A 266337-nucleotide genomic window follows, 5' to 3' on the forward strand; every position below is an offset into this window, starting at 1 on the left:
TGCATTGCAGGTGGATTCTTTACCAGCTGAGCCACAAGGAAAGCCCAAGAATACTGGAGTGGGTAGCCTATCCCTTCTCCAGCAGATCTTCCTGACCCAGGAATCGAACCGGGGTCTCCTGCATTGCAGGTGGATTCTTTACCAACCGAGCTATCAGGGAAGCCCCTGATATAAATGATTTTTTTTATTATCATTTCATTAATCTTTATCTTCCCTATAGGACTATATACTTACAAGGACAGGGAACATGCAAATTTATTCTGTCCCCAAAACCTACCATAAGGTCTAAGTTCAGTCGCTCAGTCATGTCTGACTCTTCACGACCCCATGGACTGCAGCACGCCAGGCCTCCTTGTCCATCACCAACTCCTGGAACTTGCTCAAACTCATGTCCATTGAGTCAGTGATGCCATCCAACCATCTCATCCTCTGTCATCACCTTTTCCTCCTCCTTCAATCTTTCTCAGTATCAGGGTCTTTTCCACTGAGTCAGTTCTTCGCATCAGGTGGCCAAAGTATTGGGGTTTCAGCTTCAGAATCGGTCCTTCCAATAAATATTCAGGACTAATTTCCTTTAGGATTGACTGGTTTGATCTCCTTGCAGTCCAAGGGACTCTCAAGAGTCTTCCGCAACACAGCAGTTCAAAAGCATCAATTCAAAAGCACCATAAGGTCAGGTTTTCATTAACTATTTGTTAAGTAAATAAATAAATGAAAGAAGTATCACTAGTTTCTGAAATACAAAATCAGTACAGAGAGCAGACTTACTGCATTTGAGGGAAACATTTAACCACGTATGAAGAGGAAGTGTTTTGTGAATTTCCCTTTTGCTGACCTTACTGGTCAAAATGTGTTCCTCGAGAACTTGGAAAGCCTTAGAGGTGATCCAGAAGTCAACTAGGAGGTAAACTAGAAGTCAACTGGCAGGGAACCAAACACTTCCCGAGCTCTGTGTTCCATTTGAACTAGATTAACTTTGCTTTTCCCTGTGTTTTACATTAGACTTCTATGTTTTACAAGTGCCTAGTCTTCCTCTTCCCTCGCAAAATGTTTGAAAATTACTGAACTGGGTAAATTTCAGTGTGCAGATAAAAACTGAAGCCCACATTAAATTAATGAAATAACTCAAAGCTGCAAAGGTGATGAGTGCAGACTCTCTATATTAGATGGAAAAACGAGGGAAATTCCCTAGGAAAAATATGGTAGTAGCATCTCTGGTGGCCCTGGTAGTAAAGAACCCGCCTGCCAGTGCTGGAGACACAGGAGACACAGTTTCGATCCCTGGGCTGGGAAGCTCACCTGGAAGAACAAATGGCAACCCATTCCAGTATTCCTGCCTGGAAAACTCAATGGAAAGAGGAGCCTGGTGGGCTACAGTCTGTGGGGTCACAAAGAGTTGGACATGACTCAAGCAACTTAGCTTAGCACTGACAACAAATAGAAATGGTTCTTTTCCTTCTCCTTCTTTCTTCTCCCTGGTAGTTTCCTTCCCCTCTTGATGCTTTCATTCTCACATTATTGCTACATTATTAAGAAAAAGACTTTACAGACTGAATGTGAATATTTCAGTTGATGACTTTGTAAAGGAGAGCCATTCCAGTAACTAAGTTTCCCAGGCAATTTCATTCTGTCATTTGCCAGATGAAAATGCCAGATGCTTTTTCATGCCAGAACTCTCCCCAAATAACTGGCTGTCACTCATTTTCATTTCTGAAGTTAATAGGAAAATATTCAAGCATTAGCTCAATGTGTACCGGTACAATTCACCTATGCCAAGTAATCCTAAAAAGCAGGAAACAAATTGGAGGTAAAATATATTGCTGTCCCTTCTTTTCAAACACCAGAGGGCACTAAATACTGAAAAAGAAGCCAGAAATTTTTACAAAGCATACATAAATAGGTTTTCTCACTAGAGGGAGCAAGAAAAAGTTAAATTAAAATAATATACTATATCCACTCTTAAAAAATTCTCTCTCTATAGAACACATATGCTACTTTAAGATAAGGGAACAAGTATATATGTTAACCTAGAGAATCATATTACTATCAGAATAATTATAATAAAAGTCAATAATTATAATAAAAGTCAATCAGAAAAGATGATTTCTTTCTCAGGAATCTTAAAATGAAGGGAAATTTATATCTACATCATATATTTCATTGCTATCCTCTCTCTGTCTCTCTCCTTCCCTTCCTCTTTCCCTCCCTCTAAACTTAGGCCTCTATTTTCATCTCCAGTTATAGGTCCATCTTTATACCTTTAGTATAATACATTGATGTGTGTCTCTTATCTCTCTCTCGCTTTGTCTGCTCTTTATATATATATATATATGTATATATATGAATATATAATATGTATATAACAGAACCAAAATTGAAGTATTAATGCTAGTAAGTGCATGGTAAAACAGACACTGTCATACACCACTGGCAAGGGTATTACATTGGTCAAACAAAACAGACAAGTACCAAAAAACAAATTCCATAAAACAATACGAAGATGCATATGTTTGGGTAGATAGATTTTTTTAAGCTGAAAATTCTCTTTAAGTATACCTTAAGAAAATGAGAGATGTAAAATATGTACCTACAGACCTTTGCTAGAGAAACACAATAGTAACAAAGTAGAAACACACCTTATACCTTAAACAAAATGGTATAATAAACTGCTGTTTCAGTCACAGACCAAATGTTATGCTGTCATTAAAAGTTAGTTATTCAGAAATTATTAAATGACATTTGACAACATTATGACATAATTTTTTTAAATAGGAAATAAAATTATATACACAATATATTCTTAATATAATTTTAAATGTTCTTTTATTAATGGTTGTTAGATTTATGTAGTTACAGATACAGTGTATTTTCTTTTAAAATTTTTCATCTTTTCTAAATTTCCTTGAATGGGAAGAAACCAATCTTCTAATTAAAGAAAAGAAATATTTGTACATTTTATTTTAGAAAAAAAAAATCAAAGTTTCCAAAAAGATACAAGTTAAAACAGCCCTTATTAGGATACATTTAAGAAATGAAAGTATTCAGATTAGATGATATATTGCTATCTGTTTACCTTTCAATTCATCCATCCAGCCAATCATCCATCAAGACATACACGTATCATTGGTATTTATTTTCTTATGTACTTAACCAGCATTGAATAATATAATGTGTTTATGTTTTATGTGAAAGTCGCTCAGTCATGTCCGACTCTTTGCGATCCCATGGACTGTAGCCTGCCAGGCTCCTCTGTCCACGGAATTCTCCAGGCAAGAATTCTGGAGTGGGTAGCCGCTTCCTTCTCCAGGGGATCTTCCCAACCCAGGGATGGAACCCAGGTACCCCACATTGCAGACAGATTCTTTAACGTCTGAGCCACCAGGGAAGCCCTTAGTCTCCTTTAATCTAGAACAATTTATTAGGCTTTCTTTGTCTTCGGCACCACTGATTTCTTGGAAGACTACAAGTCAGTTATTTAAGTATGATGTCTCACAACAATTTGTCTCTCTCTTTTTTAGTTGTTCTTCTTATAATTCAATTCAAGATACAACTTTGTCTGGGATACTAATGAAGTAATGTTTTCTTCTCAGTGAATCACATTAGATTCCCATTTTTGGTGACTAGTAAGTAATTTCTGGAAAAAAACTTTGAGATATGTACATATCCTATTAAAAATTTACATTATAGCTTTATCATTCTTTGATGATTCATGCCTAAATCAACTATTGCTATCATAATCACAAAATGGTGACTTTCTAATACCATCATCCCTTCTACTTTTAGTAGTTGGCATCTTCTACTATAAAAAGATTTCCTTTCTCTCCCATTCACTTATCAATGGGTTATAATTCATTACTATAATTTTTTATTTTGATATTTCAATTGTGTCAGCTTTGGCCACTGAAAGCCCCTTCAGGCTTGCCCTTTGTCCTTTGGACACAATCCCATCAATTTTTTTTTTTTTTTGAGCACTTTCTTACTTTAGGGCACCATAAAATGTTCCCAAGTTCACTTGTACTTTTCCTGTTTCAACCCTGGAAAATTCTAATCTAATACTAGGGAGTTCTTTGTAGCCTTCCTTTATTCCATACTGGTATCTCCCTTCTCCAAGATCTACAACTCTGGTCATCAGTGTCTTTCCTCATTAGCTTAACACTGCAATACACAAAAAAGTAGTTTCTGAATTGCTACCCTCTTACTACTATGAAATACACACTTACCAAGTAGAGCTCAAAATTAGTTTACAGTTATTTTTGTCTTTAGACTAACAGTATGGTTCAAAAGTTATTAAAATATTATTTAAAGTTATTTGGTTAGTTCTTTTGTCCCTCCAAGTTGTACTATTTGAAAAAATATGTTTACAAAGCTAATTATACTTGGTTATATTTAGCTTATGTGAAATAGTTAATATGAAGGTTCTTCTGTAGTTACTAATGCATTTCAATATGATGTCAAATTAGAAATATTTTCATTTACTTCATTTTTCACAATATTACCCCAGGTATTGACAATAATTGTCAATGTCCATTACAGGTACAAGCAATGACTGAGTAAGTAAATGAGGAAAGAAAGTGAAAGTGAAGTCGCTTAGTCGTGTCCAACTCTTTGCAACCCCATGGATTGTAGCCTACCAGGCTCCTCGGTCCATCCATGGGATTTTCCAGGTAAGAATACTGGAGTGGGTTGCCATTTCCTTCTCCAAGGGGATCTTCCCGACCCAGGGATCGAACCCAGGTCTCCCACATTGTAGGCAGACGCTTACCAGGAAAGTCCTATGAGGGACCAGGAAGTAAATGAGGGACCAGAAACAAATCTCCTATGCAGAAGAATTCCAAATAATCTATGCAGTTTTGTTCCCAAGAAGGTGGAGCATAACTCCTTACTCCTTAAGTGTGGGTTATGCATTGTGACTTTCTGTCAAACAGGATAGTAGAAAAAGACATAACAAGAGTAACTTAACAGTAAAGAAATCTACTGAACCCTCTCTCATCTAGGTAATTAAGACTAACCTCAATAATGATAAGTCATTTTGATAGTACTTATTCTTGATATATGGAATTAAAATAGCACATCTGTGATCTTCTTCCTCAAAATATTTTACTTCAATCTAACCATGAGAAAAATATCAGACAAGTCCCAACTGACTGATATTCTAGAAAATATCTGACCAATACTCCTCAAAACTGTTCTGGTTATCAAAAACAAGGAAATGATGAGAAAATAGAGCTAACAAGATTCTATAGAGACATGACCTACTAAATGTAATATGATATTATGAGTGAGATCTTGGAATATAGATAGAACATTAGGTAAAAAGTAGGGAAATTTGAACAAATATGAAGTTAATGATAATATATCAATTTTGATTTATTAATGTAACAAAAATACTCTGCTAATATAAGATGTTAATGCAGGATCCTGGTTGTGGGACATAGTGGAACTCTTCCTATCTTTGCAATTTTTCTGTAAACCTAAAGCTATTATAAAATTAAAATTTTATTTTAAAAATCAGTGTAAGCTATTTGGAAAATACAAAATGTATGAAGAGGAATACTTAAATCATCTTTTACACAATTCCCACATAAATACCTTTAATATTTTCAGCGTATTTGTCTCATTCTCTCTCTCTCTTCCCTTTCCTTCTTTCCTTTTTCCCAGCCTCCCTATTTATCCTTGTTCTTTTATTTCAGGCATTGCAATGGTAAAGAACCCTCCTGCCAGGGCAGGAGACACAGGAGACCTGAGTTGGATCCCTCGGCCAGGAAGATCCCCTGGAAGAGGGCATGGCAACCCACTCTAGTATTCTTGCCTGGAAAAACCCCATGGAGAGGAGCCTGGTGGGCTAAACTCCATAGGGTTGCACATAGTCGGACATGACTGAAGCAACATAGCACTCTATTTCTATCTCCATCTTTTTCAATATTTTTCATCCTTCCCGTTCTCTCTCTCACATTCACAGATTCTCTTTGGGTAAGTGTATGTGTGATTTGACCAGATTCCAAAATAAAATAGATGAGAAATTTTAACTGATTCTTGCAAGTTGCGACCAAATCAAAAATATAGGATTAGAGAGTAGGCAGAAGAATTATGGAAGAGATTTCCTTGGAGAAAGCTGTCTCTGTACTGTGAGTCCTCCCCGCCCCCCCACCCCAACCCAGACCTTGGCTAAACCTTTACTTGATGCTCATAGGACCACTCACAAGACTTAAGATTTATTATGAGGGACTTCCCTGGTGGTACAGTGACTAAGATGCTGTGCTCTCAATGCAGGGGAAGAGGGTTTGATCCCTGGTCCAGGAGCAAGATCCCACATGCTGCAACTAAGGGTTCACATGCTGCAACTAAAGATCCTGCATGCTGCAACTAAGACCCAGTGCAGCCAAATAGATAAATATTTTTTTTAGTATGTTACTGTAAAAGACTCTAGGTCCATCTACATTTCTGCAAATGATCCAATTTCATTCCTTTTTATGACTGAATAATGTTCCACTGTGTATATGGACCCCATCTTCTTGATCCATTCATCTGTCAATGGACGTTTAGGTTGCATCCGTATCCTGGCTATTTTAAATAGTGCTTCAGTGAACATTGGGGTACACATGTCTTTTTTGGATTATGATTTTGTCAGGGTATATGCCCAGTAATAGGATTGTTCTGTGGTGACCTAGACAAATAAATGAGACTGGAGGTGAGAGTATTGAAAAAGATAAAGAAAGCTGAGCGCCAAAGAATTGATGCTTTTGAACTGTGGTGTTGGAGAAGACTCTTGAGCCTCCCTTAGACTGCAAGGAGATCAAACCAGTCCATCCTAAAGGAAATCAGTCCTGAATATTCATTGGAAGGACTGATGCTGAAGCTGAAGCTCCTATACTTTGGCCACCTGATGTGAAGAGCTGACTCACTGGAAAAGACCCTGATGCTGGGAAAGATGGATGACAGAGGATGAGATGGTTGGATGGTATCACCAACTGGATGGACATGAGTTTGAGCAAGCTCTGGGAGTTGGTGATGGACACAGAAGCCTGGCATGCTGCAGTCCATGGGGTCGCAAAGAGTCAGACACGACTGAGGGACTGAACTGAACTGGGGGTGAGAGGAAGACCCAAGAGAGAGGGGATATAAGTATACAAATATCTGATTTGCTTTGTTGTACAGCAGAAACTAACAACATTGTAAAGCAACTATACCCCAATTTAAAAAATAATAAATGGTTTCAAAGTAAAATTGTTAGTGTAATCAAGAAAACTTGATGATCACTAAATGATTTGTGCCAATATAGTATATGGTGCAAAGTAGAGAGAGTTACACTGGGATAGGACTGAACTCTCAAGCTCTGTTGAAGTGAGGGGATGAAAGAGCTCTCCCATTAACCAGCTGTAAACCATGCAAAAGCAACAGGCAGTATTGTGTTATCCTAGGGCTTGCCAATGAAGCTGTCTAGAAGGGCAGGGGAGCCCTAGCTGCAAATAGCTGGATATGGCCATTACAATCTTGGGGGCTAAGGAAACGCGCTTTAAGCAACTTGAGGAGGCACCCATCAGATGAAGGGAATCGCTGGACACAGGTGCTCACCAATAGTAGCCACTAAGGATCCAATAACATTTGCTAGCAACTGAGATCATAAGCCATCCAACCTAGCCAGGATGCCTCTGTGCCTATTATGGGCTGAATATTTGTGTTCCCCAAAACTCCTATGCTGAAACACAAACCCCCAGTGTGACTATATTTTGAGGCAAGACCTTGGGGAGATAATTAGATTTAGATTAGGTCAGGAGGATGGAAACTTCATGATAGGATTAGTGCCCCCATAAGAAGAGGAAAGATCACTCTGTGTCCTCCCACATACTTTGAAGAAAGGCCGTACGGGAACACAGTGAGAAGGTGGTTGTCTACAAGCCAGGAAGAAAGCCCTCACCAAGAACTGAACTGGCCAGCACCCTGATCTGGGACTTCCTTGTCTCCAGAATTGTGAGAGATAGATATATGTTGTTCAAGACACTCAGTCCATGCTGTTTGTAATAGCAGCACAAGTTGACTAAAACAGTGCCTTTTCTTACTTCTACTAGCTTTCTTCTCAGCTTTGCCCCTAGAAACCAGAAACATCAGTTAGCAAGTGGATTAGGAGAAGGGCAGAGGGATGAAGAGGTCAATCATACAAGCTCTTTCCTAAAGGCAAGCAACTGCCATCTACCGACCTTAGCATGGAGGGAAGTAAGAAGTCTTATCTTTTTAAAAATTTTTTATTTATTTATATTTTTGGCTGCACTGGGTCTTCATTGCTGCCTGCAGGCTTTCTCTAGTTGCAATCCACTGGCTTCTCACTGCAGTGGCTTCTCTTGTTGCAGAGCGTGGGCTGTAGAGCACTCAGGCTTCTGTAGTTGCAGTGTACAGGCTTAGTTGCCCTGCAGTACATGGAATCTTCCCCAGCCAGGGATTAAACCCATGTCCCCAGCCTTGGCAGGTGGATTCTTAACCCCTGGACAACCAGACAAGTCCAAGAGGTCTTATCTTTCAATAACAATTGAATCACTTGATGGATATCTAAAAATGAGAAATTCTAACTACTGAACTGAAATAGTATTTCATAAACATGAATGTAATAAGGTTTTAAAAGCTGAGAAGTATTGACTCATTCCAAACACCATCCAGGGCTAGGCACTGTTTATTTCTACTAAACAAATATTTAAGGGACAGTGAAAGATTAACATGAATTAGTGCTTCAATTGTACATGAAATCATGCTTGCTCATTATCCTGAATATACATCTGTCATGACCTGAATTGTGTTTGCTCCAGATTTTATATGTTGGAGCTCTAAGCCCCAGTACTTCAGGATTTGACTGTATTTGGAGATAGCTCAGTTCAGTGCAGTCACTCAGTCATGTCCGACTCTTTGCTACCCCATGAACCGCAGCACACCAGGCCTCCCTGTCCATCACCAACTCCCGGAGTTTACCCAAACTCATGTCCATTGAGTCGGTGATGCCAACCAACCATCTGTCGTCCCCTTCTCCTCCGCCCTCAATCTTTCCCAGCATCAGTGTCTTTTCAAAAGAGTCAGCTCTTTGCATTAGGTGGCCAAAATATTGGAGTTTCAGCTTCAACATCAGTCGTTCCAATGAACACCCAGGACTGATCTCCTTTAGGGTGGACTGGTTGGATCTCCTTGCAGTCCAAGGGACTCTCAAGAGTCTTCTCCAACACCACAGTTCAAAAACATCAATTCTTCAGCACTCAGCTTTCTTTATAGTCCAACTCTCACATCCATACATGACTACTGGAAAAACCATAGCCTTGACTAGACGGACCTTTGTTGACAAAGTAACGTCTCTGCTTTTCAATATACTGTCTAGGTTGGTCATAACTTTCCTTCCAAAGAGTAAGCGTTTTTTAATTTCATGGCTGCAGTCACCATCTGCAGTGATTTTGGAGCCCAGAAAGATAAAGTCAGCCACTGTTTCCTCATTTCCATGAAGTGATGGGACCAAATGCCATGATCTTAGTTTTCTGAATGTTGAGCTTTAAGCCAACTTTTTCACTCTCCTCTTTCACTTTCATCAAGAGGCTCTTTAGTTCTTCTTCACTTTCTGTCACAAGGGTGGTGTCATCTGCATATCTGAGGTTATTGATATTTCTCCTGGCAATCCTGATTCCAGCTTGTGCTTCATCCAGCCCAGCGTTTCTCATGATGTACTCTGCATCTAAGTTAAATAAGCAGGGTGACAATATACAGCCTTGACGTACTCCTTTTCCTATTTGGAACCAGTCTGTTGTTCCATGTCAGGCCTTTAAAAAATTAAAAGGTTAAAATAAGGCTGAAAGAATGGAACTTAGTCCAATATGACTGGTATCTTGGTAAGAAGAGGGAAACTGGATACACAGAGTGACACCAGGGGCCTGTGTGCACTGAGGGACAGCCATGAGAGAACACAGAGAACAGATGGCCATCTGCAAGGCCTCAAGAGAAACTGAACCAAACCAAACCTGCTGCTGCTGCTAAGTCACCTCAGTCGTGTCTGACTCTGTGCGACCCCATAGACGGCAGCCCATCAGGCTCCCCCGTCCCTGAGATTCTCCAGGCAAGAACACTGGAGTGGGTTGCCATTTCCTTCTCCAATGCATGAAAGTGAAAAGTGAAAGTGAAGTCGCTCAGTTGTGTCCGACTCTTCACGACCCCATGGACTGCAGCCTACCAGGCTCCTCCGTCCATGGGATTCTCCAGGCAAGAGTACTGGAGTGGGGTGCCATTGCCTTCTTTGACACCAAACCTACTAGCACCTTATCTCAGACTTCTAACCTCTAGAACCGTAAGAAAGTAAATTTCTGTTAAGCTTCCCCATGAAATAAATATATATGTGAACATATATATCTGAATATATATGTGTATACATTTGACATGTCACAGTTATTTCCCCATCACCTTCTAGTTCTCTGTTTCTAACCCTAAACACATTCCTCAAACTAACTCATTCTCTTTTCCTCTGTTATTGTCCTTGGCTTTCTTCCTAAGCTGTAGTTGGAATCCATTCTCTTGCACTAGGCCTTCTTTTAGCCTCTATAGGGACAAAATGAGCAGATATAAATGGAGGCTGGCATTTTTTCTGAAGCCTCTTTTACAGGGCTCCTGCCATCACCAGATGCTATTTTTTTTCCCCATCCTCAACCCAAATCCTGTGGTTGAACCAAGCCAAAGTCTGCCAGCTATACCTCATATCTCATCGACTAAAACTCCACCAAGACTAGAAGTGAACTTCCCCTAGGCATTGGAAATACGTTAGCAAGTCACATAAAAGCTGAACTACAAGTTCAAAATCTTTGATGACTCATTAGCACAATAGGATCAACCTCAGGAGAGGAGGTGTGATATCTGACAGCTGTAAATTTGCTCTACACCAATAATCCTCTTTTTTGCCTTCTACTTTTCTCCTTATGTGGTCTGTGTATTACCTGGAGTAGAGGTGTGTATGGCTAGGTGACAGTCCTCTCTCTTGCCAAAAGTTCTCTGTGGCTGGAAGAATACTTTTTTTCTTTTTCTTTTTTTCAAGAATGAGGTGTCAAGGCAATAAAAAAGATGGGAAGAATAGAGGCACTGGGACCATGTTAGCTGTCTATCATGCTTCTTGGGTCACATGAGAGCTCCTGGGCAAGAGAGGAGTTAGGACCAGAGTATGAAGGAGCCCCTACCATGAGGGACCTAGTGAGAGCTGAGGAACTGGCACTGCCCCTGTGGGACTCAGTTGCTAGAAAATTGAGCAGAGGATCATTCCCCTCCCTTCCTTAAAATATGCAGTGTTGGGGACTACCTTGGAGAAGGAATACCACTCTGGTATTCTTGCCTGGGAAATCCCATGGACAGAGGGGCTTGGTGGGCTATGGTCTATGGGGTTCCAAAGAGTTAGACATGACTTAGCGATTAAATTGGAGAAGGAAATGGCAACCCACTCCAGTATTCTTGCCTGGAGAATCCCAGGGACAGAGGAGCCTGGTGGGCTGCTGTCTATGGGGTCGCACAGAGTCGGACACGACTGAAGCGAGTTAGCAGCAGCAGGGGACCACCTTGGTGGTCCAGTGGTAAGGCTCTGAGCTTCCAATGGAGGGGGTCTGGGTTCAGTCCCTGAGCAGGGAACTAGATCCCACATACAGCAACTAAAAAAAGATCCCCACATGCCACAGTGGAAAGATCCTGCATGCCACATCTAAAAGCCAGCACAGCCAAATAAACAAATTTTAAAACTCCTGCTTTGACCTCCAGAGACCTCACTACCTTTAGTTTAGCTACATGCATGTATAATCACAGGTGCACTGAGACTTCCTCAAGCAACTGTGAAACATTGGGTTTTGACGAGTGAGATGTAGCAGGTGCTATATGTTATTTGTGGCTGGACAGAGAGAGTGAATGAATTTTGAGTGTTTGACAGGTGCTCTTTGAGGATCCCTGGAAATGAGAAGGGAAGATACCTTGTTGACAGAGAGGACATGGGAGTACACTGGAAGTACTGACTGGGGATAAAATTAACGTGGAAATCTATTTCTTTTCTGCTTTATCTTCCCATGTAGCTCTTGCTTGTGCTCAGTCATGTCTGACTCTTTGCGACCCCATGGACTGTAACCCACCAGGCTCTTCTGTCTATGGAATTTTTCAGGTAAGAATACTGAAGTGAGTTTCCATTTCCTTCACTAGGAGATCTTCCCAACCCAGGGATTGAATCTTTGTCTTCTGCACTGCAGGCAGATTCTTTACCACTGCACCATCTGAGAAGTCCCATGTAAAATAACTTTTCAATCCACAACAGTCTCATCCCAAGATACTCAATTTTGTTACATCTACAAAGAGTCTATTTCCAAATAAGGTCTCATTCACAAGTACCAGGGGTTAGGACTTAAATATACCTATTGGTGGGAAATAGATGGGGAAACCGTGTCAGAATTTATTTTGGGGGGCTCCAAAATCACTGCAGATGGTGATTGCAGCCATGAAATTAAAAGACGCTTACTCCTTGGAAGGAAAGTTATGACCAACCTAGACAACATATTAAAAAGCAGAGACATTACTTTGCCAACAAAGGTCCGTCTAGTCAAGGCTATGGTTTTTCCAGTAGTCATGTATGGATGTGAGAGTTGGACTGTGAAGAAAGCTGAGCACAGAAGAATTGATGCTTTTGAACTGTGCTGTTGGAGAAGACTCTTGAGAGTCCTTGCAAGGAGATCCAACCAGTCCATCCTAAAGGAGATCAGTCCTGGGTATTCACTGGAAGGACTGATGTTGAAGCTGAAACTCCAATACTTTGGCCACCTCATGCAAAGAGTTGACTCATTGGAAAAGACCCTGATGCTGGGAAGGATTAGGGGCAGGAGGAGAAGGGGACGACAGAGGATGAGATGGCTGGATGGCATCACCGACTTGATGGATGTGAGTTTGGGTAAACTCCGGGAGTTGTAATGGACAAGGAGGCCTGGTGTGCTGCAGTTCATGGGGTCACAAAGAGTCGGACATGACTGAGTGACTGAACTGAACTGAACTGAACTGATTGGTGTGGACACTATTCAACCCACTACCTGTCCTATGGAAGTGTTCCTTCAGCTGAGAATCACTTCCTTTTTTCGTTCATCCCAGCTAGGCAAGGCGATTTTTGTAGTTTGTATTATCAAAATTTTAGCGTTTTTCATTTTCTAGAAAAAGTTGTATTTAGTTGAACTTTGGTTTTCAAAATACATTTGGTCTTTATTCACCTTTCATAGGTAGGAGGGGCTTCCCAGGTGGCTCAGGTGGGTAAAGAATCCACCTGCAATGCAGGAGACGGAGTTTTGACCCCTGGGTCAGGAAGATCTCCTGGAGGAGGGCATGGCAACTCACTCCAGTATTTTTGCCTAGAGAATCCCATGGATAGAGGAGCCTGGAGGGCTGTAGTCCATAGGCTCACAGAGTCAGACACGACTAAAGCAACTTAGCACACAGCACACACACAGCATGGGTAGGAAGCCTTAGAACGGCTGCCAGTTACACTGTGCTCTGCTACCTACCAAGAAAGGCAGCCTCAGACAATTCACTACACAGACCAAGGTTGATTGAACTGTTTCCCTTTATTCCTGGACACCGTGCAGGCAGCACTTCCCACTTTCCTTTGCAGTTTGGTGTGGTCACATAGCTGGCTGTGAGCAGAAATGTTGCACATCACTCCCAGCTGGCCCATAAACTCTCTCATGAGGTCACCCATTCACCTCTCTCTCTGAACTCCCTGACACACTCCAGTCTGGATATCTACATTCAGGGCAAAGTTGAAAGATACAGATTGATGATGGTGAATTATCTGAGTCCCTGAATGATTAAGTAAAATAGAGCTCCCTAACAGTAATCAGGAACACCATTTTGGAATTTCATGGGAGTAAGAAACGTACTTCCATTTCACTCAGTACTAAGTGACTTAAGATTCTGAGGGTTATCTATCAGATGAGTAAACATTCTCTTAATTAATACAAATAACAAAGGTGATGAGTAATCTATTCAATTGGGTCCTTCCTAACTGGGAAGGTTGAAGCCCAAAGACACAAAATGGAGAGGATAATCTATAAAAAATGAAAGGGTAAAATTCACACATTTCAAAGTGACCCCTTAGAGTCTAACAAAAAAGCACCTACTTGCCCCTTCTACCTCCTCTCCTGTCATTCAAACTGGTCTCTTTCCTGAACTTGAACATACCATATGGCCTCTGTGTATACGACTTCCTCTACCTGGATTACTCTTCTATGTAATTAGTTTCTTCTCATCATTCAAACCTCAGCTTAAACAACATCTCCCCAAAGAAGACTTTCTAGCTGTCCCTACATTAACTATCTGCCCCCAACCGATAATTCTCTATCATGTTATTCTGTCATTGTTCCTATAACCCTTTGAAAGTGATCATTTTATTTTTTCACCTGTTTGTTTCTCTCTCCCTAGACACCAGAAGTTTCACTAGAATAGAGACCTTATTTGTCTTGGCCACTGTTGTGCCCCAGAGCCTTGAACAATACTAATCAATACCAAAGATGCTCAGTGATATTTGTTGAATGAATGAATGAGAGAAAGGGGGGGAATATAAAGGAGAGAAAGAAGCAGTAGAACACCCAAGAAGATCACTTGTAACATACTTATAATAAACTATACTAAACTTGCATTAGTTAAATCCTGAGTGTATCTCTTTCTTATTCTATGAAAGGACCTAATATATACGACACTATACTGAACTATGCTATGCTATACTATGCTATATATGCTATTGGAGAATGATATTCTTTCAAATTCTTACCTATATTTTTCAATGTATATACCTCATACAGTAATGGGCACATTTCAAAAAGAAGAGAATATTTCATTCAGATCATAGATATCAGGAAATGCTTGAGAGAAGATTTCATAGTCTGAGGATAGAGAATGGGCAATTTGCCATTTTGGATTACAGCAATAGAAGGGGCTTTAATGAAAGACTATTAGGACTCAGAGATTCAACATTTCACAAGAAGGCCAGGCTTAGGAAAGAGATAGGAGTCAATGCAGTTTTAAAGGGCCCAGGAACAGGAGGGACAGTAACCATCTTACGACAGGAATGGTCTAGCCAAGATACCTGCCATCCTAGATATTGCTGCTGCCATCGTGACACATCTGAGTATGGACCCTCTGTTGGATTCCATTTACCACTATCATAAAGGAATTCAGATCTGTGTGTGTGTGTGTGTGTGTGTATGCGTGTGTGTACATGCACGCACCCCATTTGCTCAGGTTACCAAAAATTAAATGGGTATATCTAATTGGCAAACTTCCCTGGTGGCTCAGTGGTAAAGAATCCACCTGCCAATGCAGGAGACACAGGTTGGATCCCTGGGTTGGAAAGATCCCCTGGAGAGGGAAATGGCAACCCACTCCAGTATTCTTGCCAGGGAAATCCCATGGACCGAGGAGCCTGGCAGGCTACAGACCATGGAGTCACAAAGAGTTGTGTTGCGGACACAACTCAGCAACTAAACAGCAACAACATATCATGAGACTGGTCGTTAGCTGCTACTTTACCATCCTGTATGTTAGGAGTTAGGAAGGAGAGGAGTGCCCTCAAATAAGAAACATATTCCAGAAAACTGTACTTACAAAGCACAGGCTTGCATGTTGAGAAGCTGGATGGTCTCAATGAGGTTAAAGTGAGGAGAAGGCAAGAGCTCTAGCACAATGAGGAAGGCTGTGATCCACTTGGGAAGAGCCTTGTGGTCAGGCTCAGAAATTTTTGGTGTTATCTAGGAAAACATGTGCATATTATTTCTCTATCCAGATCATAAACTCCTTGATTTAGAGAAAAAAAAAATCTTTCCACCCAACCCCTACTCCATGCTGCCAACTGCATACATATATAGCAGTAAGCACAGTACGTTGTGCCTGCAACACAGGAGACCCAGGTTCGATCCCTGGGTTGGGAAGATCCCCTGGAGGAGGGCATGGCAACCCACTCCAGTATTCTTGCCTGGAGAATCCCATGGACTAGTAGGCTACAGTCCATGGGGTTGCAAGTCGGACACGACTTAGTGACTAAACCAGCACCATAGTATGCTGTACAACACAGGCAATCAACACAGTGAGTCGTTTCAAGTAGAGCAGAATATAAGGGATAATAAGTTGATACGAATTCATTAAAAAAAAGAATAGAAAAAAACAGATGAAGAACAGGCCACCCGTAGAAACTTAGAAAGAGGTTTTTCTCCAAACTCTTCTAGTTCACCTTTTAAGTCCCTAGATACACCACTTCCCCCTTTTCTCCTCTTCCTTAGAAGGGTATTGGAGGAAATAGCACTTGAACATGGGCTTAGTTAGACACAATTTCCAACCCACGCTATGCTACTTACCAGCTTTGAGACCATGGGCAAGTCCTTAACCTCTCTGATGTTCAGTTTCCTTGTTCACAAATACGGCCTTATGGTGATGACAATTTACCTAACAAGGAGGTTCCCTTCTGTTGCCTCTGTCTTTCTCTTACTGAGGCACCAAATCTAGTCATGCCCTCTGAGTAGTTCTTCAATGCTCTTGGGGTTTGTTTCTCTCCTTCCTGGCCCCAGTCCAACCGTCATACATCTTAAGGGAGGTAACTTGTGATGCAAATAAATGAGACTTTACTGGTGCAATGACAGGCCGTCAGAGAGTTATTTTTGTCAGGGCATCCTCCACGGCCATCTACATAATATGAATTGGTAATCACTTTTGCTGTAACACACGTGCTAGGCAGTAAGACTTTTCAGCTGTAGTGTATGAAGTTAGTAAACCATTAGGCAGCCGAAAAGTGCAGAGAGGAAGAGCATAATCTCCCGAGCTTAGCTACCTCCATGTAAATCCTGGCTTTAGCACTTACCTGTTGTGTGACCATAGGCAAGTTACTGAAACCCTTTGCACCCAGTTTCCTCATGAGAAGAGGGAGAAGGGTACATACTGTATGAGGTATTAGATTAAATGATATATAAAGTCCTTAGACCAGTGCCAGAGTCAGAACTAAAATTAGTTGAATAAAATGACTGAACAATCCCTAAATATAAAGAAAATGATACATGTTCTTTTACTATTAACCTTCTTTTATTCAAAACAGCTTAACCCTATAGTGTGAGAGATATGTCAGCTCTGACTCAGAAATAAACACCTCATGCTTAACTAAATGAAGGTTAGGCACACAAAGCTTTATGACACGTGACACATAGTAGCCACTCATTCATAGACTGAGAAGAAAAAAACAGGTGAACCAAGCCCAGACACAGGAAACTTCACCTTCTCTTTCTGTCTCAAGCACACACACACACCGCACACATATCCTTTTTTCTGTCTATGTCCTACATAAGTGCCATATAATATTGCATGAAAGACTTAATTTTTAAATGAGTTGAGTTTAAAGCCATTATAAAAACTAATTATGAACTAATTAAAATTATAGTATAGTGTTTATGATCATGAACTCTGACTCATATTTAATCTCTTTATCTGTTTCGCCTGTTTTTCAGATAAACAGATTAAGTTACAGAGATGGTACAATACTTGCACAAAATGACTGGGAAGAGGAGATACATTTATTGGTCTGTAATAGGTTGTTTTTTTTTTAATAGGTTAGAGTCTTAAATTCTCCACTCACCTAATCTCCACAACAACCCTCCAAAAAAAGACATAGACCCATTTCACAACTGAGAGAACTGAAATCCAACAAGAATTGGAAGCTTGTGCAAGATTATAAAACTGGTAAGTAACAGAGCTATACTTTAGACTTCAGTTTGCCTACTCAAATGCCACGAGTTTTTTTCTTGGTTTCTCAGTTTTTCTCAATTTCCAGTAGCTGGGTGAAGCCATATGAAATTAATATAGAGTTTATAGATCAAATTTGGGATTTGCATGTAATTCAGTGTATATTTATAGATGTGCTGTGCACAAATCATCACAACTCTTTACTCTCGTTCTTGCTACCTTACCTTTCCTTTACTTTCTCAAGTCCACAGCTTAACATCCCATAGGTATGGACACTGATTTGAATGGAATACCATTGGAAAGGACTTTGGAGAAATATAAGATACGGTCTTTGCTCTCAGATGACTACGGTGTAGTTAGGAAGAAAAAATCCTCATGAAAGAAAGGATAAGAGAGCAAAACAATTAAGGAGAGATTCATTTGGATATCAATTCATCTGAATACTCATTTGCCGAGCCCTATGCTTGCCCCTGGTGGATGCAATGATGAGTAAGGGACACAGTTCGAGTCCTTGTGGAACAAGAGGTGAGATCAGTGAACAAATGATGAAATAATCACAGATATAAAATCTGTTCAGAGTGCCTCTCTGCTCTGGGGTCCATCTCCAGGAACTTCTCTGACCTCCGTAGAGCATATATTGATCAGTTAACTTTTGAAGCAGCCTGTTTTTCTTTTACAGACTTCCATTTCTTTGTCTTTGCAGATGACTTTTCTGGCAATTTTGGGATAGAGTCCTCCCCTTAATGTACAGCAAGTATGTAATCAAGCAGGGTGGGAGTGACTGCTTGCAACTACAAATAAGTATCTAGCTTGGGGCAACTAAATAAAGAATGTGATTAAGAACTTTCTTCTTAAAACATGAAATTACAAACCACAGCAGTCTCAGTTACAAGTTTTCTCATGATTTGGGGACAGTCAAATATATTCTTGACGCTTCTTATGATTCTGGTTATAACCACGTAGCCATTGGGTGGAGTACTAGAAAGAGGACTTAATTAGGTACATAAAATGCCAGATGTAACCATTGAGGGAGTGACACACTTTAACTGCATTTTCTTTGTACTTATGGTTGAAATTGTAACCAAATTAGGTACTTTGAAAATAGACAAAGTTTGCACAAACATATTTTATAAAAGGCTTGACAAATGTTAGTGTACAAAATTGTACGCTTTCACTAACTAGAAGCTCCTGTATTTCAGTCAAGTTTGGTTTTCTATTTAACCCAAGTTTTAAGGACTCCTTTAAAATTTCAATTGGCAGTGTCATTTATTTTAGAGAATATGAATTGGATGACAGCATATTTAAATCCAGGCATTAAATCATCTTTTAATGGGAAATTACTATTTCTTGGAAGCTTTTATTTCATTGCTACAGCACTGAAGATCATCTGAATGCTACAAAACGGAGCATTTTAATCAATAATGTGAGTCTGCTGGGTCTTCAGAATTCCTTCCATTACTTCAAGCAATATTTGTAGTGACATCTTTACGCATAACACACAATTTCAAAATTCAGAAATCTTTTGTTTGCTTCATACATTATAAAAATATTAGACTAATAAAAATAAATTCCTTCATAGAAATTAAAGGCATGAATATATATATATATATATTTTTTTTTTTACTTTTAAAAATTTTTTGACGGTGCTGTGTGGCATGTGGGATCTTAGTTCCCCAACTACATCAAGCCAGTGCCCCAGCAGTTGAAGCATGGAATCTTAACCACTGAACCGCCAGGGAAATCCCAGAAAGAATATATAGTTAACAATAAAAGGCTCCAGCTTCTCAAACCACTTAAAATCAACTCAACAACACCAATAATAATAAATGCAATAAAGTGAAGATGGCATCCCATGGTTTAATATTTGAACAAGTGAAAACACATGAATTATTATATTTATTGTACCTAAACAATCTTGTGAGTTAGGAATTATTTTATCTATCTTATAAATAAAGAAACTGTGTCTCAGAGAGGTTAAGAATCTCATCAAATATCACTTGGTTAAGGACTGAGACAGTTAAGATCTGAGATCAGTTTCATCAGGCCTCAGAGCCAACACACTTAACCATGAACAATATAGCCTGATGAGAAGAAAGAAAATCAACTATCAAGCTGCCATAGTAAGCAAAAAGGGAGGCTATAAAGTGAAAGCAGTAGGAAATTACCCAGTGTGACTTCCAGCTGGGTGAAATCATTTTCAGTAACTGAAGAGTGAGACATTTCAAAAGAATAAATATCAGAAAGCTAGCAATTTAGATGTACATTATGAAAATACTGCACAGAATCAAAGTTGATTTTAGTTTCTACCTTGAAAACTATGTGGTGAATAAGAACACAAATCGTGGAATCAGGTTGTTCTGGGTCCAAGCTCTTGCTCTTTTAATAGCTATGCAATTGTGGACTGATAATCTTTTTAAGCCTTAGTTTACAAAATATTTTTTTACCTAGGGATAAAAATAATAATTCTGTCTTAGCCTGGGTTTCCCCTACTAGGAGAGCCCAAGGTAAGACTTCTATACAGGAAGATTTTTCTGGGAAATGATCTTAAGGAAGGCTGGGAAGAGTCAAACATGAACAAATATGAAAGGAAGACAAGGCAATCCAAGGGCAAATGGAGGTAGATCCCTCTGAAGAACCCTTGAAGCATTATGTTAAATGCACCTCATTATGTTAAATTGCCTCTCCAAGGGGCCATGGAAAAGGGGAGTATTTATCCTTCATTCCCAGTTGGTCAGAGTTGCCTTATGTTAACATTCTCCTACTTAAAGGTTTGCATGTGTGTCAGAATAGTGTGGAGTGGACAAGAATAGGAAACCCATTTCATGGTGGTGGAGAAACACCAGGGCAGAAAGGATGTGATACTCCACACAGTCAAAGTAAGATTCTCTAAAAGTACACAAATGCATAACTAATTGCTATAGTAAAAACTGGAATAAAAAGGTGAGCCACAAAATTGTGATAGAAAAAATATCAGTAATTGCCAGAGGCTAGTGGATTGGATAAAGTGATTGACTTCAAATGTGTGGAATAGTTTTGGCAAATGTTCTAGATTGTGAATGTGGTGATTGTTACATAACTATATATGTCACAAAGTTATCTAATTGTACACTTAAAATTGGTGATTTTAATTATCAAAATAATTACTAATAAACATTATACCTCAATATAGTTAATTTTAAAAGAAGAGGTGAGCCAAGCTGTGCAATACACACAGAGATGTCTGATAAGTGCCTACCTCACATCATCGTGAGCAATCAGTGTAGTAATATATCCAAAGCACATTAATTAATACTTACATGAATAACAGTGGCTATTATAATTACTAATCACCTGCTTCAGATAATCCTGGTGATTTTGAAATAAGTGGTAGAGTTGGGAAGTTGAATTAGTTTGGAGGAAGACTGATTCAGCCTTGTACTTATTCAAATTAGAGGACTAATATTAAAACACGCAAGTGACTTAAGACTTTAGAACTTTTCAATGAGCACTTAGTGTGAAGCTGGGTATTTGAGTGGGAACCTCAAAGAAGAGACAGTTAACAGAAAAAAAAGAGTAAATGATAATAACAAGGGAGATTTTGCTGAAAGAAGTTCATCTTTCAATTTCAAGGAATTTGTTGAAAGTACAAAAGAAAGATGAAAACTGACATCCTTTTCATGAATACTTTGTGCCAAGGACTTAGCATTATTATTTTTCATAAACACACTGTTGGGTGGATATGATTGTTTCTATTATAGAGATAAGGAAATTAAGGATTAGAGGTTTTACGCACTAGCTAAAGGCTATGCAGTCACTTCAGACTTGGACAGGTCTGCCTGATCCAGAATGTCTGACTGTAACGTGCCTGCTCTTCCTCGCATACCACGCTTCCAGAAGAGTGAGAGAGTCAGAATTATGGATGGAGACTCAGAGTGGCACAGGTCCGTTGTGAAGATCTGGAAACACATGCTGGATATAATGGCTGATAGAAGGCAATGAAGGATAACTTTTAAGGGAACAGTTTCTTCCATTGGAGTGACGAGGTTCTAAAGGGTAAAGAAAATGTAGACCCAGTGGGTGTAGGTTTCCTGATGGAAAACTTTATCTGTGAAAGAGGAAAGGGAAATACAGTAATATAGGTATCCTCATTCAAGGTCCAAGATTCAGATTTTTATTTGATGCAGCCAGCATAGACCATATGGGTTCATTTGATTTTTTATCTCTTGTGTATGTATATGTCAAAGACAACAATCCTAAGCATCTGGCATTTAAATAAGAGGATGTGACTGCTTTACACCAAAAGACACTTGTTATTACAGGAACGTAGTAGCAGTAGAGCACAGCTGGGTCTTTGCTCTCTTCTTATAATTTCGGCTTCCCTGATGGCTCAGTTGGTAAAGAATCCACCTGCAATGCAGGAGACCCTGGTTTGATTCCTGGGTCGGGAAGATCCCTTGAAGAAGGGATAGGCTACCCTCTGCAGTATTCTTGGGCTTCCCTTGTGGCTGCCATCACTGCTTGCCAAAGGTCTACTCTGTTTTCAAAGAGCAGCCAAGAGATTGGTGATCAGATAGCGAGGCAAAGTCCCGACTATTGTCTCTATCTCTGCTGATTCTAGTTGTTTCTTTAAGTAAATCTTAGAGGGTTTTTTTTTTTTCCAGAATTAAAAAATTATTTCTTAGAAGGGCATTGAGCCACAAGCCACTGCAAGTGTGTAATACAATTATTCTCCCAGATGCAGGAAAGTAAGGGGCAATGAAGAAGACAGCTAGTGACTCAGGGAATAGGAAATGTGATGATAAACCTTTGACAAATCATTCATTCAACAAAAATTTATGAGAACCTTTCTATGCCATTCTAAGTGCCACAGTTATATGAGAAAAGAAAACTGAGAAAATCTCGGCCTCTAGAGAGCTTATACAAAAATTAATATGCACAAGCAATTAAATATACAAAATCAGAAAGAGCAGCTCTAAAGAAAAACTTCGGGCTAAGAGGATAGTGATGTGAGGTTATTGTCTCAGCAAAGTTCTTCCAAAGAAGTGCATTTGGATAGAAAAATGATGGCAAGAGAATGAACCATCAAACATCTGTGTAAAGATCTTTAGGGAGAGGAGAACAGTGAGTACAAAGTGTTTGGGAAATGATGGGAAAATTCTTATTCAGTTTGCGGAACAGCAACAAGACCGCATGGTTCGAACATGATAGCAGAGGTGGGAACTAGGCCTAGATCATGTAAGGGTAGTGCTGCAATCCTACTGGTAAGAAAGGTGGTTAGATTTCCCCTTACACGTGATAGAAAGTCACTGGCAGAGCTAAGCTTGGTGCTCTGTGGTGACCTAGAGAAGTTGGATGGTGGCGGGGGGCAGTGAGTAGGAGGGAGGCTCAAGGGGGAGAAGATATATGAGAATAGTTACAGCTGATGCATGCAGTTAGTATAGCAGAGACTAACGCAACATTGTAAAGCAATTATCCTCTGATTAAAAAAAAAAGTCATTGCAGTCAGCAAGAAGGGCATCATTTACGATCTCAGGGGCTGTTGCAAGCAGTCATGAGAGAGATGAAAACATTCTTGTTTCTCATCTTTTGCTGAGACAGTTCCCCATCTCTCTAGCCTGGGAACCAACTGCATCTTTCTAGTTATAGGGCACAGTAGACATGCCACCCTGGGTCTTTACATTGGCAAATGGTAAGTTTGCATGTGAGTACTCAAAATTGTACTGGTGTTTCTGATGAGCATAATTGCCCCAGAGGCCAGCCTGTAAAATGAGTTTTTCTAGGAGAGGGAAGAATGCCAGATGGTAGGCAGTCCTAGTAGATAGGACTAGGGCTCATTGAAAAAGTCCAGGACCTAAATAATCAGGATTCAAAGAAACAAATGTTGCAGTATTTAAATATTGCAAATAAGGAGACTTGGCTCCCTCCACTGACACCAGTGCTTAGTGGTGAGGAACCTGTGTAGAGTCAGAAAATGCCTGTAAATCTCAGAGAAATGGTTGGAATGGCATTTTGCTGGGTGGAGGAAACAATACCCCACAACTAGTATCCCTACCTACTGTTAAATCTATAACTACCTCTGCCAGTCAATAAAACTTTCTCATGTTTGTTACATTTTTACTGTTTCCAAAGTCCTTTCGTGCATATGATTTGTTTGACTTTCACAACTTTGGGAGATGGGTGGAACAGGTTAAGAGCCTTAATAGTCACAGGCAAGGAAGGAGGGATACAGAATCATCTGTTTAAGGTCATCATGCCCTTTAGCTTATTAAGGGACAGACAGAGACATGCAGGTCTTTCGATTCTTGATTCAAAGATTCATACCTGACAGCAGGCTATTTTATGTGGATTGTAATGATGTTGAAAATATATGGACTAAATAAAAGTTTTGTGTGCCGTGTGCCAAGTCACCTCAGTCATACCCGACTCTTTGTGACTCTATGGACTGTAGCCTGCCAGGCTCTTCTGGCCATGGGATTCTCCAGATAAGAATACTGCAGTGGGTTGTCTTGCCCTCCTCCAGAGGACCTTCCCAACCCAGGGATCAAACTCATGTCTCTTAAGTCTCCTGCATTGGTGGTCTAGTTCTTTACCACTAGAGTCACTTAAATTTTAGGAGTTAAAAAACGCCAAGTAGCCCAAAAGGAGAACACTTACTGTATAGGAGCTGAAGCCGTGGCATGCAGAGATACCAAGAAAGCAGACTGATCCAGACCACAGACTGGAGGCACCATATCTTTGCTTTAAATACCAGCAGGGAGAAGGATTTAGTGCATGACTTTCGAAGATCTTTCCTGGCTTCGAGTGTAGCTCATGAACTTGTCCTCTTTAGCGTTAAACCCATATATTTAACGAGGCTGCTAGAATAAAAAAATATTCACATGCAAGTGTTGCTCATTTGTATATATTTAACTTTCATACAGCCCAGGCTTGCATGTATTATATACTGACACTCATAAAGGGCCTTTTCTGCAGAGAATCCATACTTTTACTTACTAGTTATTGTCATTTAGTTGCTAAGCCGTGTCAGGCACTTTTACAGACCCCATGGACTGTAGCCCACCAGGCTCCTCAGTCTATGAGATTTCCCAGAATACTGGAGTAGATTCCCATTTCCTTCTCCAGGGGATCTTCCTAACCCAGAGATCAAACCCATGTCTCCTGCATTGGCATGCAGATTCTTTACCACTGAGTCACCAGGGAAGCCTACTTACCAGTTGGCAAACAAGTATTTTAAGCAATCATTTGACAGTTTAGCACCCAAAGTATCACAACTTTTATATTTACAGCTGTGTTTCTATTGTCATTTAAACACTTGCACACCACCCTTAGGATAGGACACGAAAGGCAAATTAAAATAAAAAGGCACTACCAGGTGATGCAATAACACTGAAACAAAGGCTGAATAATCTGGAAACAAAGGCTGAAATAATTTGGAAGGCTAAAAGATAACTTTTTGGTCTCAATACAATGCTTAACTGTATATTCAATTACATTAAAAGAATATGTATTCATTATTTATAACATAATTCTGGAAATATATGGTTGAAGATTGAGTTTAAAGAGGCAGGGTGTAGCAATGGAAGAAACTGACAGATTCTAAAATTATGTATGGATAAGCAAAATAAAGTATTTCAGTGATACAAATACAGAGAAAATTTCTCAAGATCTCAGAGGTTATGGAGAAAATACATACCTTTATCAAAAGAACACAAGAAAGATCCAACTTTTTTGTTAACAAAGCTGAGAGAAGATGAATATCAGCAAAATCAGCATCAAAATATTCAGTTTTGCACAAAATTTTCATGAAATGTCTTTTTCACATGTCACTTCAAATATGGTGCAGAATCAAGAAATATTAAATATACAATTATATAAAATTATAGAAAAATTATTTTGTTTTTCTTTTTATTTAATCTACATAAAGCAAAATCGGTACTATGTGTTAAATCACAATATCTACAGCATCTAGCAGAGCACCTGGTATATGCGAAAAACACAAAACAAATCACATGGTAAACATTTTATTAGACTCAAACAATGATTAATCAAGAGGTAAATACCAACACTTGTAAGATAACTACCAATTTATTATAGTTACATGTAAGTCTACCACTTAACTTATGAATACCAACATTTCAAACACCATTCCAAAACACATCAAGTAAGCAATTGCCTATAGTCTGAAATAGAGAACAGATAGCAAGGCATAGGAAAAATAAAAAGATGATTTCCAGTTCCACAGTTAACCAGGGACTTCACCAAAACACTTCTCTCAGGCCTATTTTCTCATCTGTAAAAGATACTTCTATGTTCAAAAATGTCTATAGAAGGGGGCAAAAAATAGAGGAACATGAAAATTGAAAAAGGTCAAGTCTTCCTTGGTTATGTTCTCCTTATTCTTAAATCAGGCCATACCTGCCCCCAATTCAGTCACTCCCTCCTTAGCACTCTCCAGACCCTCAGCTCAGGCCGCTACCTCACCGTTAGTTCATCACCACTTATCTATTTTTCCTCTCTTAGGCAGTAATTTTTATCTCCCAATTATTGGGGAGCTGGTAGTTGTTAAGGTCTCAAAGACATAAATCAATTCAGAGGAGCCTGTGAAGAGTGTGACCATTCACTCTGTTTGAGGTTGAAATGCTCAAGCCACTAAAAAACTCTGAGATGGAGCAGGGTTCAGTGCAAAATGGCTTCGTCAATTCTTAACTCATTACGAAAAACGCACTGTACAATGTGCCCCTCACAAGTCCCCGAGGTGGGTCTTATTAATGGTTCTCTTGAACAAGCCAATGTCTCCTGAAGAAACTTGACCAATGCCATCTAACTTCTAAGGGGCAGAGGCTGAATTCGAATTTAGGACAAACGACTTTCCACCAACTGTGCGAGACGGGATTCTGTCTGAAATGCAGGAAAGCTGGGTTCGATTCCTGGGTCGGGAAAATCCCCTGGAAAAGGACATGGCAACCTACTCCAGTATTCTTGCCTGGAAAATCCCATGTACGGAGGAGCCTACAGTTTATGGGGTAGCAAGAGTCGGACACGACTTAGCGACTAAACCACCACCAACCGTGTTAGATAACTTATTTGCATCCCGGAAGTTGACCCTACCAGCTGCAAATAACCCTGCGCAGGATTCCGGAAGGAGGCGCTGCTAGAATCTCGCAGAACTGGCCACGCGCGGGCCTTTTAAGGGGTGGGGTCCCCTTAAGGAAGGCAAGCTTTTTCTCATCCGACAAAAAATAACTCCTCAACCGGGAAGGGGTTCTCTCCGAGTACCGCCCATTCTAGGCGGAGGGCCGGGCAGATAGATGGACGAGGACCACCAGGCTGACCAGCTGAGGGCGGAGCTCGCCCGTCGGCTGGCATCAGAGATTGGTTCGGAGAGAGGGGAGGCGGCAGCCCAGGAGAACCAGGAGCCCGGGACGGGCGCCAACCCGGTGGGATGGGACCAGCAAGGCCCGTTGAGAAGCGAACTGCCGGACCGAGAAGGCCGGGAGGCGGCCGCGGGCCCGGAGGGGGAACGGGAGGCGGAGGAGCCCGGGCCGAGTGGGGCAGGGGGCGGGAGCGAGAGGGAGCCGGGTAGCCCGCAGCCCGGCGGGCCGAGGGGCGGGAAGCTGGTGGGGCGGAGAGAGAGGCGGGGAGAGCCGCGGGAGGGTCAGAACCGAGAGTACTGGTGGAAACCGGGAAACTTTCATCCCGGCACGATCCGGGAGATGTGCTGGGAGCGGCCCAAGAAGCGCTACCGGGAGAGGGCGCTGAAGCTGAGCATCAAGAACCCGCACAAGTGGAAGTACCGGCAGGAGAGGAAGCCTCACGGGCTGACGCCCCCGAGGCCGGCGGAACCCGAGGGCGACGTTTACAAAGAGGACCTCTTGATCCCGTCCGCAACACGGCGGCCCACCGTCAGATTCAGCCTCCAGGCCAAATTTCGCCGCCAGTCGCAGTGGTCGACCGTCTGCTCCCCCTCGGGCAGCGTCATCAACGAGCTGGCGAAGATGGGCGACCCAGACGTCCTGGAGATGGTGCAGCAGCAAGGTGGGAGCCGGCTTGCGTGGCGCGGGGACCCCGGGGGGACGTTGGCGGCCCCGCCGCCCGGATCCCGGGGACGTTCGTGGATGCGCTGCGCCCCGCGCGAGACAGCGCCCGCCAGGCGCACGGTCCCTGCCCGGGTGGGTGACCGTGGGCGCCCGAAGCTCTGTTGTTTTTGCGCCGCACCCGAAAGGCCAGTACCTGTGCCGTGCGACCCCTCCCTCCGTGCTCTCCCGGACGCGGCCGAGTGCCGGCCGGCGAGGCGGGCTCGCTGGGCGGGTGAACCGAGGTTCCCCGGCCTCTGAACTTGGGCAGAGGAAAGAATGAGCCTCCTACCAAGGGGAGAGCCCAAGCTTAGGGCGCATGACGGCAGTTCCCAATGTGGGCCCTCGAGTCCTGTTGCCTGTTTCTATTTGCCAATTACTGCTCAAGCTTTGAGATCCTTGTTAATTATGGGAGGAGCAGACTGAACCCTAAGGTCCATCAGTTTGAGACTCCTATGCACCTGGAGAGGCTGCTGTTTCACAAGCTTTCATTGAATTTTTAGTTTCTTTGGAAAAATATTTGTCCATCGTTTGCTCCGGGGTTTCCCATCTCCCCCTACCCGTGATACTTGGGCTTTCCTCCTGAGCTATGCCAGAGGCCCCAGGAACCAGCCAGAAGGTAAACAGGTGTGGGTCCAGGGAAATACCAAGCCCTCTGGGACAGGATGGGACAGAGACAGGGCCAACCTCTGGAAACTTCCCTTGTGGCCATCCCGGACCCATATTCTGTGGGTCTGTTTTAGTACACATTTCCTGAAAATGCACGTATTTTCCTGGGTCTGTCTCCAGGGCCTTCAATGATATTCAGTTCTCTCACTGACACTTGACTTTCATGTCTTGTTAAGAGTTAGATCTGAACATGGAAACTGGGGGTTTTTTGTAAAGTGATAAATGATCTAAGGTCAATACTATTTAGTCTTCAAAGACACCAAAGAAATAAAATGCTTTATTTTATTATGCATCCTCCTCCTCCCCTTAACAGCTTGAGATATAATTTACATACAATAAGAATCACCCACTTAAAAGGTACAGTTCCAATTTTAGTATATTTACAATTTTGCTATCATCGCCATAATCTAATTTTGGAACATTTTCATCACCCCAAATAGAAACCTCTTAGCTGTCGCTATCCCTTCACCCACCTCCCCACCTCAGGTACCCCCAGCTCTGGGCAGCCTCTAATCTATTTACTGTCTCTAGGTTTACCAATTCTGAACACTTCTGGTAAACAGACTCATACAACATGTGATCTTTTGTAACTGGTTTCTTCCTCTTAGCATAGTGTTTTTGAAGTTCATGCATGTTATAACTTGTATCAGTGCATTATTCCTTTTTATTGTCTAATAATATTCCATTGCATAGATACATTCATACTTTATCTGTTTATCAATTGATGGACATTTGAATTGTTTCCACTTCCTTGGAATGGAAGGAATTCATTACTGGAATTCATTACTGTGAATGATGCTGCTATGAACATGTATTGCAAGATTTTGTATGAAAATATGTTTGTATTTTTCTTGGATATACACCTAGTATTGCAATTACTGAATAATATGATGGCTGTATATTGAACATTTTGAGAAATTGCTGAACTGTTTTCTGCCTCATTTTCGTATTTTCACAAGTAGTATATAGTGACTCCAATTTCTCCACGTCTTCACTAACATTTGTGATTGCCTGTCTTTTTTATTTATAGCAACCCAGTGGTTGTGAAGTGCTGTCTCAATGTGGTTTTGATTTACATTTTCTCAGTGACCAAAAGTGTTGAGTATCTGTTTCCGTGCTTATTAACTATTCATGTATCTTCATTGGAAAAAATGTCTATTCAAATCCTTTTCCTGTTCAAAAAATTTAGTTAGTTGCCTTTTAATTATTGTGGTGTAAGAATTCTTTATGTATTCAGAGTATATGGTTTGCAGATATTTTCTTTCATTTGTGGGTTCTCTTTCCATTTTATTGATGGTATCACTTGAAGCAACTCCTCCCTTTTTAAGCAAAAATAATTAAATATAGAGGGAAATACAGCTACCACCAGGGAAGTCCCCCACAGCATAAAATTTTAAGAGCTACTTTTATTCTTGTGTTTTAATATAAAATGGATTTCTTAGAGTAAATTTCCCAATATAGGTAAGCCTGAATCTGTGTATTACATATTTTCTAAATCACCTTTGAAGAGAAAGTTAAACAGTTGATTTACATGTGATAAAATTTCTCCCTGGAGAGAGAGTATTTACACTGTGCCTTTCAGACATAATAGATTTTTCTATGATTTGTTATATTTTCTGTTTATTTTCTTTACAGTTGAACACAGAAATAATCAGTGATCTCCAATTAACTGTTCTCCCGCAATATAATAATTTTTAAAGTGAAATTATAAGGGCAATGTGTAATAGAACATTAAATTGTTATGTAAAGCAATGCTGCTAGTAAAATGTCAATGTTGCTGAAATTGACCTATTGACTGATCAACATTGTTAGCAAGTTCTGATTGAAATATTAGTTTTTTTGTCTGTGGCTGTATTTATGTTTATGTTATTTTATACTCCTGGAAGAAATGTAAACTGAGAAGACCATTTGGTAAATCCAAGGGCTATTTTTGGATTCTTGGTTCACTGAGTGTGTATTAATAATGTGCTTTCAGTGAAAACTCAAAGCTGTCTTTGGGCTGGCATAAATTTTGACTCATGTTTTATGATTCTCCATAGTGATCGATAGGGCTTCCCTCATAGCTCAGTCAGTAAAGAATGTGCCTGCAATGCAGGAGACCTGGGTTTGATTCCTGGGTCGGGAAGATCCCCTGGAGAAGGGCATGGCAACCCACTCCATTATTCTTGCCTGGAAAATCCCATGGAAAGAGGAGCCTGGCAGGCTACAGTACATGGGGTCACAAGAGTCAGACACGACTTAGAGACTAGAGAGAGAGGGAGAGAGATAGTGATCTATAGTGAACCTTTGGTAGTTCTTGTTTCTAGGCCACAGCAAAAGTGGCCTAATCAATTCTATTGACTTGAAAGGAAGTTGCAGGAATAGCTAGAAGCTGGTCTAGAGTTGTTGGCTTCAAATCCTGCCTCTTCAGATAACGCCTCTGTGTTGATGGAGGTTTGTAGACTATGCAGTTTCTTCAACTGCATATTCTCTGGGTGTGGAAGTGTATTTGGGTCTCTGACATGTGCAAACGTCTAACTGTGTGGGAGAGAGAGAGCGCAAGAAAGTGAGCACTGTGTGAGAGAGGGAGCGTGGTGTTTGAGGAAATGCATCCATCTTCTTTAATGTCTCTGCTTTTCTGAAAGGGATGCTGTTTACAAAGTGCACTCCACCTGGTTCTCGGGGAGTTTGCAGTCTTACATAGGGTGGGGGAACAGGGCTGTGCTGTGTGTGCTTAGTCGCTCAGTCATGTCCGACTCTCTGTGACCCCATGGATTTTAGCCCACCAGGCTCCTCTGTCCATGGGGATTCTCCAGGCAAGAGTACTGGAGTGGGTTGCTCGGCCCTCTTCCAGGGGATCTTCCCAACCCAGGGAGAGAACCCAGGTCTCCTGCATTGTGGGCAGATTCTTTTACCCTCTGAGCCACCAGGGAAGTCCCAAGAATAGTGGAGTGGGTAGCCTATCCCTGCTCCAGGGGATCTTCCCAACCCAGGAATCGAACCAGGGTCTCCTGCATTGGAGGCAGATTCTTTACCAGCTGAGCCCTAAGGCCAGGGTGCTATTGGAGCAGGGAGGAGGCTAACCAGGGGCCAGATGAGGAGGTTTCTGGCGAGGCTTGAAAGGAAGATGTCAAAACTGTTGTAAAGTGGAAAAATAAGCAAGAATGAGCTAAAAAAAGAAACAGTTGTTAGGTCCAGGGTGAGGAATCAGTAAATTGAAAGGCAAAAGCATGAGAGAGAACTATTACAGATTGGAGATAATCTGAAGAAACTATATCGTCAGCTGGTAAAGAATCCACCTGCAGTGTGGGAGACCTGGGTTCGATCCCTGGAGAAGGGAAAGGCTACCCACTCCAGTATCCTGGCCTAGAGAATTCCATGGACTATATAGTCCATGGGGTCGCAAATAGTCGGAGACGACTGAGCAACTTTCACTTCCATCCCTTCCACATTCTGAAATAAACACTTTGCATCAACTTCTGATAACAGTTTGAAAATATTTTTCAAACTATTTGTTTTATGTTAAGTACAGCAAAAATAATTAGAGTAAGTAAAGGTTAGTGTTTCCAGTTTTTCCATTTTCTTTTCTAAAATACAGAATTATAAAATATTCTATAACTCGAGCTTAAGGTGTACATTTTTTGCTCTGTGCTTGGACCTGTGTTTAATTCTATGCATAACAGTGACTGTTTTTGTCCTCAAGAAAAGAAAAGCCTCCCTACGCCAGTGTGCAAGTACAGTACATTGACAGACAAGGCATGCATTTTCTTAGACTTCTATTCTTTATCTGCTTATTAAAAGAGTTTGCTAGATTGGTTTCCTTTTTTTTTGGGAAGTCCAATAAGAGGTAGTCAAGACATTGTGGAATTTTGAGCTGTACATCTAGACAGTATTCATGAGTAAAACCCTTTGATAATGATACTGTGTGGCATTTTATATATGTCAAATAATTTTTACTTATATTTTAATCTTTTAGACGAGAAAACCTGTACTCAGAAAAGTTAACTGATATGGCTATATCTATAGCATGTTAGTTTAGTACTTTGCTTACACTAGCTATTAACTGTTTAATAGATCCTGCAACAAAAAGACCTGAATACAAAGTATATTCTTTTATCTTTATTCTGACACTCTTCAACTTATCCAAAGACTTTGAAATAGTTGTGCAAATTAATAAAAGTATAGAATATATGCTAATAATAATAACAGTATCAACAAGAATAACATTCATGATCTCCTCTGTGCCAGTGACTGGCTGCATGAAGCAATTTACATGCATTTTCATTTAATACTTACACACATCTTAGAAAATAGTATAGACACTAAAACTATTTATATGATATTTGGTAGCTTTGAATTTGGACTTCCCAGGTAGCACTAGTGGTAAAGAACTCGCCTGCCAATGAAGGAGAGATAAGAGATGAGGATTCGATCCCTGGGTCGGGAAGATCCCCTGGAGAAGGGCAAGGCAGTCTGCTCCAGTATTCTTGCCTGGAGAATCCCATGGACAGAGGAACCTGGCGGGCTATAGTCCACAGGATCGCAAAGAGTTGAACGCGACTGAAGTGACTTAGGATGGCACAGCACACAGCTTTGAATTTATGCTATATTCTTAGATTGCAAGGATGGCTAGGAAATGTGTTTTTTTGTTCTTTTTTTGTGAGAGCTCATTGCTGCACCATATAATTAATATTTTGTTAGTAAAGAACAAGGAAGAGAAAGGATATTTGTGGGGAGCCAGCAGCAGCTGCTGTATTAATTGCCTACCATTAATAATCTTCCTCATTTCAGTAAATGGATTCATGAATTGCTCAAGTCTAGGCATCTTTCATCTTCTTTGTCTCTCCACCTGCACAGCTGCAATTTGATAGCAATTTGTTTTCCATTTTTACTGAGATATCTACAGTCCACTTAGGTGCCTTCATTTGCAGGGTTTCCAACTGCAGGCCAGACCCCCATCATCTCTTGTGATTTATTGCAGCAACCTCTCATGATTTGTTTCCTTTCTGAGTTCTCACTATCTTTTAACACATCCTCCAGTCAGCAACTAGTGCTTTTCATAAAATTTAAATGTAAATACTATTTAAATACTTTTTCATGGCTTACTATTTCACCAAAGAAGAAATCTAGTCATACAAGGTCCTCCACAAATGGTCCCCCACTCCATGCCTTTCCAACACCTTCTTATACCTCTCTGCCATTTACCTACTCATCTCTAACTTGGCCTTTGTTTCCTCAACACCTAAAAAACTGTTCCTGTCTTGCAGCCTTTGCATGTTCTTATGTTTCTTGTATCCTCTCAACTTTCACATCTCAGTATAATTATTACCCCCTCAGAGAGATTTTCTGAGTTCCTGTGTCTAAACCGCATCCCTTCTTGCTTTTCTCACTCTCTCTGTTTGCTCTTTTTGTCTCTTGTATAGCATTTATCACAGTTTTGAGTCTGTCTCTTCTCAGTTCAGTCGCTAATTCATGTCTGATTCTTTGAGACCCCATGGACTGCAGCACGCCAGGCCTCCCTGTCCATCACCAACTCCCGGAGCTTGCTCAAACTCACGTCCATGGAGTTGATGATACCATCCAACCATCTCATCCTCTGTCTTCCATGTTTCTTCCTGTCTTCAATCTTTCCCAGCATCAGTCCTTCCAGTGAATATTCAGGACTGATTTCCTTTAGGATTCACTCGTTTGACTCCTTGCAGTCCAAGGGATTCTCAAGAGTCTTCTCCAACACCACAGTTCAAAAGCATCAACTCGTCAGCACTCAGCTTTCTTTATAGTCCAACTCTCACATCCATACATGACTACTGGAAAACCATAGCTTTGACCGGACGGACCTTTGTTGGCAAAGTAATGTCTCTGCTTTTTAATACGCTAAGTTGGTCATAGCTTTTCTTCCAAGGAGGAAGTGTCTTTTAATTTCATGGCTGCAGTCACCATCTGCAGTGATTTTGGACCCCAAAAAATAAAGTCAGCCACTGTTTCCGTTGTTTCCCCATCTATTTGCCAGGAAGTGATGGGACTCAATGCCATGATCTTAGTTTTCTGAATATTGAGTTTTAAGCCAGCTTTTTCACTCTCCTCTTTCAGGTTCATCAAGAGGCTCTTTAGTTCTTCTTCGCTTTCTGCCATAAGGGTGATGTCATCTGCATATCTGAGGTTATTGATATTTCTCCCAGCAATCTTGATTCCAACTTGTGCTTCATCAAGCCCGACATATCGCATGATGTACTCTGCATACAAGTTAAATAAACAGGGTGACAGTATACCTTGAGGTACTGCTTTCCCGATTTGGAATCAATCTGTTGTCCCATATCCAGTTCTAATGATTGCTTCTTGACCTGCATACAGATTTCTTGGAGGCAGGAAGGTGGTCTGGTATTCCCATCTCTTTAAGAATTTTTCAGTTTGTTGTGATCAACACAGTCAAAGGCTTTCACGTAGTCAATAAAGCAGAAGTAGGTGTTTTTCTGGAACTCTCTTGCTTTTTCGATGATCCAACGGATATTAGCAATTTGATCTCTGGTTTCTCTGCTTTTTCTAAATCCGGCTTGGACATCTTGAAGTTCATTGTTCACATGCTGTTGAAGTCTGGCTTGAAGAATTTTGAGCATTACTTTGCTAGCATGTGAGATGAGTGCAATTGTGCAGTACTTTGAACATTCTTTGGCAGCACCTTTCTTTGGGATTGGAATGAAAACTGACCTTTTCCAGTCCTGTGGCAACTGCTGAGTTTTCCAAATTTGCTGGTATATTGAGTGGAACACTTTCACAGCATCATCTTTTTGAAATAGCTCAACTGGAATTCCATCACCTCCACTAGCTTTGTTTGTAGTGATGCTTTCTAAGGCCCACTTGACTTCACATTCCAGGATGTCTGGCTCTAGGTGAGTGATCACACCATCGTGGTTGTCTGGGTCATGAGGATCTTTTTTATATAGTTCTTCTGTGTATTCTTGTCACCTCTTCTTAATATCTTCTGCTTCTGTTAGGTCCATACCATTTCTGCCCTTTATTTTACCCCTTTTGCATGAAGTGTTCCCCTGGTATCTCTAATTTTCTTGAAGAGATCTCCAGTCTTTCCCATTCTATTGTTTTCCTGTATTTCTTTGCATTGATCACTGAGAAAGGCTTTCTTATCTCTCCTTGCTATTCTTTGGAACTCTGCATTCAAATGGGTATATCTTTCCTTTTCTCCTTTGCCTTTTCTTCTCTTCTTTTCTCAAGCTATTTATAAGGCCTCCTCAGACAACTATTTTGCCTTTTTTGCATTTCTTTTCTGTCTCCTCCACTGTACTGTAAATTTAACAATAAAGAATCAATGCACATTACCAATTATCACCACCATTATTATCATCGTTGTACTGACAATCAGTGGCAAGAACTGTGAAAAGTCTGAGACTTGACTGCATTTGAAAGTTGACAAAGTAGCCTGTTACAATTTCATGGTTACTGGTAGAAGATTATGAGACACCTGGAAGGGAGACAAAGAACAGTTTACTATCACAGCATTAGCATTAACCAGAGTAGCAGCATATGTCAATTTCCTATTCCCAGGTTGTCACAGGTCAGTGCAGAGAGGGCCTGAATATTTGATATGTGGTTTGCAATACAGGACAGCAATCTGAGCTTAGGGAACTGGAGTGTTTTTTTTGGCGAGTGATTGTATTAATTGTATCCCAAAATTTACCTACCCTGAAGTATTCATCCGTAAGCAACATATTTTGGTTTTTGCATAGTTAAACTTTATGTAATTGAAATATTGCTAATTATTTCTGCCTTTTTGCTGAACTATTTCTGGGAGAGTTATGTTTTTGCATCTAATTAAAACTAATTCAATTTTGTTGCTAAATACCATACATGGTGTGATTATACTACATTGTATTGATCCACTTTATTGTTTCTGGATATTTGGGGTGATGCTGGTTTTCTGAGTGTTGTGTGCTCAGTCATGCCCAACTCTTTGCAACCCCATGGAGTGTACCCCACCAGGCTCCTCTGTCCATGGGATTTTATCCAGGCAGGAATACTGGAGCCTTTTTCTTCTCCAGGGTATCTTTCCAGCCCCCAAATTGAAAACACATCTCCTGTGTCTCCTACATTGGCAGGCGGGTTTTTTTTTTTTACCACTGAGCCACCTGGGAAACCTTGGTTTTCTGGTTATTACCAATAATACTGTTATGAACGTTCTTGTACCATTCCCATAGTGCATGCATTTCTACTGAATTTATAGCTAAGATAGCATTTGTCAACTTTTTTTTTAAATCTCAGAACCCCTTTATACTTTTAATAATTATTAGGAACTTCAAGGAGCTTTTGTTTATGAGTTAACTTTATTGGTCATCCAAGGATATTCACTTTTGTCACTTCTGTTCAGCATAGTACCAGAAGTTCTAGCCAGACCAGTTAGGCAGAAAAAGGAATAAAAGACATCTAAATTGGAATGGAAGAATTAAAATTGTTTCTGTTCACAGATAATATGACCTTTTAAATTTTGAATTCTCCCTATTCAGAGTTTTAACATATTGTGATCAGTTGGCCATTTTAACATGACTTTTTTTGTTGTTTAATTTAGACAGACGAGTCAGTAGAGAAGAACGTTATTCCAAAGCAAGTGAGGTAAGTTAAATATATGTGTTAGCTTCTTATAAGTCAGAACAAAAATTGAGGCAAGGTTAGATATGTACTTCATATGAATACTTGGGTCTTTGTACTTCGGTTATTTGTTAATACTACATTCTTCATGTTTTGTCCTCCAACCTATTAATTTTTAAGTAAAGCAAATTCCGTGTTTCATGTAAACTTAATATTGAATCTTTCTGGGTGTTATAGGAGATAAAACATAAGTTTGGATTTGTTTTGAGACTTTCTGTGATGTAAACTCAGATATGCTGAGACTTGTTATGCAAGATAATAGTATTTAGCTTAACACTGCTTGACTATAATGCAAGGAATAATATTTGATGGCTTTTTTTGTTAGAGTTAGCAGTATCTGATTAGTGCATTTTTACTGAGGTATAATTGACATATAATCTGATATTAATTTCTGGTGTGCAACGTAATGATTTATATTTGTACATACTGATGAATGTCACCACAATAAGTCTAATTACCATCCATCATCATACAGAGTCACAGATATTTTTTCTTGTGATGATAGCATTTAAGATTTATTCTCTTTTAGCAAATATACAATACAATACCATTGACTGCAGTCACTGTATCATATATTATATCCTCATGACTTATTTGTAACTGACTGTTGATACCTCCTGACACCTTTCAACCTTTTGCCTGTCTCCAACCACCTCTTTTCTGGCAACCACCTATCTGTTCTGTGTGTCTGTAAGTTGTGTTCTATTTTGTTTATTTGTTTTATTTTCTAGACTCCTCGTGTAAGTGAAATCATACAGTATTTGTCTTTCTCTGTCTGATTTATTTCACTTAGCATAGTACCCTCAAGTTCCATTGATGTAGCAATTGGCAAAAATTTATTCTTTTTCTTATGGCTAAGAAATATTCCATCGTGTGTATGTGTGTGTGTGAGTTCAGTTCAGTCACTCAGTCATGTCCGACTCTTTGCGACCCCATGAATAGCAGCACACCAGGCCTCCCTGTCCATCACCAACTCCCGGAGTTTACCCAAACTCATGTCCATCGAGTCAGTGATGCCATCCAGCCATCTCATCCTCTGTCATCCCCTTCTCCTCCTGCCCTCAATCCTTCCCAGCATCAGGGTCTTTTCCAGTGAGCCAACTCTTCACGTGACATGGCCAAAGTATTGGAGTTTCAGCTTCAACATCAGTCCTTCCAATGAACACTCAGGACTGATCTCCTTTAGGATGGATTGATTGGATCTCCTTGCTGTCCAAGGGACTCTCAAGATTCTCCTCCAACACCACAGTTCAAAAGCATCAATTCTTTGGCACTCAGATTTCTTCACAGTCCAACTCTCACATCCATACATGACCACTGGAAAAACCATAGCCTTGACTAGACAGACATTTGTTGTAAAGTAACAAATGCTTTTTTTTTTTTTTTTTTTACAAATGCTTTTTAATATGCTGTCTAGGTTGGTCGTAACTTTCCTTCCAAGGAACAAGGGTCTTTTAATTTCATGGCTGCAATCACCATCAGCAGTGATTTTGGAGCCCCAAAAAAATAAAGTCTGACACTGTTTCCACTGTTTCCCCATCTATTTCCTATGAAGTGATGGGACCAGATGCCATGATCTTAGTTTTCTGAATGTTGAGCTTTAAGCCAACTTTTTCACCCTCCTCTCTCACTTTCATCAAGAGGCTTTTTAGTTCCTCTTCACTTTCTGCCATAAGGATGGTGTCATCTTCATATCTGAGGTTATTGATATTTCTCCCAGCAATCTTGATTCCAGCTTGTGCTTCTTCCAGCCCAGCATTTCTCATGTGTGTGTGTATGTCCATATTATTAATTTATCCATTCATAGGTACTTCAGGTAGTTTCCATATGTTGGCTATTGTAAATAATGTTGCAGTGAACTTAGGGCTTCATATATCTTTTCAAATTAGTATTTTCTTATTTGTTGGATAAATAACCAAAAGTGGGATTGCCTGACCCTGTGGTAGTTCTGTTTTTAATTTTTTGAAGAATCTCCATACTGTTTCCCATAGTATCTGTACCAATTTTTTATTCCCACCAGCAGTGCATAGAGGTTCCCTTTTCTCCATATTCTTGCCAACACTGTTATTCCTTATCTTTTTGATAGTAGCCATTCTTACAAGAGTAAGGTGATATCTCACGGTGATTTTGATTTGCCTTTCTCTGATGATTAGTGATGTTGAACATCTTTTCATGTGCCTGTTGGCCATCTGTGTTTCTTTGGGAAAATGTTTATTCAGATCCTCTGCCCATTTTTTAAATTGGATTGTTTGGATTTTTTGCTATTGAGTTGTATGTGTATTTTATATATATGTATATATATTTTGGTATTGACCTCTTATCAGGTGTATGATTTGCAAATATTTTCTCCCATCTGGTAGGTTGCCTTCTCACTTTGTTAATGATTTTCTTTGCTATGCAGAAGCTTTTTAGTTTGGTGTAATCCCACTGGTTTTTTTTGTGTGTGTGTGTGCTGCATTTGGTTTTAGAGTCAGATACAAAAAATTGTCTCTGAGACTGATGTCAAGGAGCTTACCACCTGTGTTTTTTTCCTGGGTTTTATGATTTACGATCTTACACTCAATTCTTTAATCCATTTTTAACTAATTTTTGTGTATGGTGTAAGATAGTGGTCTAGTTGCAGTATTTTGCATGTGACTATCCAGTGTCCCTAACACCCCTTACTGAAGAAGACACTGTCCTTTCCCCATTGTATTTTATTGGCTCCTTTGTTATAAATTAATTGATCATATGTAATGGGTTTATTTTGGGGCTCTCTGTTCTGTTCATCTATATTTCTGTGTTTATATCAATACTATTATGTTTTGATTGCTATATTTTTATAATATAGTTGGAAATCAGAAGGCATGATGCCTCCAAATTTGTTCTTCTTTCTTAAGATTGCTTGGGTTTTCAGTGTCTTTTGTGGGTTTAGGCAAATTTTAGGATTGTTTATTCAGTTCTGTGAAAAATGCCATTGGAATTATGGTTGATTGAATTAATCTGTAGGTTGCTTTATGTGATATGGACATTTTAACAATATTAAGCTTCCAATCCATCAGCATTAGATAGCTTTCTACTTATGTGTGTCTTCAGTATCTTTCAGCAGTGTGTTACGGGTCTTTCACTTCCTTGGTGAAATTTATTCTTAAGTATTTTATTCTTTTTGATGCAATTGTAAATGGGATTGTTTTCTTAATTTCTCTTTATGATAACTCTTTACTAGTGTGTATGGAAGTGCAACTGATTTTTGTGTATTTTTGTACCCTGCAGCTGTACTAAATTTAATAATTAGTTCTTAACAGTTTTGGGGGGCCAGTCTTCAGGATTTTGGTTATATTAACTCATGCCATCTGCAAATAGTGACAATTTTACTTTTCCTTTTAAATGTAGTAGGCCTTTTATTTATTCTTCTTGCCTAATTGATCAGGCTAGGACTTGCAATATTGTGTTAACTAAAAGTGTCAAGAATGAGCATCCTATTATTATTCCTGATCTTACAGAAAAAGCTGAAAGCTTTTCTTTTGAGCATGATGTTCGCTGTGGGCTTGTCATATATAACCTTTCTTATGGTGATATATAACTTAATAATTAATCAAAAACTTCTCAACAAACAAAATTCCAGGACCAGATGGCTTCACTGGAGAACTCTACCAAACAACATCTATCGTTCTCAAGCTCTTCCAAAATATTGAGGAAAAGGAAACACTTCCAAATTCATTTTATGAGGCCAGAACTATGCTGGTACAAAAACCAGACAAGGACACCACACAAAAAGAAAATTACAGGCTAATATACCTCTTGAACACATGTACAAATATCCTTAACAAAATATTGGCAGGAAGAATTCAGAAATACATTAAAAGGATCATACACCATGGTCAAGTGAAAATTTATTCCAGGGATGCAAGGATGGGATGCAAATCAATCAGCATAATACATCACGTTGACAAAATAAAAGACAAAAATCATATGATCACATCAAAGATAAAAAGAATATGATACCAAAAACCATTTGACAAAATTCAACATCCATTTATGATAAAAACTCTTCGTAAAAGGAGGTAAAAATCAGAACAGAAATAAATGACATAGAGACTAAAAAGACAATAGAAAAGATCAATGAAATTAAGAGCTGATATTTGAAAAGATAAATAAAATTTATAAGCTTTCAGTTTCAACTAAGAAAACAAGAGAACCTAAATAAAATCAGAATTAAAAGAAGAAAAGTTATATCCCTGTTGTGCTTCGTTGCTCAATCGTGTCCAACTCTTTGTGACCCTATGGACCATAGCCCGCCAGGCTCCTCTGTCCATGGGGATTCTCCAGGCAAGAATACTGGAGTGGGTAGCCATGCCTTCCTCCAAGGGAACTTCCCAACCCAAGGATTGAACCCACATCTCTTATGTATCCTGCATTGACAGGTGGGTTCTTTACCATTAGTGCCACCTGGGAAACCTCATGTACATACAGAATTTTGCATCCAATTTCATGTGTTTCATAGCTCCCTTGAGTTGTAGGTTTAGATTGTGCATAGAGAATCTAGAGTTTTTGTTATTGACAGTTGTGTGCTCTCCACTGCATTGTTATTAACAGTGCTGTGTCTTCTCCATCGTGCTATTAGGACCTGAGAAGCAGAGAGTCCAGTTTTCTCATCTGTCAAGAACCACGGGTAAGTAGCCATCAGTAGCACACTTTCTTGCATGGACATGATGGGTTATCTTTGTATAATCAGCAGTTATGACTCTTAGTTCACAGTTATTTTTCAAATTCTTATACATGATATTTGATAATTTATTTGCAGACAATCCATTGCTTGTGAGGGAAAAGGTGTCATCAGGCACATTAGTTAGAATGGTGCATAAAGCATAGCACTTTGCTTGCATTTTACTTTCTCAGTTTTAGAGATGAGAAAATGAAGGGTGGGAAAAGTTTAATGATTTGACCAAAATTAAACATATGTTTAGGGGGCATATCCTGGACTAGATTAGAACTCAGGTTTCCAAGGTCTAATTTAGTATTCTTTCTCCATACATCTCTCATCTTACCTGTAGGTACACACCTAAGAATAATCATGAAGAAGTACAATTTATTTAGCAAATTTGAATGTCAATTAAGAGGTAAATAAAGGCATTCGAAATTTTTTATTAGTTGCTTAGTAACTAAAAGATACCATTTGGGAAGGTGAGGAAATAGTTATTTTCTTACTGACAGTTTTGATACAAATGTTTTCCTTTTCGCTAGCATACTGATCTTTATGTTCCAGAATGAAGGTTGTGGGGTTGATCAAAATAAAATAGCAGAAATTTTATTTTTTAAAAAAATTTTAATTTATTTTAATTTATGTTTATTTTTGACCATGTTAAACACTTACCTGATTCCCAAGTTGAAAACCATAGATCAAATAAGGTTAAGTGGAGCCTAAAGCTTATGTTATTTTGGTGTCACTTTTTAAGAAGAATAATAGGACAATAATTTATTTTAAAATCTCTACAAAAATGTTTGACTGTGAGAATGAACACATAGCTAGAATCCTTCCTAAATGCTTGAAGAGACTGATGTAAGAGGCACTGATACTTTGACTTTATTATTTGAAGGTAAATCCATCTCCGTTTGAAACTATGAATCAAAGCATTTCAAAGAAAAATTTCTTCTTTCTTTTTTTCCTCTTAAGTCTTCTGTAGTAAACATTTTTATTTAGTTTGTCCTTCCAGTTCATCCTTTACTTTTCTCTGTGTCCATGTCTAAATACGTATGTGTATTTACATTTCTCCTGCTTCTTACACTAAAGATAGCATACTCTGTATATTGACCTGTTCCTTGGTTTTCACTTAAAAACATCCTGGAATTCCCTCTGTATTATGTATCGATTTCACTCTCATTTGCTAGTATGTGACATAGTATTCAATTGTGTGGGTTTAGGATAATATATTCATCCAGTCTTTTACTGATGGACCTTTGGGTTGTTTTTAATCTTGGAAATCTTTTCTTTTTTTTAGTCTTTAACCCTTGGGAATCAGGCTTATAATATTTTGGCCAAGTGTATCTTTCTAAATAGTATTTAACCATCAAAAATAAAGGCATATGTAATTTTACCATATATTACCAAATTTCCCTCTGTTTTGCATTTCTAAGAAATATACAAGTGTTCTCTTTCTCCAGAGCCTTACTAACAGTGTTTACTGAGTTTAGATGTTTGCCTGTCTGTTAGGTATAGATAGTGGAGCTTTTTCATTTACTGCTGTATCCTTGGGTAACATAAACTTGCATACCTCTCAATATGAGTGAGACATTTATCTTTTTTCTACATTTATGGTCATTTTCATTTATTTTGCTGGATCATTCTGTTTATATATTTTGTCTATTTTCCTGTCAAGCTGTTAGGTTTTCTTTTTTTTTCCTTGATTATTTTGGGGGAACTGTTTACATATTTATTATCACCTCCTTGCCCATGAAGGAAATTGAGAGGGGACAATTGTTAGAACCCGGGAGACAGTCAGTGAACTTCAGTGGAGGGAGGGTTAGAGCTCTCCTGAATCCAGCCTCAGAAAGGAAGAAATTTACACTCTCCTCCCTCCTTCCAGTCATCTGTAGGAAGCCAGAGATGAGAGGAACTCTTTGATGTCTATAACCAGTCACCCTCCCAAGGAGAAAAAAGCAGGGTAGCGATGGATAGAAAAGGGATCTGCTGAGACAAACCGAAGATATCAGCTGGATATCATTGGATGTATTTCCCTTTTGGGAAAAAAAAATGTAATCCAACCATTATTATGCTAGAACTTCCTGACTAATGATTCTAATAACTTCGGAAGAATTCACACAATTTAACCTTTTATTTTAAGGTTAAAGTAGAAGATCTGCTGAAAGACGGCATAGCAACCCACTCCAGTATTCTTGCCTGGAGAATCCCCTTGGACAGAGGAGCCTGGTGGGTTATAGTCCATGGGGTCGCAAAGAGGCAGACATGACTGAGCCTCTAAGCAGAGCACAGCACAGCACAGTCAACAGTGGATTTGATTGAATACCTAAGTGTTGTTGAAAGTGTTAGTTGCTCAGTTGTGTCCAACTCAGCAACCCCATGAACTGTAGCCTCTGTTCATAGAATTCTCCAGGCAAGAATACTAGAATGGGCATTCCCTTCTCCAGGGGATCTTCCCGACCCAGGGATTGAACCCAGGTCTCCTGCATTGCAGGCAGATTCTTTACTATCTAAGCCACCAGGGAAGCCCTCTGAGCCACCAGGAAGTCATCAATACCTAAATGGCTTGCTGAATAGCTAGGTTAGAAGGATGCTAAAACCATTAAATGAGATACAGAAAAATGAAGATTATACCTAAAAGAACCTGTCTTAGAGTGAGTGCCATTTGTGTTTAAGGGGAATAGTTTGAAAAGCTATTAGGGTTTAAAGGAGGAGGAATGGGTATTAGAAAATGCACTAGAGGCATGCCTTAATAACAACCAACATGCTCTTAATGGTTTTAGGGGGGTGTAGATTTTACTTACCTCAGGGACAATTGTTCAAATATTTTATGACATGCATGGCATAGGTGCAAACCATCCAGAATGTACATTTGAATAAATGAACCAGAAGCAATTAGCATCAATATAGTTTAGTATTTCTAATTGGTCCGAGTATCTACTTAGATAGGATTGCTCTAGGACTGAAGACATTTAATTCCATCCCCTGGGGATCTTATTCAGTTTCATGGTTTTAATTACCATTGATATGTTGCCACACTCAATTTGAAGTTTCTAGTATAGACATCTCCCCTGACCTTCAGGCTTAAATATCTAAGTCTTTCCCCACTGTATGCATTTGAATGTCTAAAGACATTCCAATATTTATGTGTCTAAAATGTATTTTTTCCCCAGACAAGAAGCTGCTCAATTGAAATCTTTCATATCTCAACTACACACGATCTGTTCTTCTAGTTGTTCAAGTTAAAAATTATCATCACTATTGTTTATACATTACATACAATAAAATGCATGTTAGGTGTACAGTTTGACAAATTTTAACAAATCCCAGCAGTCAAGATACAGATTTCCATTACCTCAGGAAAAAAGCTTCCTTTTTTTCTGTTTTACCCTTGCCCTAGGCAAGCTCTGATTTTTTAAAAAATTTTTTTTCTAAAGTGACATGTGAGTGGAATCATACTGTATATACTATATTTTATGTCTGGCTCCTGGAGTTTTTGTTCAGCACAATGTTGCTGAAACTCATCCATACCTCCATGTGATACTGATAAATTGAATCTTGTTGAATATCTCCATAATTTTTTGGTTTCTTTTGTTTTATTGCTAAGTAATATTCCATTGTATGGATATACCAGCATTTGTTTATCCATTCACCTGTTTGATGGATATTTGAATTGTTTTCAGCTTTATAAATGAAACTGTTAGGAATATTCATGTAAGAGGTGTTTATATAGACATATATTTTCATTTCTTTGTGTTAATTTCCTAGGAGAAGTTTTCTGGGTCATATGGAAAGAGTATGTGTAACTTTATATGAAATTGCAAAAATGTTTTTAAAAGGGGTTGTGTATTTTTCATTCCCACCAGTAATGCGTGAGAGTTGTTGCTCTCCGAGCTCCCGAGAACTTGATATTGTCAGCTTTTAATTTAGTGGTTGAGTGAATGATATCTCATGGTTTCAGTTCTCATTTCCCTGATGAATGATAATGTTACACATCTTTTCACGGGCTTATTGACCATTCATACATCTTCTGTTAACTATATGTTCAAATCTTTTCTGTATTTTAGAAATTGGATTATCTTTTACTAACTTTTAAAAAGTTTGAAGGCAAGACCTTTGTCAGTTTTGTGTATTCCAAACATCTTCTCCCAATCTGTGACTTTCCTTTTTTTTTTAACTTAACACTGTTTTTAAAAAAAACAAATTTTCAAAGTTTCAAAGTTCAGATTCTCATTCTTTTTTTTTTTTAATGAACCATGCTTTTTGTGCTCTAAGAAATATTTGTCTGTACCAAAGAGAGGAGATTTTCTCAGATTTTCTACAGTTTTATACTTTTAACTCTTACCTTTGGTCTGGGATTCATTTTGAGTTAACTTTTGTAGATGATTTATGGTGATAATTAAATTTATTTGCTTTTTACTATGCATATGTAGCACGTGCTATCATTTCCTCATAGAACCTTTGTGGAAACTGACCATGTAGGTGTGAGTTTATTTATAAACTCTGCTTTGCCCCATCATATGTCTATTCTTCTGACAATATTACACTGTCTTGATTACTCTCAGTTCAGTTCAGTTCAGTTCATTCGCTCAGTCGTGTCTGACTCTTTGCGACATCACGAACCGCAGCACGCCAGGCCCCCCCCCATCCATCACCAACTCCTGGAGTTTACCCAAACCCATGTCCATCGAGTCGGTCATGCCATCCAGCCATCTCATCCTCTGTCGTCCCCTTCTCCTCCGCCCCTAATCCTTCCCAGCATCAGGGTCTTTTCCAATGAGTCAACTCTTCGCATCAGGTGGCCAAAGTATTGGAGTTTCAGCTTCAACATCAGTCCTTCCAATGAACACCCAGGACTGACCTCCTTTAGGATGGACTGGTTGGATCTCCTTACAGTCCAAGGGACTCTCGAGAGTCTTCTCCAACACCACAGTTCAAAAGCATCAATTCTTTGGCGCTCAGCTTTCTTCACCATCCAACTCTCACGTCCATACATGACTACTGAAAAAACCATAGCCTTCACTAGAAGAACCTTTGTTGACAAAGTAATATCTCTGCTTCACTTTATAGTAAGTGTATGAAAATCAGAGTGTTTCCAATTTACTCTTCTTTATCAAAATTGTTTGGCTACTCAGAATCTACATTTTTCATATAAATTTTACAACCAGCTTGACAAGTCTAAAAAAATTATTATTGATTTTTTGATTGGTATTGCTCAGAATCTATAGATTAATTTCAGGAGAATTTACATCTTAACGATATTGATTTTTAAATACATGAACATAAAATATATCTCTGTTTTGATATGTTTTAGTATATATCAGCAATGTTTTCATTTTTAATGTGCAAGTATTATACATATATGTTAAATCTGTCCATAGATGCTTCATATTTTTGATCCTCATGTAAATATATATTTGTTTATTTCCAATTGGACATTGCTCTCTCTCTCTCGTATCTCTATCTTGGATTTTAAAAATATACAGATTTAAAACACCTGGCATAATAATTAAAAAGTTAGGACTTAAGGTGTTCAAGTTATGTGTAATGAAAGACAGATATTATTGCCAACTTCTGTGTAGCACCAGTAATAAAAGTTTTCAATTCTATTTATAGAGAAGAGGCTCTAACATATCTTTTTACAAATAAGTTAGATTAAATTTAATGAGTTGAAAAGACACAGACAAGTTATGCTTATGGTAAGTTTATAATAATGTGAAAACTAATTTTAATATCATGGTAATATTATTAAAAAGGCAAGAAAAATGTGTGCATTAAATGTAGCCACTTATATTAAAAAATTCAGTGCTTGGACAAAACTAGAAGTAAATACACTGAACAGTTACTAAAGCAGCAAGGAAATAGGAATGATTTTAAAAATACATTTTTAGTAGGTTTAGTGTTACTGTTTTATAATGAAAAGTGAACATATTTGGCACATGATGGAAATATTATAAGGTTATTAATTCTAAATTTTTAGTCTATGGAATGTTAATTGTATCATTTTGTAATCAAGTCCTTTGGTGATCTTCATTTAATATATTTAAAATTTTATCACAGAAGGCTTTTTACCAGTCATTTAGGTAACTTTTTATACCTTGCATTCTCAGCATTCTTAATGTGGTGGTACTGGTTAAACCATGACTCCAGGGCCAACTTATTCTTTAGGCATGGGAGGCACAAAATACTTTTTGGAGCCCATGGAAATGTTTTAATTTTAATTTATTTTAAAATCAAAGTTTAATCACATCTATTATTTTTTATTAAAAATTTTAATAGAAAAAGGGACCCATGAAAGGCATAATATGGTCCTATATAGCTTCTTAGAGTATGAGTGTTTCATTTCCATTAACAATTCTGTGATGACTCCTGGTAAAACATCTGAGAAAAGTAATAACTTGTGGATCTCATGAAGGATCCCAAGAAAATTAAAAGTGCTAAGTTGAAATATTTCAGCCCAACACAAAATAATATGCTTTATACAGTGACCAACATCCATCATGTATCTGTCTTTTTTTTTTTAAGTAACGGCAGTATTAACTCATGTATACATAGTAGGCTCTTCAGTTTACAGAGCTGAGACTTCCCAGCTTAGTCACCAGTTGCTTGGGTCTCTAGCATGTTCCAGAAAAACAACAGTTTAAACAAAACGTTGCATGGCAAGAACTGAAATTCTTTATTGATAATTTAATTAGATAATTTATAATTTCATTATACTATGAAATATAGTACTTGCCTTTTTGTGCCATAGGTTGTTTTCCTTTCAAATATTATTGATTATCCCAGATGTTTTTTTAGTGAATTGCTTTCATATTCTAAAAATAATAGTAACTGATGATGGAAGACAACTCAGCATTTAAGTAATTAAGTGACTTTTTCCTCCCAGTATTCTGCTAATGAAATATTTTAATTGTAATGAAAGATCGTTAATCTTTTAGATCTGATTAAAGCTTGGAACCTCTTTCTAAAAAAAGTAGTTACACACACACTTATATGGTAATGGTAACTTCAGTATTTTTTTCAGTAATGAAATATTTTACCCTATTGGGTGAGCTTTTCATACCATACATGGTCCCAGAATAGCTGTAATAATTTTGCTTTCTTTGCCTGATGTATATAGGCATACATAACAGAATTTCTACTACATCTATTTTACTTTACATTTCCATTCTCATGTTTTCCTTTGTTATTTTTTCTGTTCTTTCTTTCTTAATCCAGGTCCACAAATGTTTATTATTTAAAGTTACTGTAAAATGATTTAGGGAAATTTACTTCAAAGTCCCTTTTTTTTTCTTTCATTTATTCTTTATTGTCTTCTTCCTATTTTTGCTCTTCTTTTCTTCTTACTGTCTTCTCCCACCTTCCAAATCTTAAGTATTACACATATACATGCATATTCACACGAGCGATCATACTGGGGTTTGTTTGTTTGCATGTCTGTTTTGGAGGAAATCTTCTTTAATTCTGGGCAGGATTTGCTAACATTCTATTGATTGCTTCACAGTCTGCCAAGCGATACAATTTGTTCCTGAGGCGGCGTCTTCTGGTAACCAGTATGGAATGATACTGCCTGTGCTTTGGATGGATGCATTGCTAGCCTGAGTCATTTTTGTTGCAATGAATGCTGTTAATTTGAGGGACTTTGTCATTGGTTCCTATTCCCCAGGCAACTGAGATTTTAGAATGGTGATTCATAATCTTTTCGGGGTCTGATTTAAGCTTTGGAACCTCTTCCTTAAAAAAATGTAATTGCAAACACACAAATACACACACTTGCACATACACACTTTCAATTTACATACAGTTTCAGAAGTTTATGAATTCCCATGAAGAATCCAAGTTTATGAACCTCAGAATAACTACCTCATTCAATAGCCACCTGGATGTTTGCCTTACTATAAACAGGCATTTCCAAGAACAAATACAAATAAAATCAAATATAAATAAAAAGATACACGCACACATTGCAAAAAAAGTGATCTTAATGTCATGTCTTGTGCAAAACAAAAGAATGAGATGTTTTCATAGTTCTCAGTTATATGTAACAAAATTACCATGTTTTTTGCCCCAGATGACTTCAGCCAGTTTCTGTGAACAGTCCTAAGGACGTCTACCTCATTGTGTTTACAGGGCTACTGGTGATTTCTCTGTATTTTAAAAATTTTTTACAGTTTATAGTTAGGGAATGACATAATGATAGAGATTTGGGTTTTTCTAGGTAGCCTTTCATTTTTGAGAGAAGGGAATGACATATGCTCATGGACAGAGGAGCCTGGCAGACTGCAGTCTGTGGGGTTGCAAAGAGTTGGACATGACTGAGCAACTAAGCACAGCACATTTTGACTGAACATTCAGGAAATAATTGGATTAAATAGTCTAGCTACTTTGTTTGTTCCCTAATGGAAAAAAACTCTGAGTGTGATTTTTGTTGATTTCTATATGCACATCTTCTGTCTCCAGAACTTCTCTTTGTGGACCTAAATTTAGCTGTTCAAACAAGCAATATGAATCTTTACCAATATGTGTCATTTAAAAAAAAAAACTCTACCAGGCAAAATATGACTGACCAGACTTAGAGCAAAAAGATTATTATTTTTCCCTCTAATTTTTTGCTTTGATTGTATTTAATCTAATTAGTATTATTTTCCCTTCTCCAGTGTGGTTATTTCATAAAATATGCTAATCCTGTGACAACTTACAAGAGCTCAAATAATTTTTCATTTTGTTCACTTTTTTAGTGATTTATAATCAAGATCTATAACATGATAACAGTTTGAATTTTTCATGTTTTTTTTTTTACTTTCTTTTATGAGAAGAGAGATGACTGTGTATCCTTTGGGGTGCAAAAAACTCAGACATAACATTTAAATGACTGAATCTTGATATGTAATCTCTACACTCCTTGAATATTTTTTGTTTCTTCGTTCTTTTTTCACTCATTTCCTCCTGTGCATTGGGAGCTAGTTCTTTCTGAGACATACCAGTTATGTATTCATATAAATAAAATACAGTTATTCTGTTCATAAACCACAGATCAAACATGAGATTTTTTTCTTATTCTTACTTGAACTGATCTACATCCAGTCTTTTTTATGGGTGATTTGCCTGGCCTGACTTGAATGAAAAGCAGCATAGAATACCATCAAAGAAACTCATACACTGAAGTAAATACCAGTTATGAAAATTAAAAACCCAGTTTCCCATTCACTAGTTAGCTCAAGCAGTTGGAAAGTTGTCTATGTTATAAATTTGCATCACAGGGTTAGAGAGATCTCTGATATGCACTGTATCATCTATTTACATCATTCTAGGTATTATATGTGGACTGTTCCAAATATTAACTATTACATATTACGTATAAACTCCCAAGAGGACCAAATCAGTGAAACTTAAAATCTCCTCTTTTTGAAGCTCTCTGATGTTTTTATAGTTTTGAAAGGGGAGGAATTAATGAACTTACATGTGAAGGGTAAATTTGCAAGTTTGACCATTTTACTGAGAGAATTGATAACACAGATTTAAACAATGGATTGATTTTGGCTCACTTAAATAATCATTGTTGAAAAGGAGATTTGTATGTGAGTTTACTTGAAGCCAGCTAGCAAGCTAACTTGCTTTCTAATTTTTAGCTGCATCTTGATTTTATTTTAATCCTTCAAAAAGTTAATTAAAAAGTAGAAATGTTATGAAAACATAGCATGAGCATTAATTATGTTTTTGTTCTTGCAGTGAGATTCATTAATTAGTCTATAATTAATTATACCCCTAAAGTAGTATGTGACCATGAATTATTTGTTGGACTAATTGGTATTTTGCTTAATGAAGTAACAAGTCTCTCTCTGAATATGCTTTTGGGATCAATGTATACATTTATTCATTTTATATTTTGGTATAATTGTAGCATTTTTATTATATGTGCATGTAGTCAATATGCTTAGTTTCATCTTGAGTCTTCATTGTTTAATATGTAACTTCTTTATGGATGTGACTTTCTAAAATAAGCATGATCTTCCACTGATGATGGAAGATCTGTCATCTGTCATTTCCAGAAAATGAAATTAGATGGTGACCAAATTTTAACTTAATTTCTTTCATGTTTTTGCCATCTGAAAATAAAACTAATTTAAAGCTGTGCCATTCATGTCTCCTGCAGTTTAAAAAAGATGAACAAAGCAAAGATTCTATCTTCTTCAGAGATGGGATTAGGAAAATTGATTTTGTGCTTTCCTATGTTGATGACATAAAGAAAGAAGCAGAACTGAAGGCGGTAAGTACTTACGAGAGAGAGATGGGAATAATAAAAAGAAGTACATTCCATAATTTGACAAGGAAGTTTCCACTGAATTACTTTGTAGAAGTTAGCAGCCCCGGAGTATTTCTGGAAGCAGAAACTGAGTGGAAAGACTACAAAATATGCAACCCAAAAATGCATATGTAATTTCAATTTTTTTTTTTTTTAACATTTTGGACAGTGGCTTCTTTTTGTAGCTCACCTTTGTTCTTAAATGTGACCACCAGAATTTGAGGTGTATGTATAAATATAATATTTATCTTTTGTATTCAATTTCATTTCAGCTTTCATTAATCTATTCTATCTGAAATAGCCTTGACATTATGTTCTTTCTGAACTTACATTATCACTTTCTAAACTTACATTATTTATTTATTTTTTTAACTTGTTTACTGTCTCCAACACCATAAAGTAAGTTCACAAAACCAAAGACTTTATCTTGTTTGTTACTGTATACTCAAATGCCTAGAGGAGTAGTTGGAGAATAATGGATGGTTAATAAATATTGGTTGGTTGGTTTAGTGCCTGAGTTGTGTCCAACTCTTTTGCGACCCCATGGACTGTAGCCCGCCAGGCTCCTCTGTCCATGGGGTTTTCCAGACAAGAATGCTGGAGTGGATTGCCATTTCCTTCTCCAGGGGATCTTCCTGATGCAGGGATTGAACCTGGGTGGCCTGCTTTGCAGGCTGATTCTTTGCTGATTGAGCCATTAAATATTTGAGGTGTCCTGCAGTCCATGGGGCCTCAAAGAGTTTGATATGACTTAGTGACTGAACAACAACAGCAGTGGGTAAGCATATAAATACACATTTACTAACATGCTTAACACAGGAAATAAATGTCCCATAAAGTAAAAAACTAGAGACATTATGTAAGTCCCTGTACATATCTCTCTCTGCCCTTTTCTTCTACTCTTTCCCTGGAAACTCTTCCACCAGGCCATTAAAATTCATTCACTGTCCCCACTTTCAGCTCTAGTCTGAATGTCTCTTCAAGCCTAGCTTCTCCTGGGGATTTGATTCCTTCCCCAGCAGCCCTCTTAAGTGGTGGCGGCTTTTCCCCTGCAGACTGTCTTTCCGGAGATGGATGAATGCCTACTCTCCTTGTATCTTGATTCCAGTCCTTCCTCCCTTGCTTAGCCCTAAAACTCCTGAGCTTCAAATCTCATCAATTATCACTACCCAGCATTGTTGCTGCCCTTATTCTGTCCCTGATCTTCCAACAGGGAAGATTTTGTTGACAAAAAGTTTCTCAACAATTTCAGCTCCTGGTTCACTATTACTCTCTACACCCAAGCTCCTTTTTTAATTATTTATAATCTCAATGCATGTATAGATGATTATTTTGGCATCCTGGCCTCTCTGTTCCTTGAACTCCCTTTTCCAGTTATCTTAGTCTCTAATTCAGCCCTTCATTTCCCTAGAACTTGCCATTACTAATAGCTACAACTCTTTACAATCTCATTCCAAGTACTCAGGTGTCTGACCAATACCCTTCTTCCTTCAACTGCACCAGGACCAGATTAAATATAATTACATTAATCTTCTTACTGCTGCTCCTTATCTTTATGCTCTTTTTTATGCTTGTTCAGTTTAAATCTCATATCAAATTATACTTTATGGCATATGCCATCAAACCCCTTGCTCCTCTCTCAATCATACTTAACTTTGCAAAACAACTTAGTTAAACCCAACTGTCTACCTACTGCATGCCAGAACCATGCAGGAAGAAAGACATATAACTCGCTTACTGACTTTATCTCGTATTTGTGCCAGTGGACCTCAACTAGGTCCTTAATGCTGTCTGGCAGTCACACTTTACTTCTTTAAATTATTCAGTTTCCCAATCTGCTGGATGACTGTTTTATAACCTTTTCTCTCTCTTATCTTGGATGTATCCTCCTTATTTTCAAGCTTGGCTGACCACTTTTCTAAGTCACTGAGAAAACTGAAGCAAGTAGAAGATAAATATGAATTTTCATTACCATATCTGTCCATCTACCAGTATCTTCATCTGTGTAATCTACCTTTCTTTCTGTTACCACAGATGAGCTGTCTATCCTTCTATCTAAAGCCAAGAGCTCTGGTTGTGTCCTGAATCCATTTTTAGGGATCAGAAAGACTACCCCCAGGTTTGCTGATTCATTAAAAGACCTCACAGGACACAGCATGCAGCCATACTCAATGGCTATGTTTTATTGCAATGAAATCAAAGAAAGGCAATGCCAAAGAATGCTCAAACTACCGCACAATTGCACTCATCTCACACGCTAGTAAAGTAATGCTCAAAATTCTCCAAGCCAGGCTTCAGCAATACATGAACCGTGAACTTCCAGATGTTCAAGCTGGTTTTAGAAAAAGCAGAGGAACCAGAGATCAAATTGCCAATATCCGCTGGATCATCGAAAAAGCAAGAGAGTTCCAGAAAAACATCTATTTCTGCTTTATTGACTATGCCAAAGCCTTTGACTGTGTGGATCACAATAAACTGTGGAAAATTCTGAAAGAGATGGGAATACCAGACCATCTGACCTGTCTCATGAGAAACCTGTATGCAGGTCAGGAAGCAACAGTTAGAACTGGACATGGAACAACAGACTGGTTCCAAATAGGAAAGGGAGTATGTCAAGGCTGTATATTGTCACCCTGCTTATTTAACTTCGATGCAGAGTACATCATGAGAAACGCTGGGCTGGAAGAAACACAAGCTGGAATCAAGATTGCCAGGAGAAATATCAATAACCTCAGATATGCGGATGACACCACCCTTATGGCAGAAAGTGAAGAAGAACTAAAGAGCCTCTTGATGAAAGTGAAAGAGGAGAGTGAAAAAGTTGGCTTAAAGCTCAACATTCGGAAAACTAAGATCATGGCATCTGGTCCCATCACTTCATGGGAAATAGATGGGGAAACAGTGGAAACAGTGTCAGACTTTATTTTTTTGGGCTCCAGAATCACTGCTGATGGTGATTTCAGCCATGAAATTAAAAGACGCTTACTCCTTGAAAGGAAGGTTATGGCCAACCTAGATAGCATATTTAAAAGCAGAGACATTACTTTGCCAACAAAAGTCCGTCTATTCAAGGCTATGGTTTTTCCAGTGGTCATGTATGGATGTGAGAGTTGGATGGTGAAGAAAGCTGAGTGCAGAAGAATTGATGCTTTCAAACTGTGGTGTTGGAGAAGACTCTTGAGAGTCCCTTGGACTGCAAGGAGATCCAACCAGTCCATCCTAAAGGAGATCAGTCCTAGGTGTTCATTGGAAGGACTGATGTTGAAGCTGAAACTCCAATATTTTGGCCACCTCATGCGAAGATTTGACTCATTGGAAAAGACCCTAATGCTGGGAAGGACTGGGGGCTGGAGGAGAAGGGGACAACAGAGGATGAGATGGTTGGATGGCATCACTGACTTCATGGACATGGGTTTGGGTAAACTCTGGGAGCTGGTGAAGGACAGGGAGGCCTGGCGTGCTGCGATTCATGGGGTTGCAAAGAGTCGGACACGACTGAGCGACTGAACTGAACTGAACTGAAGTAAAGCAAAATCAGCAAAAGGAAAAAGATGCATGGGACAAAACCAGAGAAAACCAGGAGCAAGCTTGTACGAGTTCTCACCAGGTGGACGGGAGTCATGAGATGCACGTGATTTTTCCAGTAACAATGTGTGACATTGCACTGGAAGTGTTGACTGCTGGGGAAGCTTATTAATGATGCAGCGCTGTAGGATTTTACTTGTCACCTTCTGCTGAGCTCATACCAATATTTCATAGTCCTGAAGGGAAGCTGTTGTTCAGTATAAATGACATAGTTTGCACAAAATAGATGAAGTGAAGTCAGCCACTCTTAGTAGTTCTGAGAGTGGTGGGAACACTCCCCCAAACCAGTTTCCCAACACCAGAACCAACCTTGTAGGCAGGCCTCTCTAAGAATAGCCGTTGTAAGCCTGTTACAGTATGCCTACTTAGAGACATTGCTTTTATCATTCTTTCTCCCTTAAACTGCATTTTGTGTTGTTCTTTACTGAATCATTTCTTTCAACAAGTGAATGTGCTCTTAATTTTTCCATATTTAAACAATAAAAATTTAAAAAGCAAGAACAAAAACCTTCTCTTGATCTCAGTTTCCCTGCCAGCTACTGTCAATATCTCAGTTTCCTTTTGGCTCAATTTTCTCTTAAACCCATTCCTGTCAGGCCTTAAACTCACCCACTCTGCTCATCTTTATATAAATGAATCTAGTGTTCAAGTCTCAACCCTCATTTTGCTTGACCTGTTAGCAGCATCTGCCACCACTTATCATTCCTTTCTCTATGCTGCACATTCTTGACTTGGCTTCCAAGTCTCCACATTCTTTCAGTTTTCTTCTTATTTCACTAGCCACTCCTTTTCCGTCTTTCCTTCTCCCTGATCCCTTTTAGCAGAGTGCCTTAGGTTCTGTCCTTTATCCTCTTTTTGTCTCAATCTACATTGATTTCTTTGATGACACATCCAGTCTTACAGTTTTAAAATTGAAGACCATGTTTGTGCTAATTCTGTTTACTTTTCCACTTCATACTTCATTCCCATATGGCTGTGCTGTATCTCTACTCAGAACTCTTACAGAATCTCAGACTCAGCAGGTCTAAAATGAACTCCTGGACTTCTCCCCAAAGCCTGATTCATCTACAAGTCTTCCTCATCTACAGTTATTTGTCATATATTTCAGTAGTTGCAAAGGACAATTTATAGTGTATTGTAAATGGTCCTTAAATCACTTTTTAGCTTATATCCCTAGAAGGTAAATGTCATGGCAATTTGGCACCCATCATCATTTATTTTAAAAAATAAATTATATGAAGAAACTTTTATAACACTTCAAATTTTACATCATTTACTTTTCTCCACCTATATTTTTCCTTCCACTTTCTCTGTGTAATTTTTTCCTAATTTAAGTGTTTTATATTTAGGAAGCTTCTATCGTTTGTTTAATCAAGTTTGCTACAACAAATGTATGTACATTGAAGGGTTTTTATTTCTTCATCAGAACAGTCTAAGCCTTAAGCTTTTTCTTTTGTTTTTTGAGGGATTTTTAATACAATTATGTTGCTGCTAAGTCGCTTCAGTCGTGTCCGACTCTGTGCGACCCCATAGATGGAAGCCCACCAGGCTCTGCCGTCCCTGGGATTCTCCAGGCAAGAACACTGGAGTGGGTTGCCATTGCCTTCTCCAATGCGTGAAAGGGAAAAGTGAAAGTGAAGTCGATCAGTCGTGTCAGACTCTTAGTGACCCCATGGACTGCAGCCTGCCAGGCTCCTCCGTCCATGGGATTTCCCAGGCAAGAGTACTGGAGTGGGGTGCCATTGCATACAATTATACAAGTGCATAATTGGTAAAACTTGAAATACTACAATATTTGACAAGTAATTATCAAACATCAAAAGTAAATTCATCCTAAATGCATTAGTTAATGAAATGAATGCAGGGGCTTTAAACGATATCTTCTTTTTCTTTTAAAAATTTTGTTGATTTATTCATATTTGACTGTGCTTGGTCTTCATTGGTGCTGCACAAACTTTCCTCTAGTTGTGGTCAGAGTGGCTATTCACTTGTGTGGTTTTCAGGCTTCTCATTGGGGTGGCTTCTCTTGTTGAGGAGCATGAGCTCTAGGGTGCATGGAATTCAGTAGTTGCAGCATGTGGGCTTCAGTAGTTGCTACTCCCAGACTCTAAAGCACAGGCTCAATAGTTGTGGCACACAAACTTAGTTGCTCCGTGGCATGCGGGATCCTTCTGGATCAGGTGCTGAACCCATGTCATCTGCCCTGGCAGGCAACTCCTCAGCACTGAGCCACCAGGGAAGCCCAACCAAATTGTCTTTATTCGTAGATGATTGAGAATTATTCCTAGAATGAGATGCTTCAGCTTCAAGTATATTCTTTTTTTTTTATGTTAGTATAAATTAGGCTTGTTCAGATAAATAAGTAGATTGGAATAGAAATAGTACTGTTTTAGCAGCTTTAATCTTTTTGGGTGAACTCCTGAATTACAGCAGGAAATTGCAAAGTGATTTTTCATAAAAGTAATATTTAATGGTCTATCACCTAACAATACTTAGCTCAGCTTTCAGTTTTACTGAAGTTGGAGAACTGGTGTCCACATGTCTCACAAAAGCATTTGTTACTGTAATGAGAGGAGGTATTCACTTTTTTTGGAAGAAAAGCTATGACCAACATAGACAGCATATTAAAAAGGAGAGACATTACTTTGCTGACAAAGGTCCGTGTAGTCAAAGCTATGGTTTTTCCAGTAGTCATGTATGGATGTGAGAGTTAGACTATAAAGAAAGCTGAGCACAGAATTGATGCTTTTGAACTGTGGTGTTGGAGAAGACTCTTAAGAGTCCCTTGGACTGCAAGGAGATCAAACCAGTCAATCTTAAAGAAAATCAGTCTTGAATATTCATTGGAAAGACTGATGCTGAAGCTGAAACTCTAATACTTTGGCCACGTGATGTGAAGAACTGACACATTGGAAAAGACCCTGATGCTGGGAAAGATTGAAGGCAGGATGAGGTGCTTGGATGGCATCACTGACTCCATTGACATGAGTTTAAGTAAGCTCCACGAGTTGGTGATGGACAGGGAAGCCTGGCGTGCTGCAGTCCATGGGGTTGCAAAGAGTTGGACACGACTGGGTGACTGAACTGAACTTACTCACGTTTTTAATACTGATAATGGTACTTTGAATGTCCTTCTCTCCCCTTGTTTTTTGTTTCAGTTTTGCTTTCCTGGAAGATTGCAGCCTGCTTTTTCTTTTGATAACATAGGAGAAGGGCAATTGTGAAAAAGTACCAGATGGGGAGAATTGTTCATAAACATATTCTCACGTGTTGTAAATGTTGGATGTTGGAGAAAAAGAACACATTAAAATTATATTCCTTGTGAAGTTTGAAGATCTCTCAAGGTGGACATATCCATTTGAAGATATGTCCTGTGATATCCTAGTAAAACCTTTTAAAATTTCATTTACTATTTTTCATAGTTATATCATAATTGTTTACATTTAAGTCAGAGTTGCAATTTTTCACACTTACATAAGGGTTAAATCATACTTGCATTATACATAAATCACAGTTACAATTTTTCACACAGTTAAAGGCAAAAACATTTTGAACAGTTAATTATTGTTTTAAAGCTCACAAATAATGATTATTTGCATTTAATTAAATTTAATTTTACTTTTTCTGAGTGAAACTATTCTTCATGATTAAAAAGTCATGATGATATTTTGGCTGAAAATTGCATTAAATATGTCATTTGTTTAAAGTGTGTGATGTAGGACTGAGTCTTCCCAACTAGAAGTATAATATATCTCTGTTTATAAAAATGTTTTATGTTAATTTAGTAAAGTTTTCTGTATTTTTTTTCAGAGAGCAGTCCTACATATTTCCTGGAGATTATTCCTAGATATATTGATGTTTATAGCTATAGTGTGAATTATAATACAGGTGAAAAGCCATTCATGGCACTCAGATGGGGGTAATGCATAGAATGCTTTTATACACAACCAGGGAACATCTGAAGGCCCAGTCGTTGGGTAACAAGTCTGTTTATCACTGGGCAAATAAAAGTATTTTACAGAATTCTACTGATTTGTTTTTCCATAGGAAAGAAGAAAAGAATTTGAACAGAATCTCAGAAAAACTGGTCTTGAGTTGGAAATTGAAGATAAAATGGTAAATGTAGTTATTAGTCTATACCAGAGTCTTGGTTTTTTAAGTTTTGTTTCCTTGTACTCTGACCTTTAACTGACTAGACTTTTGTGTTTGGGAGCAAAATAGTAGCTTTTCTGGCTACCGACATGTACGCTGGGGTTGATAGGGCCTGTGATATTACAGTAAATAACTAGGTCAGTGCTCTGAAGTGGAGATGATGCGTGATGAGTGGAACACTTTAAAAATAGGCATGCATAGTTCTCGTCAGGATCCAGAGAAAGTAAAGACATGGTTTTTGTTTCATATCCGTCTCATTTTGAAGGCGGCCTATAATCTAACACCTTAACTAGTTAACCTGGCTATCTTGCAACACAAACTTTTGGTTAAGGCCTAGACATTTTTTCTGCTCAGTAATATGACTTTTTTTTTTCTAACCTACCATTTACTTGTTGTCTAGAATTTCTTTCCAAATTTCTTTCTTTTTTTTTTTAATAAATTTATTTATTTTAATTGGGGGCTAATTACTTTACAATATTGTAGTAGTTTTTGCCATACGTTGACATGAATCAGCCATGGGTTTACATGTGTTCCCCAAATTGCTTTTAAAGACCTATTTGAGATCCAACCCTGTCCATGAAACTCTAATACTCTAGTTCTAAATTAATATTCTCTACTTCGTATTTATCGCTGAATTTTTTCTTAGTAAACTCTAATAAATATGAATTATACCACATATTCTATCTGGAACTTAACTATTCTCCTTTGTAATGAGCTGTTGTTACCTAAAGGTCTTCTTCTAGGTATAGGCAATACATTGAAACTGGGTAAGAAAAGCGAGAATATCTTATACTTTGTGTGTATTTCTCATATAGCCTAAGTACAGTTCTGAGCTAATAGCTAGTTGTTAAAAACTTAAGAGATTGTCCAGAACTGCATGTGTTTCTATGGATATCAAGCTAGTGTACATTGACCCTAAAATATATTTTTAAAAAGACTCTCACTTTGTATTTCTATATCTCTCTCTCACACACATGCATAATGTGTGTGTGTGTGTATGTATACACATGTCTGCGTGTTGTTATTTTTAGCTGCCAAGTGGTGTCTGACTCTTTTGCAACCCAGTGAACTCTAGCCCACCAGGCTCCTCCATCCATGGGATTTCCCAGGCAAGAATACTGGAATGGGTTGCCATTTCCTTCTCCAGGGGATCTTCCCAACCCATGGATTGAACCTGTGCCCCTCCTGCATTTCAGGCAGATTCTTTACCACTGAGCCACCAGGAAAACCCACATATTATACATATATATATATCATATGTATGATATATATATATGTATATATGAGAAAGAAATGGCAATCCACTCCAGTATCCTTGCCTGGGAAATCCCGTGAACTGAGGAGCCTGGTGGGCTACAGTCCATGGGGTCACAAAGAGCCAGACACAACTGAGCAACTAAACAAGAAGAAGGTATATACCACGGTTTTAAGCATTACTCTTCCAGAAATTTTGCTGAAATTTTTCAAAAAATTGAAAATGCTGTGACATCTTTAATTTGTTTGAGGTTTTGTAAAAATGTTCTTTCTTTAATCAATTTAGTAATCTTTCCACTATTTTGCCTCCATTTTATACAGAACTCTGAAGATGGAAGGACTTATTTTGTCAAGATCCATGCCCCTTGGGAGGTGTTAGTTACTTATGCTGAAGTGTTGGGAATCAAAATGCCTGTTAAGGAGAGTGATATTCCCCGAGCTGACAAAACCCCTTTTAGTTTTATGCTTGGGCCTCTGAAGCTCCCAAGGGATGTGAAGCACCCTACTCCGGAATATTTCACTGCCCAGTTCAGCAGACATCGGCAAGAGCTCTTCCTCATTAAAGATGAGTCAAGCTTCTTTCCGTCCTCATCAAGAAACAGAATTGTAGGTAGAGAAGACCTTTGGGTACATCCCTTCAAGTGTGCTTTTATATGTGTACATGTGCAATACTATGACTACAGGGTGTTTCTGTGTAAATTTTTATGTGTTCCATGGCATTGGGCAGGTTTGAATGTCTGTCTTGGACCACTTAACCCTGTCAACCTCCCTACTTCTCAAATTGTTTAAAAGTGAATAGTTGACAGTGTGAATATAGCAAAGAGAGGCCTCATGCAATATCGGGGAAATGGCTTAATTGAGTGACACCTAGAGGATTTTGATGTTGTAAGATTTTTGTAAAATCATTCTATAATCTTAGCATTTGGTTTTATATATTCAGTGCATATCAGGAGAAATATTGGTCATTCCAAATGGAAATGAAATGTTTTAATTTCTTTATATATGGTGTTGACTGGGAAAAAAAGCAGAACCTAAATGTTGAGAATTATGTTTTATTCAGGGACACTGTCATAGACTATAGCCCAGAAACAGCCTCTCAGATAACTCTGAGGAACTGTTGCAAAGAGGTCATGGAGAACCCAGGATAAAAAGGAGTTTTTGCTAGAAAAAAAGAAAAATGTAGTAGAGCATTAAAAGATTACTGCTCATCACAAAATGCAAATATCTCAGGTTAATAATTTTAGTGCTTTTCTGGGTATGGGAAGATGCAGCAGTCTGGGCTGCATCTTCGATATGCCTCTTAACTATGTAGGACCTGTACCCTGTTTTTCTCTGTCCTGAGTTCCCCACTGTGGGATGGCTGCAGTGGTTAATGGCTTGGTGGCAGGCAGCATTCCTTGTTTATTGAAATGGCAGGCATTATTTTATTTTGCCCACAGTAGACAGCATTTGAGAAACATCAGAGCTTTTTCCTTTCATTTAAAACCATTTTCAGTCTTTTTTAATAATAGTATTTCCTCTCTGTTTGTGGTCCTAGAATCTTTAAATTTCTTATTAAAAATCTCCCACCATTTCTTTGCCCCTGTTTCTTCTTGTTAAGATAAGAGTAATGTCCACCTCATAGGTTACTCTGAGAAATGAGTTGAGGTGTGAATGACTTTGAATAGTTTCTGGAATATATGAGGGATTTACTAAGTATGAGATCCTATTATTATTGATCTGACTTTAGAGGGAAAAAATTCAGGTTCTCTGTTACTCTTTCCCCATGTATGTGTTACCTACTAATGAAATCAGCAGGGTTCTAACAATGACAAGAGTCTTCATCTTGAGATTACTTACTCTTTCCTTGAGGAATGAGAGACTTCATTCCCTTTAGATTCACCACCCCTAAGTGTCTAAGAAGGGTTTTGAAATAATCATTCTTCCAGTCCCTAGATCTGGTTTTTGAAAAATTCACTGACAGGAATATTAAACAAAATGTAATACCTAGAATTTAAATAAAAATGGAAATCAACAAACTAAGAGTTCTCTCCCTTATCTTACCTGGATTAAAAAGCAGCAGCAGCAGGAACAGCAGATCTAAGAGGCAACATTTAAGGGGATGTTGAGCACATGGCATGAAATCAGAAGGCCAGGCTTCAATTCACAAATCTACTTTATAAATAAGATAATCTGTCTTAAAACAGAGAGAATGGTAAAGACTAGCATTATTGGAAGGATCAAATGAAAGTGCCTACATGAAGCTTTCTGTAAACTGTAAATGCTTTCAAAAGTTGCTGGCAATAGGCCATTGAACTTATAGGAATAAGTTAGTAACTTGTTCAGGTATAGAAAGGTCAGTACTCATTTATCTTTACTTGTTTTTGTCACGAGTGCTAATACCTTAGGTTAATTCAGCATTAAAACTCAATAACTTCCCCTCCTTCATAGTGGAGCAATACTCTTCTTGCTGTGTTCAGGCAGTTATTTGGAAAATTGATGTAGAAAAGACCCTTTCTTCCTATCTTCAACTGAAACGCTGTAGTTCATGTACGTATAAACTGTACACTGTTACAAGAGCATCTTTCATTGGTACAGGATTTCATACTTTTCAAAGCATCTTCACAATCATCATGATATCTGAGCCTCACAATGTGTATTTCACAGATGACCTCTCTGTTAGGCTTGGCTGTACTATTTGCCACATAATTTATTCTAAGTTCATTTACTAATTGAAGTGTTCATAGTAATAAAGCTTCTCATATATCTATGTGAAGCAGGTAGTTACAACTTGGAACCAGATGCCTAGACTACACTCCCGTATAGAGACAAGGAAACAGCGATGCTGTCTTTCTTGATGTTTACATTTGAAAGAGACGGTTCCTAGAAAACTTAAGAAAAACACTCCTGAGTTAGAGAACTGGCAAGAAGTTTATTTAGCTTTTAAAAGGATTTGCATACATCTCCGAGGGAAGAGAAAAAGAATTTATAAGTTTCTGAAGGAAATGCTCTAAGGTTTTGCACCAGGGAAATGTCTGTTTTTTCGTTCCTTCCTCCATCCCTCCATCCTTCTTTATTCTCTCTTTTTTCCTTCCCTCCTCTCTTTCTTTCTTACTATTTTGACATATACCAAATGTATGTATCCAAATTGGTATTCTTCTTAGTCACATTTGCAACTATATACTTAAAACAGTGGCACCTCAAATGTGCAAAATAGTTTTGAGTTTCCTTAAAATATACTGTTAATAATAGCAAATATTTAAACAGCACTTACTATATCCTAGACAATGTTTTTTTGTACAATGTAGTGGTTCAATAGTTTTGCTGGTTATACTCCATTTAAATGATAAAATACTGGTTGTATTCCCTGTGCTCTGTACTATATCCGTGTACCCTATTTATTTTGTATATAATAGTTTGTATCTCCTATTTCTTCTCCGTATCTCACCCCTCCCACCTCCTTCTCCCTACTGATGACCACTAGTTTGTTCTCTGTGAATCTGTTTCTGTTTTCTTATATTCACTCATTTTATTTTATTTTTTTTAGATTCTACATATCATAATCTACATATTTGTCTTTCTCTGACTTATTTCACGTAGCGTACTACCCTTCAGGTTCATCAGTGTTATATTGGTGGCAAAATTGAATTCTTTTTTGTGGCTGAGATCTATACTTTTAGATCTGTACTTACCCTTACAGTTTCTCCTTTTGTTATTACTTTATGATAATGAAGTTTAGACACAGGCCTTCCACAGTCCTCTTCTGTTTCATAAATTGTTATCTGAACTATTTATCCTCATCAATCCCATGAAACAAAGTACTTGCTAGGTGAACTAACCAAACTTCAGTTGGACTTCCTTCTTCCCCAAAAGAACCTAAACTGTAACCTGAGTCAGTGTTGGCATGTAGACTCAGTTCAGTTCAGTCGCTCAGTCGTGTCCGACTCTTTGCGACCCGATGAATTGCAGCACGCCAGGCCTCTCTGTCCATCACCAACTCCCGGAGTCTACCCAAACCCATGTCCATCAAGTCGGTTATGCATTCCAACCATCTCATCCTCTGTCGTCCCCTTCTCCTCCCGCCCCCAATCCTACCCAGCATTAGGGTCTTTTCCAATGAGTCAACCCTTCTCATGAGGTGCCCAAAGTATTGGAGTTTCAGCTTCAACATCAGTCCTTCCAATGAACACCCAGGATTGATCTCTTTTAGGATGGATTGATTCGATCTCCTTGCAGTCCAAGGGACTCTCAAGAGTCTTCTCCAACACCACAGTTCAAAAGCATCAATTCTTCGGCGCTCAGCCTTCTTCACCGTCCAACTCTCACATCCATACATGACCACTGGAAAAACCATAGCCTTGACTAGACGGACTTTTGTTGGCAAAGTAATGTCTCTGCTTTTAAATATGCTATCTAGGTTGGCCATAACCTTCCTTCCAAGGAGCAAGCGTCTTTTAATTTCATGGCTGCAATCACCATCAGCAGTGATTTTGGAGCCCAAAAAATTAAAGTCTGACACTGTTTCCACTGTTTCCCCATCTATTTCCCATGAAGTGATGGGACCAAATGCCATGAACTTAGTTTTCTGAATGTTGAGCTTTAAGCCAACTTTTTCACTCTCCTCTTTCACCTTCATCAAGAGGCTCTTTAATTCTTCTTCACTTTCTGCCATAAGGGTGGTGTCATCCGCATATCTGAGGTTATTGATGTTTCTCCTGGCAATCTTGATTCCAACTTGTGTTTCTTCCTGCCCAGCATTTCTCATGATGTACTCTGCATATAAGTTAAATAAGCAGGGCGACAATATACAACCTTGCCGTACTCCTTTTCCTATTTGGAACCAGTCTGTTGTTTCATGTCCAGTTCTAACTGTTGCTTCCTGATCTGCATACAGGTTTCTCAAGGGACAGGTCAGATGGTCTGGTATTCCCATCTCTTTCAGAATTTTCCACAGTTTATTGTGATCCACACAATCAAAGGCTTTGGCATAGTCAATAAAGCAGAAATAGATGTTTTTCTGGTACTCTCTTGCTTTTTTGATGATCCAGCAGATGTTGGCAATTTGATCTCTTGTTCCTCTGCCTTTTCTAAAACCAGCTTGAACATCTGGAAGTTCTTAGTTCATGTATTGCTGAAGCCTGGCTTGTAGAATTTTGAGCATTACTTTACTAGGGTGTGAGATGAGTGCAATTGTGCAGTAGTTTGAGCATTCTTTGGCATTGCCTTTCTTTGGGATTGGAATGAAAACTGACCTTTTCCAGTCCTGTGGCCACTGCTGAGTTTTCCAAATTTGCTGGCATATCGAGTGCAGCACTTTCACAGCATCACCTTTGAGGATTTGGAATAGCTCAACTGGAATTCCATCACCTCCACTAGCTTTGTTCGTGTGATGCTTTCTAAGGCCCACTTGATTTCACATTCCAGGGTGTCTGGCTCTGGGTGAGTGATCACACTATCGTGATTATCTGGGTCATGAAGATCTTTTTTTACAGTTCTTCTGTGTATTCTTGCCACCTCTTCTTAATATCTTCTGCTTCTGTTAGGTCCATACCATTTCTGTCCTTTATCGAGCCTGTCTTTGCATGAAATGTTCCTTTGGTATCTCTAATTTTCTTGAGATCTCTAGTCTTTTCCAATCTGTTGTTTTCCTCTATTTCTTTGCACTGATTGTTGAGGAAGGCTTTCTTATCTCTCCTTGCTATTCTTTGGAACTCTGCATTCAGATGGGAATATCTTTCCTTTTCTCCTTTGCTTTTCGCTTCTCTTCTCTTCCAAGCTATCTGTTAGGCCTCCTCAGACAGCCATTTTGCTTTTTTGCATTTCTTTTCCATGGGGATTTTCTTGATCCCTGTCTCCTGTACAATGTCACGAACCTCTGTCCATAGTTCATCAGGCACTCTGTCTATCAGGTCTAGACCCTTAAATCTTTTTGTCACTTCCACTGTATACTCATAAGGGATTTGATCTAGGTCATACCTGAATGGTCTAGTGGTTTTCCCTACTTTCTTCAATTTAAGTCTGAATTTGGCAATAAGCAGTTCATGATCTGAGCCACAGTCTGCTCCTGGTCTTGTTTTTGCTGACTGTATAGAGCTTCTCCATCTTTGGCTGCAAAGAATATAATCAATCTGATTTCGGTGTTGACCATCTGGTGATGTCCACGTGTAGAGTCTTCTCTCGTGTTGTTGGAATAGGGTGTTTGCTATTACCGGTGCGTTCTCGTGGCAAAACTCTATTAGCCTTTGCCCTGCTTCATTCTGTGCTCCAAGGCCAAACTTGCCTGTTACGCCAGGTGTTTCTTGACTTCCTACTTTTGCATTCCAGTCCCCTATAATGAAAAGGACATCTTTTTTGGGTGTTAGTTCTAAAAGGTCTTGTAGGTCTTCATAGAACCGTTCAACTTCAGCTTCTTCGGCATTACTGGTTGGGTCATAGACTTGGATTACTGTGATATTGAATGGTTTGCCTTGGAAACGAACAGAGATCATTCTATCATTTTTGAGATTGCATCCAAATACTGCATTTCGGACTCTTTTGTTGACCATGATGGCTACTCCATTTCTTCTAAGGGGTTCTTGCCCACAGTAGTAGATATAATGGTCATCTGAGTTAAATTCACCCATTCCAGTCCATCTTAGTTCGCTGATTCCTAGAATGTCGGCGTTCACTCTTGCCATCTCCTGTTTGATCACTTCCAATTTGCCTTGATTCATGGACCTAACATTCCAGGTTCCTATGCAATATTGCTCTTTACAGCATCGGACTTTGCGTCTGTCACCAGTCACATCCACAGTTGGGTATCGTTTTTGCTTTGGCTCCATCCCATCATTCTTTCTGGAGTTATTTCTCCACTGATCTCCATTAGCATATTGGGCACCTACTGACCTGGGGAGTTCATCTTTCAGTGTCCTATATTTTTGCCTTTTCATACTGTTCATGGGGTTCTCAAGGCAAGAATACTGAAGTGGTTTGCCACGCCCTTCTCCAGTGGACCACAATCTGTCAGACCTCTCCACCATGACCCATCCGTCTTGGATGGCCCCACTCGGCATGGCTTAGTTTCATTGAGATAGACAAGCATATCTGCAAACGTTTCACAGCCTGAGCTGGTGCGTTTTGATCACCTCTCTGCTGAGTTTGTAACAGCTAGACTAGTAATAGCCTTTATTTAATAATGCTCATTTAATAATGCTGCTGGGCCGGGGGGCCGGGGGCGGCGGCCAAGAGGGTCTAGGCCGGGCCGGGGGCCGGGGGCCAGGGGCCGGGGGCGGCGGCCGACAGGGCCTAGGCCGGGCCAGGAGCCGGGGGCGGCGGCAAAGAGGGGCTAGGCCGGGCCAGGGGCTAGGCCAGGCCGAGGGCCACGGCGGACAGGGGCTAGGCCCGGCTGGGGGCCGGGAGCGGTGGCCTACAGGCCTAGGCGGAGCCGGGTCCGGGGGCCCGGGGTGGCGGCCGACAGGGCATGTAGACTAGCCCTTCCTTAACACAAGGAAAGACTCTTCCTGAACCTGGCTGGCTTCTCCATGTTCCCATATCTCTCTATCACAGTAGCCTCATCCTCTTCCTATAATCCTTTAAAGTCTTTCCTAAGTCTAAATTTGTTTTTATTTGACAATACCATGCTGTATTTATTAACATAGCTTTATCATAAGTCTTAATATCTGGAAGAATAAAGTTTTCCACTTTGTTAGCTCCCCAATATGGAGTTCTTTTTGGTGAGTCTTTCCTAGGGAAATAATCCAAAGTATATAAAATAGCTAATATTTATCACATTATTTATAAAATTAAAACTACCTCACATGAATTATCATTTATTTACCAAGACGTAAGTATTAAACAGCCCTTAAAATGAATAACCAGATTAGATAATGATTCAACGATGACAGACCTTCCAATCAGCAATTCCTTAGATAATAAATGTTTAAAAGGTGAGGGGAAGAGAAATAGACCTACACAGTGCTAAAAAGGCCTAAATCAGAAAAGCAGAAATGCTGAAGGTTCTGAAAGACAAAAAACAGATGAGATTGAATTAACAAATATACAAGAACACAGCCCAAGGAAAATATACAGTTTTATAAAGGATAAAACTGACAAAAATATATAAATGATCCCATAGTAGTTATATAGAGAAGTATGATCTTCTTGAGTAATAAATTCATCATCTTGTGTTAATATTAGGAAAAGGCTCTGTATAAAACATCTGAGTAATGAATTGGAAAGCATTCAAGACAACTTGGCCAACTGTCAATTCTACTCCCTATTACCCTAACTCAGCTGTTAGGAGCAGTGATATTAGACTCCTACTTAAAACCTCAATTATAGTATGAATTCTGGTACAAAGAACTCCCAGAGGAGCTTGGGACATGAGAAGAAAAAATAAGTTATGAGCCATTCTCCCTCTCCCTAGGGAATAACGAGCTCTCATACCCAGGAGGTGAAGTACCTGTAACTCGACACAACCCCACCTTCTGCATCTTCCCCCAAACAGCAAGGGGAAGATTCCTTCCATTACCAGAGCCTGTATCTGCATTGAGAAAAAGTGTGTGTGTGTGTGTGTGTGTAGTCGCTCAGTCATGTCTGTGTGTGTGTGTGTGTGTGTGTGTGTGTGTGTAGTCACTCAGTCATGTCTTTGTGTGTGTGTGTGTGTGTGTGTGTGTGTGTGTGTGTGTAGTCGCTCAGTCATATCTGACCCTTTGCGACCCGACAGACTGTAGCCTGCCAGGCTCCTTTGTCCATGGGGATTCTCCAGGCAAGAATACTGGAGTGGGTTGCCATGCCCTTCTCCTGAGAAAAAGTAGACATTGTTAAATTGTGATTTTGAAAAATGTGGAAAGCATAAATTTCTGAAAGGCGTATCTATGCTTACCTCATAGGTTTATTATATTCTCTCACGGTGTCCTTTTGGTGTGGAGGATGGGAAGAAAAGGTTTGGCATTGAACGACTGCTAAATTCTCATACTTACTCATCTGCCTTTCCACTCCATGATGTAAGTATATGCTTGGTTTAGAAATACTGAGCCTGTTTTTGCTTTCCCACATTCAGAGGCTTACTTATTGGGAGAAAGAATATTCCATTTGCTTCGTCTTTCATGACAGGTTGCTTAATCTCACTTATGTTGGGGAAAATCCCTTGGACTCCGTAGGTCCAAGCCGAGAACTATGCTGAAACACATAGTCAATACCTCTCCACATTGAGGTTTCAATGGAAATTTATTAAAACATCTTTACATTTACACATGAGTTTTTTTTAGAACCCATACTGAAAATGGAAGTTATGTTATTAATAAAAGAACATTTTAGAACATAGCTTCTGAAAATTTGTATTCAGATTCATCAGATCTTTTCTTACTTGTAAAGTTTTGAAGTTGTAAAGGACTTAAATTGCATGCATTCTTGTCTTCATTCATCAAATCTACAATTGGTTTTAGTTATAATGTAAAAAATTCCAAGGACAGAGGAGTCTGGTGGACTACACTCCATGGAGTTGCAAAGAGTCAGACCTGACTGAGCAACAGAGCATGCATCTCTGCAGAGCATTCTGTTTGGTATTATTGGAACACGCCATGAATCCAGGCTCACAGGCCAGGAGTTTCTGGGAAGTATATCATAAATACAAATGCAAAACAAGCTAAAGACTTCAGTCCATAAGAAAGATTCAAATAGCTGAGATTGTGCAGAAGGATTCCATGGGCCTGGCAGATAATGTTGAGTTCAACAAAGAAGTGACATTTATATCATGCACTCATTCAACCAAACCTACAGCTTGACTTGTCAACTGAGACAGTCTGGTTTCTGGGGGTACCTGAGAGAAATCTTTCCTTTTGGATATTTAGTGTTTAAATTTCATCACCTGTTATCAGCAGGCATTATTTGGCTAAATTCATGTAAACTACTTAGGATCATTTCCTAGAGCTTTGCTTTCCTTTGTTCCTGTTTAACTCTTCCACACTTATAAAGACTTGATGATGATCTCTTTTCAAGAAACACATACCTTTAGAATATAGAAGAATTAGGTATTTCTGTTTAAACAAGTGACATCTAAATCATTGCCCATGTTTTTGAAAGTTATGTTGCTCTCATGGTTTCCAAAAGCCAAAAGGCAACCTCTCTTTTTCATCTATCCTCTGGCAGTATTTATTCAAGTGTTAGCTGTTGACTTTAAGTATGTTCAGCATTGGTTAGTTGATTATCTTTTGTACGTTAGCTACAAGGTATAGCGGAATTTTCCACAATAAGTGGCAATTCTCAATACAAGTATCAATTGAGGTGAATTTAACTTGTGTTAGAGAAACCCCCCCATACCCCCCCCACACACACACACATTTTTTTCGCCTGGGCCCAAGAATTTCTAGGGGATTATGTATTTTAAACAATGCCAAGACATTTGATCAAGTAGAGAGATCTATAGTAGGTTAATAAACATTTTGCAATGCAGTCTTTGTACGTCGTTCTTCACTGATGGGTTCATTCTTTTTCCTTTTTCTTTTGAAGATTTTAAAAAATGTTTTCAGTTCCTAGCAAGCAGAAAATCAGAGTTTCATTGACTTTCATCTTTTCAAAAACTATTCTGTTCAGTTCAGTCACTCAGTTCTGTCCGACTCTTTGCGACCCCATGAACTGCAGCACGCCAGGCCTCCCTGTCCATCACTAACTCCCTAAGTCCACCCAAACCCATGTCCATCGAGTCGGTGATGCCATCTAGCCATCTCATCTTCTGTTGTCCCCTTCTCTTCCTGCCCTCAATCTTTCCCAGCATCAGGGTCTTTTCAAATGAGTCAGCTCTTAGCATCAGGTGGCCAAAGAATTGGAGTTTCAGCTTCAACATCAGTCCTTCCAACAAACATCCAGGACTGATCTCCTTTAGGATGGACTGGTTGGATCTCGTTGCAGTCCAAGGGACTCTCAAGAGTCTTCTCCAACACCACAGTTCAAAAGCATCAATTCTCCTTCGCTCAGCTTTCTTTATAGTCCAACTCTCACATCCATACACGACCATTGGAGAAACCATAGCCTTGACTAGATGGACCTTTGTTGGCAAAGTAATGTCTCTGCTTTTTAATATGCTATCTAGGTTGGTCATAACTTTCCTTCCAAGGTGTAAGTGTCTTTTAATTTCATGGCTGCAGTCACCATCAGCAGTGATTTTGGAGCCCAGAAAAATAAAGTCAGCCACTGTTTCTGCTGTTTGCCCATCTATCTGACATGAAGTAATGGGACCAGATGCCATGATCTTAGTTTTCTGAATGTTGAGCTTTAAGCCAACTTTTTCACTCTCCTCTTTCACTTTCATCAAGAGGCTCTTTAGTTCTTCTTCACTTTCTGCCATAAGGGTGGTGTCATCTGGATATCTGAGGTTATTGATATTTCTCCTGGCAATCTTGATTCCATCTTGTGCTTCTTCCAGCCCAGCGTTTCTCATGATGTACTCTGCATATAAGTTAAATAAGCAGGGTGACAATATACAGCCTTGACGTACTCCTTTTCCTATTTGGAACCAGTTTGTTGTTCCATGTCCAGTTCTAACTGTTGCTTCCTGACCCGCATACAGGTTTCTCAAGAGACAGGTCAGATGGTCTGGTATTCCCATCTCTTTCAGAATTTTCCACAGTTTATTGTGATCCACACAGTCAAAGGCTTTGGCATAGTCAATGAAGCAGAAACATGTTTTTCTGTAACTCTCTTGCTTTTTCGATGATCCATCGGATGTTGACAATTTGATCTCTGGTTCCTCTGCCTTTTCTAAAACCAGCTTGAACATCTGGAAGTTCATGGTTCATGTATTGCTGAAGCCTGGCTTGGAAAATTTTGAGCATTACTTTACTAGCGTGTGAGATGAGAGCAATTGTGCAGTAGTTTGAGCATTCTTCAGCATTGCCTTTCGTTGGGATTGGAATGAAAACTGACCTTTTCCAGTCCTGTGGCCACTGCTGAGTTTTCCACATTTGCTGGCATATTGAGTGCAACACTTTCACAGCATCATCTTTTAGGATTTGAAATAGCTCAACTGGAATTCCATCACCTCCACTAGCTTTGTTCGTGGTGATGCTTCCTAAGGCCCACTTGACTTCACATTCCAGGATGTCTGGCTCTAGGTGAGTGATCACACCATCGTGATTGTCTGGGTCGTGAAGAACTTTTTTGTACAATTCTTCTGTATGTTCTTGCCATCTCTTCTTAATATCTTCTGTTTCTGTTAGGTCCCTACCATTTCTGTCCTTTATTGAGCCCATCTTTGCATGAAGTGTTCCCTTGGTATCTCTAATTTTCTTGAAAAGATCTCTAGTCTTTCCCATTCTATTGTTTTCCCCTATTTCTTTCCATTGATCTCTGAGGAAGGCTTTCTTATCTCTCCTTGCTATTCTTTGGAACTCTGCATTCAAATGGGTATATCTTTGCCTTGCTTTTCGCTTCCCGTCTTTTCACAGCTATTTGCACGGCCTCCTCAGACAGCCATTTTGCTTTTTTGGATTTCTTTTTCTTGGGGATGGTCTTGATTACTGTCTCCTGTACACTGTCACAAACTTCCATCCGTAGTTCATCAGGTATTCTGTCTATCAGATCTAGTCCTTTAAATCTATTTCTCACTTCTACTATATAGTCATAAGGGATTTGATATTATCTATATTTATTTGTGGTTACGCTGGGTCATTCTTGCTGCAAACAGGCTTTCTCTAGTTGTGGCAAGTGGGGCTACCCTTTGCTACCCTTCGTTGCAGTGTGTAGGCTCCTCATTGCGGTAGCTTCCCTTGTTTCAGAGGATAGGCTCAAGGTGCCCAGGCTATAGTAGTTGCAACACATGGGGTTAGTAGCTGCAGAGTGTGGGCTCTCGGGCATGTGGGCTTCAGTGGTTGCTGCACATGGGCGAAGTAGTTGTGGCTTGTGGGCGCTATAGCACCCGGGCTTCAGTAGTTGCGGCACACGGGCTCCACAGTTGTGCCACGTGGGCTTACTTGCTCCATGACATGTGAAATCTTCTGGTACCATGGATCAAAGGGCTGTCCCCTTCTTTGGCAGGCAGATCCTTATCCACTGTGCCACCAGGAAGTTGCTTTTTTTTTTTTTCCTCAAAGATTTTGAGGATTGTTTGTTTTCAGAGCATTGATTCTTTTCTAACTATCAAACTGTCTTCAGTAACCAACAATTTTAATCCATACGTCTAGCCTTCTTGTAGAGTCCTCCATGCTCACTAGAAAATCAGTCTTACTGGGCTATTGTTAGAGAGAGCTTTCATTTACCGTTAATTTTTATCTCTTTTTTTTTATTCCCTCCTCAATACAGGTTAGGTACTAGATTTTTCCCTTACGTGCTTTAAAGAAACTCTTTTTTTTTTTTTTTAAGATATCCAAATAGGCTACTCTTTTCTTTGTCATTTCTCAACATTCAGTAGAACTAGCTACAGGAGACGAAAGTTGGAATCTGGATGATACAAAATCTTATACCTTGTCATACAGAGATTTTCATATGTGTTTAATTTTAAATTAGGTGTTTGCTCCATGTTGTCTTCAGCAGTTTGCTTTTCTAGGCAAAGAGTTAAAGAAACAATATTGAACAAATATATATAGCTAGTGCTCTGCGTGTGTACAGTCACTCAGTCAGGTCATACTCTTTGTGACCCCATGGACTGTAGCCTGCCAGGCTCCTCTGTCCTTGGAATTTTTCAGGCAAGAATACTAGAGTGGGTTGCCTTTTCCTCCTCCAGGAAATCTTCCCAACCTAGGGATCAAGCTTGCGTCTCCTGCATCTCCTGCACTGGACGGCAGATTCTTTACCACTGCACCATCTGAGAAGCCCTAGACAGAGCTCTGCTAAAACCTAATTAACTTTATATAATTAAGGCTACTCGGAGCTTCCCTAGTGGTTCAGTGGTAAATAACCCACCTGCCAATGCAGGAGACGTGGGTTCAATCCCTTGATCAGGAAGTTCCCCTGGAGAAGGAAATGGCAACCCACTCCAGTATCCCTGCCTGAGAAATCCCAAGGGGAGAAGAGCCTGGCAGGCTACAATCCATGGGGTTGCACAACTTAGCAACTAAACAACAATAATACAGCTACTTGGTACCTAAAAATGGGGGACGAACTCATGCGTGAAATAATATTGAGGCTCTGAAGTGTCTTTGACTGTGTGGATCACAAGAAACTGTGGAAAATTCTTAAAGAGATGGGAATACTAGACCATCTTATCTGCCTCCTGAGAAATCTGTATGCAGTTCAAGAAGCAACAGAACCAGACATGCAGCAACCGACTGGTTCCAAATTGGGAAAGGTATACATCAAGGCTGTATATTGTCACCATGATTATTTAACTTCTATGCAGAGTACATCATGCAAAATGCCAGGCTGGATGAAGCACAAGCTAGAATCAAGATTGCTGGGAGAAATATCAATAATCTCAGATATGCAGATGATACCACTGTTATGGCAGAAAGAGAAGAGGAACTAAAGAGCCTCATGATGAAAGGGAAAGAGGAGAGTGAAAAAGCTGGCTAAAACTAAACATTCAAAATAATAATGGCATCCAGTCCCATCACTTCATGGCAAATAGATGGGGAAATGGTGGAAACAGTGACAGACTATTTCCTTCGGCTCCACAATCACTGTAGATGGTGATTGCAGCCATGAAATTTAAAGATACTTGCTCCTTGGAAGAAAAGCTATGACCAAACTAGACAGCATATTAAAAAGTATAGGCATTACTTTGCCAACAAAGGTCCGTCTAGTCAAAGCAATGGTTTTCCCAATGGTCATGTATGGATGTGAGAGGTGAACCATAAAGAATGCTGAGAGCTGAAGAATTGATGCTTTTGGACTGTGGAGTTGGAGAAGACTCTTGAGAGTCCCTTGGACTGCAGGGAGATCCAACCGGTCCATCCTAAAGGAGATCTGTCCTGAATACTCATTGGAAGGACTGATGGCGAAGCTGAAGCTCCAGTATGCTTGTGTTCTCCAGTATGCCCCAGTATGTTCTTATGCGAAGAACTGACACATTTGTAAAGACCCTGATGCTGGGAAAGATTGAAGGCAGGAGGAGAAGGGGATGGCAGAAGATGAGATGATTGGATGGCATCAGCAACTCAATGGACATGAGTTTGAGCAAGTTCTAGGAGACGGTGATGGACAGGGAAGCCGGGCATGCTGCAGTCCATGGGTTCCCAAAGAGTCGGGTACAACTGAGTGACTAAACTGAACTGAACTGAAGTGCTAAAAGTCTGTTTTATATCTTTTAATTAAGTTTTTTGGGGAAATGGGTGTCAGTGATAGCCAGTGACTTTGGATCATTCACTTAACTTTGCTTGAGGTTGTTTTTTTCATCAATAAAATTAAAAAGTCAGCCTATTTTCTAAGTCCCAGCCAGTCATAGTTGTAGGAATCCCTGAGCTGTGACTATTGGAGCTTGAGTAGGAATGAAAGGAGCATTACACATCAGAGGAGCAGCTTGAGTTAAACTAAACTCTCAGGCCTCCATTTGTGGTTTTAGATAGCCAGGTGTGAGAATTTAATAAATAAAGCACTGTTATTTTCATTTGTTACAGAGTGTAGCAAATATACTACACTATATAATACACTAAAGTGAAAGTGAAAGTTGCTCAGTTGTGTCTGACGCTTTGCGATCCCATGGACTATACGGTCCGTGAAATTCCCCAGGTCAGAATACTGGAGTGGGTAGCCTTTTCCTTCTCCAGGGAATCTTCCCAACCCAGCTATTGAACCCAGATCTTCTGCATTGTAGGCAGATTCTTTCCCAACTAAACTATCAGGGAAGCCCATAATATACTATATGATATAGTAATTTACATCGATGGAATATGAAAATCCAAATTGAAAAATGAAAACAAACATTTGCCTCATTCACTCACCTTCTTATAAAAGCAGTGCTCCTTCATTATCCTTTGTCTTTTGTTTTGCTGTTCAGTAATTTCTTCTTGCCTACTGTAGGGTCAATATTGGAAGGCATCAGAACCTCCTAATCCTGTCAATCAAAGGAACATACTCCACCAGAACTGGGCTCGGTTTTCCTATTTTTACAAGGAGCAGCCTTTTAATTTGATTAGGTAAGTTTCTTATGCAAAATCAAACTGAATAAAACTTGATTATATCATTTTTATTCACAATGGCATCACATTCCATTCTTTTTACTATTTTCACCCACTGTATTTCCCATCTTCCCAGTTTTGTATCTAAACTATCATTTAGTCATTCATTTGTGAGAAAAATGCTGTTGTCAGAAAGATCTTAACGTTATGCAGAGAGAGCTCGATGGTTCAGAGGTTAGGCCTTAGTATTTAGGTAGATTAGGTTCAAATCCAAGTTCTTTCTCTTAGAAACATATAAACATGTTCAAGTTATTCAACCTCTAGGAGACTCATCTGTAAAATAGGAATAACAATAGTACTTTCCCTTTGGGGTTATTTGATAATTAAATGATATATGTATATTTTTTACAATGGGGTTAGCCCTTAGTGTTTAATATGTTTATTTTTTGTTCGTCTTGTTTTTCTGAGTCCAGGAATTTAGAAGATAACAGAAAGGTTGTATATAGTTGTTTGTGTATATCGATCTCAGCTGTGAAGGCAATTGTTCTATTATTTCAATTCTTAGTTTCATTCTCTGTGCAAGAAGACTCTGGTTGTAGGTTCTTGCTTTGAACCATAACAATGCTACATACATACAGGGTGTTAGGAGACTCCTGCTATGGTTTCAGTAAAGAAACAATCAGATGACAGAACCCCTGGTTGCAGTATTTTTACTCAATGATTTATGTTTTAACCGCTCTGCTTGCACAGCATCACAGCCTCTTTTTTATAAGACCAATTTGGATGCATATATGCAAGTCAACTGAAATGTTATTCCAACAGTTTCATTAAAGGGGAAATTTTTAAGAATAAATAAAAGACAGCTAGCATATAAACAATGGTTTCTATGAATCATTATATGAACTCTTCATTGGATGGGTTATTTTAGTTGTTCTGATTAGTAGTCATTTAATTTTTTAAGTTATAAAAGTAGGACATGTATCTGAAAAAATTCTAAGCAATAAAGATGTATGCAGAGTTTTAAGTGAAATTCCACCTCCCTTGAACTCCACCAAAGTAACTATGCTTGATTTGGTGATAGCCATTCAGCTTTATTTTTATGTGCGTGCGTAACAAAATACATACGCAAACTTTTTTTTCCTGGAGCAAGGGAATCTTTACTTACTTTTTTGCTAGGATTTTATTTTATCACTAAATAATATATTATTTGAATACTTCCCTGTGAATGCACCCAGATCTATCTTGTGCTTTTTAACAGAACACAGAGTACCATATTATAAATTTTGCATAACTGTTTTGTCTAGTTTTCTGTTGAAAAAGATTAGCCTGTTTCAAAATTTTCACTATTACAATCAGTGCTGTTAAGAACATTTGCAGACATTGTGATCTTGGAGAATGTTTTCATAGTATACTTTCAAATAAGCAAAGTTGTCAGAATGAGGCTTATATATTTTACATTGTTGAAAATATATTGAGAGTACTTAGCTGTCTACAGATATTTCTGCTACAAATATTCCCCAAAGGTTTATACTTATAACCTTTGATAAAGAAAAACACATTACATCTCAGATCAATACCTTGTTAGCACTTTCTGATTTTCTTTTAGAACAAAGTGGAAGCTCAGATATTTCATCAGATAGCAGTATCTAACTTAAATTTAATAACTTTTTAAAGTTTTTTCACCATATTATAGCTTTTCATTTGTAGCAAATTGTACTGCTTTTCCAGTTCAGTGATGAGATAATCTTTAAAATAAAGTTAAAATTTTAACAAAATTTATGTAAATTAATGAGTAGGTGTGAAGTTTTTAACCAGGTAAACCAAAAAGACAGGAAAGAAAACACCATGTTATCACAGAGAAAGGAATTGCAGAAAGCAGTTATTATCCTTAAGGTTGCTTCTCAGTGATTATGTAGGACAGTATCCTTATTCTTACTAATAGACAATGAAGTATTTAAGGTAAAGGACCACGAAGTATGTATTCAAACAACTTATTTGTAAGTAATTCAAATATATATATACAGCTACCCACTCCAGTATTCTTAGGCTTCCCTGGTGACTCAGACGGTAAAGAATCCACCTGCAATGTGGAAAACCTGGGTTTGATCCCTGGGTTGGGAAGATTCCCTGGAGGAGGGCATGGCAACCCACTCCAGTATTCTTGCCTGGAGAATCCCCATGGACAGTGTGTATACACACACGTGCACACACACACACACACACACACACACACACACACACACGTGTGCATTAGTTACTTAGTCGTGTCCGACTCTTTGTGACCTCATGGACTGTAGCCTGCCAGGCTCCTCTGTCCATGGCATTCTCCAGGCGAGAATACTAGAGTGAATTGCCATTTTCTTCTCCAGGGGATCTTCCTGACCCAGGGATCAAACCTTGGTCTCCTGCCTTGCAGGCAGATTCTTTACCATCTGAGCTACAGGGAAGTCCATACACACATATATATGGGGCAATATATGAAGTTAGATAAAATGGAATGGAACAATATTTTATTTATAATAAAAGAATTAAAGGGTACATAGGTATTATTTTAATTATTCTTGCAACTTTACCTGTATATTTGAAATTATTTCCAAAGAAAAATATTTAATAAAAGAAGAGTCCTGAAATAGATCCATATATATATAGATTTTCAATAAAAGTGCCTGTTGTTCATTGGGGAAAGCATAGTCTTTTCAAAATATGATACTAAAACAGGTGGCTATCTACATGAAAAACATGAATCTTGACTCTTTCCTGTATAAAAATTTAAAGTAACTTGAAATAAGAGAACTAATTATAAGGGCTACAACTACAAAACTTCTAGAACATATAGGAATAAACTGTGGTCTGGACTTAGGCACGGACTTTTCAGATAAAATGCAAAAAGCACAATTTTAAAAACATATAAATTTAATTTCAAAAATTAGAATGTATGCTCTTTAAGAAACACTGTTACAGAAATAAAGAGCAAACCATAGGCTGGAGAAAATACTTTCACAACACACATATCAATAAAGGACTTTTATCCAGAATACTTAAGGAACTTTTACGACTCAATGATAAAAATAAAATGGAAAAAAGATTATAAAAGATTTGTCAGCAAAGAGATATGTTTATGGATTGCCAGTAAGTATGTCAAAAGATGTTGTTGCTGTTCAGTCGCTAAGTCATGACTCTCTGCAACCCCATGATTGCAGCACACCAGGCTTCTCTGTCTTCCACGATCTCCTGCAGTTTGCTCCAGTTCATATCCACTGAGTCGGTCAAGCTATCTCACCATCTCATGCTCTGCTGCCCCCTCCTCCTTTTGCCTTCAATTTTCCCCAGTATCAGGGTCTTTTCCAGTGAGTTGGCTCTTTGCATCAGGTGGCCAAAGTACTGGTGCTTCAGCTTCAGCATCCATCCTTCCAGTGAATACTCAGGGTTGATTTCCTTTAGATTGACTGATTTGACCCTTGCAGTCCAAGGTACTCTCCAGAAATGTACACCATCTTTATTCACTAAGGGTATAAACATTAAAATGCCATTGAAATATCACTGCACACCCACTAGAATAGCTAACACTTAAAAGATTGGCATCAATAAGGGCTATTAGGGATGTGGGGCAACTTGAAATCTCAAAGGTTAGTGATGGGGATACAAAATAGTATAGCAACTTTGAAACAGCAATTTTGACAGTTTCTTATAGAGTTAAATATGCCTTTCTATTCAAAGAATAGATCTACTTTTATCTACTTGTCCCCAAAATATTAATATTATTAAAAAGTTTATCATTGCCTCAATGATTTGAGGTACCACCTGTATCACATGTGCTCAGTCATTCAGTTGCGTCCAACTCCTTGCAACCCCATGGACTGTAGCCTGCCAGGCTCCTCTGTCCATGGCATTCTCCAAGCAAAAATACTGGAGTAGGTTGTCATTTCCTCCTCCAGGGGATCTTCCCAACCCAGGGATAGAACCCGTGTCTCCTGCATCTTCTGCTCTGGCAGGCGGGTTCTTTATCACTGTGCCACCCGGGAAACCCTTTGTCATACACTAAATTTCTGTATGTACTCAAGCTGATTTCTGGATGTTCTGTCTATTCAACTGATCTTGCTAACTATCCATGCACCAGTAGCAGGCTGTTTTTTTAATTTAATTTTTTTTTATAAATTTATTTATTTTAGTTGGGGGCTAATTACTTTACAATATAATTTTAATTTAAGTTTTATTTTATATTATGGTTGATTTGCTATATGTTGTGTTAGTTTCAAGTGTATAGTAAAGTGATTTGAAGGCTGTTTTAATTGTAGTGGCTTAGCTCTAGTGTATTTTAATATCTAGTTGGGCTAATAACTCGTCATAGCTCTTATTCTCAGTGTTTCTTTGTACATTCTACAAGTTTATCCTTCCATATAAACTTTAATCTCAACTTGTCTATCTTGTTACTAGAAAAGATGGCTGGTGTTTTTATGGAAATTGCATTAAGTTTATAAATTAACTTAGGTAGGCTGGTAGTTTCATCGTGAGACATTCTAATCAAGGAAAAGTTATGTCAAGGGAAAAATGTGTCTTTGTTTAAGCCTGCTGTGGGTTTTTCAAGGGTATTGTAGAGTTATAAAACCTTCTTAAGTTTAATCCTCAGTAGTTTATATTTTTGTTGCTATTATAAATTATATATTATACATATTCAAACTATAGAATCAGTAATTTTAAGGTAAAACATCAATATTACTGCTATGCACCTAACCAGAAAATCACTAGGGAACTCATAGACTGATATTCAGATATTTTTATTATTTTTATTTTGATGTTATGCACAATCATAATAATTGCTATATTCTTCAGCAAAAAAGAAGGGAGAAAAAGCAAGTTTACTCATCTGCTGTGAGTGAACCTGAGGAAGTTGTAAGTAAATTAAGAAGGGAATGCAATGGAATAATAGTTTAATTTCAGGTTTATAGGAATTTGAAAAGCAGAACAAGGGAAAACAGCCATGTAAAGACGTTTATCATCACTGAGAAGAATATAAGATGGTACAAGCAGAAAGACCCCTCTTTTGTTAGAAAAGATTAAAATTTTGAAAACTGAAGGATGAGAGGTTCAATAAAATTAATATTGAGTGAGAAAAATATTTTAAAACCTTCTCATTGGAAAATTAAGTTTATGTTAAGTTTGTATTATGTAAAATTTAAACCCTTTATGTTTAGATTTGTGTTTTTTTGAGTGTGGAAATTACAGTTTAATCATAAATAGTATAATAGATTTATGTATACCATACTATTAGCATCCAAGAAGAATCACATCTCTCTTGACTAGGAAGCTGTGGAAAGACTTCACATGTTTGTCGAGCTGAACTCTATATGAATAAGGGGGAAGATTAACCTGTTTTGTGTTTAATTTTTTTAAAGAAGTCTAGTTTTCTGAGGCAGAAAAAAACCTTGTTTTCTGGGTCTTTGAGAGATTCCTTAAGGGAAGAGCTAGTTTAAAAAACAGCAGAAAAAAAAAAAAAACAATTATAAAATTTGAACATTTGTGCTAACTAATGCTGCCATTTTTTAACTCGTAAAGCAAGAACTGAACCCGTCTATTCTTTGGAATGTTATTGCACACTCATTTTTGATTCCTTGATTTGATTCCTTCCTTACTGTTCTGTAAGATCCATCAGAGGTCCAGATTTAGAGGAAGATAGAAGTTCATAAGTAAAACTGCCCGCATCCATTGTGGTCCCAGTACTTTCTTCAGTCTTAGAGATAAAGCAGAAGTCTTGGGACACATTGTGAATGTGATTTTGATTTGTTAATTGCTAGAAGCATGTTCTGTACTTTATTTCAAAACATTTAAACTCTTTAAAATTTCAACATTTTTCAAATTACCTGATTATTTAAAAATAAATCTTAACTTCCACTCAGTTGGCTTCTTATTTATATGTGTTGTCTCTTTCAATCCTTACACCAAGTCTATGGATAAGCATCATCCTACACTTTATGATGTGGAAACTTTAGTTTAGAACATTGAGTAACTTTATCAAAATTACAAGGCTAGAAGGCAATGGGGCCAAAGCTAGAATACAAGTGTGCCTGAATGGAAAACCAAGACTCTCTGAAGTGCATTATTCTTGCAGCCTCTGATTTTATTTTTACCTTCTTTCACAGGGATTATTATGGAGAAAAAATTGGCATCTATTTCGTCTTTCTCGGATTTTACACAGAAATGCTGTTTTTTGCAGCTGTGGTTGGCTTAGCTTGTTTTATTTATGGTTTATTAACGATTCATAACACCCCAAGCAGGTAAGTGCAATTGAGTTGCCCAAACAGAGAATCTTATGCTAACCAAAATTGTATTTTTCTGGAATTTGTGTCAGAATGTTTTTTATTACAGCAGATAATTGATATTTCTGAAAAAGACCCAAACAGAGCAGCTACCTCTCACTTGGTACTTTATGTAAAATCTATTTAAGAATGGGCTGTAAAGATTCTGTTCCTTAAGCATGATTTGATCTACAAAAATTGCTGCTATATTGCCCCAGTCCCATATGTGAAAAATTGTATAAAAGTGTTTCAATAAGAATAGCTTTGGACTTTTACCCAAACACATCACTTTATTTTTTTGCTTGGGATGTTTTATTTATCTATTTATTTATTATTAATTAATGTTTGTTGCAGTGTAGTTGCTTTGCAATGTTGTGCTAGCTTCTACTGCATCACAAAATGAATCAGCCATACATATATTTACATATATCCCCTCCCTTTTGGATTTCCCTTCTATTTAGGATACCGCAGTGTGTTAAGTCGAGTTCCTTGTGCTATATAGTATTTTCCTATCTGTTGTCTATTTTGTACATAGTATCAATAGTGTATATGAGTCATTCCAACCTCCCAGTTCCTCCTACCCCACCCCTTTTCAGAGCTTCCCCGGTAGCACAGCAGTAAAGGATCCGCCTGCGATGCAGAAGCTGGAGGAGATGCGGGTTTGATTCCTGGGTTGGGAAGATGCCCTGGAGGAGGGCATGGCAACCCACTCCAGTATCCTGGCCTGGAGAATCCCCATGGACAGAGGAGCCTGTCAGGCTATAGTCCATAGGGTTGCATAGAGTTGGACACAACTGAAGTGACTTAGCACACATGCATACCCCTTTCCCCCTTGAGAACAAATGTGTGGATACCAAACACATCTTTTAAAATGGCATTGCCCTTGGGAACTCCCTGGCAGTCCAGTGGTTAGGACTGTGTACTACCACTATACAAGACATCGTTTCTGTCCCTGGTTGAGGAACTAAGATTCCTTATGCCATGAGGCATGGAGAAGGAAATGGCAACCCACTCCAGTATTCTTCCCTGGGAAATCCCTTGGACAGAGGAACCTGTAGCCAGAGGAACCTCAGGCTACAGTCTGTGAGGTCGCAAATGAGTTGGACACTTAGCAACTAAGCAACAAATGCACAAGGCATGGCCAAAAAAAACCTAAAAAAAACAAAACCAAGCAACGTTGCTCTTCTCTCTGCAGTGCTGAGATCTGTGATCCTGAGATTGGGGGTCAGATTATCATGTGCCCACTCTGTGATGAACTGTGTGGCTATTGGAGACTAAATTCAACCTGTTTGGCTTCAAAGGTATGTATGTATTGTGGTATGCTTTAAGACTTGCAGTTTACCTCCTTTTGTATTGCATTTGATACTAAGTCTTTTCTGACATTGTTGTTTTGCAGGTCTCCCATTTATTTGACAATGAGTCAACAGTGTTCTTTGCCATGTTCATGGGAATTTGGGGTAAGTAGATAGTTACATAAAAACAACTTTCTCTGTGTTATGTGTTATATGGCCATCATACACAGTTGGCATACCTTACAAACCAAAAGTAATTTTATGTCTTTATGTCTCTGCTAGCATCACTACCTTAATGGAGTGGTTGTTAGTCCTTGGTCCAGAAAGGTCCCTATTAATCATCTACTCATTTGTCTGAAAAACACTTTAATTTTTGAAACGTCGTATGTATTCAGATCACACTCTCTCTTAGCACTGTGTAAAAATAGGCTCAATAATTGCTTAATTCAGGAGAATAAATGTTAAGTATTTGGTGGCTGGAGGATATTGAGTCATGGACACAAACTTGAACAAGACTCAAAAATTTCTGAGGGCTCATATATCAACATTTGAATTTAAGTTCCCCATGTCAAATTCTATTTGGTTAAAAGCTCCCATATAAGGTGGAATTCACCTTAATTTTGGAAATGTCCCAGTGTCTCTTCTCTTTTGTATCCCATGGGAAGTAGAAGTGTCATGAAGTTTCTCCTGTTGTTGGTGAGGAATGTATTTTCTGTAAGAGTAACTTGTCAAGAAGAGGCCTAAAGACTTCTAAGACATGTCTCAAAATTTGGGGGACTCTGGGAAAAGGTAGACTTTTTTTCTCCCCATTTTAGCAGCCTTTAACAAAGCACAAGTATGTGCATTTAAAAACTGGCCAAAGGAGCAGGGTAGCTTGATTCAGTCAAAAGGACACCTCAATCTGTGAGGGTGTGTGTGTCTCAGAGGGGTTTGTGGGTTTCTGTCACTTCTGCTTACCTGCTTGTCTGAAGAGAAAAGCCCAGATTCAAAGAGAGACAGGGGACTGTGAGGTCTCACCCACAATTCTCCAACCTCCTCTGGTTAAGTTAGTGTATGGACGTCTCTTCATCATGTGCCAGACAGATCCTGCCTCTGTCATTTTTTTGGAATCAGAAATGGGTGATAGGTATGTCTACAAATTACAACAGATGTAATAATTTTCAATTCTTTCCATTAAGAGAGCTTGTACACCAACACTAACCTCACACGTCATAACAAACAGGAGCAACCATACATGGAACACCCACCAGCTGCAGTGAATGTGGGGATGAAGATATCACTTCACGATAGCCTTATATTGAGGTGCATTGTATTTATACCCATATTTTTGAAGGTTTTTATCATAGTGTATGTTGAATTCTGTTAAATGCTGTTTCTGCATTTGTTAAGATGGGATTTTGTTTTAAAAAAAATCATTTATTTTGTTAATATGATATACCATGTTGATCGATTTATGGGTATTGAACTATCCTTATATCCCTGGAGTAAATCTCATTTGATCATGGTGTATGATTCTTTTAATATATTGCTGAATTTGATTTGCTACCGTTTTGTTAAGGTTCTTTGTATCTACATTCATCAAGTGTAATTCTCTTTACTTGTATTGTCTTTGTTTGACTTTGGTGTATGGTTAATGATGCCTCCTAAAATGAGTTTGGAAGGTTTCTTTCCTCTTCTAGGTTTTGGAAGAATTTGAGAAGGATTATTTCTTCTTTACCTATATTATAGAAGTCACCGTTAAAGCTTTGAGGCCTGGACTTTCATTTGTGGGAAAGTTTTTGATTACTGATTTGATACCCTTAATGGTAGTTGGTCTGTTAAGATTTTCTGTTTGTTCATGATTCAGTTCCAATAGGTTGTCTGTTTCTAGGACTTTATCCATTTCTTCTAGGTTATCCACTTTGTTGCCATATAATTGTTCATAGTAGTCTGTTACGATCCTTAGTATTTCTGTCATATCAGGTGCATCAGTTCAGTTCATTCACTCAGTCTTGCCTGACTCTTTGCAACCGCATGAACTACAGCCCGCCTGGCTTCCCTGTCTGCCACCAGCTCCCGGAGCTTGTTCAAACTCCCGTCCATCGAGTCGGTGACGCATCACCTACTAGATCAGGTGCATGTCTCCTGTTTAATTTCTAATTTTATTTATTTGAGCCTTATCTTTTTTTCTTGGTAATTATGGCTAAAGGTTTTTTATTTTATTTATCTTTTTGTTGACCTTTTCTGTTGTCTTTTGTCCCTATTTTGTTTATTTACACTCTGATCTTTATTATTTCCTTACTTCAACTGCCTTTGTTTAGTTCTTCTTTTTCTAGTTCCTTAAGGTCTAAAGTTGGGTTGTTTATTTTAGCTTTTTCTTGTTTCTTAATGAAGACATTTATTCCTCTGAACTTCCGTCCTAGAACTGCCTCTGGTATATCCCATAAGTTTTTGTATATTGTATGTCTAGTTTCATTTGTCTCAAGATATTTTTTGATTTCTCTTTTCATTTTCCTAAGGCCCATTGTTGGTTCAGTAGCATGCCCTTTATTCTCCATATATTTGTGAATTTTCCAGTTTTTATTTTTCATATAATTCTAGTTTTATACTGTTGTGGTCAGAAAAGATACTTGATATGTTTTCAAACTTTTGAAATTTATTGACTTGTTTTGTGATGGTAATATATGACCTTTTCTGGAGAACATTCCATGTTCACTTAGAAGAATATTTATCCTGCTACTGTTGGATGGGATGCACTGTAAGTGCCTGTTAAGTCCCTTTAGCTTAACAGTAAAAGTAATTTAGTGAAAAAGTAATTGAAATTTTGGACAGTGAATTTTAAATCATTATAACTAGGTTCAAACACATCTTTATTAATCAAAATAGGAACCATTACAATCAACACATTTTTGCCAACAAGAAATAAGATTGTTTATTCCTGTAGTGTAAGAATTCATGCTTCAGATTTTGATGAACTCTTTGGAAAGCATTTTCTACCTCCTGCTGGTTATGAAAGCATTTTGCCTGCAAAAAGTTGTTGAGATGCTTGAAGAAGTGGTAGTCAGTTGGCGAGAGGTCAGGTGAATATGGCAGATGAGACAAAACTTCACAGCCCTATTCGTTCAACTTTTGAAGTGTTAGTTGTGTCAAATGCAGTCAAGCATTGTCATAGAGAAGAGTTGGCCTTTTTCTGTTGACCAGTACCGGCTGCAGGTGTTGTAGTGTTTGGTGCATCTCATCGATTTGATGAGCATACTTCTCAGATATAATGGTTTCTCTGGGATTCAGAAAGCTGTACTGGAGCAGATGGGCAGCAGACCACCAAACAATGACCATGACCTTTTTTTTGGTGCAAGCTTGGCATTGGGAAGTGCTTTGGCGCTTCTTCTCAGACCAGTCACTGAGTTGTACAAAATTCACTTTTTGTCAGATATCACAATCTGATCGAGAAATGGTTCATTGTTGTTACATAGAACAAGAGAAGATGACACTTCAAAATGGCAATTTTTTTGATTTGTGCTCAGCTCATGAGGCACCCACTTATAGAACTTTTTCACCTTTCCAGTTTGCTTCAAATGCCAAACTACTGAAGAATGGTTGACTTAAGTTCTTCGGCAACAATTTTGTTAATTGATTTGTAATTCCTTTGTTCCTTTCTTCCTCTGTTGCCTTCTTCTTCGGGGGTGTGATAATTGTCTGTAATGTTATGCTCAGATTCCTTTATCTTTTGCATGTCTTTTATGGGTTTTTGCTCTGTGATTAAAAAGAGGCTTATGTAAAACATCTTGTAATTATATCATTCTATTGCAAGCTAAGACAAATTATTTTTTTTTAATTTATTTTATTTTTTTTAATAAATTTATTTATTAAGACAAATTAATTTGAAATACATATAAAGCTCTATAATTTTACTTTCTGTCCTGTTTTATGTTTTTGATGTTGCAGTTTATATCTTCTTAGTGTATCCTTTAACCAATTATTATATATATATATTATATAACCAGTTATTATAGTTACACAATTTTATTGTAGTTAGAGTTATTTTTACTACTTTTTGCCTTTTAACCTTCATAATAGATTTACAAGTGATTTACTCACCACCATTATAACATTAGAGTATTTTAAATTTAACTATATATTTACCTTTACCAGTGACATTTATACTTTCATATGTTTTCATTTTAGTTTAAAGATGTCCCTTTAACATTTCTTCAAAAGCCACTCTGCTGCTACTGCTGCTAAGTCGCTTCAGTCGTGTCTGACTCTATGCGACCCCATAGACGGCAGCCCACCAGGCTCCCCCGTCCCTGGGATTCTCCAGGCAAGAACACTGGAGTGGGTTGCCATTTCCACTCTAGTTGTGATAAACTCCACTTTTACTTGTCTGGAAAACTTTCTAGGTAGAGTATCCTTGGTCCTCAGGTTTGATTTGGTTTGGTTTGGTTTTTTTCCCAGTAATGTGCTGCTCCCTTCTGGCCTACTAAAAGTCTGCTAAAAGTCTTATAAGTGTTGCCTTGTACATAACTTGGTTTTCTCTTCCTGCTTATAAAATTCTCTCTTTGTCTTTAACTTGTGAAGTTTTAATTATAATGTGTCTCAGTGCATTTCTCTTTGTTTTCATCTTTTTTTTGGAACTCAGTGGGTTTCCTAGATCTGATATTTGTTTTTTTCCCCTATGTTAAGAGAAGTTTTTACCCATTATTTGAATATGTTCTCTCTCTCTCTCTCTCTTCTCTTTCTGGGACCTCCTCTAATGCAAATGCTTGTCTGCCTGATATTGTCCCATAAATCCTTTAAGCTAACTTCACTTTTTTAAAATCATTTTCCATTTTTATTTAATTCGTTTTTGCTCCTCTGACTGGATGAATTCTACTTCCTTTTCTTAGAGTCTGCTGATTCTTTCTCAGTTTGATCTAGCAAGCTGCCAAACACTTCTATTGAATTTTGCCATAAAATTCTTGTATTCTTCAGCTCTGTTTAATGCTCTTGATAATACTCTTGATTTCTGTTTGTTACTTTCTTATATTTTCTGTCTCTGTTCACAGTCTCACTTTATTCACGCATTGTCCTCTGTACCTCAGTAAGCATGTTTATGACCCTTATTTCGAACTCGTTGTCAAGTAAATCACTTGTCTTCATTTCATTAAAGTCTTTTTCTGAAGTTTGTCTTTTTCTTTTTCTTGGAACCTACTCCTCTGTTTTTTCATTTAGCTTGCCTCTTTGTGTTGATTTCTGTGCATTAGGTAAAATAACTACCTCTCCTAGCCTTGAAAATGTGGCCTGTGATTAGCCAAGCTGCCTTCTTTGTTCTCAGTGGCTCCCAGTATTTGGGGCTGTGCCAACACCCATCAGGGTCCCAAATGGGAAGATCTCAGTCAGCACCTGGATGCAGGCGGTTTAGAAGTTGGACCCTACAGCAGTAGCTTTTGAAGTTTGCAAGTTAATCTCTTTCAAGGAAATATTGGAAGATGGGTGTTTGTGTCTGCTGCTTCTGCGTTTAGCCCTGGGCGGAAAACCAGTTAGAAACTGTTTGTTTGCTACAGCAATCAAAACAGTATGGTACTGACATAAAGATGGACATGCAGATCAATAAAACAGAATGGAGTCCAGAAAGAAATCCCTTTGTATGTGGTTAACTAATCTTCAACAGGATTTCCAAGAAAGCAAAATGAAGAAAGTATAGTCTTCAAATAGTGCTGGGAAAACCGGATATTGTCATGCAAAAGAATGACATTAGATCCTTATCTTTGTCAGCTGAAAAAAATTCACAACCTAAAAGTTGAGAATTATTTTTCATTTAGCAGACTTTCTGAGGACTTCAAGCCTGGGAGGCAGGCTCTCAGCTAGCTCTGAGGGACTGTTCCAAAGAGGTAAGGGAGGAACCAGGGTGAAAAGGAGTTTTGCAAGAAAGACCAGGTAGTTGGTACATCAAAAGATTACTGTTAATTAAAGACAGCTAGATATCTCAAATTAGTGAATTTAGCACTTTTCTATATATGGAAAGATGCAAAAGTTTGGATTCACTGAAATCATTCCTTTGACATGCACCTTAGCTCTCTTGTCTGGTGACTCAGCTGGTAAGCAACCCACCTACCAATGCAGAAAAAAATAAGAGATGGGGGTTCAATTCTTGGGTTGGAAAGATCCACTGGAGAAGGAAATGGCAACCTACTCCAGTATCCTTACCTGGAAAATTCCATGGACAGAGGACCCTGGTGGACTACAGTCCATGGGGACAGTCCATGGGGTGGCAAAGAGTCAGCACGGCTGAGTCGTGCATGCACAGTCATTACTTCTGTTCGCTTCTTAACTCTATAGAGTCAGTATTCTGTTATTTCCTATCCTGTGTTTGCTCAAGGCTCATCATCTGGATGGTTATAGTGGCTTGATGGCAGAAATATCCTTTGTTTACTGACATGACAGACAACATTTTTCATTTGCATCTTGTGTGCGTGTGTGCCAAGTCGCTTCAGTCATGTCAGATTCTTTGTGACCCCATGGACGGTAGCCCGCCAGGCTCCTCTGGCCATGGGATTCTCCAGGCAAGAATACTGGAGCGGGTTGCCACGCCCTCCTCCAGAGGATCTTCCTGACCCAGGAACTGAACCCACGTTGCTTATATCTCTGCATTGGCAGGCAGGTTCTTTACCACTAACACCACCTGGAAAGCCCCTCATTCACATCTTACACCATCACAAAAGTCAGTTCAAAATGGGTTAGACTTAAACATAAGACCTGAAAGTGTAAAACTCCTAGAAGAAAACATAAGGAAAATCTTTATCACGTTGGACTGGGAAATGATTTCATGCAGATGACACCAAAGCCCAGGCAACAGAAACAAACAAAATAAGCCAGAGTACATCAACCTAAAACACTGCCGAACAGCAGAGATAACAATCAACAGAGTGCAAAGGCAACCCATGGAAAGGCAGAAAATATTTGCAAACCATGTATCTGATAGGGGGTTAATCTCCAATATATATGAGGAACTCTTGTAGCTCAATAGTAAGAAAGAAAAAAAAAAAAGAACAACCTGATTTAAAAATGGACAAAGAACTTGGATAGACATTTCTCCAAAGAAGTTATACAAATGGCCAACAGATAACATGAAAAAAAAACTTAATGTCTAGTTCTCAGGGAAATGTAAATCAAACCACAATGAGATGGTATCTCATACCTGTCAGGATGACTGTTACCAAAAGAAAAGACATGTTAATGAGGATGTTGAGAATTACAATGAGCTCTTATATACTATGGATGGGAGTGCTAAGCAGTACAGCTGGAAAACAGTGTGGAAGTTCCTCAAAAATTAAAGTAGAACTGCCATGTGATGCAGCAATCCCACTTCTGGATATTTACCCAAAATAAATGAAATCAGCATCTCAAAAAGATGTTAGCATTCCTACATTCACTGCAACATTTTCTATTAATACATTAACCAAGGTGTGGAAGGGAAACAACCTAAATGTGCATTGATAGACAGATGGTTAAAGAAACTGCTGTGTGTGTGTTTTATATATTCATATATATATATATAAACCAGTTACATCTATGCCTTAGGGTTTTAAGGGAGAGTTTCTGGGGGTGTTGATCATGTTTGTGTGCTTTTCTGTAAATATATTATTCTTTAAGTGATAGTTTATTTAAAAAAATGATATATATTGTATATTATGCCATATATAATAATATATATTATACATATACAGAGAGAGACAGACCAACAGATGTAGGCAGAGGAGAGAAGCACAGAGGCACAAAGAAAGATATTGTGCTGTTGAATGGCTCTTGTATTTTCCTTAAATTTCCCTAAGCCTGAGAAAGTGGTACTGTTGCTTGAATGATTTCAGTAAAACACATGCAAACAAAATCAAGGTGATAGTAAAATGTCACATTCAAATATTATTTCAAGTTATCTGAATGAAGAAAGAGAGAGTAGTGTGCCTAAAAAAATTTTTCTATGTTTATCTAAGAAACTAATTTGTATTTATATATAGAGTTATTTCAATACTATTTTGTAGTATTATACTAAAATTCATAGTATTATAATTTTATCATCAAATATAATAGTAACAGAATAAGCATCATATGACCAAAATGATTTTTCTGAAGGAAAGAAAACCCAGGTACTGACTTCTTATTCATTTATTCTGCCATCTCCTTATTATATTTGTTTTTATATATTTCTTTGCCCATAGTCACATTGTTTTTAGAGTTTTGGAAGCAACGACAAGCCAGACTGGAGTATGAGTGGGACCTGGTAGACTTTGAAGAAGAGCAGCAGCAGCTCCAGCTGAGACCTGAATTTGAAGCTATGTGTACAAAAAGGAAAATGAATGCAGTGACTCAGGTATATTAAGAAACTGAAATAGGCAGTGTATTTCAGCGGACACACTGCCTGTGGGAGGCCTCTCAAATAACGATGTGTATTTTAATCTGCCTTTAAATATGAATATTCTCCAACATATAAATCACATAAACTTATTTACTTGCTTCTAATATGCATTTTGAACACATGAAAAAGTAGGTAGAAAGTGTAATGAGTCCCAGGATGGAGTCATCACCCAGCTTCAATGATTATTAATTCATGGGCACTCTTTTTTCTTTTACACACCCACCCACCACCCCACCCCCTCTCCGCCACTAGACTGAGCATGCATGCGTGTGTGCTAAGTCACTTCAGTCATGTCTAACTCTGTGTGATCCTTTGGACTGTAGCCTCCCAGGCTCCTCTGTCCATGAGATTCTCCAGGCAAGAATACTGGAGTGGGTTGCCATGCCCTCCTCCAGGGGATCTCCCTGACCCAGGGATCGAACCTACATCTCCTGTGTCTCCTGGATTGGCAGGCAGGTTCTTTACCACTAGTGCCACCTGCGATTATTTTGAAGCAGATCCAAGCCATCATACATAAAATACATAGTTTTAATACTAAGTGAAATAAAATAAAATGGAAATTAGTGTGTATGTTGTGGACTTTATATATAAATTTGTATGTGTATGTATATATATGAAACTCACACATATATATGGAAATGATACTAAGTTAATGTGTGAAAATTAAAATGGTATTGTATTAAGGTAATAAGCTTATCACTGATGGCTTTATTAGACCAAAGTTTATCCATCTAGACCATATTAATTGACTGTAATGGGAAGATAATTGCATGGGTGTCTAGAAAGGAAAGTCTAGATTTTGGGATAACTGGCAAACTGGCCGTATGTTGTGAATTGAGTTTTTTGACTTCTTGGTATCTCATTTTTGTTTCACGTGAAAATGAAAGGTACTTTGTAAACTCTTGGCTGCATATTCCTAGAGTGCTTACCTTGCCATACTCTATAATCACCATGTTACCTGATGCTATTAAAGGGAGACTAGAAAGCCTCTAAAATCTCTTCAGTACAATTCCCTACTCTGTTCAGGACATTATTCTTATGTATAACACTCAAAATTCTCACAGTTCAGGTATTCACTAAAGATTTATTAAATTGCATTGAAACTGTACAAAAAATTCAATAAATGAATGAAGAGAAAAATCACCTTAGAAAATATATTAACAATTTGGGTGACAATTTGAAATTAATTGGAATATATTAAAAGAAATATTGTCCTGATAATGATATGATGTATATCTGTTCATACTTCATGGGATAGAAAAGAATATAAAAGCAGTTCAGTTGGCTTTGCCAAAAACTATTGATCTAAAACCAAGATGTATTGAATGTTTACATTTGAAACCAGTTTAAAAAAAAATATGTATTAGTTCACTGTGAATCATCTACTTCACTTAGCTTTAATGGTTTTGGAAATGGGTTTTTGTTTTTATCTTTGTTTTTTTTAACTTCATTTCAATGCTTCTTTAGTCGTTAAGCACAACCTAACATTTGAGTCTGTTAGGAATATGCATATGCATGCATGAAAACCCACAAGTGTACACACAAATATGCACACACATACAAACACACAAACATTGGATACACACATGTACATCATCAGATGTATGCACACACATCCTGAAGTTCAGTAGAGCTCTTGGGCTGCCTGCCCAATTCAGTTTAACTCAATTAGAAAATTTTAACGTCATTAAAGCATATCCACTTGAGCAGCAGCCTTCAGCTTTTGACTTTGTTTTTCCTGTCTATGTTGCCCTGAATACCACTAGAATTCATCACTCAGGAAATAATGTGTATCTTATAATTCTTATCATTTGTAGAATATTCCATCTAGGAGCCTTAAAGGTTTCTACCTAAATGTAAGGAACCACTACTAGAATATAGCTTTCCATGAGTTACGGTGAATCCACTGATTCAGAGCTACTTGAACTGGGCTTTGTGATTTTGACTACTGCTTGGAATCCCAACTTTGAGGGTAGATTTTTAATTTTGCTCTGATTTCTTCAAAATTACAGGAGATGGAACCTTACTTGCCTCTATATAGCCGTCTTCCATGGTACCTTTTATCAGGAGTCACAGTGACATTATGGGTGAGCATTCTTTAAAACTGTTGTCATCTATTTGATTTCAGATCATATTGGGGTTACCTCAACAGTTTCATCTGCAATGGTCTGTGTCCCTCTCTTCCCTCCCCCTTCACAGTATTTTGTTTTTATCTTGAATGGAGCGCTTACATAAAATAAACTATAATTTACATGGATGTCTCATAATTAAACCTTGGAAAAAGAGTTGTGGGGAGAGAGAGATGCTTTATATTAAAGCCTATTCCTCCTCCTCCCCCAGCTCTTCATTAATTTGGTGATAACTTGAAATCAGAACAGTATAACAAACAATTTGATTGCAGACTATTTGGTTATTTTTTTTTAAATATTAATTTGTCTTTATATTCATCTAGAATATCTATACAATACCATTAACGTTCATTCTCTTGCCAAAATAATAGAAGGAAATGTTACATCTTCTACTTAAAGAATTTAATTAGTATATCCCACTGTTAAGGAGGCAGATTTTCTCCATTCCTTTTACCTAATAGCTTCCTCCATCTTCATAATCTATTTCCTGCCTTCCCTTTCCAAATTTATGTCCTCTTACAGTTGACCTTTAATTTTAGGAAACAGATAAAGTTACCCTCAGAGATATTAGCCTGTTGAAGTATAAATAATTGGCAGTTGTAGACTATTAATTAACCTCACTACTCCATGTTGTCCCATAATTTTTTTTATCTTTAACCTTTTTTGTTAAAGGCATTGGTTTTTCTATTTAAATGTGTATTTTCCTAGATGATATAACAATCATTTTAGGAGAGATGATAGAATTAAAAGGGGTTATAATCAATTGGGGATACTAAGTCAAAAACATTCTAGAGTGTGGTTCCAGTAAGATCACTGTCATTTATTTCTAGTACTCATTTAATTTTATTCAGTTCTTCAACTTTCACAATAAAATTCTCCAATCATTGTTATAAAGATCTTTGTGATTTTGAGTATGGGAAGATATAAAATTTATACTGGATCTATACAAATACCTAAACTACCAGGCATATCAGACTGCTAATGGCAATATTGTAAGGGGAAATAAAATTGAATTTTTAAACATATTTTTCTTGAGAAAGTATGTAATCTTCACAATACATATTTAACTAAAGCAGAGGTTACCAAACATTTGCTGTAAAGTATATATTATAGGTTTTGTGAGCCACAAATAGTCTCTTGCACATAATTGTCTTCTTCTTTATAATCTTTTAAAAATGCAAAAAAGGGAAAAATCTTAGAGGGCTACCCAGGAACAGGTAAGGCCACAGTCAGATGCTGGCTTGCTGGCTAATTTTCCAACTTGTTCAAGAGGGTGGACTTAGAGGATGAGCAATGAGTACTTTTCTATTTTCTACTTACTCAGCTGCTACCGTACACCTTATCTCTAACCTTTTTACTTTCCTAGTTTTCATTTCCTGCCATTTATACCATCTACAGTGAGAGGGGGCTTCCCTAGTGGCTCAGCTGTAAAGAATCCGCCTGCCAAGCAGGAGATGTGGGTTTGATCCCTGGGTAAGGAAGATCCCCTGCAGAAAGAAATAGCAACCCACTCCAGTATTCTTGCCTGGGAAATCCCATGGACAGAGGAGCCTGGTGGGCTACAATCTATGAGATCGCAAGAGTTGAACATGACTGAGCAACTAAACAATAACGATAGTGAGGGGAACTGGCTTGGCTTGCTCTCCACGTCAGATCTGCTAAACTTAATATATGAGCTGAAGAGAAGAGTATGTTTCAGCCAGGTATGTGTCGCACAGATACAGAGACCAGAGTGACCAGTTTTTGTTTCCCTTCCCCAGATGGCTCTGGTTGTCGCGTGTATGGTAGCTGTGATTGTATACCGCCTGTCAGTCTTTGCTACATTTGCTAGCTTCATGGAAAGTGAAGCATCCTTAAAGCACGTCAAAAGTTTCCTCACTCCCCAGATAACCACATCTCTCACTGGATCGTGCTTGAACTTTATTGTCATCTTGATCTTGAATTTTTTTTATGAAAAGATATCTGCCTGGATTACAAAAATGGGTAAGCTGGCCAAATCATTAATATGACTCTGAAAAAGGATTCCTGCCAATGTTACACCTTCATTCTGCATCAGCCCCCAGGGAGTTCACTTTTCAAAGCACATTTCAAGACAGTTTTGCTCTACAGGTAGATGCATAGCCTGGTACTTCAGAATTCCCTAACAGCTATATTCAGGCTATTATAATGGAAGCAGGAAGAACTAAAAGGAATTAGGCCTCCATAGATCTTTTTTGAGTATTCTTGCCTTAATCCTTCCTTGATGGGATTAATTGAAGCCTAAATAAAATCCTCACACATTTCTCAAGACACAGATGATTTTTATTTCTTGTATACAGTTTTTGGAAGGTGTTGGATTTTGAAAGCCTCCGTCAGAAAAGCAGAACAGTCAGGTCCTCCTGAATAAATCTAAAAGCTAGTGCTTTTCTTTTCAGTTGCCATGTCTTAAGACCTGGATTATATTCTTTTGAAAATTTCTCCTAAAGCCATGAGGGAAGGTGAAGAGGTCCCAGGTGGAGTGGGAGGTTCAGCTGGGGAGAGTAGCACATGTTTCCTGCCCTTGCCGCCAGCTGGAGATGAGATCAGAGACTCAGCTCCTGCCTCAGCTTCTTCTGTGACTGCACTGTCCAAGACTTCTGCCTCTTCTCCAAATCTGTGCACTGTCATTGGACCAATGGTAACCAAAAAGGCAGCACGGTATTTACTCAGCACTAGGAAGAAACGGCAACCCACTTCAGTGTTCTTGCCTGGAGAACCCCGTGGACAGAGGAGTCTAGTGGGGGCTGCTGTCCATGGGGTCCCACAGCGTCGGACACGACTGAAGCGACTTAGCATGCATGCATGCATCGGAGAAGGAAATGGCAACCCACTCCACTATTCTTGCCTGGAGAGTCCCAGGGACAGAGGAGCCTGGTGGGTTGCGGTCTATGGGGTCTCAGAGTTGGACACTACTGAAGCGACTTAGCAGCAGCAGCAGCAGCAGGGTAAACACTGGGACATCACTGCCATTAAATATTCTTTTCAAATTTGGAGTTTGCAACAGTGTGTGTGTGTATATGTGTACACATGTGTGTGTGTGTGTGTGTGTGTGTGTATGTATATATTAGCACATAAAACCCAAGCACCTAAAAATACCTTAGCTTTCATCACTGAGAAAAATCACCTGTACTCACATTAGAGATTTTGTAGGAATACAACTAAATTTTAGTAAAGTGGAGGAGTTATCTGTGTCTTCAGAATATGTGTTACCATTTCTGTGTTGCTGAACATGTCATGGTTTTGGCTGGATCAGCTCATACCCTTGGAAGATCATCATCTCAGAAAAACATGGTCTCTTACTCTTTCATGGCTCATGCCATTCTCCTGTGGTGTGAAGAGACTCTTAACATTTTCTTACCTTTGGAGTTCATTAAGCGATAGATCATGATCATCCAGTTTAAATGAAGGAGAGGGGAAATGTGTACTATTGCTGCCACTGTTTGCATGACAATGTTTTAAAAATTGATAAACCCATTTAATTCATGAGAGGGAAGCACAATTCAATGTGGAAATCACCCTCTACCCTTTATATGATTTGCTTTGTTTAAACCGGATTGAAAGCAGACAAGAGAGATCTGAAATGTTTACAGGATATCATGTAGTGATATGGAGACAGAAATGGCAACCCACTCCAGTACTCTTGCCTGGAGAATCCCTTGGACAGAGGATCCTGGTGGGCTACAGTCCATGGGGTCGCAGAATCAGACACGACTGAGTGACACACACACTCACACGCGCGCGCACACACACACACACACACACACACACGTGGTGATCTCCTGGGAATCATGGAGATGAGCGGGAGGCTCTTCAGTCTGGTAAGGGTTTGAATTCCATATTCTGACTGTGTGGCTCCAGGCAAGTACTTCACCCCTCTAAACATACTAATGATAGCTTGCCAGGCTTCTCTGGCAATGAGATTAATGCAAAGCCTGTCCTAGAAAGCTTAGTACACATCCATAGCTACTTAATATTGGTCAGTTAGGAACTGAGTGGGGAGCATTTCAACAGGCTCTGAGTAATATGACTAGCTATCCACTTGTCCCAGGGAGTAAAACATTTTAAGAAACAGGAAGGTGCATTATTAAACCTTGTTGTTGTCGTTGTTTTTTAATCAGAAATTCCTCGGACTCACCAGGAGTATGAGAGCAGTCTTACCTTGAAAATGTTCCTGTTTCAGTTTGTAAATTATTATTCATCCTGCTTCTACGTAGCTTTCTTTAAAGGGAAGTATGTGGGATATCCTGGAAAATACACATATTTGTTTGGTGTGTGGAGAAGTGAAGAGGTAAGAATTCTCTCGAGAGGTGATATTTATGGCTTCAGTAACTCACTGTTAATTCACTACCTTTTGGTGTTCCCCACACTTACTCAAATTTTATCAATTTTCAAGAAAAGTCTAAGATAACTGACTCTGTCCATGGAGCATATTGGTCTTAGAATCCTGCCATCTGATAGACTCTCCAGTTTGTTTGGGGAAAGAAAGTTATGTTGTACCTATTGTTTGATACAAAATATGAGCTATGAACTGGAGTAAGTAAGTTCTATATTCCTGAACGCTTCCAGCAAAGGATGAATGATAACTTCCTAGAGGTACAGCAGAAAGGGTTCCCCACGTGGGTGTAGAATTAGACCAGCTCAGTGATTCCCAAATCTGGCTTGCAACCAGATCACATGAAGAAGATAACAACTTCCAGCCCTAACCCAGATAGAAAGAGTCAGAATTTTCTAAGAATAAGGCCCAGAAATATGGTTTTTTTTTTTTTTTAACATATTTCACAGCTGAATCTAATGCAGCTAGATGGCTTCCCTTAGTAGCTCTGTCGGTAAAGAATCTGCCTGCAATGCAGGAGACCCAGGTTTGATTCCTGAGTGGGGAAGATCCCCTGGAGAAGGAAATGGCAACCCACTTCAGTATTCTTGCCTGGAGAATCCCCATGGACAGAGGAGCCTGGCAGGCACAGTCCATGGGGTCACAAGAGTCGGACACGGCTTAGCAACTAAACCACCACCACCACCACTGTGATTATGCTTGAGACTTGGAACTAAATATCCCTTTTATCATTTAATATCTGTTCCAATGCAAATCTTCAGATTCTCACCTTCTGGTTTGAGATTTCTTTTGTTGCAGAAGTCCATATTTCATCATTCACTTAATTTTTCTCCTTTTTCTTCCTGCTAGTGTGATCCTGCAGGCTGTCTAGTAGAACTGACAACCCAGTTGACCATCATAATGACTGGGAAACAGATCTTCGGAAACATTAAAGAGGCCATTTATCCGTATGTATGACTTACAAGTTTTTGCTTGATTTAAGTAACCATAAGAGATTTCCTCTGAAAGAAGGTGGAATTCTTTGATTATCATGGTGTCTTTATTAGCTAACATCTAAGTCAACAGCAACAACAACAAAAAATTCACTTTAAAAAAATATTTATTTACTTTAATTGGAGGATAATTATAATGTTGTGGTGGGTTTTGCCATACATTGACATGAATCAGCCACGAGTGCACGTTTCCCCCCATCCTGAAGTCCCCTCCCATCTCCCTCCCCACTCCACCCTTCTGGATTGTCCCAGAGCATTGGCTTTGAGTGCCCTGCTTCATGCATTGAATTTGCACTGGTCATCTATTTTACATGGGGTAATATACATATTCAATGCTATTCCACTTTTAATCAACAGTCAAATGTATATGAAGGTAATACAGACTTTTAAATATGCATCTCTGTTTGCTTGAGTGAAGTTTAGGGAAAGGTAATTATCCCTGTCTCCTGTGAATATTTCACTGGGAAATCTAAATGTTATATGCTCTGTAAATTATTCTACAGTTGCATTTTATTTCTCAAAATTACTGGAGGTTAAACTCTTTGAAAATATCTGTGTGTCATGGACACATCTGTTACTGAACCAAACTCGGGTCCACTTGCCTGCCCATAGTAAAGTCAGTCTGCCGACACCGGATTGTGGTAAAGGAAAGTGCAGTGTTTATTGTAATGTGCCATAAAATAGCCTGGAACAGCTAGTGCTGAAAAAGCCTGGACTCCTCGATGGGTTTCAGGAAAGCATTTTCAAAGTCCGGGTGACCTTGGGAGTGGTCATAGGATATGTGATCAGCTCGTGCACAGTTCTCTGATTGGTTGATGGTGAGGTAACAGGGTAATGTCACAGGGGTAAACCTTATAAATCCTAAGGCTCCAGGAATCCTGGGGGTATGTGCTCATGGTCATCAAGTAGTTAACATCTTCCATTTGGTGGAGGTTTTCATATCTGTAAAACAACTCAGGAAATGTGCCTCAGATAATATTATCTATTCCTTCAAAGAGGAACTAAAGCAGACGATATGGGGAGGAGTCTGTCCCAGGAAGGCTCCACAGGGTCCTGCTTAGTTATACATCTAGGCACGAAAACTGTTATGAATTAAATGCTGGCACATGACAGGAGCACTCTCTGTCCCCAAAGCATAGCAATAATGAGTGCATTATTAAAAAAAAAAGAAGAAGGAGAAGAAGAAGAAAGCAAACCAAAATGACAGTTGTAAGATGAAAATTCCCATGGATAAAAAGAGATAGAATTGTAAGCCTGTAATACTGCAGGTCTCCGAGTTAGGTAATGACAGTGTTGCAGTATTAGCACCTACAGGATGAACTAGACTAAAAGCGGAGCATTTAAGATAGGGGACTAGCCAGTTTAACAGTACTTAAATCCAGGGCCTGGGTTTATTCTTACTTACTCATGAAAGATGATTGAAAGCACCCTTCCATTCTGCTCTCACCCACCCCAACAGTTTCAGAGTACTCCTGGGGTGCTATTTCATGTGCCGACAAAGGAAGAACATAGATGTTAGCCTTTCGAACAGTATTTGATACACCACATCCCTAATATTGCCATAGAGATATAATGCCAAACTAATGCCAAGTTGTTATTTTAAATCCTAGCCCTAGATTGAGAACCTGGAGGGCAGAATGGAGTTAAACCCCTAAACCAAACAGAAGAGGAAAATTAATACTCGCAGAGAGGAAAGGAGACAGACAGGGCAGTAGAAGAAAAGAAAAACAAGTAAATTTAAGCCTACAAACCAAAATTTGAAAACTTAAATGAGATTTAATGCTACAAAGGTCGCTAACAAAATCAGTTCTTAGAAAGTGAATTTACTCCAGGTGGAAGATTCTGACAAAGTCTGAAAATATAGAAGGAGGTGATATTGTCAGTAAAAAGGATCAGGAAATACTTTAAATAAATATAGATATAAATGAAATAAGAACAAATGAATATCAAAAAGAATCAATTATTAATATATATAAGTGAAAAATCATACTTTAAATAAAGTGCACAATAGATGGGATCCATTACAGACTGGACACAATTGAAGAGTAAATTAGTGAATTGGAAAACAGTACTGAGAAATTCTCACATTGTGCAGTGGAACAGAGAGACAACGAGGTTAATAAAATTAAAGTGGCAGGGGAGCTATATAAAGTGGCTTCCACATTAATATGCTAGTAGTTTCAGGGGAAAAAATGAATGAATGGTGGAGGAAAAAATTCTTTAAATAGGTGATTGCTGAAAATTTTCTGAAATGAATAAAAGCATGAGTTCCAGAAATGAAAATGAATCCAAACTATGAAGCAAGATAAATAAAATTCATAATTGGATATGTTATGGTCAATCTATAGATCTCATCAGAGATAAAAGCATCTTAAAATCTTTCAGAAGAAAAAGGAATGCCACCTGTATTCAACAGATTTCTCACTAATAACATCACATGCAAAAGTATTCCCAAGATTCTTAGTGAAAAAAAAGTTCACCTTAGATTTCTAGAAGCATTTTAATTATTACATAAAGTACAGGTGAAATAAAGGCATTTTTAGACATGAAAAAAAATAAGAGTTTACATTCATAGACCCTCATTGGAAGAACTACTGAAAGAAATATGAGTATGGAATGGAAGAAACATTGTCAGTACAGCGATTGATAGTTCAGAAAAATGAAGCACTTTGATACAAATCTTAAAAACGTGGAAAATTTGTATGCTGAAAACCACAAATCCTGTTGAAAATAATTACATCTATGTGAGTGGAGAGGAATATTGTGTTGATGGATTGGAAGATTCAGCTTAGTAAAGAGGCCAATTATCCCCCAAATTAATAAATAGATGTTACTCCAATCAAAATATCAGAAGGATTTTAGTAGATACAGAGAATCAGATGCTCAAATTTATATTGAAAGCAAATGAACTAGAATGGTCAAAGCAAATTTGATAAAGAAGAATAAAGTTGGAGAAATTACCCTATTCAGTATCTCTCAGTCATGTCCAACTCTTTGCGACCCCATGGACTGTAACACTCCAGGCTTCACTGTCCATGGTTTTAAGACTTAACTATAAAACCATATTAATCAACTCAGGACTGGTGAAGGGATAAACGTATAAACCACATGGAACAGAGACTGAAGAAATAAATCCACACAAACATAGCTATTTTACTTTTGACAAAGGTGCAGAAACAATTCATTAAAGAAAAGTCATTTTTTCAATAGCTAGTGCTAGAACAACTGGGCATCCATATGCAGAATAACAAAACTCCATGTACCCTGACTCTTCATTCAAAAATTAACTCAAAAGGATCATTGATGATATAACCATTTTTCTTTTTTGGAAAAAGCAGGGAAGTGATTACAGAATTCAAGATAATGGTTACTAAATAGGGAATTAAGAGGTTTATAATTAGAATGGAGCATATAGATGTGCTTCTGTGATTCCTGAAAAAATTCTTTCTTGAATTGGGTGGTCTCCTTTCCTTCGTGACTCCAGTCACATGCATGCCCATCTTGTGGTATTGTTTCAAAAATCTCAGGAATTCTCTTCCCTTTTTATCATTCCATTTTTTCTTTGTATTTCAGTTTTGATATAAGCAGCATATAAGTGTTCCTTTTAATTAACACATTTGACACAATGCTTTATATTGCTTATTTGTTAATTTTTGCCAGTTTGGAGGGTATAAATAATATCTCATTTTGCTCTTATTTTGCATTTCCTTGATTAATAACATGAATAAGTCTTGACCATACAAATGAGATGCTGTTCATGTTGTTTAATCATTTTTCTCCTTGTCTGTTTATACTTTTTCTAATTGATTTGTAGGAACACTCTATAACTTTGGTTACTGTGTTTTTGTTTGCTTGCTTTTTGGTTATATGTGCTGCAAATACCTTATCCCAGCACAAGTTTTTCTAATAGTATCTTAATCATTTTCTCATCTTCAGTACTGTTGACATTTTGGACCAGATAATCGTTTGGTATTGGAAGCTCCCTTTGCATTGTAAGATGTTTAGCAGCATCCTTGAACTCTACCCACTAGATTCCAGTAGCCCACCTTCTCCCCAGTTATGACAACCAGATACTTCAAATAATGTCCCTGTGTGGGCTAAATCACTTCCAGTCTGGAACCACTTCTGTAGATGGACAAAAGTCCATACTTTTAATATAGTAGAGTTTTTATCAACTCTTGCTTTAATGGTTTAGCATTTTTAAAGTCTTGTTCAATACATCCTTTCATACCTCAAGTTCAAAAACCAATTCTCATGTACTTATACTTAAATATTTTTAATATTGTAACATTATATTGCCTTTCTCTTTTAAATTCTTAATATACTATGGAAGGGATTTTCATGTTTGCTATAAAGGTCCAATTTCATTTCTTTAAAAACACATAATTTCAGCCACCCATGGCTGATTCATGTCAATGTATGGCAAAAACTATTACAATATTGTAAAGTAATTAGCCCCCAACTAAAATAAATAAATTTATAAAAAAAACCAAACAAACACATAATTTCATGTTGCCATTTATTGAAAGTCCCTTTTCCCCACTCTCTATGATCTGCAATACTGCTTTTGCCAAACAGCTAATGCAAGGTTATAATCAGCCTCCATTCTGTTCCAGAATTTGTCTATCTCTACACCAATACCACAGGGCTTCCCTTGTGGCTCAGTGGCAAAGAATCCACCTGCAGTGCAGGAGCTGCAGGAGACACGGGTTCAATCCCTCGGTTGGGAAGATCCCTTGGAGGAGGGCATGGCAACCCACTCCAGTATTCTTGCCTGGAGAATCCCATAGACAGAGGAGCCCATAGGGTTGCAAAGAGTCAGACACCACTGAGTGACTTAACACCAGGCACACCAGTACTACTAACTCCCTTAGTTAAGACAGCTTTATAATTAACTCTTCATATATGGTGGGGCAAGTTACTTATTTATCTGTGGAAACATCTTCACCATCCTTTGTCTTTTATCTTTCTGTGTAAATTTTAGAAACATCTTGGCAGAATTCAAGTATGGAAAAGTATTTTGGCTTTTTGATTGGAGTTACGTTTCAATTGTTTCAGTAAAAACACCTGACATTTTATTATGCCAGATCTTTTTATTCATGAACATTTATTTTGGACATTAATGACTTTAAATATTTAAACTTCAGCATACAGGTCTTATAAATCTTTGATCAAATCCATTTCTAGGTACTTTCATTTGCTATTGTAAATGGTACCTTTTAAAAATTATATTTTCTACTATGTTTTGTGGATGTATAGGAATGCAATATATTGATAAACTCTTATTATTTGTCTACCTTCATTTGCCTACCTTCTAGGCAGGCAGTCCATTCACATTACTGATTGTAATCACAGATTACTCTTTCATTTCCAGTTCTTTTGACTTTTTCTTTTTCATTTTATTGTTTGGCTAAGATCTCCAATAAAGTCTTGAATGTGATCATATACACTCTTATTTTGATCTTAATTCTAAAGGGAATTCTGCTAGTTTTTCCCTATTAAGAATTATGTTTAGCCCAGAATTTTGGTAGATGCTTTTGGTCAAACTGAGGCAATTTTCTTCTTTTCCTACCTTTCTATCATAAATAGGTTTTAATAGATTGTCGAAATACATTAAATGCATTTTTCTGCGTTAGTCACCATGATTTTATCATTTTCTCCTTAAATGTGTTAATATGATCTCTTACATGGATTGAGTTTTTAATTTTGAAAAAGTCTTTTCTTTCTTAAGTAATCCAATATATTATGATATATTATATTATATATATATATATTCTGTATATATTTATATATAGAATTGAGTTAGGTAATGTCTTGTTTAGGATTATTGCATTTATTGTCATGTGTTAGATAAACTTCTGTATTCCCTTATCATACATTTTCTATTGTAACCCATTTCTCATTCCCCCAAGTGGCCTTAGTATAACAACATCGTTAAGGTTAGTGAATTAAATATATACAAACAGTCCTGTGGTGACCTCTCCTCCATGTGCTCTTTAAAGAACTGTCTCTGAGTAAATGCATTTTCCTGCAGAGGCAGGGTTGTCTTACTTTCTTAATCACCCAAATAAAGATCTTTTGTCCTTGGCAAGTAGATGTGAACAGAACACTAGATTTTGACTTGGACATTAGTTGTAGTCATGTCTCTCTCTACTTGTTCTGTGATCTAAACTTACTTGCCCTCCCTCACCTCCATTTTTTAGATCTAATACTCTGATTCTCTGACCCCTTTTTCTTAAATCCTATTTCATATGTTTACTTTTATCAATTCCAACAGCTTGGTTCTGAATTGGTGGAGACGCCGAAAAACCCGAACCAACTCTGAAAAGCTATACAGTCGGTGGGAGCAGGATCATGATCTTGAAACTTTTGGTTCTCTTGAGTTATTCTATGAGTATTTGGAAACAGGTAATTTTCAATCTCTGTCTTGAAACATGAAAGAAGCTGAGTAAAATGTGTTTTTCATCTCTTAATATTTCTTCCTACCTTGCAGATAGTAGGTGTTCAATAAATCATTGGATAGTGGGTGAAAAGATTGGTGGCTAAATATGGAAAAAATTGGCACAGTATTTCTGTTTTCCCCAAATATAATGCAGGGTGAAATTCAGTTTCAAAACAGCTATTTCAGAGATATTTTTCCTATGAATTTAATGTTAATATTGTTGAACAAAATAAAGTAAGGATCACTTTTTAATACTTGTCTCAAATTAGTTTAAATAGCTTTCTGCTTTTTTTTTTTTTTTTGGCCTTGGTGATTGCTCATAGAGGGAATACAATGAAAAACATTACTAGAATCTGACATACATTTAGTGTATATCCTTTTTTCAGGCTGCAAAGAATCAAGCTAAAAGATATGCAAGGGAAACCCAAACTGGACATAAGAAATGCATAAAATATTCTAAGGATTGAAGAGAGGTTGGGGTGAAATTTTAAGAGAGATAACCCCAGGACTGATTGTGGAATCTACTCAGAGGGTTTCCTCTCATATGACCTTCTCTGCTGTTTTGGTGAAATTACAGAGGAGAGTTTTCCCAGCTTATTTCCGTGGTCCATAAAAGTCGTGGTAGAATAAATGAGATGACCTGAATTTGTTACCAATTCTTCACTGGAATATGTACATATGATACCTGAATTAAAATAGGTATATTGGGGCAAATAGAAGATGTCTACAGTTATAAAACTAGGCAGTCCTTGATTTGTGGAGTTATAAGGCTGTAATTTTTAAGTAATTGTTTATGTTTCAAGTGAATTTTTGCATAAATGTGTCAGAGGTTATAACTAAAAGTAAAAGATGAAATCAGTGTTTCATAACAAGATTAATTATTATTGATTGAGACACAGCTAAGAGTTAAGAGTTAATTTATTCTTGTTTTTTTACATACTGTATCTCTAATCTTAAAACATTCTACAGAACAGTATTCACTGTATTTTATTTGAAAGAATACTGAAGCTTGGAGAAGTTATTTGCCATGGGCCACAGAGATTATAGGTAAAGATATGAGATTTGAACCTAGAAATTCAAGTTGTTTCTGCATAATACTTCACCTTAATTTTCTGTTTCTTGGTTCAGTGGAGTAGTTAGGAAGGAGGCAGTTTGTTCTCTTGGATTAGTAGATGAAAAGACTGATGCTAATGAGAAAGTATTATGAGAAATGCTGAAATCCAGAAACACTCAAGATCTATCTAAAAATAGAGGACTAGTGGAAGATTCCTTTTTCTTTTTTCCTACGATGGAAAGTCATCTTTGTCTCATTCATTGTTTTTTGGTTCTCTCCTGTGGGAAGTACAGTCTGCCAGCTACATGGATTCTTTTACCCCAAGCACTGATGGAAACAAAAGAAGAAACATGGAGAAATAAGCCAGCTTATTTAGGTGTTTAGCCTTAGTGAGGAAAGAGAGTAAAACTTACTTAGAAAGATGTCAAGTTAGTACAGAGGATCGGGACCTTAAAAAATACCTCGTTCTAGGTTCATTTTCTGACTTATTCTCAAATATCTTGTTTATACTACCTTTTCCTCTGTTAGCATCTTCAAATCTTAAATAATGCATTTATCATAAGGCTTATAGTTGAGTACTTTTATATACTCAGAACATACAGATGAGTCAGTCATTATCTCTGATCTTAAAAAGTACAAAGGTTAGCAAAATAGAAAGCTTGATTACCCCACAGATGTGCCAATACCAATGTAAATACTAGACTGGCAGACCTAAACATAGGCCATAATAATAAAAGACTGTGTTTTATGAATAAGAAGACTATCTTATCTAATAAGAATAGATGCTTTCTTCAGACAAGCAGATCTTAAAAGAAACAGCAGGGATAGAACTGAGCTGTGCATGACTAATTTCTCCTTCCTATTCTAGCAAGCAAATAAGTCAGTGTGCTTCCTCTAGGAAAGGGGAAGAAAGCAGCTGGAAGGAGGCCTGGCGTGTTTTACTGGTGTAGATCCTTTCAGAATGAAGGAAGTGGCAGGAGTTAGGCCGAGTGTTCCCCCTTTTCCCCTCCACAATGATGAGTTTTTGAATTTCTCTTTTATCCCCGCAGTTACCCAGTTTGGATTTGTTACATTATTTGTGGCCTCTTTTCCTTTGGCCCCTCTTCTCGCACTCATGAATAATATAATAGAGATTCGAGTGGATGCCTGGAAGCTTACTACTCAGTACAGGAGACCTGTAGCTGCTAAGGCTCATAGCATAGGTGTTTGGCAAGACATTCTTTACGGAATGGCTGTCCTTTCTGTTGCAACTAATGTAAGTAGACCTATTTCAGTGGAAACTGTACTTGATGATTTTTTTTTCTTGGGGATAGGGAGATTGTGAATAACGTTTAAGTCAATATTTACATTAATTTCATCATGGTGACCTTCATAAAGACAAAACATCCCTAAACTTTTATGTGCTAAACAACACAGACAAATCTGTGACATGCAAACTCTTAGAAATACAAGGAAAATTGTAAAACATGCTTATTAAAATACCATGATACCCATACCATGTGACAAAGTAGACAGAAAATAAGTAGCGGTATAAAAAATTCAAGTAATACAATTAAAGCTTGATTATACATAAAGTTACGTAGTACAAATAGAATATACAACATTTACTTGTTATTTTTATGGAGCACTTATTAAAAATGGTAATAAAACTGAATTCCCAAAAGCTGAAATTTTACAGTGCATATTCATGTACAATAATGGTATAAAAAATGAATTTGTTAATAAGATAGCCAAAAAAGAAAATTTAGCCACTTAATATTCATGCTTCCAAGAAAGCTTGTTGCACAAAGAAGAAATAAAATTGAAATTACAAGAACTTAATTAAAATGAAAACTCATACGAATCAGCTAAAACCATATTTATAAAAAGTATATACCAATAAATGCTTTTATTATTGAAAATAAGGAAAATATCAACTGAGCCTGTTATATGAAACTAAGAAAAAATGTAAAACTAATCAATAGAAAGTGGTAAGAAAGAATAACAGTATATGCAGAAATAATCAAATTAGAAAACAAAAGGTAATATAATTGCTAAATAAATCAAGAGTTGGTTCATTGAAAAGATAAACAAAATTCTGACAATCTCAAAAAAGAATTACAATGTACAGTTGAGAAAATATTAAGAATGCCATATATGCGTTTATTCTAATACATTTTCAAATCTGTTTGAAGTTGTCACTTTTTTAGAAAATAAAACTGCCAAAATGTGCTGAGTAAGTGGTATAAAACATGAAATGTACCAGTAGCTACAGGAGCAATATTAAAATATTTTAAAAATCCATCACTAAAAATGTAGATGGCAGAGCAAAATGATTTTAAATTGACTCATCTTACCCAAAGGAAACAGGACATTTACACTATTCCAGAGCTTAGGAAAAGATGGGAAAATACCATTCCTACGGTATTCGCACTGAGCTATGGGAAATTTACCGGTACGTGGTCTTCTGTTTCTCCGTTCCTCATTCGCTGTACACCCCCTGACACGCATACACACAGAGTCTGTCCTATCTTATGAAATTGATCCAGGCAAGTAAAATTTGGTTAAAGAGAGTAGAACTGTATTATGAAATAGTAAGAAATGTAAGAAATAGCAAGGTAAGATGAAAAGAGACATACAGATATGGTGTGTTTGGAGACAAATAGTGAAATTAAATTTTCAATGTAAGTCTTTCTAGCTGTGAAATATTGTAATACTGACCATACATCATAAATGAACTATTTCATGTTTTAGGTCAAAGACTCATATGTTGACATGATTAGTAATAGCATACTAGTAATTTTGCATCCTTAAGGCACAAAGATCTGAATGATATATAAATCAGACTTTCATAAGACTGCATTATTAGCTCATGATTTTCCTCTTGCTTTGTCCTTTAGGCTGTTATTGTTGCATTTACATCGGACATGGTTCCCCGTTTAGTTTACTACTATGCCTACTCAGTAGACGAAACTTGGCCTATGAGAGGGTATATCAATAACAGCCTATCAGTATTCCTCATAGCCGATTTTCCAAACAACACTGTACCTTCGGAAAAACGAGACTTCAACACTTGCAGGTTTTCTCTTGTTTTCATTTTGCTTTTTAAATATATTTCTTAAGTTCTCTGTTTTCTTCATGTCTTAACAAAAATTTACTTGGGGCAGTAAAAATCTTGGATAAAGTACATCAGTTCTAAAATTCACACATTGTATGGTTCTGATTTGAAAAAAGTAGAATACTCAAAAGTAAGAGAATACTATCAGTAAAGATAATGTCAATTTTGAATTGTTTCTTATTTTCTAAATGTATTGGAAAAATTTTCTCCAGCAAATGTCCCCTTGATTCAAGCTTTAATGTCTATAGATCACACAGCATGGTCATATTATATGTGCATTCAGCCTACTTGAATTTAACTATGTGTCCCCAAACAGAGAGTGAAGAAGAGAGAAAGAACAGTATAGTTGGTTCATTAGCCATCCCATTTGAAAGGTTTCTTCGATGTAGGGAGTGTGAAATTGATTTGTAAACCTGCTCTTTTCACACTCCGTGTCTCATGAACTGTGAGGATCTTTTTACTTTAGGATTTAAAGATCATATATACATATACACACACATATATGTGTTTATATACACACACACACACGTATATATGGTACATCAAAGCTTTTAAACTTAAACCTTAAACCAACTGCTTCATCTGGGATTCCAATAAAAACAGCAATATCTGTTTTTGTCTACCTGCAACACATTTTTATATTCCATATTTTTAATTTATTTTTGGCTGCCCGCGGGCTTTCTCCAGTTGCAGTAAGTGGGCCTTAGTCTCTAGTTATGGTGGGCTTCTCATTGCAGTGGCTTCTCTTGTTGCAGGGCTGGGCTCTAGGCACGCTAGCTCAGTAGTTGCAGCACGTGGGCTCAGTAGTTTTGGCACACAGGCTTAGCCTCCATGGGGCATGTGGGATCCTCCCACACCAGGGATAGAATCTGTGTCCCCATTGACGAGGCAGACTCCCAGCCACTGGACCACCAGGGAAGTCCTATTCCATATTTATATAGAGAGGAATCGTAACAAATGTCAGATTTCTTGATGCCATCACTTCCTAGCTGGGCTGAATCTTTGAAAAACATCAATATCTAGACATATTATAGAAAAAATAAATGAACTCACAAATTGAACACCAGGGAAACCCCTGAAGGGTAATAAGTAACACAAAAACAATGCAGCATCATGTAAACCAAACGAAAACAGAGTTTCAAGAAAATGAGAATGGTCAACAGTGTCAAGTTCTGTTCTTCACAGACATAAAATAAGATGTGAATTAAAATGTTCCTTCAATTTAATGACCAGAGACAGTTGGTGTCAGTGGAGAGATGGTAGAACTGACTTATTAAGGAATAGAAAGAAAGGGAATGGAATGAAAAGAGTAAATTTAGCTAACACCTGATAAACTTGTCTTCATGGCAACAGAGAAGCTTCACTTGTGTCTCCTGCTACATCTATACTCTATATTACTAACATATGGCTATGATTGTTATCTGTATAGGAAAGATAAATGTTTGGTAATAGCAGTTATTTTCCTTTGACTTGACTTTTGTGATCAACTAAAAGGGTCTCTTACAAGAAACAATATGAATTTATGCTAGGTCTCTTTGTTTGAAGTTGTAGCTTATTTTTTGCATTGACTTCCATTTTTTCAGGTACAGAGATTACAGAAATCCTCCTGACAGTGAGGATAAATATGTTCATAATATTCAGTACTGGCACGTCCTTGCTGCCAGGATGACCTTCATCATAGTCATGGAGGTAAGCCTTTCTTAACTTTCATGCCAGTAAGTCTCTTTTCACCCTTGAGGCATATATTTCTAAGAGTATCTGTTGCGCAGAAAATTAGCGTTATCTCAGTAGAGTGTTTTGAAGGAAGTATTTGTTGTCATAAAAAGTAAGTTAGGAATATTTTAAGTACAGTGGATTGCCTGTTATTCCTTGCTATTGTTGAAGATACCAAGGTCACAGAAAAGAAAAATTAAGACCTCTTCCCTTGAAGTCAGAGGACCCACCAATTTTACTGAACAACTATTATGTACCAGTTCCAGAGGCTATAATAATAACTTTCTACGTTCAGCCTATTATTCACCCTTGACAAATAAATCTGACAGTCAGCAAAATTAAGTAGTTGGCTTAAAGATAATCAGCTAATATTAAAGCTGAGTTCCAATGCGAGATGTCTCACTGCCAAACCTCCACTCTTCCCACTATATTACATTTCCTTCCTTGTAGAATAGCTAGGACAATTATGGATACAAGACAAGAGAACCAATACAGAGAGGGTGTTTGACCAAGGTTTAAACTGAGGGCCACAAATCATGAGACATGAGGCCTATAAGGGAGAAATAAATAAATGTAGGGCTTCCATGGTGGCTCAGTGGTAAAGAACCTGCCTGCAAATGCAGGAGATGCAGGTTCGATCCACGGATTGGGAAGATCCTCGGGAGAAGTAAGTGGCAACCCATGAATAGAAGTAGTGGCAACCCATTGAGTGAGGAGTCTGGCAGGCTTCAGCCCATGAGGTCGCAAAAGAGTTGGACACGACTTAGCAACTAAACAACAAATAAATATAAGGCACTTATTCACTTGATTGTTGGTGGTGGTGTTCAGTTGCTAAGTTGTGTCTGACTCTTTGCAACCCTGTGGACAGCAGCACAACAGGCTTCCCTGTCTTTCACTATCTCCCAGAGCTTGCTCAAACTCATGTCCATCAAGTCGGTGATGCCAGCCAACCTTCTCATCCTCTGTTGCCCCTTCTCTTTCTGCCTTCAGTCTTTACCAGCATCAGGGTCTTTTCAAATGAGTCAGCTCTTCACATCAGGTGGCCAGAGTATTGGAGCTTCAGTTTCGGTATCAGTCCTTCCAATGAATATTCAGGATTGATTTCCTTTAGGATTGACTGGCTTGATCTCCTTGCACTCCAATGGACTCTCAAGAGTCTTCTCCCAACACCACAATTCAAAGACATCATTCTATGATGCTCAGCCTTCTTAATGGTCCAACTCTCGTATCAGTACATGACTACTGGAAGTATCATAGCTTCGACTAATGGGACTTTTGTTGGCAAAATGATGTCTCTCCTTTTTAATATGCTGTCTAGGTTTGTCACAACTTTTCTTCCAAGGAGCAAGTGTCTTTTAATTTCCTGGCTGGAATCACCATCTGCAGTGATTTTGAAGCCCAGTCTGTCACTGTTTCCACTGTTCCCCCATCTATTTGCCATTAAGTGATAGGGCTGGATGCCATTATCTTAGTGTTGTTTGAATGTTGAGTTTTAAGCCAGCTTTTTCACTCTCCTCTTGGACCTTAATCATGAGGTTCTTTAGTTCCTCTTTGCTTTATGTCATTAGGGTGGTGTCATCTGCATATCTAAGGTTATTGATTTATCTCCTGGCTCTTGATTCCAGCTTGTGAGTCATCCAGCCTAGCATTTTGCATGATATACTCTGCATAGAAATCAAATAAGCAGGGGAACAATATATATACATGTATTCCTTTTCCAGTTTCGAATCAGTCCATTTCCCATGTCTGGTTCTAACAGTTGCTATTTGACCTGCGCACAGGTTTCCTTAGGAGGCAGGTAAGGTGGTCTGCTATTCCCATATCTTTAAGAATTGTTCACAGTTTGTTGTGATCCACACAGTCAAAGGCTTTAACATAGTCAATGAAACAGAATTAGGTGTTTTTCTGGAATTCTCTTGCATATGGATGTTGGCAATTTGATCTTGGTTCCTCTGCCTTTTCTAAATCCAAGTTGAACATCTGGAAGTTCTTGGTTAACATCCTGTTGAAGCCTAGCTTAAAGGATTTTGTGCATGACCTTACTAACATGTAAAATGAGTGCAGTTGTGTGGTAGTTTGAACAGTCTTTGGCATTGCCCTTCTTTGGAATTGGAGTGAAAACTGACCTTGTGGCCACTGCTGAGTTTTCCAAATTTGCTGGCATATTGAGTGCAGCACTTTCAACAGCATCATCTTTTAGGGTTTGAAATAGCTCAGCTAGAATTCCATCACCTCCACTAGCTTTGTTCATAGTAATGCTTCCTAAGTCCTGCTTGATTTCACACTCCAGGATGTCTGGGTCCAGGTGTTCTCGGTTCACATACTGCTGATGCCTAGCTTGAAGGATTTTGAGCATTAGTAAAGGCCAATAATAGGCTAGATGAGTCTAAGGCAAGAAAACGCAAATTCAGTTTTTGTTTAATTTTACTTTTATTGAGGTTATGTATGTAATTTAAATCTCTACCCCTCTCAGTTCTTTACGAATTTGTCACTTTCATTCCCACATTTTCCATCAGTGTTTTAGATTACCTTTCAGCCTGGTAAATTACAAAAAGAATTCTTCTCAATTTTTGTTTTTGTTTATTTATGACTTTCATTACAGGTTCTGACTCACCATCAATCTGGGAGTTTAAGTTCTCTTGTATTAAATACAGTATTTTCTGCAATCTGTGTTTTTCCCCTTCTTGGATTACTAGTTTATTTAGATGAAGCACATCTTTTATTAATTTTCTGAGGAAAATGGGCAATTTTTGAGAACTTGAATATTAAAATTTCTTCTTTTTCCTCATAGATGGTTAATTGGTATAGAATTCAAGAGTGGAAGTCATTTTCCCTGAAAAATTTTGAATCAACTTTATTTAGGTATTCCCGAAATTTTAAGACATTGCTCTATTTTCTGTCAGCTTCCAGTGTTGCTATAAAGATACAATACCATTCTGATTTTCCAGTCTTTGTTTATGACCCATTTATATGTCAATAAACTTTGAGGATTCTCTCATTAGACCTTCTTTCATGAAACTTCACCAGATAGTCATGTGATATTGTCCAATATTCATTGTTTTGGACACTCACTAAACTCCTTGGATCTGCAAATGTTATTACCCTTTAAGTTGAGAAAATTTGCTTGTATTATTTCTTTGATAATTTCCTTTTCTCTGTCCTATCTTTCTGAGACTTTTCTTATTCAGATGTTAACAACTGTTTTGAAATTCTAATTATCATTTATTTTCTCTCTTATAAATAGTCCAGTTTGTGTCTTTGCCTTGTTATGCTACTGTTCTCTCGCTCCCATGATTCTCTCTATATCCTCTTAGATATCCTAAATGGACAATAGATCCTATTTGTCCATTTCCATCTTACTCTTCCATGTTAGAGTCTTCCTTACATATTTGGTTGTTCTTGGCAATCTGCTTGTATTTAAGAGGGAAGCACTGATACCTGATCATGAGCTTTGTGTACATACAGGAGGAAGATCATTTGGGTGGGTTTCACTATAGGCTGAAAAAGGGGCCTTTTCATTTGAGACCTATAAAATTTTGATATCTATAATTCTAATTTCTCTGATTAGGTATATTTTCTAGAGAAAAAAAAAAATCATTCAACCTCCTGCTTGTTGAGCTATTTCGTGGCTGTGTTGAGAGCCAAGAAGGGAAGGAGGGATTAGAGATCTCGTGATTCAGAATGCTGAACTTCACTGAGTTGTCCTGTTTTCAGTATGATGCCACATCTTCATCTTCTGCCATCTGCTGCCTCTGACTGCACAGCTTTCTGTTTTAATTTCTGCAGAAAATAAAGCATTCAGTTGCTGCCGGGCAGGCGTTGGATAGAAATAATACCTGAATGTGGATGAGAGAGAGATTCTGAAAATTCATCTGCCCCTTATACAGATTTTTAAATAATCCTCTTATTTTTAACTCCACCCACATTATGACTTCACAATCCTCAACACTATCTTTCCTGAACTTTTTTTGATGATTCGAAACAAAATTGGCTTTTGTCTTCGTTTCTACCATCACAGGATCATCAATTGCAAATTTAAGTGCCAGCTTTCTTCACTCTCCAGTCTGTTTTCACTGTTTCCTCCCTTTTTTTTTTGTTTCTTTGTGAACAATACAATTTTTAAATTTCTTTACAAATATTTGATTAGGTTTTCAGGATGAAGCATAGATGAAGAGTATATGCAATAACCAAGTTCAACTGCAATCTCTGTAATTACATATTTTAGTATATACTTATTTATTTGCTTAATGTTGGATTTATAGGAGAGTTCCAAGACCAAGGACTAAATCTTCTTGCTTTTCCTTCTATCTACTGTGTCAAGCACAGTTTATTGAATGAATGAAATAATTGTAAGAACATTTTGCTGAACATTTGATAGCTAAACAGTGTCTGTGATTTTCTTTTATGTTTCCTCTAGCATGTTGTGTTTTTAATTAAATTTTTCTTGGCCTGGATGATCCCTGATGTTCCAAAAGATGTTCTGGAAAGAATCAAGCGAGAAAAGTTAACGACTGTCAAGATTCTCCATGACTTTGAACTTAACAAACTAAAAGAGAACTTGGGGATGAATTCTTCCGATTTTGCCACGCGTATCACTATCGAGGAAAACAAAGCAAATCTGGCTGAATCAACAACCTAATTAACACAATGAACAAGCGGTTGCTTGCCTATCTTGCTTCACAGTTTATCTGGATTTGGAGCCAGAAGCCAGAAGCCATGTGTCTTTTACCCTTTCTTCTTCTTCTTCTTTTTTTTTTAAACTGAAGAGTTTTTGTACACTCTTATGGAGGCCTTTGTACAGCTTCATGGAGGTTGGAAGAACACCTGTCTGCTTTATTGGCTGGACCCTCCCTAGATGTTGTTCCTGGGATTCTATAAATGACTGTTAAATGTATGTGTGAAATCAGAATATTGGGAATCATGGGATGTTGCAGTTTGGAATTAAACACTGGATGTGGGCTCTCCTATCACCTTCCAGTGAAGGTGCACGTTTTCATGGTCTTCTTTCTTTCGGGTTGTGTTATATCTCTACCCTATCAGAAAAAGTATTGGGACAAAAAGACTAGAAGTGAAGAGTCTACTGAGCCATATATATATCCTGCCATTTTAGACTATGCAGATGAAAAACCAAAATCAGATAAGATAGGAAAACTTATATGTTAAAAATACTAGATAGATGCCATGGCAGAGCTTTGTTCTGAAATCATCCTGAATAAGGTAAACTTCCATCAGAATTCCAGATAGTCCTTCCAGGTGAACACAAAATTGATTTTTTAAGAGACTGAACATTTGGATTTCAGCCAAGAACTAACAACTCAGTTCTTTAAATATAACACTTTGGTAGCAGTGGTTTTAAGACTGGATTGTCTTATCTGGGAAACAACATTAAGAAGGTATTAGATTGTTTCAGGTCTTTAAGTAAATGCAAGATTTAGTGAAGTGATTATGTCTTCTTAGTAGTTTAGAATGCAAGACAATGTATATTGACTAACTTACTGAATTCAGTCTAAAAAAATTGCTGAATTATTTTTAAAAATCGTTTTTCTTCTGCAATGCCTATTTTGCGTCATGAAGTGAATCTGACCATTAACTATTCGTGTAAGTTAGGTACAAGTCATTTATGAAATTTTATCTCATTGTTTAAAGCAGTCTCAAGTCTTTTAATGAGTTTACAACTTTTTCTATTGATGCACTGCTGTACAACGCTCAGTGCCTTGTTCCTATGCCTTTGGCCCACAAAATGTGGTTGTACTGTTGATTTGATGATGTAACATCTCAGATGTGAACTTCTTTTAGAGAAATTGTTAGTTTAACATCAGTCACAGAGTTAACACCAAATGTGGATCAACCAAGTAAGAATGCGGTGATGGATTTGATAGCTAAATTTAAAAAAAATATATGTTCATTGAGTTATTTCTCTGATGCTTTAGCCTATGGCACAGGTACTCTAGTTCTTGTTCTTCTTTCTTGAAAATACTATATATTTTAAACACTCTAGAGATATGTTTAATTATACAACATTTGAATCTGTAGTTTCAAATTATACTTCATTTTCAAAAGAATAGTGTTCTGTAATTGCACACAAAACAAGAAACTTTTAAGATTTTTTTTAAAGTAGCATTTCATTATTTGATTCTAATAGTTTTTATAAAATTTCCAGTATTAAGTATATGGAAGGTAATATTAACTAATGATCAATATTAAGCATTTAGAACTGAGGATTATGAATTTTATAAAACCATGAGATGGTTACCACAATATTGGCAGTAATTTGTCATCCAGTAGGTAGATTTTATGAGTATTTTTGCATAATTTTAAATGTTCTCATTACTGAAGAATGATTTCACTTGTGGAGGAGATGTATTTTCCTGCTTGAGTGAACCAGTTAGTGATACTATGAAATTAGCCACAGATGCCATATCTCTGTTAAATCAAACTGCAGTGTTGTACATTTTGTACAGTTCATATTGCTTCCTTCCTGGGTGCTAATAAAAATAAGGAAGAACATGGAAATTGGTTTCTTGTATATAAGCTTTAATTATTATGGCTGAAGAGTGTTTGCAGAGCTAGGGTGTAAGATAAATAAAGACAAATTTAATTCACAAGGTTATCTGTAACACTGCAATCTGAAACCAACTCAAGTGTGGAGTTTCTAGGATGTACAGAGAAACTAGCAAGGGAGGAAGTAGTTTTTAAGGTAAGTAAATAGTTCCTATGAGGTAGGTATTTTACTTTTAAAATGCTTTGTACTCACCCTTCAGTTTTCTACCAAGAAGTTTCTCACATTTCAAAAGGAAATACAAGTATCGGTCGCTTTCCTAAAAAATAAACAAAATCGGATGCCAAAGCGGTTCAGATAGATTTGTCTTCTCTGTCTCGAGTTGCAGCAGGGGAGTCGGTCCTCCTCTCGAGTTGCGAGGGGGACATCAAGGTTCCTCTTGTGTGGCGGCAGGGAGTCAGTCCTCCTCTCAAGCTGCCAGGGGAAACTCAGGGTTCCTCTTGAGTTGCAGCAGGGAAGTTGGGGGTTCCTCTCTCAAGATACGGCAGGAAACTAGGGGTTCCTCTCGAGTTGTGACGGGGAACTCGGGATTCCTCTCGAGTTGCGAGGGGGAACTTGGGATTCAACTCGTGTCACTGCATGGGAATCAGGCCTCATCTAGAGTGGAGGTGGGGAACTCAGGATTCTTCTCCAGTTGTGGTGGGAAACTCGGCGTTCCTCTCGAGTTGCCACAGAGCTCTAGGGGTTCCTCTTGAGGTGAAACATGGTAGTCACTCCTCTCGAGTTGAGGTGAGGAACTCGGGTTTCTCTCGATTTGCCACAGGGAACCCATTAGTTATTGTGAGAGTGCTGAATTGAGCATCTGACTACCGGATACAAGTTGATATTTATCAGCATGGCAGATGTTTTTATCATTCACTCAAACCCATAGCGGTTTTTTTTTTTCATAAATGTTCCAGAAATCATTTGAGATTTTATTCAAAATAACATTAAGTACAAAATTAAAAAAAATTTTTTTAAACTTCAAATGTCATCTCAAATCTTTGCCTTCATCAGTTTTTCTTTGCACAAAAGAAGCAGAATCCACTTCAAAACATTACTTTTAGAGGAACCCATCAAGAAGAGGGTGGGGGGCTTAAGAAATGGAATGCTCTCTTATTTTTGCTGTATTTTATGATCCCTTGACTTTAACTGTTTTCTTTTAACTAAGCCATAAAGCAAGTTACCAAGGAAAAGATAAAGGAAAGAAGATAAACAGGAGGCTAAAAGGAAGAAGGAGCTAAGAGTTCTTTCCTTGTGAAGAGTTCTTTCCTTATGAAGCATTGTGTGGGGAGAGAGGTGTTGGGAGGTGCATGGTACAGCTGTGTCTCTTTCCTAAGCCATATAATGAGGGTGAGAGAAAAGTCAAAATTTCAAGTTAAAAGCTCTTATGTGTCAAAATATAACTTTTGATTCCTAAGTGACTTTGTAGTGTCAGGTGCCCTGTGTAGCCCTGGGATCTCTGTTGATTTACTCCAGTTGTGGGTAGGAATTTGTACTACTGATTCAGAGGGTGAATCTGTTGTGAAAGAACCTCTCTAATAGTTGTTTTTAGTTAGTGATAGTTATTATGTTTCCCTGGTAGCTTGGTCGGTCCAGGTTCAATCCCTGGGTCAGGAAGATCCCTTGGAGAAGGAAATGACCACCCACTCCAGTATTCTTGCCTAAGAAAGCCCATGGATAGAGAAGCCTGGTGGCTACAGTCAATGGGGTCTCAAAAGTCTGACACAACTGAGTGAATAAACCACCAAAATTATCAAAGAGTATCATTAAGGAAAATAGCATTGTGAGATGTACCACTGGCCAGGCTTAGAGCAGCCTGCTCCCATGAATCACTATAACTATTATGTTATTTTTTTCTAGATGATATTTAACCTCCCTAACGTGTGTGTGATAATTCAATCATCAGTTATTCCAGGATTACGTAAAAATTCAGAAGAATATTAAAAAGGATAGTGTGTTTCAATGTGCATGAGATACCTGCTTCCATTCCCCCAAAAGTGACTAGGTATGACTTTCCTATGAATGATTCATGGTGTTAGCCAAGAAGAAACGTGCTTTCTTCTCTTCTCTTTTTTTTTTGCAAAGAAGGTGGTATGAGGTACACAGGAAAATTTGCTTTTATGTTGTCTGCTCAGTTGCTCAGTCATGTCTGACTCTTCGCGACGACCTGGACTGTGGACTGCCAGGCTCCTCTGTCCATGGCATTCTCCAGGCAAGAATACTGGCGTGGGTTCCTATTTCCGACTCCAGGGGATCTTCCCAACCCAGGGATTGAACTCAGTGTCTCATGTCACCTGCATTCACAGGCAGATTCATTACCACTAGTGCTACCTGGGAAGCCCATATACATAAATTTCATTCATCTCAAGAGATTCAAATAGGCATGATGAATAAAGTAATACTTAATTTTAAGCTCCATTTTGACATGAACTCAATTTATTCTTATAGTAAAATAATTTTTTTTTTCTGAATTTGAGTGTTCTAAGAGGATTTTAAATCATTTTTGGTTGTCTAGAAACATTAAAATGCATTATATGGAACATGTTTAATTCACAAAATTACAAGTTTATCACATTTAGCAATGCACATTCCTTGAAGAAAGAGTCTGAATGGTCCAGAAAAAAATGGAGAAGGTGGTAATTTTTTGTTGTTTTGCCTTTTTAATCTTTCCTACTTTGAAAGGTAATTAAAATGAACAGAAAAGCCCAAGAAGAAAAATAGTGTGTTGAGATATTTTACAAAATTTTTTCTAAGTCCATCTTTCCCCAAAAGAAATCCACAACAAGCTTCATTGGAATTGTCTGGGCTACTTGTGAGATATGCATTTCCCTTGTTTCTATCCCATATCCCTAGGAATATAGTCTATGGGAGATGAGCTTTTAAAAATCTTCAAGGTTACTTTGGGGGGTGGGATATAAACCTGGTAAGAACTTCGTAAAAGTAACAAATTCACTAGCCAAGAGCATTTTATGTAATAACTCCCAAACATCTATCATTCCAACCTATCAGAGAAAAATATGCAAAGGTATGTAGACTGAGGGCTTCCCAATTTGTCAAACTATTCTAATCCTGCAGTGTGAAGAAGTGACTGAAATCTTACGCCCTCAGAAACCTAGGCCTGTGTAGTTAAGAAAATAATTACATAAAATAACTATGAAAAATCTTATTTAAAAGAGGTAAGATTAAGTATGTGCTTTTTACCAATATATTCAAGAAAATCAAACTGCACATGGGTGAGAAATTAAATACATCACAATCTAAGTTTAAACAATTACAAGTTGATTCTCAGGATATAAACAGGACCCCAGCAAGTTCAGTGAGCTAAAATCAATCATGTAATTTTCTTTGTTCACAATAAAAATCAAGCTAGAAATCCAAGAAAATAATAATAGAAAATAACTAGGAAAATGATGTAACAAATTTTGAAATAACTCACAGATCATATGATGGAATTTAGGAAGTAATACTGTAGAACAGAAGACTCGCTATGAAGATAAGCCTTTTGTATTGTGGAAGGAACTAGGAAGTAATTTCTGGGAGGGAAATTTTGGATGGTCAGAGGAAAGGTGCCGTTCAGCTCTGCGGACACATCGCCATGTGCGGACACATTGGAGCATGCGCGAACGCTTTGGAGCATGCGCGAACGCGGGACGCTCAGAAAGGAGTCTGTAAAACTTTGCCTGCTGTGTAACTACTGCCCTGAGCTCTCAGTCAAGCTTCCCTCAGGGCCTTGGGGCCACTTGCTGACTGGAAAGAGGAGAATGTGGAGTAGAAAAGAGCTTGGACAAGTAGAAGCCACTGGGTCCGTTTCTGTGCATCCTACCCCGTGTGCTGTGCTGTGCTCTGTCGCTTCACGTGTGTCCAGTTCTGTGACCCTGTGGCTGAAGCTCACCAGGCTCCTCCGTCCATGGGCTTCTCCAGGTAAGAATATCGGAATGGGTTACCACGCCCTCCTCCAGGGGATCTTCCTGACTCATGGATTGAACCCGCGTCTCCCGCATTGCAGGCAGATTCTTTACCCCTGAGCCAGCGGGGAAACCTCGGCCTTCCCCATAACTGACTTCAAAGACATTCAGAAAGAAAGCTGCGACTTCCCTTCAATCTGCCTCGTTTGTAATCTAACGTGACGCCATATAAAAGAAAACACTTCTGGTAAATGCAGCTTCACCAAGTTGGCAAAGTACAAACTACCATGGAGACAAAAATATTAAAAAATAAACTAAAAAACTGTTGGTCATTTGAACAATGTGATTAAAAAGTAGACTTACCTTCATGAAATATTTTACTCAATGTCTGACGAATAGAAATTTCTTTTCATGCACACTCTACATTTACAAACCACACCAAATACCAGTCCATTAAAAACAAACCAAAACCCCCAGCAATTTCAGTGGGCTAAAATCAATCATATAATTTTCTTCATTCACAATAAAAATCAACTATAAAACAATAATAAAAAATAACTAGGAAAATAATGTAACAAATTTTGAAGTAACTCACAGATCATATAATGGAATTTACAAAATAATTTCAGGTATATGGTACTGAAAATACTGTGCAGCTCAAATATTATGGGTGTAGTAAATACTTCTCATGGGCTTTTAGGGACAATGTAGTTTTTAACTAGGCTATTTTAAAATAACAAAAATAGCATCAAAAGAAGAGAATAGTAATATAAATTTTTTTTAAGAAAAGGAAAAGAAAGGAAAAAATCAATTTAAGAGGAAAAAATTGATGAAAAGCATACAGAAAGCATTCTTAATGGGAATATGTTAGACTCATCCCGTTTTTAATCAGCAGCAAGAAATGACACTTCCCATAATAAAATCCTGGTTCTTGTTCAGATTACCGAACCCTGAGAACCACTAGAGAAACTAGGTAAAGTGTTTAAAAAATTGACTGAAAACAGGAAATTTCAAGGCAAAGGGGAACTTGTGGCCTTACAGAACCAGTGTCTAGGAGAGGAAAGAAAAAACAATGTGCAGGAGTTAAACCTGTGTTTATGGTGATTATTTGATCTTAAGGAATAGAAGGTTTCAAAAGCAAAAATAATAGCTGAAAAGAAAAGTTCAATTGAGCATTCAACAGATTCAGGGCTTAGGAAAAAGTTATCTTTAGGTCCTTCCAAGAATAAGTACCCCTGATAAAATTCCAGAGCTTCCCTTTGAAACATTACATATGAGAACACAGGTTGAAACTAACAGAATGGACCAAACATATGCCAAGGAAACACTAAACAAAACAAATCTATGCGTATATTAGACAAGATTGGGAAGCAAGATGTAATACTGTTATAATGAAAAATCACTCCAAAATCACTGCAGATGGTGACTGCAGCCATGAAATTAAAAGACGCTTGCCCCTTCGAAGAAAAGCGATGACCAACCTAGATAGCATGCTAAAAAGCAAAGACATTACTTTGCCAACAAAGGTCCATCTAGTCAAAGCTATGGTTTTTCCAGTAGTCATGTATGAATGTGAGAGTTGGACTATAAAGAAAGCTAAGCACCGAAGAATTGATGTTTTTGAACTGTGGTGGTGAAGAAGACTCTTGAGAGTCCCTTGGACTGCAAGGAGATCCAACCAGTCCATCCTAAAGAAAATCAGTCCTGAATATTCATTGGAAGGACTGAAGTTGAAGCTGAAATTCCAATACTTTGGCCACTGTAGTGAGAATTCCTAATAATGTACTTTCACAGCCTTGAGAAATTTCACAGAAATAGCACCTGGAAAACAGCATATATTAAGAAACTATGTTAATGATTATCTTTAATGTTTTCCTTAAAAATAATTGCTTTGTTACAAACCCCAAGGCCAGACCCAGAAGGGAGTATGACTAGGATCATGAAAGCATGGACCTTGGAACACTGGGTTGGCGCCAGACATGAATGCTGCCTATCCACTTGCTAATGTTCCCGAGACTAACCCAGAAGGGAATGGCCTGGGGTAAACACAAGGAGATCTGGACTATGTCAGTATAGTCCATGACATTTAGGAGTAGGTGATTAACACAGCATTTGTCTTGAGAAAGGTAAGATCTGAGAAAATCTTGTAGACTGCAGTTAGGAATTAAAGCTGGACTCAGAGTGGACTCTGCACCTCAGTCCCATAGAGGCTGCAGGTCCCTTGACCCATTGCACCAGATTTCATGTTCTGTCTTCATTCTCATCACTCTCTCCCAGACAGTTAGGGCAATAGGCCACCCGATGTGAAGAACTGACTCATTGGAAAAGACCCTGATGCTGGGAAAGATTGAAGGGAGGAGAAGGGGATGCCAGAGGATGAGATGGTTGGATGCCATCACCAACTCGATGGACATGAGTTTGAATAAGCTCCGGGAGTTGGTGATGGCCAGGGAGGCCTGGCGTGCTGCAGTCCATGGGGTCGCAAAGAGTCAGACATGACCGAGCAACTGAACTGATAATGAATAATGGTAATTTAAAAAGCACACATGCTAAGACACTCAGTCGTGTCCAACTCTTTGTGACCCCATGGACTGTAGCCCACTAGGCTCCGCTGTCCATGGGATTTTTCAGGCAAGAATGCTGGAGTGGGTTGCCATTTTGTCCTCAAGGGGATCTTCCCAAACCAGGACCAAACTCATGTCTCTTAAATCTAGTCTCCTACATTGGCAGGTGGATTTTTTATGACTAGCCCCACCTGTGGACGTAACTTCTAAATATGTATTATCTAATAACACTAAGGAAAACATATTTTAAAATGTTGATAAAATTAAAAAGAACAGTAAATCCACAACTGTATTTGGAAATGTTACAATGTTCTTAATAACAGATAGACTAGGCAAGAAAAATGCAGTAAGGATATAGAAAATTTAACTGATACATTCAATCAATGTGACAAGTGACAAAAAAATTATAACACATCCAACAATGGCAAAATACACCTTCTTTACAAGTGCACATCGGTCAAAATGGAACATATCCTGGACCATTAGCCATACACAATTCCAAAGGGCTGAAATGTTTTAGAATATGTTCTCTGACTATAGTGGATTAAACTACAAACTCAGTGGAAAGATAACTCAAAAATCTCCCTCCCAAATGTTCAGAAATGAAGCAACATAGTTGTTTATGCCATATGGATCAGAGAAGAAATCTCAGTGGGTATTAGATAACATTTTAAAAAGAAAATGAATGTTGACATTTCAAAATTTGTGAGAAATAGTTAAATCACTGTTTTAGGAGTAATATATAGAGATCTTAACACCATATATATTTTAGAATAAATTACGAAAATCAATTAAGCTTCTGTCTCAAATATAGAGGCAGAAAATTAGCAAAATAAGCCCAAAGAACAGAGAAAAGATCAAATAATAAAAATATTATTGGAAATCAATGGAATAGAAAGCAAGCATACAATAGAGAAAATTAATAAAGGCAAAAGTTGATTCTTTGAAAAAAACAGCAAAATGAATAAACACCTAGAAAATGATTAAGAAGAAAATACAAAATGAGAATATCTTCATGACTCGGGATAGGCAAAACAATAACCAATAAGTATATACAGATAAATTTAACTTCTTTAAAATTAGGAAATTCTATTCAACAAAAGTACATTGAGTGTAAAAATGCACGCCACAGATAAGAGAAGATATTTCCAAGATAAAGACATATTCAGAATGTACAAAGAAGTCCTGCAAAGTAAATATTACTTACAGCTCAGTTTTACAGGTGGGCAAAAGACTAACCAGACATTTATTTCACAAAAGGGGTTATCCAAGTTTCCAATAAAAACATGGAAAGGTAAACAGCATCATTATTTATTATAAATGCTGATTAGACCAGTACACTCTCACTACAATATGAAAAGACTGATTAATACCAAGTGTTGAAAAGGAGAAGAGCATCTGGAATTCTCATACATGGCTAATGAGACTGAAATTTTTACTATAACCGAAAATTGTTTGGTCTGAGCTACAAAATCTAATTAGTTTACCTTATGATGGAGCAATTTTTATTTTTATTTTTATTTTTATTTTTTATAAATTTATTTATTTTAGTTGGGGGCTAATTACTTTACAATATTGTAATAGTTTTTGCCATACATTGACATGAATCAGCCATGGGTTTACGTGTGTTCCCCTTCCCGGACCCCCCACCCACCTCCCTCCCCATCCCATCCTTCTGGATCATCCCATTGCCCCGGCCCTGAGCCCTTGTCACATGCATCGAACATGGAATGGTGCTCTGTTTCACATATGACAATACACATGTCTCAATGCCATTCTCCCAGAACGTCCCACCCTCACCTTCTCCCTCAGAGTCCATATAATTGTTCCATGCATCTGTGTCTCTTATTCTGTCTCGCATATAGGGTTATCGTTACCATCTTTCAAATTCCATATATATGCATTAGTATACTGTATTGTTGTTTTTCTTTCTGGCTTACTTCACTCTGTATAATGGGCTCCAGTTTCATCCATCTCAGTAGAACCGATTCAAATGTATTTTTTTTAATGGCTGAGTAATATTCCATTGTGTATATGTACCACAGCTTCCTTATCCATTCGTCTGCTGATGGACATCTAGGTTGCTTCCATGTCCTGGCTATTGTAAACAGTGCTGCGATGAACATTGGGGTACACGCGTCTCTTTCAATTCTGGTTTCCTCGGTGTATATGCCCAGCAGTGGGATTGCTGGGTCATATGGCAGTTCTATTCCCAGTTTTTTAAGGAATCTCCACACTGTTCTCCATAGTGGCTGTACTAGTTTGCATTCCCACCAACAGTGTAAGAGGGTTCCCTTTTCTCCACACCCTCTCCAGCATTTATTGCTTGTAGACTTTTGGATAGCAGCCATTCTGACTGGTGTGAAATGATACCTCATTGTGGTTTTGATTTGCATTTCTCTAATAATGAGTGATGTTGAGCATCTTTTCATGTGTTTGTTAGCCATCTGTATGTCTTCTTTGGAGAAATGTCTGTTTAGTTCTTTGGCCCATTTTTTGATCGGGTCGTTTATTTTTCGGGAATACAGCTGCAGAAGTTGCTTGTATATTTTTGAGATTAATTGTTTGTCTGTTGCTTCATTTGCTATTATTTTCTCCCATTCTGAAGGCTGTCTTTTCACCTTGTTTATAGTTTCCTTTGTTGTGCAAAAGCTTTTAATTTTAATTAGGTCCCATTTGTTTATTTTTGCTTTTATTTCCAATATTCTAGGAGGTGGGTCATGGAGGATCCTGCTGTGATTTATGTCGGAGAGTGTTTTGCCTATGTTTTCCTCTAGGAGTTTTATTGTTTCTGGTCTTACGTTTAGATCTTTAATCCATTTTGAGTTTATTTTTGTGTACGGTGTTAGGAAGTGTTCTAGTTTCATTCTTTTACAAGTGGTTGACCAGTTTTCCCAGCAAGATGGAGCAATTTTTAAATACTTACATCCACCAAAAGACATGTAAAGACTGTTTGTAGCAGCTTTATTAATCATGCTCTAAACTAGACACGATCTAAAAACTCAGCAACAATATAATAAAGTGGTAGTACATTAATTAAACAGAATACTAATAGTAATGAAAAATGGACTACTCATGGATAAATTTCACAGAAAATAAAAGGTCAATAAAAGGAGTACTTTTTCATGTCTATGTTTTTGATGTATATAAAGTTTAAAAGAGGGAAAAACTAACCTATGATAGTAAAAGTCAGAACAATGATTACTTTTAGGGAATAGCAACAGTAGCAGCAGCAGAGTATGAGGGAAGCATATATTTGAACAATGATTTCATCTCAGAACGGATGATGGAATCATTTTCAACTTTTAGGTATGATAATGGTGTTATTGCTATAATGTTGAGAGTACACCTATTTTAGAAATATATTCTAAATATTTGTAGTCGAAATGATGTGATTATATCCCTGGAAATACATTGGAGAGGAGAGGTTAAATGGAAAGAGATATAAATAAAACAAGATTTGCAGATGCTCACATTTGTTGAAATTCAGTAGTGGGGACATATGTGTTTTTAAGATCTATTCTTTTACTTTCATATATTGTCATTTTCCGCAATAAAGTTAAAAATAGCAAACTACACACTGTCTGACCACAGTTTCTGTCACTCTAGAAATTGATGTTACACAGATTCAAATTTGTGAACTATGTATTGAAAAACATGTGTAGAATGTTGATAACTCAAGTACATTCAATTTATTATGGCATTATCTGTAACAAATACTGGAAATAACCTAAAAGTAATTAGGAAGAAATGATTAAATAAGTTAACCTAATGGGATACAACACAATCATTCACTGAAATTGATATGGGGATTTTACAAAACAGTCATATCATTTGTGTATAGTTAAATTCACAATTTAACTCACATTAGAAACTGAGATAAGCCACAAAATATTATTTTTTTTTTTTTGTAATTACTCTTATCTTGATCGCCACCTGCTGGTAGCCTGGGAGAAATATAATTTCTGTTACTAGGTGTCCAACTTTGTTGGCTTCAAAGACCTAAACAGTGCTCTTAGTTGGGTCTCAGTAATTCCTGGATAAAATTGCTCAGTTTCTCAGAGAGCCTGCCTCCCATCTTGTTTCCACTGCGAAATGCTGTTACAATTTATTCTTGGAAGGAAATGTGGCATGGGAGAAGGGTATCTGGTTTCAGGCTGATTTTAGTGTGTGAGCTGCTTTTTGCTGTTCTTTGGCAAAATAACCCTTGTAGGTCTGGTCACTCGGAGCCCTCCTAGCATCCTATGGCCATTGAACCTGTAGTCTTTTCTACTGACATCATATGGCAAGTAAATCTGCAGTAGTGGCTTGGATAACACTCCTTGAGAGGAGCAACACCTTTCACTTGCCATCTCCCTTCTCCCCCGGGTTTTGCTAACTAAAGCCCCTAGGTTTATTTCATGTCCCCACCTTGCCCCTGGCTCAGTGGCCTGCTGCTCTCAGCCTCTGCTAGGTAGGACACTAACTGGCAGTGTCACAGATTCTCCACTTAGGACCCCCTGTAACAAAAATTGAGGAAGCCTTGAGGAAGAGAACTAGATGTTCTTTCTGATCAGACCTATCTACTCCTTGGCTGTTATGTTGGATTGATCCAAATTAATGTGAAGTCCTCTGTGTAACTTCCTAGTTTCCTCCTAGGGACCCCACCTGGAATGCGGGCAATTGCTCCCATTTCAATGTCTCCCCTGCTTATTGCAGAGTCTGGAATAAAGATTTGGGTAAAGTACTATATTTAGGATGCAATTCCAGGGAGTGAGAAAGTGAGACAGAGAGTAAAGCAAATGTTTATCAGGGGGGTTACCTTTATGGGAAATTAGAGTTCAGCCTCACTGAGGGTCTTCAGAGACTGCGTAAAGCAAAGCTTAGAATTATTACACTGAGGGATGGACAAGTTGGGATCTTTATCCACTGATTCCCATCACTCACTGATTGAGGGTTGCTTCTAGGAGTAACTCTTATGCAATTCTACTTGCCCTACTAGGACAAGGACATTCCTGTAGCAGTAAAAAAAAAAAAAAAATCAGGTGGAAGAGTTACAAGTACTTGGGTTAGAATACCAACAGTCTTTATGGAAATTGTCTACTGAAGCTACAGGTAAACTCTAGGTGAGTGAAGGCTTTGGTGGGGTACTGATAGCATCTGCTTACATCTACTTACATTATTAGGACGTGTATTCCTCTCCCACTGAAGCCTAGAAAGGTGTAAGTACGATCCACATCTGGTTAATATGCCTTTCTCCTGTTGACTTGATCTTTCTTCTTGCCATCCTCCAAAGCCATGAGCAGTGGCATTTCCTACTTGTCATATTTTGCTTCTTCCTAGTTCTAAATCCAATCTTCCTGGGTTTTTTTTTTTAATGTCAAACAAAAGTTGTCTTCTCTATGAACTAGAAGAACTCTTATGGGTGACGCCTGTAAGCTTGGCTCTTAATTTGTCAGGTGGAAATCAAAAGAAAAGCTTTTCATACAACATACAATTTAGTCACTAGAGTGTATAATTCAATGGCTTTTAATATAGTCACAGATATATGTTATCATCAGTACAATGAATTTTAGAATGCTTTCATCATTGCAAAAAGTACACCTGTACCATTTAGCTATCATCCCCTCCCTAGTCTTAAGCAACTACTATTCTACTTTCTGTCTCTCTGGATTTCCCTATTTTAAACATTTAATATGAATTATATCACATAATATGTAGTCTTTCATAACTGGTTCAGTTAGCATAGTGATTTAAAATTCATACATTTTGTAGCATATCCCATTGTTTTTTTCTTTTTATAGATTAGTTATATTCCATTGTATGACTATATCAAGTTTCATTATCAGTTGATAAACATTTTGATGGTTTCCACCTTTTGGCTATTATGAATAATACTGATTTAAACATTCATGTACAAGTTTTTTGTGTAACTATTTTTCATTTTTGTTGGGTAAATACCTCAAGTGGAATTATTGGGTTATATGCTAAATTACTGTTTAATCATTTGAGAAACCAAATGAATTAAGTAAATACTTTTACTATACATAATGCCTGTATTTCAATATTATTTAACTACTGTAAGATTCTATCATGGATTTTAGAAGCTGCATATTACCCTATACTTTCTCTTCACTTTGTTTTTGTTTTTGAAAAATTCTTAACTGCTCCAGTTGGACCAACATCTTGTTCTGACTAAGGTGAATATTGTCTACTTAAAAATATGGATAAGTTCATAAATAATTTTTGAAATATTCTCTTTACATGTGTAAAAAATGATATGTATTGACCTACAAGTATCTTTGTAAGGGTACACACCAAACTGTCAACAGTAGCTTCTAAAGAGCAGGATGAAGGAAATAAGGAAAGCATACTTCCACCTTTGGGTTTCCCAGGTGGCACTGCCAATGCAGGAAACATAAGAGACATGGGTTTGATTCCTGGGTTTGGAAGATCCCCCAGGAAGATCCCCTACAGGAGAGCATGGCAACCCACTCCAGCATTCCGGCCTGGAGAATCCCATGGACAAAGGATCCTGGCTGGCTACAGTGCATAGGGTCACAAAGAGTCTGACAAAACTGAAGTGACTTCGCCTGACTTCCATTTTTAACTTTCTGACATTGGTTATTATATGAATTTTATTGCAATGATTGTGTAATAAATAGATTAATTTTTAAAGCCTAGATGGAGTGTGTCCAGATTAATAAAATGAGAAATTAAAAAGAAAAAGTTAATCCTCTAAGTCCTATAAAGAAAAGTGAAAGTCACTCAGTCATGTCTGACTCTTTGCAACCCCATGGACTATACAATCCATGGAATTCTCCAGGCCAGAAACCTGGAGAGGGTAGCCTTTCCCTTCTCCAGGGGATCTTCCCAACCCAGGGATCGAACCCAGGTCTCCCACATTGTGGGCAGATTCTTTACCAGCTGAACCACCAGGGAGGCTGAAGAATACAGAAGGGTAGCCTATCCCTTCTCTAGTGGATCTTCCCGACCCAGGAATCAAACTGAGGTCTCCTGCATTGCAGGCGGATTCCTTACCAGCTGAGCTACCAGAGAAGTCAGATCCTATAATATGAGAATATTCTGTATAGCACAGGGGACTTTACTTAATGCACTTTGATGACCTGAAAGGGAAAGAAATCTAAAGGTGAGGGGATATATGTCTATGTATGGCTAATTCATTTTGTTGTACAATAGACGCTAACACAACATTGTAAAGCAAATATACTCCAATAAAATTAATTTAAAAAAGGAAAAGTTAAAACCAACACCACAGAAACACAAAGAATCATGAAAGACTACCATAAACAATTATATGCCGGTAAAATGGACAACCTAGAAGAAACAGACAAATTCTTAGAAAAGTACAATTTTCCAAGACTGAACCAGGAAGAAATAGAAAATATGAACAGACCAATTACATAGGTTGATATACTGGATCAGAAATGATTACTTTTTATTCTCACAAACAGCATGAAAGCAAGATTTTAGAGACAGCAGGTTGAGAGGAACTAAAGATATTAACAAGGGGTTATGCTATAGGGTGGCTTCAGATTCCAATACCAGAAGACAACTCCAGCATGTCAGCAGCAAATCCCTTTGTTGGGTCTCCAATAGATTGCAGACCCTGAGAGAAAAAGGCTTAGTATGAGGTAACATCATGTCTGCATTGTCTGTGTCCTTCGTTGCAGCTGGGAAGATTCTAGGATGAAGGGAGACGCAGGCTGGAAGCAACATGCTTGCTGACAGTTTCTTGTCTTGGCAAAATGCTCTTTCTGGGAAGATAGAGGTCACCTTGCATTTTGTGGAATCACTAACACATTGAAGGAAGAAAAAATTATAAGAGTGAACTGTAAGTTTTTAAATAAGATGATGAATGGGGGTTTAGCTTATAAATAAGTCAGATAATGTGTGTTCATAACTACTTGCTTTTCATACTGGAACTCCAGTTTGTATTGCTCTTTCCTTTCTTATGTCCTTCATTAATTTTGTTCCTTTATTCTTTCTCTCACTCTCCCTTTATTTCTTTCCATTCCTTTTCTTTACTTCCCAGCCCCTTTTAATCATTTGGTCAGAGTAATCCAGTGAGATGTTTCACAACTGAAAGCCATCTCATTCCTTGTTTGGAAGAGGTAGAAGACATTCGAAGTTGCCTCTTTTAGAACCAATTCTGCAGTCAGGAAATAAAGTTTTGAAGGAGCAAAAAAGACTAAAGTCATTCGTTATTTCTTCAGAAATCTGTCCTGCAGCAGAAATGAGCAGAAATTATTCACCAACGTTTCAATAGCAATTTTTTTAAAACCATTGTAAAGCTATTTTATATATTTTGGTTATCCAAACAGTCAAAGATAACTTAATATTTTTACTGTTAAATTTTATTAAAATTTTACCGAGAAACTTATATGAGACAGTAATATAAAAATTCTAAAACAACTCAAAATACAGGTAGATTAAGTTTTAGTGGGAAATGAGGATTAGGACATCCAAGGAAATTTAGGCTTCACCATCATCATAGATGCTGTCAATCTATATTGTTGGCAGAGAAATATGAATTCACATACTGTCAAGTGAGTCAGCAAAAAAGCAGGTTACATAATAGCATTCTTAATGTGAACCTGAATCAGTTGAGATAGTTATTTAACTGGGGCACAATAACTTAGGATCAGATATTTATTATCTCAGGTAAGGACCTCTTAGAGACAGGCAGTTGCAGGACTTTCTCATTGTTTTAATCATACCAGCAAGAACACAGCTCTTTCTTTTTTTCCATTCTATCATCCTTACCTGTTGTTTTTTTTTTTTTAATCCTCATTATCATTGTTTCCTATTATAAGATGGCTACTATATCTGTAGGTGTCATGATGGGATTTGAAGCAGGCAAAGGGTATATTAGTCAGGGACTTGAGTTGAAAATAACAAATATGCTGTCACTAGTTTAAGCTTAAAAGTAATTTGCAGTATATTCAGCAGCTCGTGAAACCATCGGAAGGGTGGGGAAAAGACCCTTAGTTCAGCTTTGAGAAGAAAATCTCAAAATCCATTTACCAAAACACACCAGAAACTTTAGCCACTGCATTTGCTTAGTGCAAAGTTCTAGGACTTGGTTTTACTGAAACTTGAGTGTATGATTAAATCTGCACCAAGAATGTTTCCCTGATAGGAGAGTTTGCCTGCTCAATGCGAGGCTAACCCGACAGCTGTTTACCCTAACCGACTGTCCGGTTTGCCTCGTATTGAGCAGGTTCCTGGCGACACAAGATTTTCACTGGCAAACCGTGAACGCCCTGGCCAAACCAAGACTGTACGTCTCTCTACCTCACCACTGTTGAGAATCGGTCACCACTGCAGCCCAAATCTGTTTCATTTCCTGTCTCAGTTGCATTAATGACAGAGGTGCAAAAGGCACAACACAAAGAGGTTCTTGATGCTTTAACCTGGTAACCTGGCCCATGGGTACGTGTGCCCTAACTGATGTCTTACATTTCATCTGGGGAATCAAGTCTCTCTTGAGGGAGGAGCAGGGAGAGAGGTGGAGCAAAGGAAGCCAGAATTCTTTAAAAATAAGCAGAAACATCTAAAAGTGGTGTATGTTTATAAATGAAACCATTTTTATCTATATTTGCATATCATTCCCAGTTATTAAGCACTCTTTGTTACTAAAAGAGAGAGAGAATCCGTATTTCCTGGGTCATCATACAAACAGAAGCCAACATTGCACTCTTAACCTGTAGAGGATAATAGAACTGTGAACTTGAAACTTGGCAGAAAAAAATAAATCTTCAATGCCCTTCTTTTTTAAAAGCAATTATCTTTCTCACTTTATTTATTTATTTTTTGGCTGGGCTTGGTCTTTGTTGCTTTGCACAGACTTTCTCTAGTTGCAGCAAGCGGGGCCTACCCTCAAGTTGCTGTGTAGAGGCTTCTCATTGCAGTGGCTTCTCTTGTTGCAGAGCACAGGCTCTAGGTATGTGGGCTTCAGTAGTTGCAGCACATGGGCTCAGTAGTGGCACACAGGCTTCTTTGATCCTTGGCATGTAGGATCTTCCTGGACCAGGGACCAAACCCATGTCTACTGCATTGACAGGTGGATTCTCATCCTCTGGGCCACCAGGGAAGTCTTTCAATGGCCTTTTAGTCCAGGATTTGCCTGATGCTGCATCTTATCCTTCAGTGAAATAGCCGCCCATAGGAGGTGAGCCAAGCACAGGGGAAAGAGATCTGATTCCTGTGGCATAGATCTAGTGTTGAATTCTGAATCCAAAATACCAAATTGCAGCGTGACCCTTGTCAAATCACCTAATCTCTCGTCTCCTCAGCTTTATCATTTGTGAATTAAGATATTTGAGCTAAATAATCTTTAATTTCTAAAAGTATGGGTCTCAACCAAACAAAAAAGTCATTGTTTCAATTTCCTCTATTTAAGGAAATATAAAATGACTTCAGGAATCAAACTGTCGGCCCCTCTACCCTCCAAAGAAAACTTAAAACCTGTATGATTCCTGATTCATTTTAAAAAGAAAGTGACAGTGTAAGAGGGTTCCCTTTTCTCCACACCCTCTCCAGCATTTATTGCTTGTGGACTTTTGGATAGCAGCCATTCTGACTGGTGTGAAATGGTACCTCATTGTGGTTTTGATTTGCATTTCTCTAATAATGAGTGATGTTGAGCATCTTTTCATGTGTTTGTTAGCCATGTGTATTTCTTCTTTGGAGAAATGTCTGTTTAGTTCTTTGGCCCATTTTTTTGATTGGGTCGTTTATTTTTCTGGAATTCAGCTGCAAGAGTTGCTTGTATATTTTTGAGATTAATTGTTTGTCTGTTGCTTCATTTGCTATTATTTTCTCCCATTCTGAAGGCTGTCTTTTCACCTTACTTATAGTTTCCTTTGTTGTGCAAAAGCTTTTAATTTTAATTAGGTCCCATTTGTTTATTTTTGCTTTTATTTCCGATATTCTGGGAGGTGGGTCATGGAGGATCCTGCTGTGGTTTATGTCGGAGAGTGTTTTGCCTATGTTTTCCTCTAGGAGTTTTATAGTTTCTGGTCTTACGTTTAGATGAACCCTCTTACACTGTTGGTGGGAGTGCAAACTAGTACAGCCACTATGGAGAACAGTGTGGAGATTCCTTAAAAAACTGGGAATAGAACTGCCATATGACTCAGCAATCCCACTGCTGGGCATAAACACCGAGGAAACCAGAATTGAAAGAGACGCGTGTACCCAAATGTTCATCGCAGCACTGTTTACAATAGCCAGGACATGGAAGCAACCCAGATGTCCATCAGCAGACGAATGGATAAGGAAGCTGTGGTATATATACACAATGGAATATTACTGAGCCATTAAAAAAATACATTTGAATCAGTTCTATTGAGATGGATGAAACTGGAGCCCATTATACAGAGTGAAGTAAGCCACTTCACTAAGAAAAACACTAATACAGTATACTAATGCATATATATGGAATTTGATAGATGGTAACGATAACTGTATATGCGAGACAGAATAAGAGACACAGATGCATAGAACAGTCTTATGGACTCTGAGGGAGAAGGTGAGGGTGGGACGTTCTGGGAGAATAGCATTGAAACATGTATATTGTCATATGTGGGGCAGAACACCATTCCATGCTCGATGCATGGGACGGGTGCTCAGGACTGGGGCGGTGGGATGGCCCGGGGGGAGGGGATGGGGGGTGGGAGGGGGGTCCAGGAGGGGTAGCACATGTGGACCCATGGCTGATTCATGTCAATGTATGGCGAAGACTACTACAATATTGTAAAGTAATTGGCCCCCAACTAAAATAAATACATTTATTTAAATAAAATAAAATAAAACAAAATACCAGAAAAAAAATAAAAAATAAAAATAAAATAAAATAAAATAAAAAGAAAGTGACATTTCCACCAGAGTTTCAAACCAGGTCAGTCTGATGGCAAAGGTGTACCATGAAATTATCTCTTCTGCTGTATAGGCAAGGAGGAAATAAATACTGCTTGCTCTTCAATGGGCATGGTTATTCTATGAAGAGCAATATATTCTTAGGATAGTGAATAATTTTCTTTTTAATACTGAAGCTGCTTTTTATGTCCATGCAACATTGGTTTTCCTCCCCTAAACTGTAGAGAAGCACAGTAAAAGCTGCAAAGTCCTAATGACTTTCTATCCCTTCTCACACTACAGCATTGTTGTCTCCAGACACACTTCACCTGTTAAGGACCTGGACTTAGCTGATCTTTTCTCACTGCCCTCCTGTCCTTGTCCATCTCCAAAAGACCACCCTGGGGCTGAAAAACAAACTGGATTCTATGAACCTTTTTTTTGTTTTGAATTACTGTTTTAATGGGATTGTAAAGGTTATAATGGAGGAAATTATTTGGGGCAGTGGTGTCAGGCACCTCTTCCCTTGGGCTTTCTAGCTCCTTTGGTTAGAGAAAATCTCTAATAAGGACAAGGTCACTGGAACATATTAAATTGCCACACTGTTCTGTGGCACAGGTTGAATTCCTAGATTTGGCCAATAACCTGTCTCATTCATTCAGTATTCATTCATTCATTTCCTCAATTAGATGCCAGGAACTGAAAATAATATTAATACTTAGCAGCAGTTTTTAGGCACTTGAATGTAACAGGTACAATGATCTGTGTTTTACATACAGGATTTCATTTGATCCATACAATTGCTTCATGCAAGTAATGTTATTAGAGCCATTTCATATGAGGAAACCGAGGCTTAAGCAGATTAACGGATTTACTCAAGGATAAAGAGGTACGATTCATCCCAGGTAATCTGAGTCCATATCCAACTAAAGAGAGTTCTCTTTCCCACAGAGGATATACCTCCAAGAGGAGCCAGATACTAAAGTTTAATTAGCTAAAGTACATTCAATTACTATTTGATCATAATAATTAACCAATCATTACACAATTGTGATCAAGAATGAGAAAGGGGATTGAGGACTATTAGATTCTACAGAAATGTCAGAGAACAGCCCTGATGAAGTGACACTTAAGTTGAGGCACAGCTGTTTAGAAGGAGTTAGTCAAGTAAAAAGTGTGAGGGGTGGTGAGCTTTCCAGATGAAGGGACCCACCCTGTAAAAAGAAAACTAAATTAATAAAGGAAGAAGCCAACATTTATTGACTGATTCAAAACAACTAGACTATACTAAGTCCTTTATAAGACTTAGCTGTTTTAATCCACATAGGAACACTTTCAGGTAGATATTATTATTTATCCTTATTTCACCCAGAAGCTGAAACTTGTCATGGGTTGAACAGTATTTCCACAAAACTCGCTATTCAAATTTTGGAAGGGGACCTTATTTAGATCTTAAGATGAAATCATTCTGGATTTGGGCTGAGCCCTAAATCCAATGGCTGATGTTTCTGTAGTAAGAGAGGACACAGAGACACAGAGAAGAAGGGAAAGGAGAGAGAGAGCACAGATTTGAGGAACACATCTATCCTCTTCATTGTTGTTTAGTCGTAAGTCGTATCCAACTCTTTGTGACCCCATGGACTGCAGCACGCGTGGCTTCCCTGTCCTTCACTACCTCCCGGAATTTTCTCAACTCATGTCCGTTGAGTTGGTGATGCTATCCAACCGTCTTATCCTCTGCCACCCCCTTAAACACTAGAAACTAGCCAAGCTATGAGGCCATTTTCCCCTCACAGGCCATTGGTGCTGACACCTTGAGTTTGGACTTCTAGCCTCCTAAACAGTGAGAGAGTCAATTTCTGTTACTTTAGGCCACTTGATATGTGGTAATCGATTTTGGCAGCCCAAGAGAAATAATGTAATACTCTTTGCCACAGGGGAGCCTAGTAATAAAGTTTAGGAGGATTTCTTTATTTATTCAGCCTTATTCACTGCTAATACTGTTTGTCAGATATTTTGACATGAATTATGAAAGATGCACCTGATGCAAATACGGTATCACTTTCAAAGACTGCAAAGCAGGAGCTGATAGGTGTCATATAAGAGTATAGACTAATGATAATAATAATAATAGTAATAATCACTCTCATGAATTAAGTAATATGTACCAGGCACTGTGAGTGATTACTTACATACATTATTTAACATGCAAAAGGTATATATAACTTATTGCATTTAGCAGATAAAGAAACTGAAGCTTCTTCAAGGTTGTATAGTTTTGCCAATGCCAGGGTGGGATCTCAATTTCCAGTGAGAGGATAAAGGAAGGAACTTAAAGAGAATACAAGCCATCAGCAGAAGCTTCTCCCAGGTCTTCAGATTTATGTTGTAGATGCCACCACTTATTTCCTGGGTCATAAGTGATGAATAATGTTGGGCGTTGATGAATGAAAGGCAAGGAAAAGGACGTTGTGGGCATAACAGTGAGCATAAAGGCAGAAAAACAGAAAATGGGCCTTTTGTTAGTAACAGACTGCTCCAATTTGTTGGGATGTACGGTACACTGAAAAAGAAACAGGGAAATGGATTTGGAATGGTAGATTCAGACCAGTTGTTGACCTATGAGCAAAGGTCAGGAGAAGCTGGGGAGTTATTCTTTGAAGAGACTGAAGTTCAGAAGGATTGTGCCAAACCAAGCAGAATGATCCAATTGCTGCTTCAGGGAGATGAATCCCACAGGAGTATGAAAAACAGACTGGCGACTGGCACAGACTGGTGACCAAAGAACCATTTAGGAGCCAAATGTTCTAAGAGAGAGAGGGACAAAATGCATTCACATTCCTCAGAAAGCAACTCTTAGGCCAAACCCCAACTGCTCTTTTATTTAAAAACACCTGTTGAGCCTTTCTGTGCTACCCAAGTAGGGATCCATATGAAAATGTCTAAGATTCATATCATAATTTAAAGGGAAACTCTCCTGGAGCGCTTGATATCCTGCAAATGAAGGAGGAGGGTTCTCCCTCTCAAATTTCTTGCAGCAGGAATATACTTAGGCGGCTTCCAAATAACTGTACCTCTACAAAAGGAAATAAGTGATGGTGTCCACAGCATAAATCTGGAGACCTGGGAGAAGCTTCTGCTGATGGCTTGTATGATTGTTGTCGCTGAAAATCTGGCTTATATCAGCATCATATCCTCTAGGAATACTGGCTGTGGGGCTGGGCTGAAGTTTGCTGCTGCTGCCAGAGCCACTTTTATTGCTGGTCACTTTGCTTCTGGAAACTTCACTAGTCAGATCCAGGGAGCCTTCCAGGAGCCATGCCTTCTAGTGGTTATTGATCCCAGGACTGACCACTAGCCTCTTACAGAGCTGTCTTATATTAACCTCCCTGCCATCACACTATGTCAGACTCTCCTCTGTACTCTGCAAACGTGCCATCCTCTACAACAGTGGGTCTGATGTGATGGACACTGGCCCAGGAAGTTCTGTGCACATGTGGTACCATGTGAGCACCCAGGAGAGAGCATATCTCTACTTCTACAGAATCCTGAAGAGATGGAAAAGGAAGCACAAGCTGCTGCTGGAAAGGCTGTGACCCAGGAGGAATTTCAGGGTGCGCGTACTGCTCCAGCTCCTGGGTTTACTGCATTTACAGCTCAACCTGAGGTTGGGCTCCCCAGGTGGCGCTAGTGGTAAAGAATCCACCTGCCAGTGCAGGAGACACAAGAAACTCCAGCTTGATCCCTGGGTGGGGAAGATCCCGTTGAGTAGGACACGGCAACCCACTCCAGTATTCTTGACTGGGAAGTTCCATGGACAGAAGAACCTGGGGTACAGTCTATGGGGTCGCAAAGAGTTGGACACAACTGAAGCAACTTAGCACGCATGCGTGCCCAGCCTGAGGTTATAGACCGGTCTGAAATGGCGGACGTTCTCTGTGCCCATTCACCAGTTCTCCAGGGCAGACGGCAGGGCTGAGCCACCCCCAGCGACTGGTCTGGAACTCTCACTGCTCAGGCCACTGAACGGGTAGGAATGACCACTGAGTGGTCTCAAGCTCTTCTTCCATGGGCTCCACACAGAAAAATGGAATACGGTTGACTGAAAATAAGCAGCAGTTTATTTAAAACAAACATACAACAATAAAAAAAAAAAAACAACCAGGACCAGATTCCCTCCTAGAGCATTTAGAAGAATGCAGCCCAGCTGGCCGCTTGAATTTAGCTTCCTAAGGACTGTGTCCGACTTCTACAGAACCCTAAGATAACATATTTCTGTTGTTTTAAGCCACTAAGCTGTGTTCACTTATTACCACAGCAATAGGAAACTAAAACAGATAGTAAACCGAAAAAAAAAAAAAAGCCAAGATATTTTTGGGTAGTATTATCATCTAGAGTGAAGAAAAAGTTTGGAAGGATAATATGACTGAACCACTGAAAAGGTTGTAACACCCGGCCTGTGTTCTTGGTGTGTAAGAGCAAGAATGATTAATAGTTAAGATGGAGATGAAGAGGTGGGTTTCATTAGAGAGGAGACACTAACGTTCTTCATGAGCTCATCTAACCCTGATCTGAATGAGGAAATTTAGAACTGGTATAAGCTCAGAAAACTAATTTTTTCTGTGATGAATATTGTGTTTTTTCTATGCCTGAAAAAGAGAAACATGGGCCTGCTTAAAGTTTTACACAGTAAAGGAAGGAATTTTTTTTTTTAATTAAGACTTTTTGTAAGAGAAGTTTAAGGTTCACGGCAAAATTGAGGAGAATTATGTAGAAATTTCCCATATACTCCCTGCCCCTAATATGCATAGCCTCCCCCATATCCACATCCCCGACCAGAGTGGTACATTTGTTAGAATTGATGAACCAACATTGGCACATTATAATCACTCAAAGTCTGTGTAGTTTCTTTAGGGTTTGTTCTCAGTCTCCTATATTCTATAGGTTTGGACAAATGTATAATGACATGTATCCATCAATAGCATGGATATCATATTTTCACTGTCCTAAAAATCCTCTGTGCTTTAACTATTCACCCCTCCCCTACAAATCCACCCTTACCCTCATAACTGATGACAACCATTGTTTTTAATGTCTTCATAATTTTGCCTTTTTCAGAATGTCATATAGTTTAATACAATTTGAATCACACAGTCTGTAGCCTTTTCAGACTGACTTATTTCACTTAGTTATAGTCACTTAATATGCCTCCGAAGTGGTAAAGAATCCACATGCCAATGCAAGAGACACAAGAGATGTGGATTTGATCCCTGCATCAGAAAGATCCTCTGGAATAGTCAATAGTAACCCACTCCAGTAGTCTTGCTTGGAAAATTCCATGGACAGAGGAGCCTAAAGGGCTACAGTTCATCGGGTTGCAAAGAGTTGGACACGACTGAGCCACCGAAGATGCACGCACATGTGTATGTCTTTTTATGGTTTGATAGCTCATGTATTTTTAGTGCTAAATAATATTCCATCGACATAAATAATATTCCAGTTTATTTATCCATTCACCTACTGAAGGACATCTTGATAACTTCCAAGTTTTGGTAATTATGAATCAGTTCATTCGGTCACTCAGTCATGTCCGACTCCTTGCAACTCCATGAACTGCAGCACACCCTCCCTGTCCATCACCAACTCCCGGAGTGTACTCAAACTCATCTCCATTGAGTCAGTGATGCCATCCAACCATCTCATCCTCTGTCATCCCCTTCTCCTCCTGCCCTCAATCTTTCCCAGCATCAGGGTCTTTTCAAATGAATCAGCTCTTTCCATCAGGTGGCCAAAGTATTGGAGTTTCAGCTTCAACATCAGTCCTTCCATTGAACACCCAGGACTGATCTCCTTTAGGATGGACTGGTTGGATCTCCTTGCAGTCCAAGGGACTCTCAAGACTCTTCTCCAACACCACAGTTCAAAAGCATCAATTCTTCAGCACTCAGCTTTCTTGATATTCCAACTCTCACATCCGTACATGACTACTGGAAAACCATAGCCTTGACTAGACAGATCTTTGTTGCCAAAGTAATGTCTCTGCTTTTTAATATGCTGTCTAGGTTTGGTCATAACTTTCCTTCCAAGGAGTAAGCGTCTTTTTATTTCATGGCTGCAGTCACCATCTGCAGTGATTTTGGAACCCCAAAAAATAGTCTGCCACTGTTTCCACTCTTTCCCCATCTATTTGCCAAGAAGTGATGGGACCGGATGCCATGATCTTAGTTTTCTGAATGTTGAGCTTTAAGCCAACTTTTTCACTCTCCTCTTTCACTTTCATCACGAGGCTCTTTAGTTCTTCTTCACTTTCTGCCGTAAGGGTGGTGCCATCTGCATATCTGAGGTTATTGATATTTCTCCCGGCAATCTTGATTCCAGCTTGTGCTTCATCCAGCCCAGCGTTTCTCATGATGTACTCTGTATATAAGTTAAATAAGCAGGGTGATAATATACAGCCTTGACGTACTCCGTTTCCTATTTGGAACCACTCTATTGTTCCATGTCCATTTCTAACGGTTAATTATGAATAAAGCTGCTAAAAACATTCAAGTGCAGGTTTTTTTGTGGACGTAAGTTTTCAACTGAGTTTTGTTTTAAATATAAAAAGGACTCAGGCTTCCAATTAAATTGGGATAATGGAACATACCATTTGTGTTCATTTTTTTTCTAGTGGCTCACTAAAATGATAATGAAAAAGTTTTTTAAAAAGCTATAAAGCCCCAAGGAAAAAAAGAATGGGACACCAGGCAACGATATTTAGAAGATGTTACCAAGCTTTTAGAAGATGGAAAGCTGATGGACAAGAGGAAAGTGACCTAGAGAGCGAGGAAGGGTTATTTCCAAATGCCTTCCAGTGGAAGCCAACCAGAAGTCGTCTGATTCATGCACAAAGTGAGGGAAAGCTTGGGAGTTGAAATGAACAGATAACTGTGAAAGCAGGGTGGTTGACTCAGGGTTAAAAATAGGTGATCTGCCGCAATTGTATATAAAGAGGAGTTAGACCTACCCAGACAGGCACATGAACTCACCTATCATGACAGGATGTGGAAATGTATCTCTCCAAGGTGATCATATGGTTCCAGGCCTCAAGAGAGAGGTATAATTGAAGCCTGGGGTGAGATGAGATGCCTTACTGAAATTAAAAGGAAAAATGAAAGTTTTCATACTGAATAGTAAGACTCTATCCCCAGCTCCTTTCCCTATTCAGCTTCCAGAATGCTGGTTACTAGATGTGTGATCTTCTCCAGGAAAACTCTTAGAGGACTCCAGTGTAGATGAGGAGGGGAAATCATCAGGTAGATTAAATAAGAATGTTTCCTGATTTGAGGACATGAAAGACTCTGTCTCTTAGTGACAAGCACAAAGAATACAAAATGTCCCTTATTAAATTTTCCAAACAATAAAGATAGAGTATCATAATGTTTCCATAGAAAGATTAAAAAAAAAATACACACACATGAACACACAGTTCTTCAGGAATCAGAATGGAATTAATCTTCCCAATGGGAACACTATAAGATGGAAATCAATGAGACAATATGATCAAAATTATCAGGGAAAAAATGTTATACTTAAAACTCATAGAAACAAAACTATCAATCAAGTGTGAATGTAGAAAAAAATCAACTTTCATATCTGCAGGGTTTCAAATAACAAGCCTTGTATTAAGTAAATAGCAGGCCCCTATTTATATATAAACAGACTCTTATTGCAGGAAACCATGGGCGTATGTAATCCAGGAAGGATGCAGCTTCCAGAAAGCAAGAAGATGACACAGAAAAGAGTTGGAAAGACCTCTCAGAGTGATGGTGACCGAGGACTCCAGGTTGGCATCTATATAACAAAACTGGAAAGCATCTAGTGTAGATTGAAGTAGAAGAACAGAAAGCTCCGGGAGAAATGTATCCATGGAAAAGCCAAATTGATAGACTACTTCATGAGCTTGATTATATCAAGAGAAATTAGTTCTCTTGGTATGTTTTGAGATGGATTAATGACAGGAATATAGAAACATAATAAAACAATGTAAACACATAGAAGGGTACAGTTTTGAACAACTAAGGAAAGAAAATAGTGTATAAGAAAGGAAATGCAAGCAGAGTAGCCCTGTGGCTTGGCTGTGAGTGGGGCGAGGTGGAAGGCTTGAGCTGAAATTCTAACTTTGCCACTGAACTATGTGATCATATGAGTGCTGCTTGTTATTGTTATTTTGATTGTTATGTTAACATTACATTTTTATTTAAATGATATCATTGAGAGGATGGGGGATAGCAAGTGTGTGCAAGTGAGAGGGAGAAAGAGAGGGAGAGATGTGAAGCAGAATTAAATTTAATTCCTCATCTTTCAAAGGAGAATGTCAAAGAACAAGTCAAAAGTTGAAAAGCAGTCAACAGCAGTGTAATGATTTTAATAGCTGACACATAGAGTGCTTAATTATTCTATATGAGGATTATCCTTTAACACACACACACATACACACACACACACACACACACACACACACACACACACACACATCACTCACTTAATCTTCCCCATAAAAGTGGTGTCAGCTAGTAGCAAGAATTGTCAGTAGGTGAAATGAGTCAAAGATGGTGGTGGTGGTTTAGTCACCAAGTTGTGCCAACTTAAAAAATATAGTTACAGCCTGAAGTTAGTTGTTTTATTCAGTAGGAATGTTTAGGACTTCAAGCCTGGGAGATAGCATCTCAAGTAGCCCTGGGAAACTGCTCTAAGAAGATAGGGGAAGGAGTCAGGTTATATAGAAGTTTGCAACAAAGGGGCCAATAGTCAATATCAAAAGTAGAAAGTGTTAGTTGCTAAGTCGTGTCCGGCTCTTTTTGACCCCCTGGCCTGTCCATGGAATTCTCTAGGCAAGAATACTGGAGTGGGTTGCCATTGCCTTCTCCAGGGTATCTTCCTGACTCAGGGATTGAACCAAGGTCTCCTGCACTGCAGGCAGATTCTTTACCAGCTGAGCTACCAGGGAAGCAATATCAAAGAATATCAAAGGTTATTGTTAATTAAGGAAAATCAGATATCTCAAGGAATTTAGCTCTCTTTTGTGTATGGGCTTCCCTCATGGCTCAGCTGGTAAAGAATCTGCCTGCAATGTGGGAGACCCTGGTTCAATCCCTGGGTTGGGAAGATCCCCTGGAGAAGGGAAAGGCTACTCACTCCAGTTTTCTGGCTTGGAGAATTCCATGGACTCTATAGTCCATGGAGTCATAGAGAGTCAGACACGACTGAGCGACTTTCACTTTCACTGTGTATGGAGAGAGCCAAGCTTCTGGGCTCACTGAAATTATTTCCTTCATAGGCATCTCAGCTCCCTGGGGCCAACATCCTGCTTTTTAACACCCCCCATCTATAGGGAGTGGCTGTAATCTGATGGCTAATTGATAGCAGGTATTTTCCTTCCTGAATTCCTTTAGGGCTTACCAGGTCACACCAGAGGGCTGCAATCCCTAATAACTGTGACGTCTTTTTTTACTGATTTTGGCAGGAAATACTCCATTAAACAGTCTTGTCGACTTATTGCAACCCCGTGGACTCTATGTCCATGGGATTTCCCAAGCAAGAATACTGGAGTGGGTTGCCATTTCCTTCTCCAGGGCATCTTCCCAATCCAGGGATCAAACCCAGGTCTCCTGCATTATAGGTGGATTCTTTAACGAAAGCTAGACTAAATATAAAATGTATAATGCATTAGAGATATTTTTGTATTGTCTTACTTGCTATGATAGAAAAGTGCTTTAATTTCTGTTATTACCAAAATTTTGCTTCCCATGAGGTCGAGAGTCAGACACGACTGAGCAACTGAACAACAACAAGAATATGAAATCATGAGCTGTTGAAAATGGCTCTCCTCTCACCGCCTACCCTTTTCTCATCATATAGACTCTGAGGTAGGAAGCGCTGTAAGAAAGCTGAGTTCCACTCAAATGGGGGAACTTCTTTTACACACAACTTGCATGTTCTGATATTGTTTCAAGACTCATTTCAGCCCTGAGGACCTTCCCCAAAGGAAAAAAACAAGTGATTAATGAATGGCAGTTCATTTGCTCCTAAGTCATCTCAGTCTGAAAGGAGTCAGTCACATCAGATCCACTGTTAGCTACTTCTGTCCCAAGGATGAATTCTGTATATTGTCACCCTGCTTATTTAAATTATATGCAGAATACATCATGATAAATGCCGATACATATGCATACATACATACATATGCAGTACATACATATGTGGTACATACATATGCGGAGTACATCCTGCGAAATGCCGGATGATGCCCAAGCTGTAACTAAGATTGCTGGGAGAAATATCAATAACCTCAGATACACAGATGACACCACCCTTATGGCAGAAAGTGAAGAACTAAAGAGCCTCTTGATGAAAGTGAAAAGGAGAGTGAAAAATTTGGCTTAAAACTCAACATTCAGAAAATTAAGATCATGGCATCCAGTCCCATCACTTCATGGCAACTAGATGGGGAAACAATGGAAACAGTGACAGACTTTATTTTCTTGGGCTCCAAAATTACTGCAGATGGTGACTGCAGCCATGAAATTCAAAGATGTTTGCTTCTTGGAAGAAAAGCTATGACCAACCTAGACAGTATATTAGAAAGCAGAGACATTACTTTGCCAACAAAGGTCTGTCTAGTCAAAGCTATGGTTTTTCCAGTAGCCATGTAAGGATCTGAGAGTTGGACTATAAAGAAAGCTGAGGGCCTAAGAATTGATACTTTTGAACTATGGTGTTGGAGGAGACTCTTGAGAGTCCCTTGGACTGCAAGGAGATCCAACCAATCCATCCTAAAGGAAATCAGTCCTGAATATTCATTGGAAGGACTGATGTTGAAGCTGAAACTCCAATACTTCGGCCACCTGATGCAAAGAACTGACTCATTGGAAAAGACCCTGATGCTGGGAAAGATTGAAGGTGGAGGAGAAGGGGACTACAGAGGGTGAGATGGTTGGATGGCACCACTGACTCGATGGGCATGAGTTTGAGCATGTTCCGGGAACTGGTGATGGACAGGGAAGCCTGGTGTGGTGCAGTCCATGGGGTCACAATGAGTCGGACATGACTAAGCAACTGAACTGAACTGAACTGAACTGACAAGGGTAGAAAAGTAAGAGTTGTTAATGGATGGCATTTTCCTTTGACATTTTCCTTTTCTCCACTCACTAAATGAAAGTGCTAACTTTTCTTTTTAATGTTTGAGATCATGCCAGGGATGAAACAGGAGAGTGGGCTAGGGAGAAATAAAATATACTTTTTAGAAATTAAGTTATCTTACAAAAGCAATCTCCCAATGCCATTTGAGTCCACAATTTTCAAACTGATCTAAGCAAGTGTTCTAATGATGGCTGTTGTGTTCTATATCTGTGTGTCTATGGGTAATTTTTCCTCAATCCCTGAATGAGTTAAAAGTCTGATGATAAAAGGGGAAAGGAGATTATTTTTTTGAAAAAATATTTTATTGCCTCACAAATATTGCAGCAGTTACTTTCTGACCCTTTTGGTTTATCTTCTCTCCATATACAATTCATCACACTGTTGCCTGATAAACTTCTAAGAACATTACTGTGCTTGATAAAATCATTTCTTTACTTATGATTAACTTTTTTCCAATTATTCATAAGGAAAAAATCTAAATTTCTTAATTAAAATCTGAGGTCTCTGAGAGCAAGATATGTGTCTTATTTATTTCTTCTTCTGTAGTATCCAGCAAAAGATGGAGCATGTAATTAAGACTTAGCAATATTAGCAAAGATTTCATTGAATTAACTTGAAATTTAAGGCTTTCTTTTGTCTTACCCCATTCTGCTTTTCTAATATTTTGTTCTATCATTACTCTTAAATGACTCTTCTCTCTTTCTAGTGTTTTTAATTTGTATTCTAAACTTCAGATTTGTTTACCCATCCTTTTTTCATTCATCTGTTTATCCATTCATGGATATTTTCAAAGGTGATAGATCAAAATACTCTCAGTTGCAAGTGATGGAAAATCTAACTCCAATTGGCTTGAGTATTAATTAAACGGCATTGTTACTGAGTCCAAGCTCCCTCTGCAAGATAAGTCAGTGAATCTCAGATGAAGTGTTCAGGTCATTAAGGGAGCTGGCTGACCCAGAAGATGGCAGGCCAGCACCTCACAATAACCATCTCGTAGGGGCCTGGTTGCCAGTTTATTTTATAGGTCAGAGATAGGGAGAGGGTGAGAAAACAAAAGACTATTCAAGGGCGAGCCTCCTGAAGAGGAAGATGTTAGTTTTATTTCCTTACAGTCCTTCACTGGTGGGAGGCTCAGGTTATCTCCCTGAGGCAGGTCATTATGTATGCCTACAGTAACAACAACAAAAAAACACCCAACAGGAAGAGGGTGAAGTCACAGAAGCAGATCCAGCATAAATTAAAAATTAACCCTTCCGGGTTACAGGATTCATTGACTCAAAAATTTGGAAAATCACTCTAGTCCGTCAGAGCACAATGAATGACCGAAAGTATTGACACTCAGGGTCTCAGTGAATGATCACCGTCTCTGCAACTTACACAGTAAAACTTACCCATTATGGTTCTCACCATGCTGTAATGGTGAATCTCCTGCTCATACCCAGTAGTTAAGTCATGTCCAGTCACTAAGTCATGTCCAGTTTCTAAGTTGTGTCCAACTCCTTGCAACCCCATGGACTGTAGCCTGCCAAGCTCTTCTGTCCATGGGATTTCCCAGGCAAGAATACTGGAGTTGAAGGAGGAAACAGAACAGGTTCTATCTTGAAAGCAGCACTCCATCTTGGGCTGGACTGTGGACTTTGAGCTATATGCCCAGTATCTATGGAAATGACATACCAACTAGAAAACCAGGCCCCAGGAAGGAAGAGCCCCAGGGCTCCTACCTACACTCTCACCCTAAAAGAATACCCAATTATCTGTGTAACGGAATAGAATCATGCATTCTATTCTGCTTATTGGGGTCCGACCACAGGCCTATTGATAATTGTCCACTGTTAACTACCCAGGCTTAAAGCATATGAATCACGGGTTAACTTTGATTGTATCTTTCTTTTCCTTTTCAGACTAGTTTCAGGGAATTTGGGGAGGTGGGTTTGGGCACGTACATTTAGGGTATATAAGATTTCCATAAAACTGGTCGGGGTCCTTGGCTAAGAGACTCTTCCTTGGACCCGCCGGTGTAATAAGCTGCACTCCACTATCTGCATTGTCCTTCTGAGCGAGTTTGTTTCCCGGAACGCGTGGTTACAACAGAGTAGGTTGCCCTTTCCTTCTCCAACCTGCTGTTAGGTTAGCCTTTTTAGCGCAAAGAAAATTATCTATCTGACCACTAGAGGGCAGCAGTTAGAAAACAGCAATAGCCGCCACTGCGTTTCACTACATTTCTATTGTTTCTTCTCCAAAATTATGACCAGAGTATGCTTACAGCAGTTAAATATTGTATATTTTAAATATTCTATACTATTACCAAACTGTGTATTCATATATTTACTTTGGAAAGTGTCACTGTAAATATTCTAAAAGTGAAAGCTTTTGACCTTCTGCCTCTCATAACTTAAGTAACTTAGAAAGCAGAGTGAAGAAGTCAAACTGACAATCTCCGGGTGTGTGCAGCCAAGTGAGAGCTTTCAATAATGTTATATGCTTTCTTTCAAGGAATATAATACCCCATAATCTGGAATGATGATGAAAGCAAATTAACGTCCCTCTAAGAGAGAGAGATTTCAATTAGGTAATATTTCATCAGACCATAAAAATATTCCATATAATAATACTTGTGACTTAGTCTATTTATTAGTCTGTAAAATACATTAAGCAGGGTGTTCTCTGTTTTAGGCTTCTTCATGTTGAAGTATTTCTTTTATTCTCTTTACAAGTGGCACCTCTTATTTATTAATTTTTCCCAATATTTTTTAATTCAATCATACCTTTTACTTTAAGAAAAAAATTTTGGGAGTTAAAAGAAGCTAATGCTTTCAAAATCCTTTTGTAATATATCCCATTGCTCTATGTATATAGTGTGGGATTCAAAACAAGGAATACATTCCTGGAATTAGGAGAGCAATAGTGGTTTTCATTCACTTTAACAGTTGGATTTTTCCAAGGCACAATGCTGTAAAAATGAATAAGGATTTTTTCCCCTTGGGTATACAAAGAAAGAAATGGCATAAAATGTATACATCTTTCTAATGGTAAGTTATTTATAGAGAGTAAGATGCACATAGACAAGACTAATATACATGTATTTTGGTAGTTATTGCATATATACTTGATTACAGCTTACATTTATTTAAAACTTCCTACTTCCAAGTTTTTAATCAGACAGATCACAGGTAAATCAAAAAATAATTCATATTAAGCCATTAAATATATAAGTGCAGAGTACTGAGTTATGTGCACAGATGTGAGTAAGACAAACTAAATTATTTCTTCTATCTCTGGTTCTCAAGAAATTGTACCATAATTTATTGGTAATGTCTTTAAAGCTAACACTGCAAAGTAAAGTCAAATAAAGCTGAACTAAAAACTGTCCACTTAAAAACCCTTAGTAAGAAAAAAGTCACAGATGAATCCTAGGGCTTATTTGCATAGTCTCAACCTGAAAGAAGCATGTAATTAGAATGAACATTGATTTAAGCATGCAAAGCCAAATAAAGTCATACTATAGAAAAGCTTCTCAAAGCAGTTTTCTCTTTAAGAATGTGCAAGCTGTACAACCGGTATAGAAAGCTATAAACTGTACTAAGTCCACTGGTTTACTATATCCCAGGAAATCACCTAGCCCACAGTGGGTGGGATATCTGTTGAATGAACATTTGTTGAATATTTGTTGACAATAAATAGAAAATATTGGATTCAAAACAGCCTCAGAATTAGTCTCCTTGAAATATTTTTCAAAATAGATTTGCTTTAAAAACACCTTACCAGTGATTGATAAATAACATTAACTATGATAAAAAGGAAACTTATCAAACATTACTATTTCAAAAAACTTATAGTTATCACAGCTTATTCTATTGTGAGTAAAAACATGAACCCATTTTTACCCCCATGAATGCCATGTCATTTCTAAATCTTAACAGAGTGAAGTATAATGACTCTTTCATTAACTGAGGGATTTCCAGACAACCAAATTATTTCTAAGTACATTAAGTACTTGGTCAGACAATTGCAAACATATTGCTCACAAAGGATACTTCATATTTTTAGGTGTAGATCTTAACAAGTACCAAAAAAGAAGAAAGAGGACATGGGAAAGGAAGACTAGAGAAGAAAAGAAGAAGGGACTTCCCTGGTGGTTAAGATTTTGTGCTCCCAATGCAGGGAGCCGGGGTTTGATCCCTGGTCAGGACTTCCCTGGTGGCTCAGACCGTAAAGTATCTACCTGCAATGCAGGAGACCCGGGTTCGATCCCTGGGTTGGGAAGAGCCCCTGGAGAAGGAAATGGCAACCCACTCCAGTAGTCTTGCCTGGAAAATCCCATGGACGGAAGAACCAGATAAGCTATAGTCTGTGGGGTTGCAAAGAGTCCAACAGACAGGACTGAGTGACTTCACTTTCACTTTTCTTTCGAGGAATTAGATCCCACCTGCTGCAACTAAGACCTGGTGCAGCCAAATAAATAAATATTTTTTTAAAAAAAGAAGGAGAAGAGCAAAAAAGAAGGAAGAAGAGAAGGAAGGAAAAAAAACAGTTTTAATTATTAACACATAAAGACAATTGTTTCTAAAATAATAACATATCCTTCCACCAGAGGGCAACATTTGCAAGACATTTAAATGATCTCTCAAAAGCATTTCCTAACACAAAAATATAAACAAATGCAAACTTATAACACTGCTATTGGGTAATATCTTATGTAAATCTTGAAGAATACAAAATTTGATTATGATGATGACAATTATTTAAACAGTTGCTTATAAAACAATAATACTTAGTAAAACACAAGCAATAAATTGACTTCTTTAAAATATAAGATAGAACTTTCAGAAAGGAATATATTGCTCTATGTCATTGGATTTTTTTTTTTCAGTTCATTATTAGCCATGTAACTCAAATATAATAAAAAAAATTTAGGGTAGAAGAAACGAAAAAATACTGTTCTACATCAATGAATAAATTAATGAAAAAGTCATAGAATTTTACATGTGGAAAGGATGATAGAGATTATGTGCAAGCCTTCATTTTTTACAAATAAGAAGATCAGTTTATTAAAACTAAGTAACTGATTCAAAGTTGCAGGGGTGATAATCAGCAGAACCAGGATCCAAACACAGTCAGCTGATTTCACACTTCTTACTCTACACCACTGCTATTCAAATTGTGATCCAGGGGTGCAGCCCTGGAAACTTGTTAGAATTGCTGCACCTCGGTGGTCTCCACTGCAGAACTATTGAGTCAGAATCTGTATTTTAAGATGTTAAATGGTGAAAAACTACTCTAATCCATGCTGCTTCTTCATCACTGGTTTCATGACTTCAGGCAAATCATTAACTCTCATTTCCTTCCTCAATAAACTGGAAATAAATTTTTAAAAAAAAACAAAAAACTGGGAATGAAATTAGTTTGAAGAATCATTATAAAGAATAAATGAGATCATGTAAATGAAAGTCATTCATAAATTATAACACTACACACATTAGTTATTGTCAATGAAACCTCCTTTTATTGATAACAGTGCTTGGAAACAGGAGACAATTCTCTTAGAAGAATTGTCTAATAATGCAATTCAAGGCTAAAATTGGATGGAAGATATTAAGGGTAAGGGAAGATGTCCAGAGAATGGAAGACTTTTTCAGTGTTCCTAAATTAATACCATTTGTATAACTATGAATACTTCCTTGCATAAACTGAAAGCTGGTGATATTAAGGTCACAAAGGTACATATTTAATGTTTGGATTTGGGGAGCATGCGTGAAGAAAATATGTTGGATTAGTAAGTAATATCTGAATATATGTCTCTTATATTGGGTGTAGCTATTAACCTAAGAATAGCCTAAATGGTAGTCTAGTAACAATTCTTGTAATTCTTCACGTACAACATTTTCCCCTTGTTTATGAATTTGCTCAAGATGTCTCCTCAGCTGGGATCTAAGTGCCACCATCTTTCCCCACCCAATTTCCTGGACTGTCCTCATTTTTATAGGACTAAATTTCTCTTCAAGTATTAAGACAGACAAGGAAACATCACTTCCTGAAATATTTTCTGTACACTTTCACTTCCAGGCTGGGTTACTTAACTTGTCCAATTTCACCCATAAGTAGTTGTAATATTTATGTGTCTATTTCCCATGCAGTTTGTGAGATCTTTCAGGGAAGAGTCCCAGAATCTAGTGAAATTTTGAGCACTAAATAATTAACTTTAAAATGAATAAATGAATATTAGCAGTAATTCTGATTCAAACACTTCAAGAGAATGGAGAAGAGAGCCAAATGACAAAGATTTCAATGAGGTGAATGTAATTATTTTACACCACAAACAATGCTTTTGTGTTGGATTTGTGTCTCATATATATGAGACACTCAGCAATCAGGTTTGCCAGTGATTTAGATCTCTAGCCATTTGGGCTGAAACTTAGGCAGGAATTCTTAGAAATATCATTTTTTATATCACCAACTTAACTTCACAGATATTTATCTGAATTCTATTTTTATATAATTTTCTGGAATTTCAAGATCACTGAAATCCTTAAATGAATGAAATTTAATGAATTTGGTCATGAAAGATTTGAAAAACATAGATACTTTGAAAAGCACTAGATGAGTCAAGTCCTGATGAACTGGAAGAAGGTAGTTTATTTGGAAGAAGGTAGTTTAATGTTTTTCCCCTTCTTTTATAGTTGATCACCTTTGGGGATGGATACTGTTTTGAGGCATTCAAGAGTTTTACGAAAGTCTTGTTTAGTGTACTAATAGGAGATATATATATATTATATGCATCAAATACACATCAAAAGATATATATATTATATACACAATACACATCAAAATAAGAGAAAGATGCCCCTAGTATCCTTTTCTTTATTATAATTCATAATAAAATATAATTTGATAAGTGTTAAATTTAATAATAGCAGATGGCTTCAGCTACTTTTGAAATTTTTCGACTATCCATTCAGTACATGCATATTCATTGTATTATTTGGCCTATTTGGGGAATATTCTTACATGATTCTGTATTTAGATCCATATTTCTGAGATTTGTTACCAAAATCCCTAAGAAAAATCTGCTCCCCCTGTTGGTTTAAAGGAAATTCAAGGATTTTGACTTTGAGAATGTAGTTCAAGGACAATCTGTTTTGTAACTATTTGCCTGAATTACATCTAAGAGGTTTGTGATTCATGTCAAATGCATTAATAATTAACATTAATCTTGCATAGTTTCCTCACTTTGCTTAATGAAATAGATTCATTGGTGCCATACTTACATACCTGAGAGCAAATGTCTTTCACGAATGTCTCTGTAATTCTGCTTTAGAAGAAGATGTTACAAAATAAAAAAAATTATATTTGAAAAGATTGTAAGTAATTTTAAATAAATCTTGAAAATATCATCAGCGATAATCTGTTAAAAAGCACAAGCTTTAGCCACAAATGTCCTCAATATATTGATATTTTAGTAGTGTGTGCTGAAAATTAGTTAAAAGTGAAGAAGCATACAATTCCAAGGAATTTATATTAAACTGCTTGTCTTTTATTTAACCAAGATCACCGAGGAACAACAATTCTTTTTTTTTTTTAATCTCTCTCTCTCTCTCCCTCTCTCTGCTTTCTTTTGTCTCTATTATCCCTCTTTCTTGCTTCCTCCTTCTCTTTCTTCCTTTCTACCTTTTTTTTTCTCTTACCTATCAGGGGTTAAAACAAAACACGTGAACAATAAAATTATGCAGTTTGTGTAGATATAATTTATATTCAAGGGAGCCCAGGTGCCCCAAATTCCACAAACATAAGTAAAATATGTTGTAATCTTCCTTCCCTGAAACAGTCAGAGTTGGCATCAGCATGCTGGGCAAAATGTAGCAAACTAGAAGCAACTTGTCAATTTTTAATAAAATCTTTCTCCCTTGCAGAGCTAAATGCACCATTCTCCCTGCAAACCCTGGCGATGATGACATCTTCTCACTTGGTTTCCATAGCATCCATTCCTGAATCCCCAGCATGGCCCTTGGTCAGGGCCATCCTTCCAGTTCCCCTAGAAAGTTGGCAACCTGACCAGCCAAAAGAAACCGCCCCTTTTACTGAGACTTACTCTGTCCTTGGTGCTGAACCATTTTGCCAAGAAGCGCCCAAACGGGCGCTGTCAGCGGTGCTGAAAAAAATCTTCCCTGACGCTGCCCAAATCAGAACAGTGTATCTGTTATTTACTCACGTCCTCAAAGAGCAGCAAGCTTTCTCCATCTTAATTCGACTCTACCGCAGAGCAGAGTTTGCGCTGGCGTGATGGGAGGAGATCATGGGCAAGAAGGAAAAACTAACAGCAGCATCGCTCACCTGAGACCTAAGATGCTCCCATGAGTTTCGGAAGTGCTCTGCTCCTGACAGCAAAGGCACCATTTTAAAAAGTACTATTCTTTTGACTTCGTCCTGACACAAGGGTTCTGTGATATTTCCACCCGCGTTAGAAAGGCGGAGGATTTGTCAGCAACAAGGCGTTTAAAACCGAGGATTTACATTGTTTTCGAGTGGACTGACTTCCAGGACAAGGACTCATCTGCACCCGCTCAAATACCATGGCACTGCGTGCGCCCTTTGCCACCGGATCCTCCCCTTCCAATGAGACTTTCTGATTGTATCTACCAACTCTCCTATTAGGAAACCCGTGGCTTGCATGCAGCTATTCTGTTGTATTCTCCTTCTCACTCTCCCTCCCCTCTCTCACTCGCACTCTAGCAAGAGGCACACCGATACCATTCTGCTGAGGAGAAAAAAAAAAAAAAAAAACCTACAACTACCTTAAACGATTAAGACAATATGCGCAACTCTCGCCTTTCATAGCGATCTCTATTTAAATCTGGCAAGAGCCGACACCAAGCTTTGCAAGAATGGAGTCGGTAAAACAAAGGATTTTGACCCCAGGAAAAGAGGGGCTAAAGAATTTTGCTGGAAAATCCCTCGGCCAGATCTACAGGTAAGGGAAAGCAAACCTATGTTTGCCTGGGACTCAGCATGAAAAAAATCTGCAGAGCTATTTCCTTAAACCCTGGTTGCTTAGAGATTGTAATATGATCGGAAAATCTTTCTTTTTGCTCATTGCTGAAGTGAGGCTGCTCTGGAAACCTACTTATTAATTCAGGAATGTTGCACTAAATTAACCTGTCTGCTGTTTGTGTGTGTGTGTGTGATTTTTGTTTTGGTACCTGCAGATTCTTATCCTTTCCTACTGAGGATTTATCCTTCTTACAATTGAGAAATGACCAGCACCTGTTCAAAGAGCCTTTCTTTTGTTGCTTATAGTGACACCAAATTAAATTCCTTTAATGCAGAAAAAAGAATAAAGAACACAACCACCTAAAAAATTAATAAAATTCTCAAAGAGTAGTGACAGAAAGAAAGCTGGGTCTTAGTTTCAAAACCACTTGAGTAGAGAATCCCCCAGTGGAATCTTCCTTCTGTACTGAAGGAAGAATCAAAATACATCAATAATTGATAGTGGAAGCAGTTCCTCTTTTTAAATCTGAAACAGTGTATATGTATTTCTAATTATTTGATCTCTCTTAGATGTCTATTTCTTGTGTGGGAAATATCACAGTGCTTTTAAGAAGAGCCATAATAATAACCAGCCAAATGACTTTGGAAGTATTAGAAACGATTTAAATTTTATATCCTCTCTGTAGTCACTGTACTAGTTATTCTGTAAATTTTACAACTTTAAATCTGTTCAGGAATATGACACAAATATACATTTTCTTAATAATAGAAGCAAAATCAAGAAGAAAGGGTAGAAACAAAAGGAGAAACGATTCTAAGAGAGTGCTAATCTTCAAACTTGGTAAATTGAAGCCTTTGGAAATGTATAGGAAATGTAAAGAAAATGACCAATGCAAGTCCCAATTTTCCCAATCTCTCCAGCTCTGGTGGGCTTCTTGTAGGCACCATCATGCACCTATGCGGCAGTAAATACTGCAAGGGCCCTGCAGTTCCACGGATGCCCTGGAAAGAGCTATTCTTTCCTAGCCCAACCGCCATCAGTGGGGAGTTCAGGTGCAAGAGTTTAACTTTGCATATATGAGCATATGAAGTCAACGTGGAAAAAAATCTTATTAATGGAATTTTACTCGCCTAGAATAAATACATTGCCATGTGCTCTAATGCTGGAATTAGACTTTAGGAATAAGTACTAACATAGCTACAGATAGCTTTATAACCTATTCCGCGGTTTATATTTTGTAGAATTTGCAAGTCTGACTTTTTTTTCCTGGTAGCCTCAAATTGCTTGACAGCTGTCTCCCAAGCTAGGTATTCTTGAAATTGATCTATTTTGCTTTCCCCGTGTGTATGAAAATGATTCTGTGTGGCACGATACATGGTGGATTGGAAAACATCTGCAAATTGTAAACGGAAAGGTTCTTTGTTTAAATATCCATCTCAAAGGTTCATGATGTGTTACCCTTCACATTCCTCTTCTTTTTAATAGAAATTTCACGGATATACTGTGGACCAGAACAGCACTATCAGCTTCTAGTTAAACCATTCCATCACTCTACTTTCCCCTTCCCCCAAGGACAAAGCCCACAGCGATTGAATCAGAGGGGTGAAATCTTGTGAAACACTATGCAAGTTAAAAAAAAAAAAACAAAAACCACAAACCGAAACATAGATGTGAGATCTTCTACCTTGATGTGGGACATCTTCCAGGAGTTGATTTGGGGGCGCGTTCGTGTGTCTGGGAGTCGCATTGTCTTTGGAAATGGGCCCAGGACATTTTTCGGTGTTTGTAACTGAGATAGTAATGACGCAAGATTGTGAATAATTAATTATTCATGTTCTGGCAGTAGGCAGCTTTGGTGTCGGCCATATGCGGCGGAGGCCTTTGTTTCAAACTCGAGTAAAAAGAGAGAAAAGAGTAAGCTGTGTCACAGGAGAGTAAACGTTGAACTGGCATCCTGGGGCTAGAGGAACGGGAAGGGAGAGGGCGTGACACTCACGGAGCGTTCGCAGACCTCCCCGTGGGCACTGGACGGGACAGGCCTTGGTCCCCGGGGGCTCCTGGGCTCAGCCGGGAACTGTATCCCTGCGTCCTCCGTCCGGGGGTGTTTAACTTAGCCGGGAAGGAAGGGGTACACGGGTGCAGGAGTGTGCCTGGGCCCGCCGCGGCGGAGCAGCCCTTGGGAGACTGGAGGCTGTATGAAAGCGACTCAGGTAGAGCGCTGCGGTTGGGAGGCATCTACACAGGTGCTGAGAAGGCGCCGTTCGGGTCACCCTTCCTTTCCAAACTGCAGACCCCACGGGAAAGTCAGGCCCAGGCGATGCATGTGAATCAAGGCGCTGTGGGGTGAATCCCCGAGGGAAGGGGGACTGGCTGCCAGAGAAGATAAAATATTGAAAGTTGAAGAGATGCGGCCGCGGGGAGGGAGCCCGGGAGTCCCTGAAGTCTGGTGTGGCCCCAGCTCCCTAACTTCCGAGGGTGGGGAAGGCGGTCAGGGCCCCTCCCCCAGATCTGACGGGTTCCGGGAACTGGGAGTGGTCCCGGCGTCGGGGGGTGCCTAACCCCCCGCGTCCTTGCCTCCCCACGCTGTGCCGCGCAGGGTGCTGGAGAAGAAGCAGGACGCCGGGGAGACCATCGAGCTGACGGAGGATGGGAAGCCCCTGGAGGTGCCTGAGAAGAAGGCGCCGCTGTGCGACTGCACGTGCTTTGGCCTGCCACGTCGCTACATCATCGCCATCATGAGCGGCCTGGGCTTCTGCATCTCCTTCGGCATCCGCTGCAACCTGGGCGTGGCCATCGTGGACATGGTCAACAACAGCACCATTCACCGCGGGGGCAAGGTGATCAAGGAGGTACGCGACGGCTGGCCCGGTGGTGAAGCAGACCCACTTCACCTGTTTGCGCCTCGCTCTCCCCGCCGAATGCGGAGGGCGTGGTTGCCCCTTCAAGGCCCCCTCTAGCCCCGCCCTTCTAGATGGGGCCGCGGCAATATTATCGATCCCTGTTCACGGTGGAGCACGCCGCTTCTGTTCTCTGGGCCTTCTTTTTCTCCCCTGCAAAGTGGAAAATAGTACCTAGCTCACTAGCTTTTTGAGGATAGCGATTTCATACAAGGAGTTGATCCTCAGTACCGTCCGCGGAATCTAAATCGAACTATTTTTCTTTTACCCGGAGGAACAGAACAGCCGATCAGTTATTATTTTCCCCAACTCCCTCCAATTGTCGCCCAACATTCTTAATCATCACAATGAAACAAAACCGAAAAACAAATCAAAGCAACTGTTCACACATATCGACAGTTTTAGCCGAGACGTCTTTAGGAGCCGCCCTGACTGGCGGACAAAGAGGAGCTTGACAGGCTTAGGGTCACCGGGAATCCAGTCCCGCCCGCCCGTAATCTTAAGATGTGCCTTGAGTGGTGCCTAGAGAGAGGGTGGGAGGAGGTCAAAGTCAAGGTCACAGCAACCCTCGGGTCCGCAGACTTCCTGTATAGAGACCTGAGCGAATTTAAGTCGGGCAGAGCAAGGTTTAGGGGTTGGGACGATAAATTCGAGATGGGCTGTGGATGGGATACTGTGAGCGCTGATGGGCCCTGGGTTATTCTCGGAGATCCTGCCAAGTGCGTTTGGTTTCAAAGTTTAATCCAAAGGGGCAGAAAAAGGGTTTCCTACACCGAATAAGGGCTCTTTCACCCTTCCTGTGCGGATAGTTAGTCACAGTTTACTGTAAGGTTCACCTTGGGTGGCAAGTCACGCTGGCGAGGGCGGAGTTAGGCCCGGACCTTCAGACACACCCCTCTCCTGCTCTTCAGACCACCCTTGAGCGCCACCACCGTCTCCACTGACTTCCCCGGTTTCCCTGGGCTTTTCCAAATCTGTCTGGCCCAGGCCCATCCCCACTTTGCAGGGACCACCATCCTTCCAACTAGCTCCTCCAACTTCCGCGCGTTCCAGACCAAGCTCCCCACCCCCTCTTCCCCAGCCTTTTCCCAGTTGGGTTCCATTCTCCCAGCGATTCCACCGCTGCAGCCGAACAGGTCGGCCTCGGCTACATGGACTCCCGTCAGGTGTCTTTGTCCCCCGCCAGCGAACAGAATCTCCTCGCGGAGAGTCCTCATTTCCCAAATTCAAGCCCTGCCGGCTCGTCGTTCATAGAGGCGATCCGACCTGCCAGGCAGTCGTCGGGGAGCAAAGTCAAGGCGCCCAGCTTCGCTATGAATTCATTTCAAACGAGCACAGTTTTTCAGTGAAAAGAGGCGTTTCTTCTCTGTAAGAAGGTATAGATTTAATTTTGTTAGGAAACGAACATTAAGCCATCCCCATGACCAGAAGTCAGGGAATACTCTGGGCGGTGAGGGCCGTTCGGCCGAGAACTACTGACCGCGAATTTCCAGCCCAAAGTCCTGACTAAACTATCTCCCTCCACCTGTTTATTTTTTCCCTACTCCCATAGAAAGCCAAATTCAACTGGGACCCGGAAACCGTAGGGATGATCCACGGTTCTTTCTTTTGGGGATATATCATCACCCAGATTCCGGGCGGCTACATCGCTTCTCGGCTGGCAGCCAACAGGTAAAGCTCCGGGGCCTGACGGGGGCGCAGAGAGGTGGGACTTATACCCCCCGAGGGATAGCGGAAGCTGGGGGCCGGGGCGACAGCTCCGCGGGCCTGGGGAACTCCTGGACAAGGTCTTCTAGTCCCCTGGAATCCACTCTCGGGGCTGGAACATGGTGCCTCCTTCCAGAATAAGGCGCCCTCAAGGATGTGGGTGCAGGTTATCGCCGCCCCCTCCCAGCGCGGGCCTAACCGGCTTCTGGCGAAATGGTCGACGTGCCCCGAGGCCTGGTAGGTGCTGAGGCCTGCCGGGGAACCGGGCAGCGGAGACAGTGCCGCCGGGTGCACAAAGGGTGAGGGCGTCTCTGCGCGCCGCTCCGCGTATCCCTCGGGTACCACTGCTCCGTGTGATGCTGACCTCCCGGCAGGGCGCATCGAAAGCCCGCCCAGATGGTGCTCTGGGTCTGCCGGATTTGTTTCTATGGAGCCAGGCGGGATTTCAGGCGCCTCGGGTGAGATTCCACCTGTTAATGAGCTCGGAGGAGTAGGGGCGGAGTGGGGAAGGCGTTCAGCTGCGTCCAGCGGCCTCCAGCCTGGCTGCGGTGGTGACTGCGGCCGGGGTCCTAGCGCCAGCCCTCAAGAGTGCCCCCGCCGGCACTGCAGAGGCACCCGGAACTGCGAGGCAAAACGACTGATGGGGTGGGGGTGACAAGGAGCATAGCCTGGCCCTCCGACGGTGAGAAACAGCTTTATTTGCTTCACTATGTGCATTATGATAAACAAAACTAAGTACTCCTTAAATCTAAGTGTTAAGCTGAGAAAGAACAGATGCTCTCGCCTTTCCTGGTATTGCTGCATAGTGGTTGGTGGTTAAGTCGCCAAGTCTTGTCGGACTCTTGCAACTCCATGGGGGTTGGCCTGCTAGGCTTCTCCATCCATGGCATTTCCCAGGCAAGAATACTGGAGTGGATTGCCATTCCCTTCTCCAGGGATCTTCCCAACCCAGGGATGGAACGCAGGTCTCTCACATTGCAGGCAGATTCTTTACCCTCTGAACCAACAGGGAAGTCCATTTGCTGCATAGAGACCCCAAATAAAGATTTTGGGTCTTCTTTCAGAGCCTATACCTAGGACTTCCCCTCTCTCCCTCCCCACCAAAGGTTAAGTTTTTCCGGGAAGTAATCTAGAACTGGGCACCTCTCTAGTCTTAATTTCCTCTCTGCTTCTCTAAACTGGTCTCTCATCCCTCGGTGACATCTCCCAACCCCCTTCCCTGGCTTTTGTCACTACAGTCCCATTCAGGAGAGGTGTTTTCCTGCCCCAAATTTCTCAGTCATCTCCAAGGCCTAGGGAGAGATTCTTGGGAATTTATTTTCGGCTTAATGCCCATAGGGTGAGGATTTTTGTCCTCAAAATGTTAAGAAGAGTGCAATAGACTAGAAATAATGCCTCTTGAATACTGTCTTTACCGTAACACTGTGATGGCTAATACTCAGGCTGAACAGGATAAAAAAAAAATATTCTTTTAAAAACGGTATCAGTTTAAACTGAAAATTATTAACTGTGTAGAAAACCCTATTTTATGGATGGGATAAATTTTAAAAATTGACATAAGGCAGAAAAATTTTAAGGAATATTTTCTTAAATATTACTGGCAATAAATATGTTACATTTTTGACTTTTATATCCCTAATGCAGTACCAAGAATTTTTTCCTAAATATATTTTCCAAAACAAAATAAACTTCCCAGAAAGATACCCCAAACATACATATGTGAAATATTTTTCACTTCAGTGGAAAAGCGTGCATCAATTCACCAAAAAAATAAAAGAAAACTCAATAAAAGGTGAAATAAAAATATAATGGCTATGCCTTTAAGTTTTTTTCAGAGTCAAAACCTTCAGCTTGCCAAATGTTAAAATGCTAACATTTTCCTGCCAGGAAAAAACATCAGGGATGCTTTAGCTTTCACTCTTTCTAACACTGGGAGGTCAGTTAACAGGTTTTTCTAGGTTAAAAAAAATTGCAAGCTCATTGCTATCACTTGTGTCATGTCTAGTAAAGAAAAGACTGATGCTGACTCAGGTTCTAATTTATTTGAAGATTTTCCTCAAGAGAAAATGTCCTGAAGTTTAGAATTTTTATTTGGATCCAAAACCACATTATCTTTAAGTAGATATTTAGGAAAGAGAAACAATATTTTCACATACAATGTTTTGTGTTCTCCAAGTCTGAGAAAACAAAGTCAGAATTTATTGTAAAATATTGTGAACAGATAAGGAAGTGAACCTGTTCACTTTTTAAGATTTTGATCATCTGCTTTATTTTTAATATTTTAAAAAATATTATTAAAAGCATACAATGAGAAATATACACTGGAAATCTCTTGTGAAAACAGGCTTAAAATGTATAACATTTCCTTTTCTGGTTATAAAAGTGTTACATATGAAATAAAAGCATACTAAAAAGAAAGGGCAATAAAAATCATACATAACTTAATCACTCAGAGACATTTTCACTGACTAGTTGGTAAATGTCCAATTAGTCCTGTACATGCTACATAGAATTTTATCTTAGAAGACTTTTTTTAACATAAAGTTTTAGAAATTTTTAGAATTGGCTTGAAAGATGTAGGTTTCCATTTTCAAAACAGCAAAATCAACATAGCAAGACCAGTTTTCCACCTACAAGCACTGTGTACCCATTCTGCCTTCCCTACAGATCATTTAATAATAGAACAAGATTTCCCTTGAGTGGGATGCTGGGGACAGAGTCCTTTCTCTCTTGGTGTAAAAAAAGCTCACTTTGGAAGTATTTGCCATCACTGTTGTGGGTGGAACTGGAGTAGAGGAACTGACGCCTGTGGAGACAGCTCCCCTAGAGAGAAGGGCTTCTGGTTACACCTCCTGGCAGATTTCTCAATGAAAAACAAACAGCAATGATTTGGCTTCTCCATTTTATGAATTAAGCAAAAACAGCCCCACTCTTGGTCAGAATACAGATTTCTTTGTTCTTTTTCTGGTCCAATTCTCAGTATTCTTGCTTTTCTGCTCATTGAGAAGAGGAGGTAGGGGAGTTGTTGGGGGAAGGAAACTGGGCCTCCAGGAAAGCTCCTCAATCATTATTTTCTTTACCTTTCCTTAAAGGGCTATTGCACACACTGGACAGGAGAATTTAGTCAATTCCATTGAGGGTTTTACAGTGGAGAATCAAAGGAAGATTTCTTACAAAATCTGTAATGTTTTTAGATGAGAACATATTTAATACAGTGATTAAAAAGTATTGAGGGCAAATTAATTTTGTCTTTAAACAATAAGACCATAGGGCTTATGGTAACTCCAATACTTACAAATCACTAAATTTGTAAAATTTGTGAAATTACTAAAAACTATCTTTATCTTGCATTTAGAGAGTGATGAGGAGCCTGGTCAATGACTTAATGGAATAAACAACAAAATTTTTGCAAAGGCATAACCAAAGAAGGTCAGATTTATCAAAGGAAGTTTGGTCAAGGTTATGTTTTTAGTGGATGATGTTGTATTCACAAAGATTATTCTTGCCTCTGTCTAGGTGGCAATATTATTTAAGCTCTATTTAAAAACATTCCCTATTCTGCTCCTGTCCTCCTGATTTCCCAACTCTGCTTTAATTTTTTAGGTAGCACTACTGCCAGCTATCATGCCAGTATTTTTTTTAGTGACCTGTAACTAAGAAATAACTGCTTTTCTACAATAAAATGTAACCTCTTTGAGTGCAAGTAGTTTTGTCATGTGTTAACACCACTGTATCTCTAGCATCTCAAAGAGCCTGGCTCATGATAGATACTTGTTGAGTAAATGAAATAAACATCTCAACAAAGTGTTTTGCACTTTAGCTATAGATTCGAAAGCCAATAGGTTTGTGTTCAGACTCCTGAATTACTACTTAATAACCGAATGGCATGAAACATTGTTTAACCTCTCTGAGCCTCGGTTTGTATTTCTGTAAAAGGAGTTAGTTAAACTATTTACCTGGTAGGAGTATCATGACAGCTAAATAAGAGAATATGTGTAAAATTCTTAAGCATGCCTGGTACTCAATAATTGTTGACTGTTATTTATTTCTAATAGCATTTTATATTTAGAAAAAAATGAAAGAATAAATCCCTGATCATTCAGTATCGCTTGTGTTTAAATTTGCCTTAAGAATTAGTAATGCAAAAAGATTATTTGTCTTGTGATAAAAATAGCTCTTTTCTCATATCATATTTCTGCCTTTAAAATTATTTTCCCATACACGTTATTCATAGTTAAAATTATTGTTTGCCGAAAGTGCCATAAGTCTCATGTAAAGGCTTGTAAACAGCTGTCTTAAAAAACACTTTTAGCCAACAGTATAGGGATTGTAGAATTTCAGTATATGGGATCTTTGAATTCTAGCCAGGCATTATAAATGTGCTTAGAGAAATCCATATAAGTTTGAGGTTAGACTTCTCTGATGAAAATTAAAGATTATTTCCCACACCTCTATTCTTTATTTAAAGAGAGTCAGTTCCTAGTGGAACATTTTATCTTTTCAGGTATTATTGGGTTTCTAACTTGACTTTTGCTAAAGAGAAAACAGTTCTTTATTCAGATAACAAACTGACCATCACATTTATCTGTAGCATATAGTGAACTCCCGATAACAGAAAGAACAGAAAGTGAAGAAGTAAAGAGCCTCTTGATGAAAGTGAAAGAAGAGAGTGAAAAAGTTGGCTTAAAACTCAACATTCAGAAAACTAAGATCATGGCATCCGGTCCCATCACTTCATGGCAACTAGATAGGGAAACAATGGAAACAGTGAGAGACTTTATTTTGGGGGGCTCCAAAATCACTGCAGATGGTGACTGCAGCCGTGAAATTAAAAGACACTTGCTCCTTGGAAGAAAAGCTGTAACCAACCCAGCTGCTGCTGCTGCTGCTAAGTTGCTTCAATCGTGTCCGACTCTTAGCGACCCCATGGACTGCAGCCTACCAGGCCCCTCCGTCCATGGGATTTTCCAGGCAAGAGTACTGGAGTGGGGTGTCATTGCCTTCTCCGATAACCAACCTAGACAGCATATTAAAAGGCAGAGATATTACTTTACTGGCAAAGGCCCATCTAGTCAAAGCTATGGTTTTTCCAGCAGTCATGTAAGGATGTGAGAGCTGGACTATAAAGAAAGCTGAGTGCCAAAGAATTGATGCTTTTGAACTGTGGTGTTGGAGAAGACTCTTGAAAGTCCTTTGGACTGCAAGGAGATCCAACCAGCCCATCCTAAAGGAAATCTGTCCTGAATGTTAATTGGAAGGGCTGAAGTTGAAGCTGAAATTCCAATCCTTTGGCCACCTGATGCAAAGAACTGACTCATTGGAGAAGACCCTGATGCTGGGAAAGATTGCAGGCGGGAGGAGAAGGGGGTGACAGAGGATGAGATGGTTGGATGCCCTCACCGACACGATGGACATGAGTTTGAGTAGGCCCTGGGAGTTGGTGATGGACAGGGAAGCTTGGCATGCTGCAGTCCATGGGGTTGCAAAGAGTCAGACACGACTGAGCGACTGAACTGAACTGAGGGTTCAACTCTTTTGATCCTCTCATTTTATCTATTGGGAAAGGAAATAGAAAATCAGAGAGGTGGTGACTTGTTCAAAGTCACAAAAAGATTGTGACTAAAACTCGGGTGTCCAATAATACATGACCACAACCTCTCTCTACATTGAAAGTTGACATCTCTGCCTGATATTATATGGTTTATCACAAAATTGACTTTCGGTAGCAAGTTGAGCCCTCTACTCTCTGAATGAGTGCCTACAATCTATCATGCCCTAAATCCAGGACAGAAATCCATGAATTAGAGAGAGAAGCCTTTAGCAGTCCCCAGGGATTCTTAGATTTTTGTGGCAGGAGAAACATACTGTATTTGCGTGTGTGTGTACTGGCTCCCAAATGATTTAGCCATAACACAAGTGATTCTGTTCTTTTCCCTGCAAAAGGCAAAATCCAAACTTGATAATGACTTAGACAAATAGTGTGATTTTTCTGGAGGAAAAAAACACGGCATTTGGAAATTTTTCTACTGACCCAGCCCTTTGGCAATTTGAGCTTCTAGAAGATTGTAGAGATTTGAGCATGACTGGGATAGTTTAGACCCTTTGTCTAGAAGGAAGAGGTTCTTGCTTGCAACTTTAATTGATACAGCTCAATTTGTACTACCGTTATAAAGAAGAGAGGATTTATACTTAAAAATTAACAAATTCTAATGTACGGATTATAGAACTGTTTACTAATGTGCATTTGCATTTATAAAAGTGGAATTTGATATACTTTAGGTAAATATTCTGGCTTGCCTGATTATGAAAACTCTTGTGAGAATGATTTTCAGAAAGAGGAACAAAGATACTTTAAACACAATGCCTTCATATGTTAAGCCCAGAAAGAAATAATGTTACTGGTACTGTTCTGCCATTTTCTTTAACAAAAATAAAATAATGAAGACATTTATTATAGTAAGCATTAGAAATAGATTCTTAAGTCTCATCACCAAACTCTCTCTCTGTCTCTCACTTTGTCTATCATCTTTTGTCCCTACACTTACTTATCCATTGCAACACTGATTGCTTGCAGGGTTTCTTAACTCTTCCAGTGAGAAGAAGCATTTACAAATTCCTTTTGGTGAGAAAATAATTCAAACTGTGACTATAAAGCCTGCTGCAAAATACCACCATCTTGCTATGAGGGAACTGGTTCATAGTGATCCAGTCCTTTAGGTCCAGAGGTGACTATCTCTATTTCAGTCATGTGGCTGCCTATCAAACATCTAGCCATTTCCCCATTGTGGGCTCTGTAGGTTTGGTATCTGGGGCAATGCAGAAAAGGCCTTCTTTTCTTCTGACAAAAGAAATACCCTTTCTAGGAGATGAATAGATGTAGTGGGGAGGAGGGGTCCCTAAGGGTTTGCACGTGGTTTGCTGACACGGGCTTCTCTCGCCTTCCAGTCTCCTCTCCTCCCGCCCTTACTAGGTCTGGCTTCTGTTGCGGCTGCCACATCCTACTACTGCAGTGCAGAAGCAGCCTCTGCCGGGAGGGACATGATTTTGAGGGAGGAGAGAGTCAGGTGGGGAGCTGGTAGAATGATTCTCCCACTGCCATATGCCACTGTTGGGGCTGTCTAATTTCTCTGTCATGAGTGATGAAGTCATTTTTACAACATAATGAGGTACCAAGGGACCCAGAGGGCTGGCTTGCACTTGTGTATTCCTTTTTTAATTTGGGAATGGGAGCATCAGATGTGACAAAGGGAGGCACCCGAGCCCTGATTTGATTAGATTAAATCCATTAAACAGCCTGGCTCAGTCTATTTCTACAGATCCTCTCCAAGAGGATTAGTGCCCCACCTGGGGTGAGAAACACTAGATCCTTGTTAAGTGACAAGCCCCTGCCCAAATGGAAACTGATTGATTGATTCCAGGAAAATAGATATCATCTGTAGAAATGACAAGTCACCAGTGTTCCTGTCACCTCTTCCAGGCAAATCCTTGTCGGGTGGGCTTGATACGTGAGGTTGTTTGTGGCTGTGGGTCATAGAAAAAAGATGACTGGGAATTTCACAGTGAACTCACTCTGGGTCACACTGAATGTTAATCATCAGGCAGGTTGTGATGCTGGTTTCCAGCAACTGCATTTGCTTTTTCAGACGTTTCTGAATCAGGGATACTGTATGTTTCTCAGTTCTGGTAATCTGTTTATAATATAGAATGTCCTCTCTCTGTCTCTCTCTCTCACACAGAAACACACATCTTTCCTTTTTTTTGTCTTACAGTTTGAAATGATTATATTCTCTTATATATAATTACTTTAAGAACACTGGAGGGTGTGTGTGTGTGTGTGTGTGTGTGTATAACAGAGGAGAAACAAGCAAAATGAGGTTTTAACTTGAAAATAAGCAAATCAAATTCATCTTAGTATGTCATTTACTGTAAAGGAAATCATGAGGAAAACAATTTTAAGTAGCTTTCAAGCAGTTCATCATTTCGAAAAGCAATCTTAATAAGCAAATGGCTGCTATTTCATTTCACAGATATTGTAATGATGCTCTTTGATACATTTAGAGCATGAATTAATTTCTAATCCTGTTCTTCAGGCATAGAAAAGTTAAGATTTTTTTATATTTACTTTTGCATATTTCTTTGCTTTTTTCCTCAAGCCCACAACACCAAAATTTACACCAGGAGTGGATATTTTTTAGGTAGCACCTTAGTTGCCAATTATAAGGAGAAGGGCTTTAAACAGAATAAAATATAATTTTAGTTGAGGTTCCTCTTATTACATTGAATTTCAAGTTCATCAATATTTATCTAATTAATGATGACATATTTTGACTATTGTTAGATAAAGCAATGTTTTAGTTTAGTTCATTGCTAAAAAATTAGTATAATTTGCTAGAATTTGCATTGATTGCTTGTTTTTATATGTAATACTGATATAAATATACTGACATAAATATACTGCCTGATATTACATATACTGATATAAATATTGTATGATATTATTGACAATGTACATTTATAAGTTAGAAAATTAAGCAAGTTATTTTAAAATGAAACTATTTATTTGGGGAAATTTATTTCTACAACATGTTTTTATGTAAAATATAATATTTACTTTTCTTCACATTATTCACCTTTATTTAGAAGAAGCTGTGATCAGACCTTACATGAGTTTCTTAACTGAAATGGATTATAAAGCAAAAAACCAAACAAATGGAAAACTCAACCTATGGATCAGAAATTGGATTAATTTTACAAATGTGTAATTTGCTAATTATATTGAATAAAATCTTAAATGTCTATTCCATAATCATCAATTGATTAAAATATTCTCAGATAAAATACATTACTATTTGCATTTTACAGTTTAACATTTAACCTATGGAGAGACATTGAAAACCCACCTGCACAAAAGCTATAGTAGAATTTCAAAAGACAAAAGGGTTATAAAAATTAACCTGAAAAACAAATATTTTCTTTGAGCTCCTGAAGTCAAGCAGTAGCATGGCTTTTTAACTTATATGATACTGTAGAGGACAACCTTCTCCTAACCCATAGTTAAAATGAATCAAGAAATCTAGCTCTTATATTAAAATGGGGGAAAATAGAAAGCCAGCTCTGTTGAGTAGCAACACAGAAGAGACACTCTAATCATGTTAAGTGGAGAGGGAGGTGAGTGATTATCAGAAGAGCTTTTCAATCAATGTGAGGTAGATCATTCAGGTATAAAATTTCTTCTTCCCCCTAAAGAGTACAAACAGTATATTTGTATTGGAGGTGGGAAGAGAGGGGATTTGAAATATAAATTGTCTTCATAATTGCCTTAGTTCTCCATTTCAGGAGGCAGATACAATTGCAATTAGAATTAAACAAATTGATAAATATACATATAACTAAACTTCTTATATATCATCATTCTTCCTTACAGCAACTCTATAAGGCAGACATTCTTATATATTGAAAGACACTGGGTTACTGATCAGAGAACTAACAGAATAGCAGAGTAACTTTCCCAAAGATCACTACCTGGTAAAAGGGAGACAAGTCTTTTGATCAGAAGATAAACTTGAAAAACAGATGATGGTAGGTATTATTTTCAAATGCAGTTGTGTGTCAAAGTAGAGACTAGTGCTAGGGAAATAAAACACACATGAATAGTAAATATTTCTCAGTACATAATCTATTTACTATTTCTTCAACTTCTTTATGTTCAATGCTTATATTTGTTTGTTTCTGTAACATCAAGCCTAACAAAAATGATGACTGTCAGGCATAATACAACAAGCACAACTACATTAAATACTGATAAATGGAGAAATTCTTTAGGAGGACAGTATATCACCTCTGAGGCATTACCACCTAATTTCATTTTTAAAGCAGAGCTTAAAGGCAATCGTTTCAGAAGCTGATGAGGATGTGCTGAAAAGAAAGTGTAATGGCAGTTGATTTTAGTAGATTCCACAGTGTTGTTTGGAAGACTTAAGGATGAGGCCAGACTGGGCCACACACTTGCTATTTCAAGTGCAGATTTATCCACAGGAATATTCTCAATTCTATTAGTCCAGAACTACTATCCTACAATTATTCTAGGAGAGTAACTCAGCTTTCTAGGATTGTTAGAATACCCAGAACAGTAGTTTGTCCACATTAAAGACTCAAGAACAAATAAATGGTCAATTGATCTTAAAGGCTATTGGGATAAAGAAGGCTCAAGGAAGAAAGACCTGTTATCACCTACATATAGGGAAGGGAAGATATCACTTCCCTGGATTTAAAATCTTTATACAAAAGGAGCTGGTGAATGTTTCTTCAGCACATGCCACATGCAAAGTATTCTGCTACCATCCAGGAATTTGAAGAAATAAAAGACCTAGACTGTGTTGTCCAAGAGACACAAATAGTGTGGAGGATCTTGGGTTAAGTCTTTTGAAAGTGATCTACAGTGCTTTAGAAATATCTGAGAGAGACAGCTGGAAAAGAAAAGTGTGTATGTGTGTGCATGTGTGTGTGTATGGTCGGTAGGTACTGAAGGCAAGTGTGTAGGGGATACCAAGACAAGTGAAACTGATCTGAAGAAGACTGTCAATTTTTGTTTGCTTTTTTCCTGTCAGATATTTTAAATAGACTGTTGAGGCACAGATTGACGGACTGATGTATTTCAGTCTATACCATATGCTGTCAGAATAGGAGCTAAGATTCAGGCACTTTAAGCTTCTAGAATTTCAAGATGATACAGGACAACTTTGAATTCATGGTCACAGAAATAGCATTATTAATTAGAACAAAAACATTCTAGAGGAAAAAGACAGACAATAACAGTTCTCTGGAGAACTCTGTTGAATGTTAGGGAGTTTCTGTATCATGATAGCTGATATTATAAACCACTTACTGTTAACCAGGTACTGTCTCCTTTCATAATTGATTCATTTAATCTTCATGATAATCCCTTAAAGTATGAAGATACATTATCTCCATTTAACAAACGGAAAAGGTAAGGCTTAGAGAATTCAAGTAGTAATAACTGCACAAGATCAGATCTAGTAAGAAATTAGAGTTGGAAGTTGAATTCATACAGTGTAACCATAGAATGTGTATTCTTAACTAATGTTATGTCCTACTGTTTATATGTCCTGAAGAAAAATATGGCAGCCACTCAATCAGTTTGGTTAATGAAGTGAAGTGAAGTGAAAGTTGCTGTCATGTCTGACTCTGCGACCCCAGAGACTATACAGACCATAGAATTCTCCAGGCCAGAATACTGGAATGGGTAGCCTTTCCCTTCTCCATGGGATCTTCCCAACCCAGGGCTCAAACCCAGTTCTCCTGCATTGCAGGTGGATTCTTTACCAGCTGAGCCAAAAGGGAAACCCAGAAATACTGGAGTGGTAGTTTGTCCCTTCTCCAGAGGATCTTCCTGACCCAGGAATTGAACCGGGGACTCCTGCATTGCAGGCGGATTCTTTACCAACTGAGCTTTCAGGGAAGCCCCCAATTTGGTTAATGAGGACAGTCAAAACCAGGTCAGAGGACTTCTCTTTTCGCCTTGATTGAATGATCTCCTTATAATCTGTATTTTATAAAGGAGATCATGCTTTTCAGGAGGTGTTTCCACTTCACCCTTGCTGCTCCCCTCTATAATAAAAGGTAAGGCTCTTATTTCAGCTATGACAAGCTCTGTTCTCTCTGGCCTTTCCCTTGCCCCAGATCTGTCTCTTTTGCGAAGGCTGGGGGGAATATCTAGCATAATACTGCTAAATCAGTTATTCTCATATCAGTAAAAGCAACATCAACACCACCAGGGTACTTGTTAGAAATACAAATGCTCAGGCACCATGCCAAGCTAGGAAATCAGAAGCTCTGGCCCAGCCCTCTGTGTTTGAACATGCTCCCTAAGGTGATGTTCATACATGAGGAACTCTGGAAATCATTGCGCTAAACTATGTTACATTCCAGAACTTCTTTTCCATACTCAGTTTTCCTATTTGGCTTCTTTTCTGGAACTTAGGTTTTGTTCATAAAAGGGCAAAACCCTCCCCAAATGAGCTCTCTATTTAACTACTCACTTCAAAGCAAACTACTAAGTATACATTAAATGTTTAAAGGACTTAAAACACATCACAGGAAATATAGGCATTAGTTTATAATGACTTTGCATGAATTTTAGTCTATACAGATATTTAATCACTGTGTTGTACACCTGAGACTAATATAATATTGTAAGTCAACTACACTAAATAAATAAGCAGACAAACCATAGGAGGGACAGAATAGAATTCTTCTCTCACTCCCCACTGCTTGACCATTCATCTTTCAATAATATTTTGCTCTTTCAGAGTTTTTGTTCTTTTATCTGCTGCTGCTGGCACTATTAGGACTAGTATTAGTTCTGCCACTATTAAAGTATGATATAGCTTAGGGGTTAAGTACTTAGAATCTACAACCAGACTGAGTCATTATAAGACATAGTTCTTCACTTGAAGTGTCTATGTGACTTCAGCAACTTATTTAACTCATGGGGACTTGGTTATTTTATCCATGAAATAAGAATGGTAGTAGTAGCCTTCTAATATAGTTGTTAGTTTAAAATGAGAATCTGGAACAGTGACTGGCACACTCTAGCACAATACCATTGGCTGTGATTATTTCTCCCAGACTGACTCACATTTATGGATTTCTTTTTATGTGCCAGGCACCAGTCTAAGCCTTTTAGGTATATTGTTTCATTTAGCCTCACAACAATCCTATGAAGTATGATAGACTAATACAATCATTGACCAACCCCTCATACCTTTTAAATGCTTAGGATATGTCAGACATTCTTCTGGGTCCTTAACTGGTAATAAATCATAGGTTCTATAAATATCCCTGTTTTGTAGATGAGGAATGAAGCATAGAGAGTAAAGTACACTGTTCAAGATCACTCAAGTAGTAAGTGACAGAAATGGACTTCGAATCTTAGATGTCTGGCCCTAGTAAACATGATCTAGACCATTACATTCCTTTTTATAGACAAGAAATCAGAAGCCTAATGAGGTTAAGTAGCTTTCCAGTCATATAGTTATTAACCAACAAAGCTAGAATCTTAAAAAAATTTCTGTACAATATTGATATCATCATTTTTTCCTCTACCGCTTTAGTGACTTTGACCACTTTACTCCCCTGCAAGCCTTCCTCTTATCTGAACTTACATGCGTGCTTCTCACCTTCTGTCTCCCTGAAGTCATCACTTCCTACCCCCTCAATTTCAGTAAGCATTTCATGTTTACTTAACTTTAGGGGCATAATTGCTTTCCCTCTGTGGTCACCCTAAACTCTATCATCTCCCAGATGCCATGGACTTATGATTTCATCTCTTGCCTTTCCTGTTGTATCCACAGCTACTTAAACCCTCCTTACAATTTCCCTGTTCATCATCTCACTCCTGATGTTCTTCTACTCACATGGATCACTGTGTTCAGCCATTTTCAATTCTGCCTTTGTTTTGGATATGTATTGTAATCTCTTCCATGTTTTGAAACTTTGCTAATTCATTTCCTCTTTGGAATTTCTTCATCCTTTTTCATATTAATCTTCCAAAGCCCAACTTTAAAGTTTCCTCCTGAAGGACTTGTTTCCTTGTCATGCAAGCTGGAATGGACTTTTCCCTCCTTTGCTTCCCATTTGTACTCTTGTTATGGCCTTTGGCATATGTTGCTTTTTGGCTAGTTGTCTTTCTTTTGCTCTTCTACTATACCTAGAGCATCCTTGTCTTTTTCTAGGTGCCTAGTTGCATCATATGGGCTTCCCTGATGGGTCAGCAGAAAAGAATCTGCCTGCCAACGCAGGAGACGCAGATTTGATCCTTGGGTTGGGAAGATCCCCTGGAGAAGGAAATGGTAACCCACTCCAGTATTCTTGCCTGGGAAATCTCATGGACATAGGAGCCCAGTGGGCTGCAAGCCATGGGGTCACAAAGAGTCAGACACGATTTAGCCACTAAACAGCAATAACAACAAGTTGCATCTTATAGATAAAAGAGCAGAGATTTACAGATTTCCATGTCAGAGAGTTTGGAATTCAGATATCAGCTCTATTGCTTGCTTTTTTTTCTTACACAGTCTGTCTCTAGTCTCTGATTTGTAAAATGAAAGGAAAGTGTAACTCAGAGTTGTTGTGAGGATTAAATGAATTAATGTAGGTGGAGAAAGTATAGTAAGTGCTCTGTAAATTTTGGCTCCCTTCTCCTCCTCAACACAGTACCCTAAATATAGTCTCATGGAGGTTCGGAGTGTGAAAACATAAATCAATGTTGAATGAAGTGGCTGTTTCAATTTTGACTGTCTGTAGTACATCAACAAAAATGTAAAGACTTTCAATATTGGCCAAGAATTTTGATAATCGTAATTTTAATTACTTGGATATTGATTTAGATACCATTTTCATAAAATTAGAAATAACTAATTCCGATAAGTTTTATGAATTATATTTTTAAATAGTTAGAAAAAGTAAATCTATTTTTATAGTGCAATGGCCACTAATAATAAAAAGGATGGCTAAACAAATTAAGAAAGTTAAAACTGGGAAGCATTTAGAAATGTCACAGATTATATAATTAGAAACATTATTCAGGGTAAGAATGGAAAGTAAACATTGAAAGTAATCTACTGACATTTTTAATCTCAGGAATAGTGTGATTTCAAGTAACTTTGTGAAGATGAGAATTTAAATTTGCAGTTTTATTTCTGAAACACATTACTGACTATATATTATGTGCACAATTAGATGTAAATCCCAGTAACAAAACCCACTGACCTTGGAATTATATAGACTAGATTTGAAACAAGGTTCCTCTACTTAGAGCTGCTTAACAACTTGGGCAAGTGATATCACTTACTTCAGGCTTAGTTTCTTCATCTAGAAAATGGGTATATTAATAATGCCATGTCATTGGGTTGTTAGATTTTTGGTATGTGAAGTATAAGCATGATGTCCCACCAGTCATTAAATTTAGTTCTGACTACAGTGTGAGTTGAGTAAGAAATAGTTCATGATTGATTCGGCTTTACTGGCAGATGATTTTGTTCCCCCAGGGATATTTTGTGATTTCTGGGGACGTTTTTGGTTGTCACCATTTGGAGGCACGTGCTACCGGCATCTAGCGCATAAAGATCGGGGTGCTGTTTACATCATCATACAATGCACAGGACTACATCCCACAATAAAGAATTTTGTTCATCTCAAAATATCAACAGTGTGAAGGTTGAAAAACCCTAAACTAAAAAAAGATAAAATTAATCTCTCTCCAGTTTATCTAGAGACAGCAGTGTTTTAAACTCTTTCAAACAGGCAGAAAGAAACTGATGATTGAGAGCTATAAAAAAATGTCATGCATCATTCTTTCAAAATAAGTATCAGAAAAGAAACCACATATTAGATAAACCTGTTTAAGACACACACACACACACACACACACACACACACACATAAATTTGCAAACCTTAGCAGGCACATGCAAAATTATCACCTGGACTGCTTATTACAACAGATTTCCAGGCTTCACTCTTAGCACATTTGGAAAGTCTGGAGTAAGCAGTCTGCATTTTTAATAAGCACTCCAGGGAATTCTAATGCATCTGGTTCATGGACAACAGTTTGAAGGAATTCTTCCAAAGAGCTGAATGGGGTAGTTGGATGTATAAGTCATATAAACACTTTTGAAACTCCGTTAGCATTATGTAGCTCTGGTTCTCTTTATCCTTGATGTCTTAAGTAGCCTCAGTCTCATTTTTATTGAGCACGATAAGTAAAGTAAGATGGATCTACAGAAACAAGAGTAGATTTCCAGTATGCAGAAACCTACCCATAAGCCCAAAACTCCTGTGTCATTTTCTCTCTCTGCTTTCACCCTCTCTGGTGCACAGGTTCAACATTCAGACTCCCAGAACAGGGGAAAGACATTGGCCTTTGGGATTGGGTACCATTTACCACTAGGTCCAGGAAACTTGCTACATACACTCCCTTGTATCTAGTTCTTCTCAGCCCTAAAGGAAACCTCCAAAGTCTTCTGGAGTTTGCACATAAGAGCGTGTGGATTTCAGTCTTGAGACAGGTGAAAATTCAACTGAAAATAAGTATGAAAATACATTTTTAATCAATTTTAATAACAATTTTGAGTTTTTATATTTTAAAGCCAGGATATGGGATTTTTGCATTTAATTTCTGGAAAATAAATCCATAGTTGGCAGAAGTTTAATATCGCTGGACATTTTAATGGGGATAATAATTTCTAGAAATAAACAGTTTCTATTTTGTGCCAAACATTTAGGAAATAAGTTACTCTGACTCAGAGCCAAAGATACCTATTCAGGAAACAGCACACAGGAAGAACAGAAGAGAATATTCACCTCTTGAGTGACTGTTTACCTCTGTGAAGAGAAGCCACTGAGAACAGGTGGATTATTAGGCTATAGCAAGTAAACAAAAGTTTGTGACCCAGTCTATGATTCATAGAAAAAAGGTGATGAATTTCAGCCCTTCATAAAGTCATTTCTCAAGTTTCAGTAGCAGGTTAATAATGATCAACGCTCTTTCAGAAACTCACATCTTTCACAGTTACATTTAAATATGCTCCTGGAAAAATGAGAACTTCTATGAGGCAGCCAATTTTGACTGAACTCAAGGCTCAATGTTTGCCTTGAAAAAATTTACTGAGAACACACAGCTTAGCTCACTAGAGACAATGTGGCCCCAGATTTCTCTGTAAGAGAAATTTCTAAAGTTACCTGGTTAAGGGGATATTTTTCTTGCTTAGTATTACATTATGAAAGATTTTTTGGCTAATAATGGAATATAATTTTTACTTGCATGTGTTAGCAATTCTATTTTGAATTGTTTATATGTATGCAAAAAGAGGTGTACCCAGAACCCCTCCACTCAACCACCTACACAGAAAGACAAACCTGAGGTAGATATATGAAGTATTAATTATTTCTATTTTAAAAATATGTCCTATGGGAGCTGATCATGAGATCTGGGGAGCATTTACATATGATTCCCTTCATAAAATTTTATGAATGGTGTTATAATTTCCATACTTCAAGGTATCACACTAGACACAACTCCATTTAGGTACTTACTATTTCCTCAGTAGCTCTTCAGTGAATATCTCCTATGTATCAGTCACTGTGCTAGGCATTAGGGATACAACAGTGTGTCCGAAAAGCAAGCTCTTGCCCCTCAGCAGCTTACATTATAGAAGATATATAGACTCAAATCATATACAGTGCTTAATTAACTATTTACAATTTGTAATTATATCTATGAAGAAAGTGACTAAAATTAAGTATAAACAGATTTATTCAGTTTAGTTCAGTCGCTCAGTTGTGTCCGACTCTGCGACCCCATGGACTGTAGCACCCCACGCTTCCCTGTCCATCACCAACTCCTGGAGCCTGCTCAAACTCATGTCCACCTAGTTGGTGATGCCATTCAACCACTTCATCCTCTGTCATTCCCTTCTCCTCCTGCCTTCAATCTTTCCCAGCATCAGGGTCTTTTCCAAAGAGTCAGTTCTTCGCATCAGGTGGCCAAAGTATTGGAGTTTCAGCTTCAGCATTAGTGCTTCCAATGAATATTCAGGACTGATCTCCTTTAGGATGGACTGATTGGATCTCCTTGCAGTCCAAGGGACTCTCAAGAGTCTTCTCCAACACCATATTTCAAAAGCATCAATTCTTCGGCACTTAGCTTTCTTTATAGTCCAACTCTCACATCCATACATGACTACTGGAAAAACCATAGCTTTGACTAGACGGACCTTCGTTGACAAAGTAATGTCTCTGGTTTTTAATATGCTATCTAGGTTGGTCATAGCTTTTCTTCCAAGGAGCAAATGTCTTTTAATTTCATGGCTGCAGTCACCATTTGCAGTGATTTTGGAGCCCCCCAAAATAAAGTCTCTCACTGTTTCCATTGTTTCCCCATCTATCTGCCATGAAACAATGGGACCAGATGCCATGATCTTCATTTTTTGAAATTTGAGTTTTGTGCTTCAAATTTTGTAGCAATTCAAGATAGTCCAATATCTATTTGCAATGGTTAGCCAATCCAATTCAGAACATTCTTATTCTTTTATAAAGAAAAGAAAAGAAAAACAGTCTATCTTGAAATTGCTTGTAATTAACTTGATCTGAGAAATGTAGGTCTGTTAACTCCTTTTATTTTTCAGGGTTTTCGGAGCTGCCATACTTCTTACCTCTACCCTGAATATGCTAATCCCATCAGCAGCCAGAGTGCATTATGGGTGTGTCATCTTTGTTAGGATACTGCAGGGACTTGTTGAGGTATGGAACTACAGGATGACAGCATTTTAAGGTTGGCATGCTAATAAGAATCAGAAGATTATCTTTGTTTTGACCTACAAATATATATTGTATTAGGTTGTGTCTACACAGTACTAAAAAAATTGGAAAAGTTAGAAACCAGATATCTTTAAATGATGACAAACTACCACTGTGACTGTTTACCCCCACTTCTCTGAAACTGAGTGATGATGAAGTGTTTAGTGAATGACATAAAAAAAAAAAAAAGAACAGGCATTTTTGTTACTGTGCTGTGATAAAAATTTTGAGTCCATCCTCTGAATTAATATGTTTGGAGAGTTTTATAACAAGTCCCTGTTGGCTTTACATCATGATCTGAATTTTCACTAAAAATCCCCATTTCACTGAATGTATTCTTTGGGCATCAACTCTAATGATTGACTTTTGCTCCATCAACCTGTAGTCTTTGGAGGAATATCATTTAAAAACTTGAGAATGGCATACTTATTGCCCTTTCTCTTTCCGTGAAATACAGTGGGAATAATAGATAAGTCAGATAAAGTATTAAGGCACTGAAAACAGTTTCTTGTCTTTCCAAAAAGAAAGAAAAAAATGATAGGATCAAAGCAATAGAAAAAAGAATACTTTAAAGATTTTAAGTTTTAGACACTAATTTCAGGAAGTATAATAACCTTCAAGGATCTAAGCTGCACCTTCTTCTGTAGGGGGTTCGTTTTATTTGGGAGTCACTAAGTTTAACCCCTTACAAAAATGTCTCTCAAATTGTTCAGAATTGCAGATGAACTGAATAATAGAGGATCTTTTCTTTGGCCTTAATCAGAAGAAAACTGAGGTAGAAGGAAGTCTTGAAGAGTGGGAATAATTTGAACAAGTGACTAAAAAGAGGTCATGTCTTACCTGGTCTGGGCTGAAAGTTTTTAAAATGGAATTTTATGGAATCAGCAAAGAAAGGCCCTCACATGGCAACTGGGGACCCTGTGCCCATTCTAAGAAAACAGCATCACATCAGAGAAGTGAATGTACTTATTTTTCTACGATCCAAGATTCTAAACAGTGCTGATATATCTTCTCCTACCACAGGGTGTCACCTACCCAGCATGTCATGGAATATGGAGCAAATGGGCTCCCCCTTTAGAGAGGAGTCGATTGGCAACCACCTCCTTTTGTGGTGAGTGTTATGTGCAGATAAAGTTATGTGCATAAAAGCTTAGGAACAACTTTTGTAAGAATTGAAAGTTGGTAAAACTCACCTGTGAAACCATTTGAGGTGTGTCTGTATGTGTACATGAGAAAAGGTTTTTGATCCACCATTTCAATTTCTCTAATTATTATCAGTCTACTCAAATCTTCTACTCCCTCTTACATTTTGTATTTTTCTGGGAGTTTATTCATTTCTTCTGGATTTTCAAATATATTCATTAATTATTTTTATTATAGTTTTTTGAATTTGTTTTTTATTATAGCGTTGTACTATTTTTATATCTCTGACTTGGGTGTGTAGGTTATATTCACTTGTGTAGTCTTGTACTCCTGGATACGTGTTTGAAGTATGTGGATGAGAGTGAATATGCATCCAAGTGTGCAAGCATGTGTTTATAAGATCCAGCCAAGGAAAATGAGATGAAGTCAAGAATTTCTATTGATTTCACTTACCTTTCTCTCATTTTCTCTTCTATTTTAGGTTCCTATGCTGGAGCTGTGATTGCAATGCCTTTAGCTGGCATTCTTGTGCAGTATACTGGCTGGTCTTCCGTATTCTATGTCTATGGTATGTTGCATTTCTGTACAACAGAGTTAAAAGAAATGTGCATAAACTAAAGCAGTGTGATAGATCAATGAATATACTTATGTGTTTACTCATTATTGTTTTTTCATTGATTCTTTTCTTTATAATCTAAGATCAAGGGTAATATTCTATCTCTGTGATTTTCTCTGCAATGTTATTTATTATTTTTAAAAGCAATCACATTGCTGATGGAAATTTTGTAGTGTACAGTATGTATTGCCCTTGATTATGAAAAATTTAAATTAGCTCTTGATTCAAAGCTGATTAAAAGGAAGAAGCTAGGCAGCACCAACTTCTCTTTTTGACTCTTGCTTTCTTGGTCATTTCCCTGATTCTATTTCCTTGAGACTCAATGGGGTAGGAAGCTGAAAGGCCATATTAGTGCTAATGCAAGCATTCAATCTTGTGATGAAATATTAGCAGTCGCTGCAGGGGCAGTACATTTTAGTCCACATTTCCCCAGAATTAAAGAAGATTAAGCCCCCAAGTGGAAATAAAAATGACAGGAAGCCCAGAGTCCAAACTCCCTTTCTGTTCACTTTCTAACTGGAACATGGAATCTTACTTCTTGAAAGTATCCCATAGTCTCTCACTAAGATACACTTTTTTAATAAAGAGGAAAGAAGAAAGATAAGAGATCTGGATTCCAACTGGTGTTGTCACTGATTAATACCAGTTTTGGACATGGGCAGGAGAATCTGAAAGATTAATGAAGTCATGTGGGAGAACAGAAGAGGATTTGACTGCTTCCAGATGTGCTATGATCCATTTTCATTTTGAAATGTTCTCATCAAAGCAAATTCTTATATTTGTAGAATGTTATTAAATATACCTTTAGTGGAGGATCTTATCCTGGTTCAAAAGCCATGGTTGGGTTTTGGATTCATAAATACCCTAAATGGTGAGCTATACATGCAGTTGAACATATTTTTGTTTTCTAGGGAAATTTTTTTAACAGATGTTAATCTATAGCATTTGTTCGATTTTGTTTTAAAGCCCATAATTCAAAGATATTTAAAGCACTTACTTACAAGGTAAATAGTAAATTAGTATGGCCATCCATTAAATTCTCTGATTTTGCCTTAGTCCATTATTTAATTGAAGATGTGATGTGACTTTAAGAATATGAATTTTCCACAAAGGACCCAAGAAAACCTACCTAGTTATTTCAAGTTACATTTCATTTAATACTTATCATTGAATGGCTTTGCCGGTGGCACCGTGGTAAAGAACCCACCTATTAATGCAGGAGACATAGAGATGCAGGTTTGATCCCTGGGTCAGGAAGATCCTCTGTGGAGGGCATGGCAACCCACTCCAGCATTTTTGCCTGGAGAATCTCACAGACAGCGGAGCCTGGTGGGCTACAGTCCATAGGGTTGCAGAGAGGTACACAGTGACTGAAGTGACTTAACACATATGCACAATCTGAAAATATCAATATAATAGTACTTGCTTACTTGCTGTACATAACAAAAGATTGGTCTTTGAGCCACATATTCAATATTCATATTTTAAAAATTAATGAGATAAGACCCATATGGCAGCTCAAGTTTTAAAAAGATAATGCATATACAGCAATTAGCTGAGTGTCTAGCACTTCAGATGTATTCAGTTAGTGGAATTATAATTATTACTCAATTACAAGAGTTCTCATTTATTGAGTGCTTATCTTGTGCCATCCACTATGCTAGTTTCTTTATGTATTGCCTCCTTTAACTTCTGTTTGCAAAAATCTTATTAAAAAATGAATTATCTCCTTTGGTAGTAGAGATTTTCAGAGATTTAGTCACTGATTAGAAGATGTAGCTAATGAGTGACACAGCCGTGATTTGAATATGGGAAAACCATATTCCACAACCACTACACTCTACCAAATTGTCACACACCATCTAATTCCAAATTGTGTTTGCTGTCACATTCAATAATTAAAAAGGCACAGTACATCAGAAGTTATGGTATTAAGAAGCACTTAGAGACTGACTAGCCCCCCACCAAAAAAAAACAATACAGTACTATAGTGATCAGGAATTAGATTGTTACCCAGGGGAGAAATAGAACAGTATGAAGAAAAAATGAAATGGCCAGTTGATGAGAATCAGAATACATTATGTGAATTTTTTCTGTTATTAATACTTCAGATTTATATTACACAATAAGGGGATATTTTAATGGTGAAAGTACTAAATAAAGGGATGAAATAGAACTTGCAGTAGCATGTTTATTGTATTGGAATTTATAACTTTCATCTGTCCAAACAATGATCAATAGGCAATAGTATATGCTGTGGTATACAGTCACATAAACTGTTAAATATTACCACATTAATTATAAAAGCCCATTTTTCATGTACAATATCTATTCAGGCTAAAATATTCTTCTGAAAATTGAAAGTGAAAGTCGCTCAGTTGTGTCCAACTCTTTGCAACCCCATAGACTAGTCCATGGACTTCTCCAGGCCAGAATACTGGAGTGGGTAGCCTTTCCCTTCTCCAGGGGATCTTCCCAACCCAAGGATCGATCCCAGATCTGCCACATTGCCGGCAGATTCTTTACCAGCTGAATCACAAGGGAAGCCCACCAATACTGGAGTGGATAGCCTATCCCTTCTCCAGGAAATCTTCCCAACCCAGGAAATGACCTGGGGTCTCCTGCATTGCGGGCCAATTCTTTACCAACTGAGCTATGAGAGAAGCCCAAGAATATTCTTCTAGATTTTATTTAATAGTCTATTTACTAGATCTGGGAATTCCATGGACAGAGGAGCCTAGTGGGCTATCACCTAGGGGGTCACAAAGAGTCGGACACGAATGAGCGACTAAACACACACACATTACTAGATATGGAAGTGCTAACAGGAGAGCGGAAAAAGCATTCCTTTTCCCTGGAAATGCAGACCACTACCCACATTAAATACAGACACAAATAAAAAGATTTACTCCCAGCAAAATTTTTTGAGGACAGGAATTTTCTCTTGTTTATCATATTTCTCTCATTCAGCAGAGTACCCGGAAAAGTAACTGTTCAGTAAATATTTGTTGAATGTACGAACACGTTCCAAACTATACCATTCAGTAATTATTTATTGTGAGTTTCCTGTGTTTCAGCATTGTTTAACAGTGACAAAGATTAAACTACAGCACCAGTCTTCAGATTGAATGAAGTCTAGTGACAAAAGACAAGTAGAGATGGCTAGATTCATTTGGAGAAACATAAGCTCAAATTCACATTTTATAATCCTGTCACAAGATTACTGTAGTTTTGTCCCAGCTACTGACTGTTAAATGGAAATAGTTAGGGAAGTATGCCTTTCCTTGACTTCCTCCTTTTGAACTCTTACTTTCAGGAAGCTTTGGAATGATCTGGTACATGTTTTGGCTTTTGGTGTCCTACGAGAGTCCTGCAAAGCATCCTACTATTACAGATGAAGAACGTAGGTACATAGAAGAAAGCATTGGAGAGAGTGCAAATCTTTTAGGTGCAATGGAAGTAAGAACTTTATTATGGTGTATATTCCTATTCTTGTTCTCCATCTCACCTCTCTTCGGCCAAGCAGATTATTTTATGTGTCCCTATTCAGCAAAACTAATTTGGTATCAGTCATGATTGCTTTTTTTTTTTTTTTAACTCCATGCATATTCCCTGACTTGGAAATGATTGCTCCTTCTTCCATCTATGATTTCTTTTTTTCTTTAACTTTTCTTAAGCACCTTCAAATTTTAACTGGATTATAGCTATAGCACTGTAGCTGTAAACCTCAGTAAATTTTTAAAAATAGCTCAACATAGCTAATTGAAACAAAATTCAACCAATATTTGTTAAATTTAGATTACAGGAAATGTCAAATCACCTAACACAGTCATGAAAGGAGATATTTTTATTCATTGAATATTCTAAATCTAAGTTTTATACATGTATATTTCTACATAATTTAGTAAATACTAAAACATTAGCATGCCAACCATAGGTAGCTAATCTGAAAAATATTCTTAATATAACATAACCCTTTTATTGATAAAATGTTACCGTTTTTAGGATTATCATATGAAGATCAAGTGTTATAATGTTGTAAAGCCTTTTTCTGATTATAATTTAGTTTCCTGGGCAGGATTTGCTGACAGAGAAAGAAATGCAGTTCTATGTCAGTAATACAAATATTTTTGGACACATATTAATATATCATAAATAGCAACTAATGAATACCCATCTGATGCTATAAAAATAAAATAAAACCCTTAAGCAAAAATATTGTAGACAGTTTTAGTAATTCAAGAGCTAATCAACTCAATTTCTTTGTGCTAAGAGTTGAAAGTTACGGTGCATTTGTTGAGGAACCAGTATCTCTTATGCATTATGCTTCCCCCTAATTTCAACTGTATTTGATTTTAGCTCTGATTCTCTGCTTCGTTTGTTAGGGAACACCTGTCCTTGGCATCTCATTCTAGGAAAAAAGGTCTGTCACCCATTGTTGCTGAGGGCATCTTGGCCTTTAATGAATAAGAAAATGCCATATTGGGTAACATTCGAAATTAAGCCAGTACTTTAAAAAAAATCTTACATTGTAGTTGTTCCATTAGCTAAATAGACTGGCATTAAAACGCTCCCCTTCCTGTTTTCTTCTGTAAATAGACTGATAATGTTTTTCTGATGGTAGCTACTCAAGAAACAAGTGACGATGTGGGGTTGGGTTCAGTGCTTAGCTTCAAGTTCTGGTCCAAAATATTCTGATTAATCCATATCATCATTGATAAAATATGCTTCTTTTATTTACCAGTTCTTGAGAGATTGTGTGTTGAGGTGAGGTATATATATTTTTAAAACAGGAAGAAATTTTGTCTAAGTGAAAACCAATTTCTGGAAATGACTCAAAAGAGAATAATCGGTAGATTGATAAAATAGTATGACCCAGAGGGATGGGATGGGGAGGGAGGTGGGAGGGGGGTCCAGGAAGGGGAACACATGTAAACCCATGGCTGATTCATGTCAATGTATGGCAAAAACTACTACAATATTGTAAAGTAATTAGCCCCCAACTAAAATAAATAAATTTATTTTTTAAAAAAATAGTATAGGTAAGCTCAAACTCCCCATTTCTTAGACTTTACTATTTTTCTAAACACAATATTTTACTTCTTACTGATTTTTATTTTTTTACTTTCCTGAAGTAAATTTAAAAATGAGATCAAGTGGGAATAGGACTTGTATTTTAGTTATTTTGAACTTTTTATTGTGATCAAGTTCAACATGTAAGAGAAAGAATAAGTAACAGGAATATCCATATATCGACTGCATAGAAACAAAAGTTTTTAACATCTTGCCTTATTTATTTCACTTTTCTTTTTGTTGAACAATTTTAAAGTAAATGAGATATCATAATATTTTACCCACAAATACATGCTTCTCTAGAAAAATAATATTCTCCTTTATAATCTAAGTACTATCATCATACCTAACACAACTAAAAGTAATTCTCTAACATTATCCAATACTAGATCATACTGAAATTTCAGATGCCCAGTTCAATCCTAATATCTAGTCAATACTCATGACTTTTGAAGCCATTGTTTGTGGAGTTTGGATCAAATTTAGGATCACATATTGTAGTTGATTCTTATGTCTTTTAAATCTGTTATTTTTCTCTACAAAATAATTAAATATGCAAACAGAAAAACGTACATAAGAAAATAGTTTGCTGAATTTTTATAAACTAAACACACCTATGAAGCAAACAACCAGTTCAGTAAATAGAATGTTATCAAAATATCCTAAGTCCCCCTACAGCCACCAACAATTTTTTAAGAGAGATGACTAGACACTTTCTCTTACATTTGCAGAAGTGCTTTGTGGTCTGAAGAAAAAGTACTTAATGAAGATGATCCTGATATAAATTAAAAACAACACCTTCTCGGCAAGAAAAATATTTTCTTCTTAAAATCTTCTGAAGTTATTACTTATTAAAATACAATGCTATAATAGACGTTCCTGTATTTGGTTATCTTTATTATCTTTGAAATAAGTATATTCATCTGGCACCATTTTTCTAGAACTTATCGGGAAAAAATTCTTTTAAACTTGCACTTTTTGAATCCATCTATGATGATGTCACTAGAAACTTTTATCTAAAGCCAAAATACTCACTATTTAGTATTAGGACAGGTTTTGTTTTTTGATTTGTTCCCTGTGATCACCACAATGTATCCTCCTGCTATATCGCTTTAAAGTGATCTGCAAAAAGTTTCATTAGATTCACAACCACTACTAGTAATTATGAGGCTCTACACCCAGCAATAATGACTAAATCTTGTAAAAAACTGTTTGCCACCTCTTTAACTAACTTATCAGGTTGAGACTCCAAGACAGGGCTTCCCTGGTGGCTCAGAGGGAAAAAGAATTCACCTGCCAATGCAGGAGACACGGATTTGATCCCTGATCTGGGAAGATCCTGCGTGCTGGGAAGCAACTAAGCTCATACTCCTCACTAAAAGAAGCCATCTCAATGAGAAGCCTGCGCACTACATCGAGAGAGTAGCCCCTACTCGTCACAACTAGAGAAAAGAAGACCCAGCACAGCCTAAATAAACAAATAATATGAAAATAAATAAAGCCAAAATAAATAAATAATACTAAAAAAAAACCCAAACTAGTGATAAACATTTATATTAGGCTATTGTTCCTTCACCAAAGAGTGTTTTGGTGTTCAAAATAAAGAATCGAGAAAGTGTTTGGAACTATGAGAGATTTTTTAAGGTCTAAAAATATTAGTCTTGAGGGAAGATAATTGCTTTGTATTTGGGCATACACAGCATCTTTAAATATACCAGGTGTAATTTTTTAATGAGTGTCATAAGCAAAGCCAATCATATTTAAGTTAATTTTGAATGTCTTGCATATCTTAAATAGCTAGTTATGGTGTGCTGGGTGGCCAAATGCTTAACCCAGATGTATACCACATACATTTTAAAGAATCTTGTACTCCAGTGTCACGGAGTTTATACTGATATCCACTGGCTACCAAGAGAATTTGTAGTTAGGTAATGTTGTCATTAACTTTTGATGGGGTCTAGAATACTGCACATTTTTCTTATTTTTCTTCTCCTTACTGCATTGAATTTTCAACATTTTATATAAAATATGTCAGATACCAACAAGGTCATTGATTTGGCAGCGAGTTTTAGCTGAGGCCTGATCTATCACTGCCAAAACAAAATAAAACACATCTTGGAAACTAGGGTCTATGCATTTGGAATTACTTTTTGAGAAAAATAGAATCTTATATATTTCTAAAACTGAAACAATTTAATCAGAAGGAGAACCGTATCTTCTTTTCTTCTTCCAACAATTATTTATGCAGCTAAGATTAACTGGACTGTTGCAATTAACGACTCACTACCTCCTGCCTATCTCCTACTCATCTTCAGCATACACATTCTAAAAATGCAAAGTATCTGTGATTCTCATTTAAGTTAGGAAATATTTAAAATGATCAGAATGGCTCTTTTTCTTGAATTTCAGAAATTCAAGACTCCATGGAGAAAATTTTTTACATCTATGCCAGTCTATGCAATAATTGTTGCAAACTTCTGCAGAAGCTGGACTTTTTATTTATTGCTTATTAGTCAGCCAGCATATTTTGAGGAAGTCTTTGGATTTGAAATCAGCAAGGTATGTAAAAATTATCCTTCTTTAAATAGAGCATCACTTTTGTACTTTAGTGACTAATAAGTTCCTTTGCCAATATTTTATCTCCTAGATTTTATCTTGAAAATTAGAATTACAAATGAATTCTAGTAAACAAAGACTAAGTTAGGCATCTGAGTGCCTACTATATTTAAATGCCTGCTAAAAACTGTTGCTGGGATATAAACAAAACAGACTTCGTCTTTGCCCTCACAGAGTTTACCTCTTGGTTGGGACGGGCAACAACATAGCCTTTTTCTTGTAAACAAGCATAATTCCCTTTAAGTTTCAGGTCAAAAGCAATACATCAGTGAACAAAAACAATATTTCATTTAAATGGAATTGTATTTATATAATTATCAATCTAACTCTGCTTTGACACCCTCAGAAATCTGTCTGGCTAAAAGATTTGAGGATAGCAAAAGATATCTGAAAACATTCTTGTATGTTATTTATCCAGTTTAATCATTTGGCAAGCATTTGTTGAACATGATATGTGAAGATTTATGTGTTATATTGAGAAATAAAAATGTGGTTCCTCAAGTGTTCACAGCTTGGTGGTGTAGACAAAAATAAAACATTTCCAACTATAGTACAGCATGCTCAATGCTACAGACATTTATTTGTAGGTATGAAAATATAATCATTTTAATATTCTTGTAAGGATTAAATGAACATAAAATACTACAATATATTGAAATTTACAAGGTCTTCTCATATTCATGAATAACCTGTATGGTCAACCAACTGAATAACTATCATCACTTCTATTGAAGTGATGGAGAAACAGAAGCTAGGGAAAGTATTTAAATTATCAAAGGCCAAGCTAACAATTAGCGACAGAATTAAGTTTAAGCCCTTCGATTTATGTTTCAGTTCCCTTTACTATGCCATTCAAATTCAGGAAAACCAAAATTCATTTAAACATGAAGCAAATATTTGCTCAATGCCATCTCTATGCCAAGTGCTTTGCTGAATACATTTGTCTGCATTGGCCATGGACTTCTCTTCATGTCATTACATAAGTCCAGCTGGGCTCGCTATTCATATTATGCCTCTTTGAATGACTATCTGAGACCTGAAACTGAAGAAAACCCGAGTTTAGGAATAGCTATTCTAAGAGCTCTTTTGTAATCCCTGTTTCTAAGGAAACCACTTCCTCCATGCCTGAGAAGAATGACTGCTTTAGACAGGGCTCTTCTCTCTGGAGCTGATCAAACATTGCAGGGTAGCCTTTAGGAGCTCTGAGAGGTGTTATAGTTCTCAACAAAGGCTGCTGGAGGTGTGAGTCCATTTTCACAATCTAGGACAAGTATGACACTGAGAGGCTATTAATAAAGTCAGGTCTCATCGGGGAGAGTGAGAGAGCCAACTGATGTTAATGAAACTGTGTGGTAACCCTTAGCTCCAATTAACGGAAAATGCCTGAGTAAACGATATTTTGCAAAACCTAAATATAATCACCATATATGTGGATCTAATTCACTTATTATATTTTCATTACAATTTTGATAAATTCTACATATACAAATCGACCTGAAGATTTTGATTATACTGGTTTAAAAAAATTACTGACTTATTTAAAATATGTGAAAAGGAGGTGATGGAGGCAATAAAATATGAGATTTGGATCCAGGCTGACATGGTCCTAAATCCAAGCTCCGCAAGAGAGTATTGATACATAACCTTGGTCCTGTTCTTGAATAATTGTCCCCTCAGTTTTCTGACCTATAAATAACAGTATTAAGATTGTCTTTCACCACAGTGCATTAAGTAGAGTTCCCTGTGCTATAGAGTAACACAATATTGTAAAGCAACTATACCCCAATAAAAATTAATTTTAAAAAAAGACCATGCTTCAGAAGTGCAGGAAAATTTAAGTGAACTAAAGTATTTATACAGAGGATTGTTTTAATCAACCTTAGTTAAACTGAGTATCCTACAGATAAAACCATAAATGCAATGACTTTTTCATGTGTATGTATACATACACACACTGACACACACATACAGAGTCTCAGCCTATACTCATGTATGAAACTTCTCAACCTCTTGAGAATGACATGATCCTTTTAAGTCATAGTTTCTTCATCATTGCAATGAAGATAATAATATTAAAAGTTTCTGTCTGGAGTGAAAGAAAGAATAAAATTGCTTGGATATTTAAGGTATGTTAGAGTCATTTAATATCTCAATTAGTCATTAATCATCCCAAGTCCATGGTCATGACACCATAGTATACAGCACTGTAAAATAAAACAGAATCTTTTCTTAATCCTTCAGTAATCTAGTTTGGAAGAGCACATTTATACAAATAATGAACATTTATCTAGTATTTACCATTTTCTAGGAATTGTTCTTCAAAGTATACTTAGTAAAACTCTTCCTTATATATTTATATATATGAAATTTACTAAGTCCATATGTGTGGTAATACACAATTAAAATGCATTTTATTCACAATTTCTGCCCCCATCATGCCCAGAGGATGGTGTTTTACACATAATTGTTGATCAAAAAATTGTATGTTGAATTGATGATGGCAGATTAGGTTTTAGATTGGGCCATTTAGTATGAAATTAGTTCAGAAACTATGTGTGCTATGTGACAGTGTAACCAAATATTGGTATTTGACATGGAAAATGCCTAAAACTGAGAATTGATCTGTATTTTTTGAGCTCTTAATCTATAGAAACTAAATATAACACTCACAAGAGATATGTATTTAACATGCAATTAAGGAAAAGACCCTGATGATAGGAAGGATTGAGGGCAGGAGGAGAAGGCGACAACAGAGAATGAGATGGTTGGATGGCATCACCCACTCGATGGACATGAGTTTGTGTAAACTCCGGGAGTTGGTGATGGACAGGGAGGCCTGGTGTGCTGCGATTCATGGGGTTGCAAAGAGTCGGACACGACTGAGCAACTGAACTGAACTGAAGGTTTTATCTTCATTATGAATTAAAAACAAATTTTAAAATAGTCTCTTCAAGCTTTGTCAAATGTATTTCTCTTCTCTGTTTCTGTCCCTCTTTCTCTTTTCCTCTGTTGCTAATGATGAATTTCTACAAACATATTTAGGACTATAAAATAGGCACATGAATGTGAATCATTCTGTGATAAAATTCAGGATAGTTTACTCAGAAACTCAAGATTTATAGCAGAAAAGAAGTGTTATCTTCTAGAAGAGAAAAAAGAATCAAAGTAAATTTACTAAGTTTTTCGTATTTATTCTGTGGAAGTTACTGCTTACTCTGAGAATGAGTAAGTGGTCATTTACAGACAGTAGTTTTTCCTTCCTTTGTCCATAAAGAGCTTATGAGACCATTAAATTGCCCACATTATTTATTTCTCTCCTTTTTGTTTTTCTCCTTCTGTATTTCTCTCCTTTTTGTTTTTCATCAGGTTGGTATGCTATCTGCTGTGCCACACTTAGTAATGACAATTATTGTACCTATTGGAGGGCAGATTGCAGATTTTCTAAGAAGCAAGCAAATTCTTTCAACTACTACAGTAAGGAAGATCATGAACTGTGGTGGTAAGTACGTAAAGTGATGTTAAGAACATGTTTTTACTTCACAAAGTTCGAATCGACATGAATCAACTTTTTCTATACATATCACATATGCTATTAAATTTGTACCTTCAATGTTCATTCAGAATCATTCTCCCATCTTCATGTATTCATAACTTCTAGTTTTAGATAATTGCATAACTAACGGGACCCTCCCCACTATTGAAACTTAAGGTTGTTTTTGTTGTTTTTCTTAAAACACAAAGAAGACTTCACTAACTTCTGTGAATAAATTGCTGTTGTTATTATTTTGAAGATAGAATCCCTGAAGTGTTTGGCTAGGTCAAATAAGGATGATCATTTTTAATAGTTTTGACTGACTGGAAACATTTACATCAATTTCTGAGGTATTTTCATGTGTCTGTTTCTGAAGGTTTTGGCATGGAGGCAACGCTGCTTCTGGTTGTTGGTTATTCTCACACTAGAGGGGTAGCAATCTCATTCCTGGTACTTGCAGTAGGATTCAGTGGATTTGCTATTTCTGGTAAGATTTTTTTTTTAAATGTACTTGTAACATTCTGATTTTTGCTAGTGATAAAAAGAAATTTATATTCTACTTTCCTCTTTAACATTTTGACTGTTGAGAAAGTTTACTCAACATATTTCCACTAGAAAATAGCAACGATGAAAGTAGCTCAGATGGTAAAGCATCTGCCTGCAATGCAGGAGACCTGGGTTCGGTCTCTGGGTTGGGAAGATCCCCTGGAGAAGGAAATGGCAACCCACGCCAGGGTTCTTGCCTGGAGAATTCCATGGACAGAGGAGCCTAGTGGGCTATTGTCTATGGAGTCGCAAAGAGTCGGACATGACTGAGCAACTAACACATTGGGATTTGTTACTATTCACTACTTACTTACCCCATGCTTATCATTTTTTTTTAAATGAGCGTCTCCTCTACTCTGTGGAGTAAATATCACATGTTAAGTATTGGATAACAAATCATACCTCTTTCTATTCTCATTATATCCCTGAGCTAAATTATAAAAATAGTTATTAAGGACATGCTATGAACCTGGTGTCTTTTAAGGAGGTTGGTGAGGGTGGTGGAGGATATTCTGTAGTCACCTACTTCTGCAAGGTTTGGGATTCTCTGAGTCACATCTTCCATGTGTATTTCAGGTTTCAATGTCAACCACTTGGATATTGCTCCAAGATATGCCAGTATCTTAATGGGCATTTCGAATGGTGTTGGCACATTGTCAGGAATGGTTTGCCCTATTATTGTTGGTGCAATGACAAAGAATAAGGTAAGACAGAGCAAAAGAGATGTTCATTTGTAGAATATTCTCTCTCATGATTGGGAAAAGCATTTGTATGTTCTCTTTGGCATTCTGCTTGTGGTCCAGTCACCACACCTCTGAGTGGGGGAGATAACTGAGGCTCAGAAGAGAATCTCTTTCAGAACCCTGAGGGAGCCTGCTTCTCCAACCAATAAAGATTATACTTTCAACACCTTCTAATATTTCTGGTATCCCTGGGGTGGCAAAACAACAATATCCTAGCTCATTTGAATAGACAAATGGAAATCTTCTCAACTTTATTTGTAAACATCAATTTAAACTTCTCTGTAGTAATTGATAGATGAATATTATTATCAGTATTTGTCTTTATAGGTATAGTTTCTAAATTAGGGCTTCTATGGTGGCAAGAATGTTGTTATCAGTATTTGTTTTTATAAGTAGACCTTTTAAATGATGGTTTACCAAAAGGAAATAAAAGAAGTGGGAGAAAAAACTAAGTAACTCAATGGAATTGAAAGAGAGATTATGAATATTTAAAAAATTAGCAGACCATAAATATCTTTGAAGTTCTATTTCAGAACTTTAGATTAAAAAGCTTTAAATAATGAAAGTCACAGTATTATAGAACCTTTCTCTCACAGTGTTTGTTTAATATAATCAGAACAAGGGTTTCCCCTGAAGATAGCATTTTAGGAAACGCCTGATGGTGGAACATTCAGAGAAGATGTTAGGCTTTTCAAACCCAGGGAGTTTGTTCTCACAGTGCCACTTTCTGTCACTGCAGTCACGTGAAGAGTGGCAGTATGTCTTCCTGATCGCTGCCCTAGTCCACTATGGTGGAGTTATATTTTATGCAATATTCGCCTCAGGAGAGAAGCAACCCTGGGCAGATCCTGAGGAAACAAGTGAAGAGAAATGTGGATTTATCCATGAAGATGAGCTTGATGAAGAAACAGGGGACATTACTCAAAATTATATAAATTATGGTACCGCTAAGTCTTACGGTGCCACAACACAGGCCAATGGAGGTTGGCCTAATGGTTGGGAAAAGAAAGAGGAATTTGTACAAGAAGAAGTACAAGACTCATACAACTATAAGGACCGAGATGATTATTCATAACAAAGCTAATTGCTGGATTTATTTTTAGTGTTTGTGATTAAATTAATTGTGATTGCACAAAAATTTTAAAAGATGTGGTGTAAACACGTACACATATCAACCAGGCAAGTCTTGCTGTAAAAATGAAATCAAAAGAAACTCATGAAGTTACCATCAAGTGCAATCTACAGAAGTTGTGAAATTCCATCATTTCCATTCAAGTCATCCATTCCTGCATTTGTGATTTAAAGGTTGACTGGTCCAAATTGTAGAAGCAAGTAGTTACTCATTAGATTCATATGAGTTAAAACTCATCACCATTTAATAAAGCACAACTAAAACAGTTGGCACATCCCATCCTACAAAGGTTAGGAAGCCAAACCTACTTGGTCATGCAAAATGCACTTACATATTTGTTACACTGTATTGCAAGATATCATGCAGAAGTCCTGTTAAAAAAAGATAAAGTTGTCATGTTGGATGCATCAGATGTTGGCGACATTTATTGAGTATAAATCACAGAGTTGAGATATCTCTCATGTAGAGAAGAATGTTGTGGGCTAGCAACTAGCAAGGTGTACTAAATAATTATTGTTATTACACAATGTAGACTATTTTGTTGATTCTCAAGAGGAATATCTTGCAGTGTTTCATATGAAATGCTTGGGCACAAACACTTTTATCTGTGAAAAAGAAGTTGTAGAGTGAGGGGTATGCTTCATGTTCTTCCATTCATTTACCTAACAGTATAAAACACTTCACACTTCAATAAAATCTGACTTTTCATGTAGCATATCACATAACTTTTTTGCAAAATTATTAAAAATAAATAGACTTCAATGTATTTTTTATTACAACTTTGTACTGGTTGTAACTTGCATTAGGAAAAAAAAGATGCATACACCATAAAGAATCTAATAAGAAATTTACTATGGAGATATAGCCCTTAAAATGCAATATTAACAGCAAAAGAAATAGACATGATAGAGATATCTTTTTTCCTTACTGATTAAATATATATGAAACTTGTGCCACAGAGCTATATATAATATGAAAAGGTAAACTTAATAGAGATATTGTAAGTAGATGATTTTATTATTTGAATTCCCACTAAAATATTTGTCTTAAATATATAGGACAATAAATTATATTAAAATTATATCTATATATATCTATATATCTTATACATATCCATACACATATACATAATAAATGATCTTCACAAAAAACCAAAAATAGCATACACCTAATGTTGGGTTAGGGGACTGCAATTTCTACTTTCATAGAGTCATAGAATTTTAGATGGGGCAGAGGCATTTTGCTTGTCATTTCTTAATATAACTCAACAGAAATTGCAACATTTGTGTACCGAGCAATAAGTGCAATGCATAAAATTTCCTGTCTGTATATTATCTTCATTTTGCTTGCGGTAGCTGTTCGGGTGGTTGGAATGATTTTCTTCCTTTAAAAAGTTAACATCAGACCTCTTTATAATGTTTGAAAATGACAATGATACATTTCCCAATTCAACTTAAAATATTATTGGTGTGTTTAATTGTCTATTCTGGATATTTGATCTGTTCATTGTATTGTGCTAGTGACTGAAGGCCCTGCTACTGCAAATATAAAACATAAAGTTTGTTTTAAAAACGCAAACCATTCTTGACCTTAAGATAATAAAAATATCTTTTGCTTTGTGTCTCAAAGTGATGTACTGTGATCATCGCTTTTACTGTGTTGAATGAAAAGATATGGACTATCATTTTGTTGCTGCAAAAAAAAAGTGTTAATAAATGCTCTATTTATCCTTTTGCACAAAAACAATACATTAATTTGGGGTCATTTTTTTTGTTGTTGTAGCTTAACTTTGTATAGTTTAGCTTGCATACACCCCAATGAAGTCAAATGTAGGCTCAAGAAGATTAGCCTTTTCAGCCATTTGAGATTTAATGGAAGAATATGGCATTCTTTAGATTGTGTGGGATGTGATTCTGCAAAGAGAGTTTTATATCAAGAAATAGGTCTCTAACTCAAATTCTATCTTTCAATGCCTGGTTTCTCACAACTAGTGCTACGCTTTAAAAAATTAGGAAAAAAACTGAAAACTTATCAGTTCAATGATATTACTGAATTTTCATTGTACACTTACCTTGTGCTGAAACTGCTTTAATCATTTTGTGTTGATTATTGTATGTAATGCCATAAGGACCCTCCAAACTGGGTACTCTTTTTATTCCCAGATTATAGATGAAGGAATCGAAGCTCAAAAAGTTTAAATAACTTTCCCAAAGTTAAATTGAGTCATGACATGTTAGTATAATGTGTCAGCCAAATCAGCAAACATTGAGCAAGATTTCTCAGCGAAGCCAGAGGAATGTCTATGTCACTGGAAAGATGATCATTTGCTCAGATTCTCTATTTTACGGATATGTAGGAAGGGATGATCATCATTTTTACAGATATGTAGGAAGGGATGATCATCATTACATAAGATTGGTAACTGAGACTCATAGAACTTACTATTTAAAGGGACTTATGGGATGACTTAGCTGACACGTCTTATTTAACAAATGAGGACCCTGAAGGTCAACAAGGGAAACGGACTTGATCAAGAGGACGCAGAGGATATTATGGATTTGGAAAGAAGCTATTATGATTAGTTATGCTTTTGCCTCTGTTTTTTAGGCAGGTTTTTACTTAAGGAATTAAATAAGAATATTTATTGGTTCAACCACTACCTTGTATTCACTACTCACATAACCTCTGAGTGGGAGGTGAGGGAGTGTATGTTCTCTTCCTGTAATCTTGTGCATAATGAAACAACAGGCAGAGACCTAGTTTAATTTTTAAGGAGGCCCACATGCCATCTTTATACAACTTGATGGTAGGAATGAAAATGTCATAAACTAACACCCTATATTTTTTTAGTTCCCATAAGAAAATTGTTCTAATGATGCCTTAAATGTTATCACGGGCTACACTCATTTACTCTGATCTCAAACATGTAAAGTCATCTTCCCTTTCATTTTCCTCCTCATCCCAATGCCCTTCCCCATCTATACTGTTCTATGCATCTAGTATTTTGCAATTTGCAGAATGGTTTTCCATGCATTCTCTCATTCCATCCACACATCTGCTTTGTAAAATTGAAAGGCCACATATCAATATTAGTATTTCTATTCTCCAAGTAAGGTAATTGGGTCTAAGCAGTAGAATTAATTTCCTAAAGAGTCCCCAGGCAGAATTAGAACAAGAATACATACTATCTGACTATAACAGGAGAGTAATTTACTTTTTGCTCTTAAGTCTTATTACTCTTCTGATTATGAATAAAAGATAAGGGGAGGGGATCTTCATTAAAGAAAGAACAGTATTAAAAACATGAAAATAAGAGTAATCAAAGCAGTGTTAACATTTTAGGCTATTTTCTGTGAAAAATACATAGGAAACACCCATATACTTTGTGATTTGCAAATTTGAAGTCATACTTGATCTACTATTGCCAACTATTTTTTTCATTTAATAGTATGGCATGCATATTTTCCTATTTGAATACTAGAGTTCTTTAGTTAATATTCTATTACATAACATGGGCTATACTTACTCTATTTATGCAATACCTTCGTTATTATGAATATTTCATTTTTGCACCTCTTTACCTTTGTCTCCCTGCTCCAGTGGTGTTTTGGGGAAACAGGAAATACTATACATCTATATTAATACCTTTAACTTCTATAAGTGTGATATTGTTTCTGTGTCTAGATATAGATATAGAAATAACAGTAAAGGTATTGTTCCTAGAGCTACTGACAATTAGTTTTTCTGGGGTTCATTTACTAGTTCACTTATTTACTCAGTAAATACCTATTAAGCAACTGCACTGTGCAGTCAGGGTAGGATACAATGGGGAGAAAACTGGCCCTCTCTCTTGGACCCTAAAATCCAGTTCTCCTTCTGGAGGTATTGGTGGTACTCCAGTTGCCCAGTCTGACCACACAGAAGCTCCTGGACACCAGAAACTCACTAACCTCCCTCAGAAAGGTTTTTTCTTAAGCTCCCAAAGACTTAAAGTGAGCTGCCTTCAATGTGCTCCCCATGGCATTTTTTTTAAGTTTCCGGTAAGAAAGATTTTTCTCATCCTTTTGTTCTTCTCCAAATTTCTTTCTGTTTGTGCTTCTCCCTTGGGTTTCTAAGGACCTATATATTTTATCTTTTCATTTTTTTCTCTTCATTAACATACTGCTTCTCTAATTTTTAACTGCACACAGTGACTATTGACATTTAATTCTGCTGTAGTGTTATCATCAGCAGGTTTTTCTGCTTTTCTCTCCATCCTCATGCAAGATCTCAAACCTCAACAGCTGTCAAAACACTTTATTTGTGAAGGTTGGTCTATGCTATACAGTCCTTTAAAATGCTTCAGCTTCTGCAAGCTTTCCCCTGGGTGCAGCAGGCACCTGAAAGTGGCATCACCTGGACTGTCACCCTGACCCTTGTCCAAATTCAGCAGCTTTTATTGAATGAAACCCTAGGCTTTCACCAAGAGCAAACAAAGTGAAGAAACCTCTCCAGTTTTGTTAAATCACTTTCTCAATAACGTTTTATTACCCTAGTTAATATGCTTTAGATAAAGATCCTTGCATTTCTAAGAGTTTGAGGGATTCCTTTCCTGATGTATTAGAACACTGTCAACACTTAGATAAGAAAGAACCTGGGACCCCTCTTCCCACCCCGTGGTGCCTTTGTCTGCTTCTCAAGGAACTTAAAGACATATTTTTTTGGCTCAATTGCTGCTTGTATCTCCCTTCTTCATTTTTTTTGGTTTTCATCTTTTACTGTATGTTGGTTTGTTTTGGTGTTATTACCTTTGATTTTATTTTGAAGGAGGAGGTGAATGAGTGATCAAATATAATAATTATGGTACACATGCCTGCGTGCTCAGCTATGTCTGACTCTTCACAACCCCAGGGACTGTAGCTCGCGAGGCTCTTCTGTCCATGAAATTTTCCAGGCAAGAATACTGGAACGGGTTGCCATTTCCTACTGCAGGGGATCTTCCCAACTCAGGGATTGAACCCTGTCTCTTGCATCTCCTGTATTGGCAGGTGGATTCTTAAACCCTGTGCCACCTGGGAAGCCCAATAATTGTAACAGGAATTATTTATAGTTCATGAAATGCCAGACACTAATCTCAGGGGTTTATGTATTCAAACCCTGTGAACATTATTACATAATGTTCACAATACCCTTTTGTGGTAGATACTACTATCAACCCCATTTGTAAATGAAGGAACTTTGGCACAGAGAAGTGACTTATCTGTGGTCATACAACTAATGGAGTGAAGTCGGAAAGTGAACTCAAGCCATATGGCTCTAGATTTGTGCTCTTCATCACTACTGTCCATTGCCTCTGAAGAGTTGTATGACTTTGGGAAGTTACTTGACTCCTCTGAGGCTCAATTTTTTCATTTGTAAAATGACAATTTAATACCTTATTGGTAGCTTTTTTTGCAATCTAATCGAATAACAGAGCTTATTAGTACAGCAAGCCACACATGTAAAGAGTTTAACAAGTGTCCTTTCCCCTCCTCATTATACTAAGTAAATACTAGATATTAACTCTTCAAGTGTAACTTCAATGCCAGCTTCGTCAAAATGAACCATTTTGGAAACTATCTCTAGAGAAATTTTTTTGACCATTACTGAGTTACTCAGATTTGTTCCCTAAATTATTTTTTCGTGTTTGTATTTATCAATTATGTGACACAAAACAAATGTGGAAAACTAAACATCATTGCTATTTATGTAAAATATAATGTATACTTATACAAATTTAAGAAACTATATACTGTGTATAGTAAAAGGTTAAATACATAGATTGGAAAGATACGAAAGTATTCATTAAGGTTGTATCTGGAGACCAAGAAAGAAAATGGATCTGGGAAAAGCATAAAAGAAATTTATAATTGTCATCTTTTAATTTCAAAGAAGATCTGAAGCATATATGAGAAAAATCAATATGTTTATTTTCAGAATTCACATGTGGCTTTTTATTATATTTTTCATGGTAATTTTCTTTGTTTTGAAGTACTAAAGCAAGAAAACCAGATAAGATATAATTCCCAGAGAACACTACTCTTATTTCTCTCCAGTTTTTTTTTCTTTTCATATCTGGGCTGCCAGTGAAGATATTGTCATGATCTTCAAGAGCATTTGACAATTTTCTGAGGCCACAGAATTTAATACAATAGCTTTGGGAGAATGTTTTTATTTTATAAAGTCAAGGTAAAGGTAGAATTATACACATTTATGAACAGATTTATGAATCCAAATGAAGTCCTTCTTCACAAAGCCAACAAAAGTGTGCATGAGAATAAATGTCACAGATGAAAGTCATCATTCTGACAGATCTCATCATATTTTACCAGACTGCTTCTCAAAGATTAAAAAAAGGAGTGTGGTGGGTGGAGGAGCATGTCTCTCTCCATGAATTCAGGGTGGAAATTAGTACATCACCATTCAGAAGGTTCATTGACCCTTTCAATTCCAGTTGCAATGGGAACGCAGCAAAAAAAAAAAAGAAAAAATTGTTTGGATTCAAACTCTTTACCACTGCCTCCTTCATATAACCCAAGGCAAATCATGTTGCTTCAATGGGCTTGGGCTTTCTCATCTGGAGGATAAAGGGATAGGTTATCTTGAATGGTTTTTGAAATTCCTCCCAGCTCTGAAGCTCTGAAATTTTCTGACTTCATTCTCACTGACAAATAGCTGAGTTCCTCAAGTTAACTTGGTGAAATATTATAGTTGTTCTGAAAATTCTGCTAAATAGAAGACTAACTGTTTATTTTCTGCTTACTTTTCTAGTGACTTTTAAAAAAATTAGCCACCCATCTCAATAGCCAAAAGGAGGGACACTATTGAAAGTTTGCTTCATCCTGGTGGCCTTGATTCCATGGGTCTCCTTTCATCCTGATCTGAGATTTGAGAATTTCATGAAACCACTTATTATCTAAAAGCCCTGCAGTGAATTGAAACATTTGTTTGAAAAACATGAGTTCAAGTTCCCATAACAGGTCATACTCACCTTTTACTGATTTATTGCAATATGTTATAGAGTCCTGGCACTGGAAAAGATCGAAATGCATGTTCAAATCCCTTCTTTCTATAGTTAGGGAAGTTGGCAGTAGAAAAGTGAAGAGACAGGCTCAAGTCTATCTAACTAGTTAGTGGTAAAAGGGTAACTTGAGCTCATATCTTGGGATTCACAACTGGGCTCTTGAGATTAAAAAACCACTCTTTCATTAAGTTAGTATAGGAATATTGGGGGAGGAAATGACTAAATGAATCCTGCCTTCGTAGAACCTAATACAATGAGGTGACAGATGGTAAAAACAGATGGTAATGAACAGAAAAATCTATTACAATTGTGATAGATGTTATGAAATAGAAATACAGGTGCTCTGAGGATTTCAAATGAGGGGCTTGATCTATCTAGTCAATTTGAGGAAAATTTCTTCAGCGATGTGACATACAATGTGAGACATCAGGGGTGAGACGAAGTTAGCCTGGCAGAGCAATATTGGAAGAGAGATTCAAAAAGAAGAAACGGTATGTGCAAAAACTCCAAGAAGGAAAAATCTTGGTAAGTATTTTAATATTTAGTGTTAGCATTCCCCAAATGTTAATGAGTGTACCTGTAATTTAACTAATATGTAGAAATGCTAATCAACTAAAGGTTAAATCTAGCATGCTAAAACATGTTTTTGCAAGAGCTACAGTGTTTGCCTATTCATTACCTCATCCAACATCTATTAAGCTATGTACAAGCCTTTATTACACTATGAGGACACAAGAATAAATTAAATATAGTCTCTACTCTTGAGAAATTCATGGTTTAGAGGTGAAGAATGATACACATAGAAATAGGTATGGAATGTCTTCAGAGCAAATGAAAGAGAACTTGTGTATATATAATCTTTCATTTGGGCAGCAAATTCTGCATATCAAAAGATAGTCACAATTATTCCTTATGCCATATAAAGTTTCCAGAACACTTTTACATATGATTTATCACAATTTGGCCCTAGACATGTGTTTGTTTATAATTTTAGTATGTATATCTACTAAGCCATTAATGCAATGAAGCTTATCTTTTGTTCTCTATACTATATCCAAGGTCTAACATAAATAAAGAACTCAACTAATAATGAATGGAAAAATGAATGATCATATTTGATATGCACAGAAAATTATATAGGTAGGCAGAATATTGTGCTCATTAAATTAATTCTCCTTTCCAGAAAGGAAGTTGGAGAGAGAAGACATAGAACTGGACTTTGAAAGTGGAATAGTTATTTGCCCACCTTATAAGGGGCTTCCCAGATGGTTCGGTGGTAAAGAATTTGCCTGCTAAAGCAGGAGATGCAAGAGACGTGGGTTTGATCCCTGATTTGGGAAAATTCCCTGGAGTAGGAAATGGCTACCCACTCCAATATTCTTGCCTGGGAAATTCCAGGTAAGTAATTTGGACAGAGGAGCCTAGCAGGCTACAGTTTGTGGGGTCACAAAGAGTTGGACATGACTGAGTGACCGAGCACTCACACACAACCTTATAAATGGAGAACAGGCACAGAGGCAGAGGCCCCAACATTAGCAGATGCTGGGGGTGTATCTACCATGGCATGTGTCTGGAGGAATGAGTGTGATTGGACTATCAAGTGTGCATAGGGGATATAAAGATAGATAGGGCATTAAGCTGGCTCGGCAGTGCCATAGATGCCAGGGTATGGTGTTCAGATGTTATCTTCTAGTTGAAGGAATTTTAAGTGGGGCCTGAGTGATTAGTTATTACTCCATCTGGTAAGATGTTACAGAGGAGAGGGGAGAGACTGGAGGAAGATTCCGTACAAGAGTGCCAAGGAAGATATGGGAGGGAGGTGGTGTGGAGAGATGGCATGACCTCGGGACTGTGGGGTATTTACAGATATCAAGACAAAAGCTTGGTATATTTATTTCCGTATCTATCCACCCACAACTCAAACCACAGAGCAAGATGTGAATAATGAAAATATATTAAAATATGTAATTCACACTTTCTGCACCTTGAATGATGTTTCCAGGCCAGGGTGATCCACTTGTCCCTGGCTTCCACAACTTTAGATAGAAAAAAGCATGCACAATATTTATGAGATAATGCTCTCTTGTTCTTTTTCAGAATTCTGTATGAAACTAAAGGTTTATACACATTCTCTTTCATGTCAAGGAGCATATTTATTCCAGAAGTGTTCTTAAGTTAGTCTCTTTCCTCAAGGAAATTGATGCATTCAACCAAGGGAACGATAGACTCACTCGTTTTAAGGGTAGATTCACCTTAAGCTTTGGCTGTTTCCCCATCATTTTGTTGTGCTTTTTCCCCCATCGTATGCTTTTTTCTCTTGATAGAGCACAGTTATTTATGATGTGTCTAGAAGCATAAATGAAAACTTGATGTATCACTAGAGAGCTTTCAAGGTCAAAATCACATTTCTTCATCAGTAATGGTGGACATTATTGTTGCCTGTACTAGGATTTACTTTAAAAAACAAAAACAAAAAAACATGGAAAGGGCTGGCTGATCCTAAATATCCCCCTTACTGGGGTTTGCCAAGTACAACAAGACAGGTATTAGACTTGCCTCCACATCACACCTCTAATCACATATAAGCAAACCACTTCATTTCTCTGAGCTCAGTATCCTCATTTGCAAATGGGGATCACATATTTCACTGAACTCTAATAAACATTATGAGTGGTGGTTTGATTTGCATGTTTTGTAAATTTTTATAAAGTGTCAAGCAAAGGCAGGGGTTTCAAGTTTCTCCATTTAAATAATGGTAACACCCAGAGGCTCCCAGTAAAAGGGAAGTATTAACTGGATGCAAATATATCAGACCACTAGTAACTATGAATAAATACTTCATGGTATATTACAGGTGTTCCAGGTGTCTCCAGACATTCTCTCTTATTGATCCTCACTCCAGTGATGTAGAATGGAGAAGGATCGCTATCCCCCTTCCTCACTTTCTTTTCAAATTTAAAAAAAGGAAATTAAGACTCAGAGAGTATTTGATTTGTCCATCCGGGATTAGAACCCTGGACTAGTACTAATTCAGATACACCACAGTACTCATTCTTAGACAGGACAGATTCAAGTGAAATAAGTTCCAGGAGGGGTGATAATTGGGAAAAGCTGCTCTCCAGGAAAGGTAGATTCAGTAGGGAGACCCTTGAGTGGGGGTGGGCAGGAGCAGCCATGTGACTGCATGGGATCCCTGTGTGGGGTGAGGAGAAAAGGAGCGCTGAGAAGGAAGGGAATTGGGCTGGTACATCACGCTCTCCTCTGCCCACTGACAGCAAGTTACTTTCATTTCCACGTAGCCCTTATTTATCATTGTCTCATTGTTTGTGCCTAAATTAGTGTTCCTCAGCGAACTCACTGAAGGTAGGGATCATGTTTTATTTCTTTTCATATATTCCCACATTATGCAAAACTGTGCCTCCCACCTAATAAATACAGAATTGAGATGCAAGGAGCTCAGAACACCTCTGTACTAGTTTCTTCGGGCTCTTGTAATGAAGTACCACAAACTGGGTGGCTCAGAACAGCAGAAGTTTATTGGCTCACAGTTCTGGGGGTCAGAAATCTGAAATCAAGGTGTTTCTGAAGTCAACAGGACCATGTGCTTCCTGAAGACACTAGGGAATGATCTGTTCCAGGCATCTCTCCTAGTCTGGGGTATCTCCTATGCATATTGGCAGCATAATTCCAATCTTCACATGGCATTCTTCTCCCTCTGTGTTTGTCTGTCTCTTCATGTGAATTCCTTCTCTAAAGATACCAGCCACATTGGATTGGAGGCCCATCCTAGTCCAGTATGATCTCATCTTTATTCAACTAGTTACATCAGCAATGGTCCTATTTCTCAATAAACTCACATTCTGAAGTACCAGAGGTTAGGACTTTTGCCTATGAATTCAATCTATAACAACCTCCCTCTGGTCTTAAGAGAGTCTACCAGGCTCTCTGTTTTCCAGAGCTTGTTCGATTAGGGATCACAGAGCAGTTATTTTTAATACTCTCTTTCCTATGGGTGACATGTCTCTTGCAAAATGTTGTTACTGTTGGCTTCTTGTGGTCATTGATTTCCCAGCATTTTCTCCAAGACATGCAGGACTCTGACCATCTGATCCCATCGCTTAAATGGCCAGAAATGGGAGAGTGAACACGCATGCTGGACAGCGAGGAAAACAATACAGAGACACCGCATGGCCATTCTGCTGACAAGGAATCCGTCTGACAAGACATGTTGTCGATCCCCTCAAGGATCAGATGGCAGACATCCTAGATGAAAGGGCAAGAAATAAAATGAGCACTGAAGACAAGGGCGTGAAACAAGTGTACTTGGCTATGTGACTGGTATTTCAAATCACTCGAGACACTGGTTTCTTCCATTTGGCAGGATGTGTCTTACTCTGTGCTTAACCTCGCTCAGAAAATTCAGTAAAGCTACTCAATGGCACTTCACTTTCACTTTTCCCTTTCATGCACTGGAGAAGGAAATGGCAACCCACTCCAGTGTTCTTGCCTGGAGAATCCTAGGGACGGTGGAGCCTGGTGAGCTGCCGTCTATGGGGTCGCACAGAGTCGGACACAACTGAAGCGACTTAGCATAGCATAGCATAGCATAGCACTCAATGGCAACAGCACTCACTGCAGGAGTAGAGTAATTATTTGGTGCAAGTATTTATTTAAGAATCAACGTCTGTGTATATCTCACTGTGAGACATCCAGGATATATGCAACTGAAAAGCTACCTGAAAATCAAATAAAACCAGAATACCTATAGGTCGTTCTCTTTCTGGGGTCAAATGAGGTCACATAATCATTGAGCCTTAAGTTCCCTCCCGACTCAGCATCCAACTTTTTTGAGGGGAACTTCCCTTTGGCTCCCCTATGTATCTGAGTCACTGAAAGGGCCTCTACTATTTTGGGTACCAGGGAGCTGATCCACCCATGGGTCACTGCCAGGGCTTCTTCTGGAAGTTTCAGCAGAAGAAGTTTCAGCGTTCTACCCTCATGCTGGCCTGAGGGAGTATGGCTCTCCGTCACACCTAGCTTGTATCCATGGCTTGCCCAAGGCAAATGGATTACAAAAGGGCTGATGAGATTTGAAAGGGACATTGTCCCTACCAGTTTAGGTGGATTGATGTCAGGGTAGATTGCTTGGCATAACAGGAGTCTGGCCTTTGTGCAGAGTACTCCTTGCATGAAGTTATGAGATGGTTGTACAAGCTCCCGTTTACCACTCTAATCCTCCATGTAGTCATTCACAGCTCAGCACAAGACAAACTAAAGGTTTTGTTATAAAAGATTCATCCAAGAAAGGATCCAAGATTATAGAAGTTTTGGGTTATAGAAGTAATCCAAGATTACTGAAGTTTTCAGTACAGAGATTTTCAACTGCTCACTGCTGGGATTTAGAAACTAAATAGGGACCAAGCATATTATGCAAAAGAAAGAGGAAGCCTAGTGTGGATATGGTGTGGATATGGTGACAGGGAGGACTCATGCCCGGCCGAAAGGGGGCAGCAGACCCTTAGTTGCAGTAGACAGTGGTCGTGTGGGAATGATGCCTTTTTTTTTTTCCAAGAGGCTGAAAATCCAGATATTTATGTGACGTGTCAATTGGAAAAAAAAAAAAAGTGCAACCTTAAAGTTGAGAGTTATCTTTTATTTGGCAGAAACTTGGAGGACTTAAGTCCAGGAGGCTGATACCTCAAATAAACCTGAGAGAACTGCTCCTAGGAGGCAAGGGAAGGAGCCAGTTTATACAGAAGTTTTGCAACAAAGAGCAGGTGGTCTGAACGTTAAAAGATTACTGTAAATTAAAGAAAACCAAATATCAAGTGAAGGAATTTAGGGCTCTTTTTCTGCATGAGAAGATGCAAGAGTCTGGGATCGCTGAATTCATTTCTTTTATATGTACCTCAGCTCTCTGGGGCCAGAATCCTGTGTTTTCACATTCTGAGTTTCCTCAGGGTTTGACCTTGGAAAGTAGTTGCAGTCTGATAGCTGCGAGAGGACAGGTATTCTTTTCCTTCCTGAGTTCCCTCGGGGCTCCTCAGATCACCTTCCATGGTGGCTGTAATTGCTGATTACTGTGACCATCCTTTGTTTATTGCTATGGCTGGAAATGTTCCATTTCTCATAAATCTCATAATTTTTTCTAATGTTGGCAATCATAATAGCAGCTTAACAATCAATGTTAGCTCAGCAAAATATCTCCAGATCAATTTGGCCCTCAGGTTCCCAGTTGGAAATTTCTGGGCTCATAGTTTTATTAGAGGCTACATGGCTCAGAAATTCCTCAGGCATCTTCTAGGATGCCCCACATTCATTATAAGACTGATTTGCTGGCAATAGCTAAGAATAACTCCCTGGCTTCCTCTTAGCTGAGGTCCCTGTGCAAAGATTACCTTTTTTCTTCAACTGTTTAAAAGTATCTACCCATCTCAGAGGTCAGGTTCAAGAGATCAAAGTCCAGAAAGAGAAAGCATTTCCCTTCTCATCTAAGTCTAAAAGCCTGAATTCCATCTATCCAACAAATATTGACTATGTGGCCACACACTAGCAGATATTGTACCAAACATAGGTAGGTATGTCATGGAGTTTATGACATGTCTAGGTGACCAGTGCGTTCTCGTGGCAAAATTCTATTAGCCTTTACCCTGCTTCATTCTGTATGCCAAGGCCAAATCTGCCTGTTAACGCCAGGTGTTTCTTGACTTCCTACTTTTGCATTCCAGTCCCCTATAATGAAAAGGACATCTTTTTTGGATGTTAGTTCTAAAAGGTCTTGTAGGTCTTCATAGAACCGTTCCAGTTCAGCTTCTTCAGCATTACTGGTCGGGGCATAGACTTGGATTACCATGATATTGAATGGTTTGCCTTGGAAACGAACAGAGATCATTCTGTCATTTTTGAGATTGCATCCAAGTACTGCCTTTCGGACTCTCTTGTTGACCATGATGGCTACTCCATTTCTTCTAAGGGATTCCTGCCCACAGTAGTAGATATAATGGTCATCTGAGTTAAATTCACCCATTCCAGTCCATCTTAGTTCCCTGATTCCTAGAATGTCGATGTTCACTCTTGCCATCTCCTGTTTGATCACTTCCAATTTGCCTTGATTCATAGACCTAACATTCCAGGTTCCTATGCAATATTGCTCTTTACAGCATCGGACTTCGCTTCTATCACCAGTCACATCCACAGCTGGGTATTGTTTTTGCTTTGGCTCCATCCCATCATTCTTTCTGGAGTTATTTCTCCACTGATCTCCAGTAGCATATTGGGCACCTACTGACCTGGGGAGTTCATCTTTCAGTGTCCTATCTTTTTGCCTTTTCCTACTGTTCATGGGGTTCTCAAGGCAAGAATACTGAAGTGGTTTGCCATGCCCTTCTCCAGTGGACCACATTCTGTCAGACTTCTCCACCATGACCCCTCCGTCTTGGGTGGCCCCACACGGCATGGCTTAGTTTCATTGAGATACACAAGGCTGTGGGCCGTGTGATCAGACTGGCTAGTTTTCTGTGATTATAGTTTCAGTGTGTCTGCCCTCTGATGCCCTCTCGCAACACCTACCGCCTTACTTGGGTTTCTCTTACCTTGGACGTGGGGTGTCTCTTCATGGCTGCTCCAGCAAAGTGCAGCTGTTGCTCCTTACCTTGAACAAGGGGTATGTACTCACGACGGCCCCTCCTGACCTTGAATGTGGAGTAACTCCTCTTGGCCCACAGGCAAATTTGGCCTTGGAGTACAGAATGAAAGCAGGGCAAAGGCTAATAGAGTTTTGCAAAGAGAACGCTCTGGTCATAGCAAACACCCTCTTCCAACAACACAAGAGAAGACTCTACACATGGACGTCACCAGATGGTCAACACCGAAATCAGATTGATTATATTCTTTGCAGCCAAAGATGGAGAAACTCTATACAGTCAGCAAAAACAAGACCGGGAGCAGACTATGGCTCAGGTCATGAACTCCTTATTGCCAAATTCAGACTTAAATTGAAGAAAGTAGGGACAACCACGAGACCATTCAGGTATGACCTAAATCAAATCCCTTGTGATTATACAGTGGAAGTGACAAACAGATTTAAGGGACTAGATCTGATAGACAGAGAGCCTGATGAACTATGGACAGAGGTTCATGACACTGTACAGGAGACAGGGATCAAGACCATCCCCATGGAAAAGAAATGCAAAAAAGCAAAATGGCTGTCTGAGGAGGCCTTACAAAGAGCTGGGAAAAGAAGAGAAGCAAAAAGCAAAGGAGAAAAGGAAAGATATTCCCATCTGAATGCAGAGTTCCAAAGAATAGCAAGAAGAGATAAGAAAGCCTTCCTCAGCAATCAATGCAAAGAAATAGACGAAACAGCAGAATGGGAAAGACTAGAGACCTCTTCAAGAAAACCGGAGATACCAAGGGAACATTTCATGCAAAGATGGGCTTGATAAAGGACAGAAATGGTATGCACCTAACAGAAGCACGAAATATTAAGAAGACGTGGCAAGAATACACAGAAGAACTGTACAAAAAAGATCTTCACGACCCAGATAATCACGATAGTGTGATCACTCACCCAGAGCCAGACACCCTGGAATGTGAAATCAAGTGGGACTTAGAAAGCATCACTACGAACAAAGCTAGTGGAGGTGATGGAATTCCAGTTGAGCTATTTCAAATCTGAAAAGATGACGCTGTGAAAGTGCTGCACTCGATATGCCAGCAAATTTGGAAAACTCAGCAGTGGCCACAGGACTGGAAAAGGTCAGTTTTCATTCCAATCCCAAAGAAAGGCAATGCCAAAGAATGCTCAAACTACTGCACAATTGCACTCATCTCACACCCTAGTAAAGTAATGCTCAAAATTCTACAAGCCAGGCTTCAGCAATACATGAACTAAGAACTTCCAGATGTTCAAGCTGGTTTTAGAAAAGGCAGAGGAACAAGAGATCAAATTGCCAACATCTGCTGGATCATCAAAAAAGCAAGAGAGTACCAGAAAAACATCTATTTCTGCTTTATTGACTATGCCAAAGCCTTTGACTGTGTGGATCACAATAAACTGTGGAAAATTCTGAAAGAGATGGGAATACCAGACCATCTGACCTGTCTCTTGAGAAACCTGTATGCAGATCAGGAAGCAACAGTTAGAACTGGACATGAAACAACAGACTGGTTCCAAATAGGAAAAGGAGTACGGCAAGGTTGTATATTGTCGCCCTGCTTATTTAACTTATATGCAGAGTACATCATGAGAAATGCTGGGCTGGAAGAAACACAAGTTGGAATCGAGATTGCCGGGAGAAACATCAATAACCTCAGATATGCAGATGAGACCACCCTTATGGCAGAAAGTGAAGAACTAAAGAGCCTCTTGATGAAAATGAAAGAGGAGAGTGAAAAAGTTGGCTTAAAGCTCAACGTTCAGAAAACTAAGATCATGGCATCTGGTCCCATCACTTCATGGGAAATAGATGGGGAAACAGTGGAAACAGTGTCAGACTTTATTTTTTTGGGTTTCAAGATCACTGCTGATGGTGATTGCAGCCATGAAATTAAAAGACGCTTACTCCTTGGAAGGAAGGTTATGACCAACCTAGATAGCATATTTAAAAGCAGAGACATTACTTTGCCAACAAAGGTCCATCTAGTCAAGGCTATGGTTTTTCCAGTGGTCATGTATGGATGTGAGAGTTGGATGGTGAAGAAAGCTGAGCACGGAAGAATTGATGCTTTTGAACTGTGGTGTTGGAGGAGACTCTTGAGAGTCCCTTGGACTGCAAGAAGATCCAACCAATCCATCCTAAAGGAGATCAGTCCTGGTTGTTCATTGGAAGGACTGATGTTGAAGCTGAAACTCCAATACTTTGGCCACCTCATGCGAAGAGTTGACTCATTGGAAAAGACCCTGATGCTGGGAAGGATTGGGGGCAGGAGGAGAAGGGGACGACAGAGGATGAGATGGTTGGATGGCATCACTGACTCGATGGACATGGGTTTGGGTAGACTCCGAGATTTGGTGATGGACAGGGAGGTCTGGCGTGCTGCGATTCATGGGGTCGCAAAGACACAACTGAGCAACTGAACTGACTGACTGACTGAGGTGACCAGATTTTTCTAAATAAATGAATAAAAAAAGATACTTTAAGAATGGTATGTTGTTAGGGCAAAAATTAAGGAAGGTAATGAGATAGAGAATGGTGGGAAGGTGTCTGGCTGTCAAGAAAACCTCTGAGTGTGTGAGTGACAGTCGCTCAGTCATGTCTGACTCTTTGTGACACTCTGGACTGTAGCCTGCCAGGCTCTTCTGTCCATGGGATTCCCCAGGGAAGAATACTGGAGTGGGTAGCCATTTCCTTCTCCAGGGGATCTTCCCGATCCAGGGATTGAACCCAGGTTCCCCCCTGCATTATAGAAAGATTCTTTACTGTCTGAGCCATCAGGGAAGCACAAAGCTTCTGAGGAGGAATCTTAAATAGAGTTGTTGTTGTTTTTTTTTTTAAAGTAAAGCCTGCGATGGGGATTCTTGGGTGATTTATTGGAAGTATACTTTCCCCCAATGCAAGATCTCATCTAGTATGTGACAGATAGTACTCAAAGAGGGATTCAGACCCTTTTCAGGCAGGATCTTTTCCTGGACCCTAAGAAAACCTTCTTTGGAGGGCCTGTGCTTTGGACCTGCCCTTTTCCGTCCTTCAAATATGGACATTGATGGGAATTAGATTCCTTTCTTCCTTACATTCATCAACTCTGACTCTCCCCCATTGAGTCAGATGTCTTCCCACTGGGTCTGCTATTTCCTTCTGCCACAAATCCCCACTCCTTCCCCTTGACATTTCTCCCTTCTACTTGAATTTATCTCAGTGTGACCTTTTGATAAGCTTAAGAACCACAGCAATATGTGCTCTTTAAATACTAGAGAAGAGCATATATTTAAAAGAAAGATTTGATTAAGACAGACAGTTTAAAGTACAGCCATATTTCGAACCCGCTTGATAAGAACGATACTACCTATAAAATCATGATCAAGAGAAATTTCACAATTAGTCCTTTGGCATACAAGGTACATTGTCTCTTCTTTGCAAAAACAACTGGAATAAAGAAGAGAAATACAGGTCCTGATGGAACAGGGACTCTTTTCAAGCCAAGAGTTTCCACAGATTTCTGATTAGTCTGAACTGAATTGACATTAGAATAGATGTACTAAACAAACATGTGTTGGACACCTTTCTAAGACCACAAAACAACACAGAATTTAGTGCATTATCTCTCACAGTAAACAGATCTCCTTTACTAGCTCAGTGGTGTGAAATGAAATATTTCATGCCATATTGGTTGGCAAGAAATGTCACAGCTATCAGCGATTTCTTGCCTCCAAATGAGAATGAGGGCTCCCAAAAGGGAACACAATGCCTGCGTTCCAGCAAATGCCACCCCCTCCCCAATGGTGATTGCTGAGGAGCTGGGAAGGGGGATGCAAGAAGCAGTCATCCACTACACCTGTCCTCCCTTATGATGAACAAGGAATTAAGGATGTGAGCAATCAAGAAACAAGATTCGGCCCCAGGTAGCTGAGGTGCTTATGAGAGGAACAAATTCAGTGAGCCCAGAGGCTTGCATTTTCCCATACACAGAAGAACACTAAATTCCTTAGCTTGATATCTGGTTTTCCTTTACTACTTAACAATAGTCTTTGATGTTCAGACTGTCTGTCCCCTTTGATACAAACTTGTGTGTAGCCTGAGCCCATCTCTTGCCTACTTGGAGCAATTTTCTCAGAGTTACTGAGATACTGCTTTCTGGGCTCGTAGTCCTTAGCATTCCCACCAAATAAAATAGCTATGTATGGATCTTGACAAATATTTTCTAGAGGCAGAGGCTTAAAATTTGTGAGCTTGAGAAGAAAACCCGTTTGGTGCCTCCTAAAATTTATCTCGGGCTTCCCTGGTGGCTCGGGTGGTAAAGAATCCACCTGCAATAGAGGAGACCTAGGTTCGATCCCTGGCTCAGGAAGATCCACTGGAGAAGGGGATGGCTGCCCACAGCAGTATTCTCACCTGGAGAACCCCATGGAAGAGGAGCCTGGCAGGTTACACAGTCCATGAGGTTGCAAAGAGACGGACATGACAGAGTGACTAACACACTTTCAAACCTTATCTATGAAGCAGAGATAGTCAGAGAAGTAGTGATAGTATCTACATACTACATGATAGTATCTACATGATAGTAGTTGTGAAGATTAAATGTGAGAGAAAAAACGATTTAGGGCAGATCCTGATATACAGTAGGTACTCAATAAATGAAGGTTATTGGTATAAAATGGTGCTAAGATTGGAGATTTAGTGATAAGTGTCAAGATTCTTGGCCTCAGGAGTCTTTGATGGGCCACTTTTAAGAGGATTCAAAGACATAGGGAAGAATATTTAAATAAACGGGGCTTCCCAGGTGGCACTAGTGGTGAAGAACTTGCCTGCCAATGCAGGAGATGTGAGAGACTCATCCATCCCTGGGTTGGAAAGAGCCCCTGGAGGAGGGCATGGCAACCCACTCCAGGATTCCTGCATGGAGAATCCCATGCACAGAGGAGCCTTGTGTGTTACAGTCCATAGGGTCGCAAAGATTCGGACATGACTGAAGTGAATTGGCACACATTGAAATAAATTGTTCAAGATGGAATTTCAGGTTTTATCAGTTAACGAAATGTTAACTGAATAAGAAGCAAAGAACTGAGAGAGGATTTTGAGAAGAAAGCAGGATGTTAGGCATATGATGGAAAGGTGGTTAAGTCTGAGTTGAGAAGACCTTGTCAAACTCACAATGTTTCTGAGGGACATACTAGCTTGAATACAACAGAGATTTTCTTGTCTTTTCCTTTCCCTGTTCTTCTGTAAAATTCTAGGTGTGCAGTGGCAGAAATAATGAAATTCAACTATATGGGTTTTTTTTTTAATATAATTTATGGGGAAAGTACTTAATTTACAAAAACAGCAGTTTTATAAATCAGACATTCTACACATGGCAATATAGTGAGATAAAACATTTAAGCATGTGAGCATTTTTACTGTTCTGAACAGTCTTTCTGATTAACAAGATGTATACACTATAACCTAGTCCTTAATCTCTTAAAATGTCAGGACTAACTACAGATTGGCTTACTATTTGACTTCATTACAAATGGAAAGTATTTCTTGATAGTTGAATAATCAGTTTAAAATTTTGAGCTTATCCCTTACAATGTGGAAAGTCAAACTAATATCTGCATTTATTTAAGCAATAATTTCAGATGATTCTATTTATTGCTTTAAATATATGTATACATGCATGTTGCTATAGTTTAGTCACTAAGTCATGTCTGACTCTGCAACCCCATGGACTATAGCCCACCAGGCTCCTCCGTTCATGAGATTTCCCAGGCAAGAATACTGGAGTGGGTTGCCGTTTCCATCTCCAGGAGATCTTCCCAGCCCAAGGAACCTGCATCTCCTGCTTTGCAGGCAGATTCTTTACCACTGAGCTACCTGGGAAGTCCCCCTCTTACCTTGCACATGTGTAGACCTCAGATATATTTTCCGTTTGGTCCCACTCCACAGCAACAAAGTGACTATCACAATCGAGTAACACAATTTTTTTGATTTCCCAGTGCATATGAAAGTTGTGTTTACAATATTCTGTAGTCTATTAAGGGTGCAATAGCATTGTCTAAAAAACAAAGTTCATATCTTAATTAAGAATACTTCATTGCTAAAAATTGCTAGCCATCACCTGAGCCTTCAGTGAGTTGTTATCTTTTTGCTGATGGAGGGTGTAAAACATTACAAGAACTAGGCACAGAGGCACACAGTGAGAAAATGCTGTTGGGAAAATGGTGCTGATATGCTTGCTTGATGTAGGGTTGCCACAGACCTTCAATTTGTAAAAAAAAAAAAAAAAAAAATTATCTGCCAAGAATAATAAAGCAAAGCCATGCCAATTTCACAACAGTAATTCTGCTTAACAAACAACTATATATTCTCAGTGAGATACAAAAATAGACACTTATTTCTGGCTCACTGAAGATCCCCTGGAGAAGGAAATGGCAACCCACTCCTGTACTCTTGCCTGGAAAAATCCCATGGATGGAAGAACCTGGTAGGCTACAGTCCATGGGGTCGCAAAGAGTCAGTCATGACTTCACTTTCACAAGTCTATAAATGAACTGAGGTTGACTTTCTCCTGGTGTCTCTTATGCTTCCTCTAGAACAACAGCTAGAACAGCAAGCTCATAGTGCTGGTAAAAAGTGCCAGAGGGCAAGCCAGGCTGCCCATTCAAATGCTATCAGATCTGCTAACAGTTCATTGGCTAAAATAAGTCTTTAGCTGTTGCCAAAGATAAGGAAGATGGTTACTGCAACCTTTGTGGGAGGAACTCCAAAGTTACATAGCAAAGGACATGAATACAGGACAAGGGGAAGAATGACAGCCAATAAGTCAATCTACTACATCTTACAATCTTCATCAGCAATATTTTTTTCTTGGCATTTTACCAAATCTATGTAAATCTTATATAAGCTGATCAAAACAATTTGTAAACCTTACATGAAAGCCCATTTTACAGAGAATTTTGAGTTACTACAGGCCAGGTAAAAAATTAGGTAAAGTCTATGGTTCAAGTTAAAATGTTGAATTTTATCCTGAATTCAGTGAGAACCATTGAAGGATTTTAAGTAAGATTTATGTTTTAAAATTATCAATGTGGCTACTGCATTGGACATTTGTTTGGGTGTTAGTTCTAGAAGGTCTTGTAGGTCTTCATAGAACCGTTCAACATCAGCTTCTTCAGCGTTACTGGTTGAGGCATAGGCTTGGATACCATGATATTGAATGGTTTGCCTTGGAAACAGAGATCATTCTGTCGATTTTGAAATTGCATCCAAGTACTGCATTTCAGACTCTTTTGTTGACTATGTTGCCTATTTCACTTCTTCTAAGGGATTCTTGCCCACAGTAGTAGATATAATGGTCATCTAAGTTAAATTCAGCCATTGCAGTCCATTTTATTTCGCTGATTCCTAAAATATCGATGTTCACTCTTGCCATCTCCTGTTTGACCACTTCCAATTAGCCCTGATTCATGGACCTAAAATTCCAAGTTCCTATGCAATGTTGCTCTTTACAGGATCGGACTTTACTTCCATCACCAGTTACATCCACAACTGGGTGTTGTTTTTGCTTTGGCTCTGTCTCTTCATTCTTTCTGGAGTTGAAAAGAACTAACACCCCAAAAAGATGTTATTTTCATTATAGGGGACTGGAATGCAAAAGTAGGAAGTCAAGAAATACCTGGAGTAACAGGTAAATTTGGCCTTGGAGTACAAAATGAAGCAGAGCAAAGGCTAACAGAGTTTTGCCAAGAGAACACATTGGTCATAGCAAACACCCTCTTCCAACAACACAAGAGATGACTCGACACATGGACATCACCAGATGGTCAATACCGAAATCAGATTGATTATATTCTTTACAGAAAGATGGAGAAGCTCTATATAGTCAGCAAAAACAAGACCGGGAGCTGAAAGTGGCTCAGATCATGAACTCCTTATTGCCAAATTCAGTATTAAATTGAAGAAAGTAGAGGAAACCACTAGACCATTCAGATATGATCTAAATCAAATCCCTTATGATTATACAGTGGAAATGACAAATAGATTCCAGGGATTAGATTTGATAGACTGAGTGCCTGAAGAACTATGGATGGAGCTTTGTGACACTGTACAGGAGGCAGTGATCAAGACTATCCCCAAGAAAAAGAAATGCAAAAAGGCAAAATGGTTGTCTGAGGAGGCCTTACAAATACCTATGAAAAGAAGAGAAGTGAAAGGTAAAGGAGAAAAGGAAAGATATACCCATTTGAATGCAGAGTTCCAAAGAATAGCAAGGAGAGATAAGAAAGCCTTCCTCAGTGATCAATGCAAAGAAATAGAGGAAAACAATAGAATGGGAAAGGCTAGAGTTCTCTTCAAGAAACTTAGAGATACCAAGCGAATATTTCAGGCAAAGATGGGCACGATAAAGGACAGAAATGGTATGGACCTAGTAGAAGCAGAAGATATTAAGAAGAGGCAGTATATATATATATATATATATATATATATATATATATATATATATATATGCCACTATCTATAATATATTAAGAAGATATTAAGAAGAATACACAGAAGAACTATACAAAAAATATCTTTACGACCCAGATAATCACAATGGTGTTATCACTCACTTAGAGCCAGACATCCTGGAATGCGAAGTCAAGTGGGCCTTAGGAAGCATCACTACAAACAAGGCTAGTGGAGGTGATATAATTCCAGTTGAGCTATTTCAAATCCTAAAAGTTGATGCTGTGAAAGTGCTACACTCAAAATGCCAGCAAATTTGGAAAACTCAGCAGTGGCCACAGGACTGGAGAAGGTCAGTTTTCATTCCAATCCCAAAGAAAGGCAATCCCAAAGAATGTTCAAACTACCACAGAATTGCACTCATCTCACACAGTAGCAAAGTAATGCTCAACATTCTTCAAGCCAGGCTTCAGCAGTACGTGAACCGTGAACTTCCAAATGTTCAAGCTGGATTTAGAAAAGGCAGAGGAACCAGAGATCAAATTGCCAACATCTGTTGGATCATCGAAAAAGCAAGAGAGTTCCAGAAAAAATGTCTATTTCTGCTTTATTGACTATGCCAAAGCCTTTGACTGTGTGGATCACCACAAGCTGTGGAAACTTCTTAAAGAGATGGGAATACCAGACCACCTGACCTGCGTCTTGAGAAACCTGTGTGCAGGTTAGGATGCAAAAGTTAGATCTGGTCATGGAACAACAGACTGGTTCCAAATAGGAAAAGGAATACGTCAAGGCTGTATATTGTCACCCTGCTTATTTAACTTGTATACAGGGTACCTCATGAGAAATGGTGGGCTGTAGGAAGCACAAGCTGGAATCAAGATTGCTGGGAGAAATATCAGTAATCTCAGATATGCAGATGACACCACCATTATGGCAGAAAGCAAAGATGAACTAAAGAGGCTCTTGATAAAAGTGAAAGAGGAGAGTGAAAAAGTTGGCTTAAAACTCGACGTTCAGAAAACTATGATCATGGCATCTGGTCCCATCACTTCATGGCAAATAGATGGGGAAACAATGGAAACAGTGACTGACTTTATTGTCTTCGGCTCCAAAATCACTGCTGATGGTGATTGCAGCCATTAAATTAAAAGATGCTTGCTCCTTGGAAAAAAAGTTATGAACAACCTAGACAGCAGAGACATTACTTTGCCAACAAAGGTCCATCGAGTCAAAGCTATAGTTTTTCCAGTAGTCATGTGTGGATGTGAGGATTGGACTATAAAGAAAGCTGAGAGTGGAAGAACTGATGCTTTTGAACTGTCATTTTGGAGAAGACTCTTGAGAGTCCTTTGGACTGAAAGGAGATCCAATCAGTCCATCCTAAAGGAAATCAGTCCTGAATATTCATTGGAAGGACTGACGTTGAAGCTGAAACTCCAATCCTTTGGCCACCTGATGTGAAGACCTGACTCATTTGAAAAGACTCTGATGCTGGGAAAGATTGAAGGCAGGAGGAGAAGGGGATGACAGAGGATGAGATGGTTGGATGGCATCACTGACTCAATGGACATGAGTTTGAGTAAACCCTGGCAGTTGGTGATGGACAGGGAGGCCTGGTGTGCTGCAGTCCATGTGGTCACAAAGAGTCAGACATGACTGAGTGACTGAACTGAATTGAACTGCATTTGAGGTAGGAAGGGACAGGAATGGATTATTAGAGTAGCTGCAGTGTTGAAACAACTTTGTGGATGGACCATAGTGGAGGTTACAATTGTTTGAGTGTCTTTTTCTGAATCTTTTAGTCCACTATTGGTTTCTTCTCATGTGCTTTTCATTTCAGTTATTGTGTTCTTCTCTTCTGTTTGGACATCCTTTATATTTTCTAACTTTTTGTTAGAAACATCTGACTTCTCCCTCTGTACATCCATTTTTCTTCTGAAAATTCTTTGATCATCTTTACAAACAGTACTCTGAACTCTTTCTCAAGTAGACTGCCCATTTCCACTTCGCTTAGTTCTTCTTTGGGGGTTTTATCTTCTTCCTTCATCTGGAATATCTTCCTCCATTGCCTTATTTGATCTAAGCTGCTATTTGCATTTTTTAAACTTTTTCTTTTATATTGCAGTACAGTTGATTAACAATGTCATGTTAGTTTCAGGTGGACAGCCAAGTGTTGGAAAAGAATAGCTCCATGTATTTGTATAACTGAATCACTTTGCTATTTGTATTTTTGTAGGTTAGTTACATTTCTGGACCTTGGAGAAGTGGCCCTGCATAGGAGGTGTCATATATTTCCCAGTAGTGCACTGCCTTTTTGTTGCCTAAGCTACCTGCTCTAGGTTTCCCCCAAGAGGGTTGCTTGGGTCCTTCTGTTGCAATGGGCTGACTATGTGTGTGGTCTGGTAGGGTTGGTTGGCTCCTAGTTGGATTGGTTGCCAGGCCCTGACTTGGGTGGATGCTGCCGGCTGTTTAGTGGCGCCTGCTCACAAGGTGGCTGCAGAATCCTAGGGGACCCCAAGGCTAGTGGTTGCTCACTAGAGGACTGAGTCAGGGTCTAAGAGACTCTCTGGCTCACTCCATAGCAGGTGAAGCCTGGCCTTGGTCTTAGTGCGGGACTACTGGCAGGTGGAGCTGGTTCTTGGAATCTGGTTTCTGGGCCTGGGGATCCCAGAACTTATTTCAGGTTGTTGGTGGGTGGACACCTGTTCTTGACACAGTTGGGGATTAGGTATGGGGTCCAGGATATCCTGAAGGTTCTGTTGGCTTGCTAGAGGGCAGGGCCAGGGCCCACCTGGTTCCAGGGTCAGGTCTGGGGGATATTGAGAGACTGAAGTTTTCTTACTACTGGTGTCTGACCCCTGGTGGGTGAGGCTGGTCTAGAGGCTTGTGTAGGCTTCCTGGTGGGAGAGGCTGGTGCCTCTCTACTCATGGGTGGAGCTATGTCTTGGCCTTCTGGTGGGCTGGGCCATGTCCAGGGTTGTATCTAGAGGCAGTTGTGGGCTCTTTAGTCTTTAGGCAGCTGGTCTGCTGATGGGTAAGCCTGTGCCCCTACCCAGTTAGTTGTTTGTCCTGTGGTGTCCCAGTGCTGGAGCCTACAAGCTGTTGGGTGGGGCCAAGTTTTGGTACTAATGAGCCAAGATGGCAGCCGCTGTTTTCACATGGCTGAATATTTCCCAGTGTATCTAGCACCCATGATTACATGCCCAGGGTGAGCCACAGCTACCCTTTTGCCTCTCCAGGAGACTCTGCAAGTCCAGCAGGTAGGTCTGGCTCAGGCTCTTATCAAATAACTCCTTTTGTTGTAAGTCTGGGTGTGTGTGAGTTTTTGTGTATGCCCTTTAAGAAGGAAGATTGTATTTCCCCCAGTTCTGTGGGGCTCCTGCAATTAAGCTCCAGTGGCCTTCAAAGCCAAATGCTCTGGAGGCTCTGGAGGCTCTGGTACTGGACTGGGGCTGGGGAGCTTGATGTCAGGCTCAGAACTCCCACTCCTGTGGGAGAGTCTCTGTGATATAATTATTCTCCAGTCTGTGGGTCACCTACCCAGGGGATATAGAATTTGAGTATGTTGTGAGTCTGATTTCCTCCTATCTTACATCTTTATGTATTTAGTTGTAGATCTTTCCTGCAAGGCTTCATCCATTTTCATTGCTAGCTTTTCTGGAGATAGTCATGATTTTGGTGTGTTCCTGAGAGGACGTCAGCTTATGTCATCATTAGTCATCAGGGAAATGCAAATTGAAACTACAATGAGATATCACTGTTTCACACCAGGATAGCTAAAAGTAAAATACCTAATAATGCCAAATACTGGTGAGTATGTGAAGCAACTGAGTCTATTTCTTTAATGATTTGAATATAAATCTATATAATCAGTTTAGAAAACCACTTAATAATACCTGCTAAAGTTAATCAAAGATATTGTAAGACCTATCAATTCTACTCCAGAGTATATATCCAACAGAAAAGAGTGTTTATGTGTACCTAAAGATATGTATAAGAACATGCATAGCAGTATTAGTCATAATAGCTAAAAGTGGAAGCAACAAAAGAGTGCAAATAGTAGACTGAATAAATTCAATATATCCATACAATGGGATGATGTACAGCAACAAAAGAATAAATATTACTATAGTCACTAATGTGGATGAATGTCGCATAAATAAGCCAGATCCAAATAGACAAATTGATGAGTGAAATAGAGCATATTGCCTAGAAACCTAGTCACACATATATAGTCATCTGACTGACTACAAATTTGCCACTTTTAATTTAATAGAGAAAGGATTTTTTTTTTCAAGAAGCAAAATAGACAAATTGACTATCTGAAAGGAAAATGCCAAAGTTTAAATAATAAAGTTTCTAGAAAAAGTACAGGAGAATTAAGCAAATGTTTCTTAAAGGGATACAAAAAACACTCATTATAAAAGAAAGTGAAAGTGAAAGTCACTCAGTTGTGTCTGACTCTTTGGGACCCTATGGACTGTAGCCCACAAGGCTCCTCTGTCCATGGAATTCTCTAGGTTAGAATACTGGACTGGATAGCCATTCCCTTCTCCAGGAGATCTTCCCAGCCCAGGGATCAAACCCAGGTCTCCTGAATTGCAGGTGGATTCTTTACCGTCTGAGTCACCAACGAAGCTCCATTATAAAAGAAAACATTGTTAACTGGATTTGATTAAAATTGGATGTTTTTGTTGTAGAGTTGCCAAGAGTTAATAACAATAGAGCTAAGTGTTGGGGAGATATCAAAGATTACTTTCAAGTTTCTGGCATAAATCGGATAGAGGGTTCATTAACTGAGATGGGAACCCTGCAGAATAGCTGATTTGATGGGAAGATAAGTGTTGTCCTCTGATATCTTGTGTTCCTTGCTTTAGTCTCCTATTTTAATTAGATTGCCATAAATACACAGCAGAGGGATTTAAAAAATCTCTTTGACACTTGCTCTTTGAAACTTCATGTGTTTTAGGCAGATATTATGGAGTATACCCAAAACGCAGCTGTATCCCTGGGGCTGAAGCATCCCAGAATTCCAAGTACAAATTAGGACCTCAAATGACTTTCTTGGGCCTGGATATCACAGCTTATGGAGGGCTCAGGAAAGAAAACAAACGTCACCAGATGCTGAGATACCAAGGATACACATCAATATCCACTTGCATTTAATCTTAATAATACTTCATCTTCCTTAATGTGAGCCACAGGCCTGAATTTGGAAAGAAATGCAGTGATATTTTAACTGGAGAAATGATATTAGACTCACCTCAGTGAAGTTCAAATCTTTCCAAGACTTTGGTACTTCAAGTTTGAGCTGCCCCAGCAGCTCACTCTTGCCTTCAGACAAAGGTGTTTTTGTATTTTATTTAATTGGTCTGTGTAGGAAAAAATACAAACAGAAATGGAAGTACTCTCTGTCTTTTCCTCTAAATATTGTCAGCTCATCAGGAGAGGAGTTAGTCTGTAAAGATAAATCATGGGTCAGGAGAATTTCTATGGAGCAGACAATGAAGTTCTGAATGTTAATGTGCGTGTGTTTGTTGAGGGCATCCATGTGATGATGGTCAACCCTACAAATTTGTTTACAGTCCTATATAAGAAGCCATATGGTTACAAATCAGTTCTCCCAAATCCCAAAGAAATATGGGTAACTCTAAAGAGTTCATCTTTTTCCAATTTAACCACAAAACATTTACACAGGTTGAATAATTTTAAGAGTCTCCCTCAAGAAAGAAAGACTGAAAAAAAAGGAGCTTCTGAGTGATATAGAGTTTGGTTCCCAGTTGGGATTATACCATTTGGCTTTGAAGGTTACTGACCTAAGCCAACCAGTTCACTTACATAGAACTCTACTGTTTACATCTCATAAAAATATTCTTTTGACTATATATATATATATATATATATATATATATATATCTCACATTATATTATGAATTATTTATTTATTAACTATCTGCTTTTCCTGACCAAAGCTTCATGTTCTGTTTAGTTTACTGATACATCCCTAGTGCTTAGAAAAATACTTAGATTTGGTTCTCAATAATCATTTATTGAATGATGGATCTATCTGTCTCTCTTTACTAATATGACTGACCTTTTGTTTATTTCTGACCTCATTCAGTCAGTAATCAATCGGTTACTTCCATGCCTAATTTGTATAGCATACTACGCTGTGCACTGAATTATAATGTCCTTAGTTGCCCATATCTCTTTTTGTCCTCTTATCTTTTGTGATCAATGTTAAGACAATAGTCTCCCAATTTTATCTTGCAATGTAATTCGTGGTGTTGTCTTAATGAATCCAAGATGCCATAATATTTCCCTTGTCAGCAATCCTTTGATTAAAATTGACCTGAACTATAAGACCTTTAGAAAGAGGGCATTTGAATGGCCATAGTTGGACTACATGACTTGACCTCATTGGACAGAATTGAAGGTGTCAGAGTGGAAACCTTGCCCAGGGGAAATCCACACATAGGATTCATTCTGTATACCTCCGTCTCTTTGTTTTCCTGTCTCCCATTCTTTCTCTAATTCCTGAGTTTAGATACAGAGGTTTAGCCACTTATTGTGTGGTAGGCACTAACATTAACAGGTCACTGAGAGTTAAGACTACAGTGTTTCCATCGCTAACAACAACCTCCAGAGACACACAGAAAACAAGAGATTTAGAAGAAGATAAAGGAACAGATGCTCAAAGAAGATAAAGGAAGAGATGCGCAGAGAGAAGCTGAGGTCCCAGCCTCTCAACGGGAGAGGGACAGCATAATAAAGACTGGGCCCACAATTTTGCTTTTAATTTTTTAAAATTAATTTTTATTGGAGCATAGTTGCTTTCATTATGTTAGTTTCCACTGTTCAGCAAAATGAATCAGCTATATGTGCACACATATCTCCTCTCTTTTGGGGTTTTCTTCCCATTTGGGTCACTACAAAGCACTGAGCAGAGTTCCTTGACTTATATGTAGGTTCTCATTAATTATCCATTTTATGCGTGCATGCGTGCTAAGTCGCTTCAGTCCTGTCCTACTCTTTGCGACCCTATGGACTGTAGCCCACCAGACTCCTCTGTCTGTGGGATTTTCCAGGCCAGAATACTGGAGTGGATTGTCATGTTCTCCTCCAAGGGATCTTCTTGACCCAGGGATTGAACCCGTGTCTCTTATATCACCTGCATTGGCAGGTGGGTTCTTTACCACTAGAACCACCTGGGAAGCCCTATCTATTTTGCACACAGTATCAATAGTGTGTGTATGTCAACTCCAATTGCCCAATTCATCCCACCCACTTCCTATCTCGCTTGATATCTGTGTATTGGATTTCTACATCTTTGTCTCTGTTTCTGCTTTGCAAATAAGATCATCTGTACCATTCTTCTAGATTCCACATATATGCATCATTTTTAATGTTTTTAAACCTCCCCCTCCTTTTTCTTCTACACTACACCTAAGCAAGCTGGTAAGGAAGACCAGGTGCCCCCTCCTTTGGCATTGGTAGGAAGTCCAAAACATGCAAGGCCCAGTTTGAGAACCCTGACTCCAGTCCCACCCCCTGCTATAATAAACTCCAAAGTCATTTGTTCACCTTGCTTTCTCAAGTCATTTTTGGAACTTCCTGCAACTCTGCCCTGCTCTTCCCAGATAGTATTATTATATGAAAAACAAATCTTTTCATAGTCTCTTGATGTGTGTGTGTGGTATTATCATTCTCAGCATTAAAACTAAATTGTAAATGGGGGTCCACTCTCCTTCCATGAAATGAACTCAAAGGAAAACGCAGTTTCTGACAACATTTTAGTTACTCTAGGACATTTTCTTGCCCTTAGGTGCTCATGAGACTGCTGCTTCTTTCCCTGTTCTGAACTCTGTTCTACCTAGATTTGCTTTAATGGGTTTCTGTTCTTGGCAAGCAAGTGATCTCTGCTTATGACACCTGATGACCCCTCCTTCACCATAGCCCACAAACCTTGTAAAATATTGATGGCCCTTCCTACAGCTCTTAAGTGGTCTTGACTGATACAATTTTTACTGAATTTTGCTTCTGGTAAACTCAAGGAATGACTGGTTTTTGATTTTTTTTTTTTCAGACAGAAACGTATTATTTTTGGCTAGGTAAAAATAATAATTGCCCAGACTATAGATAAAGCTAAGTCACAGGAAATATCTGACTCATAAGTTCCTGGAGGCAAAAGTGCGAAAAATGTAGAGACTATGTCACTGAGACTGAAATGGTGCAGACCTCCTGGGGAAACATGGTAGAGTCATTCCTTCTGGCTGTCAGGGTTGCCGTTAATTTTGTCTGCAATTGCCAGCAAAGTGCAGGAAGATGTATGAGAATGAATTATTGATTTTCACTTGCATTCTGATTGGAGCAGTTCTGCCACTCATTTCCAAGTAACTCTTTTCATCTTCACGGCGATAAATACAAACATCCATTCCATTTATCTCATTGAGTTAGCACCTTTCATGATAAATCGTATTTGTAAACCAACTCACCCTTTCCTTATTATAATCAGCAAATGAAGAGCTACATTTGAACAGATTCGTCCTTCACACCAACATTTAGAAATGGCACCTTTCAGTGAAAAAGGATGAATGGAGGGTAAACAGCTAGTGGAAGTTTTTAAATACAGTAAGTCTTATGGACTTGAGAAGCAAAAAGCTTCCTGTGGAAAAGAGTTTTTGACAGCGATTGGCGAATATGTTTCTTGACTAAAACTCGAGTCTCCATGTTATAAGAGCTTTGGTCTAATTACGTAGACCCTCTGTGTGTATTTGACTTCTTTCTTTCCTTCATCTCCCAATTCTGCAGGAAGAAAGACAGCATCCCATGTGGTGTGGAGCTAAGCTACCCCCCTCTGAAAGCCCTCACACTACTTGTCTCTTTGTTTGCTGTGGCCTCTGTAGCGCTCAAGAGCTCTTGTCCCCTTCCTTCTATTTTGCTGGGGAGACAATGCTTTCAAACAACTTGGATGCCAGTTGGCCACAAAGTCTGCTCCTCACTGCTCAGCAGCTGTTTGAAAGCTGCTCGTCCCAGCTTGCATGAGGGTTTGATATTTCAGGATTTTATTTAATGAGGATCCTGACAGACTCAGAGCTTCAGAACGGTTCACCTGTCCAAAACAGGCAATTTTACCAGAAGTTCTAATGATTCAAAAACCATTTTCAGTATGGTCTCTTACAAAAAGGCACTCTGTCTTCTCATCAAGCTGAGACGTGAGACTTGCCAAGTCAAATACCAAAAAAATTTAAAAGCTTCATATCTGAAAACTCATTTTAGCATCCATTTCAATGTATTTTTTCTTTTTTTGCTTGAGAGCTTTTCTGAGGAGAAAAGTTTAATTAGGTGCAGACCATGCTCATTAAAAGTGTATCTTCTTGAATATTATTCTTTAACCTTTTCATGCAGTGATTGATTTAATTTTGAGAAACCTTTGATAATATTGTAATTATTTTAGGTTTTAGTTATTTTATTTAAAATATGCATTCTCTTTCAGTGTGTGTGTGTGTGTGCGCATGCTATGTTTATGCATACATTTCCTTGGATGTTAAGAAAAAATATTCAAACCAGGTATTTTTGATATTCTAAAATAAAAATGAAAAACAATAGCTCTGTCCTTGAAAATTACAAGGACAACAGGACTGAATTTAAAGCCAGAAATTTTGTGACAATCATTAGCCCCAAATACATTTTTCCATGCTGCAGAACTGCTGTGAGGTGGCTCAGAATGTTTAAAATTATCTTTATTTGTCCCTTTCATGCTCACCTTCCAATTAGAGTAGAACTGCAAAGCTTCAGGGAATTGGGCAGGGAGTGGGAGAGGGGGATGTAAGCAAAATGATCTGTATTATTTTATTAGCTAGGAGGTCTTCCCAGGTGGTGCAGCGGTAAAGAATCCACCTGCCACTGCAGGAGACACAAAAGACTTGGATTCGATTCCTGGGTTGGGAAGATCCCCTGGAATAGGAAATGGAAACCCAATCCAGTATTCGTGCCTGGAAAATTCCATGGACAGAGGAGCCTGGTAGGCTACAGTCCCTAGGATCACAAAGAGTGGGACACGATTGAGCACATAACTCTTAACTCGTTAGCTAGGAGCATCCAGACCAAGAAAGCAAGGTTCTGACTATTGGGCTGATCTTCTGTATGAGAAAGTGAGTGGCTTCTCCAGTTATGTCACTTTGGTGACATGGAAGTCTCCCCTTCTTCCTCTACGTATATATTTTATTCACTCAATTAAAAATACAGGAGCTTCCCTGGTTTCCTAGTGGTTAAGAATCCGTCTGCCAATGCAGGGGACATAGGTTTGATCCCCAGTTCAGGATGACCCCACGTGCTGCACAGTAATTAAGCCAGTGTGCCCCAACTACAGAAACTCACTCACCTAGAGCCCCTGGTCCACAACAAGAGAAGCTGCCGCAATGAGAAACCTGTGCACAGTGATGAAGACCCAGCTTAACCATAAAAAATAAATACATGAATTGCTTGCATGTGTGTTCAATCATTTCAGTCACGTCCGACTCTTTGAAACCCCCTGGACAGTAGCCTACCAGGCTCCTCTCTCCATGGGATTCTCCAGGCAAGAATACTGGAGTGGGTTGCCATGCTCTCCTCTATCAATTACTTAATTAATTAAAAAAAATGCATATATACTTTTTGCCATGGGCTGTTCCTGGTATGAGATACAAAGATGGAAAAGAGACCTCTCCTACTTTTCCATAGTTTATAATATAGTGCAACATACAGAGAGGAAGATAGACATTCAAAGTACAAGGAGATACATATTATGATAATGGGAAGAACAGAGGCTCTGGAGCATCAAATAGGAACACTTACCCAGTCCTTGGAATCAAGGACTTTCCTAAAAAAAAAGACAGACTGGCACCTGAAGGACCAAGAGAAGTTAGATGAAGGAAAAGAGGAGAACAAAACGAATAGGCAGGAACGTGATGGATGGAAGGGAGAAGCAGGAATAAAAAGTTTGGAGGCACATCCCATTCTGGTTCCGCCATTTATTAATGGTTTGACCTTGGACAACCACTTATCTTCTCTGAGCCTCAGTTTTCTTATCTCTAAAATGTGGATAATAGCACTTATCTCAGTGTTACTGAAAAACAAATAAGAGAATGCACATATAAAGTGCTGCCATTATTAGCAAAGATAGAAACTCAGCTTCAGCCAGTTTAAGTAGAAAGGGCAGCATTATTGGGATATGCCATTGACCATGAAGACCTTATGAAGTACACGTATATGATGCATCTCAGAACCAACCACAGTCAGTAATTCAAATGCCATTAGGACATTATTGCTTTTCATATCTATTTCCATTTGCAAGTGGATGTTATATCCCCATACGGCTGAACACCAGCTTTGTATTCAGCGTAGATGATCATGACTTTCTAAGAAGCCAGCTTCTGAGTTGTTTTTTTATCTTTGGCAGATGTGACTCAAAGAGAGTTAGCTTCTCTCAGTTCTAGTTCCAAAATTCTCAGAAAACGACTGGTCAGACGCCCACCCCTATATTGTCAACAGTGGCCAGGGAGTGAGGTCATAATGTATTCACATGATGACTTCTGAAGTGACTTTGATGGTATAAAAGTTTCCAGATAGGAATGGGAGTTAGAGAGGCCATTAAGTTACTGATTCCATAGAGCACTCAATAATAAACCACGTTTGGTGCACACTGACCAGGAGACATGCACAATGCCACAAACCTTAGATGAAATATCTAATTAACTCTTAACCTAATGAGCTAGTTAGTATTATTATCTTCATAGCACAGAAACTAAGTTACAGTGAAGGGGCAACTTGCCCAGGATCCATACAGTTAGCAAGGTATATGAAAGTCAGGATTCCAAACCAAGCCTTCCTGGCTCAGAGTTTGAGCCATTGCCTATTATGGAGATTTAATTTAATAAAAGTCTCTTTTCAGGTACAGACCAGACGTCTACTTCCCTTCACTGAAGAATTCTGAACCCTGGTGAGGTGGGAAACAGCTCATTTCTCTATCTCTTCAGTGTTCAAGGCCAGCCAGAGGTTGCAGGCAATTCTTCCATGAACATGAAAACCAGAGCAGAACTCAAAGACCAGAGTTCTTTAGATGTTGTAGGTCACACAACTTTGATGTGATTTTGTTACCAAGGTCTATATCATCTTCTTCTTTCCAACAGAGTATAAAATATCACACCTTTCATGCTAAAAGTGACTTTCACACATGGATGCTGACTTTTCATAAACTTTGGTGGTTTAGTCATCAGCTAAACCTATAGATCTCACTAGAAATTAAAAAGATGTGATTCTATGATTCTAAGAATGGATGTGGGGAGATTCAACTGATTACAGTTTTAAAAAGACAGAGGCATTCAGCACCTGCAAGCTGGTCATAGATTAAGGAATGGACCAAGCTTGAGTTGATTCAAGGTTTCCCAGTAGGGTTTTACAATAACTGAATGTATGCCCCAATAAAGTTCTTTGACATTCTTGATAGATCCAAACATTCACCTTAAGTTTCTTCACTTAAATCTGCAGGGTGTGTTCATTTATTAGTGTTTTAGTAAAGCAGAGGATGGACACTAGAGAGTTGTTGGGTAGATGACATTTCATTACTTGTTAATTTTCCAAATTTAAAGTAAAAAGGTAGTGAATAAATAATATGTTTAGGTCACAAAATGTGAGAACACAGATAAGATAAACAAGAGCCCAGAATAGAAGTCAGGTTTAGGAATCAGTCCTGATTCTACCATTGTGATGTGTCTTGGACATGTTACTTATTAAGACTGAGTCTCAGTCTCTAATTTGTAAAAAGAGGGACCTTAACTAGATCTCTAACATAGTCTGTTTCTTTATATTTTCTTCTTTCTGGAAAATACTTTTAATAGAACACGTTTTCTGGATGATAAGCTTATACTTACACAAAAGTAGATGCTGGCTAGAATTTTCTATTATTAACTGTTTGATTCTTCTCAATATTCCTTAAATTCTGCATTGCTTGACCTTTGGGCTATAATTTTTTGTATTACACAGCTTCCCTGGTGGCTCAAACAGTAAAGAATCCACCTGCAATTCAGGAGACCCAGGTTTGATCCCTGGGTCGGGAAGATTCCCTGGAAAAGGGAATGGCAACCCACTCTGGCATTCTTGCTGGGAGAATCCCATGAACAGAGGAGCCTCAAGGGCTACAGTCCATGGGATCACAAAGAGTTGGACACGACTGAGCGACTGAGAAGGAAAGGAGGGGAAGATATTATTGCAATTGTATCTGTTCATTTATTCAACAAATATTTATTGAGGTGACGAGAAATGTGTTTGAGAAGGGTATACCATGGTGGTTTAATTTTTATATGTAATATTTTATTTTAAAAAATTGAAACAAATTGGCAAAATATTAAAATTTGTTCAAAGCTTATTGTAGATACGTATGCATTTGTTTTAAAGCCAAGTATCTTAATTTTAATATATAACATTTGGTTGGGAATGAGGACTAAGAGAAAAAGAAATGTGTTTTCATTCCCATAAGTACTAAAATCACTCCACTTTGCTTTAATTTTTTTTAATGTTCAATTATCACTTCATGCCCATAAATCCTAATGTGCCAGCATCATGTGAGTTTCAAGCCTTCGGGTACATCACACAGTACATTGCTTCTTTGTGTTCTGTATTTGGTCAGGAGTCGTGATGGTACACTTTGGCATTACAAATTAAAAAGGCACATCAAACTTTTTATGAGGATGGTGAGGATGGTGCAGACCTCTCAGAATTGCCTTTCTTCAACCCCAAATAGAAACTTCCTATTTGAAATGTTTCCTGGTATACTTAGCATAAAGAGCATTAAACATGAGGTATAATTTAGCCTAGATTTTTACACTACCCCATCCTAAGCTCCAAGACATGAGGCAAGTCATTCTCCTAAATCTCATTTCCCTTGTATATTAGTTGGAAAAAAATAATAGTACTATTCTCATAGGTTGTTATAAGAAGAACTGAATTTACCATGATACAAGTAAAGGATAAGTTTCAAGTCATCATTTGTGCAGATTTTCTCCAAATTGAGTACCTGATTTTGTATTTGTAATTTTATATTGTTTTTCTTATAAAGGGCCTCCTACCCACAAGCTGCATAATATTTGGATCTGCCTCTGGTTACAAAGATTAAATGAGATATTTAAGTAAATAGAAAACATAGGAATGTATCTTCTATGAAGGAGAGAGACAGGCTTTAAGGAACTAGCTTACATGACTGGAGGCTGGCAGATTCAACATTTGCAGGGTAGAACTTCAGGCTAGAAATTCGGGGAAAAATTGATGCTATAATCTTCGGTCTGAAATCTGACTGGCACGCAGGAAATTCAGGCAGGACTTCCATGTTATGGTCTGGATGCAGAATTCCTTCTCTCCCAGTGAACCTCAGTTTTTGCTTTTAAGGCCTTCAGCTAACTGAATGAGGCCCATTTGCATAATTAAGGGTAATCTTCTTAAAGTCAACTAATTTTAAATATTAAATTATAGCTACAGCATACCTTCCTAGCAACATCCAGACTAGCATTTGTCCAAGCAACCAGGCACTGTACACTCATCAAGTTGACACACAAATTTAACTGCTACACAGAGTGAGTGTTCAACAAAACAAAGTACCCTGCAAGGTTCTAATTAATTTTTCCTCTTCTTCTTTTCCTTCTCCTTCCCCTCCTTTTCCTCTCTTCTGCTTCTCCTCCTTCTTTTTCTTCTTCTCTTTCTTCTTTTTTCTCCTCCTAGTTCTTTGCCTTCTTATAGTCTAGGTTTCTAGAACAGTACCTGGGATTTGAAAGGTTCTCAAAAACTTTTTAAGGTGATGAGTATGTCAAGAAATGCAAGAAAGAATGAAGGAATAAAAAGGTAATTGCTAGCAAACAACTGATATGCAGACCCTTCAAAATGGCCAGCATAGTCAAGTCCAATGAGTTTGGCTGGATGGCACAACAAATAATGACAAATGGAGGCTGGTATATATCCTGTATTTTTGTCCTGGTTCACAAGCTCGGGTCCTAACACATGGTGATGAAGTAAAGTTTAAAGTCTGAGGAATAAGTGGAGAAATATTATAATCTTTGTATAACTATTTTACTTGCTCAGGCCAGAAATAGACTTGACATATCCAACATTTATGCCTTCTTAATTACTATTCCCTGATTGTTGCTAAGTATGGCTGGATTTAAAGATCGTAAATGCTGCTGCTGCTGCTGCTGCTAAGTCGCTTCAGCCGTGTCCGACTCTGTGTGACCCCCATAGACGGCAGCCCACCAGGCTCCGCCGTCCCTGGGATTCTCCAGGAAAGAATACTGGAGTGGGTTGCCATTTCCTTCTCCAGTGCATGAAAGGGAAAAGTGAAAGTGAAGTTGGTCAGTCGTGTCCGACTCTTAGCGACCCCATGGACTGTAGCTTACCAGGCTCCTCTGTCCATGGGATTTTCCAGGCAAGAGTACTGGAGTGGGGTGCCATTGCCTTTTCCAAAGATCGTAAATATTTTCCTTCTAATCTGAACTATCCACAATACAAGGCAGCATTCAGTCATAATCGTTATCTTTTTCTTTCTTTTTTCCATGTTCAAAATGTCATTTCAATTTTCACCTCTTTCTCACTCTTGCCCATTTCTTAATTCAAAAGGTGTTCTTTCTTCACAAGAGAGTCACAGAATGGGAGGCAGCAAGCAGAAGAATTATGTTCTGAAATTCAATAAACACTTCTCTCTTGTGCTGGGGAAGCCTGTAGGCTTGCTGTAGAGAGATGAGGCTAATGGATTAAAACCAATCCACTTTCCTGTCCTTCTGTGACTCTAGTTCAATGCCCATGCTAACACCAGGAATCAAATCATTCCATTTCCCTACACTCTTAATAAATCAAGCTTCTCTGGAGGTCAAAGATGAAAGAGGTGTTTATTTGCATCTCAGTTTAAATCTCTACTCAGTAGCATGCTTCAAAATGGTTCTTCCTGAGAACCTATGTATTTTTATGAAAATGCCAATTACATCTGTTCCCTCAGTGTTATCAGATAAGATACCAATTACATCTGCCCCATTTTGTGAGTGCTTTGTGTATGGAACTTGCAATTTACACAGATCAGACACTGGCTCACCCTAAGGGCTCTGGTGTGTGAAGTCACACTAGTGACTAAAACTAAGGCAAACTTACCCCCTCAACCTCTCAATGTACTTTCCACTCTTTGAATGGGATGTGTTTACTATACGTTGAACTTATGGGTCTTGAGAGGTAGATGAATTTACTCATTCCTTCATTTCTCCATTTTTTCCTGAGAATAGCTGACTTAACTGAGCATTCATAAAGTTCTCTTAGTTGGTACAAATTTTAAAGATGTTCTAGTCTACTCTTTCATTTATAGATGAATTAGTATACATATTTATGTCATTGCAGGTTTCTTGAACACTGATTTATCAAACTTTTACTGGGCATCCTCTATGGTCCTGGCATGTGTCAGTAAGAGAACAGTCATGGAGCCTCATGGAATTTTCACTTATGGCAATGAAAATTGTGAACCTAAACCAAAATATCATGGCAAAAAAAAATTTGCATAATTGCAAGTTACATTAAGTGCTATGAAGAAAAATGCAGAGCAATTTGTGAGTATAAAATAAGGGGACCTAAGTTTTTGGTGGTGGGAGAAATCGGAGAAGTTTTCCCCAAGGAGTTACTACTCTTAGTTGAGACTGGAGGGATTAGTAATGTTATTAAGGAGAAGTCTCTGTGCCTCAATTTCCTCATCTGGAATATGAAGGAATTGGACTGAATTCTCCTCTAGCTCTAAAATGAATTATTCACTAAATTTACAGATAGGGGATTTAAGTTTGACTGGAAAACAGATGTGACTATTATTCAGGAAGTTGCTGGTTTTTACATTTATGTGGATTGTTTATTATATAGTTTGGTAAGAAAAGATACTTAAGACTGGTATTTGGGCACCCAATCTTTTTTCAATATGCTCAAATCAAATCCTCTACCTTGGGCTGAGCTCTCATGGGATTTCCATGGTATCTTTTAATCAAAACTCGAGCATAGATTGTATGAAGGCCCCAGATTTCTCTTTCAATATACACAGAGGGACCGAGAGAGTTATTTCCTTTTCCATATAAAATCATCTCCCCAATGGAAAATATGGTTCAAATTAGGCACCGATTCCATGAATGAGTGCAGTTTGAATGTTCTATGTCAACATTTAAAAGACTATAAAAAATGAGAAATGTACATTTTATGTATTTATGTTAAACTCTGGATTTATTCTCTTTGGAAACATTAGCATCTCAATCCCCACCTGGGTAAAACCATCTTATTTTCACTTGCAGATCATTTCAAGGAAAGGAGTAGGAAGAAAGGTTGCTTTAGAGGCTGATTTTGGGCTGTGAGCACAGTTGGTTCTGAAATTACACTGGTGTGGCCCTTGGGAGCTCAGTGAACTAAACTGGAACATTCTGCGTCCAAAATGAGCAATGATTTTCTGAGACAAGTATTGGCTCAAATTGTTAAAATTCTCCAATATATATTTCTAAATATTTGATATTTTCTACAGCTTGTCTTTAAAAACAGGGATGATTAAGAAACAAGCCTGAGGGGAAACTGAGAAACGGAAATTCATTGCTATGACTTCTTGTCTTTCCCCCTCCCCACCCTAGGACACCCATGGTTGTGACTATATGGCACACACATAATAGTCATAATTTTTGCTAAAAATTATGTCTAGCTCATATGACATAACTTACTATATAAATATTTCATAGCATTACACACATATGCGCATGACTCACTGAAGTCCCAGCAAGACTTCTTGGTGTTCCCCCAAATGAAATAGGAGTGAGCCATCATTTTAGTATATAGAGTCCTTCTAAATTCTGTTTTAACGTTCTGTGAACAAGTTAATCTAGGGATCTTTCTTCTTTTTCTCTTCTAGGAGATAGCTGTTCTTATAATCAATTTTACAGATAGTGACATAAAGACATAAAAGATAGCTATCTTGCTTTTGCACACACACAAGTATTCAAAGTAAGGATTAGAATTCAGGAAATGCTGAGAACACAAATTTTCCCCATGAAAAGTTCACTGTTAATTGCCTGTCATTCAGTGTAGGCTAAGAGTCAATTAGGATCCTATGATAAAAGACCGATCCCATATTTATGAAGGCAAAAAGGAACAACAAACTTGTCAAAACTTCGCCTGTCTAATCTCTCTGTGCTTCCATTCTCCCTGGAAGAAGCTGGTGTGTGTTTGTGTGTGTGTGTGTGAGAGGGGTTGTTCCAGGCAAAGAAAGACTCTCCCAATTGAAGCAGAGTCTCCCCAGAGCCATAGGCAACAGGGGATGTTAAAGTTAAGGAGGGACTTTAGCCAAAACCCTTCCTGATTACTGAAGTCCTCAATGCCAGGGACAGAGGCTGAAAGGTTATAAAATGGGAGGGGACAAAATATGATAGCAAGTCAGGATATCAAAACAAGAGTTTGGATTTGGTTGATAAAAATAGTATAAGTGGATTGGGAAAATATAAGCACGAGATCATTGGCTTAACCTTCAAGCATGATCTTTGGCCTAGGTCAACTTAAACATTGCTGAAAGTAAAAGTCACTCAGTCATGTCCGACTCTTTGCGACCCCATGGACTATACAGTATGTGAAATTCTCCAGGCCAGAATACTGGAGTGGGTAGCCTTTCCCTTCTCCAGGGGATCTTCCCAACCCAGAGATCGAACCCAGGTCTCCCACATTGCAGGCTGATTCTTTACCAGCTGAGCCACAAGAGAAGCCTATTGCTGACATATTTGTTAAATTCAATGCATCAGGGTGACAATATCAAAGATTAAGATAACTAGAAAATCATTGAGTATAATCTCTATAATTTCTTCTAAAATAAATATTGCCCTCCCCCCAGGTTGGATCAGTACTTGGGATCACAACAGTGACAACACTATGTAGTAAGTTCCCTAGTATTTGAAACATAGCTAACCAGATCTCTTTATTAAAAGATGCTGCAGCATCGTACTGATGACAACCAATGGAGACCCACTATATCCCCAACCATCATAATATCCAAAACTATTTCATCAAGAAAAATTATGCTATATTTAGTGAGTTTTCATGCATTTGTGATATGATAGTTCTTTGCTAACATTTATGGTATAGATAATCTCTTAAACAGATTGCTTAAGCAGAACATTCTATCATACAGTAAACTTTTATTACACTTAAGAAAATAAGTTTTAGTTTTCCAGACTACTAAGTGATTGATTGTTTAATTCATCAACAGGCATTTATTGGGTACTTAATGTATTCCAGGCACTGGCCAGGGACTGAAGTTTAAAGACAAATAAATTCAGTGTCTAGACTCAAGAATCTGCCCTTTAGTGGCAGGAAGAACTGAGCCACCAACATAATACAGACTGAAATGTCCTGTAGAGGCAGACACAGGATACTTCAGAAATCTGCAGAAGGTAGGGAGTGTTTAGTTGATCCATGGTGAAGGGCTAGTTAAGGGAAGATTTAACTAGTCATTTTCCTTGAAATGATTAAGCAAAAATAGAAGCAGTGGAGGAAGAGTATTTTGAGCAGAGAGAAAAAAAATCTTTGTAAACTTCAGTAAACATAGCATGTAAGTAATTCATGGTGTATTGAGGGAACAAGGTGCAGGGAAGAAAAAATGAGGCTAAGAAGTAAGCCAGGGTAGACTGAATGAATCTTATATCCTTAGAAAATATAGGAATTTTAGGGTGTGTTTGTGTGTGTGTGTGTATGTATGTGTTTGTGTGTGTGTGTATGTGTTTGTTTGTGAAAAAGTTCAAAATACCCCTCACCATGTTCATTTAATTGAAAAATAATATTTTATTGGTCAGGATTTATGTGTATATATAATTACCTACTTCTTACCCCCAATTAAGACTGAAAGATTTCATTTCAGAAAGCTGACGGAACATTTTAGGGTGAAAAAAAAGAAATACTTTGATGTTTGGAATCAGATGGATCTGAGTTTGAATTTTGACTCTTTTACCTCTTGGCTCTGTAACCTTGAGAAAAGCCACTAAGTTGTTGTCAGTAGAGATGAAAGGTTGTTGTGAATTTTAAATAAAATAAAACACAGAAAGATTTTATCCTGGGGTTTGCAATGTGCAACAATAGTTAATTATGTGTTTTTCACAAGTGTGCTCTTTATCTCCCATTACTACACTTGTTATTAGAAACAATAGCGTGGATAATAATAGGAGAGGAGTAATCAACTCGGCACTAAGTATATAACTTCAAATAAAATATGGATTTAGGACCAATCACAATAAAACTTACCTCCCCTCACAGACTACCACAACATATATCCATACCCTCTGACTTCATCGTCCCCATCATTCAAAGTCCTTGGGCAAATCTGGACATCTAAAATCTCTCCTATGTGGTAGCTCCTGGTTTCCTGCCCCCTCAGAATAAGACTGTATTTGCCAGACTTATTCAACCCTCATTAAAAGCTAGTGCTCCATTAATTTTTCTTGGTGAGCTCACTGTTTAAGAAACTTGAGAATGTGCAATCCTTTACAGCTTAAATATTTTCATCATTATAGGAAAATATCAATTAGATCTTGTTATGTATCAAGCAGTAGAAACCAACTCTGGTTGACTTTTCATTCTTTCTTTCTTTCTTTTCTTTCTTTTTCTTTTCTTTTCTTTTTTTTTTTACAGAAAGGGCTTTATTGGAATGCAGGTCATGTACAAAATAACCTACCCATTTACAGTGTATGGTTAAACGTTTTTGTTATATTCACAGATTTGTTCAACCAAACCATCACCACAATCGAAAAAAAATGGAAACCATACTAGAAAAATATTGAGAATGCCACAAAATGATGGGATCAGGCTTGGAACTAGTCTAGAATCAAGATAGCTCTGTGTGGTGTGGACATGGTTTCATAACTAGAAGAGTCTAGTAGGGTACCACTGCAGCAATGACAATCTCAAATAGGCTTCTTGGGGTCTTAAATATCTAGCTAAAGTTCAGTGTCCTGGAGAAACTTTCAAATTGGCTATGATAACCATCTGATTGTACTGAGTCTTCAAGAGTGTGTATGTGTTTGTGCATGTTAGTCGCTCAGTCGTGTCCACTCTGCAACCCATGGACTGTAGCCCACCAGGCTCTGCTATCCATGGGATTCTCTAGGCAAGAATACCAGAGTAGGAAGTGGAAACAAATTTTACCACCCACATTGCCTATACCCAATGTTGGAGGAAGTTGTTCCCCAATAGACAAATAGAGTGCTAGGGAAGAGGCCTAGGTGCTGAGACCCAAATGACAAATGCATACAACCAAGATGGTTAGATATTAATAAAATACCAAAAGCATATCTTAAAGATGATATTTCAGAGTAGAAGGACAATTTAGGGGGGACTTGGGGATAGTGGATTTTATAGACAGCTCATTGTACTGGGAACATTGGTTACTGAGTATTTGGGTACCAACTGAGACCAAAATATCTTGAGGATCTAGTTCCCTGATAGAATCACAATGTACGTTATAGATTTTGAAAATGTGAAATTCCCTTCTCTTCTTTTTATTTCTTTCATTTGATCCTGCTGAAATGGTTACTTCTGTGCAATATTGTTTATGAGTCTATTTCACCATGAGAGAAGCAGAGAAGGGATAATAATCCACAAGATGTCTATTTGTCACCAGATATTTTCAACCTCCTTTCACAGTTATTGCAAAATAGATTCCCAATTGGCTGAAAGTTACATTAAAGTCTTTATGGCCACTTCAATTCTGACATCTTATGATTTTCCAACTTTTTTTTTTTTTAATTTCCCAACTTTTTAGTGAACTTTTACACATAGAAAGAAAACTCCACAAGGAGTCACTAGACATCTATGAGACTTTGCAAAACTGCAGAAAAGAACCTTTAGTTAAAAATGCAATAGTACTATAACACAAGCTAGAGTTTCCCTTGGTAGTCAAATGAGCCTGGAAATAGCCAAGCCTCAATGTGTATAATCATAATGTAGGAAACACTTGGAGGTGACATTAATTTTATTTCACTCCTGGGTTTTTGATACTTTCTTTCAAGGCATTTTTTGGCATTTCATGAGGATACCCTACATTCTCTGAGAAACGTGGTCACAAATAAACTTAGAAGTCCAAAACAAAGTTCAAACCAGACCCCCAAAGTGAATCAAAGGTATATTTATTTTCATCTTATGTATTTATTTATTCCTAGGTTCATCCCCAAACTGGGATAGCTTAATAAAAATGCAGGAACATCTGTGCTGTACTTTGCAATCCAGTGGACTGTAGCCCACCAGGCTCCTCTGTCCATGGGGAATTCTCAAGGCAAGGAATACTAGAGTGGGTTGTCATGCCCTCCTCCAGGGGATCTTCCCGACACAGGGATTGAACCCAGGTCTCCCTCATTGCAGGAGGACCATAAGATGATGCAAATGGTAATGATCAAATAAAAACATTGTGTTAAACATCCATTATGTTTCGATTTTAATGTATAAGTATTAGTTACCTTCTACTGCTTCACAGTCCTACTAGTGATCTCACTGAAATCAGCACAAATAATCTTTCCCTGTTGAAGAATACTGATACCAACAGACCATGAGTTTCATGCTTATCCTGGTGTAGATTGTGAGGAAAAGAAGTGTGAACTACCTGGAGCAGAAAGTTCTGGTGATGTTTTCAGACTGCTGGCTACATAGCCTCATCAAAGTGAAACTCCTTTTTGGTTACATGCTGAGCCCTAAACCCTTTATGACTTAGTTATCCTCTTGTCCCACCTTTTTGGGCCCTTTATGCAAATGGAATAGCTCAAAATTGTCAAAATAAATATCCAATAACATTTTAATAGGTTTGCCTAACATTTTCCCTTCCATTCCTAAGGATAGGTCCACACTGGACATTTACAAAAATATATTTATTATTTATTTGGCTTCTCTGGGTCTTAGTCGGAGCATGTGGGATCATCGATCTTCATTGCAGCAGCGGGAGCTTTAGTTGCAGCATGCGAACTCTTAGAGCAGCATGTGGGATCCAGTTCCCTGACCAGGGATTGAACCTGGGCCCTCTGCACTGGGAGCATGGAGTCTTAGCCACTGGACCACCAGGGAAGTCCCAACATTGAACACTTAAGAGCCCAGCAAGGCAAAGATTGTGCTTTGGGAGCAAAGTTGACATTACACTGGTCTTTTGGCTGCTAGTCCAGTGTTCATCTATACAGCACCTGCTCTAATGGAGCAAGAGTGACTGTCATGATAGGAAACTGAATTCCACATATTTGGGCAAGCAGAACTCTATGGTATTCTTTGTAATCATTCATTCATAGATCAATTATTAAGAACTTTCTGTATGTCAGATACTATGGGAGGCATTGGCAATATGAAGAGTAACAGATATTTGAATCCTGGCTTTGAAGGACTCACATTAATGGTGGCAGTAGGTAAATCAATATGCCTTACAGCAATGTCATTAGTGCCATAGCTAAGGTACATATAGGAACAGAGAGGAAATTCCTTAAGTTTGGTTGAGGAAGAGTTTTCAGAGGCAATACATTACATGTGTATTTTGAAAGAAGAGTTTGAGTTTGGCTAAGTGGAAGGGATCCCTATACAGAGCGAAGAACTGAGACTAAGGCGGAGGGTCAGTGAAGCTAGTCCCTTATTTGACAAACAGTATACTTTATTTGGGTGATGATATAACAGTTAAGAGCCAAAGCCAAGCTTCCTGGGTTTATATGCTAATGCTTATTAACTCTGGATGGTGAGATTGGCTGCCTTCTCAGTGCCTTAGTTAATCCATTTGTAAAATGAGAAGAATACTCTTAGAGTCATACTTACTCCATAGGTTTGCTGAGAGAACTAGAACAAAGTCAAGAATGTAATAAGTCAGTTTTGTGTTAGCTGCTGTTGTCTCACTACAACCGAGCTCAGGAGGTGGAAAGGCAGAGTTGGGACCGGGTGCATCACTGGTTGGCAGGAGCCAGGCAATAAAGATTTTTCAAGTCTGAAAAGCTTGACCCTGCACACTGATGGGTTAACATTTATGGACTGCCAATTAGAGAGTCATATGGTCGACCATTTCTCCATTTATAAACAAGAGGTTTAAGGAAAATCAGACCAGAATCCAGAGTATGTGTGCACTCTGAGAATGCATAGAATGTGCTTATTAGGCAACCTTTAACTTGACTTCATCTTTTCAATGTTGTAAACAGATGTGCTAAGTTGACTGGTGTCTTATCTGCTCTAACAATTAGGTTGCAGAGAAAGACATGGTCCAAGTACTTTAGTCCAGAGGAATGGATACATGAAGTGGGTAATGTGACTAAGGCAGTGTATCATCCTCTAATTGCTGAACTAATAAAATGTATGCTTTGAAAGTGTTTCCAGGTGCCTGCAAATGCATGTTTGAAAAGTCATCAGAGCCCATAGTACCTTTCCCTTCCCTCTAATAAAATCACATTTTTTCCCATTAATACCTTATTAATAATTCCTTAACCATGAAAAGCATATTCTTAATGGACTTATTAAAGATGTTAAAATAAAAATAACTGCTAAAACATAATTTTGGATTTGAGCTTCTACTTCCAATTATGTACATAACATTAAATATAGTGTGTAATATGAAATACTTTATAAAAATGAAGTCACATTGTACATTCTATATTTAACATGCTTCTTTCCACTTAACACTGCACTGAGCTGTTCCTGCTTCACTGAATATTCTTTCCTGTTTTCAGTCTTAATGGAAACATACAGCTTTATCATTCAGCTGTAATGTGATTTCTTTAACTCTTGGACATTTACGTGGTAAGATTTTACTGTTATAAATTAGTATAACAACAAACACTCTTGTGGCTATATCTTTGCCCATGTCTATGATTTATTTTCCTCAGGATTATTCACAAGGAACAGTTTTCAAGCTTTAACTGGTTGCATTGCAACCATTGGTCAGGCCTGGGTTCTTCCTTAGAAATGAGGTGCCTTGAGTGTACTTCTGCAGGGCTTCTCACATCAGATGTACTCTCCCCATGGTGAGAGGAGAGCAGTTTCCCTGGAAGATCATGGAGTCGTGTGTGAATGGGATGATGGGCGGTTCCCTGCTGTTCTGCAGCCTGGGTTCAGCGACCACAGAGAAGGCTATTTTGAAAAATTCTGCTTTGTGTACAATCTGGCACTGGAGACAGGCCTCGCATCATCACTCATGAATTTCCACTTTAAGCCCACAACTGCTTTTCAATTTGCAATTCTATAGCCAGAGAACAAGAACAAAATGAAAGTCTTAATCCTTAATGAAGATGTATGACACTAAAATGTTTTTGAGTATTCCTTAATGTCATTATGCTCTCAGTGGAAACTCATTTTTCTTTCCTTTGGTAGAACCTAAAGAATTGAAGAAATATTTCCTTTCCAAATCAGATGCAAGTGCTCAGATATCTGAGGAGGCAGGGGCAAGGAACAAATGACTAGAGTAATCCAGATCTCTTTTCTCTATTAAAATCTACTTTCCTTTGATGAAAATATATTTAACTATAGCCTAGGTGTAAATAGATTATAATTATATTATTATAAATATTTATATTTATTTACTTACAAAACATCAGACAAAACATGTTTTGTTTTTTTAATCATTATATATAAATATATAAAATAATATAAAAATATATAAAATATATAAAAGTTTAAAAAGTGACTGCCACTGTCAGAGAGTAAGGAACAAGATAAAGTCATCTGTAATTTCACCACCCAGAGATAACCATTGTTAACATTTTCCTTATTAAATACATTTAAATAAAACAAAATTAGACCAAATTAATTACTGTTTAATATCTACTTTTCATTTAGCAATAAATCATTAAAGAAACTTTCAAGGAATTAGGTATTCTTTTATTTCATTTTTAAAACATACACAATATCTCATTGTATTGATTTCTTTATCCAATCCTCTGTGTAAGTTTAGCTGGGTTAAAAAAAATACATCATAAACATTTTTGCTATGAGCAACTTGTAGCTATATTTTGTTCACAGCTCTAATTATTTCTTGAAAAAACTGCCTTCAGGAAGATTGTATCAGTTTACACCATCACTAAGCCGGTATATGAGTTTTGCTATCCCTTGTCAACACTGGCTATTATCAAAAACAGACAAACAAAAAAGAATCCTTACTAAATAGCGTATTTTACTAAATAGTTATTATAATTTGCATTTCTATGATCATTGAGCATACAGTTTTGTCCTAAGGGGTCATCATTTTCAATTACTCACAATTAAAAGAAATACTTGCTTATCAATTTACTTTCCAGAATGCCATTTCACTGGGCATTCTGATAGGCTGTAGCTAGACAGAATACTGTATCTTCAAACATTTATAGGTGCAAGAGGGAGAGGTTTTCCTATAATTATCAATATATAATTTATAATAACTATATCTAAATTATTAATGATCTATGTCTTTTGAAACTGAGGCCTCCAAACGGTAACATGCTTCCAAGATTAGTGTCAGGAAATTGGGGTTGCAGTTGACTCCTGCCCCCAGTAATTCTGTTGCACTTCCTTGGAGGAGAATGATCACATGCACTGACACGTTTCGCCCAGGAGTGGTGGGGAGAACGTTTGAAAAGCACGGGTAGGTTTTTCTAACTGCAAGAAGCAATCAGTTGCACAAAGAACAATAGTTAGGAAACTAAGCCCTCGGAGGGCGGCTTTAACTTGCGCAGTAACAAGTTCAGAGACGCTCTGTGTCTCAGGTGTTCAATAATGAGAGGCGGGGGTGGGGGGGCGCTAGGAAGGGGGTTGCCATGGCGATGCCTAGCCGCACGTGCCGCGCAGAGAAGGGCGGTGCTGGGGTGACCTTCTGCAGAGTTAAATGAACGCGCGGGTCGCCTCGCCTTGGCCTTGGGAGGTGCCCCAAACGCGGGGCACCTTGGCCGCGTCTCGCCTGCTGCTGGGAGGCGGACGCTCCCTGGCGGCCGGGCAGCTTGCGAGGGCAGCCTGTCCTTGGCCTTGAGCATCCCTCCTCCCGCAGCCGCGACGCCGGCAGCCATTTTAGCGCGGCTCTGATTCCTGGGCCCCTAACGGCCCAGGGCTCAGTGGTACCCAGATCCGTCCAAGCCCCGCGATGGGAGGCGGGCGCCGCGCAGAGCCGGCTCACCCCCGCGCGCCCTTGACCCTTCTCATCTCCCGCTCAGCTTCGCCCCCCGCGGGCTTGCTTTTTCTGCTCGTTTGTTTGGTGCCGGGAGGGGATCTGGAAATTGAATTCCCGGCAGACTGGGATGCGATTTCACATCTCGCTCTGGCTGTGAGTACGCTAGAGCAAAGGAGACGCAGATGTGATATGAAAGTGAAGGCTGCAGTTTCACTTGGCAAGGGCTTTTTTATTACATACATCATTTGCATTTTGCTGCAGTGAGTTCGGAAGGCAAACCTCCGCGGACTTGCCTAGAATTAAGAGGGATAATTCACACACTTTAAAGGATGGCAAGCAGATATTAATTTGTGGTACTTGCCCAGAAAGGAGAAAACACTCATGTCACTCCGCTGCTGTGGGAGATGCAAAGCAGGTCCTGGGTGAAAGTTTGCTTTATTAAATTCGGTCACAGTGCCTGCTTTAGGAATTTCATTTTCCACCTGATGGATGGAGTGACACTAAACCGTGGCATTTTGTTGGTCTGCACCGCGTTTTTATGTCTGCTCTATGACATAGTTTAGTCCGAGAGTGGTCTGAGTTTTTGACACTGGAAGCAGTGACTTCTGTAATTATGGTGATGTAATCTAACGTTAAATCCTTTGGGAGGCAGGAGCTTAGGCGGATAAAGATTGTTAAAGACAGTGATGATGAGGGTTGGAGGTATAAAAAAGATGACAAAGCAAAAAGATTTCCACTGCCTTCAAACTAGAGGCAAAGCTCGTTTATAATTCTCCTAGTTACAGAATCTAAGAGCTAAAAAAAGGTTCACTGAGGTCATCCTATCTGGCTCTGTCGTTTTGCAAATGGAGAAATACAGATTTGAAAAGGTCAATCATTAATTTCCCAAGGTCACAAACGCCTGAGAAGGTAGACCTGCTTTTCTAGTTTGACTACACTAGGTCAAATAGCACTATATGGGATTTACTGCATTATTAAATCAGTGATTCTCAAACTTTTGATCTCAGGCCCCTTCACACTCTTAAAATATTTTTGAAGACCCCAAAGAGCTTTTACTTTTCTGACATATCGATCAATGTTTATCGTATTGGTGGTTTAGTTGTTCAGTCTGTGTCCGACTCTTGCAACCCTATGGGCAGTAGCCCACCAGGCTCCTCTGTCCATAGTGTTTTCCAGGCAAGAATACTGAAGTGGGTTGCCATTTCTTTCTCTGTTTATCATATTAGAATAAGTATTAATGAATCCACTTAGTATATAAATGAAAAAAATACATTATTACATTAACTATTAAAAACAAAAAAGTCAACTGAGCAAATTACAAAGATCTTTATTGGCTTTATTCAGTGATCGATTCGTGAATCAGCCAACATTCAATCTAGCAGAGAGAAAGGCATACCAGGTATACAAGGTAGAGGTTTTTTTAGGTCGAAGTGAGCAAGAGTAAGGGGATTGCACTAGGCAAAAAAGCAGGTTGATTATTGCAAAGTTACTTTATTATTGTAGGGGTTTATCCGGCAAGTTGCCTAATTAATGCTGATCAGAAGGTTCCTGATTGACTGGTTTAAGATTTCATTTTTGTGGGAGCTGAAACTGTAATTAGGTCTTCACTTGGGGAAGTGGAGTTTAGCATAAGCAACTCCATTTTGAGCTTATTATCTTGTCTTTAGCATAACACAACACTTTTTTTTATGAAAAACAACAACAACAATAAAAGCTAGTGAGAAGAAGGGCATAATTTTACATTTTTTAAAAATTACTTTAATATCTAGCTTATAGTTGGAATCTCATATCTGTTTCTGCATTCAATCTGTTCAAATCTTTGTTTTGGTTAATATTTATGTAGAAAATCTGTTCTCTCACATTAAGAAGGAGGACTTGGTAGACCACCTGACAGAGTATTGTGGACTCTCAGGAAGTCATGTGATAGTAAATAGTATGATAACCAGCTCATCAAGGAGGAAGGAAAAGCCCCATTGGTAGCATTTGCCAATATTTCTGCTGTAAATCTTCCCAAAATGAATGATAATGAAGAGTTGGGAAGAAATGCATAGTAGCACACTGTTAGATGTTTCTACATAGAACTACAATAGATTTAATAACCTCAAGAACTTAGAATACTAAAATGCAGTAAGATATTTAGGAAATGGTGGGTTTTGAGTACTTATTACCTTTATTTTTATATAACTAAATTGCAAGTTTTTATAATTTAATTTTTAATAACTGTCATATTTAACAGCTGGCTCATAAAATTCTCAGAAATGTGATAGTTGTTGCTTGTGAGATAAGAGAAGTTTCTCCAGCACACCACTATCTCAAGGGGTCCTCAGACCATACTCAGAGAACCATTGTATCAAATTAATTCAACAAACATTTATGAAGCATTTATTTTGTGCTTGTGTCTGGATGTCACATAGATTGAAATCTAGAAATAAAACAAATAATATCAAAGTTAGAGAAAACAATTAGCAAAAGTATTCATTAGAATTATTTTAATCTGAGTCATGTATCTGGTTTCTTTATTATTCTCCCCTATTCCTACCCCAAATGATGATATGTTTGAATTTCCTCTAGAAGAGGTAGATGCTACTATTTTATATTTTGTAGTAGGGCTGTAGGCTGAGTCAATATTTTCATCTGACAGCTGTGATCTGGATATCAGATCTCTCTAAAGGTAAAATATTATCATCTTTACTGGCAGAAGTATATAAACTGCCATGATTTATGAATTTAACCTTCTTTCAACAGACAGTAGGAATTGTTTGGTCTTCAGTACAACCATAGTGTTTCCAGATTAAAGGATGCATACTCATGGTGAATGTGTGAAATATATACTGGCATGGTAGAAAATTAGTCATTTAATGATTATTTATTGATCATCTGCTCTGGGCTAGGAGCTGGTGATCTTACCACACTGAGTAGCCACTCACAGCTTAAGGTCAACGTTGATGAAGCACTCAAGCATTCCCTGAGCACTGGAACTGGTGTCCAATAATACTGCCCTGACCACCATGAGGGCAGAGAGTAGGAGTGCATGGGGCTGTTTTTCATTCTATTCTCTAGCTTCCCAGCTACATTACCTGTGAACACACACATACACATCTTCTTTAGGGACAACTTGAGTTGCATTTGATTTGGTTGCTGCCATGCAGCATCTGAAATAATTTAGCAATAAAATATTTTGTTGTTGGTTTAAATGTCATCTAGAAATGGAAAGTAATTAAATTGCAAGAGACCTGGCAAGAACCTTTCCAAAGGTCCTTGTTCTCTAAAAACCTGGGCTCTGTGCTTCTGCCAAGCACTGGAATTGCCAGAATGTGCTTCCATTTTAGCGGCTTCAATCTCTCAACGGTGGCCCTGCTTGGTGTAGCTGGTCACCATTTATCAAAGCATACCTCTGAAAGATGTGTGAGTTAGTTGTCAGCTTTGGAAAAATGTCTATTATGGTTAGAAAGTTAAAGTCTTCAATTTAATATTCCAGGCCCTCTTTGTTTTGTGCCTTTCCTCATCATCTGGGATTCTAGAAAAGAAAGAGCCAGGGATGAAGCTGGAGAAATGAAAACTGTTTCATGCAACTTCCATGGCCTTGGTTCCACACCTACTCATGGGAGTGGATGGAAGCTTGGGGCTGTTTTTCAGAATAACTAACTCTGGGTCAGTTTATGAGAAGTTGGATTCAAATACTGTTTTCCTGTTGTTCTAAAATAAGTTCATATCAAACATAAAAAGCTATAAAAGTTCACAAAAGCTCAGAGTCTGTTGACATTAAAGCTAGGTATCTGAGTGACAGGACCTCTCCACATCTTCACTGGAGAGGCAGTTTGTTGGAGGAACTTAATTAAGAACATGAGCTTTGCAGTTGGACAGAAATGAATTCCTCCTTAGTCACTTAGTAGATCCTTAGTACCTTGGGTACATAACATTATGTCTTTAAGACTAAATTCCTTCAACTTTAAAATGGGAATTTATTCATGCAACTAAGTGTCTATCACCCACCTAGTATGTGCCAGGCACTCTCTTAGGCACAGGCGATACCAATGAATAAGATGGATACAGACCCTATTCTCATGGTTAATAATCGATGGTTGGAGACACACAATAGCAATAATTACAAATATAGAATAGAATGTAAATAAGGAATAAAAGTTGTCAAGTGGCAGTTTCTTAAATGTTAATTGCAATGTAGAATCCAAAGTCATATCAATAAACTTTTCATATTCTGTTACAACAATAACCTTGGTCTGTTTTTCACTTTCAATGGATTTTTTTATCTACTCATGATTTTATAATATCATGCATTGGTCATTTGGAAAACATTGGTTCACTGAGTTATGTGTACACACAACATAAAAAAAAATCACATTTGTTAATATCACCACAGTTGTTATGAGAAAAGTCTTTAAGTATCTGGAAGCTTTCAAGCTCGTGGTGGCATGTACAAATTTTTAAAATTCTGAGTTTTTCTGGGAAACTCAAATTTTATTACTGGCAACAAATATTGTCAGTTGTTTTCATTGCAGTGAGAGATTCATTTGGTTTACTTTTAGAAAATGTCTGCCAAATACCCAAGTTTCTAGGTTGTGCTTTTGAATAGAAATGCTGTTCCATGAAAAAAAAAAAAAAAGCTAATTATGTTCTCAGTTCAGTCATCTTAGTTCTTTTCTTTGAGAAAATCATACTTTGTGTGCAACAGAAGTGTTTTATGTGTACTACCCATTTCATCACATGAAATATTGAGAAAGTGTATACTCAAGAGTAGAGGCTTCATAAAATTAGTACATTTTATTACTTCATCAAGGATATCCTTAAGCTTGTTTTTTTTTGTAATTATTTTTTGTCTTTGTGTCCTGTGGTTGCATGGCACTAAGAAATACAGTGACCACTAGTACAGTTAATGCCAATGATTTGATTCATACTAAGGCACTAAGGAGAGAAGGCAATGGCACCCCACTCCAGTCCTCTTGCCTGGAAAATCCCAAGGACGGAGGAGCCTGGTAGGCTACAGTCCATGGGGTCGCTAAGAGTCGGACACGACTGAGCGACTTCACTTTCACTTTTCCCTTTCATGCACTGGAGAAGGAAATGGCAACCCACTCCAGTATTCTTGCCTGGAGAATCCCGGGGACGGCGGAGCCTGGTGGGCTGCCGTCTATGGGGTCGCACAGAGTCGGACTCGACTGAAGCAACTTAGCAGCAGCAGCAGCAAGGCACTAAGGATTGTATCTGCTGCTGCTTTTGCACTGTTAGTATAAATGTCAATACAGTGAAAAAGGCAAATATCATCTTAGTGTTAGTATGCAAATATTGTTCTCCTCACGGACTCCCTAAAGGAGTCTCAGAGGTCCCCTTTGGACTGCAGAGGACGTTTTGAGAACCTCTGCTAGAGGGAAGTTACATCAGGAGGAAGTGGTAGAGAGTAGCTTGGGAAGAGTAGGCAGCAACTTTAACTTGGGTAATCAGGAAAAACATCTTTGAGAAGGTGAAATTTAAGCTGAGAAACACCTGAAGGATGAGAAGGAATCAGCCAAACAAAGACTCAAGGAATAGAGAGCAGATGGAGGAAACAGCTAATGCCAGAAGCTCTGAGATGGGAAATTCAAGGACTGGAAAGGTCATATGGCTGGGACAAAGTAAGCAAAGGAAGATTTCAATAAGATGAGCTTAATGAATTAAAATAATCACAGTATCTAAATCACAGAATTAATATTTAAATGAAATAGTGCTTATAAAGTGCTTTGCTCCATGTCTTTCCTCTAATTAGCACCCAATATATGGTAGGCTGTGTTCCTCATGAATGTGGTAAAGTTGATGTGCTCTATAAACCTTTAAGTCTGTTTTCTCTAACATGTACAAGTCTTGAGGCGTGAAAGTGAGGTTACTGTCTTCCTTTTAAGGAAAATATTGTCAAGGCACACATGAAACTCACAATATTCTAACATTCAGCTTACCAAATCTACAGCCTAAACAATTGAGCTAAGGAATACTATTATTTTTTATTCAAAGTTTAAAAAGATTTTAACGTATATATGTTTCTTAAACTAAATGTTTAGCTTAGTAACTATAGAGACATTTGAGATCCCCGAATGCTAGAAACTAGTAGAGGACATAAAATGAGATATATTCCTGAAGGAAGAGGGATATTCATTCTTGCTCAGCCCACATTTTGTGTATGTTACGTTTACCAGATAACTTGTTTTTCATGATTGCCTCAGATCTTTCAGACATTAAATAAGCAGAATGTAGCCTGCTGGTCATGCTTTGGTCAGTGTCATGTTATGACAAGACCTTATATCTTTGTTCATTTGATTATAATTCATTCAACCACCATTAACTGAAGTTCATCATAGACTCAAAATTGTTCTGTAAGTGGGAGATATAGAGATGCAAGACATACTTGTATATTAAGGCGCTCCCATTCTGGGAGACGAGACAGATAAATAAAAAGAAACATGGTTTGTATTAAGTGTGTACCAAGTGGAAGTTTAGCCGAAAGACAACTAAATCTTTGTTGTAGACTGGAGGAAGGAAGCCTGGAGATCCTTAAGGAAGTCTTCCTTAAAAAAGGTGGTGTTTAAGCTCTCTTTAAAGGATAAATGACAATGACCAAATGGTAAAGCAAAAATGGTACCAAAGTTAAACAGTCATGGATGACTTTATTCAAGGCTCTTACAATTAAAGAGAGAGGCAAGAATTCAGTGTGAACTCAACCCCACTGAAACAAAAAGCAGCAGTTTTTAAGTTCCAAGGTAAGCTGGTGGATAGGGATTTACTTACTGTATGAGATGTAAATATACCCCCAAGATGTTTGAAATTTATGCTGAAAGTGAGGCTCATTGTTGAAAGATTTTAAAAGCAAGATAAAGAAATGATGAAAGTTTAGTTTTAGGTAAACCATTCTGGAAGCAATTGAATGGAGGAGTGCTTCACCAGAGGCAGGGAAATCTATTATGAAGGTTTTTAGTAGCCTAGGTATGGAGGGGGAGAAGGCAATGGCAACCCACTCCAGTACTCTTGCCTGGAAAATCCCATGGACAGAGGAGCCTGGTGGGCTGCAGTCCATGGGGTCGCGAAGAGTCGGACATGACTGAAGCAACTTAGCAACAGCAGCAGCAGCAGGTATGGAGGGGAAAAAAGCCTAGGAAAAGAGAGATGGGGACAAATCTCAGAGATATTTAGAAAGTTGAGTGAACGGCATCTGCTTATGGTACAAAGTAGAGAAGAAAGGCATCTGGCATGACCATGACTCCCCTCTTAGATAGTGGCACCAGTAACTGAGCCTTGCAGTTTGGGGAGGGGGAGAAGGGTGTATAGTAGAAGAAAAGTTGAACTCAGTTGCTGATACAATGAGTCTCAAGTTTCTGCGGGACATTCAAAGAGAAATTGTCAATAAGAAGATTGGATATACATGCCTGGACCTCAAGGAAGTGGATAAAGATAGATGTTTGGGAGTCTTCAGCATTTAGGTGGGCAGATGGCCAAAGCTGGGATAAAGGAAGAAGAGCATCAGAACATGTGGACAGAACTCTAATTTACACTGGGTGGAGAGAAGAAAAGGAGCCTGTGAAGGAGGATCCAGAGCAGTAGATGGCCAATCAGGAAACAGTGATGTTTTAGACCAACAAAGAACTGGACAGCTAAGCTAGAAGCCAGTGCTTCCCATCCTTTAATATGTTTCTGAGTCACGTTTTTGTTTAAATACAGATTCTCATTCAGTAGTTCAGAGTTGGGAACTGCATTTCTAACAAGTTCCCAGCTAATACCAATGCTGCTGATTCACACTTTGAGCAGCAAGGTTCTAGGACACAGAAAATTCAAAACAATTGATGTTGATAGTTTTATGCTTAGGGAAAGGCAGAGGAATCAGTGGCTGTGAAGAAAAGCAATCCGGTATTTAAAGTTGAGACAACACTCCTTTTTTCAAGTATATTTAATGAGCTCTTAAGTTCAGGACCACTTTCTCTGAAATTTAAAATATGCTAGGTCTATTTGTCAGGGGGCCGGCGGTGGCGGCCGACGGGGGCTAGGCCGGGCCGGGGGCGGGGGCCGACAGGGGCTAGGCCGGGCCGGGGGCTGGGGGCCGGGGGCGGCGACCGGCAGAGCCTAGGCCGAGCGGGGGGCCGGGGACGGCGGCCTACAGGTCCTAGGGCGGGCTGGAGGCCGGGGGCGGCGGCCGACAGGGGCTAGGCCGGGCCGGGGGCCCGGGGGCGGGGGGCGGCGGCCGACAGGGAAAACTAGCTAATGTGATCACACGGGCCACAACCTTGCCTATCTCAATGAAACTAAGCCATGCCGTGTGGGGCCACCCAAGACGGATGGGTCATGGTGGAGAGGTCTGACAGATTGTGGTCCACTGGAGAAGGGCATGGCAAACCACTTCAGTATTCTTGCCTTGAGAACCCCATGAACAGTAGGAAAAGGCAAAAAGATAGGACACTGAAAGATGAACTCCCCAGGTCAGTAGGTGCCCAATATACTAATGGAGATCAGTGGAGAAATAACTCCAGAAAGAATGATGGGATGGAGCCAAAGCAAAAACGATACCCAACTGTGGATGAGACTGGTGACAGACGCAAAGTCCGATGCTGTAAAGAGCAATATTGCATAGGAACCTGAAATGTTAGGTCCATGAATCAAGGCAAATTGGAAGTGGTCAAACAGGAGATGGCAAGAGTGAACGTCGACATTCTAGGAATCAGCGAACTAAGATGGACTGGAATGGGTGAATTTAACTCAGATGACCATTATATCTACTACTGTGGGCAAGAATCCCTTAGAAGAAATGGAGTAGCCATCATGGTCAACAAAAGAGTCCGAAATGCAGTATTGGATGCAATCTCAAAAATGATAGAATGATCTCTGTTCGTTTCCAAGGCAAACCATTCAATATCACGGTAATCCAAGTCTATGCCCCAACCAGTAATGCCAAAGAAGCTGAAGTTGAACGATTCTATGAAGACCTACAAGACCTTTTAGAACTAACACCCAAAAAAGATGTCCTTTTCATTATAGGGGACTGGAATGCAAAAGTAGGAAGTCAAGAAACACCTGGCGTAACAGGCAAGTTTGGCCTTGGCGTACAGAATGAAGCAGGGCAAAGGTTAATAGAGTTTTGCCACGAGAACGCACTGGTAATAGCAAACACCCTATTCCAACAACACAAGAGAAGACTCTACACGTGGACATCACCAGATGGTCAACACCGAAATCAGATTGATTATATTCTTTACAGCCAAAGATGGAGAAGCTCTATACAGTCAGCAAAAACAAGACCGGGAGCAGACTGTGGCTCGGATCATCAACTGCTTATTGCCAAATTCAGACTTAAATTGAAGAAAGTAGGGAAAACCACGAGACCATTCAGGTATGACCTAGATCAAATCCCTTATGAGTATACCGTAGAAGTGACAAATAGATTTAAGGGTCTAGACCTGATAGACAGAGTGCCTGATGAACTATGGACAGAGGTTCGCAACATTGTACAGGAGACAGGGATCAAGAAAATCCCCATGGAAAAGAAATGCAAAAAAGCAAAATGGCTGTCTGAGGAGGCCTTACAGATAGCTTGGAAGAGAAGAGAAGCGAAAAGCAAAGGAGAAAAGGAAAGATATTCCCATCTGAATGCAGAGTTCCAAAGAATAGCAAGGAGAGATAAGAAAGCCTTCCTCAGCGATCAGTGCAAAGAAATAGAGGAAAACAACAGATTGGGAAAGAATAGAGATCTGTTCAAGAAAATTAGAGATACTAAAGGAACATTTCATGCGAAGATGGGCTTGATAAAGGACAGAAATGGTATGGACCTAACAGAAGCAAAAGATATTAAGAAGAGGTGGCAAGAATACACAGAAGAACTGTACAAAAAAGATCTTCATGACCCAGATAATCACGATGGTGTGATCACTCACCTAGAGCCAGACATCCTGGAATGTGAAGTCAAGTGGGCCTTAGAAAGCATCACTACGAACAAAGCTAGTGGAGGTGATAGAATTCCAGTTGAGCTATTTCAAATCCTCAAAGGTGATGCTGTGTAAGTGCTGCACTCGATATGCCAGCAAATCTGGAAAACTCAGCAGTGGCCACAGGACTGGAAGAGGTCAGTCTTCATTCCAATCCCAAAGAAAGGCAATGCCAAAGAATGCTCAAACTACCGCACAATTGCACTCATCTCACATGCTAGTAAAGTAATGCTCAAAATTCTCCAAGCCAGGCTTCAGAAATACGTGAACCGTGAACTTCCAGATGTTCAAGCTGGTTTTAGAAAAGGCAGAGGAACCAGAGATCAAATTGCCAATATCCGCTGGATCATCGAAAAAGCAAGAGAGTTCCAGAAAAACATCTATTTCTGCTTTATTGACTATGCCAAAGCCTTTGACTGTGTGGATCACAAGAAACTGTGGAAAATTCTGAAAGAGGTGGGAATACCAGACCATCTGACCTGTCTCTTGAGAAACCTGTATGCAGGTCAGGAAGCAACAGTTAGAACTGGACATGGAACAACAGACTGGTTCCAAATAGGAAAAGGAGTACGTCAAGGCTGTATATTGTCACTCTGCTTATTTAACTTATATGCAGAGTACATCATGAGAAATGCTGGGCTGGAAGAAACACAAGCTAGAATCAAGATTGCCGGGAGAAATATCAATAACCTCAGATATGCGGATGACACCACCCTTATGGCAGAAAGTGAAGAAGAACTAAAGAGCCTCTTGATGAAGGTGAAAGAGGAGAGTGAAAAAGTTGGCTTAAAGCTCAACGTTCAGAAAACTAAGATCATGGCATCTGGTCCCATCACTTCATGGGAAATAGATGGGGAAACAGTGGAAACAGTGTCAGACTTTATTTTTGGGGGCTCCAAAATCACTGCTGATGGTGATTGCAGCCATGAAATTAAAAGACGCTTACTCCTTGGAAGGAAGGTTATGGCCAACCTTGATAGCATATTTAAAAGCAGAGACATTACTTTTCCAACAAAAGTCCGTCTAGTCAAGGCTATGGTTTTTCCAGTGGTCATGTATGGATGTGAGAGTTGGATGGTGAAGAAAGCTGAGCACCGAAGAATTGATGTTTTAAACTGTGGTGTTGGAGAAGACTCTTGAGAGTCCCTTGGACTGCAAGGAGATCCAATCAATCCATCCTAAAAGAGATCAATCCTGGGTGTTCATTGGAAGGTCTGATGTTGAAGCTGAAACTCCAATACTTTGGGCACCTCATGCGAAGGGTTGACTCATTGGAAAAGGCCCTAATGCTGGGTAGGATTGGGGGCGGGAGGAGAAGGGGACGACAGAGGATGAGATGGTTGGATGGCATCACCGACTCGATGGACATGGGTTTGGGTAGACTCCGGGAATTGGTGACGGACAGAGAGGCCTGGTGTGCTGCAATTCATGGGGTCGCAAAGAGTCGGACATGACTGAGCCACTGAACTGAACTGAGGTCTAGAACAGTGCCATGAGATATAGCAATATAGAGGTTGATGGATTTAGTGAGAATACTTTGATATAGCGCTGGAGTTGACACTTGACTCCAGTTGGTTGATGGAAGAAAGATACAAACATGTTAATTTATTTTGAGAGACTGATTTTTTTCCCCCCAATATTTTGTTTTGACAATTTTCAAAAATACAGCAAAGTCAAAAGCATTATACAGTGAACTTTTGTGTATACCTCATCTTCACTCTTGGGCTTCCCAGGTGGCTCAGTGGTAAAGAATCTGCCTGCCAATGCAGGAGATCTGGGTTTGATCCCTGGGACTGGAAGATCCCCTGGAGAAGGAAACGGCAATGCACTCCAGTATTTTTGCCTGGGAAATCCTATGGACTGAGGACCCTGGTGGGCGACAGTCCAGGAGGTCACAATAGAGTTGGACATGACTTAGCCACTAAGCAACAAAAACATCTTCACTCTGCCACGAACACTCCCCAACTCACCTTATCACATATCCATCACTATCTACCCTTCTAACCATCTAGCTATCAATTACTTTCCAAAGCACTTAAAAATACATCAGTGTATTTCCTTCAGCATTCAGCATATATATTATTAAATAGAGATCACTATTCGCTTACAGATTTTTTTCCTTTCAAATACAGTTTCTGTATATAAAATGCACACATCCCAAATGTATATTCCCTGACTGTTGGCAAATGTACACACCTGTGTAATTCAAACCCCTGTCAGTACATAAACTGTTATCATCACCCTGGAAAGTTCTCTCATGCCTTTTCACTACCAACCCCAACAGACAAACTCCTTTCTGATTTTATACTTCTTTATATTCATTTTCCCTATTCTGGAATTGCACGTAAATAAAATCAGAGAGTGCAGTCTTATTTGGTAAGGCTTCTGTGGTGGTGAATTTTTTGTGTCAAATTGTCTAGGCTATAGTACCCAGTTATGTAATGAAACACCAATCTGTGTGTTGCTGTGAAGGCATTTTGGAAATGTGGTTAACATCCACAATAATCTTTCAGTAAAGCAAATTTCCCTTGATAATGTCAGTAGGCCTTGTCCAATCAGTTGCAAGCCTGCGGAGCAAAAACTGAGATTTGTTGAAGAAGAAGAAATTCTGCCTGAAGGCTGCAGTCTATGCTTCCAGCTTGCCAGACAGCTCTTGCCTATCTCAACAAATACATAAGCCAGTTCTTATAACCTCTTTATGTGTGTGTGTACATAGTGATCCTGTTCTGTTTCTCTGGAGATACCTGCCTGATATAGATTGTTTTCACTCACCATAATATTTTTGAGACTCACTTATGTTGTTGCATGTATATTGTTGAGTAGTATTCCATGTATGAATATATCATGGCTTATTCTTTTTCCTATTGATGGACTCTTGGACTGCTTCTGGGATTCGGCCAATTATGAATAAAGCTGCTCTCAACGATCTATGGCAAGGTATTTTGTGAACATATGTTTCTATTTATCTTGGGTAGTTCTTGGGGGTAGAATTGTGGGGTCATAGAATAAATGTGTGTTAAATTTTATAAGAAGTGGTCAGAATTTTCCCCAAAGTTATTGAATCATTTTATGTTCCCATCACAATGTATGAGGGTTCTAGTTGCTTCACATTCTCACCAACACTTAGCGTAGTCAGTCCTGTAGATTTTGGCCATTCTTGAGGGTAAGGGGAATGGTATCACATTGTGGGTTAGATTGCATCCCCCAGTGAACAATTCCTTCTTGTGCCTATTGTCCATTCATATATCCTTCCTTGAGATGTATCTATTCAAAGCACCTGTCCACTCCTCCATTGTTCTTTCTATCTTCCTTGATATCAGCCCTTTGCTATACCTGCACCTTGAGAATATCCTCTCTCAGGCAAGACAAACTTTCATTAATATATCATTTGCGTTCAGATAAAGTCACTGTCTTCTACAAGGAGCTTTCTAAGAAGGATAGATCATAGATTCGAAGATAAAATTTCAAAGCATTTTTTGAAAACATTATGTCCTTTCTCTCTGAATTCTAGAGTGCTTTTATGGTGTAAGGTGAGTTGAATTACAACGTGTAACCCTGTATACACTTTATTGGGCCCACAATCAGAGAACACATAATTTCACAGTTAGTAACTGAAATTGACATCTCTTTTCTCAGTGGGGTCAACACTTCAGCTTTTGGCTCTCACTTTTCCTGAGTTGTATTTTCTTACATGAAATATTCCAGTCACCTGTTTGTTGCTTCTATTTCCTATTTCTGCAGCAGCATAGAAACTTCCATCCAGCATCTCTGGAAAAATTATTTGTGCCAAAGAAAATGACAAAGATCCTAATATGTAAGCACTACAGACTTACTCTGATCTCATTCAGTCTTACTCTGATTATTGTTGCCTTACTCTAGTGATGAAAATATATTCTTGAAAAATAATTCCATTTCTCATGCTAGAAATATAAAGAGAATTCTTTCTTTACCTTACTTTATTGATCAGCTTTACAGGTATACTTTTCCCTTAATTTCTCTTTCCTAGGTACAGAAAAAGGTTCTATTTTGAGACACTGTCGTTGGTGGTCTCACAGATTGAGAACCTTTATGAAATGTGTGGGTTCAGTAAAAATTCTCATTAGTGATAAAGACATGCTCATCTTGTTGTTGAGACCTTAAGTCTCTCCCATTTCTACCAGAAGTACATGGCATTTCTCAACAATCATTTTACTTTTTCAGGTTATATTAAAACTGAAAATTATATAGGAAGGAAAGAAACATAACTTCCTCCATGGAAGCTTTACATAGCTTTAAGAGCCAGGGACTTAACAGCTGGTTGATTATATCTAAAAAGGCAGGAAACGCTTTGGTGTTTCTTCTCTTTGACACTTACAGACATTGATACAGACCTTGCGCCTCCCACCAATTGGAAATCAATACACTGGTGAGTGGTGCCCCAATCTAAGGCACCTGACTACTTAGATAGTCATTGAAAGATGATACAAAAAACCTACCTTCCTAATGTTGTTGATCTGAAGCTTATTTCATAATAATTGTGGAATTTTGTGGGAGTGGAGAGTTAAACATAGGAGATTCTAGCCAGGTGTGCACCTCTCTGAAGCTATGGAATACACAGGCTTGCAGAGATCGTTGTGATTTCATTCACCTGGTTTGGGTTGGACAGTTGGGCCCAAAGTTTCTGGAACTTCCCAGGGTTCTTCATTGTCCAGAAACCATGCCTTTGTTTGATCTTTACTGAGAATGTCTCTAGTTGTTGGCATACCATAACAAGCCAGTACTATAAAAGTCAACTGTAGCAACAAAATACAGAAAGTTCACACTCTCTCAAAGGAAAAAAGAAATGTCAGATTAGAGCTCCATTTATTTCTTGATTAAATATTTATTGAGCGCCTACAATGTTCCATATGTTCCCGCCCATTGCTGGAGTACATTGCTCATGTCTAGCGGGGAAAGACGGAGATGTACACAGTTAGTTACAATTCCTTAGATGTAGATGTAGGTATAGAGGTGTGCAAAGAGACCCACGGATGCTTATGGAAGGATCTACTTGTGTACATGGGTGTGTTAGTGTATATGTGTGTGTATGTGTATGATGGTTGGGGAAATTGCCTGGAAAATTTGATGGCATCAGCTAAATACAGAAAGGACGGGTGAGCAGGTCAGTAGGATAGAAAGAGTATTTAAGGTAGAAGGGACAACATTGGCAATGACAGAGAGGCATGTAAGTACTTGGCCCTTGAAGAAGGTCAAGTAGCTTAGTCAGATTGGCATTTAAGGTTCAGTGGGGAAGAATGGAGAGAGAGAAAATATGAGAGGTTTGCCAAACTGTGAAGGTTGCAGGATGCTGTGCAAAGGGGTAATAAGTGGACCATCAAAGAGCTTTAAGCAGGGGAATGTCATAAGATTTAGAGATCTCACTTTGCAAGATAATGAATGGATTTAAAAGTGGCACAATGAATAACAACAGAAAACATTTGGCCAGCAGTCAGTATGTTCCATTATTACAATAGTTTCATGTATTGATTCCTATTATTATTCCCATATGACACAAAAAGAAATGGAGGAAGAGATCAACAAAGTAACTTGTCCAGTTGCACTCAGAAAATGAATGTCAAAGTAAGAATTCATGCACTTACCACTCTGCTTACTATTACCCTTGTTTTAAAGATGATATAGTTATAAGGAGACAGATTAAATGATTTGTCAAATGTAAGCCAGCAAGTACACAACAGAAATGGGATTCAAATGCTCTGAGGTTTAGAATTAAGTCTGAAATAAGAACCTGACCTCTCCACCTCTGTATTATGTGGATTGTTTATGAGGGTATTGAAATATTTAAGGCAGAAATTGCAGTGGCCTGAACTAAAAGTGATAGTGAAGATGTAGAAAATAGATCAAGGCATAGCAAAGAAGTGGATTTTGTGAGATTTTAAGAGATTATTGAAAGAACAGTGAGGAGTGAGAGAGAGAAATTAAAGATGAACTGGGTCGTGGTAGCACCATTTATTAAAGTAGGAAATAAAGCAGAAAATACATTTTGTAAGAATGTTTATAAGGTTAGTCTTGGGTCATTGTCACTTTCAGGGGCTCATGGGATGTTTAAGTGGGATGGCCGATGGTCAGTTAAATTTTGAGATAAGTCTAGGAATGTGCCCTTGGAACTATAAGAATAGGTGGAGGTAGTTATCAATATGGACATAGGAATATTCCCCAGGGAGAAAGAGGACAGTGAAAAGAGAAACAAGCCAAGGAAGGAACCTTGACAAACACCAATTTCAAGCATTTATTGTCTCACAGTTGCTGTAGGTCAGAAATCTGGGTGAGGTGTTGGCTGGGTGCCTCTAGCTCAGAGTCTTTCTGGTTGCAGTCCAGTTTTGTTGGCCATGCCTGGTCTCATCTGAAAGTCTGTCTGGCCAAGTATCTTCTTTCAAGTTCACTCACCTGGGTTTTGAGGCCTCTGTCCCTCTTTACACAGGCGTATCTGTATAGCAACTGGCTTATCCATGTTGAACTTTCCAAGAGAGGGGAAGAGAGGACCATTTCAAGATGGAAGCCGCAGTCCTCTGAGACTATAGCCTAATCTCAGGCCTGAGGTTTGCAGTCTTCCATTCATTAGAAGTAAATCAGTAAGTTCAGTCCACCAGTCCAGTCTCAAGAGAAAGGGATCAAATGAGGGATATGAATACCATGGGGTGATTACATTTTGTGGTAAGTCTAGGATGTGCATTTCAAAACTATTCAAGTAGGGGAAAGTGATTACCAATTTGGATGTAGACATGACTTCCCAAGGAGAATGGGTATGGTAAAAAGAGAAACTGGCCAAAGATGGAACCTTGGGTAACACCAACATTTAGAGCATTTGGTGGCTTTCAAACTATTGTTTAGTTGTAGAAATAGTTGTTCAAGTAAAATTTGTATGTGGAAAATCACAAAGGAATATGATTATTCTTAGGCAGAGATCCCTGAGGGCCATTTTTGAGTCTGCGTATCAAAATCCTTATCCCCATGGCATCCTCTCTTTAGGGATTCATAATGTCCCATTTGATAGTCATTGATTTAAATTATAAACGGAGAAATCCATACTCAAAAAAGAAACTGGGACATAAGAAACTATGGAGGTAAGAAGGAAACCAAAAAAGGGTGATGTTCTCCAAACCACCAAGACAGTGAGTGTCAAGAAGGTCATCATCAAATACAATACTAGAAGCTACCCTCTGATTTAGCACTGATCATCAAGGAGGGGAAATGCAGTACAATATTGGGGGTGGGAGACAGATTACTGTGAATAGAGGAATAAATTCAAGGAGTGAGAAGAGGAGACTTAAAAAAAGATCCTGTTGTATAGGATGGAGGAGGAAATGGCAACCCACCCAGTATTCCTCCAGGGACAGAGGAGCCTGGCAGGCTACTGTCCATGGTGATGCAAGGAGTAGAACACCACTTAGTGAGTGAGCACACATGCCTGGATTTTCTTCGTTAAAAATAGTACCACCAAGTAGCTCTAGTGTAGTGGTTAATGTCACAGGCTCTGGAGTTAGACTATCTAGCTTCCGTTTCTAGCTTGCCCATTGATTAGCTGTGTGATCATTGCCCATTAGGCAAAGTGTTTAACCTCTCTTTTATCATTTTGCGAAAGGGTAAACAATTTATCACCTGTAAAATGGTAGACTATTTCTTGTCACTAGGATTATAAGCATTAATGAAGTGCTAGAAGTTAGAAAGTGAAACTGTTAGTTGCTCAGTTGTGCCCGATTCTTTGCAATCCCATGGACTGTAGCATTCCCGGCTCCTCTGTCCATGGAATTCTCCAGGCAAGAACACTGGAGTGGGTAACCATTCCCTTCGCCAGGGGATCTTCCCAACCCAGGGATCAAATCTGGGTCTCCTGCTTTGCAGGAGGATTCTTTACTGTCTGAGCCACCATTGCTACCTAGAAGTTAGAAAAATGCCTAGCATAACAGAAGCACTTATCAAATGTTGGGGGCTGTCATCTTATTACCATTTTCTTATCACCTCCATTGAAACCTGAGTTATCTTTGATCCCTCCCTCTTCCTCCATCTCTGTTGTCCATGTCTAGTTCTAACTGTTGCTTCCTGACCTGCATACAGGTTTCTCAAGAGGCAGGTCAGGTACTTGAATAAATCCTGCATCTTCCTGTCAGAATTACCTGCTCTCTGATTTCTAAACATATTATGTTGCTTTTACCACTATCATATATTTTATATCTTTGTGCTTTGTTTACATGCTTATCTGTTTTACCAGACTCCAAGTTTCTTTAAATCAGGATCTGTGCCTTTTTGGTCTCCCATGTTGTATGGATGTGGATAGACAGGGTCAGTAATGAACCCAGTGGTCTGCTTATTAGAGTTCATAACATGTTTGTTATGTGAATGAATGAGAGAGGGAATGAATGAATGAATGAACCTGCGGAACACATGGTACTCTCAGTTTATAGTTTGCAGGCAGACCTCCCGACTCCTTCTATCAATCAATGACTGAGTCTAGAAAGCCCAGATTCATCATTTTGGATTATCAGGATTCTCATGATCTCTTTAGAAGCTGCAACTTGGGAAAGTTTAAGCCATTAAATCCAAAACATTTTCCTGAGAGTGTATTTATCAAATCAAAGACAAAGAGGAAATGAAAGAACTGGACTACTAGGAAGAAAAGGAGCTGGAAGGATGGTATAGTTTTTTACTTAGGGATGAACCTCTCCATAAGATTTAGGCAACTGACATCATCCATCAACTGGCATCACTGACTCAATGGACATGAGTTTGAGCAAACTCCAGGAGACAGTGAAAAATAGGGAAGCCTGAAGTGCTGCAATCCATGGGGTTGCAGAGAACTGGAAACAACTTAGCTACTGAACAACAAGACAACTGAGGAGGCAGGAAAGAGGCTACAACCACATTTTTCCTTAAATCACATTTTTGATATGGTAGGCAGATACTTAGTTGTTGAGCCATTCTTGTTGTTTAGTCACTAAGTCATGTCTGACTCTTCTGCAACACCTTGGACTGTACCCCACCAGGTTCCCCTGTTCATAGGATTTCCCAGGCAAGAATACTGGAGTGGGCAGCGATTTCCTTCTCCAGAGGATCTTCCTGAGCCCGGGATCAAACTCGGGTCTCCTGCCTTGGCAGGTGGATTCTTTACCACTGAGTCACCAGGGAAACCCAGTCACTGTGTAGTCACTTCTATTTGACATATAGTACCTTTGTGAGTCTGGGTGTCCTATTTCTGGAGGAGCGGGGTGATACCAAAAAGCAGCAGTGAAGGAGAGTCCTGTGGTGTCCAGGCTTAGTTTACTGTCTCCTTCTGGGTACTAGTTGGTGGCTCCCTCTGTATTTCACTCCTCCAAGGAAGCTGATATAGTAGCTTCCAAGTCATTATTTTCCCAAGTCCTGTTTATCCTAGTTTCACCTCCTGTTTTGTGAAGAAGCAGCTCTCAGGCTAAGTTCTACAATTATTTATGTTTGCTGAGGCAGAGAAAGCTTTGATGAGCTGAGTTGCTCCTGTTCTTGGCTGAGAGAGACTGTGGGGCTCTGTTCTCCGTGGGGGTAAGCAAGAGAGCATAAGGCTTTCTGGAGAGGCTCTTTGACTGAAACAGCAGAGGTTTGTCTGCGCTCATCATTAGGCTTGGAACCCTCAAGGCAACATTTGGAATGTGTGCTCCCCACCTGTGTCTACCAGTACGCTCCCTGGGGCGTAACTCAAAATTATTCACATGCTAGTAGTGTTCAGGCCTAGGCCAAAATGTTTGAAAATTATTTATGTTCCAATTACACTTCATTACTTTTTAAACTAAAGATCTCATTTTACTCCAGTGACAAACCCAATACGATTTGGCTGATTTCAAAGCAGCCACAGAGAATATTTATTTTTTTCCAAACTTTAAACTTTTCATTTT

The 266337-nt window shown here is 38.5% G+C and overlaps 2 protein-coding genes, 2 long non-coding RNA genes, 1 other non-coding gene and 1 pseudogene across 13 annotated transcripts; 4 read left to right on the forward strand and 2 right to left on the reverse strand.

Annotated features, from left to right (window-relative positions):
* Window positions 1–16138: 16138 nt before the first annotated feature.
* Window positions 16139–18612, forward strand: LOC145523465 (uncharacterized). The gene is made up of 3 exons (XR_014066587.1): window positions 16139–17733; window positions 17981–18261; window positions 18440–18612. It is a non-coding gene; the product is annotated as an uncharacterized LOC145523465 (long non-coding RNA).
* Window positions 18613–19573: 961 nt separating this feature from the next.
* Window positions 19574–28048, reverse strand: LOC145523460 (uncharacterized). Of its 5 annotated transcripts, XR_014066583.1 has the most exons (4): window positions 26699–26788; window positions 25409–25455; window positions 24370–24572; window positions 19574–21820 (listed from the first exon to the last, which is right to left on the reverse strand). It is a non-coding gene; the product is annotated as an uncharacterized LOC145523460 (long non-coding RNA). The 5 variants fall into 5 exon arrangements; XR_014066580.1 differs by lacking the exons at window positions 25409–25455; window positions 26699–26788 and adding an exon at window positions 27946–28048 and having other exon boundaries at window positions 24370–24569; XR_014066579.1 differs by lacking the exons at window positions 25409–25455; window positions 26699–26788 and adding an exon at window positions 27946–28048.
* On the forward strand, window positions 26829–119317 carry ANO5 (anoctamin 5). 4 transcript variants are annotated; one of them, XM_081533735.1, is made up of 22 exons: window positions 26954–27750; window positions 37012–37055; window positions 41695–41742; window positions 49274–49315; window positions 51923–52036; window positions 59705–59773; window positions 61385–61669; window positions 69913–70026; window positions 76973–77088; window positions 83208–83342; window positions 84559–84664; window positions 84760–84820; window positions 92830–92981; window positions 95039–95113; window positions 96916–97138; window positions 99292–99461; window positions 100356–100453; window positions 106776–106906; window positions 109044–109249; window positions 110874–111052; window positions 112675–112780; window positions 117222–119317. In XM_081533735.1, exons 1-22 carry the CDS (start codon window positions 27024–27026, stop codon window positions 117441–117443), a joined length of 3423 nt encoding a protein of 1140 aa, XP_081389861.1. In that variant the 5' UTR covers window positions 26954–27023; the 3' UTR covers window positions 117444–119317. The 4 variants fall into 4 exon arrangements, with proteins under 4 accessions (XP_081389862.1, XP_081389865.1, XP_081389861.1 ...); XM_081533737.1 differs by lacking the exon at window positions 49274–49315 and having other exon boundaries at window positions 26954–27242; window positions 27291–27750; XM_081533736.1 differs by lacking the exon at window positions 49274–49315 and having other exon boundaries at window positions 26829–27750.
* A 3663-nt stretch (window positions 119318–122980) lies between these two features.
* Window positions 122981–196960, forward strand: SLC17A6 (solute carrier family 17 member 6). Of its 2 annotated transcripts, XM_081533749.1 has the most exons (14): window positions 122981–123266; window positions 133488–133648; window positions 156765–157822; window positions 160440–160692; window positions 162293–162411; window positions 180650–180764; window positions 181845–181932; window positions 182446–182532; window positions 185897–186039; window positions 190063–190212; window positions 193636–193768; window positions 194178–194288; window positions 194924–195051; window positions 195830–196960. In XM_081533749.1, exons 3-14 carry the CDS (start codon window positions 157737–157739, stop codon window positions 196163–196165), a joined length of 1749 nt encoding a protein of 582 aa, XP_081389875.1. In that variant the 5' UTR covers window positions 122981–123266; window positions 133488–133648; window positions 156765–157736; the 3' UTR covers window positions 196166–196960. The 2 variants fall into 2 exon arrangements, with proteins under 2 accessions (XP_081389875.1, XP_081389876.1); XM_081533750.1 differs by lacking the exons at window positions 122981–123266; window positions 133488–133648; window positions 156765–157822 and adding an exon at window positions 159851–160053.
* On the forward strand, window positions 138775–141367 carry LOC145523859 (small ribosomal subunit protein uS2 pseudogene; annotated as a pseudogene).
* Window positions 196961–242388: 45428 nt separating the features above from the next.
* TRNAW-CCA (transfer RNA tryptophan (anticodon CCA)) lies at window positions 242389–242461 on the reverse strand. Its single transcript has one exon. It is a non-coding gene; the product is annotated as a tRNA-Trp (tRNA).
* Between the last annotated feature and the right edge of the window lie 23876 nt (window positions 242462–266337).

Source organism: Giraffa tippelskirchi, chromosome 10 (genome assembly GCF_054371585.1).
Source record: "Giraffa tippelskirchi isolate mGirTip1 chromosome 10, T2T-mGirTip1v1.2.pri, whole genome shotgun sequence".
NCBI classification, from domain to species: domain Eukaryota; kingdom Metazoa; phylum Chordata; class Mammalia; order Artiodactyla; family Giraffidae; genus Giraffa; species Giraffa tippelskirchi.

What these genes read in the sequence shown, in the direction of transcription:
- SLC17A6 (XM_081533749.1), top strand. Translation starts at nt 157,737, where the DNA reads ATGGAGTCGGTAAAACAAAGGATTTTGACCCCAGGAAAAGAGGGGCTA. An exon ending in GGGGCAAGGTGATCAAGGAG is followed by an intron (nt 160,693 to 162,292) that starts GTACGCGACGGC and finishes CTACTCCCATAG; the next exon opens with AAAGCCAAATTCAACTGGGA. An exon ending in GGCAACCACCTCCTTTTGTG is followed by an intron (nt 181,933 to 182,445) that starts GTGAGTGTTATG and finishes CTTCTATTTTAG; the next exon opens with GTTCCTATGCTGGAGCTGTG.
- ANO5 (XM_081533735.1), top strand. Translation starts at nt 27,024, where the DNA reads ATGGACGAGGACCACCAGGCTGACCAGCTGAGGGCGGAGCTCGCCCGT. An exon ending in GAGTCACAGTGACATTATGG is followed by an intron (nt 95,114 to 96,915) that starts GTGAGCATTCTT and finishes TCCCTTCCCCAG; the next exon opens with ATGGCTCTGGTTGTCGCGTG. An exon ending in CGAGACTTCAACACTTGCAG is followed by an intron (nt 111,053 to 112,674) that starts GTTTTCTCTTGT and finishes CCATTTTTTCAG; the next exon opens with GTACAGAGATTACAGAAATC.